Genomic DNA, 236,696 nt, shown 5'->3' with positions numbered 1-236,696 from the left:
TTCCACCTTGACTCGATGACCAAGCGGGTTTGTACATTACACGCGTGACACGCGATCGCCTTTCTCAGTCTCGCTTAAACTCACGCAAAAACGCACATAATTCGCTCGATATTATACCCTCCCCCTCCCTCCCTCCCTCGTAACAAGCGAACGGATCTCGCGTTACGATTTTCAACCTCTGCAGCCAATTATGTAACTTGTACATTTAAGAAGTCACGGCACTTTTCGATAAGAAACATAATCATCTTAATTATGTCGCATTATGCTCGGTTAGGTTTATTTAAATGGAGAAAATATTTTTGCAATGAGTTTTTTTACATTTCTTTTTAACGAGAAATTTTTTCTTGTATTTGAGATTGCTGCGACGTTTGTTCATTGATTAATCCTATATTCTCCACTCTCTATTTTCTATGAGAAGTGACAGAATGTCTATTTCCTCGAAAATTTGCAATTTTTAGAGCTTTCGTTTTTATTTTGAAAAATCAGGGAATTCTCGTTTTTATTGTAATTCTTACAATTAATAATAAAAAATGAAATCATTATGCAAATGAAAAATGCTTATCTTACAAAAGTTATTAATATATTTTTTAATTTAATATTTAAAATTTAAGTGATTTAGTTTTTTCTTTGCATAAGTGAAAAGCATTAGAAAATACACACAAAAAAAAAATTTATTTTAAAAAGTTTCATCTGAAAGTTCTCTAATTTTACCTGGAATTTTGAACAAATTACCTGAAAAATCAGAGAATTTTTTTTCAAGGTTTGAATAGACACCTTAAGTGAATATCAAGATTTCTCGCGAGTGAGAATTAGCATGATCCACGCGCGACTAAGTTATTGCACATTCGATTATAATAATGTCCGAATGGATATATGATGTCAAAGAGAAAGAGAGAAAGAGAGAAAGAAAGAGAAAATTCGTTTGAAATTAAATTTGTCGTGACTTTAGTTAAATCTCCTATCGAATCATCTGTTGTCTCGGGCGTCGTTGAAATTACGCTACGAAAAATATGATCTTCAGTGCAAAGCAAGATAAATATTATTCCTATATCTCTTTCTCTCTCTCTCTCTCTCTCTCGTTTCTCTGCGAGAGGGAATGGGTAAAAGTTTCATTCCCCGGCGCGCATCGCGCGATCACGATATTCTCCCTCGGCCTCCGCGGCCCCGGTCTCGGGCCATTCACCCCGACTTTAGCAGAGTTAACACCCTCTTTCTCCTCTCGGCGAGTTTCTTTTTTTTTTTTCCTATCTTTTTTCCATTCGTCGACGTCCGGTCAATCTACGAGGGATTTCGCGCGGCCTCTCCTTTCCATCCGTCGCTATGTAACAAATATTTTCAACGTCAAACGTTACAAACACAGCGTATGTGAAAACCTCTGTAAATACCCCGTCATCTTGACCCCGTATCTTTCGAAATGAAATATGTAACGCGCAAGAGCGCGCGGCGGGCGTCTGTGCGAATGTCGAATGTGTCATACGCTTTGTTACGCGTTGACCCATAAATTGTAACACGCGTCTCTCGTTTGAAAGTACAGAAATTGAATTGGGGTCTTTCGGAAAACAGCTGCCTGTGCCCGGATAACCTCTTTGCCTCGACTGATCGATATTGCTCGCCATTCACGCGGACGTCCGGCGAAATGTACGCAGATCCGGCGGATCCCTCTTGTCCCTTTCGTCTCCATTACGGATGCACCCTCTACGGAGCGGCCGGGATGAATATGTATTTTCTAGCGAGCTTGCCACGCGAAAGTACTGAAATTTGTAAAGACCCGTCCGGAGCAACATCGTGGCTCTATGTCCCGGCATCTATTCCCGTACGACCTGTTTCCTCGCTTTCCTCACCGGATAATAACGATCCCGCGTCCAAGAGGTTTAGGTTCTTGAAGATGACAAGGAATCATCCTCGCGCTGAATCTTTGTCGAGGGGAAAAAAAATCAACGAACGTCGAAACTTTTCCAGCGTCTCTTCTTTTTGATATTTTTTACTTTCTTCCTCCTTAATATTAATATCGATGCCCGAACAATGAAATTCTCTGACGCAACGGTCGCGGGAAGCGCTTCTTTTCGCGCATGATGAATATGCATTTTATGCAAAATGCCAGCCGCATTCGCCAACTTCGAAGTCGAGGAGGAGGAAGAGCGGAGGCTTCGTAGGAAGGAAAGGCCCGTCGCCTAACGATCTCGCGCAAGTCGTCGGCGAATGAAGGAATTATGCGGGATTATAAGAGCGTGGATTCTGATTTAATTACGCGTGCGAATTCGAATATTCGTAATACAGAAGTGACTGACCCTACCCCCTGGTACTCGTGAATTACAAAGTCGAAGAAAGCAGGAAAGTACAACGCATCAAGAAAATCAGATATGCATAGATAAAAGTGGGGAGGAGAGAGAAAGGTCCTTCCCAGGGGGACGGGAGAAAGTTTTACGGCGCGTTGAGTATCGATAAAATTCAGGATCGATTCTCTCTTAATAACGTATTACTATGCGATACTCTGCGTGGGCGGCGGATTACTTGGGGTCTCGCGGGATAATAATAACGCGGTAATCAACCCTCCGAGAAGTTTCGCGGAATAACGGCTTAATAATGCACGCGAAACGCTGTTGGAATTGGCATGTCGAATGGATAAACGCGAGATTGAATTGCAACATTCACGGTCGCCTTTGGTAAGTTATACATACAATGGTCTTTGGATCGATATGATTTATCTTGGAAGGACCGTTTATCATTTCACGGTTTCAACGATTAAATGCGAATTATTGTAATGTCGGAAAATATCAGATATATAGTGTCTTTCTCAATTTGTTTATAATTCTTTAATATTTTATATAATATATTATATTAATTTAATATGTAATTGTGCAATTTGTTTGTACGAACATTGTTTGCGATATGTAATGATAATATCACCATATACGCGTATTTTCTCGCGTTTCTATAGACGAAAGTAAAAAATGGTGGATCATTCCGACAGCCGCGGTATACGCGAAGCTACAATGGAAAGCGGGGAGAAAAGCGAAAAAGCGTGAAAATACGGGCTGTTATCCCGCGAAAATCTAATTAATCGCTCGCGCAAACTTTTTCACACACGGTTTAAACTCCGGAACCTTTAAAAATTTTTCGACCCGCCCGATCTCCGGAACGAAAAAAAAAAAACGGACACAAAGGTCATTCATTTGGGCATTTCACGTGACAGCGATGGAGGGAAGGGGAAAGGAGAGGTGGTCGACGGAACTACTCTAGTAAAACGATTACTCGAACTCTTTACAATTCAAATTTTTGCTTTAGCGTTTTTCAGAACAATTCCTCGTTTATATTACACAATCGTACATCGAAAGTAAATCAATTTCGATACAAACGAGTGTTCTCGAATGATTTTTATAGACACCTTTTTATAGACACTCGAGCTGGAAGCTCTATCGTCCATATATCGAAGAACCGATGCTACATATATATCTTTGTACAACCTCGTTGAATAATCGATGAGAGCCGCTCGATCTTCGTTTGTCCTCGGCTCGTATCCCCATTGATCGGTTTACCCCATTTTCTCCCTCAGTTATTTCGTTGCCCTTCGTTGTTACGGTAATCGGCATTGAACGTACGATCAGTTAGGTCCAGAAAATTGCGGTCTATAAGCACATTGCACACAATTGATAAGCTCTTTTTCTTCTCTCATAATATTTTTTCTTTATTTAGTCTCTTCAAATCTACTATCATAATTATCTACTATCATAATTATCTAAAATTTTTTTATTATTATCAGCGGATAATAAACTTCAAGTATCGAGATACGAATGTGCCTCCTCAGAAACTTTATATTTCCAGAAGCAAATATGTCAGAGATATATTATCGAAGATATCGAAAAATATTAGAGCTCTATCGAGTTCTAATGTCGCAAAATTTATGGAAAAGGTTGCGAGGTAGATGGCCCATTTTTATATAACAACATCCTCGAAGAAATTGACGCAGGAACCCTCGAATCGCGCGAAAAGGGAAGGGGGAGAATAAACTATGGAGCGATAAATGAAACCAAAGACATTAATGACATTAAACAAAGAGGATGCATGAGAATATTTCTTTTTGAAGGAAGGGTGAGCATGCATCCTCGCGCTCGTTAAAAAAAGGAAGATAACATATCATAGTTGATAAGTGTAGTGTAAGAAACTCGCTCAACGATCCTTGGATTGTTCGAATCTATACTTCGATGAATCCTCGGATCATTGAAATTCTCGAATTACATATCGGATCCGCTAATTATCGAAATCGTTGCGAATCGTTCCTTCGCGCTGATTGCGCCCGCCACGATTTTTGTCGCGTCAATTGATTCTCGTCGAGCGCGATTCCACGCGAAATTACACGCGCGATATAATTTAATACGGAGTCTTTTCAATAATATATACTCGATTACATCATTTTTTTTTTTTTGCGAAAATTCAATTTATAACTTTTGCCAAAACATTATCAAAATTAGAAAGGGAACAAGTCAGGTGACGATTAAGACTAGGGATGAAAAGTACGAAGGATATACGACAAGCGGCAACTTGCCAACGAAAGAAAGAAAATTCGCTCAAAGAGGAGAGGTCTATGAATGGAGGAAAATGCGGTGTATATCTACGAAACAATGTGTACACGCTGTACAACTTGCGCGCTTGCCTTCCGTTCCTTCTTATCGGCTTTCGCGAGTCAACAGCGACTGTCGGGGATACACTCTCTCCACCGCGAGATATCTCTATGAGAGAGAACGTCTTCATCCCTCCAACCCTGCGACTCATTCCTCCTTCCCTTCCTACCTTTAACGTCTGTATCGCGCACCCCAAGGGAAAGCATTGATTTATTTAAAAGACGGAGTCAACGTTGGCGCATCGCCCCCAGGCAAGAGTCGCCGCTCGATTCCCGAATGTATCTCGACTCTCGTTTCGATATTTTTACTCTAAATTTTTTTTTTATTTATGCCATTTGTCGTTGCACGACAATATTTATTTTTTTAATCATTTTTAGCGGTTCTCTAAAATTAAATATTTTAATACAAATTAAAATTGACGACTTTTAATCTCTGAACTTATTATAGGAACATACTATATTAATGGGATTTGGATTATCTTTGGATTATCTTGCACTAGTATTTTTGATCTTCAATCTCGTTTATAACATGTGTAAATATTATTGAAACCTCGACTTTCAACCAGCTACCATTTTCTCTTTCACATAGATTGAAGTATCTGTGCGATACTTTGGAGGTATCGCGCGAATGATCCTCCAAGGAAATTCCTCCGATCGAAAACAAATAGCGGGAGAATAATGTATATATACGTATTTGTTCGCCTCTTATGCGATTCCGTTTTATATTGCGAAACAACGTGGCGGGCGCGATTGACGTTCTGTCGACGAAATATCAGATATTTTATTGAGATGACAGCTTCTCGAATGCCGAATTGTCTTTCAATTTGTTGGGACCCGGTAAGATATCTGATATGGTTCGCGCAAAGAATGCTAAATCAGAGGTGCACAAACTAATGCGCATTCAACTCGGTATACAAAGACCAACTGTTGTTATTTTTTTGAAACGTATAAATAGAATTAAGTTAAGATATGATATTATATAAAGCACTCGCTACAGTTTTACTTGACGAGAGAAAATGTACAGACGTTATTGCGTTAAAAAAAAAAATCAAAAATCATGTTATTTTATACAGAATTATCTCCCTGTAATCACATCAATGTATCTCTTTTATTTAGTTTCGAATATCGATATATCGAAATACCGTATGTTTTATTGTTGCAGTATTAAGTTTGCTATTACTAATGTCACACTTGCAATCTATTTTTATAACGACAAAAATTGAAGCCATAAAAAAGAGACTATCAAATTTGATTAGTGCGGAACTGGGGCCAGTATACTTTTTTGGGAAGAAAGATATTAAGTGCGGAAAAGTCACAAAGTTTTTATTTATCTTATCCTAACCCGGTTGTTTGTTCAATTATATCGTTATTACATTTGTGTGTGTGTGTGCGATTTGTCTTGATATATTTCCGAAATATTTGTCCGGGTGACACAAAAGCGAGTTTGCGCGCCGCTGGTACAGGCGTAAGAGAATAGATGTAAGGTCCTAGATTTACAAAGAGCCCGTAGCTGTACGTTAAGCAATAAGCCACGCTAAAAAAAAAAAACGACGATACATATCAACAATTGCCTGTACGGTGTAATACGGTGTCGTTTTCTCGACACGTGCGCCGGATTAAGCGAAAACAAAACAAAACAAAAAAAATGTCACAAAAGCGAGGTGTCCGCGCGGAGCTGAAAACTATCGAGAAGCGATCGCGTTAGTTACGAAAAACGGCACAAAATGCTGTTGTATTGCGCGTACGAGATTTCTCAAAATGCGATTATCCGTATATTTACGAGCAGTTACGGTGGTTGAAATTTTTTAAATATTACACGAGACTTATATATGTGCGTAGCGCGACCAAGCTAGGTATGCCATTTGCATGTTTTTATATATTTATTCGTAACAAATATTTTTACATACGTATATCAGGAAATCTTCAAAAGGTAAAAAGCTTTCCGTTGAAAATTTTTGGTAGTTTTTTTGCTTTAAAAACACGGAAAATATAACGGGACGTAACGAAAAAATGCGAGAGGGATGTTCCGTGAATAAAACAGCGGACTCTTTCTCTCTTTCTCTCTCCCGTCACGAGAGCGTGAATTAACACACGCGAAAATATCGATCGTGCCGAGCCGTGGTGTGCAAAAAAAAAAAAAATGGCAAAAAAAATCGGATCGTACCCGGAGAAAAAAAAGGAGAGGAAACATCGGCGGACGGACACGGGGTTCGTGTTGTCCGTCTGGCACGGCCGCATTTTCGCCTCTGGCGGAGTACAAAAGGCTTTTGCGCGATGACCCGGCAAGAGTCGTCGGCCGGCATTCGCCTAATCGGCCGAGAATTGATTCCGATAACACACGGAAATGGCACGACGCTATTTGCCACGCGGGATTTGCATCCCGCAGGCGGGAAACGGCCGGCAGGACCGGTCGAAACTCAAATATAAGGGTGCATGCCATATAAGGGTGTATATATATTATATATTTATTACAAATATAATAATATATATTATATATATTATATATATATATATATATATATATATATATATAATTAATTTTTGTTTTATATCTATCTTACTAAAAAAAAGAAATATGTTTTTTTTTCACGATTGCTTCTCGATCGTCAAGGATGACGCGCAAGCACCTCAAGATCGCATCAAACGCTATAGTTCAAAACGAGTACATATCACTAGTTGTTAATGACGCATAGTAAATAGATTTAATAACGACATTAACAATTAATTTATTATACATTTACTCGTATCTTATACATATATATAATATACATATAAAAATTGATATTGTATGTATACATACAAGAGATATCTAAAAATATACACATACATATATATATATATATATATATATATATATATATATATATATATATATATATACACAAGCTACCGCGTAAGTTTTAATAAAATGTGTATAGAAAGAAACGGGAGAGGGAATGCGTATAACTTGACGATAATTCGTCGCGAATAATTCCGACATGCGTACGGAAATACGAACAAAGTTATTCCATCGATATCGATAAGAGTCGATCGAAACCAGACAGTATTTTAAATGAGCGTAGATAGCGATCGTTAGTCATGTATCTATATTACGTACCGTTTAGCGTCGTTTTTGTGTTATAGTCTTGATTTTCTTTTCCCTCCGTAATCGCAAGTACACTTTTTTTCGATGAACATCTGCCTAAGTGCATCAGTGAGCTCTACGTGAAGAATAAAAATAATCTACAACCTTTATTTTTCTCATATAAAGTTTAGTAATTTAAAAAAAAAAAGAAATGAGAAATTCTAAATTTTTGCAGTCTAATTATCATACAAAGCGGAATGTTAATTAAGCACAACTGCGCTTCCACGAAAATAAAATTTTATAGCAACTTATTCTTACTGAGAGATTTATCGACAAATTATATACATATATACTTAGCTATATTTTACACGCGCGGGCGCGACGCGTGTGTTAATTTGACGCCGAAGAAAGAATCCTTGTTTTAATTAATTGTCACAAAGCAACTCTTCCTCTCGACTTTGCTCTAGATTGAAAGTGACACAAAATATAGCTTGTATTCACACACACACATACACACAGATACATGCGCGCATTCACGCTCACAACCATACATACACGTACACTCTTAACCAAAATATTATCGTTATCGATGTCTACGATAAATTGTTAAACCAAGGAACGAGGTGACATCGAATCTCGGAATCGTTGTCCCCGGACCGATTTGTAATTAACGTTTAATGATATTTATATTTATTTTTTTTTTTAATAGCATATACCGTGTATGTGTTTTCCGTCGTGATATTATCCCGCCATTTCCTCTATCCTCGTACCTCGGTAGGAACTTTAAGAATATCGAATTCTCGTGTCGCTTCTTACTCTCTTGTACCTCTTAACGGGCGCTCCATTAGACGCTCGGCGTCTAATCTAATTAATTAATTCCCTAATACGTTGTACTTGGTCCGATTGTTTAACTGCATATACAAGCCAAAGTCGATTCTAGCCGTTGTTATGTCTGTGTGATTGTAAGACATCAATTTTGCTTCGTATCGGGTGGCATTGCAACGTCTCTCATCGAGTATATTTGTCTTGTTCTCGCAGGGCGAGAACGTGTAGTGCACATATACTGGATGCATACAACAGCTATGACGTAATATGTAACATACAATTCGAAATTTTGTTGGAATATGAAAAAGATACATGATAGAAATAATATTCAATAGAAGAATAAATACTCGTTTAAAAAAGATGAGTGAAAATCTACATACGAGGTGATGGTTACACCATCGTGTTTGAAATAAATTACAATGTTTTTTATAACAACGTTATAACGAACGAATACACACTGTACGCATTTATCGAGAATCTATATGGACGTACAATTAATTTTCCTGAAAATATGAAAATAAAGATATATTGTAATTGATGAAAAATACCATTGCGCGAGAAAATTGTAGTAATCAAATTATCTCGAGTACTCAGAGCTGAGATTTTGCAATGCTGCCATCGAATTAACCCCTTCTGCTCGATGCGATATTGTGATTTATTCGGTAAATCTACAAATGTGATCTGAAAAAGACGTTATACTGTCAGTTAACAATTTTTTTTTTTTTTTTAATACGTAATGAAATTTATGGGATTCTCGGTATACAAAAATATCTTTTAGATCGGTTAGTTCAAATAATTAAACATGAATAAATTTATCGCGCAAACTGTACGATTGCGCTGAAAAATACTAAAAAAAAAAAAAAAAACAAATTTAAAATTACATATAGCTATTATTATATGTATATTAAAAATAATTAAATTGTAGAATCTCATCAACGGAAAGTACGTGACAAATTTGTGTGCGTCATGCGTTTGATAGAATGCAATTTTATTAAAAATATTTATTATGTAAGTAAAATATTTACATAATATCGTTACGAATTTGTAGGGTAATGTGTGTAGAATTAAATAGATAAATAAATTATTGTTACGGTTTACATAATTTATATCTTTGCATTCTTTTTTATATATGTATATCGGAGATCGGTGAATTTTATTATACCGAGAGTCTCATACGCAATACGTGTTAATGTATTGTTGTTAAGAAGGGGTTAAAGGGATCAAAGAGCTTAACCACGTATATAACTACGCTTCCATCGCATTTCTGTGCACATTATATTGTAAATCGCGGACGAACGCGTTATTAAAATGCTGAAATCTATAGTATTCTGTCGACCAATACGATGTTATAGCCTATTACTTTTAGTATATGATATATCCAGCGAAACAAACATGATTGTTTTAAACATTGTTTTCCTTTATATACGCATTTACAAATTGTATGTATGCGCATGCAAACTTTATGTTTGACAAAACCGCCGATGTAAAATTAATTGATAAATAAAGTTGTTATACATATGTATACATTTTTTATTTGTCAATTGAACTCATCGGGATTTTGTCAAATAGAAAGAAATCGATACAAGTTTATCAGAAAATTGAAAGGCATGCGATAAATATTTTGTTTATGTTTTTTTTATGCGTCAAAGCAAATGGCAATTTTTAATAATTGTGATCTTCCTATTGTGTCGGATAAATCTTGTTACAAAAAATGAGAACAAATTAAATAATTTTTTGTAATTATTTTGTAAACGCGCACGCAAATTGACTCGTCTTTTAAAAGTAATAGGCTGTCATTTAAAAGTAATAGGCGGGCGGATGAAAAGAATACAAAAAAAAAAAAAAATAAATAAAAATATAATTTGCGTTTGTCTCGCAAAGTCCAATGTCATGTGGAGTAACAAGAAGCAATAATTCTCACGCGCGTAATAAAATTCTACTCACGATTATAAAGACGATGAGACCGGAGCTCTTTCTCTCTCTATCTCTCTCTCGCGAGTAAGCACATTTTAATCGAACGTGTAATCTTCGGCGTATCTTGTCTTCGGTGTGGATTTCGTCGGAAAGAATTCTTGCTACGCCGCAGATTATTTACGGAGAGAGAAAGAAGAAGATGAGAGAGCCTCTGTGTCAAATCGAGAGTGAGAGAACGAACATCGAGATATACGTATACGTCGCATCGGCAGAAGATGCAAATCGAATTCTGATAACATGATGCAGACGTGCATCACTAAAAAGTACATCGTATATTGGGTTCCATTGCGATCGAGATATGATTTTAGCCGCGAATTCGCTTCGAGAACGGTCTATATAATAATAGGAGAATCCCACTCTTTCTGCGTAATTTCATATAATAGAAAGATATAGATAATAAACAGTCCGCTTATACGTTTCGCACGCAGTTATATATTTTATATATATATATTATATAATTGCGTAATTGCGTGAGAAGCGTGCATGCGAACAGCGTGCTTCATTCGCGATCATCTCATTGATGGCTTATTTCCGGCGCCCCCGCCGACTCCAAGCGTCGTCAATCATGTTTTTATGGCAACATTTGTAAACGACCGAATAATGAACCGAATTGCAAACATATACGCTGTATTTCCTTAAATGCGTTATTATCATTAGCGTAGATGAGAGAGAAAAAGAGAAGAAGCACTTACGGAGCTCGCAACGCGCGTATTATTCGGCGCTTTTACATATCCCGTAATTAATGCAAAAAATTTATTTAATGTTTTTATTTATCTTTGCAAAATTAATAATGGGGTCTCTCTTTGCGTTTATTTCAGTATAATTTATTCTTTTATTTGATCTTTTCTATAATAAAAAAAAAATCGATGAAATCGTTTTTAGACATATAAATTATTAAAATAATTTATAGATTATAAAAATATGTTATAAATTAATAATAAATTAATAAATTATAAAAATAATTTATAGTTTCTTTACACGATGTATCGATTATAGGAAAAAAATTTGAAAATTATAAGGTTATAAAAATATGATCGAGTTTTTTTATGGGATGACGGCTCTTTTTTTTCGACCGCAATAAAGTTTCGAGCTTTATAGATTACGTTTACATGTCATCCCTAATCGGGTTTAATATACATCCGTAGTTAAGCGAGTCTAAGGCTCACCGATCACAGTCATTCCATTCTTCAAAGGAATAGCTGTGATTGGCCAGTTTTATAAATACGAATGTTATTAAAGACGATTAAGAGTGACATGTAATAATACTCATTGATACCCGTATACCGAAAGTTGCGTTACGTTCGAGAAGTCGAGCTCTGGTGCTAAAGACGGTAAATATTTCGGTGGATTTATCAACGACTCGATGATTAATCTTAAAACCTTTTGTATGTTTATATGCAGTTAAATAATATGTACATAATTATGTAATTCAGTGTCGTAAAATTAAATCGATTGTAATATCTACACGTACCTTTCGTTTAGCAAAAAAAAAAAAGGCATGTGCTTCGAATTATCCTTGTAAAAATTTCATAAGATATGATTAAACGAAGAAATCCTTTGAGAATTCCTCATATCATTGCTGCTGTCGATCGTTAAGAAGTCGCAGTAGAAATTTCATTTCCTTTTCTTGCTTTTTCCGCCGCTATCATAAAACAAACTTGATATTTATTTAGATAATATATGTTACAAATTTTTGCAAAAATTTTCTCTCTCTCGTAAATAATGATACCTCGCGCGATGCCGTATGAAATTCGATTGAACCGTCTTTGCCGCGCATGCGCCCCGCGCGTTGTCATGAGAAACACGATCGTGGAATAGGAAATTGTATACGCGCCGTTTTTCCACGTGGCGAGAAGAAAACATGAACGGCGCCATCTATAAAAACTTTAATATAAAGTTTGTCACTGATGTTGGTAAAGTATATGCACATTGTTACCGACAGTTTTGATAAATAATTTGTGACAAGCGAATACTATTGGTCGCTGCGGTCGCTCATTTCGCCTCGCACATCTGTTATCTTGCTTATCATCTCCGATTTTGAAAAATGACACTGCCACTGTGAATTTGGCGGTTAAATTTTCGAGGTTTATGTTTATACATGTGACAGATAATTCCTATGATAAGTCTGATAGATATTATTGTTTACGATGTCAGCTACCATTGGAATAGCAGGCATACATGTGAAAAAATTAGGTAAGGAATCTACGCAGGAGTTAATTATTTTAATTAGAACGAACGTGCATATATCTTTTTGCAATAGATATATGTATTTTTTGGAATACACATTAACGTTGCTTTCAGGTCATACAATTGATGAAATACGATTGCGAGCTTTGGATAATATTATTTCCAAATATGATCTCGGTTTCGTATGCGACTGCGATGCTGTCAAAAGAGAGATAATTCAAAGGCTGTTCAATTGGTTTTCGTTCGAGGTTGCTCCACAGCCAGAGAAAGTACTGAATTTATTATTACGGCTGGCAAAGGTACTTGGGCTATTTTGCTAATATGATAAATTATTTTGTAAAAAGTTTTTGTTATGAAGAACTTGCTGTATTTTATTTTATGTATAATCCTTATTTTAAGACAGATGCAAAAAGTTACTTGAATGCATTTGGCAAATTAAAGTTTCAAAATGAACTTTACGAATTAAGAAGAAAACTCTCTCCTGAATGGTATGCAAAATTAGATGAAATTGAAGAAACTATTATTTATCCAGAAAGAAGTCGGATAGATGGATCAAATATAGATATAAAGGTAGGAAAATATGAATATAATACTTTTTAGATATATATATATATGTATATGTATATATTATGGAAAGAGGTAAATATATTTACATTGTAGGATTCAACTGTAAATATATGTTCAGATTTTGATAGACATAGAACACAAACACAAAATCGTACTAGATATGTAAATAAAAATTATGAAAGAGGAGACCATAATGATTTACATGGTATTTTCAATCTACCATCTATCTTCGATAGGTAAGCTGATTTACAAATGTTAATGTTATTAAGGATTAGAAAAATTTCTTTTTGTATGTGTATAGTACAATTCCACTTGATGAGACATTGGAACGCGAGATTGGTACGCAAGTTTCTGAAACAATAGAAAACGGTATAAAATGGCTAATAATGCCATGGCAGCCACTGGTCACATCAGATAGAGGAGTACTTACTGCGGTTGAGGAAGCTCTTAATAATACTATTGATATTAATCATATATTACATACTTGTCAATTTATAACAAATGTTATGATGCAAGATTTTCCAGCAGAAGTTTTTCTTCAGCGACCAACAATAGTAATAGTAAATGTTTTCTTTTTATAAGATATATATTATTTATTGTATTTTTTGAAAATATATAGTAGAAATATGTAATCTAAGTATCAAAATATATGATCTAAAATAACATTTTAGATACTTCATGGGTTTCTTAAATCAAGTACTAACATGACAGAAACTAATATCGCGTCTGTGGTTCCAACTGTTTTGCGAACCTTGCGTAAACTGACACGTTCTTTAAAGTTTCGCATATATTATTATTGTGAACCATGTGTGGCAAATAAAAAGCAAAAGGTAAATAAAAGTAATAATAATAAATAGTAACAATAATAAGCAAAATAATAGAAATAAAAACAAGTAATAATAATAAAAGTAATAATAACATTAATAATTATATTTTATTTCTTTTATTATAAAAATACTTTTTAAAATTTATCAATGTAACATACAATTATCAAGCTTATTTATTGTATGTGTGACTATGTCTTTTTAATAATATTTTCATTATTTATTTACACAGTTACTGGCTAGCAAATTGGATAGCAACATTTACACATCCTCGGAAGCTGGAGATGGTCTTGATGGTGGTTTACCTGAGGCAAACTATCAAGCATATCAATCAGCAGTAAGTATCATTTTTATTTCTTATCAAGTTTATCATTCTTAAGATTTTTTTTATTATACAATACTATGTTTTAGGGGACTAGCGAAAGAAGTCAGAGCATTAGCGAGAATGTCGATGATTCTGTCTTACAATTGCAACAGATGCTTCTGCCAGTTTATTGTATAGAGTCTCTGAAACATGTTCTTAATCAGTTAAGTTTACCCATCGACTCCACTTTTCCTCTACAAAACATCAAGTACATCACAGATCTAACTCACGAATTAGTACAGTTGCTTATAATTAGTATAATGCCGAATATCTGGCTCTGCAACGATGATACGGCATTGAAGATAAACGACGATTTGAAAGCGCTATTTAATTTAATGGGGGAAGTAATGGAGTACTTTGAAAATGGCAACGTTGATTACATGAGGATAACATACTTGCATCTTACCACTATTATTATAAAATTATTGAGCAGTATTGTGCCATTGGAACTGGCAGATACTGTTATACCGAATAGTTTAAAAGTATCCATAGCAAATGCTATAATGGATGCCCCAATATATCTATTATATCCAGCATTGCATTCCATGCTCTTGGAATATACTCGTGTAAGTAACTTAATTATGTTTCTATTTCACTTATCATTAATATTCATTTATCATTAATATTGACTAGCAATACAATTTTCTTTTCTTTGTAGCAATTTCAAGGCACTAATCAGATAGAATTGATAAAACTCTTTGATGAAACTAAAACTGTTACAAAGTCTATGCAGGCAGCTATCTCAGTATTAAAAGGTTTATTGGAACAATCACCTTCAGAGACTTTAAAAATGTTGTATGCATCTAAATTGAGTTTGCCATATCACAAAAATTTGACTATTGTAAAAATTGCTGTAAAATTTTTACAAGATATTTCAAAATATTCTCTGAGTAATGAAGATTATGCACTAGCAACAAAACTGATATTAAATTTATTAGCAAATGGAGATGTAAATATTCAGCATGCCACATATGTTGAGTGCCATATTTTGGTTAAAACTATTTTAGGAGTAGAATATAACAAAGAGAAGTTATCATGGACAAATTTGATTTTCTTACTTGAACCAAATGTTTTGACAGAGATTATCTCTCATGGTGCGATGAGTGAAGACATCAGGGTAATAAAAATTTGGAAATTTTTAAATACTATTACAAAATATCTATGCTTAGTTTCCCAATGTTTAGTTTTTTATTGATTTGATATCTAGATAAATGAAATATCAAGAGACATGTTAGTGTTTATACTGAAAGGAAGAATACAAATGGGCGAAACTGGATGGTTAAAAACTTTAGAAGCTTTTGTTCCTGTGCTCTATCTTCTGCAGTGTCACGCTGATACCCATACAGCTTTAGGTCAGTGTGTAACCAAGATATTTGATCCTGATGTTTCCAACACTATACAATTGCCGTTTATCGAGGTGATTTGACATAATTAAAAATGTATTTTCCGTGTTTCGATTTTTTGTCGTGTAATATAAAATTCTTTGTTTTAGATTTTGAAGGGCAATTTAAGATTTCTGTATTCACCAAATAGTGATATACGAGAAGAAGCATTATATCGCTTAATCTGGCTCCTTGGAAAGGAAAAGGATTCTGTCCAAAAATTACCACGTCTGTCATCTTTACATGGATTACCTCTCAGTTCACTCTGCATATTTGAGCATAAAACCTTCTTTAAGCGATCAGAAGGCAATTATCAGGTTACATATTTAAATTCAAAATATTTTAAAGTCTCTATAGTCTTACTACGATTTACTTTTATTTGATATATACTAATCCTATCCTTTATTTGTATTCAAATAAAATCTATTTTTTTAGAGACATATATATATATATATATATATATATATATATATATATATATAACTTTAGAAATTATTTTAATCAAAATATTTTATTTGCAGAGGAGCAATATGTTGTCAGTATTGGAAATGTTGAATGAACCAAATGTCGATCCGAAAATACGAAAATCCGCATTAGTACAAATTAACGTGATGCTTTCTGATACTTCTTTGCATAAATTATTTATTAATCAAGGTGGACTGTCTTTGATCTTGGACATTTTTAATAAAGCTCTGGTAAACTACTGCACTTTGTAAAAGAGGATATTATATGGACCTATGTTTTTCTTACTTTTAGATACTTACTTTTAGATACTTACTTTTACTTACTAAAACATGTTACTTTTAGATAGAGAAAGATTATATAAATTATCCAGATTCTGTGATACCAATAATCAGCATATTAAAACTTCTTGCATTTACCGAATGTTCTACACGACACGAGTTATCTATCAGCACCAATGTTTTCTTTAATATTATAAGAAGTATGTATAGTTTATTGTACGATTCTATTTTGTTCAAAGAATTTATATCAAAGAAAAATATCTAATGTTTTATTGTTATTTTTATTTGATAATTTATAATATAATTTTAATGCATAAAAATTTCTGTATTAGGTCTTTTTCTATTTCCAAATAACGAATATATAAAAACCGATGGCGCGCAACTGTTGTGTTTACTTCTCTACAGCGAACATATCATAAGAGTTAGTGAAAAAGCAGCATTAGTAGAAAATAGCATTGCATCACATATTTCATTACCTTATATTATTGTGACAAATATGAAATTACCATTTGCATGCAAATCTCATTGGAAAACGAGTGCACATAGACGATCTGATGTATCATGTAAGTATACAAATAAAATTTGTAATTATATTAATAAATTATTTATTTATACAATTTAAAAAAAATTGATTTTATATGATTGTGGCATGAAAAGCTTTTTTACTATCTTCAAGCTATAAGATTGAAAAAAGTACACAATGTTTTTCAAATTTTAGTACTTCATGGTAGCAATCCAATAGCTCTAACTTTCATTAGACAGTATTGGGCATGGGAATGGAATGATGGCATAAACATGTTATGGAAAAGCTTAGATGATTTAAATAATTCTGAAATCACACAGAAATTGATGATTCTTGAAAACGATTTTCTTTCTCTGCAGTATAGCTTCCCTCAATATTGTTGTCAACAGCAACTCTACAATATCCAAAATTCTACCACGCATTATAGTGTTATATGTGCATTAGACTATCTTACAATGTAAGTTATTATTGCTAACAATAATCTTTCCTATTTTGGTTTTAATTGATCAGGAGCATGCATTATTAATATTTACTTTAATTTTGTTTTAATTATTTGATTTTTTAGGTATTTAAAATTTTACAAGATACTCCAACGTAATAACGAAAAAGATATGGACTCGCTACCTTGGGAACAAACATTTGAACGATTTTTATTATCACATCCTGCTAGTAAAGAAGACTGCGATTTATTTGTGGATGTTCTAATTTTTTTGCAATTATATTTAAATGTGGCAAAAAAAGGTGAAAAAATATGATTCAAATAGCGATATCTTTAAATACCGCCTTTTCTCACATAAAAATTATATTAGGATAGTATTTTTTAAATCTTTTTTTTTTAATTCTTAGGGAAAGGATCATGGATCAGTAAGATTATGAAAAACATGACAAGATCATTGGCAGATTTATTTAAGAATTTGGAAGTCGACAATCAGAATGTACATCAATCTATACTTAAATTAGTACGTACATGTTCCGCGATCGAAAAGGTACAGAAATCCAATGGCGAACCTAAGAATACCTGGATTAAATTTGTAGAGTTTGTTGTTTCGACACTATGTTTTGGAGATCAGCAGCATTTTTATAATCTCGGTTAGTATTTATTGCATCTGTTCAAATTGTAATTTTAACACAGATTTTTATTATAGAAAATTTATTTTGTGAAACTTAAGCATAATCTTTTTTTTTCCCTTTTTATTTGTTATAGCATATCTTGATTGGTTGCTAACATGTTTAACATATTTAATTGGACAGTGTGAATGGGGAAATCATAAGAACTTATTATTATCCCTTTGCAACACACTTATTGAACCAATTGTATCCTTTCATGGTGCTGGAACAGTTAGCTTTATGGGTTTATCGATAACAAGAAATTCGATAATATGTCTTAATCATTTGTTACATCAGATGCAAGTAAATTTTAATAAGAATGTGAGTATATATCCTTGGTTTAATAATATTTCGAAAACAATATTTATTGATCAAATTAATCTTTTCTTTTGCATATACATGTATAGATAGTCCTTTAATTATCAATTTCAGCATAAGTGAATAATCATTATACTATTTACAGTCATGGATAGTATTTTGGCATGAAGAAGGTCGCTCATTAAATTGGTTGCCTATGTTATGGCAAAATCGAGACCCCTTGGTTCGCGCTTCGGCTTTGCAATTACTGGCAGGTCTGATGAACACAGTACACACTGCGTCGCAACTCCTCAACGCAATTGCCATGGCGCCGAGTGATCTGTGTCATACGTTGCTTCAATGCATTGCAAACAGAGAAGAATCTTGTTTAGTTAGAGAGCAAGCATGTATTGCATTTTGCAATATGCTGAAGAATTCGATAGCTTATCAATGTGTAAGTGCAAAAGAGGATATATTTCTAAGCAAAAATGTCAAAAACGTTAATCTTAAATTTTAAGTTTTATTTTTTTTTTTTGTTATTAAATAATACATGTATTTATGTATCTATATATCTGAGTTTCTGAAAACATATATATATATATATATATATATATATATATATATATATATTCTCTTGCAAAGTGAGAAAAATACATTTAAAAAAATTATCTTGATCTTTAATTATAAAATTTTTTTTTATATAGGATGATTCTTTACAATCACAAGTTATCCTAATATATGTCGAGCAATGTAATATCTATCATGAAATTGGTGTTTTGTGTTCCAACATCTATACGTTGACTACTCTAGATGCAGAACAGGAATATCAAAAAAACAATGGCAAAGCAATTTTTATGCAGAGTGCGCAATCTGGTTGCTTTTCACTGGTACCACGCATTGTATCATATCTATATAACTGTCAGGATGAATTACAAGCATGTAATGACATTATTTAATTATATCCTATTTAGTGATATATTTGCTTTGCATAATTTATAATTAGTTTCTTTTTGTTATATTGCGCTTAGTTTCCGGTAGAGATTCGGAAATAACAGACACGGACAGTTCCATGCAGTCAATCGCGACGCCTTCGCTCATTACAGCTGCTTGTAACTTATTAAACAATTTAATATTCATGGGACTACATGAAGTAGTTCGGCAAATTTATGAACATTCCATCGATAAGTATTTATTTGGGTATGTATACAGAAAAAAAATCTGTAAAAAATATAAATTACATTTCTTCAATTTTTATTTTATTTATTTGATCTCTTTTGTTTCAAGATGTTTGAACAAAATTCCGAAAGATAACGGAAGCAGAAAGAGTTTGAGCCATTATTTCGATGTGTTGGAGATGTATATTAGTATTTGTACGGTTCTAACAAATTGCATTATGCACAGCAATGAATACACAGCCGTCATTCTTTTTTCCTCAGACTCGCTTTACACTTTATTCTCCTTCTTGAATATAGATTTGTATCGTAAGTATACATTGCAGTTTATATTTTAAATATAAATTTTCTTATTATTTGCTTGCATAATTTATTTAGAATCTACCGAACCGCGCCTGATGTACCTGCGTAACAGACTATGGACGGAAATCTATAACTTTATAGCTATACTTTCATTAACGGAAGATCAGCATTTCGAAGCCATTCAAAGCGCGCTAGAATTATGTGGGCCAGAAATTGCGATGGCTTCTATCTATTTTGCGATAAAAGACTCTGCAACAGATTTGAGAATGAGTGCCATCAGTTGCTTAGCCTTTTTACTGTCTCAGGAGATTCAGAAAGACTCTCTGGGGAAAAACAGTGTCTCTTTATTACGGACGACACTAGATACAGTACTCGATACGCGTATCGCAAGAAAAGGCAAGGATGGTAATTTGCGAGACGTTATATTAAGCGTGAACAAATTGTCGATAAGAAACGCAAATGTGCATTCCAAAAAATCGAACGAAAGTGAGAAAAATTTACATTCGGAAGACGAATCATCGAATCAAGAACATATTACAATAGGAGGCGAATTATGCGGGCTCTTGTTACATCTTTTCATTGCTCATAATTACGCGAAATCTAAAAGGGATCACAAACAGTCGGAAGATAAGGATCTGATTGTAGGTGCACTGACTAATTTATTATATGTGTCAAAGGAAGCAAAATGCACTGCATTGCAGAGTAAACTTCCTGAGACAGCATTGATGATTCTCAAAGAATTATATGTTAAACTAAATCTTCAACCGTTTGAACTTTATAAGAAACAAATAGAAAAGAAAGTAAGGAAATATTAAGACTTTTTTTTAGACACAACTGCTATCCTTACAATTTCTGTAAAAAAATCATTTTTTGTATTATACAGACTCATCCTCTGTTACATGATGTGAACTGTATCTTTATACTTCTGATGAACTTTATGTATGAAGATGTAAGTGTTAAGGAGAACCTGACGAAGGAAGGATTGGCAGATGTCATACATAAATTGTGGGCCTGGGTAGCATTAAATAAAACAGTGTCGACGTCTGCTTTGAAATTGCTGGCGACGTTCACAACAAAATGTAACATTGGTGAGATGATATTAATATATGTAGCATTAAAGTGCTATATATATATATATGCACTAAAATTAAAATACCGATAGATATGCATACATGTTCATATGTTTTTTAATTAATTCGATTATGTTGCATTTTTTTTAGCCGCGCAATCTTTAACGTTAACGACAATATTGCCGGGAACCGGATTAAGGAAAACACCAAATACGCTCGCATTGATACACGTTATCATGCAAGTGGCGAGTAAAGAAATCGAAAAAGCCGGTAAAATTTTCGATAATCACAAGATACACTTTACTTTTCATATTTTACGAAACGCGGTACATGTTCATGAGTGTAGAATCTGTATTTCGAAGGTAATTGTTACTCTTGTCCATTCTAATTACACCAAATAGGCTTAAAACATTGGAACTTATATGAACTGGTCTTAAATTGTTAATTATAACTTTAAAAACTTTATTTCAGAGTAATCTTCTTCAATTTTTTACTAAAATACATCCTACTCTTACAAAAAGGGTAAAGCCATGGCCATTAGTAGAAATGTATTGCCTAGAATTTTTAATAGATTTTACTTATTATGAGGAAGGACAGTTGTGTGTACCAAAGGTAAAAATACGTAAAAAAATATATGTATTAGTTTCTTAATAAATACATTGTAATATTTTAGGCTACTGATGCTCTAGATGTTTTAATACACTTAGCAAAGTGTTCATCATCATCAAGCAAAGTTCTTGCAATATCAATTCTACGCAATTTAGCATTCAACATAACGAATAGACCTCGACTCCTTAGTTCAGGTGAATAAACTAGTGCTAATAATTTATTTAGATTACAGATTGTATTATATCTTTATTATATTTCAGTGGACTTTATCAATTTGTTACACGATATCTTTAAGAGCGGATCGCCATGCGAAATCAACCTAGCTGGTTCCATGTTGTGGTCCTTGATCAGCAATAACCAGAAGGGAAAACTCATAGCACGAAGCGCAGGATTTTCTCAGAGCATTCGGGAAGCTCTTGGAAGATTTACGTTGTCGAGTGTCGATGCCAGTAAACAGGAGCAAGAACTAGTCAAGGTTCTGCAGTATGTGCTCACCATTCTTAGCCCAGTCGAAGTAAAGAACGGTGGGACATAAAATTTTATCAAAATTTTATCAAATAACTAGATTGTATATAATTATACTTCTGATCTATATTGATTTATGAAATAATTCAATGATGTAATATTTTTTTATATACGAAGCATTGTGTATAATTCTTATTGGAGATACATTTTGGAGAAACAATCTACAAAGTGATCTACAATATAGGTAATTCAACAACATACATTTTATTTATCAATGATTTATTTTGTAACAAATCCACATGTTCCACAAATTTATATTTATACCAACTGATGTTAACTTAGCTACACAAACATGTGTGCTTATCCTTTAATCATCTTAATCCTATCCTTTATTCAGAAAAATTTATAAAAAGTCTACATATGCAAAAAAAAATTAATCTCGTGTTTAAGAAATACTATATTATTGAATTTTTCAATATTAAACTTAAATATGTTAAAACGTTTTTATACTTATATTATATCATTTGATTAAGTTTCTTTATGTAGTTTTTTTGTGCGAATTTATATAAATTGGGCCTTTACACATGCACATTCGACAAAACTGCAAATATAAAAAAAGAAATACATAATAGGAATAAATAAGAAAAATTATATAGTATATATGTATAGTGCATTTTCAATATTTTTTTATTTTCAGACTTTATATTTTATATTTTCTAACTTATTACTATTGTAAAAAAAAATATAAAGAAAAATAATTTTTTATGATTATTTGACAAATTTTTTATTCGCTAATTAGTTATTAATTATTTTGTCAATTATCATTATTGATATCATTATCATTGCTATATTAGAGAGTACAAAATTAAGATCGATTAAATATTAGAAATTATGTATTGAAACGCGCGAGTAGAATATTCGGTCATAAATATGACAAAACGCGCGCGGGTGAGTTATGTTGAAGGCGGTATAGTGGCGTCATCAGCAAGGGGGTGGGGAGGATCGGAACGTGACCTACGCAGGAGATGTCGACAAGATGACAGCGGCCGTATGACGACGCTGGCTGGCTGGCTACGCCGTTGTGCCCGCCACGAGAGAATCGAGATAACACGTCGCACAGCACCTTGGAGGTGCGCCAAGTGCGCCTACAAACGGACTTCGGGGAACAAAGAGAACGCGAGACCTGACACCGTCGTCATCGTCGTGGGTGCCGCGCCCTCGTGCGATGCGCACGACGGCGCCGTGAATGCTGGTGGTGGTGGTGGGATTCGTCCGAGGAGGAGTCGCCGACGAAAAATCGTCGTCGCCGCCCACGTGCATCCGGAGGCATGAGCGTGTTCGGCGACTTTCAGCGTGTCTGGGTGCAGCGGTTCCCGGACAGCGCCTTGCCGGCCGCCTGGGAGGAAGACGTTAGAGCGAATCTCGTTAAACACAAGCAGAAGGTGAGTTCGAACGAATTATTCTCTTCCCCGGGGAAGAGGTCTCGCGACACGAGGAATATTTGATTTTTAAATATGTGTGTGATGGTAACAGAGTAAAAAAACAAGAGTATGTGAAGTATTAAGGATGAAACTTATGTAATAAACAATGTCGCAATGTTCATCAGGTATCTATTACTCGAAACGTGTGAATTATATGTGTGATTTATATGTATCTGTATGTGTGTGCAAAAAAAGGGTTCTATTTAAATCAATTAATATCCTGAAGTGGTTTGATGACTCATCAAATAAATAGGCCACAGCAGCCAATTCTTCTTGACAAGTCATGTCAGATTTCTGGAAGAGATAGAGATAAATATTTGTGGTGATGGGTAATCATGAATCGCATGATTAAGGATGCATAAGATAAGAATGAGGTGAGGTGCAATGTTTACTAGGCATTTATTAGTCAGACTTGAGTGGAATGTTTGTGTTTGTATACATGATTTAAATAGACAGCAAAGAACTCTGTGTGAGAAAACACGCGAGTCGAATGCTGATATGGAAAATAAAGAACAATTTTATTTTACGCCACTTGTAATAAAAACTTTGTCACGTGTAATTTGATTAATATCATGTTGAGTGGCTTGATGACTCATCGAATTAATTGTCTGAAACCTGTTAGGAGCAGAGTACTCGTGTCATTCAGAACATCAAAATAAATTATTATTTTTTGTACATAATGACATTTTGATAAATAAAAAAGTGAATAATGAATGAAAGTAATAATAAACATTAATTTTTTATTTTTAACTACAGTTTGTGAATCACTGTTGGCGAATTATGTTATCTCAATTATATTATCATATATTTAAAAGCAATTTATATTAGCTCATTTTAAAAGATTGTATAACATTACATATATATTAGATCAATAAATTTTTGTTAAAATTTTAATGAAACAACACATACACACAATTTAAATGTTACTTTAAAACTGGCAAGAAATTTTATAAATTAAAACAATTGTTTTTTTAAATTTAGAAAGTGCATTTAATATAATGTTTAAAAAATAAAATATATATTTTTTATAAAAAAATATTTTATATTTTTAAAATAATTAATTTATAAAATTTATACTTTACTATTAAATAATGGCAAACATTTTTTGAAAAACATGTCATAAAACAATATACAATGTATATATTTTTGTATATATTTCTTTTGCAGGTGACAGCTTTGAGAGAAGAACTTGAAAAAGAAGAATTTTATGTGGAGTATCTAGAAAGATTACTGGCTGATGTTGAACGACACAAACTGCTAGCTAACAATACCAATTCAAGTACGAGTATATCTGAGAACAAGCAGGAAGCAACGGCGGATCTGCAATCTCAACAAGATTCTCAAGCAGCGGAGAATAACTTGACGGATTCTTCGAATTCAACGAATGTCGTATCGTCCGCTCCTACTTTGACGGAACGAGATGACTTTAGTAAATTACAGGACAAGTGTGTGTCTGAATTGAGTTCGACTCTCGGCACAGCTGGCAAGAGACCCAAGAGCGAGATACCGAAGAGTCCCGAGAAAGTGCCTGAACTTAGGAGAAACAGTGATCCAGATGTGCCAAGTAATTACGTTACAGTAATTGAAGTCACTGGGAGCTCGAAAAAAGATAAAAACGATGAATCTCTCAAGGAGGAGGATGAGAAAGGTTTTTAGCTTATCTTGTGTATAAATTTTTTTTTTTAATGAAGCTTTTTAGGAGGAGAGAGAAAAATTTATGTAATTATTATAGAATATCTCTTCTTTTGATAAAGAATCATTGAACAATTTTGACAAATTTACAAGAGAAGAATTTACTTGTACCATTTAATATAAGCGCTTGAGGATTAGTCTTGCAGAGCAACTCTCATTTTTTATAAAATCTTAAAGTTTGGCCGGAATGTTTGGCCCCATCCTGTATACAATATGCTGTGTAAAAATTATTTATATTAGATTCTAAAAAGAGTTCCAAATATTTTCTGAGGGCTAATAATCTAATTTTTTTGTTGAATTTTATATGATGATTACTATTTGTTCGATGAATAGACTTGGAAAAGGCAATCAACGAGGATGATGAGGATGGTGACGCGGAAGCATCAGAAGAGGAGCCTTATTACGATTCAGTAGCCTTGGATCAAACTGGAGAATATGTCTACATTGATGCGCGTGTCCCCATTGTCAACAGCAACAATGGCAACAAGGCGGCGCCTCGAAGACCCCCATCGCTGCCAGATTCGCCGGGCAATCAGAGTAATTATGTCAACATCGATTATTTTATACAGTAAGTCGTTCGTCATCTCTCGCTTCACTTCAACTAAAGCATGTCAAATTCTTTAACCACGCGGAGTACCTTCCCAGTGTGCCTTCCCGAGTCACTTCGAGCATGTGTTTTTTAAATATATGGGTTGAATTCACGTGCGAGTACTCCCGGGTTAAAGTGAAAATATAGAATATGTACGATTCGCGCATTATTTTCAGACACAGAGCGGCGATGGATAGCGAAGACGAAGAGGGTGCCAGTCCGGCACCTCCGATCTTACTACGTGCTCTCAGTACGGACAATGAAACCGGCAGCAGTGACGCCGAACCATTGAGTTTGAGCGAGGGTAGTTTGGAATCACCGACTCCGACAACGCCGCGTAGACAGGAGAAGAGCAAGGATCGCGAGGATGATAGAACGTCGATGATCAAGTGTATCGTGAATTCCGTAGTGGAGAGCGAAGCTGTATATGTGGAGTGTTTAACTGTGATGTTACAAGTATGTATTTATTTTGTAGTTTGAATATTTGCAGTAATTTATTTAAAATACATGTTTTACTATTTTTCCCTGTTTACAGTATATGAAAGCTATTAGGGCAACTTTAACGACATCTCAACCAGTCATCTCGGAGGAGGAATTTGGAACAATGTTCTACAAGATTCCAGAACTGCATGCTTTGCATCAGACATTTCTGGATGGTCTTCGAAAGAAAACGGAAAAATGGGACAGTAAACCTACTATAGGAGAACAATTTAAGGTTTGATATGTTGCTTCTTTCGTATGAGACGAATAAAAAAATTGAAATAAGTACGTCGTAACACCATGTTGATTTCAGATTATGGCCAGTAATATAGGATTATACGGTGCGTTTTTGCATAATTACGGTCGCGCGACCGACACCGTGCGACGATGTTCTGCCCATTCCACTCAATTCGGAGAGATTACCAGAGACATAAGACTCAGAGGTTTTCCAAAAGGTCCGGGTTTGTCACTAGAAGACCTGTTACATAAGCCAGTTGCGCGAGTGCAAAAAAATGCTTTAGTTTTACATGTAAGTGTACATAATATTTACTTATAAACGAACTCTCTCTTTATATGCATTAGCAACATGTAGCACGATTTTCTACTATAGGATGACTGATAAAATTTCTAAAGGAATAAACTATTATGAGTCTCAAGTCTTTTGTAAATATATCGTAATCTCTAGTTTATCTTATCTCGAACCTCGTAGTGGTAATTTTTCTCGTTCAATGGCTTCTAGGATCTTCTAAAGCATACGCCAGTCAATCATGCGGATCACGCGCCTTTGTCAGAAGCACTGGCTATGACCAGAAACTTCCTAGATGAATTCAATATTATCCAGACTAAGTCCATGTTTCCGGTAAGAAAGTTTCGTGTAATAACTAAATTATATTTTTTTTTATATGATGTAATTGCTGCTTTACATCTGATTTTGCTTTTCTTACTTAGAGTCACGACAGAGCCCAACGAAGATTGGTGAAGAATTCTTTTGTAGTCGAACTCTCAGACGGTCACAGAAAACTAAGACATCTTTTTCTCTTTAACGATGTAATCGCCTGTGCGAAGTACAAAGCATCCGGTAGGGACAAGTTTACATTCGAATTGAAATGGTATGTCCCCATAGCGGAAGCGGCTGTTACGGAGGACGGCGTAGAGCCACGCGAAGCCAGTCCCGCTAACGTAGTAGCTTTGAGGTAAGTTGATTTATAATTCATATTAAATTGTTGTTAATAGAGTTGGAATTAATTTTTGATATATATGATATTTTTATTAATATTGACATATCGATAAAAATGTTATCGGATTAATTGTCACATTTAATATCTCATTATCAAAATACGTTTGTAGTAATGATAGTAATGACTCATTTGTGTTGAAATCGTCAACACATCAAAATTAATGAAATAAACAAAGGAATGAATGAACTTTTTGATCAATCTAATACCTAGTTTAGTTAAACTAAACTAATTAACTTAAACTGAATATTGTCAAAATAGATCGCAAGCGTGTACAGTACGCGATCAGATATTGTGGGAGGAGCGGAATGACGAGAAGCGGATCCGACTGGGTGGAAGAGGTTCAGAGAAAAATCGCAAGAAACTCGCCGAGCTCGAGGCGCAACTGGTATTAGCCTCGCCAAACTTGGTTCTGCGCGTCGCGCATAAGAGCCAGCAAAATCGAGTGCAGAATTCCTATACCTTCTTTTTATCCAGTGAGTTTGAACGTTCCCAATGGGTGGAGGCAGTGGATGCGTTACAGCAGGTCATTAAATCTCACATTAATAATAACTAATAATACATATATATATATATATATATATATAAAATTTTAAGATAGACAATTATCTAAATTTGTTTTTAAATTTATAATATATATATATATATATATATATATATATATATATATATATATATATATAATCTATTAATATGTTGTTAAGCTGCATTTAATTTAAAAAATGAGGGAATTAATATCATTAGTTGATACTTTACAGGGTGGACAGCCTCCAGGGCAACTACCCTTGTCGATGTACGAGTTGCAAGCTTGGGTTACCGCTTGTCGAACATTTCTGCAGACAGATATGGGCAGCTATCTATTGAGATCAGGACGCGACGAGAGCTTGCTGCTGGGTGATCTTCATCTAACGCTGCTCGGTCTGACTCCGCCAGGTTTAGACAGGGTGAGTGACCTATATATCATCGTGGAAGTCGACAGTTATGGACACTATTTCAAGAGAGCACGAAGTCGCGTCGCCAAAGGTCAAGCTCCGCTTTGGGGTAAGATACCTTTCTCATTTCTTTTACATAGTGTTTGCAATATTTTAACTTGTAATTTTTAGCAAATTTAGATAATTGTCTATCTTAAAATTTTTTATATGAAGTGATTATGGATTATGAAGTTTTCTTTTTGTTTCAATTACAGGCGAGACTTTTGTGGTAGAGTTGGAGGGAAGTCAGAATGTTAGAATCTTATTATATGAGGAGTGCGGTACACGCTCACTATTGCGAGGCAAATGCATTCAGCGATTAAGCAGATCTTGGCTGCAATCCGATCAGGTGGAGAGGTCACTGAACTTGGGACCCACGTCGTTGGATGTAGCGCTACGTTTTGTTCCCAGCGAGGTCACTCTGAGACGAGTGCCTTCGGCCAAACCGCAAGGCTTATTTGGCGCCAAAATTCAGCAAGTGTGCAAGTACGCGCGATTTTATTCAAATCAAAAAGATTAAAAAATTATGAAGTCGATTGCGATCTTCCATTAAATTTTAAATTAGTATTAACTTTAATAATATATTATTATTATTAGATATATACTACTTTTTGCAGACGAGAGAAACGCGACGTGCCTTTCATTATAACGGCATGCGTGAGAGAAGTAGAAAGACGGGGTGTCGGCGAGGTCGGCTTGTATCGCGTTTCCGGGTCAGCGTCCGATGTAGCGAGACTACGCAAGTCATTCGAGAGTAATTCGTATGAAGCGGAGCAGCTGCTTAAAGAGGTACGTTTTTATTTCCAGTATTTTGCATGCTCTCTTCTAATAATATGAAAAGGATTTTTTTCTTATACTGATTCTTTTGCAATATATGAATATGCAGGTGGACGTGCATTCGGTGACGGGCGTGCTAAAGTTATACCTGCGCGAAATGCCGGAGGCGCTGTTTACCGATGCCCTTTATCCGGCGTTCCTGGAGGCCTTCCAAACGGGCGATCTGTCGCGAGGTGCTGCTCTGCGCCGTGTTTACGACGGTCTACCCGCCGTCAACAAAGCGATGATCGATTTCCTGCTAGCGCATCTCGTTCGCGTGAACAAACACGAGGCGCAGAACAAGATGTCGTTGCACAATTTGGCCACAGTGTTTGGACCCACGTTGTTACGACCTGGCACCAGTAACTCACGTAACGACGCCAAAAGTCGCGATCCTCTCGCCGCCGGTACCGTCGACGTGATGGCACAGGCCGGCATTCTCTACTGTTTCCTGCAATTACACATGCAACAACAAAATAATCAATCGCTCTAGTCGACAAAGCCCTTCGGTCCTTTAGAACCCAGATCCCACGATTAACATTGTCGTTCAATTTAAGATTCAGGTAATCAGAAACACAACAATCTCTTGTCCGATAAAATAGACATTCGAAAGACTACGTGACGATGCCTGAATGATAACCCGGATTTAAATCAATAACCAATCAATCTACTTGTTATATTTCAAAACATAATATTTCTGTTTTTCTGTATTTCCCGATGTATCATTTATATAATACATAATTTTTGATGCATAACTACATTTAAAATAAGAGGATAATTACTCGTACATCTTTTAAATAAGGAGACAAATGTAAAACTTTTTATTTAATTGAGATTATTTTTTTATTTAATACGATAGTATAGAATTTCTTTGTCATATTTTTAAAAAGTAACATTTTTTTATCTCATTATTTTAATTAATATTTTATGATTAAAATGGGAGAAAAAATCTTTCGCGCTGTTGAGAAACCAATTTCTATCCTTCAGACATCTATCGATAGTTTTATATGCGCAAGTTGGCAACAATAATTTATTCGGTCTCTTTTGTAGACATTAGTTTTGCGCAACTTATCTCTTTTTGCAATGCTGAGCTAGAAACCGAAAATGTATTAAGCAAATAGACTTGGCTTTGATGGAATCCTCTACATGAAACCTCTGTACTCCGTATGCGTGCAAAATAACGTAGCAGAGCTGCTCTTATAGAACGATATATATAAAAGCGTAATAATATATATATACACATATATATTATATATCTTTTTACTTTTGAAGTTCATAATATATTTTCTACTTCGTATTGTCCGAGCGTGATGATGCCGCTCGCGCACGATCAAATTGATGACCCATTCTAAAATAAGTTTTTCAAGAGAAAAGTACGGTGCAGAAATTTCAGGTGGGAAATTGACCAAAGAAGATTAGTTTAGATTAGCCAAAGCGAGCAAATTGGTTGAAAAGTTGTATTAACATTTTGTATATTAAGACTGTTCTGCAAATTTATAAAGAGAAAGAAGATTTATAAAAAGGAATATAAGAGTGTCTCTCGAAAAAAATCTAAAAGGATAAAATAAAAAATTTTATATATAAAGTCTGAAATATCGGAACTTTAGAAGCCTGAAATTTATGTACGAGAAATGCAATCTCTGGCGCGTTAATGCTCTAAAAAATTGAGTACTTTTCCACGTGACGTGTGTTCCTAGCAGAGAATCTAAATCTTTTTATATAAGCCTTTTTGTATCCTTTGCAGCAAGTAAGCTATTATTCTAAGTAATATGGATCCTGTACTTTCATGTATTCATAATAGTTCATCTTGCAGAAACGTCACAGCATTCAGGGGAAAGAGAGAGAGAGAGAAAGACAGTGTATGTGGTTTATTGTTCCTTGAAAATCCTTCGAAATTCAAGGAACGGTGTTCCTCATAGTTTGCAAAAAATTGAGAATCTGCTTTCTATGTATGTAATGTAATAATCGTCCATTCCATTTGTCGATTCGAACTCTCTACCAAAAATTAAACCCGAGAAACGGGTTCGAGTTATCGCGTAAACTTGCGTAACTTGCAAGTTTTGTCACGAAAAGACATATGACTGCCTCAAGAAATAAGTCCTCCTTATTCCGTCAAAGCGCTATTTTTCGACTGTAATTTCTTTATAGACAAGACTAATTTTTCTTTATTATCGTCCAATTGCAGCTTAAGGGAAGATGCTAAATAAAACGATCCTTTCCCGCGCGCGTATAAGGTGTCCCGAAAATCGTTTAAATGAGAAAAATGAATTTTTTTTTAGATTTATTTTTAAATTAATAAAAAAATCATTATATTTTCTTCTTTTTTTATTTTGATCATCAGTATTAATTTTTTCAAAGAAATAATATTGGACAAGAAAAAGATTTATATATGTGTATATTCTAAATTTTCATTTTTTCTTTTTTGCAAAATAATGTTGATTCTATAAATGATTTTTGGAACACTCTAATCGCAATAAAGAGAGAGTAAAAAAAACACGCGGGTTTGGCAGTACAAATTAGTAGAAATCGGTATATAGCGTACCGTGTATTATGCCAGACCGTCTACGAAGTTTGCAAATAATTATAAAGTAACATGCAAAAAAGCACAAAAAAAGAGAAAACGAAAAAGAGCCAAGTCTGACTAAAAAAGTGTTCGATAAAAACGAAGACGTATGTAAGAAGTAATTAAATTGTTTATGCTCGAAATATAGGAACTATTGCATCTCGTGCGTGTAGAGGCAATCGCGTGCGTGTTTGTGCTTGTTTGTATGCGTGTTTTACTACCTTTCCCCCTCCGTGTATGTATTATACCGTAAAAAAAGTATTGCATAAGATTAATTTTGATATCGTCGTAGCGTTTAAGAAGCGTCCGCCTTATTTTGTACATTGACACAAAATGTAAAAAACGAGTTTCCTCGATTATTATATTTGTGTATTATTATATTTATAATATTATTATTATTCCATTATATATATGAGATAATTATCATCGCATCAGTAAACTATTTGTTACGAAGTTTGATCGAGCTAGCTTGTTTGCAGCGAGACGCGATGTACTGCCAAAAAAACGAAAAAAAAATCACTTAAAGTGCATAAATATACTGAAGGTTTATAAACTTTTACATCGATCGTGTATTTATTAAATTTATTATACTTTGTTTTAACGGGATCTTTTCAATCAATACTAAACTTAGCAAAACATAGCATAAATATATTGAAGGTTTATAAACTTTGATATTGGTTATGCATTTATTGGATTTACTACATTTTATCTTGATGAAGTATTTTCATCAATATTAAACTTGATAGCATTTGTGTGAAAGAAAACGAATTCGTTTAGATTAAATTATTGTAATAGAAAGTTTAAAGTAGCAAATTTTTGCAAATCTTTGAAATTAATAATATTAAAATTTCATGAAATATTGTTATAAACACAGCTTCTGGTAAATAGAGTATTATCATGTTAGAATATACTATCAAGCTTAAAATAAGTGTTTAGGAGAGTTTTCAAAAGAATTTTCAAGCATTAGATTTGATATGCTTTGAAGGAGAGTCTAAAATTTTAATATTTACTTGTTTGAAATTTCCTTGAATATTCATTGAATAATCGAATAATTAAAATTTTGGAATAAAACGTTCACATTTGATCCATGATCTCTTGCTGAACCGAAAGTTCCAGGCAATCTCTGGCTGGCGGTGGCAGAGGTAATTTAACGGGTGTTGCTGCGATATTGTCCCATGAGCCAGGTAATCGAGAACCATCTGAGCCATTGCACTGCATTCCTGGTAAATCGATTAAAAATGAATTACAGAAGTTTCATAATAAAGAGATTAAGATTAAAGATTGCAAATAATATTAAAAGTAACGGTTATTAAAAATATAATTTTTTTTTATATTTTATACGATAGATATTCTAAAGCAAACTTGTCAAAAATTGTTAGAATAAAAAACTTGAAATTATAAATTAAGATTAATCTCGAGAGCACAAATTTAAGAACAAAGTTTTCAGGAACGCGGACCTAAAGGTGCAGCTTCATAGAGATCGTGAAGAGCTTCCACGCGGACTTTTGTCCATTCGATGCTCTTGTAATTCGCTGAGATGCCTTTGTTCGTGCTAGTGTCCTGATTTTCCCATTCTCGCATATAACGGAAGTACGTCCGCAAGGCATCGTCGCTTATAGCACTTTTGCACACCTTAAATAAAACAGGGTATTTCTCTTTTTATTCTAATAATGAATTTGCGAATAAATTTACATTTATTTATTTTATTATCTCTTTATTTCAGTAATGCTTTTAATTTACCTCTAGTAGTGCATTAGGATAATAATGAATGTAATTAACACACATCTCGTCGGATATCGCGAAACCACCGAGAGTCACGTTATCTCTTTTCATGGTGTTGTAAGTACATGTAGTTATCAGAGAATCTCCCTGCAAAATATTTTATTTTATTTATTTGCAATATAAGAAAGAGAGAGAGAGAGAGAGGATTTTTAATTATATATTACAAAATTAATTAAAATGTAAAAAATTTTTTACATTTTTTGTTTTTTTTCATTACGATGTAATCTGCTTCTAACAAAGAGATAATTATTATAATTCTTTTATTTTTTTTTTTTTGCTTTGAATTCCCAAATACGAATCGATTTATTTATTTATTTATTTATTTATCTTTTTTACTTCTATATTTATTACTTTTAGCGTGTTTATCTTCTTACAGGTAAAATGGTAACCGGTTTCGGCAGAAGTCTGATCTCCTGAAAATGAGTAGAGTAATGATTGTCATAGTTCAAAGGCGGTAGCTCCTCACCGTCCCTTACGTGACGGGTGATGACTTTCGTGCCCGTCAAGTGTGTGTGCAGCTGAGAGGCAAAAATGCGTATGCCACTTTGAGGTAATCCGACACCGGTGCATTCTGTTATGCAATGACCAGATAGCGTAAAGGCTTCCTAAGAAAATTAATGAAATTTGGGTTTATTAAATCTGTAAATTGGAAATTGCAGATACTCATCATTATTGTACACAGTTTTTCTTTTTTTTTTTTAACCGATTGATTAGTTTTTTTTACCTGTCCGGCGGGTATAGCCATCTTATCGGTATATTCGAGCCCGAGCTCGATCACACCGGCATCGTACTTTCTCAAAGACTTGGTGAGAACAAATCGGATCCCGGAGGAATCGATGACACCCTGATGTAACTCGGGATTATTATAATGCACCTCCAGCATAACATACGGATTGAAATCGGCCCCGCCAATGGATAGACCGGTTTCCTCTGGATATATGAATGCATCAGCACCCATCGCCCATGCTGCCATCACCTTCTTACAGATCTATGCAGACCAAAATGAAAGAGCTAGATTGAAAACATATTTTTTGAAAATATATTCTCGAAAAAAAGAGGAATTGATATATATATACTAAGAATTAATCGTATTGTTTTGTAATTGAGAACACAAATTAAGAACAACCAAAAAGAGTGTGAAGCTTTTAATTACGTTCTAATTTTGATAATTTGTTCGTGAATTACAACACGAAAAATATTTAAAGTAATTTAAATAACATTCTCAATTTTAATGTTGCAAAAGATGAGTTTTTTATTGCAATAATGCAATTTGTCATTGTTGGTCTCGTTTCATGAAGGAATTACCTGCGTCTTTGCTGGTCTATCAGCTCCATCGCAAGGACCATCGTACATGGGTACTTCCGCATCCACGGGCCCGGCACAATGGAAAATTTCCATATGATGTACGAGGTGTTCATTACCAGCTTGAATAGCAGGACCGAATTGTAAGATGTGATGCCTACCGATAAATATATATATATATATATATATATATATATATATATATATATATGTGTGTGTACTGTATTTATATATTATATGTCTATATGTATTAAACTTTAGATCGATAAAAATATTAATGAAAAATCAGAGTGGATTTTGATCTGATGAATGAGTTCAAAATGTGCTGATAAGGATGAAGATATAGCTATAATGATATATATTGCTATAATGATGGACCATATGTGTGATATGCAGAGATTTCTCGTAAATTTATCGAAATACGTTTATATCTAAATTTATACGCACTTTTGTTTCAGCACCGACGGTAATTTATGTACGCGACACCAATAGGTGGTTTCTTGTTTTGGCACTTGAACCCTATGGGCAAGTAATTCAAGTTGCCACATGTCTGCTGGAAACTTGGGCTTCTTATGAGACATCCTGCGTAATTCCGTACGGGACATGCCGGACGCTTTAGCGTCCGAAATCTCGAGCCCGGTTAAAGAGGACAATGGTCCGCGGCCGCGAAGCCACACGAGATGCGTGGTACCTCTCTAGAAATGCCAACATTTTAATCTATTACGATTTAATCTTCGAAAAATGGAATTCTGGAATTATTGTAGAATATTTTAAATGTCTTGTTCTCTTCATCATTATGTATATTTTTATATACATAATATGTCGAATTCTCAAAGTTTCATCCATTTATCGAACATTTTTAAAATAAACGCCTTTTGATAATCAAGCATATTATAAAATAAAGTTCTTTTATTTTAGATGCTTCAGTTTTTGCGAATTTTAAAAAATTACAGTAAACTACTCGCCTCAATGATATAATCATGCTCATCGCAGGTGTCGAATTTCCGGGAGAAAGTGAATTTTGTGACATTGCCACGTCTTTTCCACGCGAAATTTTTGCAATCCTGCTGGCTGTCCAGGTGTAATTTCCCGTCGATATCCGCCCACGAGTCCTGTCAATTAGCAGAAGAGGATGGTGGAATCAACATGTCGTACGTAACAGATTTATTACTTTTATGTCACTAAACATTTTACTTGAAGATGAATCTGTTGATGCCAGTCGGGCCACAGGACGCAGTAATCGGCCGGTTTCAGCTCTCCGTAGTCGGAAAATCCGATTGCGAACCAGCTTCTCTCATTGCCAACGTAATGAATTTCCACGACTATCAGCTCATTCATTAAATCCACCCTGAAAGCATATTCGATGCTGTATCGTTTTCCATGGACACTTTTCACGATTACAACAACGAAGAATAAACTTGTTTCAAGACGCACTTCCAATAGAAAGTCGCCTCGGAGCCGAGAGGAACCGAGTGAATCGCGCTTGCAGGTACATTTTCAGCGATCGAGGAATCGTGCCGAGACCAGCTCGAGCGGACGCCCACGAGAACGATTAACAATAACAAAAACAGCATCATTGTCGATGTGATTGGATCCTCGTCAAAGCTCCCCGAGTGAATTCGCCGAGCGATTCGTCTCCGATTTGGATACTGGATTAACTCAATTTGGATCTCTGAGAATTTATCTCGGTTTCCCAAACATCGCTCACACTTTTTCTCAAGGTGGGTATCTTTCTGTCAGCTTGTTGGTTTTATGAGATATTGTCACGGAGATCCTGCGGAGAGTGAATCTGTACTGATGATCCTTAGACGACGAACTTTCGTATTGTGTCAGGAGTTCCGCGCTTGCGAGTCGACGCGAGATGCGCAAACTCGTGGAGACGCGAATCAAAAACCCCTTTCCATCTATAAGTTCAAGGAAATCCTCGGGGGATTTTTCTTAAATCGTTGAGAAAATAATGGTACAGTTTTAGTCTAATTTATATTTAATTTTAATCTTATTTTTATGTGATAAACGTTTCGCGGAATAAATTTTGTGTTATGTAATGTCATTATTATAAAATATTAAATGGCATAATTAAATAATTAAAGTACAGAATAGAATAGAATTTTCAGACACAGTAAAAATTCCAAATCCATTTGAATTTAATAGTTCACAAATTTCTGTTTTCCTTTTGTCGTACAAATTCGTCGACAACTCGTAAGCAGAATATAATCTTATCTTAGATTGATTAAGGGGACAATTAAAATGGGCTAGACAATTTCCGATAAACGATAAATGATATTTTGCTGATGAAGAAGGAGAAATTAAATATAGTAAATTGTTAATTTAAAGTATGAAATTTGTATCAGCTATCTTGAAATTTTCTATAGATTTTTTGGAAAATTTTATAAAAAGATCTTTAATCTTCAATCTTATAAATTTAAAAAAGCTACAAATATATATATATATATATATATATATATATATATATATATATATACAGGGTGGGCCCAAATGTTCCGGTCAGACTTTGAGATTTTATAAGAAATTTAATTTTAAAAATTCACAAATTTTCTTATAAATATGAGTCGAAAAATGCTTCCTTAAAAATGTAGCACCTTCCCCGATATTTGTAAAAATTTATAAAATAACTGTAATATCAGAGGTTTTTGGACGCTAACTTTTTAAGAAAACATTTTTCGACCCATGTTTATAGGAAACTTTTTATTCAAAATTAAATTTCCTAAAATCTTAAAATCTGGCAGGAATGCTTAAGCCCTCTATATATATATATTCTGATTATTTATAATAGTAAATATAATAACATAATAGTAAAAACATAATATAAAGTATAAAAACATAATAGTAAATATATATATTCAATATATATTCATCATTTTTTGCCATTTTATTTAAGAACTAATTTTTATCCTATAAATTTTCTGTTCTTTGTTTTTAATTTTTGGATGTAAAAAAAAAGATCGATGCTGAATTGATCGAAGAGCCGCGATTAAAATTAAAATTAGGATATGTCAGGATGTACCATCCATGCGGAGGGAAGGAGGAGTCTTAATAATCGAATATTTTTCTGAGGAACATATTGCATTCCATTCGTGGCGCGTGCCTCGCGACCGGACTGCAATCAGAAAATTCCTCAGAACGTTTATTGCGGTCGAGACTCCTTATTTGCGCGTTATTAACGCGGGAAACAATTCTCGTGCGAAAGAGATGATTTGCAGGAATGCCGATCGCGAGACATGCGAGAGTATTTTTGATTAAATATACGCCTATTTGGATAATAGCAATAGATCACCGCAAAGTGCGAATGTGCTGCATTTGAGAAATGATTATTTAAAAATTAAGGAATGTGAAATACAACGATTAGCAATTTATATTAATAGGATCTATATTTTATGCATTATTGTTGATGATATCGTTTAATAATCTTCATCACGATATCGAGATGCCTGGAGCTGTCCTCGCGCAACGATTAAAGCTTCTAATTGGAATTAATTAATCGTGATTCATAAAATTGTGTCGCTCGCGGTAAACAAATCATCATCGCGATGTAAGAAATAAATGTAGAGCGAATGGAAAGGATACGATTATCGAAATCGGAAATAGATGTAAAATATTTTCAATTCCAACTTTCATATATACATATACACGCTGCATGTATTAGATATGATAACAATAAGAAAAAAAAAGAATCTGTCTCTATGCAAAATCTTTGAAGACAGAAATACGCTCTCTCTCTTTCTCTCTCTATCTCCCTCTTACAATCTCTTATACAAAAATATTAATATAAGAGTGTACAAAAAAGCAAATAATTTACAAAATATTCGAATTTTTATGTCAAAATATATTAAAATTTGAATTTTGTTGAAATTTGAATTGTCTATATTTCTTGTTTTTATTATTAAAGGTAAGTCTTCTTCCAAGTTTTTCAAGGATGTATTTATCCGAACTTTCTTTTTACATTAAATTCTTTGATTGTATTTTGCTGCATCAAGAGAGAAAGGGAGAGAGAAAAGAAACAGATAAATAAATAGTTAAAAAAAGAAAGATATGCAAAAATTATTGAATATTAACAAATTATTCTCTCAATCCTTTTTTATAATTATTTGTAATTGATTAAAATACTCAAACATTTCTTATGCGGCTCCTGTAGGTATATTTCAACTTTATCGTTCCGAATTCGTTGTCGGGATAATGACGCGGCGCGACGATGGTCGTAGTGGGGACCATAGATGATGATGACGGCAGGGGTAAAGAGGAAAGAGAATGGAAATGCTGACGGCCAGCTGGCGGCGAGTCAGTCGGCACAAGCCATCATTCACGCTTGGATTGGAGTATCGGAGCAACCAGTCCGCGAGCATATACACATATACGTATTAGGAATGTAATCTGTGCCCGATGACCCATCCGTTACCTGTGTACGACGCGCTGCAATTTACATACTGCCAAATTTCATCTAGGGTGAGTGAACGACTGAGTCACGCGAGAACCACGTGCACGCGATCATCCGGAGAGATCCAGCTAGATCGGCGTAAAAGTTCCATTTCCGAGCCGAAGATGCCCGAAAGTAATCCTTAGGGAGATCGAAACAAGATATATTCTTAATCTGATTTTATACGAGAGAAATTAAATTTTCAAACCGGTTTTGATGAATGAACGAAAAGTTTTCCGATGAAAAATGCACGTATCTATCGCGCTTGATTTCGAAAATTTATGCAATCGATTCTGCAACTTTGCAAGCAAAAATTTTACTTAAATTCAAAATTGAGAAAATGTCCCTTCAATTCTCAATATGTTTATCCTTTTAATGTAATTTTATAAGTTTTTTCCGGGATATCTCAGTATTTCCATCAAAGATATTTGAATGCATAATGCATATCGCATTGATGCATAATAAATTAATTCTTCACGTAATCTTTTTTTTTTCATGCACGTAATGCGTGCAAATTTACTTACATGTTGAAGTAAAGGCTTTGATGATTCATGGTCATAACCGTGAATTTTATTGATAACGAAACTGATGAATTCCAATAATTCAGAGATATCAAAAATGTAAAATATCATCGGCTATAGAATTTTTTGAAAGTTTTCGCGGAAATTGAAATTATATGTTGAAAAAAAGCAATAAAAAGAGGGAAATGAGGATACTTTTTTAAATATAATTAGAAGAGCACAAAGTAATCAGAAAAAATATTTTTGAATAAGACAAATACATTTTTAGCCTATCTATTTTTAATTATTTATTTCAAATTAATATGCCAGTAATGAAAATATGGTATTATTATTTTTTGAACAATTAATAGTTGAATCATTAATTTTTGAATAATGTATAATATAAAATATAAAAATTATTAATAGATAAATAAACAATAAAATAAAATATTAAATATATAATAATATTATTATATTTTTATATTATATATTATATATGTATCAATATTGAAAAATTTATACATATAGATAAAATTATTTTGTCCGCTATAGCGGAAAAATTAAACTACTGAATAAGCTACAGATAAGCAATAAGCAAAATTTTTTCTGACCATGTCAAAAATAACTCGCGAAGCTTCCTGAACGTAAGTGCCAATCTCGCATTCCGCAAAACATAAATCGCTTGTCTGTTATAATATTACAAATATAACGTATCACGGAAAATTTTCCTCGTGGCAGCAAATAAAATCGCGAAGCCAATGATTAAATATTGACTCTCTTATTTATACTTCGTGATAAGTTAATTGACATAACGTTGTGTGTCATTGACAATTAAAATATGACTATTCAGTTGCTTAAAAATGTTACTCGCAGAGATAAAACTGACAATTTTTTTGTAGTATTTTACAAATGTCTGTCGATCTTTATGTCAAAGTCATCAAATCTGTCATAACAAAACAATAAGTGTCACTAATGGCGTGCGAACTATTATTTGCCAAGTGTTTCGCAAGTCGCGAATCACGACACTTTGAGGGAAGAGATATTATTTCGCGAAAAAATATGAGCGAGTAATTACTATTTTTAAATCACACCGAATATTCTCACTTTTTCAAATATTTGTCCAAAATTTTTTTGTGTTTAATTTAACAAATAGAAACAAAGGAAATTTTCACATATGACTAAGTTTTTTATGTATAATCAAAAAAAAAAAAGAAAGAAAAAATAGCTTATTTTTATGAACATTTATATTTCACATTTCGTGTTAAGCATGCTTAATTAGCAGAAAGGTGAAATCGTCGGCAATTCTTGTGCGAAAAAATTTCCACGTCGCTTGCATATATATCACATTTCACTAAGAATCTCGGAAGCTTCACCTTGAATGAACATAAGCAATTATATAATGTATGTGAATTCGTTGATAAAATTAGTAAATGCCCGATGACATTCCTCAGAAAAGAGAGTTCTAATCATAAGTGATAACGAACGAACAAAAATCTTAGCCTTCGTCATCGATTTGCAAATGACTAATCTGATAACACTTCTCTGTCATTTCAAAATGATTTCTATTTAATTTATTAAACTTTTATATTTATGCACTTGCAAAACATAAAAATCAAAATATTAAATTATATTAATAATTATTTATATAAGTAATTTTTATATAATAATAAGTATTTTATTTTTTAAAATTTATTCTACGATACGGATACGAAATGACATATGGTTGATACATGTTGCAAAATAATGAAAGTAATTTCAAATGAGTAGAATTCTTGTAAATTTCCAATATATATTGTTGCAGAGCGGAAAAGAAGCTAGAGGCGATCCTTGAGGAAGCGCCATTGAAGACCTGCGGCAGAACAGGCGTCGGTAATCGATGGGTTGATAACACTCTTTGTGCTATTCTCTTTTCGTTGTCAGGGTGTGTAGCTTACCTATGAGCCATGCTGAAGGTGGTTGGAGCCTCGTGGTGGCAGACGCGCATTTCCACCTATATCCTCGTAGCCGTTGCTCTCATCGGCATCGGCGCGATCATCCTCAGCGAATGCGATTTTTTACAGTACGTAAACACTGATTTAATTATCGATAAATCTGAATAAAAAAAATAATGTTAATTATGAAAAAATAGACAAAACTTTTTGTCAAAATTTTTCTATATAAAGTTCTATATAAAAAAAAATTATTTTTTTTTTGCATTAGCGTTGAAAAAGATGGAATCTATTCGGCTACCGTGTCGTGGAATCACAAGGGAAGATATCATATCGAGTTTTGGGGCCAAGGCAACGACCTCGCTAACGTGCAATTGAATGTTGCCCGTGCTTATTACAAGACCAGCATCTTCGAATCCGGGTAAATCAATGTCATTAAATATAGAAAATCATTAGTCGTGTCTTCTTTGAGATATTCCGGCGTCACTAAAGTACACGGAATTCTGAAGGAGGCTACCTTTAAACGCATTTTTATAAAATCGCAAATATAACTTTGTTTTTATAAAAATTAAATAAAAAGATTAGAAGTAAAGTTTAAAGAATTTTATATTTTCGGTTTTCAATAAACTTTGATTGCATTGAAAAAATAATAATTGAAGTAAATTTGTCGATGCAAAGTCGATCTCTTTATATTTAAGAACTTATCTTCTATATCATTTTAAATTTATTTTAAAAAAAATCAATATTTTGTATTTGTTTTATTAATTTATTTACTTATAATATGTATATATCACATGCGGTTTTAATAAATTTTAATTTTACTTGATTAGAATGATTGAATAAATTCTAATAATTGAAATGCATAACAGTTTCACTTCCGCTACAATAGTTTTATGAAGCTATTTATAATTCTATAACTAATTTTGTAAAAAAAAATATTGTTTGACGCGCAAATATCTCGGGATCCATGAAGCCGAATATGTCCGCTTCATATACGTTAAATCAGGATATTCTACAGATCGTGCACAATGTGGGGTAATTAAAATAAGCATGGCAAATCGCGACTTATTCCAGATGGTCCATCATCGAAATAGAAACTTCATCCAAATATTCTGACATCGTGCAAGCTTATGCGGCCGGTTTGTTGGAAGGTAGCCTAACATGGCAATTGATTTATCATCATTGGCAAAATACCTTCAACACCATTTGCGAGAAACGGGCTATCGAGTGTTGGAAATTGATGAAATTCTTTCGCGAAAACGCCGCCGAGGTTCGCAAACGTGCCGAACTCTTGGCAGCCACGAATTCATTTTGGCATATGGTAAGTTAAAAGAAGTAGTACTTGAAACTTTTTTATGTTACAAATATATACATATAAACTATATTTTTCAAAATATTATCAAACATTTGTTTAGTAGATTTATTTTTCTTTACGCTGAAAAAACTTTTGAATTCTAAATTCTAAATTTATTTTTATTGTTAGTAAAAAAAAAGATGGCCAATTAATTAAAAAGAATATTCTCGATTGTATCAAAATGGAATGTTTGAAATTTATATATTTTATTTTTTACGAATTCGAGAATACTTCTATATTTTTCTATTACAGGTGCGATTGTTTTATGTTCAATTGGACGGCTTGGAAGCTGGTTGGAAATATGCGGTTCGTCGTAGTCGGCAGACAGTGGAAATGGACACGGAACATTTCCTCTGGCTGGCAATGGCTGCGGATCTACCGGATCTTGAGCAAATGCTAAACAATTCTAGAAGCAATTGCACTACAGGCATGATTTTTCTTAAAAGTTTACCTCGCGAAGGACTGGAGCCGTTGATAGCTATTGGACATACGACTATTGCACCGTAAGTGGTCTTTATATACTCAGTATATGCAAAGAAATATAATAATTACTTTTTAGAAATATTAGTCTATAAAGAACATTATTTTGATAATACATGAAAGAAACATCTTAGAAATGTTACGTAAGTAATTAACGTCCGCATTCAGATGTAGAACATGACATAAATATCTCTTGCCATTGTGTCATAAACATTCTTAGAAATACTTAAACATTATTATTTCTATCAAAACTTCTTTAAAGTTAGAGTACACGTTTTGTTTATTGCGTTAGTAATCCATTTTAGTTACATACGGATACAAAATTTATTTAAATCACAGAGACGTACTTGTATATGTATTGTATGTGCATGTTATGGAAATTACATCTACGCTAAAATCTAAGAATAATTTTTAATTTATAACTTTTGTATTTATTTGTATTTATTTGCTACAAGGATATTCGAGTGTGAGTATATACTATCGTAATAATAAAAATAAAAAGTTATTCGATCTATATCGAGTACATAGCGATTCATCTCATATTTATTTTACAGATACGGTAAAATGCTAAGACTCCTAAAGAAGTATACTTTTGGCTATCATGTATTGCCGAAAACTTCCGCGCCAGTGCCAGGCAGATCCATCATAATGTCATCTTATCCTGGTGCTCTCTCATCGCACGACGAGTTTTATTTAATTCAAGGTCAAAATCACGAACTGATTATTGCTGGAACGTCGTGGACAATTGCTAAGCACAGTTTGCGGAATTTTACGAATACAAAAAGTCAGGTAGGTAAAACTTTACTTTGATCTTTACAATTTTGAGCTTTATTGAAAATATTTATGCAAGACGATAACTTTTTTTGCATTAATTTTTTAATTCAACAGGTGATGTCATCCGTGAAGGTAATGGCGGAAAATCGTTTGAAAACTGATGGACAAGATTGGTTTGATAACATATCGCAAAATGATGCCGATATAGGACGGCAGTGGATCACTCTAGAACCACGTTTTGGTACTATCTGGCTTATCAAGCAACTGCCAGGGATTATCCATAAAACGCGTATCAGCAAACAGTCTGCTGTCACTGGCGCTCTTTGGAGCACCGGAGACATCCGATTGCATGAAAATAATGAGACTAACGAAAATTCTAACTATGCGATAAAGAATGAGCTAGTCGCGAGATTGCAAACAAACGTCACTACAATGGAGCAGTTTAGGAGGCTCATGCGAGGATACAATCACGAGGCACCTACCACCGAGAACGAGGAACAGGCGCGAATCCAGACTTACAGGGGAGATCTAGGGAAAGTAGCTCTACCATTTGGCGTAATTGATGCGAAAATTGTACTGGCCGATATCAATGGTATAGAGACTTTCGAAGCCATCTCTGGACCGAGTACGCTAAGCTCCAAGCAGCCCTTCCAATGGTCGAAGACTTTCCCCAACGTCTCGCATGTCGGTCAGCCCGATGTCTTCGATTTCGATAGCGTAACTCCTCTGTGGGTTTGGCTCTGAATCGTCTATCCTCTAAAGCGACATTCGATCAAATACTTTGAAACTAAAATTCATCCGATGAAATCTCTGATTTGAATGAGTTTTAATACAAGTCCAATGTAAAATTCTTCATTTGGATAACTTTTCACAAATTTGATGTAACTAACACAATTTTGATGTAACTAATGTAACTATAGTAAAATATCGCAAAAAAAATAAATATATATCTAAAGCGCGTATTTTATATTACGCATGTTTTATAAATTCGTACTTTGTTTTCGTAAATATAATAAAATTAGAAAGAAACAAAAAAAACTTTCAGCTTTTTAGCAAAATTATTATTAAGATGACTTGTTCGCTTCTTTAAATCATTGATTCATAATTTTAACTGAAAAATAATAATGTTAGTAATGACGAAAAAAAAAGAGACGTATAGAGGCGTATAATTTTTTGAATTCTATAAAAATAGAAAATTGACAAATAAAATGCAAGCAAAGTAAAATATTCAATAAAGAAATTTAACATTTAAGTAAAAATTGCAGAATTTGAAAATGAAAATAAATTGCGCGAAATAATATTGTCAGCAACTGATGATTCAGTGGTTATGGATAGATGATTCCCGATTTTCAATATTCTTATTATGACTCTGATTTTTTTAACTAATAAAACAGCTGGTTCATATGTCAGCCACGTGCCGTGTGAAATTTTTGAAAAATAAAACAAAAAATGAATTTAATAAAATATTTATTTCCAACCTCTTTATTATTTCCACTCTATTTATTCTATTTGTTCACAAACAAAAAGATAAACGTAAATGCATTTTAATTCTTTTGTTATTTCTATTAAAACGATAAATAAAAAACGATAAATAAAAATGATAATTGCAATTATGCATAATTATATATTATCTTTTATTAGTATATTTTTTCGCTTTTTTTTAAAATAAATATATTTATTTGCAATTCAATTTATTTAAAATTTTTTTTAACTTAATAATTATTGATATTTTTCAAGGTTTTGTTATCTTGATTTTAGTTATAGAATTTATGTAGTATGTTACGCAATATAATTTATATCTAAATTGGTACGTATAGAATACATAAATCATATACATAAAAATTATTTGGAAATAATATGTGTATAACTTTTTAATGTATATGATTTAAATAATAATGTGATTTCCTAAATATATACTTCCAAAGAATAATTGCAAACAATATGCGCAATGTGCGCATATTATTATAATACTGTAATCTCACAACTTTGCCGCTTTTATTGTCAAGATAATTGTATTTTCAGAATAATCTTTTCCCCTAATTACTATGCATATACTAACTTATTATTTGTCTTTTTATCTTAATTGAAGTATGCTGTTGAAATAAATAATATTAATGATGCAATGCATTGTTCTTTTTTAAATAATTATATTTAAAATAAAAAAATGTGTGATATTAAAAAATGCATAGAAAATCTTATTATCAGTCTTTTAGCAATGTCACATGATATTCGTGTAGCAACATATAGTACTATTTATGTAGTACCATATGTGTGAAATGTACACATATAATAATTGAATAAAATGATATTTGTTATCAGAGAATGGTCTAATAATATATCGACAAATAATATCTAAATAAATGAATTATTAAATTAAATATTAATAATATTTAAAACATGATAAATTCTCTCTCCAAGAATTAAATAAATAAATATGTGTGTGTTTGTTACACGAATTTTGATCTATAATTGTTAGAGTTTCATTTATTCTACATATTTGTATACAAAAATAAATATGTCTAAATGATTACAAAACAAGAAAATGTTGCTGTTGCATCCTATAGTTTACAATTTTCTTAACTAAATAATACTTTTATTTCAACATATAAAATTAGAATAGATATTTCTTGTAAGAAGAAAAAGAAGTTTGACATCATTTTACTTGAAACTTGTAATTTTGCGGTAAGTGTAAGACTTAATAAGCTGTAACTGCATTCCGGTTAGTAAAATGTTATTAAATAAATTAAATGTCATCAGGTAGAGCGCAAAAAATAAATCGGACAACCCAAAACATTTGTATAAAAGCGACTCTTTTGTAGCGCCATTAGCATACTCGAAATGTTTATGCTGCCATTAAAATGGGTAAGTTGTTTTAATTTTAGCTATTTTATTGCACTTTTTTATTACAATAGTGTTATTATAAAAAAAATTTTAGATAATATACATCTTGTTGGTGATCAATTCCATCGACGCACGTTGGCCGCGCGTCGTTCGGCAAGCAGGGTACTCTTATCAACGACCCAGCGTACCATTTTCATTACCAATAGAAAGAGACAATCAACAAGGATATCCAACATCTCAACCTAATTATTCTTATCCTGCGCCACCTCCACCACCTCCTCCTCCTCCTCCACCACCACCACCTCCTCCACCTCCTCGCCTCCATCACCTCCATCCGCCCGCACCACCTCCTCGCATCATCCTCCACCTGCACCTCCGTCACTGCCACCGCCATGCCACCTCCGCCTGCCATCCATCACCTGCCGATCGCACCTCATCCTGATCGCCGCCATCTCGACATCTCCATCGCCGCCTGCATCATCCTCCTCCGCCGCCTCCATCTGCTATCTTCATCTCACCGCCGCCATTTCCATCATCATCCTCCTCCTACTAGCCGCACATATCTACCTCCACCTAGACCGCGACCACCGTCACCACCGCCACCACCACGACCTACACGTCCACCTGCTACATATTTGCCACCTTCAATATCAACACCTGGACCAACGTATTTGCCGCCATACAAGCAACAACATGGAGCTACTGCTGAATCATCGGCTGCATCAAATATAGGCATTTCCTCATTCCCTGCTGGTCATCCTTCAAGTTTTTCGCATGGTTCTTCTTCTTTTCCGGCAATCGGCGTGGTGAAGTTGAGCGAACCAGCCGGCGGCTCAAGCTTTGCAACTGCCTCAAGTTCAGCTAGTGCTAGTGCGTCTAGTGATGCATCTATTGTGCAGCAAAATTATCCAAGTCAATCCGTACCTTCCGTATCTATTCTAGCTACACCAATTCAAAGTCCCTTAGGTCCATCTGCAGGTTATCCTGCTTCTACATCAGGATATCCTTCGTTTACGCCTTCACCTCAGTCGCCTACAGCAGGTTATCGTTGATCAGCTAAGTTTTTCCGAAAATTATCCAATAGTTCTCATTTATCTACTAAATTCAATTGGATATCTGTTTTTATTTTATTTCTATTTAATTGTTCCTGTTTTGAAAACAATACTATATCAATGTCAGCAACAAAAATAATTAAATTTATTATTATTAAATTAAATTGTGTTTGAACCTAATAAACAATTTTAAACACAATTTAAATTAATAATAATCTTATTTTTTTTGCTATCACTGATGTTGTTGTTTACATAACATGGGAATAATTAAGCGTAGAAATAAAATATATTGCATTGATATGAAGCAAATTTTAGTTTCAATAATTAAAAAATGAAGGCCAAAAGAAAACCTTATGTAAAACAAAAATTAATTATATTCTAACATATTTTTACAATTGGCAACATTACGCAGTGATGATCGCGATAATTATATATAAGATAAATATATGTATAAGAATGCAAAATGTTGTTTTCTTGTTATAGCAAGTAAATTTCAATGGGTGATTTTTAAACAAACTTTCTCACATTTTAGTATTAAATGAATCAGAAATTTGCGTATGAATATGAGAATAGATATAAAAAAATATTACCAAATTCTTTAATTACATATATATTTTATATTCTCGAAAATTATTTGAAAATTATTTACACGAAACCAACAGTTTATACAAACCAACATTTTGTATGCAACAATCCAATAAATATATTTCATCAGATTTTCTTAAGATACTCCATCACAAACTTCTATATCTAACGAGCAGATGATTAATTATCTTAAATACATCCGCCGTTTTAAATATATCCTTGCGATCATATTTCACTAATGAGGAAAAATCTCATTGTAATAACCTACTGGAAACGATCACACGACATAATACTTCTTATTCGGTAAAAAACTACAAATTAATATGTGAAAGATTAAACTATGAGATGCGATACGTCGGCGGTATAGGCGGCTGGCGACAATCGGATATCGTCGGAGCGGGAGATTGGCCGTTGTCTCAGGTCGCTGTCACCTGGCCAGGCGCGACCTGGGCTACGTGAGCCTACGTTTGATCTAGCAACCGTATCGACCGCCAAGCTCACCGTCGCAGGATCGTTCAAGCCATTGCTTTGGATCCTTCGTTGACAGCTTGGGATTGATGCTCGCAGAGTTTTACGTTTCTGTTTATGACAGAATACAATGGTTTATTAGATTCAAATTATTAATTATTTTAATGTAAATTGTTTATTTTAATTTTTTTTAAAATTTAGAAAAAAAATTTTAAAAATTAAAAAAAGTAATTTTATCAAATTGATTACGCCAATTAAATTGACTATATTACCTCGATCATCCCTCGCCACTTGTCGGCAGCGTGTCTTGCTAGTTCCATCTTTCTCTGTTTACGTATTTGATGTTTTTTGTATACCATCTCGATTATAATTAGACCGACTCCACCACCTATACCAACGCCGACAACGATGAACACCCCAGCCATGTTTTCCAGACCGAGGGTGTTCGGCGTTTTCTCAAACTGCTCGCATTGTTGTACGTTACCGTGTAAAATCCAGAGATTATCGAGGCTCTCCATAAAACCACCTAAAAACAATATTATTGATGATTAGACGCATCAACGTTAAATACTTAATATATTAAATCAAACTCAGTATACAGTTTCTATGAGAGAGATTTAATATTATGCAATTTTACATTAATAATATTGGAAATTACATAACAAAGATTGTAATTATTACAGCAAAACAAATTTTGTCACGTGAAAGATAAATGATTGATTAGATAAAAAAAAAAAAAAACGAGAACGAAGTGGATAGCGAAACTCACTTTCGTGAAAATCTAAGATCGCCAATGTCACGGCATCCGCCCAAGGTGATCCTTTCTGCAAACCGATCCCGTAACCCGAACGGCCAAATAGTTCGCCAGCCGTTACCAGCTCGCAATCTTGAGCTGCTTCAAATTCCAATCGCGAGCTATCCCAGATGAAGGCCATTAATTTTCTGAAAAGGAATAAGCTGATCAGTTAATCGAAAAATATGCAGAAATATGTCAATAATATGTTTTTATTAATTAAAAATTATGCTTTTTGCAGATAATTATTTTTTAGGATATACATAAGAATTTATGGATTTCAATGTAAATGTTACGTGAAAGATCAATGATCCAAAGAACCAATACTCACCCGATTTTAATATCGCGAATCGCCTCTTCTGCAGTATCATAATTATTCGCCTCCATTGTGCGATACATATTAGACAATTCTACCTGGCGTCTGAAATACATATCCACGGCGGATCCCTTCACTGTCGCGCACGTCAAGTTCTCCATCGTATTTCTGAGCTTTATGAACACAAATGTCACAGGTATTTATATCGGATTACCCACTAATATGTTTCTTTCATATCCAATGCGTTTATTTTCTTAACAAACAATTAATTAATTATTCTCACTCGAGCGTCGTTGATGCCGGTGAGCTTAGTTTTGGGTCGTTCCAAGACAAGAAACGCAGCCAAATTGGCAGTGTACGATGCGACAATGATCATAGCGAATCCGGCCCATACCATTCCTAATACACGCGCGGAAAAACTGCGCGGAGTACCTGTAGATTTAATTGATCGAGAAATCAATTATTAAGATATTCCTCGATTCGAACTTTGAATTTGGAATCAATTCTTATTTCTAAGGTCGTTTTCTCCAAATGATATCTGATTAAATGAACAAAAAAAAAAGACAGGGAAATACGCGCTATCTTTACCTTCTCCTATACCACTGTTTAACAATACACCCCAGGCAAACCAGATAGCACTGGATAGATTGAGAGCGTCTTCTTCGGTGCCATCGGTGTTGGCTAGTTTGAATCTGCCGAAAGGTGAAAATCGATCGAGCAGATACAGAACCAGTGCTACTACATGTACTGACACCATCACCAGAATCCAAAGAGTGTTACTGAACGGTTGTAAGAAAGAAACCAGAGTAGACGATCTCGAAGGCTGAATCAATTAAAATCTCGTTTAATGCATATTTATTGCTGTATAAAATAATTTATATATGAAATCATTTAGTTAAAGAACAAAAGGATTAAAAATAGTTAACTTTAAAATATTATGCTGGAATACTACAGGTAACATATTTTTATATTATAAAACTTTCTATAAAATATATATCTATCACATAATTAAAAAAATAATTCTATAAAAACATTTTTATTTTTAATTTTTAAATAAAATGCTTGCTTTAGACTTTGTTTCTTCGTTTAAAATTGATGTAATTAATGTAATTCTCAAATTAATTCTAGATAGTACGTACCTTTTTTTCAAGAATAGTGATGCCCTGATATTTAAAAGGTTTGCTGAATTCGATAAACTCAGCACGTTCAGGGTTGATTGTCAACGGCGCGACGATCATGTCGGCCCGTTCGTTTACTAACTCACCGATAAGACCGGTCCATTCTTTTTTTCCTCCGACTTAGGTATATCGACAAAATACGAAAAATGCGAAATGAAAAAAAAAAGAATAATTCATATTATTAATCTTTCGACGCTTAAAAATAAAAATTTACAAACTAAATGGTAAGCTATGCTTTAGAATCTTTTGTGATGTTATCTTTCTTTAAAAGTTTAATAATACTTTTCTTATGTATATGTATTGCAATTCTAATTCAATTACTCACTTGAACTATTTTTAATCACGTAGCTGCCAAATTGTCCATCGGGCGACAGAGCCAAGCTGTATGTAAAATTGATCATTTTTGACAATTCCTTCAATAAATCCATACAATATCCTTTACAACAAAATCGCGTATCTGCAAATAAAAAAAATAAATGATTACATTTTCCAAAAAAATATCAAATTTTAGAAACGTGTTTCACTATCGATTTGGCGTTCCTTTTTTGGTTTTAGCGAAAATGTTAGGAATCGGAATAAAATTTGTTACAAAAACTTATCATCCTGTACTAAAAATAAATTTTTTTAAATTAAATAGATGCAGTTTGTTAATTTTTATTTTTTTATTTAAATAAATATATACTTTTATTTTATATTTTACTTTATATTAATTCAAATATTTGCTACTTGATTGAAATAACTAATTTCTTTGCAAGTATTTAAATTAATATATTTTTTTAAATAAAAAGAAAAATTTTTTATATTATAGTACATTTTTTTTAGTGTGTTAATTATAGGAACAACATACTTTCGTCCGTCGTGTTGAAATGAGGGCACGCAATTTCTTCGGCTGAGCACTTAACTTCTCCGTCGTCCAATTCGCGAACATAAACAAATGGCTTTTCCTCGATTGTCAGCACTTTGAGATGAGTGGGTATCATAAAACCCTCGGGTTTGTTCTTTACACGACCTGGCCATATGATGTTAGACTCGTTCACTCGCAACTTCATTTTGGTACCGTTCTATTCCCGGTATATAACAAAATAATAACAAATGTTATATTTGTGAAGTAATTTTGTTATTTAATGTACAAGTATAACATTTTTTGTTAAAAAAATATTTAATAAGGTATTTGTAGCCGGTATTTGTTATCGTATAAGTGTCTATAAAATTGATAAAATCGTTACTGAAATTATATTCACTCACAGCGGGATAAAAGTACTGGCCGACAGACACTTGCGTTTTATTGTTGGGACCGGCGTACTGGATGTTGACTATATCGTACTCAGCAAATATGCGGTCACCATTATCATCGAATGCCACTCGACCCGTCGCACCTTGCGGTCGTACCTGCTTACGAATGTACCTAATTGAGAAAGAAACGATAATAACGTAACAATAATCGCGTGCAATAATAGATTCAGCTATCGTTAAAGATTTATTAAAATTTTGTTGTTGTATTTATTAAAAATTAGATATAAAAAAGATGAGAGATCGTACTGGAAGAGGTTCTTGCCAGTTTCCCATATGGAACCGGAATCGCTGCAATCCTTCGGCGCCTCGGTGATCTTTTCCGTCTCATTCATCGCTCGTAACGCAGATACAAGTACATGTCTGTAATGAATAAAAAAACGAGATAAGTCCTCTATTAGCAACTTAAAAATTTATTTGAGATAAAACTCAATTAAAGATTCGTGAAGAAAATTCTTTATCTTTAATCGCTAATTTTCAAGAATTGCAATGTGCTTTAATATCCGAACAAGTTTAAAAAAAAATGATTCTCTAAATTAATAAATTTTAAATGTAACGCGATAGAAATACGGATACGTCGGAGATACTGACAGACTATCGGTGATGTGTAATTTCTCTTGAGTGGCGTTGATTAACTTTAATCCTAATAAGCCCTCTGGTGCGTTCGGTGCATCCAATGCCTGCTCGGTAACAATCCACACGTATCCGGCGCCGGTCATATTCAGGGCGGCAGCATCCTTGAAGATCACTTTCGCGTCCGTTTTCCTATATTTTAAGGCATTTAAAAATTCATTTAAATACTTTCACAATCTCCCCAAGTCTAGGTTGCAATCGAGATTGCGTCAAATTAAAAGATTGATAATTTAAACGTGGGAACAAGCCTTGTCGTTAAGGCCTTATTAGAAGATAAAATAATGTACTTTATATTATAAACTAATTCCTTTTTCTATTCTATTACAGTTTCTGAAGGAAAGATTGAAAATTATAATGAATACTTACGAAGCATACATGAGGCAAACTCTCGACTGTGCGCCCTTCATCTCTATCAATTGATCCATAAAGCTGTTCAATCCCGGTTCAAACTCGATAACCGATTCAACCTGAAATAGTGATCTAATAGCATAATACAATAGTATATATATATATATATATATATATATATATATATATATATAATTTTTTTTGTGCATTTGACGCAACATACGAGCACTTTGATTTCTACGTCGGCCTCCAAATTTTGTGACGTCGTCTGAAAACGTCCAAGAAGTGCGCGACCGTCCGTATCGGAGCTGTGGATGAAGATGATCTTCATGTAATTGAAATGCTTCAACAGTTCCACCCAGACATCCGCCTGATGCGAATATGGCGGTACAGTGCGTAAAAATGAGACGTGGATATTCTGCAAAGATGTTACAATTTTGCTTGTTGAATAACGCGATACTATTAAATAACGTGCAAGAAAAGGAAGAGTCTAATAATATTTAAATTTGTCAATTTTCAAAATTCTTAATTTTTTTGGAAACATTGTTTTGCACTCGAAAAGAAAAGCTTAAGTTGAGCTTAAAATATTGAATTCTATTTTTATTATTCATTTTGTGGTAAATAGCGAAATAAATAAAAAAAAGAATTTAATTTTAGTTTAAAATATTATAAGTTATTGGCTTTTATTGATTTCGAAATTTATTTTCGCAATAAATCACACACCGCTTTCGAAAATATTCTATATATTAATTTATATCGTATTTTATTCGATTGTGTTAAATATTGCACATTATTTTGCTTATCCTGCATACTTTGTCGGAGAAGGCAGAGTCTCTGGATGATATACCAATTACGGGTATATGATAAAAGCCGCTGGTATACGAAACCGCAGCCGGTGACAAATCGCCAATAAGCGGATGCGACACCACTACCGCGTACACCTGTTCAGCTATCAGCGATTTGCAAACGCTCAATGCGGTTCTGATCGGGTTGGAATCCATCTCGATTACTGTGTGCTTATATGTAACCCCTTTATTGACATATTGGAAATCGAAATTGAGATGCTGAAACATACGTAAAGATATATGTATATACATATATATACGCTACAATATATACAGATGTATAGATGTACAGATATACAGATTGTATAGATTAATAGATGTTGAATGTATTAAATATAATATAAGAATTGCATATTATATAATATTAAAAATTTTTTTTAAATAAATTTAATAATAAAATTGATATAAAAATATATATCTTTACATTATTTAATACATTTTCGTAAATTGAATTCAAATATTATTTATATTATTAAATATATGATTAGAAATATATCTGATATACTTATTATGTATACATATTTATATGTGACAATTTGTTTATTAACTTTTGACTATTTGTCTAGGAATATCTTTATCAATCATAATTTGTCTCTTACGTCGACCGTTTTCCCGAAGTGCGCTTTACTCTCGTTGTTGGAGAGGACACCGCCGATCTTGAAAAAACTTGGATTGTGGTAGTTCATCGTCCTGGCAATGACGAAGCCTAAACGCGGAGCATTGTGTAAAATGATAAAGATGAGCGATAGCACAGTCCTCACGTGCAATCTCCTCATTGTGCTATTACCTGCAGTAAACAAACGCACGAGGTAAGTCAACGAGTTATTAATTTTTCGATTAGTTTTTGAAATTTATTACGTGCGTGATATGTTCTTTTTCCAGAGTTTGACATTTAACGCTTAAAAATAATTAAAATTAATTATTTTGAAATAATAATTAATATTAAATTAATTTGTTGAAATAAAAGTATCGTATAGTTTTTAACAATTGATTAATAACAATCTTTTTTAATATATTTTTAGTTCAATTAAAAAAAAATATATATAAATATAACTTCGGTCAGATTATAACATAACACAAGTCTAAGTCATTAAATAATTATGTCAGCTTTTTTTTAAATAAATGTGTAAATAAAACTCATTCAATTATAAATAAAATGATCCTTTACTGAATTTTATTTATTGCTAAAGATTAACTGAATTATCGAGTTTGTACTTTCTCTGCGATAAACAGCCTCCGCCCCTTTTTCAAAAAAAAAGAAGCTTTTTACATTTCTGTAACGTCAACAAAACACTATTTAAATTCCACTATGTTTGCGTATATTGTCTTCATTTTTTATACATTATATCCAAATGGACGTTTATTTATATATCCTTTAATATAGTTTATCATATTATCATATAATTTATTCTTTTGTACATTTTGTACGAATACATATTTGAAAACAATAATTTTTATATTTTATTATTAAAATTTCACTAATTTTAATTACAATTTATGCATTTTAGGATGAAACAGCTCTTACCTTATATTTCTCGATAATTTATTATATACGCCCTATCTTGGTCTTCTCATCTGATTCTTTGGAGCGAGACGGATGTCCAAGGATTTAATCGGGATCTATTGTTTGTCACATATCAAAACCGATCCGCACCCAAGGAAAGTGCACTTTGGAACAGTCCAAGTACTAATGCCGTGCCTCGAGATAAAGCGCGAGCGCGACCGAGGGATGTGGATGTGGTCGCAGATTTGTCATCGATCCAGTCGGATGCTGCGCACAGAAGTCACCCCCATGAGGGGATTCGATTATTGAGAAATCACCAAATTCAAATGGGGCTGATCGAGGTAAAGTAATATGTTTTGATATTTATAATCAATATTGATATTTTCATTGCCGTTGTACTGTACGCTCTATAGATTTTCTATTTATTATATATGCAAGATTTATTTTACAAGTAATTTTGATCCGTTATTTTGAAAGATATAAATTAATGAGATAATTTGATTTTTTTTAATTAAATTATCAAATAATATTAAACTGAACAGCACTAAACTAAATAATAATATATTAAAGGCATATTAATAGCTTTTTTTACTTTTTCGATGATTGAATTACATTCGGTTGCGGCAATTCGTGAAATTGTCATCCCTCTGTATTTCCTCTATAATTGCTGTTTGATAATTATGACAATCGAGGGCAGACGGTGCACGCTAGGTAATGTAACGATGAGCGAAGGTCGACATCAAGGAGACAATCAAATTGAACCGCAATGCGAATAAGCTCCTTAATAAGATTTCTAAAATTTCCGAGTTATTGGTACTCTCACTTATATTGAAAGAAATATCAAGTTCATTTAAATGACGAGAATAATGATTCGGCAAAACACTTGTTGCATTAATCACATGATTTGTTCTTTGCATTATGAGATCGCATCAATAAACTATAATTAAAAAAAAATATATAATATATTATATATAATATTAAATATATATATATTAAATATATATATATTAAATATATATATATATATATATATATATATATATATATATATAAATATATATATATATTAAGCATATTTATACACATCATATAAAATTATTATATAATAAATATTTTCCAATAATAAATCATTATATATTTTCTTAAAAAGTTATGATAATTTTTTTATAAAAGTATTCTTCTTTTGCAAAAATTATTGATATAATATTTTTTTAGAACAATCTCAAGATTTGTCCAATTAACAATGTTTCATATATAAAGTATTTGAAACATAGTGATTTATAATATATCCTGTCATAATAAAGTTTTACTACCTAGATATAGAAACATGAATATAATATCAATTTTTTTTTTAAGCAGTTCTTATTTTCTTAATGCAACCAAAACAGTTGTGTATAAGACTTTATATTTAAGCATAGTGACTCATCATTCTTTTCTTTATTAGAATAATAATAATATATTTTTTTTACAAATATAATTATATCGAGCATAGGTGAAGAAAAGGGACGGGGAAAACGCAGTCTTGTTCATTTAAGCAATTTATGTTTTCGATGCAATCAAGTTTCATCAAATTGCCAACATTTCGGTTGCTAACGTCCTATATGTTCAAAACGTATATAACTTGACTCGTAATTTTCTCTCTTATTGTAAAACTCAGTATTTTTCCATATGCATGTTTGTGTTGGTCGAGAAAACAATGGATTTTTTTGTGTTTATACATATATATAGTGAGCGGTTTTTTCTTTGTTAGTGAGTTCGCACGTGAGTCATGGATGATTTCCGCGAAGATTGTCTTTGAGCATCAGCACAACCGACGTGTATCGATCCTACTGTAAATTTCCAGTTAATGGCAACCCTCCACCACACAGACTGCGCATGCACCCTCGAACTCGCCGTGTGTTCATCAAGAACCTTTAGTCTACTCTACAAGGTCGGGAGAAGTGTTTTAATAATTATACAAGAGGATCCTAATTGCATCGTCTTTTTCATCTATTCCTGTTCATTCAGCTTATTCTCAAAAGTCAAAAACAAAAAGCATCAAAGCCCCACTGAGGGGTTCGAAGATTACAGCCGAAGAAAAAAGAAAAAAACGAAAGGTTGCGTACGTCATTGTAACGGTATCACTATATCACAGGTATCGTTGTACCAGGTAGAGAGAAATACGTTCTCCATTCAGTGGAGAAGAAGGTGAATCTGGTGTGAAGGGTGACCGACGAGAGAGCTCGAGGAACCATCGGACGACTAGAAGAGATCAAAGTACAAATAAACCACGCGCGACCAACCAAGTAATATAATCCAATGTATTACGGTCCCCCCGGTTCCGCAGAGGAAGCCGCCGAGGAAACATGTCGCTACCACGGGAATGGAGCTTTCAGGACTCGTGTCGGGCATCGAGACTGCTCGAGGACGTCGACCTCGACGTCGTCGCAATGGCAGCGTCGTCCCAGGAGATGGTCGTCACAGGCAGCAGCGCGATCATCGACGAAAATATGAATAATCAACCGGCGACGCAGCTGGGCTCGCTGCTTTCTATCCACTCGGCCCCGGTGTTCGATCTGAGCGGCAGCGTCGCCGTTGGAGCACCCTCGCCGATTCAACCAGGATCCTTGGCGGTTCAGGTGACGGCGACGTCAACCCCAATCGTGCCCCCGCATTTGCAGAGCCCCGAAGGCACCCTTCTCGAGGACGAGGACACTGACAACCTGCTGACGATATCCAGCCTCACTGCCCGGCCGCTCATCGCTAAATCGAGAGAGCTCAGGTTAATATCTGGAATTAATATTCAGAATATTATGAGATCAAATATTGGGAAAACGAGAGGCGCTGATTAAAGAATTAATTAAAGATTCAATAATCTCGAAAGTACATACTTTCAAAATTTTAATTTTAACAGACACTGACCCATCTCCTTTAAGTCAATGCAATATTTTTTCGTCCCAAATATGAAATTTAGATGCACAAATGTTTTCTAGTTTGTATCAGAATTTTACTGAATAATTTTTTCACAGTTTCTTTTAATCTCCAAATATATTGGAGTCTTCCAAAGAGATGTATATCGTTCACAAAAAATCGTATAGCTAAATAAAAAAAAGTAGAAACAGTTGATGTGCATTATGTACATTTCGCAAATAGTTCCATAAATTCGCAAATAATTATTCATTTCGAACGTCGGTTTAGATCCGTCAAATGTATAGCCCCAAAAGGCAAAAAATCCCGGCAAAAGAATGAGACTAGGAAACCCCGGAATACCACATATGTCCCTCTGGACGGTGGTTACGGTTGGGTGGTGGTGTTCGGAGCCTTCTTCGTGCAGTTTTGGGTGACGGGACTGGTCAAATCCTACGGTGTGCTCTATGTCGAAGTCATGGAGACATTCAAGGATTCGTCCGCTTCGGTTGCGTCCTGGATACCGGCGATTCTGACGTGCCTATGTCTAGCGCTCGGTAAGTTCATCTTCGTCGTAAAAAGATTTCGTTCTGTTTTTGTCATCTTTTTTTAATCAAAATCGGCTTGAAATTACCGGTGCTTGAAGTCTGATTGTCAATTGATTGCGTTTGTTTGTACATTTTTGCAATTTATTAGATCATTGAATAAGAAAAATTTTTTTTATGAAATTTTTGCTCAATGGAGTGCATAATTTCCATTTTTCAAAAATATAGGCAGGCTTCAATCTTTTCAAAACTGAAGTGTCTATCTACTCTTTTTAATATACATATATATACTGTTTTATACACTGAATCAATATTTCAATTGCAGCTCCAATAACGAGTATGCTCTGTCAGAAGTACAGTTGTCGAACGGTGGTTTTTGTGGGAGGACTTTTCTGCGCTCTAGGACTTATAACTAGTTACTTTGCCACGCGATTGATACATCTCTTTTTTACATTCGGAGTGCTGACAGGTTTGCTAAACTTCAATTATGTCTTCTCATTCATCGATCAGACCACACTTCATCTTACGTTATCGAGGAAAAAAAATTTTATAGGTATCGGCGGCGGCTTGTCTACGACGCCGGGTATAATCCTGGTGTCGCAGTACTTCGATAAGCATCGCGCACTGGCAAACGGGATCTGCGTGTCCGGCACTGCCGCGGGTAGCTTCATGTTCCCGCTTCTGATCGAGCTCCTGGTCAAGGATTTCGGTTTCCATGGCACGATATTGCTACTGGGCGGTTGCATGCTGCATGTGTGCGTCAGCGCGACATTATACCGGCCACTGGATGAAAATTACGCACCTGAGGAACACATCTTGGTAGAGAAGATCGAGAAAGAAGTAAAAGAACAGGTAATTCTCAATAAATTTAAAATTTTCTCAACTATATTTTCTCAATATTATGCAATTTATCATTGATATTAATAATTAATATTATTTATCTTTTTTTTTAATTTATATATATATATATATATATATATATATATATATATATATATATATACATATATATATATATTATTAAGATTTATTAATATTCTTGTGCTACTCCTTTTTAAATATATCCCCGTATCTACTGTATCGTTATACAACATTAGAATATCTTTGTTCAATGTATATTAATAATTTATATAAATATTCTTAATCTTTTTTTTGTGTAAACAATTGTACACTTAAATATAAAAAAAATATTATATAACCAACTTGAAAGTTGAAATTTCGACTAATGTAAGAAATGACGAATCATAATTTATCTCTCCGATCTCTCTAGGATCAGGACAAGTCAACGCAACAGAAATTGGAGCTGTTATTCGCCAATGATCCAACTGCCCGTCACAATATGTTGAATGAACTGTTTCACCAGAACAGCAATATAGTGGCGGTCGAATTAACCGATAGCGATGAGGAAAAGGACGTGATGGGTGAAGGTCTTCCTATGAAGTCCATATCCAAGATTCGCAGTTCCAGCATTCTGCACAGCGTGGAAGATCTGTCGACGGACTCGACGTGCGTGTACAAGGCCGCGAGATCGTCGCTGAGATCGCTGAGATCATCTGTGACGGCGATGGGTCCGACAGAACAGCAACAGCCGCCATCGTCACCGCCAAGCAGGATGCCATCCTTGACACCAACGGCAGCATCGACGGAATCTAAGATTACGTTCATGCAGAGAGTCACGCGCTATATCGATTTGTCACTGCTGAAGAATCCACAGTTCATCATGATGTGTATCTCCGTCAGTTTAATGTCCACTGGCAGCCCGTATATGTTGTACTATCTGCCGGCGTACGTTCACGCCGCCGGTTACACCAAATCGGAGGCTGGTTATCTGGTGGCCATCTCCGCTGCTCTCGACTTGTGCGGTAGACTCGGCCTTGGCTGGCTGTCGGATCTCAAGCTGTTCGATCGACGGAAAGGATATATCGGAAGGTGAGCGGTTTTATTTACGCATGACACGTGCTTTTGTCTCCGTGAAATCTAATCCAAGCGTGAAAAATTATTATGGAGTATATCGTATCAAAGTATAAAAAAAAACATATAAGAAACTTCATGTCCTATAGAAAACTCTCATATTTTGATCATTTTGTTAAAAATCACATCGACTATATTTACGATATTTACGATCGAATCATTTCTTTTTATTTCATTCGCTGTTTCGAAATTCACCATCCATTTTAGAGGAAATATTTTAGAATCCTGGAGATATTTTATTCTCTCTTCAGTCTGGATATTAAACAAATAGATAATTAATTATCTCGAAGCAATACTTTTATAAAAATTTTTTCATGCCTGGAAGAGCTTGGAGCAAATTCGGATTAAAGCATAATTATTTATACTGGCATCCCTTCTTTTATCATTGAGCAGTGTAGTGGGTGCCGGCGTGGCAGTCCTCGCGATCCCGATGGCTCACTCCTTTTATGTATTGGCGTGTTCTGTCGGCATGTATGGATTGTGCCTAGGCTGTTGGTTTCTCCTAGTTCCCGTCCTGCTCGCCGATCAATATGGCACCGACAAAATATCGTCTAGCTATGGTCTGGTGAGGATGTTCCAGAGCTTCGGTGCGATTTCCATTCCACCACTCGCAGGTATTTTTCAGCTGTAGAACTATGGATATATTAATGTTATTTCCCAAAAGCAGTTATCTGTCCTCTTCTTTAAATTGGACTAAAATATTCTTTTAATTCATATTCATTAAGTATTCACAATTTTAATTTATTAATTATTCTAAAAATCTATAGCTGTATGACAAATAATGAACAAAATATTTCTCGTGCGCTCTCAGAGAAAACAGCAAAAATATTGAGTATTTGTCATACTATATATTATGTTAATTACGTGCACATAATTATGTCAAAGGTGCAAAGATAAAAATATAAAAGCTGCACGCGCGCATACAATATACATCAGATTACCAGGGATGCTTCTTAGCTTAATGATTTTTTCAATTACCTTGAGATAATTGGCTATGAAAATTATTGTCTACATCTTTTTTCGAAATGTTGAAATTTTTATCGATTTTTTTTTATATTATTTTTTTCTCTTAATAAAATTTTCTCTTGACCGATACAATATTGTATCGATATATTTATTATGATTAAGATAGATCAAATACTGCAGTCATATTATTATATCAATTTGAAATCGATATTTCATTATTGTTAAAGAAAATGTTACATGTTAAAAAAATTTCATTTGAATTACGAGCGATTGAAAATGGTAACATTTTCAGAAATTAAATTTCAAAAAGATGTAACAAAATCTTGTATTCCTTATTTTATTACAAATAAAACATTAAATTAAAATTTAAAGGAAATTATAATTCTCCTATAATATTGAATTTTTAACGCAAAAAAAATAAAGAATTAAAGAATTTACTCTGAAATGGATTCCATATATTATATAATACTCTATTTATATTTAAATCAGCATATTAATTCGTCTTTATGAGATTTTCTTTTAGATAATAACATTGTTCCAGGTTACTTGCGTGACGTAACCGGAAGTTATACCGTGTGTTTTCTGTGCATGGGTACATGTATGGTTATAGGAGGTTTACCTCTGCTTTTGGTTTTCAATGAGAACCAGACAGATCCAACAACAGCAACAAAGCTGCCCGTAAACACCGAGAATAACAATCGTCAAGGGGACACTACCGTAAAAGAATAAATTATTTTGAAAATGTGATCGTTGATAATGTGAAGTGATCTATAATGTGTAATAGGAAAATAAATAAATCATAACAGTTGTCACAAAAAAAACAAGCGTTTAACAATTACAAGCGTTTGTTGAGCTTTCCCAAGTATCAATAAACTCTTACTCAATCGATTTTTCTCCTGCACTGACAGAATACTATCGTAAAATGTGCATTAGTTAGATAAATTTAATTTAAATAAGTTAAATATAGATTTAAAATTTAAAAAATACGTTCACACTATCCATGCATCTCAAAATATTTTTCGAATCCTTTTTGCATTCCTCTCAACATTGTAAGTATTTCCCATCCGCAATCCTTTCTGTTAAAACCAAATAAGATTTACTTAATGAATAGTAAACATGTTAAATATAAATTGTTTTAAAATAAATTTTTTTTACTTTGTTTATCTTTATTATTTACATCATATATACAAATTTTTTATTACCACAATTCAGCTCTTTAATATAAATATATACGAAATTCATATTTTGGAGAGTTTTATACAATATTTAAAACATTGACAAATATAAAATATTTTTTTTTACAGATAACTCTAAATATTTATATAAATAAAATACACATGTCATGACTTTTACGTATTTTTAATCTTCAAATAGATAAGTATAACGATCGCTATAAATAGATCGAAAGATTTTGTTTGTTAAACTATAAAGTCTGTATTTGTATTCCACATTTAGAGTTATATTGGAGACTTTTATATGGCAGTTAGTTATATTTGTAGATAAATCTGTATAGAGATTGAAATCGATGTATTTCGGTAAATTTCCGATGCTGTAGGAACTCGCATTACACCGCTTACCTTCATTTTATTTGTGCCTTACTACTGCACATAGTAAAGCAATCATGTCGAAGTGATGTTGTTCAATTTGTCAAGGAGATACACATGTATCTATATCTATTTTTAATTTCACATGGGCTTCCAAGCTACCACTCTCATCTTATTGTTCAGTTCTTGCAATATGAGAGAACAAGTGAGTTGTTTCTCTGGAGATAATCCATTGATTCCATCCATTTCATCATCATCATCACCTATCCCACTATTACTGCCACTTTTGCCCTTTCCCTTTCCTTTCCGTTTCTTTTTTTTGTTCAACTGGCGACAATCGATATCACTTGTAGTATCTGTGGTTTGTCTGATCTAAAAGAATAATTTACTAGTGAAAATATAAAATAAAGAAATATGATATTTTGTACTCAACAATATTAAGAGAGAATGTAATCTAATTATATAATCATATAAACCTATGCAATTGAATGTTAATATAAAAAGCAATATCCTATTTTCAAAAAATATTCTATAATATAATTCTGATTATTACCTTAGTATTTTTTTTCATCTGTTTGTCATATTCCAAAGCATCATAATAATTTGGTTTCTCACGTTTAATGCGATTAGTTCTCCTTGTCTTCATCACTCCACCGTCAGGACTGGGTGGACTTTTGATAGAATTGCGTCGTGCATTGAAAAAGGAATGTCCACAAGGACAAGCTTTGCAGGCAACAGGTACCTTATAATATATATTATAAGAAAGCGATCAAATTTATCAGCAATGATATTTTTTTACAATAAACAATACAATATGCATTAATTTTTTAAAAAGAAAAAAAAATATATAACGCATATATATATCAATAATAAATACAATATTCCATACTTGTTAAATTATATAATTTTTCAAATAATGTTTATTAATAAAAAATAATATTAGAAATAAAATTCTTTATATAATCGATATATATATATATATATATATATATATATATATATATATATATATATATATTATAAATATATACATCATTTGATAATTTTTCTTTCCTTTTGCATATTAAATTAACAGATAAAATCAATGAATACCCAACATGCATTCACATATATAGAATGCATTTAGAAACAAAAAAATATACAAAGAAAAAATTATATTCTTCTTATTTTGATTTTACATATATTTTTAATATTAAATTTGCCTATCAAAAATTTATTTAAAACAGAAAAGACATTTGATAAGCGTGTAGCAAAAGTAGAAGCTAATTATATTCATGGCGGAGATTGAGAATATTACAAAACATAAATAATATATAACTTATTTACATATAATATATTGTATTTAATAAATAAATATAAATATATACAACGAAGATAATTTAAAAATACCTGCTGTTCGCACTTGGGGCATCCTTTGCTAATCGTTTTAGTTTTGGCCATATTTCGAGCTGGATTCTATTCTGTTCTATTGCACCTAGACAAAGAGATTATACTTTTCTTTTCGATTCAGAAATATAAATATATCACAATTGTAACAAAGAAATGAGCGATTGTGGCTCCTTCAATACAGCGCCACCAACTATACGCGCAGTATCACCATTGAACTAAAATGGTAATACGCTAAAATTCCAAAAATATATTTGGATCATGTTTATATTTCCCTCATATACATTCAATTTCACTTAGGCAGACATTTTTGACCTTGTAAAATAAAAAACTATCAAAAATTGAGTATTTGTTGTAATCGAGAAAGAACATCTTTTTTTATTTTTAAATAAAAAATTTTCTTATCAAGCTAAAAGTCAAAATTTAAATAGATGGATGTTTTAGTATTATGGGTAATTGGTTTTCACAGAAAAGTCATTCAAACGTACAAGATTTTTGTTTTTACATCTTTATTTATTTAAATAAAAAGTGTTAAAAGAAAAATCCCAATATTTTCCCTCCAAGATGTTTTCTCCTGGCTTCCTCATGATCCATGATTCCTCCACTAGTAGTTAATACAACATATCTAAAATGTAAATACATCATGTATATTATGTAGGGTAATATAAGCTATTCAATTGTTTACTTTTAATTCTTAAATTTAAATAGATTTGTAATTAAATTTTATCTTTACAATTTTTTTTTACTTATTATTTATTATTTTGCATTATAATATATAATTATATCAATAATTTGTTATAAGTAACCAAGAACACAATACAGAATTGCATATAAAATAAATATCATATATCATTATTAAAGTTTCTTGATTATTATTTATAGGCAAGCACTTACCCAAACTGTCGAGAAGGCAAAAGATTGTTGGTCCATTTCTCGATGTCATTGATTGGTACATCAAATCTTGGGGAGATAACTCCACATTTGTTTAATCTTCCGGTAAGATTCACTACAACTTTTCCACTGCGATGATCATCGACAATCTCAAATTCTCCTATATATCCTGTATACAATAGATATTTGTTTGTAAAGTGGTTCTAAATCTTTTCCTTCTTCACATATGTGTGAAAAAAATTATATATTTTTAAAGACATAATTATAAAAATGTGTAAACTTATATATTACAAATATATATAAAAAATGAAATGTATATTTATAATTGATATAAATAATTTTTTCATATACTAGATTTACTCACCGTGCTTCATCATGACAGTCAAAAATTTGACGATCACTTTGGAGCAGGGCCTCAACAATACTTGCCGCTTTCCTCGCTTCTCGGCATTGTTGATGGACTTGAGAGCATCACTGAGAACGTTCATACGTACCATGGCTGAAAATCAAACATATTTGCATTGTACAGTAATGTAAGTTATATCACTATAATAATTTTATAAATCATATAATATCATAGTTTCTTTTCTCGTAGAGTTTAATTCATAAATTTATTTTATTGCACGTCAGTTAATAGGAAAATATGATTTTGTTGCGTAAACTAAAACTATTGTATTTCTTTAATTTATCTACGATAAAATCTAACCTAATCTTTGTGAATAGTACAAATAAGAAATTGTAAACTAATTGTTGCACAGGTCGCACAAAAAAAAAATAACAAAATAAAGTGGTAATTTGGCAGTAAATATTGTGCTCTTGTGTCTACGCGATACAAATTTTTCGGATTCAAACGAAGAGAGCAATTGCATGAGCGATGATCGCCACCGGTTCACTTTGTATTTCAATATTTCGCCAACACTTCCTCGCGATCGCGAAATTCGATCACCAAGATACGCGGATAGATTTAATGCACTATTCGATGCATCGATGCAAATCCGATGGTTTTTATTACGAAGGATTACCTGCGATTTGTAATTTGTTTATCACAGTACCATATACACGCCCGTTTTTATCCGAAACGTGAAGAGAAAGAAACAGCGAGGCTAGAGTTGCTGACCAGCTGGTGACAGAGACAAACGCTAGAACTTTTTTCACGCATGCGCATATGCCTAATTGGAATCACAGTTGGATGTCACTGCATCGGGCAAAAAATTAATTTATTCGATTTTTAAATATTATTTAATTAAAAAATCAAATAATAATATAAATAATTAATTATAATATTATTATAATTATGGAAGATTTAAACAGCCTCCAACATTCGATCTACAATATTCGATATCCAATAGGAAGCTTTGTTTCCTATAGTTTCCTAGTGACGAAAATGTCGTCGCCTAGAGTCTCTAGAAAGTTCTCCTATTAGATATCGGGGACACAGATTAAATTCTTCATTTGCATCTTTGAAGGAACACACCTCTCATATCAGAGCACGTCACGTCGCCGTGGGTACATGTATGTATTCACCTCACCACGTCGATAAAGCAGCTCGGTCAGTCAGATCTCAGAGCGAGCAGTAAGTGGACGCGCCAGCGGAGACTCGATAGGACTGCCTCGGTCGTCCCGCGATAGTCGTCTTGGTCGCTAATTTCCTCTGCTCTGTTCCCTCGATCGTTCGTCGATCGATAATTCGTCGTGTATAGTTCGTCGTTATTCGCGTTACACCGTATCTGTATCCGTCCGTGTCGTGTTGTGTCGTGTGATTCTACTCTGGTCGCTTATCCTGTCGCCCCGTCATAGGGGCGCCTACTGGGCGCGATCTGTTCGTACGGTATATCTCGTCGCGGACCGGTGCCCGGGTAAGACTCCAGCCTCAGAAACTCGGAGAGAGAGAGAGAGAGAGAGAGAGAGACGGATCGCCGTTTATCTCCCATCGCGATTACCGCATACGGCGGCCGTAGCGCCGTGACGTTAACGGAGGATCACGATTCGAAGTCTCGCCGACTTCGTCATGCTGTCAGTCGCAGCGATCGCGACGACGACGACGACGTTGACGTTTCCCGGATCGAGGAGAAGAGACGCTGACCTCTAGCTGCTGATATGGGGCTGATATTAGTCGAACGTTTGGTCCTCAGATCCACGAGCTCTCTCTACTTGGGAAATAAATAAAACTCAAGTGACTTGAGGAGTACGAGACGACGTTCTTTTCGAAGGGTAGACGACTAGTCTCAGGATGGCTTCGACCTCCAGCAGCACGTCGCCCGACGTTCAAGTGTTGATGGGCAAGGGAAAACGCGGAGCGGCCGCTTATATCAGTTTGACCACAGGTCGGGACACCGGTGGTTGTCCGTCGTATCTTAACGAACTGCTGGACGTCTTGCTGAACCCTAGCAAGCCGATCGCCGATTGGGAGACCATCGACTGGTGCAAGTGGTTGATGGCCGGTGGCCGCACACCCGACGAGTTCGCCAGTACAGGTGGATATCCGCGGTTATAGTTTTGCAAAGGGATCAATAGAATTCTGTGAAAAAAAACGTCATCTTTAAATTGTTTCACGATACAAATTGATCAGAGTCGAAATTGCTTTTGCAACCTGTTAAAGAGTGCAACAAATTTTTTCAGCTCTCTCTTGTAAATAAAGGGACAAAAAAAAAAGAATCCTATTCTTATTTTTTGTCCCTTTATTTATTGTTTTAATTAATCAATGCTGCGATCAACAGAACAAATTTATTTTTATAATAAATACTTTGCTTGTAATAAATTATTAATATTTTATATACTCAGGAAACTAACAAATTATTAAGAGTTTATTTTTTATTAGCATATTTAACTTTTTTCATTACTTAAATAATGTCACAATATAAAGTTCACAAGACAAAATTATTTATGCAGATGAAGAATTTATAATTATGTAATTTTAGTATTATTCATTAAATATTTCTATTAGATATATATTTACAATAACAAAAATTGTAAAATAAAATAGTTGTTTAAATCTCTATTGATATTTTATTATTGCATATAAAATTTATATGCAATAATAAAATTTTAGATATGAAAATTTATGAACACATTGAATTTTTTATATTTAAATAATATGATTTATGATCTTGTGACAAAATTAAATACATCATAAATTGCTATTGAATTATATGTTATATATAAATAGGACAGTATTTTTATTATAATAAGAAATTTACTTGACTTTTTTTTTTATTTACAACATCACATGATTTATAAAAAAGATGTGTGGTTATAAATATACACAAATTGCGTATTTGGCAGTGCTAAATTTTTCAGATATACATATAGTTATAAGATAAGTATAGAGAGAGAGAGAGAGAGAGAGAGAGAGAGTTACAGCTATAGTTGATGAATTTAACCTAACTTACTGTTACAAGAATTACATTATATTTTATGTTCCAAATATTACATAAGGATAGTTTTACGAAAGCATTGAAAGAAACATTTATTTTTATGTAGAGATTTATTTTATACACAAATGACAAAATATATATACATTACAAATAATATATATAATTACAGTATTATACTTAGATCACTTGTCTTACTGTTTATATCTCTTGTATGTTTTGTACTTATATTATTAAGAAGAACTTTCAGTTATAACTTTAAATGTTTTGAAAACAAATTAACAAATTTGTTCTTTTATATTTATCTTTTACTTGTTTTATATTCAAGTATTAGAATTTTTTAATAAAGCAATAAATATTACTAACAAATTACATAAAACAGAAATATACTTTTATAGAATTATTTTCTTAGGAAAATCAGAATTTTATTATGGACAAAAAAACTCGTTTTATTTACTGATTGATATTTTTTCAGTACGTACCTACGATAATGCTACTACCTGTGGTCTGGTATGGACACCAAACTTTGTAGCATATCGCTGTCGCACATGTGGCATATCTCCCTGTATGTCCTTGTGTACCGAGTGTTTCAAAAAGGGAAATCATCATCGTCACGATTTCAACATGTTTCTCAGTCAAGCAGGTGGTGCATGTGACTGTGGCGATACGTCTGTGATGAAGGAGACTGGGTAATTAATAATTATTAAAGTCTCACACAATAATGAAAATCTGTAGGATATACTGCAAGCATCTCAACATTCAACTTCATCTATATAAACATTTTTTTTTTAATATTATTGATTCTTTTTTTTATGGGATAACTCAATTCACCAGCAAATATTTCTTGATATCAAGATATCGCAGATTTTTTTACTGAAATTTGCCGAATATTTTCTTTATCAGTTGCTAATATGTTTTTTCTGTTACAGATTTTGTGATAGGCATGGGCCAAAGGCTGCTGTAAATAAATCAGTTGCACCATCGGATTTGATGTGTGTAGCTGAGGCAATGATGCCCAGAATTATTCTTCGACTCATACAACATTTACGTGAGAATTGGTACGCTATATTATATACTTTTACAGAAATTATTATTAACCTTTGGAATAATTAGCTTTTAGCAGATAATGATTTTTTTTGCTGTGTTTTACAGAACATATGAACAACTAATGTAAAAAAAAACTTTATCTACTTTTAATCTTTTCACCTAACATAAATTGATACTTTGTAATAACTTGCATATATATATTCTATAATTACATAACTCTATCTATCTCTTTCTTTTTCTTGTATTGTACATAATATCTACATTTTAGATAGGAAATATTTTCTGATTCATACTTATTAGGACTCTTTTTTATTTTAAGTATTAATTTTTTTTAATATATATATGTATAATAAGATCTGCAATTAAAAAAAAAAACAATATAGAAATAAAATTGCAATAATGTATGTTAATAAAAATATTAATAATTTATTACTATTTTGTTCATTTTAGTAAAATGGATGTGCCAGATAATAGAGCTGCTATACATGAAGCGGATTCATATTTGACCATGTTGCTAGATTTGAACAACATGGGCGCATTAATGAGACACGTTATGACATCAGCTCTCACGAATCCGCAAAAGTACCGAGGTCTCATGGATCCCTCGGTATTAACCGGACAATCCGAATACGATAACTATTGTCAAGATAGCAACAAAATATATCAGCATGCCGTAAAATCGTTACCGAATCCAGAACCACCCGATGAATATAAAGGTAAATAATGTTGATAAATAAAATTGATGTAGACGATTTGTATTACGGAAGTTTTAATAACTTCAATAATAATTTCTAACGCGATAAAAACAAAACAATTTGTATTTGCGCCGTAATGACATTAATGCGTAATTATAATTCACTTCGTTTCAGAATGCGTGTCGCTTCAAGAACACTTAGAGCACACTACATTCTTGGAGGAACTAATGTTCTGGACGGTTGCTTATGAATTTCCGCAGAAATTGGTTTGTCTGCTATTGAACATGTTGCCAGATCCTGATTATAAGGAAGCTTTAACCCGCGCCTTTGTGTTGCATTATAGTAGAATCTCTATGATGCTCGAGCGTTCCCAAGATCCCGATACGTTGAGCAATAGAGTAGTACATGTTAGCGTGCAGGTAATTTTATCTTATTAAACTTAGATAATAGATAGCAAATATTGCGGATATTTGATTAATTATAATCTATAGTGAAATTTCTTTTATATATATATATCTCAGAACTACATAAATTATTATACTTTTATTTATATAATTATATAAAAAAAAATTTTTTTTTGCTGAAAAATAGTGTTAGAGTATGCAATGATTAGAAAGAAAAGAAAATATATAAATATTATTTATTCTAATTTTGTATAATATGAGAATAAGATTTTTATCTATATATTAATTTTTATAAAACTTTTCAGCTATTTAGCAACGAGAAATTAGCGTTAAGGATGGTTGACCAGTTGAAATTGTTACATGTTATGGTTATCAGTTTGAAATACATGATGAGCAAAATACTCATTCAAAACACTTTGCATGGTACGTTCTGCAGTTTTAAAAATCAGAAGGTATGAATTGTTGAAGAGCAAGGATTAAGAGAAAAGTTTATTTCAGATCCAGATAAAAATTTCCATTATGTCGTGGATTGTGGACGTCAAGTGATGAAGGAACATTGTTATTGGCCATTGGTGTCCGATTTAAACAATGTGCTCTCGCACAAACCGGTTGCAGTCAGATTCATGAGTGACAACACTCTTTTAGAAATGTGGTTCGACTTTCTGTCTATGTTTCAAGGCATGAACGTCAACCAGAGGGAGTTGAGCCAGCATGTTGAGTTTGAACCTAACACTTATTACGCGGCATTTAGTGCGGAACTAGAAGCAAGTGCATATCCAATGTGGGCCTTAGTGTCGCATCTTCGGGGACCCGAAAGTGCGACATTAAGTCGACGGGTGCTTACCTTTTGCCTCACAGCTTTGCAAGATTGGCTAGACGCCGTGAACTACACTCATCCAAACGTGGTGAGTGGAAACTATTGCTCGTGTTTTGTGCATATATTGCGTTAAAAAATTAGTTTTACACGTTGTTCTTCACTCTTTTTTCAGAGTGATAGTTTGCAAGTGTCATTTCATCTGCCGCTTCATCGATATCTCGCCGTGTTTATGTGTCAGGCCATTCGACAACAGGGAGCAACTCTGCGCGAATTACTACCGCCCACGGACATGTTGCATCTCCTTATGATGCATCCACTGCGAGTGCAGGTGAGTACTTTTATTTCTCTTTTTGTTTTCATTGATTTTTCGCAATTCCATGATATGGCTAACATTGTAATTCGTAAAAGTAACTCTTTAATCCTTAAAATTGAAGATAAATTTAAGAAAAATGAATTATGTAATTATATTTGATTAGAGATTGCTTGATTGAATTAATGAAAAAGATAATAAAAATATTTCGATTCGCGAAAGATTAATAATTTGAACGAAGAACTTGTTTTCAATTAACAGCATTTATATGCTTAGGATATATATTATTCACAAAAATTTATCATATATGCAAATGTGACCTTTGCTATTATGTCAATTTATTTTGAAATATTTGTATGCTTATAGTTACATGAAAGAAAAGATAAAGAAAAATTCATCATATACAGTATAAAAATATTACAAAGTCGATACTAATTCTAAATTCGATAATAATTCTAAATAATATCTCCTACAAAGCTATAACTAAATCTGGAAGACAGTTTGCAAAATCATTTTACATAAAATTGTAATATAATAAAAGAAATTATCATGTGATATATACTATTCTAATACTAATCCTAAATCTAAAATGAAATATTTTTTTATGTTATAATCTTGAATCTTAAACCTAAAACATATTTAATGGTAACGAAATTGAGTGCAAAGGAAACAGCAACAATTTGCTGTCGCAAATACTTATCTACATATTTCTAAATCCATACAATATGAAATTCAAATTATAAAAAAAATTGTTACTGTTAACGAAAATTGAAAAACGAAGGAATCTAATTTATATCTAATTTATACATTTGACGATAAATCAAAATTTATATCAAATTTTAGTTACATCTCATTCTCATCAATAAAAGTCATTTATTTATAGAATTTATAGATCCAGAAAGCTTTATACATTATTTTTTTCATTTATATATGAATAACATTTAAAGCTTTATGTTTTGTCTCTATAACTTCAATCTATTTATGAACTCTTACTTTCATTATTTTATATTTTAATTAATTCAGAAAAACAAAATTTGTGACTGTATTTTAATATAAATTGATTATTTAATATTTTTAAACAAAGCTGTCTAACGATTTCAAGACTGATAACATAAATTATTAGTAAACTATAGATTCGGGATATATACGATACATTGGTAAACACACGATTGATTTATTATGAGTATCAATAATTAATATATTGAAATCGCGCATATCGAAATTAATGAAAGAAAATCTCTATTTAAATGTAATTATAAAGAAATTATAAAGAAGAGGGATGCTTAAATGTAATTAGTCTTAATTTAATGAGCGTTAGTTTTAAATCAAGAATTTTCAAGATATTCTTGATCAGATTTTCACGAAACAAGATATACATTACAAATAATCAATATATATTTTCCATATTTTTTCGAAAGAAAATTTTATAATAGCACTTTGATTCGAAATGTAGAAAGTCTACAAAGATGGAAAGTTTTAAAAACAAAAACATTTTTAGTTTCATCTTGTGTCTTAAATTTTGTATGTCAATACTGATTTTTCTCGCATTATCTTTACTTTATTAAAAAAAATTTTTTTCCATAAAATTAAAACTTTCGACTTTTAATATTTCTTATATATAACGACTCGACATTGCACTTGCGCGTTCACTTTGATACCTATGTTAAGGTCCTTGGTATATGTATAGGTTTGTATATATATATATATATATATATATATATATATATATATATATATATAAATCACAGGTTCTTCAATCGCGTTATTTCGATGAAAAGTGTGACAGATTCTTTACGTGACTGTTATCTCGTTTGGGGTCTCGAGAACCGGCGGTGTTGGTGGTAGATCGACTTGCAGATGCGGCGCGAAGTTATAGGTGATCAATTTTAAGGCGGCGAACCCGCCTGAACCTCTTCGACCCTTGTGAAAGATACCAGCGCCCGCGATCGGTACCGGCGGGTTCGGTATAATTGGTTGAACATCGAGGAAGGGAATTGTGCTTTGCGCCGCGTCCTTTCGCCGATCGCTCGGTGCGAAATTCAAATATTGATTTATCGCGGAATCTGGTATGTTCTGCGTGGGAGTGCGAATTGGTATATCGGGTTCGATCAACTTCAGCTCCGTTCTGAAAATGCAAATACATGTTAACGATATTACAACGAAAAATTGAACTTTAAGTCGACGATAGAAGATTATAACGATTATAGCTTAATATAGCGAATATATTTATAAATATTATTAAAATTTAATATCACGGCGAACTTAAGCTGGGAAGAAAAAGACATTTGTACCTATCAGTAATGTCATTGCTATGCCAGAAGGTCTTTTCCTCGGGTTGGATTAATAATCCGGACGTGAAATTGAACGGAGTCACCATTATTTCCAAGTTTAGACGGCTACCAACCATTCGGAATCGAACGCCTAAATCAGATTTTATATTGTTATATATAATCATGTTTAGTATATAATTATATTTTTACAAACGATACATTTCATATTAATTGTATCATTTTCTAATGAGAATACAGGCGGGTTTACATAAAATTTAGACGTCAATTAAAATCAACTTTTTAAATTACCTGTCAAGAGATGATCCTGCGACGACTGTAAATCGTCGAGGTCCAAAGCGCGTTTTTCCCACACGAGTTTATGATAATCAATGCCGCTTCTAACGTTAGCGTCCATGATCGAAAAGGCATCGACCGGTTGCCATTCAGTCGTGGATGTATTAATCGCTCCACGTGGGAGCAACTCACCCTCTTGGATTTGCATATGAATAATCTGGTTTATCTTTTTTAATCTTATCCCTGTTATAACTCTGTCAATGAGTAGATATTTTTAATTTTATATTACATGTCTCATCGAAATCTATTAATCTACTGATTTTTTCATTGAATTGACTATACGATTCTTACCTATTATTTGAAATATCGGACATCACGGATCGGAGACTAAAATACCGATCGGAGCTCGCATTGTGATCATCGCAATAGCAAAAGCAATAACTACAATGCCAGAAAAGCCACCTCCACCAACTGTCGACCTTGGTCGTCCCTCTACTGCATGTATTTTTGTTTCCGTAAACGAGACCATTTTCATACTCAATATACTCGTAACGTCTATTGCTGTTTTTATCCTGAATGGATAGAATGTTCGAATTAATAACTGCAAAATTGCTCACAGACACACATGTCATATTTCCTTTATTAAGTATATAAGAAACTTTAAGACTCCACAGAGTTTTTTTTTTCATAATAATTTCTATATTTTTTACTATATTAAAAATTTCTAATCTTTCAAATTAAAAAATTTTTTCCTTTCTATATAAGCTAGATTTTTAAATTCATCTTAAATTAGTTTAGCTACTTTTCCCCATATTATACAATTGAAATTTTTCTTAACATTAACCGAACTTTTCTCCCTGCGATATATGATTTATAAACTATAGAAATCACATTTATATTCTAAGAGTAAAAATACTCACTGACGGACAGACCCACATATCGGAATCGATGTACTCGCAATGCAATATCTTTCCATTGCACCGGCGTTGTTGCGCACAAAATTGATCCTTATAGCAACCATACACCTTAGTATATGTATAATAAATGCAGTTTTCCTTGCACGTATTATCGCTGTTCAGATCTACCTCGTTTACGATGTATCCTTGAAACAGCTGCTTCAATTCGGTATAAGTTTCATCTAAACAAATCGGTATCGGATATAAATTATGTATTTATATATAAATTATAAATCATCAATTAAACAATTGAAATATATAAATCTGTATAAATTAATTATTTTATTTTTAGGATAATTAATTTATATAGAAAAGAAGCTTTTACCTAACTTATGTACACTCGGATCACATCTCCAAAGATCTCTCGGAGCAAAAGCCATTGCGGTTTTCACGGCTCTTAACGTCTCGAATGTCCTGATCGCATATTGATGTTTCAGCGCCTGAATCTCCTCGTTAAAGTTATTACCTGTGTCAAATTTAGGTGATTAGATGTACGTATCGTAATCGTGCATCTCATTAGCTTTTTCGATTCACACGATCCGGAAACCAAAATTTCATTATCTTTATAAATTATTCTAGTAAAATCTTATCGAATTTCCAATCTTCCATCTTACATATTTAGCTTTTAATTCGAAATATCTATTTACGTGCAAACGCATTTCAAGTGGAATATGAGCTTGTTAAAATTAATCTTAATCATACAGTGGGGATCATGTGACGTCAAAAACGCTATACGTAGTATATTTAAATGTAATCGACGGTGCCAAGTACCTTCGTTGTACAGACCAAGTAACATATAGGAGAATTGAATCATAGTGTAACCCTTGATCTCCGTCAGCGCCACGGTATTGTATAAATTGTACAGTAGTTGCTGCGGCGATTGCATCCCATTGCACATTTGCTGCGTCGCTTCCTGCACGTACGAAAACACTTTACAATCTTTCGGAGATGTTGACGATTATATTTATTATATTTATGTAAATTGAGGCTTTCCAAAACAATTATTTGATCGGATATAAATATATTGCTCTGTAATATTTAATTGGCAGATAAATGTTTCTCGATATCTATATACGATTTCAAGAATAATTAAAAACTGCTAAGCATTTATTAAGTATATCACTAAACCACTTGTATTCATTTGTGTTAAGCAAACGTTTACTTTTTCCCAATTTATTCGAGAAAACTGTGTCTCGAACAACAAGAATACATCATTATGTCCCTGAACTTTTTTTTTTTACAAAGAATCTTTTAAAGGCCCAGTCTACTCTAGCAGGCTGAAAAATTGATAATTGTTGGGAATTTTTTTGAAGAATAGAAATTAAACTTTTTGACATTTTACATATGTTTTTATTGACGTTTAAATAGTACATCATTATTTTTAAATCTTGGAAGAAGCTAAAACTTAAAAATACTGACGTACTGTTTAAACATCAATAAAAACGTAAAACGCCAAAAAGATCAATTTCTAATATTCTTCAAAAAAAAATCTTTTAAACCAATTTTTGACTATTAGAGTGGACTCTTAAGGAGACGCGCAGGTACTTCGTTTAGATACCTGAATAGCCACGATGAATAATTTTTCGTTAACGATCAGATTCGCGATGCGATCAAGAGCCCTCGGGATCGCGGCGTTTGGATCCTGCAGGATTGTCTCGGCGAAATTCGCCAGCTGATTAATGTTGATCGGCGCATTCAGCTCGACAATCTCGCGCTGCATCTGCCTGAACACCCCGTATAGGCCGTTGATACCATTGGCCTCGGACTGGGCCCGGGCCCAGAGCCACACGGAGTCCAGAGAGTTCAGGTGATCCTGTCGGTCCAAGGGAAATTGCTTGTCTACCAGATTGCCGAATCTCTTGTATACCTCGATCAGATGCAAATACTTATGTCGCTCTTCGACGTTGATCCATTTACGTTCGTCGGCTAGATCTTTCCTCAGCTCTTTCTCTAGATATAATAGGGACTGTCTAAGCACATCAATCGTCGACGCGTCATTCTTGATCGTGGCGAAGGCTGCCGCAGCCAATACTCCCAGTGTTAACAGACACGTGAGATATCTCATTCTTCTTCCTCTTGGAGTCAGACCTTCGGCGGTGACTCACGCGCTTATAATTTACTTAGCAGAATGTCAGTTTCTTTCTTTGTTTACTTTTTGGATAAATCTCGTATCTGAAGACGCGAAAAAAACGTACATAAAATCAAAAATTGAAATCGCGTTATAAATCGTTTTGTTCCATTTATTATATTATTTATTATATATTATTATTGACACAACTATTTATTATTATTAGTATTATTATTAAATCTTTTTATTATTTATTATCGTGTGTGTTTATTGTATATACATGTATGTATATACGATTTCAATTGCAGATTATATTTTCAATATAATCCGCGAGAGATAAAACCATACGACCTTTACGCATGAGTGAACTCGTCATTAACTGCTGAGCTGGGAATATGTACATGTGATCACGGTCGTCGGGGGTCATGACATAAAAGAGAGGGAGGAGGCTGTTAATGACGCGTTAGTGCATAATTTAGGACGATTAGAAAACTTCTAGGTGACATTGTTTTTCTCTGATGAGTGGCGGTGGATTAAATAACCATATATATTAACCGCAGAAATTGTTGTGGAATATTTCGCGAAGATATCTCTTTCCTTCCTATTTCCCATCTTCTCTTTTTCTTTCCTCGTAACTTCCGGTCAATTCTAAACTCTACATTTCAGAGAATTACGAAACAACGTCTTATCGAACGATGATTACATAAAAAGCATAAACAACCATTCTGTATTAGTTCATTCTTAGCATTAAAAATAATTAAAAATAATTTTTAAAAAATAATTGAAAGTGATTTAAAAAAATGACAGATTCATCTTAAAATTGTGAAAGACAGATTTTATTTAAACACTTGTAGAAATTTTTAGGCGTGCATTCCATTTCTAATAAATATTTCAACAACACTTTTTAACATTTTTTTTTACATAAATATAAATAATGGTTTTTACAGACATCAACAAAAAGCGGAGTATCTTTGATTCCATCGACGCACTTTTCACGTCTTTTGTCGTTTCCGTAATCAATGATAAGGAGATAGGCCTTATGATTTTTAAAAAAATTTCACGAATAATTTTTAAAAAGTAGCATAAAGTTTCGCTTGCGAAGCGAAACAAGTTGCAAAAATAGAAATTGTTTCCTTAAATCTGGATCAGAGTCGACCATTTTGTTTCAATAATTAATCGTTCGACATTCACTTTAATGTTTCATACTCGCAAGCAATGTAAATAATCGTTATCTTTTATATACACAGACACAAACATAATTGCCCTGTCTTGTTATCAATCAACTGATGAATGTAATGATTTAATGGACAAATAAAACGACTAACAATAATTTAATAAATAGACGGATAAAAAAAGATTAAGAGACGAATATAACAAAAATCCCAAAAGAATTTAAAATTCTGAAGGATATCCTATATTTCAAATATCCCTATATTCCTGTATTTCAAATATTATTTAACGTTAATCTAATATCATTAAAACGAAGGACAAGAAACATAGGAAATTCCAAAGAACACCCAAAGACTATTTAAGGGATTTTACAATATTTTAGATATTTTTTAGACGCTTTATCCGATATTTTATAAAATTTAAATTAATCCTTTAACATCGTACGTGTTCAAACGAACATATTAACATAATTGCGTTCTTCTTTTGACGTTTAATTTATTTAACGCGTTTTTTTGTATACGATTATTAGAGGACACAATTCGCGAAAGTTTTGCCAATAAGTTCGTCGACAAAGCACCTTTTCGCGTGTCCGCGGAATGCGGGACACGAGCCCTCCTCGCTATATTGCGTTTCGAGACCGCAAGAACGACACAACGCGCACGCACACACATACACAAACTAATAATGCAGGTCGCCGAACATGCACGTTTACCGATCGGCCGATCGCAGTCGACTGAGTTTCACGTTATGCGTCAATGTCTTCTATCCAGCTCCGGCCCCCACGAATTCTCCCCATCATGTACCGAACTCGTAGTGCGGTGTCCCTCCTCTCGCGTCCCACCCGGTACATTCGCACCCACGAGATCGCGAGAGAGTGGATGCGAGAGATATTTCGCGTGAAAATTACTTTCAATAGAAATTATAAGGATAACAGATATACTTGAATTATGCGATATTGATAAACAATATTAATCATGAATGTTAATAAATAATATTAACAATTATGTGATATTATTTGAATTAATTATTTGAATTATATGATATTAATAGAAACTTATTTTGAATGTGTGATATTAATATTATATAAAATATGAATATTGCAAAGAAGATTAAAAGATTTTGTCTATAAAAATATTGGAAAGAAACATAAGAAGAAAATTATATATTACACAGAGAAAGTTAAAATATATTATGCATTAGATGAATTATTATTCAATTATTTTTATGATTAAATCCCTCGTGTATTGAAATTCTGTTAAAATTCATTGATAAAATATAAATATAAGTTTGCTCATTATTTTCTCTGAAGCTGGCAATGAGTTTGTAAGAATTGTTCATTTTTAATTGCTGATTATTCGAAAATTATTGATTGCCTCTGCATTTTCATTCAAGAAAATTTAATTTCAGATCGGAGAATTAATTTCCGCGAACTGTATTAAGCTCATATTCTTAAAAAAACAGAAATTATATGTAAGAGACTGTAGGGGATGATTTAATATATAATTGCGATTGAGATTATAACTGTAATATAGCCATGATCTTTTAGTATGAATTTAAGACGATTTGGAAATAAGTTCTACGTTACAATTCATATATCAATTAACTTGCGACGACTTTATAATCAAAGGACTTGCGCTAATTTCGTATTATTTGTCGTGTCCAGACAAAGGGTATCGAAAAATGACAGACTTCCGGCGACGTAATGTTTTTTTTTTTTCCTCTCTTTCCGCGAATAAAACCGCGAGTAAAATTGCAGCCTATCGTGCCTCGTATTGGTCACTTGATCCAAAGTGCGATATCACTTCTCGGCACCTAATACCCACCCGCGCTTAAATAGATACAATGGGGCTCCTGTTACGATGTGTTATCGGACTGACTCGTTCATAACAACGGGATGCCCCAGGTTTGTCGCGATTCAACGTTCATCATTCGCGTTCACTTTTGCGCTTTGTCATCTGAAATCTAGATTTCTCCAGCCGGGAGAGAATGAATTCCGCTTATACGATTACACATGACGTTGACGTGACTAATTTCTGTAGTATAACGTGACATGAGTTCTCTTTAAATCTACACAAGTTTACGCAGACAGTACGTATGCCGAGGACAATGCCGATGACGGTTCTTCCTGTTTATCGCCCGCTCTTTGGACACTCTCCGCGAGCAGGCCGTTATTTACACGCGTGCCTACGCATATGTAATTATCGCACCCTTTATGACTGATAAAGAATAAATCATAAATTGAGTAATGAAGAAAAATGATGAAGATAATAGTAAATAAAACTACAGGAGATAAGAATAATAATAAAAAGATACAATAGATAAGGAATGTAATTGGTTGGGAGAAATCGTAAAATACATGTTAAATTTTTCTATATAAATAATAAATGCAATAATAAGTTAAAAAAGTAAATTAAAAATATAAATTGAGAAATAGGTATGTAATGAAAAGAAATAATAAAACAAAATAATAGTAATAAATGTATAAATATAAAAATAATAAAAATTTAATTAAATATAATAATAAATAAATATATAATAGTAATAGATATAATTAATAATAGGAAGAAAGCGAAGAATATTTTGCATATGTTTAGAATAATGGTCCTTTCCTGCATGTCGCTGATGATTTCAATCATAAAATCGATTCAGCGGTAATCGATTCAATCGATTTTATTTAATTACGCGTCACGATATACATACTTCACAGAGTTGAAAGAATTTTTAATCTCCTTATAGTCCAAAGTATTCAGGTTTAGATATAATGCGATAGATAGCTTTCATGGAAGTATTACAATTTGTCAACAAAATTTCTTCATAGAATAAACTTTACTCACAAGGAATGATTTTATTTGATATTTTATATATTATTTTACTTCTAATTTATCACACATTTTAGGATTTAAATCATTAACATATATTTTTAAATATACATGAAAATTAAAAGTAAATGAAATATTAATAATTTTGAACACTTAATCGTTTTTCGATAAATAAAATTAAGCAAATCGGCACATCAAAGATTAAATCTCTCGAAGAAATAAAATTGATTTTAACAAATTTCATTTTTTTTTATATCATTGATATCAAAGGGTAGAAATGTCTCCCCCCTCCCTTCCCCAACATCTATCTCTAAATTTCCAAAATTTTTACACATCAAAAATGATAAATTGTTTAAGGAATACATTTTTACTTTCTTCTTCAAATCGGTAACTAAATACATTTATTCCTCTTTAAAAAAAAATATATATATATATATAAATAAAACAAAATCTCTTTCTTGAATCAACTAATTGACATTACATTATACTTCCCAAGGAAGATGGATTAGAAATCATTTATATTTATTCGCCAAATTGTCTAATATCAAGCGGAAAATCCGCCCACATCTCTTCAACTATCTTCACAAATTGCAGCATCGCTGCATACATGACTTACCTGCATCTCATTGGCCAAGAGCACGAGAATGCTTCTGTTGTACACTTGCTGTTCGGACGGCACCATCAGCCTATGTATCGATTCGAGAACGTCCGGAAGGTCCCCCAATCTCGGTGACACACAGGTCTTCGCGAAGTCCACTATCGTGTATCTCTCAAAGTTCTGCGTATTGTCCGCGTACACCTCGAATCTTTTATACAATCCGTGCACTTGACCGACGTAGTGATCCAGGTCTCTCAGACTATCGTCCAGCCTCATTTGCATCGGCAATCGCTGCAGCAGCTTCGTCAAGATTGTGTCGGTCTTGGTCTCCATCCGTTCTTGATAGTCGTCGATCTTTTTGGACACCCGATCGATACGCTGGCGCAGCTCCTTCTCCATTCTCTTCACGAACAGAAACTCGCTCTCTGTTCCTTGAGTTAGGGATTCGCCATGTGGACGGATCATCTCCCAGGACTCCAATATCTCGATTATTGTCTCGCGACCCAGCCTAAGCAGATCCAAGGCGTCGTTCAGACTGACATCTAAGCCATAGTTGGCGTTTATCAATGCCAGTACGAAAATCAGCGTCACGTTTATTCGGAACTTGGCCATTTCGGGAAGAGTACGCGACGCGAAATAATAGGGCCCAAGATGTCGGGTACAACTGTTGCTAGTGACGCTAACGCGCCGGGACTAACGGCTGTCGTTCTGGATGAGGCGACCGTTAACAGACTGAGAAAGGCAATGGACAGATGGTAGGGGATATCCCGTGGCTGCGGGATGTGAATGGATTGGGTTTGTTCGTTTTAGTTGCACTCTTGCTTCGTATCTTCCTTCTCTCACCGTAAAATGAATATACACTGTATATACATAGATATACAGGGTGTCCCAGAATTAGGCCAACAAACTTCAGGTAATTATAAAGGACATTAGAACAAGCCAATTTTATCAATAAACTCATGTCGGCAAATGAGCTGTTCTGGCACTAGAGAATCAAAGATTATCAATCACTAACAAGGGCAATAATCTGTAAAAAAATTATTTTTTCAAAATTTTATTAATGTTGAATACAGATATTTTTACATGAAACTTCTATATAAAACATTTTCGAGTAATTTTCGAGATATATCGAGAAAAACAAAAAGCCACTCTACATATGAGGAATGGATGTTACCTCTTAAAATCGTTTTCGGGCTGCAACTGAAAATTTCTAAATTCATCTATTTACTCACTTTCTTCTTTACAATGTGTAAAGTTTCATCAAGATCAAAATTTTTGGATCCACGAGATTTTCTTGTTAGTCTTTGATTTTCTAGTGTCAAAATTTTATTGGCAAAATTGGATTTTTGTTTTAATGTCGTTTATAACAAAGTTTATCAGTTTAATTCTGGGACACTCTGTATACATTGTACGTATGGATTCCATTTTAAGCACAGAAATATAAGATATGTCGATAAACCGAGCGCACAGAGCAGATCTGACGATCGAATTGTCATCAGAAAATATGGAGAACATCTGCAATGAATGCTGGCTTATGACGCGTGCAAGTCGAATTGTTTTAGACAGAGAAAATTTTTTTATCAAAATATTTGAAAATATATACATAAATACATAACTACATATATGTATAAATTGATTTATTAATATAGATATAAATATGTAACAACACAAACTTTCAAAAAGTAATGCGTTTAAAAAATTGTAAATACAAATGATACAAGAGATAAATTTAAAGCATAGGATAAAAATCTTAAAATTTATAAGCTAAGTGTTTTGATGAAATTAGTTGAGATATAAAAAGAAAAGGAAATTGAATATTTCAACTATTTATGTAATTTATAAATTTTTTTTTTTTTGTAAATTAATTTTATTTTGATTTCAAAAAAATCTATTTTTTCTTAGAAAACATAAAATACATTAAATTATATTATATATAATTTATTATCCACGATAATTGTTAATAATGAAAAATCATTAACATACAGGTATAAATTACTATATCAGAGACAAATAAGTTAATCAACTGTAAAGCATAGATTTAAAAGTCTGTCGCGCATGTCTATATGAAAATGCTTATGCAATGTATTTGTATTTCTCTTATATAAGTTTGTGTACAATTGAATCCTGTACGAGATACGAAGCGATTAGAATTGTATACGTCATCAAAAAATGTTTTGTCAACACATTTTAACAGCAATGATATACCTAAGATACCACACATATAATATAATATAAAATATATATAGAGAAAATTTACTTGAAATTATTTATTAAAATTAATTACACTGAATAGTCGGTACATTATATTATATATATCACAATATATTATATATTATGTATCATGATGTATAATATATTTTTAATATAAGTATATGCGCTAGATTATATGTGAAATAAAATATTTTCTTTTTGTTTTTTGTCCTTAGGTGGCTTTTTATGAGATCTTGAATGGATTATGGGTTCGCAACGGACTGCAAATAAAGGGCCAAGCAATGACCTACATACAGTGTAATTTCTGCAACTCCATGGTAGACGCAGATTTGTATCTATTGCAAATTTGCGCCACGAAATTACTGCCGGATGTCTTTCTGAAAACCATCATTGAAAAGTAATATTCTTTGTTTTATTTGCTTTTGCATCGAATTTCAACAATACGATTATCATAAATAATCAAATAGAATAATATATAATTATTTGATTTATATAATTCGTGATTTTTTTATAAAAGTAAAATACGCTTGAATAATTGCGAAAAAGTTTTTAATTTTAATATAATAAATTCATGTATTTATATATAAGTAAAAGTAAAAATACAAAAATAGCTTTGCATTCTATGAACATATATGTACTATTATTTGATACATTATAACAAAATCTGTACAGATTTCATGTGAGGGAATGGATGAGTCTTTGCTTGTATCACGCTCCGCAAAATGAATATCTTGAGGGCGAGCACGATACGCCAATGTTAGAGAGCTGTCTCACATTCTTGGCTACACTGGTCAACGTGAGAACGAATCTCGGTAAGGTTTTAATTAAATTTTTTTTCTTAAGGTATTGAATAAAACTTTTATAACTTCTTATAAAAACATAATAGAAAAATAATTAAAGCGATATTCTTTTATTAAACTATTTATATTTCTCTTGTTTCAGGTTTATCGGATCCTGAGATGTCCCGTCTTGAAATGGTGACTCTACTGTGTATGGGTGATAAAACGCATAGCCAATTGATGGAACTGATGCCAGAACGCTGTGGAACCACACAAAACAGAGACTTTGAATCTGTTCTAGCTGATGTAAGTTGTTGATAGATCAGATTTCATTTATGCTGCATTATTTTAATCTCCAATGTTTTCCTATTACGTACCACAATTTTGCATCAATTTTATTATATGAGTTTTAAATATTAAATTCGATATAATAGATTTTTTCTAATTTTACATTTTAATTTTAAATGACGATTTTAAATCTTATTTGTTTGTTAATGTGTTTTCAGGTAGCGCAATATAGAGCTCCTAATCTCGAAGCGAGTGGCAATATGCAGCAAGGTATGTACGGACCAAAACCTCAAGTATGGGACGATCTCTTCGATCCTTTGCACGTTTTGTTACGAGCGGTCCATAGAAGAGATTTCCAGATATCCATGGATCGTTTTACGGCATAGTACGTTTGTCAATCGAATACATATGTCTGTATTTAAAGAATAGCCTATTTGATAAGTATATCTTTCCATTATAGCGTAAAGCAATCAGGCAAACTGAAAAACAGTGCTACTCCTTGGCCGCCCTTCAGACACCCCGCTTCGGTATCATCGGATTACGATGATCCCCGGATCGTCTTACGTACCAGAGTCTTTCACGCTATGATCCTGATAATACTATATAAGGCTGTGAATGGGCATAATATATCAGAGCACGTTATGGCATTAGCTATTTATCTCCTGGAGATGGCGGTGATTACTGCAGATTCGCCGAATAAATCTGTGAGTAACTTGGACAGAATGATTCTTTAGATTATTTAAAATAATTTTTTTTGTTTTCAGGTTTTATAATTTAATAATTTATATATAATAAATAAGCAATAATTTATTGTTTATGCGTTTTTTATGACAACTCTCTTATATATCTGTCTTAAATCTATATTCTATATCATTTCACTACTCTCTTCTCACAGTGATATAATTATTTCTAGGTGAATCCTTTATGTCAATATACTGGTGGTAGTTCTCGTGTGATAAAGGATATGGATTTAGGTGGATGGTATGAAAGCGATAGTTTGTCCGAAAATCTGAGGACAGTGATACCTCGAGTGATTCTAGTCCAAGAGTCGGAGCCGAACAGTTCGGACAGTGAGTATATTAAAAATATCAAATCTCGGTGTAATTTTTTATGTAATGTGATTTGCTCAAGGAAAAACGCTGATGATGTGCAGAAATGAAAATATATTTAACACAACACAATATAATATAATAAAATGATAAGAATAAACCTGATAACAAGTTTCAACTTATTCACATGCTAATGTATATAATAATAACAATCTAAACATTTTCTAATATATTTAATAATGATTAGGTGAGTTTGAATGGGAGATTCAAGGAGAAATGAGCGAAGTGGCAACATCCATAGTGCTAAATGATGGTACTGACGATGGCGCGGAGGAAGGTTCTCTAGAGCTTTTAGGATTTTCTGTAGACACTGTGAGAGATGACAGTGGCATATCAAGTGCGAGCGCGACAGCTCTGCCAGCTTTACTATCATCAATTGAAAGTGTTACGTCCTTGCCAGCTTTACCATCAACAAGTGGTCAGCAAGATTTTTTGTATAGATTATATATAGCATCATATATCTCTTTGATTGGAAGAAGACATTTATCTTTCAGTAATTAAAAATGTTATATTGTATATTATTTAAAATATATTTTAGCGAACATTATAAATTGTTGATATGATTCAAAACATTGCTTAAAGTTTTCTCTAGAATCTAAGTACACACAATATTGTTATCATATTTTATTACATTACAGTGGAGTATGATCTGATTGTACCTGAAGACGGAATCGTTGCTATACCCCTTAGTAATAGCGAGGATGATCTAACGATACCATTGCAAAGAGCTCTACCACCATCCAGAGAAGAATCTATGGCTCTAGCAATCGAATTGCCTTCTTCGCCAAATAGTATATATTCACATTTATTAGAATATTATTTTGATATATTTTTCTTTTAAAACATTTTATTTCTGATAAGTTTTATTATTTTTATTTATAATTCCTAACGCATATATAACAGCATATAATACTATAGTATTTTATTTATTTTGTATGATGTTTTTTTACTAACAATTAGATGTAGTCAGCGGCCAACCTGCCTTACCACCTGCTCCTCAACGTCCGGCGGTTCTAGCCGGAAATGAGATAGTTGCAGCGCAGCCTGTTAGTTACAGGACTACAGAAATAGTTCCATCCACATCAAATCCTCACAAACATTTTAAGAGACGAGAGCCACAGGTAATATAATACACACTTTTTACATGTATATATATTTTTTTGCGCATACAATTTACACTTGTTCTTACAAAATACTCGTTTATCTTCCAGGTTGGATTAATGCAACCACAAACTGTAAAAGTGGGAGAGAGCATAATTTCTTTGCTATTGAAATTACATTCTCAATTGTCAGGCGTACCGGACAGCTACAATCCTGAACAAAGTGCAATATCAGACAACGAAGCCGGCAGCAGTTGCAGCAGCAGTTGCAGCAGCAGTTGCAGCAGCAGTTATTCTTTCGCGTCGCAATCGTCGCTGAGCGACTCGCGGATTGGCGATGGGCCATTCTTTATATCGCAGCTACTTAGAAAAATAGCAGATTTAGATCCCATGTGTAGACAAACTATTATTGAGACTAGAAACAAATTGTGGCCTCGCATGCAGGAATCCGAGGAGGATGAGCAGCGCGAGAGAGAAAATCGCGAACGGGAGGAGCGACGAAAGAGGGCGAAAGAAAGGCAGCAGAAGTTGATGGCGGAATTCGCCAACAAGCAGAAGCAATTTATAGAGAAAGCAATGAAGACCGGTAAAATAAATTTTAATATATTATACATATAAATTTTATATAAATTATTACAGATAATTTTGTAATATAATAGAGTTTAAGTTTAATTTTTTTATGATATTTTATTTAAACAATAAAAATATAAATTAAAAAGCTTTAGTTATTCAATTATTGATATTGATCAAATGTCTATCTTCTTATTTTAGAGGAAGCGGGTGCATCTGGAATGGATTGGGATCAGGAGGAAAACACGACTAAACTAGCTAGTAAAAAAGAATACGATTGTGTGATATGTAATCAAACTACTCCCAGTAGCGAGGACAAACCAATGGGACTTGTTGTATTAGTTCAAGTAATGCATTTGTTTGTTTTCTCGTTATTTATTGAAATATTCTATATTATCTTTTATCAAATAAAATGGTATTGGTATTTTAATAGCATAAGATAATTTTATATTTTATGCATAGATTATAGTATGTATGTTCTTCTTGGTGCAGGCAACTAGTATTGTTGGTCACGAACGACAGGAATCGGACAGGCTAGTTCTTCCCACATCCGATGAAGATCCACCTATACCGAAGGGAAATACTCGAGGGGCTTATTTTGACCGCAGGATGGACGAAATGAGTCGTTTATTCCACACGGTAAACGAATAACATATATAATAAATATAAAAATATATATATATATATTTTTGATACTTACAGTTTTTTTACATATTTTCTTCAGTTCTGAAGAATAAATATGAAATTACAAACAACTTTCCTTTATTACATTTTCCATTATATATTTTGTAATCTTGCAGTTTTCGTGGCTAATCTCGGTGAATCTAGGATGGGAAGGCGGTGTCCACGTACAAACGTGCGGTCATCACCTGCACTTAGATTGTTTAAAATCCTATCTGGAATCTCTTCGTAGTCAACAACGGCATCAGAGTCTAGCAGTGGAACGGGGCGAGTACCTATGTCCGCTCTGTCGACAGCTGGCCAATTCTGTTTTGCCATTGTCGCCACAATTAGGCGAGTGCTCAGCAGTGGTGCGATCTCGTCACGCTTCCACAAAGACCATATTCGCAGATCTGAACACTTTCCTCAAAGAGGTACAACGAAATCCGGTACGTATACGAAATGCATTTCTTTTTTTATGGACTTTTTATCCATTTTATTTCGAATAACTCATTTGGATAGAATTAGGATGTCAAGGACGCAGTTGCTGAATAAATTAATTGTACGTATACGAAATGCATTTCTTTTTTTATGGACTTTTTATCCATTTTATTTCGAATAACTCATTTGGATAGAATTAGGATGTCAAGGACGCAGTTGCTGAATAAATTAATTGTACGTATACGAAATGCATTTCTTTTTTTATGGACTTTTTATCCATTTTATTTCGAATAACTCATTTGGATAGAATTAGGATGTCAAGGACGCAGTTGCTGAATAAATTAATTGTTTACAGATCTCTTCGAATCTGGCTGTGGCAATGGGAAAAGCAATGGAGGACATGACGAGTTGCACGTATCTAAAATATAAGCAAAAGAACTGTAAACCTAGTCACCAAAGCTTGTTCCTTTTTGTAACTTCAGTAGCTCGAACTAATTTTGAGATCGAACTTGTACAACGTGGCGGATCGTTGTGCGTTCCATCGCCCACCACGATACCGTTAACGCCTAAACGCGATTGTATAGGTACGTTAGCATCTCTTGACATATTATTTTATCAACGATATTTCAGTTTGCCCTCTTATTTAACTTTCACATACAATTTATGTTTATTATATTAATCTGTAGAATTGTACAAACATTGTAATTAGAAAAATATTTGTATTTTTCTTTCAGTCGCTCTTCTTCACGTCTTAGCGATGCACGCTCGTGTACTGGTTACCTGGCCAGTGCATCACGTGTGGCAACAGCTATCGGGTATACCGCTAGTAGAAGAACCGGCGTCTTCGTTCGCCTTGACGCCATGCGAAAGAGAGGTTCCTTTGCTCCTGCGAGATCCGACCGCTATGCTCATTCAATTCATACTGTTGTTGCCGCTACATTTGGATCAAAGTATGCATATTTCAACGTTATATATCAAATGGTCTCAATTTCATGCTCACGCTTAACGTTGCGACAATCTCTGATTAATAAAAATTCCTAAGATTATTCACTGTAGTTATATTTGCAGTTATTATATTGAACATTATGACAAAAGCAAGTAATTATACGAATCGTTTTCTTAGACTATATGTCGAAATAGATTGTGTAGCATATCCGAGATGTAATTGAATAACGAATAAACTAATATACCTTTTTTTTACAGCATACTTCTCGGGCGTGGTAAAGGTCCTTTACAATTTGCTGTACTATCAGGTGATATTACAAATAAGTTGTAATTTCTCGCGACCTGAGCGAAATACAATCCTGAAGAGGAGATATAGTTGCGCTACCACGCCTTCGGAGACCATATTGGCCGAGGTTATTGAATATTTTAGCGACAGCGGGCTTTATTCTGGCACAGACGACGACAAGCCATCTACATCATCCTCTCCCACTTACGCCAAAGTTAAAACACATTGCATTGAACAACAAGTATGTGTTTCAAATCGAATAATATAGTTTTAATCTGTAAATAATTTTTTCCAAAACGAATTTTTTCTAAGATATTACTAAGATATACTTTTGTTGCAAGATATGAATTGTCTTTAGACATTTACATAATATGATAATTAAGCGATCGTATATTTTGGAAAAAAATTAAAAATTGCTTCAAGTGAGCATATATATAGTCGCAAATATATATTTATATATTTATTACTTATATATTTATTTCTCCATCGATCCACATTTTTAGATCCAGTCGTTATGTTTGCCATTTCTACGAGTGGCATCGTTGCTGCGTTATCACCTGTACGAACAGCCTTTACCGCTAATTAGAACGCCGCAGAGCGAGTTTGTGAGATTGGTGTACTATTTGGAGCTGGTCACGGAAGGCATGAGTTGGGACAGCTTTGATTCAACGGTGGCATTGAATTGGCAGGAACAAGAGGCGAGTGTTTCGGTGCCGCTTTTCTGGTGTGATCAATTGCTTGGATTTCTTGTCAACTGGCAAAATCACCAGCCGGCTCGCGATCTCATTATGGAGCAGCATATATCTTGGCATGTGCCGAAGCTGCTCAGTCTTCCGAGGGAATACGAAAAGATCTTCACGGTACTTTAATAGTTAGAAAAAAGTATGCTTTGCGTTTAAGGATATTACAAAAATCTGACATATACATATAGGAACGTTCAAATTAAGATTTAGATATTATGCATCATGCTTTGTGCGTTTTTATTTATATTTAATAATATATTATTGATAAATTGTTTTTTTAATTTTTGCATATATTATTTTTATTTTAATGTATTGCTTTTATTTCCACTTAACTATGTTATATTTCTTTTTTAGTATTATCACGAGCGGCAGTGCAGCCAATGTCATTCTGTCCCGCAGGAAATCAGTATCTGTTTGTTATGTGGCACTATTGTCTGCCTCAAACAAAATTGTTGTAAACAATTGAACGTGTGCGAAGCTATTCAGGTGAGCACATTTGATACTTACGCAAGAAAATGTAAAATATTATCTGCGAAGCAAATAACGGAGTTTCTTGTAAAAAAATATTATATAGATTTAATATGTTTTTATATATTTATAGCATTCGATCGATTGTGGAGGTGGAACTGGCATCTATCTTGTAGTGACTTCGACTTACATTATCGTGATACGCGGTCGACGAGCTTGTTTATGGGGATCTTTATATCTCGATGATTTTGAGGAAGAAGATAGAGATCTAAAGTGAGTACGATTTATTGCGAAATAAAAAGGAAAAAAGATATTAACAATAAAACAATTAAATATTTGCCGTTTCAATGTTAGTAGCATAGATAACAATTTATTGAAGCATTAAATCTTTCTTTTTTTATCTAACAAGTTATTAAATTTTTTTAAGTAGGAATAATATCTTTTTTTTATTTAATTTGGTATTGTTTTTTTATATTATATTCATTATTACAAATAATTTTATTGTTACAGACGTGGCAAGCCTCTATATCTTAGCCAGGACAGGTATCAACTACTGGAACAACAATGGTTGGCACATCGATTCGATCATACGAAGAAAACATGGGTATGGCATCGTGATGCTCTGTGACCCCTTACGATGTTATCATACATCGCTCGTCGTTCTTAATCTTAGAATCGAAGAAGACTCTCCCCCTTTTCTTTTTCTTTTTTTTTTCTTGTTCTCGTGATTCCCGCAATTATTCTCACACAAAATGCCTCGTCCTTTCGCAGTAATGTCCGCGCGCTTTAGAGATTAACAGAAATAGACAGCTCTTAATAGATATTATATATTTATTATGCAATCGAATATAGTAGGCATCTAAATGACAAATGAAAGTATTACAAAAAAAACACTCGTCTGAAGAAAAGAATAAATTTTGTTCATATAGTCATGCGCAGCTTGAATAATGCATATTATGTAGAAATTTTATGTATGATGCCCTCAAATTATAAAAACTTGTACATTTTATTTAAATATATACATCGGACCGTTCCCAATTTAATCTTTTCGCGTAATTATCTCTGAAACAAGTGGTTACTGAAAAAAAATCACATCAAAAGCTTTTTCAAATTATACACAAACTGTTCAAACATGAATAGATGAAATGAAATAATTTTGATCTGCAACTTTTTTTCTTTAAAAACCACTAATTTTAGTGATTATTATGGAAAAGATTAAAGTGAAATGCATACCCTGTATATACATATATAAAATACGTCCTAATAATTTAAAAAAAGTACTTATCTAATGTAGCATTTCTACTTTGTAGAAATAAAACAATATTTAAGAGATAATTGCAAAGAGATGAAATTCGTCTGCTGCTTCAAATAATTGAATCGCTCGTTTTGGAGATGGATAATAATTTCAGATTATATTTCTTTACTTCAAGCACTTCGCAGATACATGTAAACACAAATTTTCTCGCGAATATTTATATTTTAGCATTAATGTATAAAATATATATTAAATTTCCAAATATTAACATTGCTATGAAGAAGATCATATTACTAGAAGTATAAGAATTATGAAGGAAAGAAATGTCAAAGACTGACGTCTTTAGATCTGTATTTATATATGCCCGACGACAAAGATATTAGAATCTATATATAGTCAGAAATATATTATTTTATTTACACCTCCCCTCAATATAATATTTAATCTTTACAATATAAGAAATGCAAAACCATAAAACAAAAACGAGGAACGCGAAAATGCGCCAAATATATTAAATGTCGATCGAAAGTTTTTGTCACGTGACAACAAGCGCATGACACAATCACAAAATCGATAATTTCTCATTTCGGGATGCAATATAGAATTATGGTCCATTACGCCCAATGTCAGTAATATGGGAGAAACACTAAGATTAACATTTTGTTACATGTAACTATTAAATCACGGAAACTATGATTCAAATTTTTTTCCATATCATAGACACAATTCTTTTAATTTTTTATCTAAAAATTTTGATTTTGTGATAAAATTTTTATTTGAATTAATATATATCGAAAATATATTTTTATATTTAATTATTAACTTAAAAGTTATTATTGGACATTAAATGCATATATTATTAAAAATTATTAAATCTGTAATTAATTATGTAAGCATACATCTGTATATATAATTAGTCAATTACAGATAATAATACATGTTGCAATGCCTTTAACCAAGGTTCTATCAGAATTATTAGAAAATTTATTGTATAATTAATAATCTATAGCATCGAAATTCGGACATACCGAAGAATCCACTTTGAATTTGGAAATTATCTGAGTGATCTTTTTTTTTACTATAGCATACATATGTTGAATGAGATATTGATTTATGGCACATCGTTTGTTATCGTTTGCCGAGCAACTTGTATATTAGATATTTTTGAAGAAATAACAGAATAGTAGATATACGTAAAATATTTCATATATATATCTTATGACTTTAATTTTAATAACGGAATTTTCGATAAATTTCAAGTTTTCTTCTTTATTAAATAGTACCTGGTAGCAATAATTTCCGTGAACTAAAACTTTGGGGAAGAAAAAAGTGAAAGGTCATACACAAATTAAAATTAAAAAATTGAATTGAAAAAAACTATATATAAAAAAGTTCGAGATATTGATTTTAATAAAAAAATATATGTATGTATGTATATATATATATATATATATATATATATATATATATATATATATATATATATATATATATATGTATATATAAATATATGTATATATATGATCTTTATTTTTATATTCAATTTTAATTTAAATTTTTATTCTAAAAAATGAGAAAGAATGAAAGAATATTAAAAATTGAGGATTGATGGGCAAATCTGTCAAAATCCAGATCACGGGTTATGCATAGATCATTCTGTATATATAAAATTTAAATTTTTCGATTTGATACCAAACTCCCTATATGTTTTATACATGTTGCGAAATGAGATAGCTTTTTCTAGAATGCATGTTCGTATTGTAAATATGTAATAATATATAGCTCGCCATGTACTGCATCATTAGTCAATGTTCGCGAAACAAGATGATTTGTATATAACTATAAAATTATTTTTTAAAAATATCTTTTTTTTTTGCTTGTAGTATGTAAGAGTCTATGATATAAAATCTATATGATTAAATAAAGACCTGAGAATTATTGAATATGTTGAAAGTATAAATAAGAATAATCTCTTGAGTTTTGTTATTTTTTCCATCTATTATTAAGAAATAACAATATTTATATTTATACTTTTTTCAAGTGAGTATATTTAGATAATACAAATAGGTCATTATATATGCAATAATGATAGCTATATCATTTATTATTTTCCACTATATATTTTTTCATGTTTTTAAATTTTATATATAATTTTTATATCCTATATTTTTTATAAATTTGACACTTATTGCAAAATCTAATCACATATAATTAAAAAGAAATTGCGCGAGAACGCCAGAAACAAATTTCTGAAGACTATTCAAAAATTATTCACATTGTCCTGACTTATAACTAAAAATGTTCTAAATCTTCTAAAAGAACAAGGTATATTATGTCAATTTTAAATGTTTCTAAGTTCAAAACTTGCGCTTCACAAATTATTTTTATTAATATTGCAGTTATTTGAGAAAGAAAAAGATTTACAATTACAATTATTTTTATTATACCTTAAATGTAACAATTTTGTTTTATCATATTCACATCTTTTCTTTCTGTATCCACCACAAACTATAAAATGAAGAGGAAAGGATGAAAAATTAAAATTTACAAGGAAAAATAATGGAAAAGGAGTTTACAAATGTGAAACGCATTTATAGTGGCGGATAATTCAGTTACTCTATTTCTGAGAATTGCCCTGATAACACACCAAGAAGACAGACACAGTGTGCAATGTTAAGGCAACTGTCCGCATGCCTGTTTTATAAAATGATTCAGGGATTTGCTGGACAGCCTCCCCAGTGATGATTCTTGATACAGGAATGTAAGACAGCACATTTTACAATATCGAAGGTGAATTCAAAAAAGAAAATTACTTATTATTTAATCATTTGTGTTTGTGTATATAATATGTATATGCATACTTATAAACTTGTCCATCTTTTTTTTTTGTTATGAGTCACTTTCACTTTAAGAAATATTAGAACAAAATAATAAGCCTCCTCTTCTCAACTAATTCTTTTAATGGCCACCTGTTTGTTCTTGATATACTTCAATGACATCATCATTCTCCATTTCAAGCTGAAATCAATGTAGATTTTACTTTAATATATTATTCATAACACATACAATTATTAATAAATATATAATTTGAATAAATACATTTATTCTTATATATTTATGTACATAAAAAATATTCACAAATTTGCATATTTTACACATAATTAATATTTTTTTTCTGATTAAAATTTTATTTTTTTAAATATAAAAGATTTAAAAATACATCTAAATGTAAAACATTCTTAAATTATAATTAATTAGAAATTGTAGAGTTCCAACAACAAATCTTCCAAATTGCCACATTGTTTTTCCATTAATTCTACATCAAAGTTAAAAAATCAATTTACCTGCTTTGGTGTTTCATCATCATTGATTCTTTTACCATCAAAAAGAAACCTAAGCGATGTCATAGGTACCCCCTGAATAAAATTAAATTCATTATTACATGTGAATATTATCACATTTAAATAAATAAAATTACCAAATCTTATAATCCAACGTGTAAAATCTCAGAGATTGTTATTAAATTAGAGAAAATATATTTTTTTGAACAATTAACGTTTGCATAAAAATATCTATTTATTAGAAAAAAATTATAAGAAAATTTACTATTATCTCACATAAAAAAGTTCTAAATACATGTTTATTATCGAACTAATTCACGTTCCTATGTTACTTTTAGAAGACTCGCGCGCATTTTAGCGTAAAGCGAGGGGGAAAAAAAGAAGCCTACCACACGATCACTATAGGATTTCTTTAGCTTTCCCATTTGAGTGGTCATCTTTACCCTAAAGTGAATTTCGTTGCTGTCCTGGAAGAGAAGAGAAAGAAATATAAAAGGGATATCTCGTATAAATCTCGGATATCTTACGCGCGAAAATATAGAGTATCCGCTTACATTGCCGACGACTTTGAGCTTGATGTATTCTGAATTCGCATCGCCTGGACCGGCTTCGGGCTTTTGTTCCTAGTGGTACACGGCAAGGTTAGAGCGCTAGTTTAAACACTCGGCAAATATCGATGTAAAAAGTAAACGGATTAATCTAACGCTAGCTGCGCGTTCGCGGCCGCAATCGTGGATGGCGATGTCGAGAGAATCGCCGATCGCGCAGCTCTCTCGGATTGCTTACCTGATTGTCGGACATCGTTATCAATTAAATTACAACAAACGTCTTCACCACGCGCCAGAAACGCTAACCAAACACAAGCTCGCAATATGGCGCCCGAGCTTTTGTCAGTTTCACAACCTACTCTCGGCCCACTCGCTGCTTCACGTACCGGGAACGAAAGATTGTAACGGTCAAGCGTCGTTCGCAAATATATCCGTTTTTCATGATAGAGGAAGTTAGGTTGGAATATAGGTCAGGTTAGATTAGGAGCTCGTAAAGCCCTTATCAGAGAAAATAAGAGAGAGAGAGAGAGAGATTATTGAAAATTAAAGAAATTGAAAATTAAAAATTGGAATTTGGCCAATTAGAAGAAATAAATCTCTTGTTTCCTATAGTTTGCATATGTAATATGGACTTTAAAAAATTCACGAACATTTTTTTAGAGAATCGCATCTTGTTTGCGTTTCTTCTCATCTATGTGTAATGTATTCTATGGTATCATTTGCAGGTTAGGTTTTTGTGTTGAAGACATTACAAGTGTTCTAGCGAAGAAGTAAAAGATGTCAAAAATTATATATATTAGTCCTTACAGCTATAAAATACACAAATTATAAAAAATTAATATATTACATATGAAAAATTTTGTTTAAACATTTTTATTTATTGTTTTTGTTATTGAATAGTATATTTTTAAGTGAAAGATTATAATAGAATGATAACTTTCTTTTTGTAGTATTTTAATGAAACAACAAAATAAGACACAAAATTATTTTTTTCATAAAATATTTAAATATTGGAAATTATGTCTTTGAGTGACAAAACGGACATTATAATTGAAGATTATAAAGAAAGGAACAATAAAAAAAATTTACGCAAACAGAGACGTGCTCATTACAGACTACTTAGAGATATGAATATCAAATGCTCTGATCGACCCACACAGGTAAATATCAGTATGTAGTTACAATGGAAAGTTTATATTTTATATTTAAGTTAATATTTTATTTTTTATAGCACTTGATGATATGTAATGGTGGTTTAGTTACTGGTATTAAAAGGGAAACATTGCAATGCGTATTAGATGCATTGATCTCCAAGTATGCTTTGACAATGCCAACAGGCAAGTCATATTGTTTTATAACATGCAATTCGAAGGAAGATGCAACATGTGTGTATAATTATGTTCATGGACGTATTAAGCTTCCAGGCCAAAATGGCCCATTATATGTATGCTATACTGAAACAGGTATACAATGTTATAAAAAAAATATTAGATATAGAATCAAAGCAGTTTAATAACATAATGATGCTTTTTTTTCAGTTCCTAAGATAGAAAATGCTAAATCTACATTTCCACCTGGTCTTACGTTAATAGAGAATTTTATAACAAAGGAACAAGAAGAAACTTTATTAAGAACACTTGATTGGGATGAATGTGGTAAAAATATATTAAAAATACAATTAAAAAATACGATTAGTGAAAGATAATCTGAAAGAATAAAATATATGCTGTTGCAGAATCTGTCTCATCGCAGTTGAAACATAGACAAGTGAAACATTTCGGATATGAGTTTGAGTATGGCACAAATATGGTGAATCCTGACAATCCAATTGCGCCGATTCCGCAAGACTACAAATTCCTGCAGACTTTATTTGACAAACATAATCATAAGTATACATATGATCAGCTAACTATCAATAAATACTTACCTGGACAAGGTAGCAGCTCTTTTGCCTTTGCTAGTCTATAAGTTTTATAATACTTATTTCTTAATTAATTTTTAAACAAAGTGAAAAAATTATAATTTTTCTTTTATATAAATTCTTTCAATACTGATTTTTCTCTACCTTTTTAATTATATCAATAATTATATTGCGTATTATATAAATTTAATTATAATTTTTATATAATTATTGAATTTAATTACATGTTGTAATTATTAAATTAATTTTAATTGAAATAATAATATACCTTTTCATAAATTAACAATTACTGTTTTTCATTCATATTAAAAATTTATTGTGACAAGTAATTCTAGTAAATATATACAAATATGCACAAATTTATAGGCTGACTTGGATAATAAGCTATATCATAAAAAAATTTCTATTCAAGGTATTCCATCGCATATCGATACACATAGTGTCTTTGAAGATACGATACTGTCTTTATCACTTGGTTCTGCATACATCATGAACTTTAAGAAGGAAGATCGGAATATTAATGTGCTCCTGCCAGCTAGATCTTTGTTGATCATGACAGGGGAGGCAAGATACGCGTGGACACATGGCATCTGTCCCCGTCACAGTGATGTAATTGAGACAGAGAATGGAACCACAACACAGGAACGTGACATCAGAGTATCCTTCACTTTCAGGAAGGTGCGACGAGGTGGATGTTGCTGCAACTTCAAAGAATACTGTGATACTAGAAACGATACCACTGCGTTCGTTGATGCCGAAACAGCATCGGGACTGGAAGATTCGTATGTACATAAGGTGCATAGATTAGGACTGAAATTTATGAAAATATATTTTTATTATTATACTTAAATTGCTTTTTCAGGTTTATGAGGAAATATCTAATCACTTTAATGAGACGCGACATAAACAATGGCCTAATGTAACCAAATTTCTCGAAAGTTTGAAAGAGGGTACATTATTGTTGGATGTAGGCTGTGGGAATGGCAAATATCTTTACGAAGATCGAAATATATATAAAGTACTATTATTTAAATTATTTTTACAGTTTAATCAATTAAAATACATACATATACTAAAAGTGAAATAAAATGTATACAATTAAAGAATAGTTAGCATCATCTCTATTCGAAACAAACATTAAAATATTATTAATTATGAGCATCATTTCAGATGGGATGCGATCGTAGTTCCAGATTGACGGATATATGTCATAAGCGAGGCTATGAGGTTCTTCAATGCGACTGTTTGTACCTGCCATACAGAGACAATTCTGTGGACGCGGCGATCAGTATTGCAGTGATTCATCATCTGTCAACTCGGGAACGGAGACTACGCGCCATTTCCGAAATGGTTCGAGTATTGAGACCGACAGGAAAATGCTTGATTTATGTGTGGGCGAAAGAACAGCGCAAAAATTCCACGGATTCGTTCTATTTGAAGTATGGCAAAAAAAAAAAGGATGAGACCGAAAACAGAGACCAGAGCGAGATCGGCCGTGAAAGAATTTCCGAATGTGGTTTAACGTTGCCGGTTCATGAAAATAGAACAAACTTTGCTCACAGCGATATGTTAGTGCCTTGGAAAAAGAAGAGCGGCGAACGTTTCTTGAGATATTATCATGTATTTCAGGAAGACGAGCTTGCAGAACTATGCACGGAAATATCCGCAGCCATGATTAAGGAAGTTTATTACGATCAAGGTAATTGGTGCATTATTATAGAGAAATGTAGGGAGATCGCAGGAAATAAAAATTAGGTTTATAACACAAATATAATTAATTTTCTTAAAAAATTTATTTCACACATATTCTTCCTTATATCGCTGCATGGATTTAATCACTATCTTCATCCACTGAAATAAGTAAAAAAGTATGTTTCATAAACGTTTAAATATCTGTAGATTTTAGCTTTATTATTACTGCATCAACACTGAATGACACTTGTCTTTTAATTAAAAATAATGTAAAATGTATAAAGATCACTTTTTTTATAAAGTTTTCCAAAATTTTGTCCAATCTTTTTTTTTTTATTTTTTTTTTATTTTTTTTTTTTAATTTTTTATTATTACCAGTGTTTAAAATATTTTATATTAATTCTTCAATTTGGAATCAATCAAGAGAAAGAAAAATGAAACTAGGATATTAATGGTAACTACATACGATATTGTATGTCATATCACTAATAGTTATAATTTAATTTATGTATATTATTTAAGCTAAAAAAAGATTTAAAATAAAAGATGAAAAGATCATTTTGCATTCATCATCAATCTTTTGATATTTGTATCAACTTCGCACTCTTTCTTTGTTCATTTTTTTTTTAGAAAGAAATATTGATATATTGTTTGTGATACCTAAGTCTATCACTATGTGTTCTTTTTCCGGAATTGGCGATTGAAAGCATTGATTGTCCGAATCTGAATCATATATACTGCTAAAACTTTCTTCTTTCTTATTTGAATCCTGCAAGAATATTAAGAAAATTATCACGACAATAAATTGGCAATTAAGCAAACAAGATAATAATGAAGATAGAAGCTACACAAAGTACACTTAGTACACTTTTCTTCATACTTACATCAAAAACAGGTATTAAATCAGCAGATCCTTCTCCGTGTTTTATAATATAACTCTTCTCATTTTCTACTTCCATATGATCATCTATACATTTTTAATACATTTTTAATAATAGACATTTCATACATTATAAACTAATTATTAAATCGAATTAAGAAGCTTAAAATAAAGAAAAACTAAAATTAATTTTATTTTTAATCATTTTAATTCAATTTCAGTTTAGTGAAAGCAATTATATTAATTTAAATTTTATTTTGGAATATAGAAAATTAATTTGATTTTATTTATAATTTTATTTATATATTAAAAAATATAATTGGATAAAAGTATACCTTCTACTATAGTTGTCTCGTCCCATTTTTGTAATTTAATACTAATGCGATCGCTTATCATTGCTGTAATTTTATCTGTTTGAATGCTCTCTTTAAATCGATTTGTACTGCTATTATCTTTTTTGTATCTGAAATATATAGGGTATTTTAAAATGTTACAAATCACTTGCACAAATTATTTTTTTTTCTCTTTTCATTACCCAATTATAAAATAAAATCGTTTTTCTGGTTATTTTATTGTTTGTGATGAAAAAATATAGAACACTATTTAACATAAACTCATTTACTCTAAATTGTTTCAATTATATTTATATTTTATATATTTAAAGAAATATTTAATTAATATTTTTTTAAATTATGAATTTTTTCCTTTAAAACTATATAAAACTATGTTGAACCTATATACATATATATAATATTCATACCGTGATTGTACATCTTTAGTTACCGCCTCTTTAATCTCTTGTACTAATTTAGTCGCATAATTTGCCGCATGATTAGAAACAGCGGATATGACGTCCTCGACCGTCATGGTTTTCGTTAAATAATCAAAATGCAAACTGCAGAGTTCTCTATAAGAATTCATACCAAGAGTGAGTTCAGCGACACCAACTCTTTCTTCAATATATGTTGGATCCATTATGGTCTTGCCACTAAAATTTAGAAAAATTTTGTGTTATTCATATATACATAGTCTTTTAGAGAATTCTAAACTTTATTGATGTATTGAACACAATGAAAATTAACACTTGAACAAGATGAAAATTAACTATTTTATATTCATAAAAATTCAAAGGGTAGATAATTTTGGACTGCCTGACTAACCATTCAAAAGTTATGAAAGATATGCAAACAGGATAGTAAAATAATGTTAATGGAAGAAAATCTTTCTCGGATGCTGGATGTATAATAATTTCCTCGCCAGTGGAAGTAACATCTGGCCTGTGAAAATGCATGAGAGCTGCGAGTGTTGCTATAGAGGCACAATCGATCAGATTTCCATCGTGATTTATGATATTAATATCAATTCTCAAATTCCACACCTGAATAAAAAGATATAATATATATAAACAAAAAATGTATTTATAAACATATACTGTACAATATTTAATGTCAATTCTTAGCATGCAGTGACCTTCTTATCTGCTACAATACAGAGAGATTCCAAGTCTATGCACTTTGAATCTTTGAAACACTTTTCCAGCTGTCTACTAATCAATATAGCAGCTTCAGATGGTCTGCCACTTTCAAGGTGCTGCGCCGCTAATGGACCAAGCTCAACATTTATATATATTGTACCTTCATTAGAACGAAATGCTTTTGGTTGTTGTATATCACATGATACTTGTGCTATTGCTCTGCAAAGAAATTTCTCTTCAATGTTTTAATTATATATATTTATTAGAAAAAAAATCCATATATCATTAAATAAAATTTACTTGGTATGTCCAAGAGATACTACACAACATCCCCATTCGGAGCCAAAATAAATTTTCACTGGCCGTGGCTGTAATAATCTTCGCCCATCTAATCTCTGTGAAATATAATATTAAATATGTTCTAAACCAATTTTTATATTCAGTTTTATAAATTATAAAACATATATTCATATGTAAATATATATTTTAATTAATTAAAACTGTTCAGTAAATACAAAATAAAAAAATAAAGTATGTGTACCGTTTCCTCTTCTATACATTTGTTTACGAAATTTCGTTCACAATTTGTGAGTAAAACTTCTCTCATTTTCTCAAATATATTATTCAACGAGAAATATTAAAATTTTCACAAGAACAATTATTATTCTCGATTTGTTTATGATGACATATAATAACCTATAATCACATCGTGTTTGGATTTTTAAATATATATATTTACATCATGGAAAATACTACAGCCCGTAAAATAGGCTCTAGTTCCTTTTGCCCTGATTGGTTAATCAGAAAATATATATAAAGTGCCAATCAAAAATCATGTCGGTGTTCTAATTCTTGAGTGATTTTAGTTTATGGCCGTAGAAATTTAAAAAACTTCTGTTCAGTTCACGGACTTATATATATTCAGTTCATCGACGCAGAAAGGGGGACAGCTGACATAAGTTAACAGGAATTTCGCTCGTACGTGTATGAACGCGAAATGATTGATGACCTTTTCTCGAAGAATATCCAGAGAACTGATTCGCGAGTGTCGTGCCAAGGAAACGAGAGTCATCGAGTGACAAGTGTCATCGGTGACAGCTCGTGCAGAGGTTAGATTGACATTCTTGAGGTTAGAAATGGCCGCAACGCGAAGCCGAAGAGTAACGTGTACTCTAACTTTAGACTGATTGCGAGACTTTCGCGAGTGCTCTATTCATTTCGATAACGATTGGATATACATATATATATATATATATATATATATATATATATATATATATATAAGGTGCAAAGGCGACGAAGAGACATGTACAAATTTAAACCGTTCGTGTTCATGGAGCACGCAGCGAACGGGCCAGAACGTCCGAAGGCTCGTAGCGGTCATCGAATCGCGTGTGATTATCGAAATCTGTATTCTTACGGCGGCTTCAATCCTTGCATATCTGATACTGACCCGGATATGCTCGATGATCAGACATGGGTGGCCAGCAAACCGCTGTTCAAGGAACTGTGGCGCTTCAACCTGGTAAGCGAACGTTGGAAACGATTACCCGGTCAAGAGAACATGCCGAATGAACTGGCATCGAACGCGGTGATACTTCGTGGCAACGCGCTGATGGTGTACGGCGGTACCGGCGTGCCCTTTGGTGAGAGTTGTAGCAATCAGCTATATGTCTGCAATGTAAACGATGGCACGATGAAGATAGTACCGGCCACAGGCGACCTACCTGAACCTCAGTATGGACAGGTAATTAATTAAAAGCGGAAAGGCTAACCGGAGTTTGAATTAAATATCTATGCATTTTATAACAAAATTCTCAGCAAGACTAGAGTAAATTGATGCGCTGATATTTGAACATTAAACTTTGTTTTCAGGCAGAATAAAAAATTGAAAAATGAATGTACAGATATTATATTGGAATTCAATTTATTTATCATCTGTTTATTACATCTGTGTATATTTTTTATTTATTTATTATTATGTATTTCTGTGAATAGGCCCTGGTATATCATAGTTCCTATCTCTACACAGTCGGTGGTACCACTGGTTACGAATACACATGTGATATTCATCGATTTGATCTGAAAAATGGTATCTGGGAAACAGTATATGTTTGTTCTGGAAAAGAAGAGTCAGAGCCTCATGGAAGATACAGGCATGAGCTTGCCTTTGATGGCAAGATGATTTATGTCCTGGGTGGTGGCACCTCGACAGAGGCCTATGGCTTTTCGGTGAGTGAACAAATATATACAGATTTCATATGCTGATTTCATGCTGTCTTAAGTGTGCAAAACCATTTTTTGCATAATATTTATTATGTTAATATATTGTATATTATATACATATATATAATATGATATATATATTATTATTAGTTATATAACAGGAATTATTTTTTATGTAATAAATTTATTATTTCTATGTAATATAATTTTTCTGATGATATATTTTATACATAAAATATTGAATTTTTATATAATTGTGTGAAAATATAATGTATGGTTTGTATTTTATATAATAATATATTCATAATAAAAAATACTTCAGGAAATACCGGCATTTGACTTGGAGACCAATAGATGGAGGACGTTGAACACGCATGGCGACAGTGACGAAGCTATGGTGCCGGCCCCTCGACGCTGTCACGGTTCCGTTCAATATACGGACGAAAAAAGCGGCATTACTTCGGTTGTTATATCGGGTGGCTACAATGGTGACAGGGTATTCTCCGACGTTTGGCGGCTCGATCTAAGTACGCTGCAATGGACATGCCTAAGAGAGTGCATCCTACCATGTCCGGTGTACTTCCACTCGGCCGCACTGATTCCGGAAGGTCGCATGTATATATTCGGCGGTATAGTCAAAGTGAACAATATGGTTATTATCGCGACTTCCCAAATGTGGGACATTCTATATTTAGATATTAACTGTATTTAAAAAAATATATAATAACTTTATGTATGTATTATTGCAGATACAGAGAACAAACGCGGTTCATTCCGCTTGGATTACGATTCCCAAACTATCTGAGATCTGCTGGCAGGCATTGAATTATTATTATCCAACGTTGAGAGATTGTTCGCCGAACAAATTGCTTCACATTGGCATACCATTGAAATTCGTGCAAAGACTCGAATATTATGATTATACTATTAATTGGTGAACACTATTAATTACTTTTTAACGCTTTCGAATCTTTGGATCATTTTTCTCAAAGTTCTCTCTGCGCACTTTACAGCGGTAATTACGCTTCGACCATTTTTATTTTATATTTATTGACACGTAATTTTCTGGTATTTTTTTTTGGTGACTTTATCATAGTAGTAGCACGAAGATACGAAATAATTTCAATCATTCTGTTTATTACATTTGTGATATAATAATGCTCTAATCGAAAAAATAGATTTTTTTCTCTTAAAAAATCTATAAATTCTATATACAGGATATCCTACAAAGATTGTGCCAACGCTCGTGAGCGAGTGAAGCACAGTAAACTGAACAGAAAAGTCTTTTATCCATTTTGTCCAATAGCGTATAATAAAGAAGTTATTATTGAGTAAAGGGTTGTAACAGCTGAGCATTCACGCACATTTCCAGGTGCGCGGCTCACTGATGTGTGCCTGGCTAAAGATCGGCGATGATTGAGCAGACTTTATTCAATAATAACTCTTTTATTAATCGTTATAGGACAAAATGATAAAGAGCTTTTCTGTTCAGTTTACTGTGTTCTACCCGCGAGCGTTAACACAATCTTTGCAGAGCACCTTGTATATCCGACATGCAATGTTAAATTATCGGATACGCTATTTCCGTGATATTAACAGATACAACGGTATTATCTTTGTCTAAAATGTACAAATAATTAAAAATTACAATAATATATATTATATAAAGAGTTATACAGTCAAAAGAAGGGATAGTTTATCATTAGCGTATTTAATATATTAAATTAATATATTAAATTATACAGTATATTTATTCTGCCTTTGCTAAAGTATAAGTACATCGATGTATCATATATTTACCTATTTTTATTCATTAAGAATCTTAATATCATCACACTCGTGGGCTTGGCGACGAAATACTTCTCGATATCCAAATATAATAAACGGGAATAATACCAAAAAATATTAACTGCGCATTATTATCTTACGCACTTATCTGGGAAAAGCGTTGTCGAATTCATATTTTATATTTGTCTCCGCAGTGCCTATTAATAAAGGGCGATGCTCGCTAAATTGTTCGTTGAACGAATCAAAAACTTCTTTAGAAATCTTAAATATGATAATAATATAGTCAATTGTTATTATTTCATGTTATTCTTTCTCATGCACATATTTTACATCACAATTTACGCTTCATGATACACTGCTTGAAAGAATTAGGAAATTATTTTTTTAAATGTTTGTATATTTTAGCATAAGTACATAATATTTTGACAGTTTCTTGCTCACATGAACAACATTTTGTTTTTAATTAGCATACATTAACATATATAAAATACATATATAAAAATGTATATATTTTAATGTTCTATCATTGACACATCTAATTTGAAATGTCTTCAAAAGAATCTTTTCATTCTTTTATGGATATTTTTAAGGCGCTTTCGAGTCGAAAATCTTTATTTAAATGGATTATCCACTCTAGTCTTTTTTTGTTGTTCCCTTTTTTCCCTCTAAATACTGTTCTGATTGTTGTCTCTCTTGAAATATTGTTTGGCATGTGAATTTAAATTTTTTTTGGTTTATTGCTCGAAGAATTGACATGATTATATATGGATTGAAGTCCCTAATTACTTTGAGCAGTGTAACATGCATTGCAATAAATTCTCGGTGCTGTTTACTTAAGACTTATTAACATTAGCTGTATATTATTAATACATTATTAATAATAGAGAAATTGTAAATATAAAAATATATATAAGAGTAATGTATAGAAAAATCGAATCTTCCAATTTTATTTCACGAATCCGCATCAAAAAAAGATTTTCTCAACATCTTAATTAAAAAATCATCATGAGATATAAGAAAACGCATAAATAACAATAAGCAAACTAATTATGGAAAAAAAAGAAAATAAACAATTTACTTGTTCATGGTTTTTAAACGATTGATGTTTCTGTTTAGTTAAAGTCTTTCTTTCTTTAAAAATAAATCCAGTAGATTAGTATCCTTTCTCGATTTTTATCAAGAGCATCGATCATGAGACTGTACATCCGGCAAAATTACAAAAAGAATAAGATAATGAGATTACGATAAAGAATTCGAAATGTACTCTTTTCTCGAGTTTTCTAATTAACAGTAATTCTTGAATGTCAATAAAAAAGAAATGTCGAAAAAAGTGCAAGATAATTCATTTGTCGATATATTTTTTTGCATGTCTGAGAAAAAAACTATAACAATTTATTGTAAATGAATTTATTTAAGAAAAATATATATACAATTATATTTAATTATATTTGCAGCGATAAAAAGAGGGCAGCAAATATTATTTGATGCTATTAGTCATACACACACACAAACACACATACACACACAGTATTATTTGATACTATTTAAGAATTATAACGCATTAAAAAATGTAAACATAATATTTTAACATATGTTGTTACATATATGTTGCCATTATTTATCGCGTGGCTTTAGTAAACTAAAAAAGCATAGCAAAAATGTTTTACGTATCATTTAGATTTATTTTACACTTTTATCTTGTTCGAGAGTAGAAGATAAATTAAGACGAGACTTAGTAAAGCATGCTATCTGTACCAAGGACATTATTTTTATTACGGTTATTCGAACGAGAGCGATAAAAAGATACGCATCTTTCTTCCATTGAGGTATTTTCCTTAGTAAATTTCCTATCATCTCCTAAAATAGAAAGAAATCTGTTTTGTATGTACATGTGTAAATGCAGATGCGGATCTTGAAAATGACGCACGATATTTTGACAAATTTATTTTTCCTTGTCATGGATACAGGAAAGCATCGATATATCGTAGAAAAAATGCGGAGGCAAAGAAAACTAATTTTTTCTCTCCACAGAAAATTTATATTACATAATCTCTTTCTAATAAATAATAAAGAATCGATAAAAGCATTTGCAGTGAATATTATATATTATATATATTATATATATGTATATTTTATATATATTATATATATATATATATATATATATATATATATATATATATATTTTATATATATAAAACCAGATGTAAAAAAAAAAAATTTTTATTTATATTTAATATATGATTATGCAACCAATAATTATTTTCACAAATGATTTCTTAAATATTCGTATATGACGACTGTTGGTTGAAGAAGCCAAAACAATTTTTTTGCTGATTGATTTATTATATAATCCCGTTATATTTATTTCAATTTTAAATGTAATTCACGTACGCATCATACACTTATGAGAATTCCCGATTATGTGTCCATCATCCTACATTCAAGGTACGAACATTCGATAGAAAAATTTATTTTTTAGTGACAAAAATACCAATTATTCAGTGTCTTTAAGAGATACGAATATTTTCAATTGTGAGCCTAATTTTGGATCTAAAGTGTATATATATATATATATATATATATATATATATATATATATATGTCGTAGCCAAATTACATAATCCGTCGTTTTATAAAATGTCTAGACATTCTCAAATTATGATTTTTTTATAAAATGCCTAAATATTTTATAAAATGATGAATTATGTAATCTAGCTACGATATATATATATATATATATATATATATATATATATATATATATATATAAGTGGCAAGTTCAGGAAGATGGGCTTGAATTTGGCGCGAACATCAGTGTCGTTACGTCTACCAAGTCGTCACTTCCGATTCCGGACGGTGAAACGCGCGTGACTTCGCGCGGCACATCGCGACCAGCTGCGCAACTCACTTCAGAGGCCTGCGAGCAACGGAGCGAGGCTGACGCGTGCGTTTGTTGTGTCAAAAGTCGCACGAGTAGACTGATCGGTACTACGTATCCTTTTGACGGATCTTTAAAAGAAGGAACGGGTTCTGAGCGAACGTTAGTCACTCGCCGAGTAATTCGCCTATAAAACACCGTCTTCGTCCTCGTCATCATCATCATCATCATCGCCGCCGTTTCCATGCATCGTTCAAGCACGCGGCCGAGCACGCGCCGACTCGGAATGCACCAGGTATTTATGTAGTACGGACCATCGCCGCCTTAGAGTATCGCACATTCGCCCGCGCATCTACGTCTCGTCGAAAAAACGAGAATCTCCTCGAGGAAGCGCGAACATCGTCGTCGTCAAGAGGAACAGGAGGAGGAAGAAACGAAACGGTCAAAACGGAAGTAGGACCGTTGTGGCGACGATGGATCAGAAACGCGTGTACAAGATTGTGCTGACTGGAGGTACGTAACAGAGAATACAATACATTGCTTCACGTGTGTACGCATGCATCCTTCGATTTGAAGTTAGATTAAGTGCGCAATTCGTCAGGTGCATTTTAGAGGTTTACGTTTACGAAAGCGAATGTGTATGAGGGTAAATATATGATATAAAAGAGCTTCCCCTCCCCTGACATTGATTTTTTTTAAACGTATTTCATGTCTATTTAGAAGGCTTATTTCGAATTTTCTAAGTATTTTTTTTTTATATTTAAATTTGAAAACTAAGATTACTCTCTCTTTCTTATTCAATTTTTTTTTATTTAAATAATTTTATATATTTTTTTTAAATAAAATAAGTTTCAAAAATAAATCGGGGTCTCTTGCATATTTATCTTTGTACAGTTTATTTTTTATTTGTATTTTAGATATTTTTGTATTTTTTATTTCTCATTTTTTGTATAGTCATCAATCAGTTTTGAATTTCATCTCTCTCTCTTTCTCTCTCTTTCTCTCTCTTTTTCCATTTATTTTTGCAGAAATTTATCTGGTTACTGTAATAATTTTTTATACATCATGTTACGCTTTTTTTTTAATCAAATATTCAGTCAAACTATAGATAGGCGAAAAAAGCACTTTATGCATCGGTTTATATTTTAATTTTTCAGAAAAATATATATCAAAACAATATTTTTTAAAGATATATGAGCATGAAAATTATCGACCGGCGTGGGAGAGCACGTGGCATGGTCGGATTCCTTTTCGAGACACGATCGCTTGTGTCTCGATATAAATAAGATAGAAAAAAGAGCGAGAGAGAGAGAGAGAGAGAGAGAGAGAGGGAGGGAGGGAGGGAGGAGAGGCATAGTTTGGCAAATTATATTATTATTATCATGACAACATCGTGCAATCGCGAACATTCCGTTTTTTGCAATCGTGACGAACTTGTTCTTTGTGATTGATTCCCTAACGTTGTTATATATTTTGCGTTATCACAGTAACGCAGATGTCGATCGATTCCATACGCTACGCAGAACACGCGGCCGCGACTATATACCGGGTGATTCGAGAGAAGGGAGTGCCTTGGATAAATGGATTTTTGTTATAAATTTTTATCCATTGTATTATCCGGTAAAAAAATTTATAAAAAAAGTTATTCTCTCGTTATTCGTCATTTATATTTATTTGTCAGATTGTTCGTATCTATATTTCCGTTCTATATTGCACGCGAAATTTTTTCAATTCTGAAAGTTTGTAAGAGACTTATCGGCGCTCTATCATTTATTACTTAATGTTGATGCTAAATGTAAACGAAATACTGAACTTTGCACACGTTTTGCATCGCCTGAGTCACACGGTCTTATTTTTTTCGTCTCGCGATAAGCCTCGATAAGTTCCTTTATCTCTATTTTGTCGAAAATCGTTAATGATCGAAAACCGCAAGGAAAAACGACATCGGTAACCTTCGCGGAATAGCGTCGTTTCATCGTCATCGTTTAGACATCTTATCTTTTGGTAGGCAAGGCGAATTATCATCGATCTCACGTAATATAACGAGGGAAAGATAAAAAAAAGAGGATTGAAACAACTGTAACGACAGGCTGTGAAATTTTGATATGTAGACTCGTTAACGTATCTCTTTTCATTTCGGCGCAAATTTAATTTTTAATCGACCATAATGTTTGAAGAATGGAGAAAAGTTTGTATTGTTCTCTGTTTGTATTGACCCTGTCATGGTGAAACTGTTTAATTCGTCATCGTCTCCTTGTGAACATGATGCGTCACGTCGCGTCGGGTTAATAGCCGTGCCGACGCACACCAATTACATTCAATTTGCCTTTTATTGGCCGTCTGCCTTTTCGTACGCTTGTCATTTATCTTACGTAATGAGAAAGCAGCAAAGAAAGACGGGAATAATATCAAAGAGCGACATCGTAAAATGGAAGTTTCACGTGAAAATATTTGATATATCGATCTTCGGAATTTTTTTTTTGCCATACGAAATGAGGAATGAATCGTACGAATTCTCTAATGTATTTGTGTTTGCGATTGCAGGACCATGTGGTGGCAAAACGACCGGACAGACCAGGCTGTGTACCTTCTTCGAGAACATGGGCTGGAAGGTAGTTAGAGATCCTTCGAACAGTAACTTCGCGAAAGTTTCCTTCGTGAAAGGAAAAAAAAAAAGAGGGGAACCTTGTTCTCCTCCCCTTCTTCCCCCCTGACTGATTTGCTTTTCTCTCCGAGCGAGAGACTCGCTCGATTCCGCGGATTAGTTTGGAATATTCGATAGATATCGTCGTATAATAGTAATCGAATCTATAGGATCATCCTTTATTAATGGTATATAATAGAGAAATGGGGATGATTTTACAATCCTGTATAGAGTATACTATATATACCTATACACAGAAATCGTTCAATCGCGTGCTGTATAACAATTCGAGTCAAGGATAATATATTGCGGCGTAAACTACTTTTTTCCATAGCTAGAGATTCTTCGTCATATTAAGTCGCACACGACAGTCGATATAATCGGACGTACAGGGTGATTTTAAAGTAGTAGTAGTCATTTCAAACCTTTTCTTTCGACCGATTATTAATGTCAATTTCTCTTTGGAAAAAAAATATCGAGATAATTATAAGTTTTAATTTTGCAAATAGATGTTACATACATATGAAAGTTTCTTGGCAAATTGCAAATTTCGCTAATCAAGTAAAAAATTCGAGGAGAGAGAGGAAAGTGAAAACGCGATCTCGTTTCGGGGGGCTCTTACGCTTCGTTGTGGATTCGATAGAGCGGTGGTTGTCTTCTTTTTCAGGTGTTCCGTGTCCCCGAGACAGCGACCGTGCTGCTCAGGTATGCAATTACACGATCACAAATTTATCAAAAAAAAAAAAAAAAAGAGTAAAGAGAGAAGCCGGAACGAGAGTCACGCACGGGCGATTACGGTTTTCTTTCGTATTAATCTTGGAATGCACCCTTGAAATAAAGATTCGCAAGAACTTAAATAATGGAGAGAAATAATCTTGGAAAAATTGAGACCGAATATTACAGAAAATATATACGGATGGTATTAGATTATATTCAAGAATTATATTCAAGGATTATATTCAAGAAAGGGAATATTATAAATATATACGAGATGTTAACACAAGATCTCGTATATTAACCTTTCACCCATTCCAGGGTTAAAAGAAATCTCTTTTGAGATTGAAATGAAGCCGTTCGCGTGTCTCGCATTCTCGTTCAATTTGCCGAGTTATCGATTGTATCGCGAAGAAAAATTCGTGAAACGCACACGCTTCCAAGAATAAATAACTTTGTTAAACGAGCGTGTAATAATTTGCATCTGATTTGCATCTCGCGTTGAGTGAGTTGCGTGAAAATTAAACAGTAAATTGCATCATAATCTCGAGAGAATTTTTTTTTTAAAAGTCTGAAAATGATCGAAGGCGATAGCGACATAGATACTGGACATAATTTAAGATAAGTCCGCGTACAATATAACGGCAATGAAAGCTCCTTACGCCGCTGCAGTTGCAGCTGCAAGTCAAGATCACAATCCTCTCTAATGTCATTTCGATTAAACTCAATTAAATAAACGCGTATCACAGCATGCGTTCTACATAATTGTCTCATATTTGCTGTCTGCTTTTTTCCATTTCAGTGGCGGCATCAAGTTTTCAGACCTGAACGCGGAAGAGGGTAAGTTCGCAGATTATATCCTTTTTGCATCTCCCCGACTCCCCATTATCCCTCCCAACACTTCAGCGAAGCTTTCGACTCTTAACAGTGCAGGTTCGTCTCTTAAGTTTATTTATCGAGACCGTCAATCTTTTCCGCGTGTTAAAATTTCTTATCATTCTTGAAATTATTTAATGCGAATTAATAATCGTCGAGTATATTGAAACAGTTAAAAATTAAATTTCCGATAAGATAAGGGCGAAAATTAATAATAGCGCGCCTTTAAGTATTATTTTAATTTTTTGCGAGATGCAAGTTAATTAATACAATTAATGGAAAATAAATTTAAATTATTTTAATTAATTTGATGCGACATTCAGCCGATAGAAATTAACGAATCAATAAATTTAGTTTCTGCTTCTCTATCGATTAGAATTTTCCCCCCGAGTAAACATAAGGTGAGAAAATGTCGGGGAAATAGCATTATTTCTCGTTGACCTCGAATAAGCGCGCGTAAATATTACCCCGGATTGCGTCAATCGTTGCAATTGCGAGAACGAACGAACGCGGGTGGAAAAATCCCGGACGGACGGAGAGCAAAAAAGAATTCCAGCATCTTGATATGATGATAACAACAACAATAAAAAAAGAAAAGAAAAAACCTGTCCGGCCAATCTAATCGCATATGAATCGCTTCGGATTCCAAAAGCATCAGTCTCAGTCGGGGAACGCCCTTGCACAATACGTATATAAACGTCACATTGCAACTAGAGTGACTATGATATATCACGAAGGATTGCACGCAAGCTGCTCTTCTCACACAATAACACCCAATTGCATAATGACAAAATTCTTGGCTTACACTGGCATGAGCTTTGGCCTGCCGTGATTCTTGATTGCATCGTTTGCGAGGGACTTTGCTCTCAATCGTCAAACTTCATCGTTATTATTATATTATATATTATTAATAGAATCTTCTCTTTTCTCTCAGTACTCGTCAATGATCTTTCAGTTCTTACAGATGCGATTGTGCCAATTTTGCTTTCTATCTTCATTATCTTTTCTCTTCGAATAATTGAATTCTTGCACAAGATATTGTTCGGTTAAATTATATTGGAATCCTCAAACATTTCTTTTTTTTTTAAATTTTCATATATATTATTATATATGAAAATTTTGCTGATATTTCTGAAAATTCTTTAATTCATTTCATTTCTCTTTCATTGCATATCGAAATTGAAGGGGTCTTATAGAACGAAAATAATACATATATGCTACACGGGTAATATGCTGTTCGCGCTTTTGTTCGTCCTTATGTAAGACGATCGTGCTGCTTTAATCAGCTCGCCCTTGAACGGATACGTAATATCAGGCTTCCTCGGTTACGTTTATCATCATTTTCGATTGGACACGAAATGCGTTTCGAATGTCATAGTCTTTCCGTTATATAATCTTTACAACAGTTGTAATTTTTTTTTTTTCATAATAGCTTTCTTACAAAGTAAATATCTCGTAATCGAATAACGTGCGCAATGTTTACGATTTGTCTTGTTATTCTCAGAAAATTTGTAGGAACGTATATAATTAGTTAAATTCGTAAGACATTACTCTATATGCTAATGTTTATGTGCTATATTTCACAATTTGAATTTTAACGATGAGAAAGATAAACATTTTTGAAGCGATCTGATTTTTTACAAATTTTAGCAAATTGAAAGAATTTGCGATTATCGTTAAACTGAAAGATTAACAGAGTTAAATCCATCGATTTATCTACGTCTTTGCATCGCCTCTTGGATTTGTCATCCTTTTTTGCGGAGACGTATTTGCCTGCTGGCAAAAAAAGATGATACATATTCGTAGAATGCAATATGACTCGCATATTTTTTATCGTCAACGTTATTAGATGCTCGGGATTAAAGTTTGCTATACAAAAAAGATGGAAAATAACTCGAATAACATCAAGTTCTAATATTGCAGAGATACGAAGTTTAAATTAAAATTTTTGTTTAATAAAGTTTCATCAATTCCTATATTTTTTAAAGAGAAAGTGTGATATCTTTTACGCGATTCGATCGTCGTACGTAGGAGCGAAATAGTTTGACATTTTTCCGACTCGAGAATCTTTTCGAATCTGAATGACGATGTGTGTCAAGATCGATTGGTTCTAGCGGAGAGTTCGTTTCCTTCGCACGCGAAATCTTCGCACCTAGATCGTAGGAGTGAGGCTTGCGAAGGCGAGGCGAGATGGCCGGAGATTCTGGAAGTCGATTCCAATGTGGGTGAGTCCGAGTAACCGCGCTAGAGTGTGATCCGAGACACGATGAGACATGAGAATAAGTTATGCGAGAAAAATCCGATTGCTAAAATAAAATTTACATTAACATATTTATCTAGAAGTTGAAGTAGAATTAATATACTTATCGATAGATCTCTGATAATTGATTAAGGTTTTATAATTAGATAAGATTAAATTTTTTATTTTTTGTGAAATTAAATTTTTAACTTTTTTATTTTTCTTTTAATTTATTAGTTTTTTTTTACGAGCCAATTGTTAGTATTTTGATGTATTATTTTCAGACCATCCAGTAAACATAAAAGTCTGATCTTATCTCACAATTAGTTACATCTATTTGTTAATTGATTGCTTTTTCTAGTAGCCCCATTGTCATCAGTAACATTATATTTTATATTCTTTATTTATATCTTTGTTATTACATTTCATTGTGTCTCGGCCTTGAAACGCAAGGCACTCTAGAACTCACCGACGAGAGACGAATCCTCGCGCGATTTCTCTATCATAAATAAACAGGATTTATAGCTTTTGATATTTTCAGTCAACTATGGGATAGTATTATTAGACAGAATATAAATCTTGCTCTGACTATTTTTAAATCACTGGCAAGATAACATGAATAAAACTAAGGACATATGTTAAATAGAGGTTTTAAAAATTAGTTAAATTTAGAAAAATCGCAAGATACTCGTTTCTTCAAGCCATTCGAACGAACGAGGATTGTCCGCCCGTCTCGCTAGGATATCGCTTGAAAAGAACTTTGAATAACAAGATATCCAAACAATATATCTTTTAGAAATTTGTAAGATGTATTTTACAAATGAAAGTTGTTTAGTACACTTGTTACAATGCCAAATGTATTATAATATTAAGGAAATTTATCGAGCTAGGCATTTATAGATTTTTTCCTCAAACTTTAAATCTCCCTTTCCCTTTAAACGACGCAACTATATACAGACTAGCGCTTTAAAGCACCGCCAAAGTCCACAAAGCACACAATCGTCCGCCTTATATAAATGACACTTTGAAATAAATGAGAATAGCTATTGTATTTTCTTTCACGCGTGTGTTGCAGGGTTCAAATTTCAGGAGAATCTCCTTCGCACGATGATACAAATAGAGAACACGTTCTTTCAATTAGGTGAAAGCTGCTCGAGAAATTGCTTGATCATTTGTGATCGCGGCGCAATGGACGCCTCCGCTTGTGAGTACAAAACACTTTTTGAAAATTACTTGATTAGTTTTTACTGTTTTTTTTTGTTGAAAAAAAAAACAACGAGAGCTGTCTTTCAGTTATTTCAAAGGATAAATGGGAACTCATGATGGCTTCCAACGGATGGAACAATGTCGAGCTAAGAGACAACAGGTAAGATTAGAGAAAGTTTGAAAAATCCACACATCTTTGTCTTGGAGAAAATCGATAATTGGAAAATTTATCTCTCTCTTTCCCTCTGTTTCACGCTTGTTTAGCTTTCAATGATATCGTGCTTTATTCCTGGTTAAACCATCTATGTATATACTCACGTGTATTATATTTTATCTTGTGTTAATATTATTGTAATATTAAACAATGTATATTTTTACTATAATATATATTCATGCATGTTTTCTCTCGTGTCAACTATAGGTACAATCAAATCATTCACATGGTTTCGGCGGCGAATGGCGCCGAGGAGTTCTATTCCACGGAAGATCACGCGTGTCGCTCGGAGGGAGTCGAACTCGCTCGCGAGCTCGACTACAAGGCCGCAGCCTCCTGGATCGGCCATCCATATTTTGACGTGATCGACAACTCGCAGGATTTCGAAAGCAAGATTTGCCGAATGATCGAGTGCGTGTGCCAGAAACTCGGCATCGATACAGGTGATCGGTTGCGTTCCAGTAGTCGCAAGGTCAAGTTCCTCGTGAAAGCACCGCTACCGCCGGACACCGAGTTTCCGGCTTTCCAAGACTTCGATGTCGTGCACAATTACCTGCAAAGTAACAATCCCAAAATGCAGGCGCGTTTACGCAAACGCGGCCAGAAAGGTAAAGCGCAATCAAAAACGAAAAGCTTCTGTTTCTTTTCTATGAATGCTTAATCATTTTATTTGTGTACCTGAAATTCGATATTATTTATTTGATTTATTTGAAAATTAATTAACTTATGCAGTTCATTATCATCGAAAAATTCGTAATTTTATTTCCTGTGTTTGCAAATTAATGACCAATGATGTTATATTGGCTACCGCCATTCTACGTCGAATAAAGATTCATGCAACAATTTAAATTTGCTATTCTTTAAGGTCATTGGTCATACATTCATACGATTCGTCGACCGAAGATGTGCGGCCAAGTGATTGAGGTGAAAACCCAATTGACCCATCGAGATTATCTAAATATGCTGGCTCAGCGCGATGATTCGCACTTTACTATTTTTAAGCGCCGTCGGTGCTTTCTGATCAACAATCAGTATTTCCAGTTGGATATATATAGAGAGCCGGGGCATCCCAGGTAAGATCGCAATATTGGTACAATTAATTAACACATTAAAAAATACTTTTGTTATTTTCAATGACAAAATTAATTTTAAATTTATTAAAGAACAAATAGATGAAAAATGATTGAGTAAATTTAAGATATTTTATACAATTGATTTAATTGTGTAGGTTCTGATAGTAATGACGTTTACATGTAAATAATATAAAACTATATAAATTGTTGCATTATATAATCAGTTTAAGATTTTATTAAAGATTAAAAGCAGATTTCTTTTTGTTTTTATCTTCTCTTGAAATCATTTATTATAATCTCTTGTTTATATGTATTTATCTCACATTTTAAATATACTATATACTATCTCACAAATATACTATATTATTTTAAATTGTATGTATACACTATATAGATGTCGAGGCTTGATGTTACTCGAAACGTATACAGCGTTGACGGGCGATGAGCTAAAGAACATCCTGCCTCAATTCCTGACAATCGAGAAAGAAGTCACTAACAACCCGGACTATAGCATGTTCAATCTTAGCTTGCGCGCAGAATGGAACAGCACTAATAAATATTGTCTCAACATGCACGGTACTGTACCAGTTATTTAAATATAACTTTTTAGATCTCTCTTTCTCTCTTTATATTTTTTTTTAACACATTCATCATATATACTTATTTTTTTTTGCGAATTTACATCTGACATAATCATAGATTCATACAGGCTGAAAAGATTTTACATCTAGGAAAATAATTTAATTTTAACTTTTTTAACTATTTAAAATTTATGTATTTTAACTGTTTTAAATAATAACGATTATCTAAAACTAGTAATGATACTACTGTATTTGAACAATATTCGATATTTTATCTTGCAGGCATGATGCAATTGCCGGAGAATCAAGATATCAATCTCTCAAAGAGTTTAGCAGAACTACAAAGCAACGGGTTCGACAAAATGAGCGATACATTAAGTTCTAATTTAAACGTTCAACAATCAATCTGTCAAGCAATTTGCAACAAGAGCATCAATGGCGTACAAAATGGTCTCCCAAATGGTAAGGCGACGTTTGCTGAACGATGTAATATAAATGGCGACGGTCGAAAACCGGAAGTTTATAATGGCGATTCGACTACGAAGCTGAATGAGAGTTTACGAAAACTAAGAGTCGAGTCGCAAGAGAAAAAATTCGATAATAGATTTTAATGATGGGACGCCTGCAAAAAAAGGGCGAAATTAGGACGCAAGAAATTCAACATGCCCCTTGCAAATAATTCCGAACTGTAGAATGGACTTATCAGTATCGATGCAGATTATGAGTTAACAGTGTTGGATAAATAGCAATTATTAGCCTCTGATAGAACCTCTGAAATGTCACAGATAATATGTCTATTTTTTAATCGGGCTTGCGTGTCGTACTTAAGGAATTATCGTGTGAAAGCTTCTACGGCTGGTTTTGTCAACGTCGATCGAAATTGGAATCCGATGCATTCCACTAATCTTTCGCAACATTTTTTCGAAAACATGATGAAGTTTTTGCACGAGTTTCAGAGAAGATCAATACTTAAAAGATCTATCTGTACTTAAAAGATTTTTAAATAATAGATTTTTCGCTTTAACATTTTCTTACGATTTTAAAAGATCCCTTCAAACAAATTCCAGATGAAAAAAGAAATGAAAACATAAATGATTGAAAATATATATATATATATATATATATATATATATATATATATATATATATATCTTCATCTTTTGTGTGGTCGAAAAATAAGTTTTATTGTAATTTAACTCATTATTCACCTCTTTCTAAATTTAATTTCAGAAGGAAGTGAAGAATAAGTTAAACGAGAATTAAACGACGTTGGTGAAATGGCCTTGGCAAATTTTCGATCGAGTCCCATTGAACGAGCAATGTCCATTCATGCACCGAGTATTTGTATTTCGCTTTACTTTATATACTAGTTTACTCTACTCTATTTTACATACCATATCTCAAATATTGTCTATCATCTTTTGAAAGCACGAGAGAGCAATTGTAATAGAGACATGCACATATTGTATCACGGCGTTCGAACGCAAAGTAGAAATCGATTATTTCGGACAATGATTTTCGTGTCCCAAGGAATGTTTGAAAAATTTTCTTAAGACTGTCGTAGAATTTATTGGAAATTTAAGAAGTGTTAAATGTATTATCCTTTAAATTTTTATTTAATGTCATGCTAAAGAGAATATCAAAACATGTTGAAAATAATATTCTGATGAATTGTAGGCTTTTGCGGTATATGCGATCATATAGCAAAAGTTCAAAATATTCTTTACTAAATTTCGAAATGGCATGATCCGCAATGAAATTCGACTGAACTTTATCAAGCGATTTATGAGCTCCTCTAAGGTATATAATAATGCGTCGAAGCTTACAGAAATTTTAATGAGTTCTCAGATTTATCAGAAAGAAAACTAAATATTAAGATATTTCGCAAAATTGTTTGGGATATTTTAATTTGCGACAGTTTTGGCGCAAATTGCTCACAGATATATATCACAATTCAATCATATATACAATATGATAATTTTATATGACGATCTATTCTCTAATTAAGAATAGAATTCTGAATCTCTAAGTAAAGATTAGCTTGATGCTTGATTTAAGCATAGGATTGAAATCCTATAATTTTATAGCAATGTTATTCATATTGTTCTCGAAGAGTTCCTACATATGTATTTTCTATATTTATTTTTTATCTTTGTAAAAAGTATTTTTTGGAAATTGAGTTTTTTCGAAATTTTGATTCTCGCGAGAGAAATTACGAAATCTTTTCAAGGATTAAAAGGGAAAAAGAGAGAGAGAGAGAGACGGTTGTACCTATGTATTTCCAAGCTCGCTTTTTTTCTTTTTCATCAAACCAAAGTGTTACAATATTATTTCTCATAGGGTGTATTCTTCCAATTTTTTGCAATTTTACATTCGTGAGTTTATATGATTCGCTTGCATTTTTTTAACCTGTAAATAATTTCAGGTATCGAAAAGTTCTACAATCTGATAACTCACTCGTCAAAGAAAAAAAAATAAAATAAAAAGAATATGACGATGATGTAGAAGAACTCATTATTGCAATTGCGGCGAACTTTTAACGATCGAATGTATCAGTACTTAATAGGTGCTTGCCCGTAGAAATAATTAAGTTAAATGTACATAAGGTGGCGCAATCATTTTCGTCAAATCTACTATTTCTGTGATTAATTGTAATATGTGTTGTCGATGTGATCGTAAAAGATCTCGCATATATCGAATAAAAGATTTGCTAGCAAAACGAATTGCGATAAAAATAAGAAAAGAATGATTGTGCGAGATCTCTGAATTTTGCTCGTGACCCTATAAGCCTTTGATGATAAATTTTGCGATGACGCTTACTTTCATATGTGTCGCTCTCGCATTTTTCATTATGACAAATTAATCGTTCGCAAATTTTGCCACTGTTTAGAGACGAAGTGCCTGTGAAATTCGCGGAAATAAAAAAAAAAGAGAAAGAAAAAGTATATGTATGTATGTATGTATGTATATATATATGTGTGTATATATATATATATATATATATATATATATATATATATATATATATATATATATATATATATATATATATGTACAAACGCGAAAGTCTATTTTCAATCGAGAGAATGCAATAGTGAATTATTATCAACGCGCACTCAGTTTATAGTAGATAATGGGTCTGAAAAAAGCAGAACCTTGTACCCATGAGCGTCTAATAAAAAAAATGTCACGTGCCTATCGTGTTTTATCTTTTGCCATCATGTGTTAAATCTGCTCAAGAGATTCTTTTTCTTTTTCCAAACACGACAATTTTATATAAATATTACTCTTATTTCCTCTCAATACAATATTCGTTAATAATTCTTTAACATTTTATTTATTATCACAACCAGTTAAAGGTAGAAATATTGTTTTATATGTAAATAAGTTCACACAAATGAAGAATTAAAAATTCATATTTTTATCATTCCTCATTTGTTTAATCGAAATAAATTGATTGCAAGACTAGCAATTATATTTGTGTTAATTATCTTCTGGTTATTTTCTTTCTCAGGTCATTATCTTTCTCAAAATTTTAAATTTAATTTTTGATAATCTTCCCCCGGATGTATTTATCCTATTAAATGTATTAAATATCGAAGAAACCATAAATTAAATGAGGCAATATTTCCGCATAGTTAAATTATTTATTAGCAACTCTTCAAAATCCACGGATTTCCCAAAAAGCCTCTTTCCAGTCGCGTTACATAGAGTTTTTGTTTCCACTGATCTTATTTTAACTTACCATTATAATTATTGTTTTTCTCCCTTTAACAAATAATTAGTGTATCATTAAATCACTGTATTCAATTATTCAAATTACTCAAATTATTCATTGGATAAAATTTGCTAAACTTTTTATTTATCAATGATGTTTTGCTATTTTTACTCCTATTATCAATAGTGAATCAATTTTCTTTATTAAGAGATAGTATGTTTGTATCAGTAATTGACTTTTTGATTATTATATTATAATATATAAAAGTTGTGATTAAATTTCATCGAATATCGAATTTGTTCTTTTATTGATTGTAGTATATATAAGAAAAATTAAACATATAATTTTATTTTATAAAAATATATATAAATATATATACAATCGAGCAATTACGTTTGGCTCAATTCACAGAAGTTCACAGAAGTGCATGAAAGCGTCATTATTTGGCGTTTACATAAGTTTCTTCATATAAAGATTTATTTCAAATTCATCGTCGAATGGAATTTGAAATATATAATATTACGGAATTTTATATAATATATAATCTTACGGAATATTTTATATAATATTATGGAATTTGAAGTATATAATATTACGATACATTCTATGCAGCGAGCTTATCGTAAAGTGTTATTTGGTTTTTGAAAATAAACAATTAATTTATAATTGTTTATAATTATAATTAATTTATAACTAGTAATAAACAATAAACTAGTTATAATCATGATGAATATATAGAAAAATACGAAGTAACGAGAAAATATTTTATGCGATTATCGTGTCACGAGAAACAAATCGTATTATATATATATATATATATATATATATATATATATATATATATATATATATATAAAATAAAATGTCAGTGTACATTATATAGTATAATAATAAAAATGACTGTATGTGTGTGTGTGCGTACAAAATGTAATGTAATAGCGAAAACGATTGCGTATCCGATACCCAATATATGTATAAAAAAAATGCCTGTTATATATTTATGGTATAGGTGTAATAATAAAAATGACTACGAGTGCGCGCGTGTATTTATGTGTGTGTGAGTGTGTGTGTGTGTGTGTGTGCGTGTGTATGCGCAAAATGTAGTTAACAGCGAAAGCGATCAATTAATTTTTATCTACGAATGCATAAATATAAAGTCATATTATTCTTAGTATTTGAGAATAATTCCTGTTTAATATTCAATATATATGTAACGAAAATGTTTTTATCTTACATATATTGCGATATCTAATAGCGGTAATGTTCTTTCGAAGATTATCTAGCGCTAAAATTATTTCATAATAATGTAATTTTATTGTTTGATAAAACACCATCGATAAAACGCAAAATGGGAAAAAGTTATTTTTCAAAATAGATCGTATCGACGCGACGGTAGATGATGGTTTAAATACCAGGAGAGAGCTTCGGAAAATTATCGATGCGGGAATCGCACACAGGTGTATGATTAATGCGATGGTATACCGCAATGCATGCCGTAGAAATATCGCGCGTGCGGGGAAATTGATTCTAATAAGACCTCACACGAAAGAGATTATCTGTCACTAATCGTTGCTATCAGTGCGAATTGTGCTTCTCGCTTCAATCTCGCCTGAATTTAAATCAGGCGTTATTTGCGCGAGAAATGTCGCGATTTTGAAATAAAATTTATCTCGCTGAAAATATGATCGAGCCGTATTTATTTATACACGAGATAATTTTTTCAATCTGGATCAAAGCAACTCTTAAACTTTATGTCATCTTACAAGAATATCTCTCTTTTAGTCTTTATTTAAAAATAAAACATAATAGAGTGCATGTGCTATTCAACTTTAAACATAAAATGCAATGATTGAAACCTATCTAATTACGATGAATTAAATTTTTATTTGTAAAATGTGTATTTGCTATACAATCCAATCATCGCGACGAGAATATCAAATTGTTAAATTCATGCGGAGACTATTTTGGCATTTTTTAATAGTGCTCTCACAAAAATTATATCAATTTCAACGATTTGGAATCTCCCATTTCAGGGAAAGATTTCGATTTTTTAGAAGAATTTTATTTACACATTAATCTCTCATAGTCACATACATCTTACTCACGATGATCTATTTTACGTGATGCTTTTTTCAAGCCTCCCTAAGTAGCTTCCACAAAATCACTGTTCAGCCACGTGAAAGAATACGAACGTATGTAACCGCCATTGAATAGAGGTCCCGGAGAAGGATAATCAATCGGGCTATGCAGGGTAAACCGGTATCTTATCAAACTTGGCCTATCTTCGTGAAACTTGCTCGTGTCCTTGTCTCTTAAGGCACCGTAAAATGACGAGAGTCGAGTGCGAGTGCGAGAGAGAACTTTCTCCTGCAAAAAGGAAGGAAACAAATTGTGTATGTGTGTGTGAGTGTGCAATGGTATGCAATGGTGGTTCATGGTGAGGTGTAGGAGCGAGAAACAGAGGGTGAAAGGGAGAGGAGAGAACTGTCTCGAGATGCGGTAGAAGGGATGCTGGTAGACTTCGTGCTAACTTTCGCATCCGTGTGCTCGCGGCACCGCCAGAAGGAACTTTGTCGATCAGAGTTGCGAAGGAGATTCTCAGTTATGTTGGTAGTGCCACCCTGTAGATATCTCTGGAGCAGAAAGGGGTGAATACGTCGTTGATGGTATAATGCGAGATGGCTCACGCCGCGGGGTTATCTTCTTCGTGTTCTTCCCCGGAATCATTTCTGGCGATTCGATTGTCTCCATCAGTACGATGTAGCCATTTATCTTTTAAACATTGAAAAATAGCACAATTTCTATCAAGCTCTTCTGATATAAGTATACAATCAATTTTATATTGTAATATTATTAGATCAAAATTTAATTAAATCTACTTTATACAGCGTAATAAAATATAAGATTTCATTTACATGACGTCACTAGAAAAAAAAAGGGAAAAATTATATCGGAGGAAAAAATGAAGGAAAAATTCTCAAAAAGATAATTTTAAGATACGCGAGTAAGAAAAATGTAATAAATGACGTTTAATGAAAATATTGGAAGAATTGATATCATTATAATTAATCATATTATATCATAATTCATCTTTCCGACATACTTAAGTTATATGAGGCTTCTTATGGCAGAATAGTACTTTTAGCATCGCTAAAGAACTTGGAGATGATCGTAAGAGTCAGCGAGGGAGCCGAGAAGTCGGAAAATTCGAGCGCGAAATAGGTCAGAGAGAAGGATAATTATCTATTTCTCGGCTCTATTACACGTAAAGTACCGGCTAAGGAGGAAAAAGCTAGTGAGGAGCACGATAGACACGAAGAGGCAGCAAATCACTTTAATTTTCAAAATCGTTATAGCCGTTCATCCCGATGAAAGTTTTTCAGCTGCACTCGTATATACTTTTAAAGCAGCGGTACAAATTGTGCGAAAGATTTTTTTCTATTTGCATTATAATGCGTGTACAAGTTTAATAACATCTTCTTTCCGCACACTTTAAGCTTTTATAAAAATCGCAAAAATAAAAATTATGTTAATATATATATATATATATATATATATATATATATATATATATATATATATATATCGTTTAAATTTTTCTATTTTTAGATTTTTTTTGCCTAATATAAGTCGCGCGAATTTAATTTCGAAGAAGACTTCGATGGATCTAAAATTACGATTAATAGGCCGGATTTGTCGAAAGAGAAGATCGCGGAGTCTTGTGTAGGTGGGAAATTTCGTTCCCGCAAATTTCGTTTTATTTGGCTTTTCATCTGACTGCGAGCGAGCACAGCGCGAGAGCGCGGTAACGAAGAAATATTAACGCTAAGCCGGCGAATGAATACGAATCCGCACTTTATATCTTGAAAGAGTCGGATACGACGGACGGGGGGTCAGAGACCGAAATAAAAGTTGATGCTTGGCTATGGTCGCTGGACGCTCGGGATGGTCAGAGGTTTGTAATTATCTGTTTCTCGGATCCATTATACCTGAAGAACGAAGCGAACGGACACCATCGCGCGCCACCGTGGCGAGAAAAGCGGCGAGGACTCCGGCGCGGGTGGCGAACGTGACGGGAAATAAGAACAGGCCGAGTGGCAGCCGGAAATTACAGAGTCTACAAGCAGCAAGCACTGACAGTGAAACTGACAATATGTACGGAAGAGATGGGGAATAGCCGGGCGGAAAAGAAGTTTCGTTAACTACTACTGGACAATTGTTCCTCTCGGACATCCTCACGTCAGCAGCGATAGATGACAATCGATATACTGTCTGAAGAGAGAGCTTATCGCTGGCATCTATATAGCTATCATAATGATTTTTTTATTGTTGATTATCGCGCTATAAATGATCATTAATAATAATCATTATTACATGCGCTTACTTTAAACCTAAATAAATAATCCGATATTTATATATGTATCTATAAATGTGTCTTCCAATAATAGAATTAATTTACGACAATTTTTCCTATTTTCATATTATTCTCAAATTTCCTATTCTAATTTTAATTATTTTTTTATTTATAAATATTATGATATTACTTGCATATATTATTCCTATTTAGATATCAGATTTTTTCTACCTTATACTGCTGACGTTAGGTAAATGTCCAACATCTTGAGAATTGTAACGATGAAGAAAGTATTTCCAGACACAATCGCGCTTCGTATTGGACGTGTCCACTCATCATTGTCACGAGTACGTTACGTTTTCTTCGTAACGGTTACCAAGAAACTTCCGCTGCGGGGCGTCTAACATCCGACAGACAATTTTCTCCGCACAATTCGGCCGCAACGTCGTCGTCGTCGTCGTCGTCGTCGTCGTCGTCGTCATCGTCGTTGTCGTCGTAGATACGGCGGGGACGAGACGCGGGGAAACGATAGTTGGCTCGCTAGCAAACTCCAATCTCCGGATGCCCTCTCGAGCACACCTCTATCACAGGGGAAGGGTAAAGCAGTGCTTGCCTCTCTTCCTCCGCGTCCCGATCGTTTCGCGATCCTAGTCCTCGGTAAGGGCGAATCTGCCTCTAACGATGCCGCCACCGCCTTCCTTTTTGCCAGGGTAAGAGAGAGAGACTGGCGGCACTTTTCTTAAATGGCGAAAAACGGGTGGGTGGTCTTTTTGATGAATCGGCGCCGAACTGCGTCCGGCATACGTAAACCCCCCCCGGGAGGGAATCACGACGATCAGGATGAACGATGCGTCCTCGCTCGCGCGGCCAAGCGAGAAGAATGGCGAGAAAGAATGAGGATGACGCAAAGATAGGGTGGAAACACTTGGAGGGAAAAGTCCGACACGTTTGCCAGCGGATACGTCCAGTATAGGAAATTAACCCCCCGTCGTACGTTACCGTCTTTTATGTCTGAAAAAAAAAAATTTTAAGTGTGGTAGGTGCAGGTGTGCCAGAGAATGTTCGCCAATGATTAATTTTGTCTTAATACACGTACGTACATGTATTTAAAAAACATATTTATTGAGAAGATTAAACGTATTTGAATTACCACGGTATTTTAATATTGATTTAATTCAGTTGTTATACGATATCATATGGAAAAGATCATGTCTTTTAAAAAAAAACTGACATAATCTTTTTCATCACTGAAATTGATTTTCGTTTATTACTTTCAATAACCAGCTTATCGATTTTTCGCAATATCTCTTACGCTCGTAATAAATCAGGATATACAAGCAACGTTCGTTACACGGGGCTAAAGTATTACAGAATCGAGCAGGAACGCCGACGGTACTGACGTTCTCGTTTCCTACGAGAAGAAATTAACGTCTAGTAACGGGAAACTTCATTTAGGTGACTCATCGCATCGTTGAACGGCACGGGCGATTGTTTCACGCGATGGAGCGCGCGCGCGCTATGATTGATTAAAAAGTTACTGATAGGCGGACGCGCGAACGGAACGTTATCGGAGCGACTGAAAAGCGAAGGCGGGCGCGATCGCGAAATATATTAACGATGCGCGTTTCCACCGAAGTTGCATGATTAAAGCCCTTAAAGACACTCCGCAGGAAGACAATCGCGTGCTAAGCGATCCTTATAACCGGAGTCCTTATATTCCGCGTATACCTCCGCACCTACCTACCCTTTCACCGCGAACTTCGTGCCACCTCTTTCTTCCCTCAACCACCGGCAATCTTTCGAGACCTGGAAGTTGAAAGGTGTCTTGTAGTCGATAGTTATACACCACGCAATCACTTAGGGTAGATTCACGGCAAATGAGCAGTCGTCTGATATCCTTTTTGCCATCGCTTAAAAAAAAAAAACTGAGAAGCTATCAAAGTGATGAAGCGAGATCATTATAGGAGAAATTATTCCGGACCTGCGTGAAACTAATTTGAGAAACTTATCTTTTTTTCTTTACCCTGATGTTTTTTATTTTTATATCAAAAATAATTTATATTAATAAATTCTATTCAATTAATTAAATATTTATTATCGGCGTTTAAGGAATCTAATTATAAAAATTGTCGCATGCTTACGTTATTACAATAATGGCTTTTATCGTATACTCATATATTGTATCATCTTGGAAGAGCGACATTAATTAAAATAATATTAATATCTATCGATGAGCACCCACTCTCTTCCTTCGCCTATATGACTCACAACATCCAGGTCGTAACGTCGTCATCAAATATTTTGTTGCGGCAAGCGCGACCGCCGCTCTTAGGATCGTAATAACGTATATGCGAGCGTTCGTTGAAATATTATTCAGTAGTCGTGTCTCGAGGCGTGCGCGGGGCAGGGTAACACGAAAAATGGCACCCGGAGAATTTCTGATGCGGACGGCTTTTAGGACCAACGAGCGCGCACTACGCGCGTAAAGAGGAGAAACGCCGCCGCAACGAGAATACATTGAAGATACGAATGCAAAATATTTTCGAACACGTGAAAGCGCGTCATTAAAATATAATGCGGACAATAATAACGCATCCCGAATCGGGCCGCGAAATTTTAATGATCGCGCTCTCAGATCCTCTACCTCGCGGCTGTTTGCGGATGCAATAATCGCCGAGTCGTATAAGACGCGCCTCTAATAAATGTAAATAAATGATCTGAAGAGAGTAGTCGTAGCACTTTGGTATTCCTTGAAGGAACCTTTACATTGCTCGTACAAGAAATAGAGAGTAATCTAATAAAAAAAAAAAAAAAATACAAGACGTTACAACATCGACACAATTTACGTAAACGTAAATAAGCGTCATAAAGAGATACATTGATGAATAATTGTTGGATTTATTCTTATTCTAGTAATTATAATTCATACAAGAGCAAAATATAATTCAAACAGACAATTAATTCTTTTATTAATTCTTTTATTAATTTTTAAATAATACCATAAGCCTCTTTAATGTAAGGATGAATTAATTGATCATAAATAAATTGATCAATCATCAACCATCATCCATTTTACATCTTCGTCTCCTCCCTCCCCCTTTTGAATATAATTTAATAGATATAAATAAATAATCAAACAGATATAGACGGAAACCTTTCAAGACTCTTGAACGTAAAAGCGAGCAGATAAGAGGGTGCTTTTAAAAATATAAAATACAGCGACATACACGTAAAAGACCAGCCAGAGCAGCGCGCGACCCTCGCTCGCGCCGTTTACGTCCAGAATATGTTACTCTTCTCTTCCCGAGAGATTCGTAAGATCCTCGTAAAAGCCACGTACAGGATCGATCCGAGATATACGCTTGATCGCTCATATATCGTGGATATATAGCGAGAACGCGACGCTTTCTTATTAAGCTTGCGCACTTATACACGTGTGCGAACGCATATATATATACGTGTGTGTGTGTGTGCGGCACTTATGCATATATCGCGAGAAAAAAAACGTGCAGGATATCGAGACAGAGGCGGAACTCAAGTTATGTATATGTATACATATATACATATATGCGAGTACGGCATTAACGCGCAGTGCCTCGTTAGCGCACTCGCGCGAGTTCTGAGGCCGCGTCGAGCAAAATCTCTCGGTAATTCTCGGTCGGCTCGAGGAGAGCAAACCGAGGCGAATAAGTCGAAAACGCTGCGGCGCGAGTTGTTGTAATTAACCCGTTTAATTTCGGAATTATCGTCGTTCTTTGTCGCGCCTTCATCCACACTCGGGAAACCAGCGGGATACAAATTGCTATTAATTAAAAAACGGGAGAAAAAAATCATTTTCGCATTTCGGGCGTTTACCAGCCGCTAAAAGGGCGGAGAAAAACACTTGAATTGATGAGGGATATGAGAGATTTCACGTTTGCTTTCGCAAACATACATATGTATATTTAATTACCGACCGCGAATACGTGTATCGTCGTAGAATTCAGGAACGCAAAACATTTGCCGGGATGAAATTTACTTACGGGGTGAGACTCGACTCTCCCTTTCCTCACCCCTTGCGACTCTCCAGGCGGCAAGTGCTCGCGGGCGCGTTCGCCATTCACGCTAAATTAAGCGTCGGCAAGAGGGGAGAAAAAAATTAATCCCCCGGTGGCGGAGATCAGGCGAGCCGATATGCTTTTTCACGGGTCAGATCGTCCAAACGGGGAACAGAAATTGGGGCGGGGGCGGGTGGACGAGGCGCTGGGAGGCCACGTCGGATGCTGGGATAGAAGTTCTGTCAGGATAGGGGCGCATCCGGATCTCGAATGGGCTACATTAAATATAAACAATGCGCGGCAAAGACGGGACGACGAGCGGGATGGGCGGGAGGAGGGAGATGAAACAACCTTCTCTTCTTATTCGAGTCCCATGGCACCTTCCTTACGTGGAATTCCTTACACAGGGTGACTTTTCCGACCGATCGATAGACAAATTTCGCGCCTTCCCACTTTATTTCTCGCCTCGGTCTTTACTTTAACTAACGAATTCTCCAGTAACTTTGCTTCGCGCACCAGATATCCGCAATCTTTTTGAAAAATTTCTCGTAATATAAAATTCCAACTTAATTATTGTTAAGCTGCGTATGATCTGATTCTTTACTTGATTTTATCGCAAATACTTTCTCGTCTCCTCAAAAAGAACTTTTGACAAAAGATTCAAAATCGAAAAAACGAAAAATAAGGTGTTATCTTACATACTATATATTATGACGACAATAGGGCATCGTAAAACATGTAGTTAATACGTAATTTTATATAGTTATATAAAAGATGAGGCTTTAAAGTATCTATATTTTCCTCTTCTCTATAATTCTTTGTCATTTTTATCGCAATGCCATACGTCACGCACAAATATTATTTCATTTAAAAAAATATCAATAGAATTAAACAATCACAAAAATGAGGAAAACTATTCTGAGAAAAAATACGTGAAAAATATTGATATGAGGTATTTCAATTTTTTTGACACTCAAATCTCTCCGAATGAAAAGCTTTCAAAGGCACAGTAATTTTAAACATGGTTAAAAACGTTTTCAATCTCAATATTAGGGATTTTAATGCTGACATATATGAAAAATTTTACAGTGAATCGATTTCAATTTTCACAAAGCTGCATCAGAAAATCGCACATAATTGAAAAAAGCTAAACATTTGCTCGTTAATTGGAAATTGTGCTTCAAATATAATTTACGACTCAAAATTAATAATTTTCTTTATTGTTATTAATTAATTATAATTATTAATTAATTCTATTATAATATAAATTACAAAATTCAACAAATTACTGCGGCGTTTATTTGATCAAACGATGTGTGAAAAAATAAAGAATTATACCAATAAGCAGAAAAGAGAGGAAAGAGAGAGAGTGCAATTCAGTGTAGATCATTGTTGTAAAATTCTGTACTCAACAACTTTTTAGTCGAGATCACAGAGAAGCGTCACCCTTTCACTTTTTCGCACGTAACAATCCAGAATCGAGAAATAATTTTACCTTTTTGAAGATTTTTAACAAGGGAACAACGTTTTTTTGTCAGCAACTCTATGCTTTATTTTTTAATTCGTGACAAGAACCGCAAAATCATCTGTCAAATATCTCTTTAGTCTTATACCACACACTTATCATTTCAGTTTCTTTAAATTTAAAGAAATAAATTTTTTTAAATAAAGTTCTTTAAAATACATTTTTTTTAATGAAGTTCTTTAAAATAAATTTTTTTAAAAAACAAAGTTTTTTAAATAAATTTCTTTAAATAATTTTTTTTTTTTAAATAAATTTGTCAAATAAGTTTTATTATTACAATGATTTCTCTAATAATTTATATATACTATTAATATTTTCGTAATTTTGTGCCTATATCCTGCCCTATAATATTTGCCAGACACGCTTGATCTTTCTCTCGAATGATAACTCTTAAACCTTTTGGATATTATAAAAATATACCTTACTGCCTAAAAGTGACTGTACTTCCTTTCGAAAATATATATATCTCCTGTATGTGCTCTTGACTCTCTCTCGCGCACCTGCGCTTTGACCTAATCCCGCGGCTTCTTGGTCTCTTTAGGTGCATTACAAGGTTTGGCTTCTTCGTTGCGCGACGTTGCTATCCTATATGTATATAAAATTTATCGAGGCAGCGGCGGGTTCTTTAGACTGTCTAATAAAGACACTTCACAATCACTCTTTTCCGCTATTTAATCTTTCGCTAAGTCTCTATCACTGTTTACTATCTTCCGGTGAAGGATTTAAGACAGAACTTTGAGTGAAATAATCTCGAAATAAGAGAGAAAAAAAATCTATATCGAGATTCAGTGCATCGAGAGATGCACTTTATATAATGAGATGAGAGATGTAAATTTATATAAGCAGCAAATGAATTGATTTCTCGCAACTTGAAGCAGGAATAAAATTCTACTTTCTTGCTTTTCTCTTTCTCTCTCTCTCTCTCTCTCTCTCTCTCTCTCTCCTTCTCTTGCAAGATAAAAAAATCATATATTAAAATACATTTATTTTAACAAACTGTTCACTATGCGCGTGTTCTAATATTTCATTTATATCTTGTTTGTTCAAAAGTATACAGTTTACTTTCTCTCAACTCCGTAATGCAGACGTTGTCAAAATCTAAACGGGCGTTTTAAAATTTTATAACTACTTAAACGCGTAGCAGACGTCATATTAGTTTCATAAATCTTTCCGGTATATTACTTTTGCAGCGCATTTGATCGTGTGGCGGGCGCGGAGCAAACAACAGGTCGAGTGCATTCTCGCAAAACTCTCGCCGAGATTTAGCGAGAGAGAATTTCGCCTGCGCGATTCGCGGATCGATCGAGCGAGCTGACTCGTAAACTAGCGAAAGAGTAAAGGTACGAACGTATCGCGCCCGGCTAGACTAAGGACTTTGTGCTGAAGCAGGCGAGGTATGGGCGTGAAAAGGAGGGTTGACGATTGGCTGACAACGATGGGATTGGGGTATCGGGGGTGGTTGACTCGGTGGAACTCGCGGAGAGAAACGAAGTCCACCGGGGATCGGCCCGGGAGAGGGTGGTAGGAATGGCTCGTTGAATATTTAAGCTCCGGGAGGAAAGATCTCTCTAAAACGTGCATTTTATGAATGATTGAGCGACCCTCCATGGGACCTTCGCAGCGTCGCCGAGTATAGCTTTCATGGCTCGGAGAAAGGAGGTCGCCGAGGTAAGATGTAGAACGCCGACGGAAACTATAAGTGACTATTTGCTTCGACACACGACGCGACGTGTCTCGCGTTAAAAGATCGCGACCGGAGCTTTCGATATAACGTGAAAATGACGTCGTAATGTGTGACACTTATAGCGCCCGTGTACATAAATCATAAATAAATTATATAATATAATTTATATAGAATGTCCCAATAATAGATCGACAAACCTTAGGTGATTATAAAGGACACTAAAACAAGCCAATATTGTCAATAAACCCGTGTCCCCGAATGAGCTTTGGGAGCAGAGAATCAAAGACTAAAAAGGGAACCTTGCAGACCCGAAAATTCTGATTTTGATGAAACTACACACATGTAGAGTGGTAAATAGATGAATTTAGAAATTTTCAATTGCAAACCAAAAACGATTATAAAGGGTGAAAGCACCTCTCATATATAAAGTAAACTTTTCGCTTTTCTCAATGTCAGAAATTATTCAAGATGTTAAAAAATGTTTTATGAGAAATTTTAATGATAAAAACACCTCTTTATATATTAATAAAATTTTTTTAAATTAATTTTTTCGAAGATTTTTTAGTCTCTCTCTCTCTCTCTCTCTCTCTCTCTCTTTCTCTATTATATTTTGTTAATCAGTTTTACATATTTCATCTTTAATACACATTATTTCATTATTAATTATTAAGCCTTAATTATTTTCTTTTCGTATGTGACATTCCGATATTTTATTCAGATATTTTTTTCGCATCAAGATGTAGACTCTAAAATACAATGATATTTAGTAAGAATCGATAATCGATAAAACGTACATGAAGCTAATCCGACAACTTCTATGTCTAATTTCTATGGTACAGGTTGATGCGCTATATCGCGAATATTAACATGGCATTAATAATCGTATGAATATTTGCGGTTGCGCAAAACTGCAGGTGCGCGTGTAAACCGCCCTACGCTCGGCTATTAATTGCATTCGCTCGTTAAATATTCCCTGTTAATTTAAATGCATTAAATACGAATATTACCTTGCCGCCCGCTTTGCCACGCGACGATATACGTATATATGAAATATTTATGTATACAAATTACGAGACCGATTTCGCAATTAGCGGCGACAGAGAAAGGGCGCGGGACGCGAGGTGGTGCACTTTATGGGTTTGTTTCCGATCCAAGTGCGAATCTGCAAAGGAAACGAGACGCCCAGTTGCGGAATGAGGGAACGCTTTCGTGTGGGAAGACTCCGGCGTCTCTGTTGATTATCCGGGTAAGTGTGAGACCCGAAACTCACACCGCCGGATATATTCAAGGATTGGATAAGGTCCTGCAGAACCCACAGGAAATTGCTATGCGGGCGGTGGCTTCCGAGTGATTGGCAATGGCCACCGCGGCATTCCTAATCTTCACTCGTTCTACGGTTCCCATCGCGATTCACCACTTTCATCCGTTCGCCCTTTTTCAACTCGTGTACCTCTTTTTTTTGCACCACACACGGGGATCCTCCGGATAATAGAATGCCGTTCCGCATCCGTACGCGCGATCATGATGGGCGCGCCTCGATCACGCCTCGGCATCCGTAAGTAACGCTCCTCTCGCTTGATTTCATAATCCGGCGCGAATTTTCCCCGCGCGATGCGAGCGATGCGTTGAATTAATCATGAAGAGGCGTAATCGTTCGGACAATGTCGGACCGACCAATGTCTTTTCCGTTCGTGCGCGTATCAACGCCGTTCCCCGTAATGGAGTTTGTTAAGAGCACTTTTCACAAACTGTACACGCCGAGCGCTTGATGCATAATTAATGCAGTGATATATATATATATATACGAAGAGCTAACACGAGTATATTTTTAAATTTTTAACTCCACCCTTTCCTTCCGCTCTCTTCTTGAAGCGGTGTGGCATGAAGGATCGCGAGACGGCACGAAATAAACATTGCACGCTACTATCTGTTTTATGTTTCCTTCCATTTTCCAAAATATGCGAATGATCAAACAATCATTTTACACACTATTATATATATCATCAAACTAATGTTGAATTATCGATAAATACGTAATGAGACTTTTGTTCGAAATGCAATTAAAACAATCAAAGCGCGTACATTCATCATCACACATAAAGATAAGCATATTATTATTATTATTATTATTATTATTATTATAAATATAACCATTTTTTCTTTTCTCTCTCCCTCTTCTCTTTCCTTGCTTTCTCTCTAAAAATTATTATTAATAAATCTAAAAATAAAAATATCTATCTATCTACCTTTCTCACACATAGAGCTGTCGTGCATAATAAAGTACAGCTTTTATTCATTTCTGATAACCCATCGGACTGCAGACTTATACGGGCAGTTCACATATCGTGTACTTACAGATCGTTACATAATTTATAAGCCCGACCTGTGTTACTTCTCGACATACGCACAATTACACATGGCACTCTTGTAGTAGCTCTATTATTGGATTACACATATACAAACGCACATAACGCAATTTTTCTCACACGACATAAAGTACTTCGTATGTTTCCTGCCACGCTAACGTCGACCTGGCCTTTGATGCCATTGCAAGGCTGGGTTTTTCTACTACGCGTTCATTCTGCAAGGATTATTCGGGCTTGTCGTTACATTTTCGAAATTATTTTCACAATCGTGTTTCCAACAAATAGAGTCGCGCATATAAATCCTGTGTAATTATTTTAATAAAAATTTATTAAAAAATTAATACATAAATATTTATAAAAAAATTTAAATTTACAGATAACTTTGTAAGAAAAAATTTACCAAATGATAATGTATATAAATTTTTACTTTCTTAAAAATTTTCAGTTGAATTTTTATATAAACAATTTTTACATCAAACCAATAAAATGCCAGTTTTATCTGTTTTGAAAACATTTTTCGTAATAAAAAGAAATAATTACTGTAAAACCCGCAAAAGCGGAAAAATAATTCATATTTACAAATACTTATAAAATTGATCAAATATTTTAAAAATTTCAAAAAATTTTGTTTAATGTGATAAAAGAGAGAAAGAAAGACAGAGGAAAAAAACAAAAAAGTATATAAGAGAATAAATTTTTATAATTAATATTATTAGAAAAATAAAAAAAAATAACACATATTTCTAAAAAAATAATATACATTTAAATAATTTTCCACACACAAAATGTTTTAAAAACATTTCGTCAATTACGTAAGTCACTGTATTTGAGTAGCACAGTAATTGACAGATCATATTACACGTTGACATTTCTGGTATAAAAAAACTTAGCTATTGCAAATGTGTATCCCACTGGCGGAATAATAGGATGCGATGTGAAATGTTGACTTTGTGTTTCCTCTGCACTTAGCGCAACAACCGTGTTCTTATCAAGGGAGAAAAAAAAAGTGTAAGACGTAAAACGACCCTTGTCACGGCAGTTCGTAGGTATAATATGACTGACGTGCCTTGGGGTGGCGCGTTAACGAGAGGAAGAAAGGCCTTTCACGGATTATCGCGTGTCTGTATGCATTATTATTGCTGCATCGCCGCGCCCCGATTCATCCTCATCCACCTTCGTACCAGACCCCGGTACAGACCGGAGGTACCACCTCCTCCTGTCACGCCCCTGTCATTAATTTTCATGCCCCGGCAGGACGATGCGTCGCGTTTGTTCGAATTTGCGGAGTAACTCGTCCTCTAGGACGAAAGGGTCGGCGGAACGATGGCAGACGAGAGGATGGGCAGAAGCCGATCCCGAGGGAGCAGGGAACGATTAATTTTTCAAGGCAGCACGTGCCGCGATATTTCGGCCTGTATTTGGTCGGCGATGTTTGCCAAAGTTGATTCTGTCGACATTCTATCTCCCGAAATGAGTTGCCAAATTTTTTCCTGTCATCCTCGACACCGCAAATCTCTCTTTCTCTCAATTAATGCTCAACCCTAAAATTATCTTAAAAAATATTAAAATAAAAATATGACATTAGAGCCTCATCCGGTGATATTGTAATTAAAAATTTTATAATATATTTATATAATTTTATAATAAAATTATATTTTACAATATCTAGTATTAAATTCTAGTTATAAATAGATAACTACATTACAAAAATTGCGTATTAGAGATCAAAGGAAAGAATTCTATACTTTAATTTACATTTATATCTACATTTTAATTGAATATTTAAATGAAACATCGATTCGCGGTGTCATTAAAGCAATTGCGATTTATTTCTGCGGAGAATGTTTCGATACCATACCAAGGAAAAGAACGGAAGATAAGTTTTTTTCGATAGCGGAAACAACAACAACAACAACAACAACAGTTGTTACGATTGGCATACGAAATAGCGACAGTTCAATTTGGCGTACTGTCTTCGCGGTGGTCGTTACTTTTGGAACAGGAGTATTATCGTCGCGAGGGAGGACAAAAATTTCTGGCGGCGATATCGACACGACTTATCAGTATGCAGGCAACGAAACCGAAGACACTCCTCCGTTTTGTCCGTACCTTATTTTCCGTCCCTGCGATACGATCTCTCTCCTCGTTTTCTCTCTATCTCTCTCGATTTATCTCTCCTTCTTTCTCTCGCTCGGACAACGACAGGCTGAGTTTAAAATTTCCCGCGGGATGCCTACAGCAGGGGAACGACAATGCGAGGGACAGATAGATCGATGATGGGCAGGGGCGACAAAAAATATGGAACTTTGGACTACGTGCGCGAGTTGCAAAGAGAGAGAGAGAGAGGACTTATCATGGTTATTATGAATTTTATTTACCGTACGAAATTCCCATTCATGAAAATAATTTCGTATTAATGTCGTAACGTTATTAATGATTATTGTACGAATGAACAAGGAAATATTCGCAATTATATATGTCATTTATCTGCAGAGGACACGCGGAGGAACAATTTGTATTCAACGAGCGGTTCTATATAAGCGGAAAATAATTGCCGAAAGTAATAAATCCTTTGATTACATTTGCATGAAGCAGAAAGTCGATGGCTGTCCGAGAGACGATTGGAAAAAAAGTGTCATCCCGATTTGTTCGCTCATAAAGAAATATAATCAATTAAGAAGGAAACAAATAAAATGGTAACCTGGGCAATCAACAGAAATAAAAAGGGAACATAACGGCCAATAATATTTATTGGTAACGCTTCAATAAGGCGATGCAAAAATGAAATATGTACATACATGTATATATGGTGTATAAATCAGTTATTGACTTCTCATATCATTCCTAGAAACAGTTAATTCCGAACAATGCTATAAAAGGCAGAAAATGTCAATCTACCCAGAAGCATAGTCATCGAGATGAAAAGATTTTCCTCATTCAAAAAAACTTTGCTAACTCAATCATGGAATAACCACGTAACTTTGCCGAAAGAGAGATAGAATAGGTTTTGAAAACAGAACTTCTCATTCCGAACTTGGCGGTAGGATAAAAAAAAAAAAAAGAAAAAAAAAAATGCATTGAACTGCGCGACCGGAAAAGAGTTTCCCAGCGGTTTCGACAATAGAGATTCGATTATAGTTTTTGTCCCGGTTCTGACCCGTCCCATGTCCTCCGTTACGCAGTTGCGCCTTTCGCAGGATCGTGCGACATTCCTCTCCTATCACAGATGTTCGCCCTGCCACCGTAGAATAAATACACGTAAGGAGTAAGAAAAGTTGTCAAGGAAGAATTAATCGTTATAATTGAACGCGGAGAACCCTTTTATTTGACGCTAAAGTAACATTAAAGTTCACAATTCCGGAATAAAGAAAATACTAATTATAACTAAGGAACTTAAGCAATTAACTGTTGGGCGTAATGGAATTATCGCGCTTTTTAAATAAACAGAATTAAAAGATACTTTAAACTTTTGTCAAATTTTTGACTAAAACAATCAGTTCTCCGAATACTTCAAATAATTCGCCGTCAGGATATGAACAGACCATCTAATAAAAGGGAAATTTCATCGCGTACATTTCGCCGATTGCGTTTTCATACTTTTGTAGCTCGCATCTATATACTCTTTTTCAATCGGTTAATAGTTTGAAACTCATGGTTGGAAATGTGCGAGTATCCGTAATTCTTTTCTCTCGTCAGCTATACGTGCATTTGTCAATGCGAAGCAACCAGAGACAACTCTAATTCTAAAAAATGAAATCTGATGTACCTATTTTCGCGAATGTGCGTGAAAGGATTTATACATTTGTGTGAGTGCATGTGCATGAAAATGAAAGAGGAAAGAGAGAGAGAGAGAGAGAGAGAGAGAGAGAGAGAGAGAGAGGGAGGGAGGGAGGGAGGGAGGAAGAGAAAGCAGAAGCGATAGACAGATAACAGTGGCAAATAACAAAAAAAGAAAGAAAGATTGTGAATAGAATGAATATTCATTCGTCTATTTATTTTACGATCCATAATCGCGTAATTTGATTCTCGAGGGACACCGAGAGTTCCATTTCTCCAGGCATGCTTCTCTTACCATTTAGTCGTATCACTTCCGGCAGTATTCCAAATTTTTACAATTTTCCTTCCGATGGGATATCAAAAGATTTTTTTTTTTTTATTTGTTGCACGTCTATCTCGTTTTCTTCGACGAACGGAGGAGCGATTAATGGTTTATTGCTGGAAATAGTGGATTAATAAAATGCCAAGCAGAATTCAAAAAGTGCGTAAAGAGTCCACTTTATTTGTCTTCTGGTTTATTAAATTCGATAAAAAAATCTATAAAAAAATTGCCTGTTGAATATATGTATCAAAATACATCTAGAGAGATGAATTTTTACCAGGCACAGTATTAGTATTAATATTCTTTAATTTGATTTTTAAGGCTACAATATGTATACATGTATAACAAAAATGTAATAGTTATTAACACACACAGATATACATATATATATATCTTATATTTTTTTTTTTTAAATTTGATCTTTCCTTTATTTTTATCAATTTTTCTTGATATATATCTCAGGTAAGGAAAAAAATGGGATGTATATTTTTATAAAGATTTTCAAGAGACAAAAATATACTCTCACAAACTATTCTTATAAATAAATATTGATCTATGCCATTAAATTTCTTTTTTTACTTTTCTTGGTTTTTTTTTGAGTTACCATTATATTTTTTTTTTCTTTCATCGGTTTATATATCGAGCTCTAATAAATCTAATAAATTGATTAAAAGTGGCGTTTATATTACATCCAATTTGTTCAATTATAATAGTCGCCACAATATATCGAGAGCATATATTGCTCCTTTAGAAGATCGACCGACGTCGGACAAAATTACGATGTCAGGCTTATAAAGACCGTCGTTCGTCGCCTTTCGTGCCAAGCTTGACTCAACGGTTACACAAGACCAGAGGTGTGTAAAGGATAGAGACGGAGAGAGACGTGATTGCCATGGTGGTTGCAGTAGTCGGTACTAGAAACGAGTAGAATTTAGTATACACGTATAGCTCTGCCCGGACTAGTAGCTGACTGACTACTGGGACCTATCGTTTATTAATTAACCGGCTTAATTAATAATTCAATAACCGCTATCACCAAGCCACTCCCGCGAACCCCCTACGTTACGCCATGTCGCTATTTCAACCTCCGTGCCCTCGTTTAGACATGTACACGCTGCACTGCGTACGAAGCTTGCCGAATCCGGCGAACCAGTCTCGACAAACCTACCGTGTATATTGTTTAGCTCATATACACACGCATACGAAACATCGAAGTACACATACAAACAGCGTCTACGCGCGTACACAGGGACACATGTCCCGGAGCCCTATCCATCGTTCTTAACGACAGGTTTCACGATCAATGGCGTTACCTTAGCAAAAATTATGTTTGACACTACGTATCCTTTCTCTGGTAATTTATCATAATTAATTAACGGAGATAATATTGGTTACCAGAAAATCCGCTTAGAATCATAGGCTTTCTTCTCATTTTTCACTCAATAAAATTTCTCAATTTTTATATCGTTTCAAGGAAACTGATCCAAGAATCTGGGAAAAAAGAAGGAAAAACACGCGAGAACCCCCGTATATGCTAACATGGCGATATGTACATACGTTTAAAGCGCACGTACGATATATACAAACGCCTATACTCGTGTACGCGCGTACGTGACCGCGTCGTACAACACGCGTGAACATACACGCGTGCGAGGCGCAGCACGTTCACGCTCGGTAGGGTGACACGTGGCCAGCGTAAAACAAACGCGGGGGTGCCGCGCTCCCTGTGTAAACGTGTAAATGTGTATAATATAACACCCCGCAGGCCGCGCAGCCAAACCACTTTGTCGTTCAAATAACATTTTAGCGGAAGCACCGCCATTACTCTGCCACAATGTATAGATCGACGCGAATTTTTCACTTCCACACACACACACGCATAAACAAACGAAAATATAGAATCTAGAGACTTTCTTGAGAAAGGTACATATACATATATGTAAGAAAAAGGCAAACGAAGAAAATACTGGATATTAATAAGGCATCAACATTGAACCGGACTTCCGCTTATCGGAAAATGGTAAAAAAAATCGGTAAAAATATATACAAGTTACGAGAAATGCTTGTTAAAGTGAATGACATTATGTAATATATAACATTATAGTAAAATTATTATATATATGTAAATTATAATAATTTTTAATATATAATAATATAAGGATATATAATATATTCAATATATAATAATATAAGAATAAGTATATAATGTATTATAATTTATAATTTTATATATATTTATAAAAGCAGTTCATTAGGAGAGATGTAACGTGAAAATTATATTACAACGAAGCCGTAAATAAAATGTGATTTATTTGTACGTAAAATTATACATCCCGCGTGATAAAATATTATTATCGAATATTATGTAATTTGTATATAATCGTGATAATTTGCCAGGTGAACTAGTGCAACGCACAGTACGCACGCGAGCGCACAAGTCCGGTTATTTAATTTCAATATTGGGCTTTTATATCGCGCGGTTTTGTAATCCAGGGGGCTTTTGGCGTGGTCAATATAAACGCGCAGTTCGATTTTCTACAACGCGGGATACATGCGTGTGCGGTCATTATCCGGGAAATACGGGTAATAAAAACGCGGCTGGTTCCTGTTCAATTTCGACGTATTTAAACTTCGAAATGGTCAAAGTCCGATTGTTGCTGCATGTGTGTGTTTTTGTGTGCCTGCATCGGATGCGACGGCCGAAAAAAGAAACTCACCGATTCGACGCATTATTGCGGCGTTCAGTGTTACGGTCAATAAATTCTCTAATTTAATGATCTCCCCCTCCCAACGCCTATGTACATAGTTCCAATAAGATCCTGGTTTGGTTACGCGACCTCGATCGTAATTGGCTCTACGTGGATGCAATTCGATACTTGTAATTCCCAATTTGACTTATTAATTATAATTTCTAGGGATTATTCGTAGAAATTTTATGAAAATTAGAATCGCGCGTAAAATAACAAGTAAAATAACAAGTGCCTCCGCAGCTCGTATGCAGAAATTATCATGTTTTCTCGCATACTCTGGAGAGATATTTCGCAATATCGGATTATACAGTAAACAAATAACTTTTCAATGTTGGGAGAGTGAAACTCGCGGTGAAATCGCGTACTCCAGCTTTACATCAACAAAACGTTTGACATGTGTTATTCTCGATTTATGTTATTAACGCGTTGCGAATTGCGAGAGAAATCGTGTAAAGCTAGATTCACGCAAATTGAACTCGCGCAAAAAAAAACAAAAAAAAAAGAAAAAAACGAGAATATCTATATTTCACAAAAAGATAACTGTAAGACGATTATAATCGTTTTTCATGTATTAAACTTTGTTACATTCCGCGTTTAACTGCGCAGGGAGAAAACCGTAGAGAACTTCCCGTTTGAAGTCCAACTTCGCAGTTTTGGGGAGTATTCAAATTTATATGCGGTAGAACAGTTATCGTAAAGGTTAGCCATTTGCATTCCGATTTGGTTGAGGTCGCTGACAAAATTTGCGTCGACGAGATTTTCAATTCGCGTCAACGAGGTTTTCAATTTGCGTGCTTCAAAGCCATACCTCGGTGTAAACGACGGTGTAAATTTTGAAGGTTGAAAAAAACTAATCCTTATGTGATTTTCTCTTGTTTTTTTTTTTTTTTTTTATATGACAGTATTTACACGACAAATATAAATTTGATTTTATCGTTACTTCAATATATTGTAGAGAAGATTCTGTCTTGGGTAATTTCTCGCAAGAAGTAAGTGGCGGCATTAATTTAAAAGATATAACAAATTGAAGTTTGATATTAAAATAAGTGAATGCCGTATTTGTTATTTTTGCATTGAAAAAAATTGTTTATGACATTTACGCGTGACTCCGAAGAATATTTAACCTAATCCAAACCTATTTTCAGTTTTAAAAATAAAGTTGGGTTTTAGATTTTGGTGGCCCCTCTCCCGCTCACGCATTCAATAAATAATATTTTACAAGACTCACAAATTTGTGTAGTTCCACGTTGAAAGCTGTTAACAAACTGCGAGAAATAAGTGAAAAACATTATTGACAAAATATCCATGACCGTGTACCTATCCCATAAATGTAAATAAACACTTTTTCCACGTCTGCTCTACAACAAATATAACACATATACAAACTTTACTTTTCCTAATATTATTTTATGATATCCGAGAAAAAAACATTAAAACTATAAAACTTTAATTTCTTATATCTCCTAAATCAATGCCGTCCTCCACTTATTTTTTGCAGGAAATTACTTGGAAAAACCTTCCCTACAACATATTTAAGTGGCGATAAAATCGGAAGTGTGCTTTATCTTTTATGCAGTCTTATCAAAGGTTTCATTCAATATTTGTATTATTAATAATTATAAATCTTTGAAAGGGTTCAATAAAAAGAAGCAAAATAGGACAGAGCATAAAGTCAGGGCTCTGTCGAATTTTTTTCGTTTAGTTTTTAGCGGTCCGCGTCAATAATACCGAGCATACATACACGATGGAAACGCACGGACAGTCGTATGTGGCGGAAAAATAATTCGCGCGAAGGTAACACAAATTGATCTCTCCCACGTGGTCCATTAGTTCGGGTTACAGGGCTTTCCAGATTAGACGGAAGTACGCTCCCTTCCACCGAAGGGTAAAACACAAGGGTAGTGATGGCATCGATAGTCTCGCGCGATAGATTTCGAACAGTTAGTAATCTTTCACGAGAATAAACATCAACATATGAATATAAATATGCCAAAATTACTCGATATCTCTTTAATCATAAATTTAATTAGCAATAAAAAAAAGATATAGATATTGATGAAAATATACTATATTATAAAATGGAATTAAAAAATAATTATAGCTTTAAAATATAATTAATAGCTTTATAAAAAGATTTAGGATTATCTTTAAGATATATCATATTGGTATTAATTGTCTTTATTTGCTTTGACTAAAAGTTCTAAGCAAGATTAACAAACTCACATATATATTTCATAAAAAGCTTAAAAACAATTATGTACGTAGAGATTTGAAATATGAAAACAATTCAAAGAATGAAAAAATTTTAAACTTTAATCTATTAATTTTCACAGCTTGTGTGATGCAATGGTCGGCGAGCTATCGCTACACGGTATCGCTCCATGGAGGAGGTGGGAGAGCGGTTTAGGCTCGAGGGCAGAGACCTCGCACCGGGCTCGAATTTGAAGGCGTCTGCCAGGCAGAAGCAACCACCGCAACGGGAGTTGCTTGCCGTATAAACGAGCTTTCGCGAGGGTGAGATCGGTGAGATGAGTCCCGGGGAGACGAATGGGATCTTAAGACTGGCTCGACACCGTGGCACTTTCCGCCGTAACTGCAACGATAACGATCGGACAGTGCTGTTCCGAAAAATGGTTTTCTGAAATCACCGAGAGGAAAGTTGTCTCGACACATGACCGGCAAGAAAAATGCCAGATGCGAGAGATAACGTATTATGTGGTTAAGCCGGCTTGGGAGGGGGAGGAGGGGGGAAGGGGGAGGCAAATCCGGATGAACGTTTATGTGACGAATTTTGTGAGTGAAGAACTGAATATGTATTCTTAAATTCAAATCTTTATTACACAGATAGTCCTTTCGATTCAAACAATCTGGATTATTTCAAAGTAATTAAAAGAAACAATTACATCGCCTTTAATTAAAAATACAAACTTCTAATAAATAAGAAAGATCATAACCGACAGAATTATATGTGACATAAAAAAAAATTGAATGTCTTGATGAGATAATACAATTAAGTACATACGGATGATTGTAAGCATATAAGCAATCTGGAAATATAACTTCCGCTGCTGAGATAATTGAGAAGATTTTTTTTTTCTTTTTCTGATCAATTGGACGTTTGAGAAAAATCGATGGCACGATAAACAAGCCGAGACTGGCTTATGGATCGCATTAATTTTCCCTCTTTTTCTCTTTTGTTCACGATTTTCGTATCCAATTTATCAATAAAACGTACAATAAAAATCGCGCTCGAGTATCGAATTAAAAATTTTCAAACAAACAAGAGTAGAGTAGCGTGGTTTACTATTCATCGCAGCTTTAATTGGATTCCCCAAAGTTAATATATACAGTACATATATATATATAAGATTATATATACAGTGATTAACAACATATTTTTGCGTTTTTTCCAATCTCAACTTATAGCAATCGATACGAAAATGTATATTTATTTTATTTTAATACTTAAAAAATATGCATGCCAAAAAATACTAATTATATTTTAAAGAAAAGTTAAAAACATCTGTTTTATTCAATTGAATTTACATTGCGTTTACCCTATTAATCTGCTTAAAATGGAAACACAAACACATGTTGAAGGAACATAAAAGCGTCAGAATTTATTTAGCACAGTTACGAAAGATTCGCATTGTTGCAAAGCTACCAAAGCTAGGAAATCGCGCAGCACGTTGTTGCAAAGTTATCAAAGCTACGAAATCGCGTACTCGGTGGGGCATGTAATTAGTATGTTAATTCATTCATCAACAACTCGTATCCAGGCAGGCATCCTGCAACGGGATGCTACGTGTATTATGCAACGGATAATTCTCGACCATCATTCGCGGGACAGAGCGATATTCGTGAATGTGCGTAAACGCATCCGAGCGCTCTCATTATGCTCGCGAGATCCGTTTCGCTTTTCGCGACACGAACGAGTATAAATCGCCCCGCTATCTAGTCGATCCATTCGCCGACAAATCGCTGCGGGGGCAAGCCGTGCCCGATGATCGCAACAGAATGACTGACGTAGAGAATCGATCGCAGAGCGCTTCATTAATTGAAATAACGCGAGGGCAACGCGCGTATCGACGTTAACCGTTCGCGGTTAGCTGTAACAGCCGCTCAACTTGAAGGTTTTCGTTATTTAACGTCGACGAATCACACCCGGGATCGCGCCGACGACATCGAAATCCCCCACGTCGCTCGGCATTGGGATCACGTTGGCGAGTGCGTCGGCATTTTAATTAATCGATCGCGCGCAATTAATTTATCGGCGCAATCGACGGCGGTTGGTTCTCGCCCACGGCCGTGCGTCCCATAATAATGGACCGCGAGAGCGTAAAGAGCAGCGTTATTTCACGGGACGCGACGTCGTCGCTGCTCCCTATCTACGCGCAAGCGGGAGCCTCCTTATTTAAGCTAATTGATTTATTACGCAGCCCACTAGGAGCGCCTTTCTTTAATAATCCCTCATTGGGCCCGGGGAATAAGGGACGACGCCATCGTAAAACTTATGCAAGCGACGGTCTAGACGCGCTCTAATGCGGACGAGAACGATGAATACATTTAACAAATTAAAACAGATCGTGACGGTCATCAGAATACGCGATATATATATATATATATATATATATATATATATATATATATATTTTGTTTCCTATTATTTTATTCTTTATTAAATTTTTTATTAAATCGCGATAAACGAGAATTTATTTTATTTCCATTTAATTATTATACCGATATTAATGTAATAATACATTTTTCTCATTCAAAGTTTATGAAGCTTTCGAATAATGATTCCGAAAATGTAATTTACTAATTTTAAGAATTATTATAAACCACTATGTCGAATAGCATATTTCGATATAAAACTGCAAAAATATGAGCGAATTTTTATATCATATTAATTGGATGCGAAAACAAAAAGAGAGACATAGAAAATCCGCGTAATCTCGCAAATCTATTGTTTAGTCCTGACAAACCAGACTCTTCTGACACACCATACGTGACTAAAGAGTTAAGCCTATTCAACAAGCGAGATAGGAACAACTTTCAATATGACGAGTTGATTTGCTACGTCGAACAAAGGCGAGTCAAGTCGAAGACAAGTCGCTAAAAGGATTCAGCGCTATGTTCTCCGGATAGGCGAGGGTCCGAAGAGGTCGCCCTTTGGCCGAGTTTATTACCCGAATTAATTGGTTTATAGATCACCCCATTCTGGCGGGGACCACGTGCGGTTACGCGGTGATAGGACTAAGAGGAAAAGAGAGAACACCAAAGGGGAGGAAAGTTTAGCAGAAAGGAGAAGAGAGAGAGAGAGAGAGAGAGAGAGAGAGAGAGAGAAAATGATTTGAAAACGCAGTAAATAGAGGGATCATGCGAAAGTAGGTAGAGGGGAAGCAGGGGGAAGGTAGCAGGAACGACAAGCAGGAAAGGAGAAAATAAGCAGTAGGAGGGGGGGGGGATCACGATTCGAAGAGTGGTGGTGGAGCATGCGCGGGTAGGAGTGGCACCTTATTCGTCGTATCGCTCCCGCCAAGGGTTTCTGTCAACTACGAACTGCCGATGGTAAAGGTTCTCGGGGATATTTGTAATAATGCCAAAGCGAATCCGCAGCATCATGTATGTTTATAAGAACTAATTCATTCCTCTCAAATTCTTAGTGTGGAGAAGAGTAAACATAATCGGAATATTGTGACATATCATTTTTGGATAAAACTATTTTTTTTTTTAAATAAAAAATCGCCTCGAAAAAAGGGATGGTTATAAAAAAGTGCATTAATATAATGTGACATGTAAGGACAGAGTTTGATAAAATTTATTCGTTAAGCCGAGAGATTCAATTCGAGTCATCGACAAAATCGATGAAGCGTGTATGTTTGAGAGTGACAGTGTATTCGTGAAGATAATTATGAGAATTTACTGGTAAAAGGATATAGTGATAGACTCGAAAGATGTGCTCGTTATAAGGATTAAAACATTAAATGTGATGCAAAGAGTCGCGCTTGCGACAAAGCAGACAGAAGTGAATAATCGCGATCGCGACACGTGACTAGAGGCGAAAGTGTCACGTGGGAGTTGTCGCGTCTCGAATTTGCACTCGGGACGTTTTATTCACAAATTTCTGCAAAAATTCGCAAATGTCAGGAGAGATTTCGATCTGTGAAAAAAAATCACGCCGCTAAAAGAAATCACAAAAAATTCATTAAACCGTGAAATTAATACAAATGAGAATTTACGATCGTTGATCATTGGACGATTCATTTTTCTTCCCCTCATTATATAATACGAAAACAATGATAAAAAAAGGACTCGCACATTGGAGGATGATTGCGGAAGCTGGGTGAAATTTGCGAGAAGTTTCGTGCCGCATGTTCGCGCGAAGGCTTTCGCTTTGATATAACTAACAAGTGCTCGCGACCGAGCCGGTTAATCAACGTTGAAAGATCATCGGTGAGAGAAAACATCGTTTGTTATCATTTCGAGTTCAAAAAATGAGATAAAGACAACTCGATGCAAAAACAGACGTTTCGCGCTTCGATGAATAATTATTCTACGTTAATTAACGCACATTGAAGAAGACAAAGAGAATAGCGTTAATCCGCTCATCGTGGAGGTAGGACATTCGGCGATGTAAAGGGGAACGAGTGTCATGAGGGGGTGATTCGTTTGACGGAGATATATATATATATATATATATATATATATGCTAGTGTAGCGCACACCTGGGTAACATCGCAAGCAAAAAAAAAAAAGAGAGAGAAAGAAGACGCGCCGTCTTCGTGTAAAAAGTTGGTAAACGCGCCCAGGGGAAAGCCCAAAGCAAGTTGCGGAGGATGAAAAACATTATGGGACAACGTTTACGGCGGAAACAGCGCTCGTCATCCAACAACTAACGATAAAAGGGAGGATCGTTAAGCTCGAGAAGACCCTTGCGGAATGACCGAAGTAAGCTGGAGTAATAGCGAAATTGCTTTCGCTTTGATATACGAAAGCTGAGTGCGGTTATTGCTGTGGTTTCTTTCCAAGAACACGTGACGGCGTCGAAAAACAATCTCTTCGTGAGAAATTGAGAGAATTTCTTCGTTGATCAAATAAATCGCGGGAACGTTAAACAAGAAGTCTAGTGTGATAATTTAATTTTGAAGCTCGCAAGTAATATAACAACTATTTTCTATCTGTTATCGCGGCCAACTGGTATTCACGATTTTTTTCTCACCAAGTAAAAGATTAAAATCGTGAAGAAGTAAATCACGGCAAGAACAGCGAAAAATTCCTAGCATTCCGTTAGATCTGAGAGCGCGAGGTGGAATTTTTTTCATGCCAAACGACGCGATCGGTATTCTGGATCGTTTTAAAAAGCACTTAGCAACGCGAAGAATATTTCCGCGAAGATTTGAAATCGCGAGAAGAAAATAAATGGGAAAAAAATTTCATTCGTTCGTTCGATTCATCAACGAATTCGAATTCGCACATTACTGACGATTTTTTTCGAAAAAGCACGTGACATTATCGTGTTTCTTTGAATGCAAAAGTCAAAGAACATTGTGGACGCGATTAAAGTGAAAATTTCCGTCGGTGCAAATTCTGAGGTGCAGATTCTAATTCTCTTCTTTTTTTTTCCTCAACGGTACAAACGGCCACGATTATCCTCCCCTCTCTTTCCCCGCGTACAAATGTCAAGTGAACGATGAAGTACTCGAGAGTGCTGACGAAGAATTGGAGCGCCACTTCGCTCGGCGACGAATCGTGCTCCAGGTGCGGCAAGTGTCTGACTAAAATGCAGTTCGTACTACTGTCGGTGCTATTCTGCTCTTCTCTGACGACAGGTAAGACAGCTTTAATCTCGCCGGGACAACGATTTTCCATTGCCATCTTTCCCTCCGCTACCCTTTCGCTCGCATTCACTGCATAACTTATTTTTTCGTACTATTTTAACGTCCGCGATTTGCATGTTGCCCTTTGACAGCCTAGCGGAAGCTTTAATCTTTCTAGATTTTCTAATTTTTTTGTGGAATATAAATCCAAGTTTTTTTTTTTTTTATGCAAGATATACGACGATAAGATTTCACTTTTAAATTACACCGAGATTCCGATATGATTCTTCGAATAGATTGGTTTTTTTATCATCGCGAGAATAAAGATAAATGCTAAAGTGTCACGATGAGGTTTAAGCGATCGGAAAAATCGAGTAAGATTTATCTATAGCAACGCATCAATTAGCATAATGAATAATTTTGTCGCTCGTCCGTGGTATGTCATTCCGCCGATAAGAGCTTAATAGATAAATTAACGTTGACAAAGTGACGTAATTAATCCGCTAACTAGTTATTAAAGTCATCGCAGATACGCCACGTACATCCCATCGCTATTACGGAGGTAAACCTCGTTTTACCGTAGGCTGAAAAGAGATTGAGATCATAAATATTCAGTGATGTTTAAAGCAAATGCCCGGCGGCAAATTTTCACTTTGAAAGATATACAATGTTGTATCTGTATATATATATATATTATATATATATATATATATATATATATATATATATATATATGTATGCATATTTACATATATGTACGTATTTCGGAATCGCACAAGCGGGAGTAATTTAACAGGAACTTCATGTCGACCCACGTAACGCGACAAACTTAGCGTAACCGACGCAATTCGCGCGCAAAGCGCTCGGGCTTTCATAGCACTCAGTGAATTCAGGACTATTACACGTCCCATCCGATTGGAATTGTTGAGAATACATACCACAGATTGCTTGCTAGTAATTAAGTTGTATTAATAACACGCGTAAAATGGACAATTACTGTGGCTGTTAACGGTTATCGCTTTGTGCCCGCGCGATACTATTCATAACACAAAATTATTTTACAGTTGAATTACAGAATTTCATTAAATTTACGTGCATCAAATTTCGCGCAAAAGATTACAACTACGGTTTAATTGATAGTTTTCACATGTGACTTTTAATTATAAATTATAATTTAATCTTTTCCTTTTATCAAAGAATTTCATATTTAAGAGAAAGAGATTTTGCACACACATTATTTTATAGGGAACAGAAATTTCTCATGAAAAATATATCCGACTGAAGGTCGGCATATAAATTTCTCGAAACAGATATTTTTATTTCACGCTGTGGGAACAATCTTGCAATTTCAGTACGTCAGAAACAAGCCTGGCAATTTTTACGGCTGTGGAAATTCATTCAAATCGGTTACGTGCAAAACTCAAGGCGATCATAGTACGTCATTTATTTTCCTCTAAGAACGCCACGTGACACGTATATTTGATGTCACCGACGTCAAATTTGCACGAAGCAATGCAGTCCAATCTGCGAAAATCCAAATTCGGATAAAAAGTCGTAATTGAGACGATTCGTCCGTTTTGTGTCAATCGCGGCTCGAAATCAACGAAAGTAGACTCGTCCTCGTGATATTCGATCGATCGACGAATACAAATCAAATGCAAAGTCGTAGATTCTATATTTTCCGCCGGAACGAACGAAGAAACTCAGTCGTTCTCTCGAATGGAAAATATGCCTGGATGCGCAAAAACGAAAAAACGCTCGAGGAGAGAGGAAAGATGCCTAAGCAGGAATAGAGAAATCGGTGAAAGAAAGGCGTGCGGATGAGGACGAATGCAACGAGCCGAACGCGGCGGGCAACGATGGAGATTATGCAAACGATAGGCAATTCGATTGGAGTGCACCGCAAATAACCGCAGTTTTAACCCATTCGCCTAAGTGCACGAGAAAGACCGGCTCTGTCTGTCAGCCATTAGACTATCGCGTTCAAACGTGTAATCTCAGAACATTGGTGTTTGCCGATGAAAAGAGCGGATTTTAGGCCAGGTTTTTCATTAAAATCTTACCGTTCATTGACTCGTCACGCCATTCATAAAATCGCTCTCGTCGCCGGCCGATTAATTAAGTATCCTCGACACGGGTTTTCGGAGTTCTAAATAAATATTAGGATATTTAATGTCATCATCCGCCTCTCTGAAATCATACAGATTATACGAAATATATAAAATGTTTAATACAGATTGGCACATGACAAAAGGAAATTAATAAACAACATGGAAATTATTAAATGTGTTTTATATATACATCTATATTGTATATTTTAATTAATATATGTATATTATATACAATATATAATATCTGTTATTGGATTTTGATTTATTTAAAGGTATTATCTTGACAATTTAAAATAGATTTTGACACATTTATTAATTTTCATGTCGTTACATAAAATATTTATCCAGATAAAAATACTAAAAAAATTAAATTACTAAATTACTAAATGTCGATTGAAACTTATGATTAAACAAATGACAAGCTGTAATAACGCTGACATTTGCAAATAATGTGTAATAAATATTAAAAAAAAAAAAAACAGTTACGTGAAATTACTGGTAATACCTACTAACTGTAGCTATATTTAATTATGCTATTCACCCTCACTGTATTTTTACAAGAGATCGACCGATAGTCTCATCTGGCTGCGCCTCTTTGGCGATATTAGTGAGCGAGATTCAAGCTTATGCGGATTAAAGTACAAGTGATTCCAATATCGTAAATGTTATGGAAAGAATCATCGTTCGATGGCAAAAGTTGTACCATCGTATTTAAATGCAGCATAATATTTTTGTATATACAAGAAGAAGAAAGAAAATTGTAGATACAGTATTAAAAATAACAATGCTTGATGAAATGATGTTTTATATTATATATTTTTTTAATATGTCAAGTGGAACAAAATTATCAGGGATATTTATATAATATATTTAACGGTATAATTTGTTATAAAATAAATTTTGTTGAGAAAAATAAATTCCAATCGCATATTTCTTTATGATTAATATAAGCAGAGTTGGATCGAGGTCATTTCGTGAGCATTTTTTTGAAAAGTTTTGATAAAATTATAGAAAAGAACAATAAATTAGATTCCGTTGTATGTCAAAGTAAAGGCACGCAACGGCTTCTTGCACTTTTTATGAACAGATAAGAAGAACTATAACTGCTGTGTGCCTGCGTGACGCGAGTAAGATCGCCCTACCTAGTAAAGCTAGCATCATTACAGAATTAATTTGCTCTTATCGCTGCACTACGATCGGTCGCTACGAGGGGTTGCAGTATTCCATTCGAATTATTATCATGTTTAATAACATTTCGTATACGAGGCATGCACGTAAGTGCACAAATATTACGCACACCTGAGAGACGGAAAGAGAGAGGGTGATTTGCCTCAGCTCACATATGATCGCGTTTCACACACTATAGTCTAGTGCGTACAACATTTTTGTATGCGGAATTAAATTTATATACAAGAACAAACTATCTATCCGCATTAACATAAATTATAATCATAAATTAAATAATAATTAATTATACACGAAAATATAACAAAGTGCATGTTTAAATAGATTGGCAAAATTTTATTAAAATTAAATATTATTATATTTCTAAAATGGCAAAATGGTAAAATGGCTCCTTTTATAACGTACAGTTTTTTCAGCTCGAAAGAAAAGAAGCACTAAAATTGAATAATTTAATGTTTCAAAAGAGCATCTCTATCTTGTTCTTTTTTCCGTAAATTATTTCATATCTACATATATTATTTTCAGTCAGCTTTGTATTTCTTTTGACCTGTTTTTTTTTTCCAGAGATCAACGAATTCTAGATTTTCAGAGAATTAATAACTCATGCGTACATCAGGTTTGAAAAAAAAAAACTCTTTATAAGCATCATCTGTAAGATAATGCATAATCCGATATAAAATAATATGTATATTATGTCAGAATAAAAAAAAAATATACATTTGAAGAAGAACTGAATCAATAATCTCTCTCGAAACATTTTATGAAAGATAATTATTTTGAAAGAGATTGTTTGTGTATTGACTCGTATTTTCTCACTTTACTTATATTCTGATATCATATTTTCCAAATGCAATCTTCTTGATGGCAGCTTCTAGGTATAAGAGATATTAATGATCTCGCAAGATAGTGTTTCGAAAGGGGGAAGGATAATAACAGCGTAGTAAGGGAGAGGGAAATGCATAATGTGGGTCACTCCTGCGAGTCGGTCGGACCCCAATCGTATGCGTTTCAGAAGCAGAATACGCCGAGCTCGTCCGTCACGGAGTGCATCATTTTCACGTAAACACGCGAGGAATAAGGAGGAATGAATGACGCGCATCGGCAATAAGACAGATGGCTCTCCGTGGCATCAAAAGGTACCTTTCCAAGAACCTTATCCCGTTCAATCCAGTAAGACAATGTCTGCATCTAAAATAATTCCCCGGTAGCGAGCAATAAATTCAATCTTTAATTAAAAAAATAATTTAACAAATAGACTAGCGAAAATGACAGTACTTTATAAAAAAAAAGAGAGACTTGTCAATTTCGATTACGATTGATAATGTAATGTAATTTAATTCGATCGGCACATACAATAACGCGTTCTCTCTGTCGCGTGCTTTCTTGAATCGCCTCTCCATCTCTATTTCATGATAAGCGACCGATCTAAAATTTAGGGCATCAACGTCGGAATACTGATTTCTCGACACAATGGCCACAATTAATAATCGTAGCCGTAATACCTGGACAAGTCGATATCGAAATTATCGGTCGGTATTGTACACACACATATATGTTTATACTGCCGTGCATTGCGTGCGGTTAATAGCGCCGTGGGACCGTTTTATGACAGAGACAAGCGTAAGTATTAATTTCATATTTTGCCTCCGTAAATTGTCTCCGTTAATTGCCATAATCGGTTGCATTGCGAGCCGTCTATCGATCATCATTCTGTGCGTCCAACCTACTTAATTACGTTTCGTGAATCGCAGCGATTGCAGTAATCGAGACGAGTGCACTTGTGTTACGTCGCTCGGGAACCCTTGAACTTCATGTTCTGTCGCGTATCAATCCTCAACCGAATAAAACGCATCGTGCTGAAGCAAAATGGAGTATGTATTTAGAAACTGACGTGAAATATTTTCAGTGCGATACCGCAATGGATGAGTAATTAATTCCAAAAGGAATAATAAATATAATGAAGATGAAAACAAAGTATAAAAAAATTAAATATGATGATAATATATTATATATTAAAGTAAAATATAAATTATGTATTGTTAAAATAGGTCGGAAAGTAATGTGTCACGGTTTCAAAAAATATTTTTGTGCTAAAATAAAGGGTGTATTAGGAATCATCGCATTTCCACAAGATTTCCACGAGTGATCTCTTCCTGAAAACGGCGCTGTATTATTGCATGGGCACAGCGAAGCACTCGAAACGCGATCTCCGATGTAGAGGCTGCCGACGCGTTAATGAAGATCCGGGCGTTCGTGTCATAATCGCGTTCGTGTGACGTTAATCGAGTGGCTTTCTGGAGCATAATCGAGACAAAACAATAAGCGAGGGAAAAGAATCGCGACGGAGGAGACGACAAGTTTTCTCTCTCTCTCTCTCTCTCTCTCTAGCCCTCCCTTCTCTAGCCCATCTTTCCCTTCCCTTTCTTTTCATCTCTGCGGCAGCGGCGCGACGCGTAATTGACAAGGGTAGAGAGAGATAATGGAGGAATTCCGTTTTGGTTCGTACATTCGATCGCCATTGTCCACAGCCGAACTGGATCTCTATGAGTGGAGAGAGAAAGAGAGAGAGAGAGAGAGAGAGAGAGAGAGAGAGAGAGAGAGAGAGAGAGAGAAAGAGCGAGAGTGAGAGTAAGCGGGAAGATCGCATTTATTATTCGGCCGCGTGCTCGACGTCGCTCGCAGAAACAATGGGAAAACGAGAGTCACGATGCGGGCGCGGGTACGCTGCTGGAGCACCACTTTCGGCTGTCGATCTCGCATTCGCTTAAAAGCCTCCTCCGTCCGATCAGGCATGCATACCGGCTATATACATGGCTATTGCATTTTGGCGCATTCGCGCGCCAACGATAATCGACAAGGGGAAACAGCCATGTCACGTAAATGTTTTGCGACACGCTCAAGATTCGTCAAGTGAAGATACGATGTTCTCCTTGTTACCTATTTTTGCGTTATATTTTAATTTAGTTTTATATCTTAGGATAAGATTTAAGAAACGCATTTTGCGTTTAAAAGATAGAATTTCAAATATGTAATATTATATATGTGTGAAATATTTTGTAATATATAATATAAGTTATTAAAATAAATTAAAATACATAAATATTTAAAAATTATTTGTTTCATTTTCATTAATTGTACATAACAATAGATATTCGGAATGTATCCAATTTATCATCAGACAAATATTCAATATACTTTGATGTCACAGAATTGATTTTATAGAGATCTTTGATAGGGAAAATACATTTATCTTTACAAATGTGTGGTTCCAAGCATCTCCGTGCCATCAGTTTTCCAATTCTATAAATTTTCCGGACCACAAATCCCTTAAATTCGACGCACATCGTGCGCTCTCTAGCTCTTTTAAAAGCAAAATATTTAATTCCTATATCCGTAAACATCGCACGTGCAACGTACCGTATCTAAATCCTATAGGAGAAATAAAAAGCTCGTTTCTGACCGTTTTATCGTGCGCCCGAACGATTCGCGTAATTTAACAGGGCGTCACTAATGCGATTGGTACCTGGTCGATAATTGATTATTAAATTAATAATCGAATTACAGCTCGCCCATGGGCGCGCAAACGCACACATACATGCCCGGCACACACTGTGTGCCCGCGCGCTCGCCTATGCATTACGTTTTGAGTGCGCGTTGCGGTCGACGGCCGAGAGCTTTCGCTCAAACGCGCTCGCGAGAAACACGCGTTTGCGGATTTCTACGCGTTGCTTCCGGTACACGCGCGCCTGTGCATGGCAAGAAGCATTTGACCCAGATCGCCCTTTAACAATGCTTTTCGAAAGCGTCACGATTTTAAAACGTCCGTATCAAACAGCACTCGGTAACATCTGACAACGGAAACTGTCTCGCTAATGTCAAATATTGCACACAGTGGTCACCGTCATCGTCGTCGGGAGACAGTTGCTTATACAAAAGAGAGCAAAAGAAAAAAAAAAGGGGGAGATTAGCCGATCAAGAAGGGGCCCGGCGAGTCTCGCTTCCGCCGCAATAACATTATAATTGCGACCCGGCACGTAACAATGGGGTTAAAGTGCCCCTCCCCCCCTCTTACCTCCTTATTATCCATTATAATAAAGAGAGCAGAATCGAATCTCCATGTAACTCTCGCACGCATGACGCTTTGCGCCCGACGCCGGTTGCGTCCCACGCAATTAGACAGAATACACAGAAGGCGACATGCGAGGGATTAAGAGAGAGAAAAAGTAGAAAAGTATAGGAAACATTCCGACACTCTGCGAGAGTTCATATAATAAAGGCTAATATTACATCGCGATGGAATCTCAGTGTCGGCCGCACGAAACGATGGGACAATCGCAGCGGGATTTTCTCTCTCGTTGCGAATTTGAGTGGTTATGGTCGGCGAGCTCGGCGTTCAGACAATGATTATGTCATGAGCGTGCTAATTGTATATACTCCGTCGTCCCGATGAGACTTTATTATCTTGTCGATGTCGAGTACCGTGGCCACGAAAGGGAAAGAGGTCTGGATCGGGGACAAAAGGACGCGATGGGAGGTGCAATTAAAAATCATGAGCTGGCGCGAGAATGAGATAAGCGCCACGAGTGCGCGTGTTGCGCGAAATTAAAAAGATAAGGCGAAATCGTGTTTAAAAATATCATCGTCGTCATTTAAAAAATAAATGCTTAATTTTTAACTATATATAAAATTATTTTGCAAAAAGAGAGAGAGAGAAAAATTTTGTACAATATTTAAGATTATTGCAGAAATATTTAGAGTTCCGGAAAAAATGTAATTAAAAAAAAAAAACTAAAATTAAAATTAAATTAAATTAATTAAGATTCAAATTTATACAAATTAGTCTTTTAGATACCAAAACACTGGCTTCAGGAGCTTCGTTTCCTGCGATAACTCTTTGTAAAAGCATAATTTGAATATTTTAACGTGGAAAATATTGTGAGAAGCGAAAAATAACTGCTTAAGATGCGTCGTAAAATAAAGTACAGTACAAGATCTATAGTGTAACCAATATACGCGACTGTTCGCGTGACAGTTCCTTATCAGCTATGCAGATTAGTGTGCTCATAGTATCATTGCGACGATAAATGAATTTCGCGAAAGTTTGCGTAACGAACGAGAACAGTTTCATTTTGCGCGCCTAAAGTTTGACATATATACGCAAATAGTCATATTTCGAAAGCATCAAGCTTCGTCCAATTTCGGAGCTCCGCGAACGAGCGCAGCATTAATTAGGGGACTCAAAGGGCCCCCGACGTACCGCTCTCTCTCTCTCTCTCTCTTTCTCTCTCCCCCTTTCTCTTTCGCCACAATCGCGATTGCTATCATCGGCAATCTCGTTATATGAAACTAGGCAACAGCGGATACGGTTATTCCTCTATTGTCGTGATTACTATCCTCCGCCCACATTGTCATTCCGCAGTCTGATGCGCTGCAATTGTGCGCCCCTCCACGATCAGAAAAGTATGCACTCGGCAATTTTAAACCGGCGTGATTAAATGTTAAAAAGAATCTCCCTTTTCGAAGGGACTCTTTGAATCTCACTGTTCAAAACTGTTTGTCAATATAAGATTCACCTCAGTTCCTTTGCTCTTCATTCTACGCGGTCTTTCTACGAGTTTACATCTGAGCGAGGAATTTATTCTCAGCATTCGATATATATCCGACAAGTATTATATTACTTTCAGAAAATATTCTTGATAAATTGTTTAATTATAAGACGATCGCGCGATGTTATAAATTAGTAGCGCCGGTTACTTCGCTCCGGCTACAAATTGAACGTAGAAGTAGCTCGCTCGCGAATCTTAATCAAATACTCGGAACAAACGCGAACCGAGATAGCCATCATTTGAAATGTCTTTAAAGAAAGATAGAGCACAGAGAGTACAGGCAGGGAGTCGTGTGGGCCCACGCGACCGAAAGATTAATTAGACAGATTTAATTACGTATCCTTTTGCCTACAACTTACTTTGCTACGGTTTCATTATCGTAAATTTGCTTTACCTCTGTTCCCGTAGCTGCTTACTTTGCGCGGTAGTAGAACAACAATGCCGGTATATAATGCGGTATTGCATTTCTTGCATCTGCATCGTGTTGCCACAGCTGCAGAGGACAAATTTGCGACAATGGCGGAGATCATTGTGCCGCGTTTTCGCGTATAGACGAAATAGGAAAAACATCAGTGTTTGCGCTCTTTCTCCCAATTCGCCGTATCTCCTTATCATTTATGCAAGTTTATTCGCCGTTTGCTCGAGCATCAGTTTTTATTCGACATTGTTTCAACGGCAAACATTGTGCTCACGATGTTTTATTCAAAATATTGCATCGGGGAATGTTAAAACTAATGATTATTAACGGAGACAAAGAAAGCGTTGCTTGTTAAATGAGATGAGAGAAAGAGAGAGAGAGAGAGAGAGAGAATTGACTTTAATTAATCGAAATATATAAATTAAAAAATTAAGATAAAAATCTTCGAAATATTCTATATAAAAAGCGGTAAAAAGAAAAATATGTATCGCGTTATTAAAATTTTATAAAATTTAATTTATCGATTCCAGATTTAAGAGATAACGAAATGCAAATATACGAATCATATCTCTCCCCTTAATGCTCTGCAATGTGGCTGTACAGTGTATAAGAGACCGCCATAAATACCGTTTCGCATCCGATCTACATCCGATGGTTAATTTACACTGTGGACAAGACAAAGGTCTCTCCTCCGGCTGCGGCGTCCCTCGTACTTGCCTCGGGGGACATCGGGGATTCGCGCACCTGCACCGCCGCAGCTGCAGGTCGAGGAATGGGTGAGTAGTGACCGTAGGGGTGACCAGCAAATGTTGTCAGTATCACGGCGACAGCGGCTGGGCGGCAAGAAACGCGCACGTGGGGTCAGCGCGCGCGTTTGCCGGCTAAATTCGTAAGCAATTATCCGAACTTGGAGCGAACGGGCACACGACGGACGCGACGGTAGTAGCTCTCGAGTCCCCCTATAACGGCGCATTCCTTACTCCTCCCGCGGGATCGTTCCCGAATTAATGCATAGCCCGTGGTCGGAATACCGTGGTTCTGCTCAGAACGAGAGCGACGAGGAGAGGAGATAGCCCGGCTTCGAAAAGCAATTATCGGACCGCTACTTTTCTCGCTCTGTCTCTTTTTCTTTCTATATATATATATAATGTATCTTTCTTCTCTTCTACTTATCGTGTCCAATATCGTTAGTTCCGAATTAAATCTCGTTCACGTTTTTCGTGTCGATGAGCACTGCCCGAGTAATATCTCGCCGCGTGTATGGGCGTAATCTAGTTCTTTCTTTTCGATATCAATCACTCGCGCGAGGCTATTTTTGTGCGTGAAAATCGACAATCGATTAACGAATAAAAATATCAATTATTAATTTTTCAGTCCAATATCCTTTCTGTTTTACAAACTCCTTCCATCGCGAAAATAATGAAGGATCTTTTAGTGGACTTTGATTTTCCATAATTTATGAGCAAAGTACATTCGGTTTCATTTTCAAACAAGCATTTAGTTCCCACCGTAGAGAGATTCCATTCGATATTTCTGCTAATACAATCGCAATGATGCTATACGATGCCTATAGTAAGCGCTTAGTTCTCGTTTGAGTACTTAGCAAGAGTACTTAGAAAGAGGAACTACCTATTCGCCGCGATCTCCTTGTCATGCTTCATTTTATGGGAAAACAGTTTCATATTGATCCGAGCATTGACTCCACGCACATATGTATCAAGTAATTGGCGCGTTGCCCTTTGGGCGATCATAATCATTCGATCTTTTGATATACAGAATATTGAAACATGAAATATCGTTTTACAAAAATTCGAGAGTCGAGTATTAAAGCAAGTTTGATTATATTAAGTTCACAAGTAATTTCATACATTATATAATATGTTTATATCATCAATTATATTCATATATAATATAAAAAATATATATATATATACATATATAATATATAATAATTAAATATTTTTTGCAAATCTCTCTCTCTTTCTCTTTCTTTCCCTCTCTTTTATGGATATTACAGTCGTAAAGAACTCAGTTACAAAGAATTGAAGGATTATATAATTCTTTTCAAATTACATCAAACGCCAAGTACCTACATAAATAATACGTCTCTCAAACTTTTGTATCCAGAAGCACCCTCAAAAACTGCAAATAAGGCATTCACAAAGAAGATGCAATACAATACTTATCGCAATGCTTTTCGATGAACATCAATAAGACACTCCATCTGCCGTCTGGCAGCGGGCGACAGTTATGAAACGAGTGTATCATAAAGAAACGTTCCTTTACGATGATTAAAGAGGCAATTGCAGACGAAGAGTAAACTGAACAATGTCGTCACTAATTTAGCCAATTGCGGCTCCACATGTTTCGTTTACAACGTCCACTAGCGTGCGCGTGTGCAATCCGAAGCGTAATGCGTGTGCGTGCGAGACAGCGAGTTACGTATTTAAGATCTTGCGATGCAACAATTATTGTAAGAGGAATTACATTCCAAAGAGGAAGGTACGCATTGGCTTCGCAGAACGCTCGATGGCGGGCAATAAACAATAATACCAATTAAAACTGCCTATTACGATGTTAATTGCATCCGCGTTCTTTTAATTCTCGCAATTCTATTGCCAATCGAGATAAAGGATGCATTAAAAATATATTTCTTCTTTAACAAGAAGGCATTCACAACGCGTAGTAGGAAAGGGTGACAATGTAAAAATGCCTAAGAAAAAAAATATTTCAATTAGTCTCCCCTCAATCTATCTGCCAAATATTCTTTTTTTTTTTTTTTTTAATCTAAATAACAAAATATATACACATCTGGCGAACATCAGTGCGTTTATTACACAATACATCGTGTTATAAATACATGATGTTTCATATAATCAGCTATTCATTTTGCACGAAAGCTTTAGTATACACGCTTATCGCGGCGTGCAGAGAATATACATAGCGATAAGCGCGGCGCCGACGTTTAAGACGTACCTAAACTGATCGCGAGGGTAGCTCTGCGTGGGAGCACTCTCGAATGCCTTGCACGCGTACGTGAACGCGGAAGGGGACGTTGCTTGCATTATGAGACGTGCGTGTGTGAGTTACTTAAGCGCAACGCTTGACGAACGTCTTTTCTGCCGCAGAAGAACACGCGCTGGCGCGACCGACCATTTGACTTCCCGACCCGCCCACATCTCGTAAAACGGTCCACTCACTCTCCCCACAAGCGTTCTCGAATTTTCGAGCAATTCGTATCAATCAAGCCACTATCCCACCCGTCCCCACCCCTCGAGAAAAATCTAGCCACGAGGCGTCGGCAGAAGCGGGAACGATTTGTTTTAATGTCTCGAGAAGAACGAGATTACATGCGAAATTATTGATCCTCGGTGTACATCGATGTGCTTTATGTCGTAAATGGATTTTAATCTCGCTTTTTCACACAATATTGTACACAATTTAATACAATTTAATACATTTGTAATATGAAATTATTAATAAAAAAGCAATAAACGTAAAAAAAAATTGTTGACAAGGTTGCTTGCTTCCTGTCAAAATAATTTACATTATTTGATAAAGAATAATAAATTGTTACATTTGAAAGTGTTGAAAGTGCTTTTGTGTTTAATCCAAACACAAAACAAAATTGAAAAGAGATTACTAATTGCGGTGTAATAATTGAATGCATGGTAATTACAAACGTGTTATTTTTAAATTTCATATCAGTGTTATTTTCCCCTCAGTCACTGTGATTGTACGTAACGCTAATTAAAAATGCGACCAACAATCGATTTTCATGAATAAACGAACAATCGAAATTAAATGCAAACAATTAACGATAACACGTATCGCGGTTTTATTTTACGTCCCACGTATTCATGCAAATTTTTCATTCTGCCAATTTAAACACATTTCTATATCGATCCACTATTAAATCAAACAATGTATATAGTGTTAGTATAAATATTTTTAAGCTCGTATATCTAATTCATATTGATCAATATTACTAATAATGTGTATACATATTTTAAGCAACGGTTTAAATTGCTGAGAGTGATATATCTTAGAATTTATTACTATCAATTGTCTCATTATATGTGTGTGTGAAAGAACGAATGACTTGAATTACGAGCTCAAAAACTTACCACTATTTCAACTCTCGTCCAAATAAATAATACACATTAAACTGAATCGTTTTGAAATCGAACAAAACAAGAGAGCCTGAATTAATTCGCAAACGGATGCACCTGCTGTTAACATCGCGCAAGAAATTTCCCAAAATTGAGTGTTTTACTGCAGCCCGCGGGAGCGAAATCTGGCGCGCCCCGGAGAGTTTTCATAAATCGCGACGCACACATAAGTTCGTTTAACCAGAAATTTATTTCCCCAACTGTCCGACCAATGTAATAGCGGTGAGTTTTTTTTTTTATCCAGGAGAACGAAAGAGAGAGAGAGAGAGAGAGAGAGACGCGAGGTAACGAGCAAACGTACAAATGCAATCGTCGGGTCATTCTCTGTATGTGTAATGGCAAAAAAGAGTCGCGAGCAAAGCGTATCGACGTGTCGACGTGGCGAACGAGCAAATAAACGCGCCGAAATCCCCCGCCGGCCCCCCCCCCGCGCCAAATTTATCGCGCGCGCGCGCGCTTAATTAGCGCGGCAAATAACGCGATTAACGCGCGGCCGACCGCCGCACGGGGGTGTGCGACGGTTTGTCACGTTTACCGCACGACTCGCGCGAATCGGAAAGCTTGTATATAACTGGGAGGCCGGAAACTGTTGCTCGCGACAGCCAGAAATGCAGCCGGTGTCCCGCGAGCGGAGAAAAACGAAAGGCACAAAGGCACGAACAATAACGCGTCCACTGTGACTAATGCACCGGTTATTGCGCCAAGCTATTTATTTTCGACCCTTGAAATATTTCGCGGCGTTATGTACGGATATTATGTGCAAACGATATTTCAATTAATAGAATATTATTAGAATTGCACAAATACGTATATATATATATATATATATATATATATATATATATATATATATATATATTTTTATACACTCCCTCTCATAGCTACGCTATGTATATTCTTATTGCCCTACTTCCCTCTGACTGTTACTTCTAGAAATATATTTTTTTAAAAAGATTTTACGCGAAAGGTTATCGAGGAATTATTGTGAAATATAAAAGACAGAATAAGTGGCGAGAATGGTATTTTCGCTATTACTTCGCGAAGGGCGAAGGACCGGAGAACGATGAATCGTCGAAAGTTTTTACCGCCACGGTGTAAAACGCGCGGAATGGAATGGAAGTCGAAGTATTGGCTTTGCATTTGATCAACCGTGCAATGAATAAGGAAAACTTGGTCGCGTACTATGCATCGGAATCTGTTGCGTTCGTAAGCCTGAATTGTAAGTCCGCACAGCTGCGGGCGAGAAGGCGTATACTGGGAAATAATATCATGCGGAAAATATATAAATGATATTTCGAATCATAAATTATTCATAATAAATACGCCACTTTTCTCTGAAGCCGTCTTTAGTTTTACCGTGTAATTTTTGAAAAATCGATGTATTGTATAAAGATCAATTTTTTATGAAATTTATTTAAATAACAAAAAAGAATAAAATATTATACACACACACACACACGCATATGCTTATTTTTGCAACATAAAATCAGATTAAAATGTTTTTCTCATTTTTAAAAATATTTAAAAACAGAAAGTCGAAACGAGTAAAATACATAGAAAATATAAAAAAGTTATAAAATCGTCATGTTATCAGAATTTAATACGAGAAAATTTAATACGGCAAAATAATTGCAAAATAATTTCTCTATAATAATAATAATCGAAATGTAATGATAAATTCATTATCGAAAAAAAAATAGAGAAAAAGAGAAATGAAATTTATTAAAGTCTTGCCGCTACGACACGGAATAAAATTCAAAGTATCGACTTTACATTTGATCAGCGACGCGACGAATAAGGAAGCCCCGTATCCTGCCATATCCGAGTCTGCGACGAGGCAAATCAATCCTCCAACTTCAAAGGAATCCCGCCGCTCTGATCCTTCCGGGATTCCCTGATACGCGTGGGAGTCTTTAATCAGAGAACGCGAGTCGACGGCCCTCGACGGAACGTCGACCCCAGAATGGGCTCGCTCGCCCATTGTCTTCAGAATCGGTCCGTCCGGCCTGTCGCGTGGCATATTAATTAATTCTGCTAATTATTAAACTAATTGCCGGTTTAATTGGCTCGCGAGAGGAGCCAGCCGTGCTCACAAACAAGGAACGATGACTCGAGGAAAAGGATACAGACCGCTTGATTGTGCGCCACGATACGTACCTTCAGGGACGTGCGAATCCGAGTTTGTTAACCAGATCATGATATCTCGTCTTGTTTCCACCAACAATCCAAATCAACTAATGCTGGATTAGCAATGCTTCTTTTTCCAAACCTCGTATCTGCAATTAAAAAATTAATTTAAAATTAACGATCACTTATATTATAAATTTTTTGATTATTTTAATTTATATCTACGTTATAATTAACAGTTTATGGAATATTCATGTACGATACGTATAAATAAATAAACATTTGTGGAGAAATATCTATGCATTCCACTAAATTTGTGTTTGTTTTTATTTATCGTTTACAATTTGCAGTTTTGCGTGTTTGTGTATTCGACACATTATTCAATATTTATGTTTTCAGTATGTAGAGCACGTCAGAAGCATTCGTATCCCAATATGTACACTTTATTCAATGCAAAGTGAGTACTTCGTATCAGAGGCACGCGCGAGAACCGCGGTTTCGCGTCCTGGGAGTTTGCACTCCGAAACCAACCGTACCAGAGTAGCTAACCGGCCCTGCATATCCTGCAGACTAACAGGACAGGGTCAAAGGGGTCTATTGTGTTCTCGCTTAACTACTGCTTACTGCAACACAAAGCTCTGAAAAGCCGACAAATTATTTAAAAAGACTCGTTATTGTTTCGCGAAGGGAATGGTCAAACCGCCGCAAAACAACTTGCTAACTAGAGGGAAACTCTTTGGTTGAAAGAAAAAATAGTTATACGCATAAAAAGACGGAACTTTTACGTTTACATATATCAGTAAAAACTATTAAAGAAGAAAAAAGAATGGGGATTGAATAATCATTTATTAAAATATAAAGCATTACTCAAGATTTTCGACATGTTGATTTTATAGCTTGTTTAATAAAAAAATACCTGGCAATATTTGAAATAACATAAAATATCGACATATTGTAAAACTGGTTTTTGTGTGTCAAAATAAATCAATAAATGCTATAAAAAAAAAAAAAAATTAAAATTAACCAACCATTTATTTTATTTTCCTAATTGTTCTCCAATATGCCAATATACCATAATATCTTAAAATAAAAGCTACACAAATACACAAATATACAAGTACACAAATACACAAACAGTTAATGTTTAAAATAAAACATTTTTCTACATTTTATGTTGTTGATAAAATTGATAAACTATATCACCTATTCTAAAATATTATAGTATAATTGCAATTTTTTTAGTGTTATTTTTTTTAAGTAATATCCAAAATTTTTTTGCAATCATTGCAAATTATGTATCTACTATCGATGGAAAAAGATACAAATGAATTTTGCTGGGAAAACTCTCGCGATAATAATTAATTTCCGTTTTAAACTTAACTTACTTTGGAGGACTCGACTGCGTTCGGTTGATCAAATATTTTTAATTATCGCGTTGTATTTGTCCCGATCGTCCTGCGAATGCGCGATAAATAAAGCACACGCCGATCATTACGAAGCCGTCCTGGGATTTTTATGGCACAGCTTAAATTTTCCACCAATAATTGTGTTTTCGTAAAATCTTCCAAATCTTCTGCGTCAGTATTTTTAAAATTATTAACCAATTAAATTATTGAAATTATTCTACAATTACCTTACATAAATGTGAATCAAGTTATTATTTCTCTTATTATTAGAATAAGAAAAAATTAAGAAATAAACAAAAAAAAATTTGTATCATCATTTCACTTAATATTAGTCTAATTACAAAATTCTCTTAGCAAAAAATTTACTTACGTTCACATATATATTTATTTAAGTCAATTCTATAGCTAAATTAAATTAATATCGTCTAAAATCTTATTTAAATTGATAATACATTCTTATATAAATGAAATAAACAAATTGTTTGTTTTATTGTTACATAGGTGCCACGCTGAAGATACTCAGATTGGATGTACCCAGCATCGCCGATCCAAGATGGGAGAAAGTGTCACTCAAGTGCGAATACGATCTCAGCGGCAAGGAGCTGTATTCGGTGACGTGGAATAAAGACGGTCAGGAGATATTTAAATATATGCCGGGAGCATTGAAGCCTAAGCGACCTCAGAATATTACTGATCTGTACATCGATCTCAGTCATAGTGACAGCAGCCAAGTGACACTTCTGGGTCCAAACACTCATAAAGGTGCGCGACATTAATTTACAAGGAAAAATTACAAAACGTCGCATTTATATTTCTTATATAATTTTAGTTGTTTTTTTAGAAAAAAATCATTAAATAATTATTGAAAATCGAAGAATTAAAATTGAATTCGTTTCTCAAAATCATTTCGTTTCATCGTGTAATTTTCAAAAGTTTGTATAAGGAAAAAAAAAAAAGAGAGAAAAATTATATTTTTCTTCAAATTTTTAACTCATTTCTAATCTCTCTTTTTTTTAACTTGATAACGAAGGTGAGATCAACTTGGCGGGATCTTACGGCTGCGAAGTATCATCGGAGGGGCCAAATTTCGAAACAGACTACAGAGAGGCGAATATGAGCGTGGCTATACCACCCAAAAAACCCCCGATACTTGACGGGATGCGACCTTCTTACAAGATCGGCGACATCCTCGAAGCGGAGTGCACGTCGGAATTGAGTTACCCCCCGGCAGTTTTAACGTTCATCTTGAACGGTAAAGAGGTAAGTCGATGAGCATCTGCGTGCACTCCACCAGTTAAACTTTCGAGAGATCGCATGAAGGGTTCGAAGAAGGGTTGATCAATTTTAGAAGATTATCATATACGGGAAGGCCTTATATTTTTAATTTTTTGCTCACTTACATATTGTTTATATCAAATAAAGATTAATTTTTTATTTACAATTATTAATCAAGTGTACAGATTTCTGATTAAATATAGCTTGTAACTCAAAAATTAATGTCTCAATATTTTTATCGAGCAGATATCTATTCGCCTCTGAGTTGTCATGTGGCAATTTTAGAATATCTCTGGTACAATTGGCCGATATGAAATAAGGGAAAATTTTATAATTAATCGTGAAGCGTAATTAATCTTCAAAAAGCTCGTTTCCGCGGCTGTTACGCAAGCACGACGAACTAGAGAACCACATAACTTCCATTATTCAATGCTACGCTCTATGCGTGTCATTCGCTGGAAGATACTACTCGGTTTATTTAACGACAATTTGTCAAGTCGAGCCACTTTGCGCGGACGTTTTTATTTCACTTGGCCGACCGGCTACACACATTCACGTTTTGAACAAATACAGAGCTACGAGCCGCAAATTAACTCCTCGAGAATAAACTCGCGAAAACGCATCGAAATTGCAATGCTAACAAAAATATCCTTATGCAATAAAAACTCGAAAGTTTGAAAAAAATTAATATATATAACGTTCTATAACTTTTGCTATTTCTCTTTCAGGATTCTGCAATTAATTTGAAGTCAGAAATTAAATTAAATCTTTCTTTGTATCTCTTATTTAACTTTCAATGTTGTATTATTTGCACTATAGTCTGTTATTTCATTAAAATTATCAAAGATGTCAAATAAAATATATTTTTCAATTCAAATTTTAATCGGTTCAACAGGTGAACAAAGCTTCTTTAATCAAAAACTTGCCGAATGGCAACGTAGACGGGAGTGTGGTCTCCACGACACGGTTGGGCCTAACGATGCGTTTGGAACGGCATCATTTTTCCGAAGGCAGGTTAACGGTGACCTGTCAATCGGCACTACCAGGAGTCGTCAATGACCTGCCCTTCCAAACTATCCAGATTGCGACTCTTGCCGCCAGCAACCAACGTCTTGCCCAAGAACCCCCTAAATCGGGAGTTTCAAGGTCGAATGTCGGAATATTATTTCACACGATTCTGATTTGCTGGATAATAGTCGCGATTCACACGATCCGTTGCAACAGTCTCAGATTTCTACGCGTTTAATGTCGATCCGGGCTCTAGTTTTTGATCGACAAAACAAAGAAAAGCGACGCCAGTATCTTCATTAAATTCGTGTTAATTAGTGCATATTTGTTCACGCGATTGCGGAAGGTGTGTCGTATGTCGGTTTCTCCCTATGTATTAATCGACGATCCGCGGATGTTGCCGGATGTATGTAATCTTTAGGGCGTGACGCGCCAAGTGTGTCGATACACATTTCGATGCCCCGAAATCTTCGCGCATCCCGTACACGTTCAATCGCATGTATACACAGTGTTAGAACACCCCGTATATCTCGTACATAGAGGATAACTCGGAGAGAGACCTGACGATAGTAATACAACACTACGTAAAGTAGGTCGAAACGCGAACGCCCGATGTTGTACATAGTGTATAATTGTGGATTAGCATTACAAATTATCGTGCATAATTAACTGGACGGAAGACGGATAACGATAACGGGAGAATAACGATGAAAGTAACATGAGATGTATGTCGGGATTCGCAGAGACACGCGCGCGGAAAAACGCGAGTGCAATTTTTTCGAGGGGAAAAATTATGCATCTCCGAGGGATATATCTATCATTCGCACATCCAGACCAGAAGTATATAGTTTAATAAATATAAATATAAATGTGTACACGCGCGCGCCAATCGTATAATCTTAAGTACGACCCGACGCGACGTATAGAGTATAAATAATGTGTGGTTAATTCGACTATATTCCCCACATCCGATCTTCCTCAATGACGTGTGCGAGGTTCTACGTGTGAAGTAAGAAATATGATGCTTTCGTTGCACTGTAATTTTACATGAACCAAGTCATTATTATCGAAACGATTACGGTAATAAAACGATGATTTAATCCATTTGATTGGTATTATCTTTCACGAACCAGAATACCTTCTTCAACGCAATTATTTTTATCAAATATTAATTATATTTTATTTATCATTTATATTTAAAAAATGTAGCATACTGATTTTTGTTAAAACATGAAACTAAAACATATCTATCGCAATCACGATTAACATTAATTGCAACTGCCCATCGTATCAAGGAACGAGTCAATAATTATTGCAATAGCAATTTGGTTATCCGAGAATCTCGTAATTCGATCGGTTCCTTTGCTGACGTTTGTACAAAGAAGAAAAGAGCTATCACGACCCGATACATAATTTGTGTAAGTAATAAAGGCTGGCGAGATAAGAGCAGCTTGAGACGCGGAAGGGGAGTTAAGTCGAGATAGGGTAAACAATAAAAGGAGAAATTAGCGAGAGGATGATCTTCGGAGAAAACCGTCAAAAGAGAGGACGGTCACATAAACCGTCTCGGATTCACCAAACGGATTCACCACCGCCCTCATCCCTCCCATCCGATCTATCGGCACGCCGCCGACTTTACGACTCTCTCCTTCCTCTCCTAGATTCGATTTCCAGATTAATTAAGGATCGCTGGTCTGAAAGGACGCCCTCGAGATCCTTTCAATGGGGTCGAGTGTCCGTTCGTCCCGAGGGCGGCGTAACGAGCGCCGATTCGAATCGGTTTCACGAGACAGCGAGCCCGATAATGGACGGGCGAGTTTGATTTTCCTTCGGCTCAGGTAAGTCTATCTTACGATTCCATGCTTGCTTACTGATTACGAGCGTTTTCGTTGAAATCCCCAATTTAATAGCTCGCCCCACATACGCGAGAAGATTTTCGCGACTATCTAAAGTCTCTTGTATTCGAGAATAATAAGATATATTCTTTATCCCGATATTTTTGTTGTAACATAATATAAGATCGATTCTTCTTTTAGAAAAATCAGATAATTATAACTTTTTACGCTTTTCGTATTTTTTTATTATATGTTTATTTAATTAAGTCTCAGAATAAATTTTTATCAGAATGCAATACGTGAAAATTGACATTAATTAAAAAGTAATGCGTTTTATCGTTTTATATTCACAGATTATTAAACTAACTTATGATTTAGTTTCTTTAAAAAAATACGAAAGTCTATTTATCTTCAAAGTTATTAATGTTCTAATTTTCATTCTTAATATTTGTTTTATTATTTATAATCTATGATCTCTTTATAATTCAATAATTTGCGAGGAGAGATATAAGATTGATCTGAAACGACCTACATAATTCAAGCGAGGACAATAGTTGAGCACCAAACTCACAGCTGAATTGTAGACGACACGACGTTAGGGTGGCTTTGGGGTGCCCGAAGTCGAAGGTAGAGTCTCACCATTACCCTCTCGCTATTACTCCCTCTCCACTTTGCTATTGCGCGCCTTCTCTCTTGTAGAATAGGAGAGAGAATGCGCAGCCTTCGTATGATATATGCCCTTGTATGAACACGTACGATAGGTGCACGTCTGTGGCGCGTAGCACGACGATACATACAAGTGCGTGCCTACAAGCGCGCGCGTACAAGTACAATTGTATCCCGGAAGTGATGCCAGGAACTGATACGAAATCGATAGAACCCAGTTTCCGGCGACGTGACGTGTCGCCGTTTATGTCATTTCGCCCAACAGCAGCATCAACCGACGATAGGAACAACACTGTGCCAGCGATCTTCCAAGCGATTCGCCCGTCATTCGAGCACGCTTTGACTACAGAGATAGATAGGTAGGTAGATAGGTTCTCGCTCTCAAAAAGAGAGAATCGACGAGATTCCGGACCAACACGATAAGTTTCCTAAGAGATTTTGGTATAAAAATCGCGATATTTGTGACATAACTTCCGCAAATAAAAAGCTCAACATATGTAATATAACATAATCAGCTGATAAAATCATGTAATAAAAAAACAGGAAAAAATAAAATAATGTAAATTTAAATTAAAATTTAATTTTATAAAATTCTATCAAAGAGAATTTGAATAGTATAATGTTAATATTTTAAAATTTTATAGAGCGAACTAACGCCAATAAGTTATATGTATCGTTAAAAAATACGTCAGTTATAGAAATCAGATGAAATCAAATCGCCGTTGATCATGAAGAATAAAGCAATTACTCGGAATTAATATCGCACCTCGTATTTTCTTTCAATCAGTCCTCCCGCGAATACAAATCACCAGTCATAAATAATAACCGAATGCTTTTAATCGCGAACATTTAATATGAAGATTCGAAATTGAATGATCGGTTTAATTCGCAAGTATGAAATAGATATCCCATCTATCATAGAAAAATTATATTAACATATACATAAATTTTATAAATTAATTTTTCATATTTTAAAACTAAAATTATTGCACTTGTCTAGGAAGAAATAATGATAAAATTGAATTAATCGATATTAATTTCGTCGAGTCTACCTATCAGAAATTTGTCTTCATCAAGTTCAAATCGACTATAATACCTGCGTAATTCTCTTTCGATGACAAACTTGGGAAACGTAGCACGATTGGCAAACAGAAAACCCGCATACCGATAAGGAATCACGATGTTGACGGCACATTGCGACCGATCGATTTCCGAACGCTAAATTTGTTGCTGAAAATATCATCGCTAGTTTCTTTTCTTCTATTTCACCATACTTCAGATATTTTCTTATGTACAATAAAATTTATTTAATTAAAAAAAAAATAATTGCTAAATTTTATATTTTTATAATACATCGTCAAATAATGTATGTATTTTAAATTAAATTTGTCAACAAAAACTTAAGTATATGCAGGATGAGCCTAAACGTTCCGACTAGACTTTGAGATTTTATAGGAAATTTAATTCTCAAACAAAAAGTTTCGTTTCGATCTATCCTGTATTTTTGAAAAAATAATACAACGACTCATGCCATATAACTTATCTTTACATCTCTTACACAGATTGAAAATATAATTTAAAATTTTATCGGTTATATCGAAACTTTCGAAAGGTACTTGGATAGAAAAATTCTCGTGTTGAAAGAGTCACCAATCTCTTTTAGAATGATAGTTTGTGCCCAATAAAAAACTACGAGGAAATAATTCTCGAAAAATTATTAACACAACAAGAAATTTCAAGTTTTTGATCTATAACGTCATCTACAATGTCGCGAGTTTATAAAAGATTTTATTAAGCAGTCGAAACCACTCACTCTGATATTAAAGGAGTTTTATGAAAACTGGCAAGAGAGATATTGGTTAGACAGATTAAAGGAAAAACTTCACGATAATTCAACTTTACTATTCCGGCTTTTGTTTTCCATTGTATTCTTTTCGCAAGCGCGATCGACGAGATTGGAGGACCCACAGATTTTTATATATTATACGATAAAATAATATTAATAAATTAAATATAATATATAGAAATCTGTGAGAGTATCCGCAAACATTAATTTTTTTATTAATGAAACGAACTAAATTCGATAAAAATAAGTAAAATAAATAAATCAAATTGTAATGCATAAAGTACCTATATAAGAACTTTATCACTTTACTTCGGCACTTAATTACAATACCTAATAAATATTAGTAAGAAAAAAAAGTACAGAATATAAAATTAAAAGTTTAATGCAACAAAGATAAAATAGTCTGTATATATGTTAATTAGATACACAGATACGAGAATATATATGTGAGAGTATATGTATCAAAAACATCGACTAAATTTTATAAATCAAAATAAAATTAAAATTATTTTAGCAACAAAATAATAGAAAGTTGTCATACAGATTTCAGAGAGCCTTGTACATCTTTCGCAAAAAGAATGACATAGCTTTCTGAATTCTGACAGGCAATGGAAAGCAAATCCGCGGAATCTGAATACACAACTGGATTCCTGTCGGTAGTTTATATAAACCAACCTTCCACGATCTACGTTTCCTCGTTTCCTTTCTAGTGAAATATCTTCAGGTAGCTCGCTGTTATGCCAGAAGAGCAATATGAAGGCAGTCACCGCGAAAATAGTAAGAGGAGAGCTATCGGCTTAGTTATTTATATCAAACCATTAAAGTCTACGTAGCTATTTAAATCAGCTTTTTTCGTTCCTATCCTTTTGTATCCTTTTTTTTACCGTTTTACTCTCCTATTTTATATATAAAAATTTGTGCCATTTTTTGCTATTTATTTATTTTCAAAGAACATTAAAAAAATTGTTATTTGCGTATTTCTTAATATTAATATAAATTTTTTATAAAAAGAAAAGGGAGACTCAAGAAAGTGAAAACATAAAAGACAGGTATATACGGTAAAAAGTACTTTCACAAAGCTCGTGTAGATTGGCACTTGACGAAAGTCACATTGCGCTCCAGCAGTCCCAGAGAATGTTTTTTAGAAAGGATCTCCTTAAGAAGGATTCTGAGCGAGACCAGAAAGCACCGAAGTTTTCGAGTAATCGCGGTTATTACTCGAAGTGCAGTTGTAGAAGTTCCACGGTAAATAACGAGCGAATTAGAATTATTGTCGAAAGAAAGTAGAGGATACTTTGTGTGAAATTTCACAAAGTTCCGGATAGTCCGCCTTCCAATAATGTACTCTGTTTCCATCTTAGATGTCACGCGGTTTTCACGAATTGTCTCTGGCAAAACTGAGAAGAAGCATCCTTTTATAATGAAAATATCAACCACGAAGAAATCTGTTTCTTGTATTTTATAAATATATTATTATACAATTTATACAAGGATATGATGCGTGTTATTATTTGAATGTCCAGAACAATAAATATATAAAAATCTTTACATTTTCAATGAGCGTAATTGATCAAAGCTAATATTTCATAATATGATTTTATCACTGATCAAGTTAATGTGACATTAAAATATGGCTTGAAATCGCATGACTTGATGCAGTATCTCTTCTTTTAGATCCATGTCGAAGGATCATTTTATGACCCTTATGATAAAGAATGACCCCTCGCGTTCTTTGATATCCCCAGCAACAAGGAATTGCCTCGACAGTAAGAACTTATCGTATCCGCAAAATCTCTCCCGTCGTCATCCAGAGAGTAAGAAAACTTATCAGATTGCTCGTAAAAAGTTATTTTCCGAAAATGAACTTGCCGGCCGACAATCTCTACCAGCGTGAACAATACCCTGTAGGGTTCAGGGACGGAGATACGCAATGAGATGATTCTGTCAGTTGGCCCATTGATCGAATCGATAATTCTTACAGAGTCGACCAACTTTCGGCGACATACTTTACTTATTGTTAGTTCTACTTCAGGTACGCTTGCTTTTGTCTATTCTTATGAAAAAAGTAAATAGGAAACTTAGAGAAGAATCTTAAATTCACGAGATAATGCATTTGAGAAATATATATTTAATTTCCTTGCATAAAGAAAAAAAGGAAGAGCATGTATTTGTCTGTGCGTAGTGAATATTTAGTTATTAAAATAATTTCAATCACATATATGTGTAATATATATATTACTAGATATTTTTTTTTAAAATTCATCTTTTTTTCTCATATTTATCCAGATGCATGAAATATCGTAAATTTAAAAAAAAAGAATAATTTTTTTCTCACTCGTTTATAATCTCATCGTTTTGATGTTTATTCGCACCCCGAGGCTTTTGGGCTAACCCTCAAGGATCAGAATTGCGAGCTCGAATCTTTTCAAATCTCACGTGATTTGCCGTGAAACAAAAAGATTACAGAGATATCCCGCGCATAAAGACGAGCCTGTGAAATCTCGCGAGAGCATGGAAGAGAAATAGATAGAGATCGTAGACAATAATGAAATGACTATTTTGCTTTACGAGGAAAGGTAAATTCAAACTTATTAGGCTGCAGCTTATCGAGATCGAACGTTTCGTAAAGCAATTTTTGAATCCGCAATCTCTTCTAGACATCCACGACAACTTTGCTTCTCTATTTCCATTTTCTCGTCGCACAGTGGGGAAGATTATACAGAACAGATCAGAAGAAGAAGCAGGCAAAGTGTCTCATCCCACATGGCCACAATATCCACAAGAGCGAGGCTATCCTTGTCTCTAAAAGCGTCCCATCGAAAGCAATGCGAAGTGCGGTTTTATTTGCCAAGAAAACACTCTGTGAGACGTTATAAAGTATCATGCGGCAACAAGATAGTGGCTCGTCTTCTCGCGCTTGTCTCGTCGAAAAAAAAAATACGTACATTGAAATATTTCTAGCGAGAAAAGATTCAATTTCGCTCACGAATTAAATATCGAATAAAACTCGACCGCGAATATAATAACGTCAGCTCGCGTTCTGCCGCGAAAAATAAGAGAAATGTCCAATCTCCGGCGAGGGCAATTCCCGAAAATCGCGCGGCCGCATGCGCGATTTTGCGTAATCATCCGGAATCGCCGTCGCGGGAAATTGCGGCGGATTAGACGCCTTATTTCGCCCCGGGGGCGGCGCGAGCTCTCGCCCGACTTTATTCTAATTAGTCACCGGAAAGCTCGGGAAGAGCGATACTTTGCCAGAGTGTCGAGGTGGGAGCGCTCCCGGTAGAACGAAAGGAAACTCGAGAGAGTGAGAAAGGCGAAGGAATGGCCGGAAATAGTCGAGCTCGTTCTACCGCGTATAGTCTCCCTATCTCTCTCGCGAATAATTCTCAGGGCGAATAATGGAGTGGACCCGTTCAAAAGACCCATAAATTTCACGAAACGTGTTACCTGCTGCGGTAGCTCCGCATGTCTTGATGGCATTCTTGAATATATCGGTGTAGCGTTATGTTAACGGAATAAGAAGAAAGATAACAAGAGAGAGAGAGAGAGAGAGAGAGAGAGAGAGAGAGAGAGAGGGCAAACATGGTCGTGTTGGATACGGTAGTTGCGCGGTCCATGGTATTCTATAGCGGAAACACAAGTGAGCGAGTTAAACAGCCGGAGGCTAATAATTCCCTGGCTGCTAACTGCCATGAGGCACAAGGGCCAGTCAAGTCTCGGAACCCCTTTCGGCTATGTTTAAGGACTGGCGCAGTAATAATTTCGCGTGTGTATGCTCTGCTAATTAAGGGCGTGACGTCGACACCGGAAGACAATCGATAATATTCGCGAGACGGGTCTCTTTGCGCCGGTAACAGACCGGTGACACGCCCGAGTCACTGGCTGGTAGTGATCGTTTCAATTGTATCAGAGATTATTCGCGCTTAACGGCCTCGCGGCGAATTACATCCGCAGGCTCTTTTCCGCACGCCGGTATTTCCGGCGCTTTGATATACAGTAACTTTATGTATGTGTGTGTGCGTGTGTGTGTGTGTGTGTGTGTGCGCGCGCGCGCGCGCGTTCGTTAATTGGCAGGCAATGTGCCTCTTGTTCCTGCTTTGAGACAATCAACCGTATTTGGGTACGCGGATATGTAGCGCGCATGCTACACTTTGACCAGAGCAGATTATTCGTAATCAAGACGCGCGATAGTAGATACTCGTCTAGTATTCGTGTAGAAGCCCTGACGCGAAAAACACTGTAAAAATATCATGGCAAAATTATTTTTCTAAATAGCGTCTAATTGGAAATAACTTTTACACATTAAAACTGTAAAATTCTGGAAAAAGTATTGTTTGAGTTTTGAAGTTATAAATTACGATACCTATTTCTTAAATGAGAAATCTAATCTTGTTAACTATCGCGATAATAAATACGCGTTGAGAACCAAGATAGAAAAACATTTACTCAATAGAAGTAACGACGCCAGAATAGCACACGCCCCGTTGCCCATTATTTTCTCGCCATCGGAAACTTTTTCATTAATAGTCATCAGAGTAATGGGACACCACATGCAACGGTACACTCGCTGCTTTGTTTCGCACATTTTCTCGTATGTATAGTATCGCAATATAGAACTTGAACGTAAACTTGAAGCGTCGCTCGGCAAAGCGTATGAGAGTGTTGATCGAGCTTAGGAATCCGTCGAAATCGCGCGAGTGGTAAGAGTGCTTTACCGGCAATCTGAGCAGAATGTCGGAAGGAATCGTGGAACCGGATGATTCAATCAATTTGGTAGAATACCTCCGATGCCCGCGAGTCGAGCGGGAATTGGATCGAAGCGCAATGAACTTTGCGCGCTTTCGGCTTGCGTTCGCGATTTTCCCTTTTAATCCCTTGATCCCCTTCTTAGCCCCAATTCGTTGTATTTGTCGCGCTTGTTTATTACATACTCCCTTCTTTTACGTTTCTTCTTTCTAGTTTTGGGTGAATAACCGGTCACACTACAGTGAATTGATACTCGTGTGCGTTTTATAAAAAAATAATAAAAAATTATGTAATAAATGCAATTTCTCTCTTCTCTTATTTTCTTTATCTCCTCTCATTTTATAGCAACATTATGTAATGGATATTGTGAAATTAATAAATTATAAAAATTTTATATCATGCATAATTATGTTATATAATAATTATGCAATTATTAATTGTAGCTCTGATTTACGCTAAAATGATAATGATAAAATGATAAAATTAATTTCAGTTGAGAGAATTTTTTATTTCAAGCCATTGTGAGCGAATATACATATATCTGTTAAAAAACATAAACACGATGATGACATAGCATGATAGCAACTGTAACAAAAAAGCGATCTGCAACGTTGCCCAACAAAAAATCGCTCCTCATCGCCGAACATTAATTACTTCGTTCGAGAAAAATCGAATTACCGTGAATGGCGAAGTTCGTTTATTGCATTGCAAACTAAAAGAAGCAGGCGCGTTGTGCGAGATATGCCAAGAAGATATGTCGATGATCCTTTCAGCCGACGATGGTAGTTTGTTTTCTTCGCAGTAGCAACAAAAAGGAGAGGAGAAAGACAAGGAGAAGAAAAAGGAAACGTAAGACAGAGAGCAGGAATAAGCAGGAAGATGAAAAGAGACGACGACGACGACGACGACGACGACGACGACGACGACGACTACAGGGTAGGAGATCTACAATCTTTGAGCGAGAATGGAAAGGCGATGAGAACGAGCGCTGGAGGGAAGGGCGATAGGGGGCTGAAAACAATTAGCCTAGCACCCTATCTCACCCTGGCATGCATCAGAGAGTGGGAGAGTACCCGCTGCTTTCGAGGTGGGAAAAGGAGACTGCTGGAGATGAGCCTCCATGAATATATCGATATCCCATTAGATGATCCCCCTTCTTCTCCATCCATCCCGGCTTTCTCGCCTCCTCCTGCCGCATCCTCACCTTGTTACCCGCCTCTGGTTGCCACTAGACTGTTTAAAGAGTAGCTAGAAGCCAGTGCGCGAGGGCGCTCGGATGAACACACCGGTATGGATCTTGATCGCCGGTGACGAGAAAACGAGGAAGGATAAAGGAGAGGAGAACGGCGGCTTGTGTGTTGATAATTCCAGGATGTTCGATTCTAGAATGCAGTCCGCCAGGGTGGAGTTCCGGATCGCATCCGCCGGCATCGACGCAGACTAACGGCACCCGACCTAATCCCGACATTAATGCCACGGCAGGCAACCGGAACCCACTTTGCACCTACAAACCACCCCGGATCCTCGCTAGTCATTTTAGCCCTTCCACTGGCGCGATGGAAAACGAAAGAGAGGGCTCCGCTGCGATCGAGCGAAACGATCGTTTCGCTTGTAAGGTTACCCTTCTCTCCTTTTTTACCGCCGCGCAAAGAGAGATATCCCTCGGTCGCATATAACCAACCCATTATATTTTCGATCACGTCCCAGATACAGATTCTCGAAGACGCAGCAACGAGATACTCGCTCCTGACCTCGGGGACGAACGAGATCTATCCAGCGAGCGACCGCACCGATTTAGCAAAGCGCCCGCGCAAATTATTCGTGCTTCCTTCCTTCCTGGTGCGCGAAAAGCACGTGCTGCTAACTTTTTTCATTTCGTACTCTCGAGACCACTTTGCTACGTCTGCGAGTGTGTTTAACGTCGGAAAAATTTCGTTCGCTTCCCAGCAACGATGAAACTTCATCTACTTTCCCTTAAATAAGCGTCCAGGGTGGCCATTGCGTTATTGCAAGGACAATTATGCAAGTATCTTCTTCGATTTTCGCGATCGATTAAAATTTGCGCAAATTGCTCATAATACAAAATCATAAATCAATAAAACATAAACTATTATGGATAATGTAAAATATTATTTAATTGGTCTTGAATAAGATGTGTGAATAAAACATTACGATTTAAAAAAATCTCGTTATTCAGATATTAAGATATTATTAATTTAGATGCTATAAAATAATAATTTTTAATTTTTAATCTTTATATTAATCTCTATACATTGATTTCTTCTACCAAAAAAAAATGTTAATAATATAATTCTCTTAAAATTCTGGACTGTTTTATCTCGATTCGATACGTATTCAATATTTGAAGCATTTGCAGTGCCAACATTCGCAGATTTATGAATCAACCTGTACGTACAGGTGCACGATAAGATTGGAGTCCTCTCTGCTTTCTGCTCGATATTCCACAAGTTTTCCGCCCTTTCCACCCCATTACCCCATAGTCAGCCGGGTAAGGAGGCTCACTTTATTTTTGACCACGTATCGAGATAGCTAGGAATTTCATTTTTCGCTTCCCTAGGGGTATAGTTACGTTTAGATCAGGATATCATCCTTGCACACTACTTCTCGCCTCGAAAGAAATATTATTCTACGAGATTTTCTTTCTTTCTTTCCTTTGCGCACTTTTTATTTATTTTTTCGTTCTGTATATTTCCCATTATCTTGACTATCATGATGTCGATACGTGCACTGTAATTTAACGCGAAGAAACCACGTTTTTGTATAGCAAAAAATCTATATGTATGTGCAAAATTAGAAATTAAAACAGGACTTTTCAAAATTGTATAGATTTTAGCAAAATATTTACTATTATTTTAGCATATTTTTATTATTACACTATCGACATTTTTCAGGAATAATTTAAAACCATTTGGGCATAGCCATAGAACGAGTTATTTTCGTTACATTTTTATGCTTGATTTGGTTACATCCTTGCCGAAAATCCCATTTCGCAATAGTTTTTTACGAGCTGCTTAACTACTCGTATAAACAGACTCTGCTCGTAAAAATGAGCGCGAGAAAGGTGGCTGGAAACAAGAACGGAGCGTTAATTAACTCTGGCTCGATACTAAAGGCACGAAAAATGTTACTTTCAAGCTACCCATTAACCATGTAGAAATAGATATTTATAAAAAGTAAAAAAAAAAAAAAACAGAGAGCGAGAACAATGTCGCGTGACTCGCACGATAACGAAGCGAAAGTGGTCTTATTTCTGTGAGAATGTTGGCTGAGAAGATTGCACTCCATCCATCAGTATGATCCGAGAGATATTGCGATTCACATATACAACCGAAAGAGCACAATAGAAATGCTCGCGCACGCGTATCATTTAGATTTATTAACTGCAATGAGAAAAATTCCTGTTCGCGTAATCCGTTAGAAGCTAAAAATGCAATGGTATACGAATCTACAACCAGTCTATTCGTAGTAGAAATTATACCGTGTCCCGAAATTTAATGTCAAAATTTTGGGAGCACGTAGGTGATAGTAGATAAATTAAGAAAAAGAATCCTTTAGAGAAAGAAATACAAAATTTTTCATCAAAAAGCCTTAAGCAACATTAAAATTATTATGTTTAAAAAGTAACATGAGTTAAAAGTTGTAGAGCATGGAATGGAGAAAAGAGAATGAATTAAAAAATCTTCCTGAAGTAAAATTGAAGAAGATTGTAAATAAATATGTGACAACGCGAGATGATTGTATTATCCTGTTTACTTTAGTTTATGTTACATTTCTGCTGTCATTAAAGAAGTAATAATATGGATAAATAAATAAGACATAACTTGAAATGAAAAAAGCTCTTTTTTTCACTTATTTATTATTTATTTAAGTAAATAAATATTAAAGGGTGCAACAGGATGCAAAAAATCTCACGTTGTCGCATATTTATTTACTATAATCTAATTTTATCTCGGGAGGATTATAATTCCCTTTCTCTTTTCTTAATTCCATGCTCTACTTTTATGTCATGATATTTTTCGATAAACCTAATAATTATAATATTGTTTTAAGTTTTTTGGTGGAAAATTTGTTTGTTTCTTTTTTTTTGCGATTTTCTTCAAAACGAAGTAAAAATGAGCAAGTTTCTAAAGAACTTTATTTCTTAGTTTATCAATCCCTACACTCCCGAAATTTTGACATTTAATTTCGGGACACTTCGTATATTTATAATATAAATTAGTATAATATAAATTTAGTGCTAAATATGCAGCTGTTCGATTTTGATTTTTCTTCTCTCTGACACTTAAGTAAGGAAGACTTGTTACATTTTTCTTGAATCTAAAATAAATCACGCAAAAGTAAACTTGCGTTTATTATAAGTAGCGTTTCGCAAAAAAATTAACACACTGTTGAACAATGTTTCGTCTACTAAATTTTATTAAAATTCTAGTCTTGCGACAGAAAGTGGAAAGTTTAATAATCACCGACGAAACACATTTATTCATGTAAGAACGATATTCTCGGCGGACAAATTACAACATGAATCCTATTCTCGGTACATTCCCCCTTCCTCTCATTCACTCACTCACTCACTTACTCTCTCTCTCTCTCTCTCTCTCTCTCTCTCTCTCTCTCTGCATCTTAAAGGTAAATCTAATTTTTACTCGTTATGCGGCAAATTCATTCGTAGCAATGGTCTACTTGCCGTTCCTCTTCTCTCTCTCTCTCTCTCTTCTCTTCTCTACCTTCTCCACCTCTTCAGGTTTCACATAAGCCGCGGGCTCTCCGTTAGCGAGTACATCTTCCAAGAGACGACGAGAGACTCCCGTAACCGGTGACTCAATCTCATTTACAAATGGACCAGTCACCCGCGGCAATTTCTGTAATATACTTAACCGTACTCGCGCGGTTTCTCTCCTCTCTATACTCCTTCACCACTTACCTAGCTGTTCTGGGATGGGATTACATTGTCTGTGGACACTCCTCGTCGACTACGGGATGGCAATTCGCGCAATATGCATCATCTCGCGAGGCCGCGTCACGTATATTACGCGAAAGTACGCGTGTACAAGCGTTATTGTGTAAATGTAACGAAATGTGCGAGATTTCGTGGCGCGGACTGGACGGCTACGGCCGTCAATTTTGAGCAAACAGTAGGCAGGTGAACGCATCGACGTGACGGCCATGTGGCCATGTGACGGGGATTAGGGATCGATCGTGGACACGCGCGATTGGGGAAACGCGCGGAGAGAAAAGTTTCGCGCTCGGAGAACGAACGGGCCTTGTCGGCTTACGGACGGACGGACTTGACGTGCCGGATCTATTATTTGCGGATTTAACGCGCCGATATTCGCATACGAAAGCTTTCGTCCCGCCACCTGTCGATTTGCGGAAATAAATCCAAATTCGCGTAAATCAAGACAAGCGAGAAATTGTCCGCTCGTTGACATTGTTTTGAGAAAAGAATTTATCAATTATAAATAATTAATACACAACAATATATATTATAATAATATATATATATATATACTGTCAATTTCTTTATCTTTCTTAAAACTCTCATAATTTTTGCAAATTCCTACATTAAATTCATAAAGCAATGCAATAAAATTTTTTCATCGCTGATTTTCTTTCATCAAGATTATTATTTCTTTCAACAACTTGGGAATTTGCAAAACGCGAAATGATAAAGAGAATATTAATCTCTCATTCTACGCAGATGGAAATATTGTATATATATCGTAGTACTGATCATATATGGTACTTTGATAATAGCATAATTATTTGCGACGTGGAGTAGCAATTAACCTAATGCGAATAGCGCTTGCCGCTAATCCCAATGCAAATATTACCATATGAAAGTGCAGTTGCTAAACCAGCTTACGATCTTCGCGCAAGGGATGATATTACGGGCTCTCATTTAATCCGTCGTGTCATCCAAGAACATCGAGGTTTAATCATTTAATTAACTGATTGACGATACAGTGTTAATTAAATCTCGCAATAATCGAAAGTACGCAGTGATGTCGGAACGAATCAGAGTATGCGTCAAAACGTTTACGGCGCAATTCAATTTGACAATAGTGAGCGAATTGTATTAAAATAGGCTTTGAAACGAACGAATAAGAGGCAATTACGACAAAGTGATTTTCGACAGCCGACTCGTCAAACTATAGCCAAAGGACTATTTATTTGACGTGCGCTTTAATTCAACTTTTCCACATCCCAGCGTCAAAAATAATTAAACACTTTAGAATTATATTTAATTTTCGCAAAAAGTAACGTTTCGCATATGCAAAATGCATATAGTCCGTGCAACCAACTATGCTTTTAACGTGTAAGCCTTTTTACAGCGAGTTTAGGATTCGCCGGATGGCTTTTTCCAAGGGCTTAAGTTTTCCTAATGAACTTACACATGTAATTTATGGATATCGGAGCTTTCCGCACTTTTTCCACCGTCCGCTTCAAGCGGCGACGTTTAAATCCGCGAGCTATTAACGTGTACACGAGCGAGAACACGCAGTCACGCGTGAGCAAAAGCAATTAGATTCAAATGCGATGTCGTACAAGTAAATTCGAGTCATTCGTTTGCCTCAAAGGCAAAACTTATAATTTGCTTTACCTAGGCAATCGTAAGTAACATTATCAAGTGGTCTACGACAAGTGTGACATTTAGAATGCAGATCGTTCTCTCGCTTTCGTGAACTTTCTGAATGTATATACCGTTGAAAATTATACGCCCGCAACTCGAGACATTCGCGAAATAATTACGAAAATAAATATTCGCAATGTATTTAGGTGAAAACATTTGAAAGAAATGATCACTTATTTTTCTATTCAAATTTTTTTTCGAAATACGGTAGCTAAGTGTTCTCGTAAATTTGCTCTACGCTTCATAATTTAATCTAACACTTTCTAATAAGAATAAAATATTTATATAACAGATAGAAATTATTTCATCATAAAATTAATTAATGGTATAGTTGCTAATTTCTTGTACTACAATTTACACTCGAGTACTATCTTGGAATGCTAAATGGAGTGAGCTTGATACAAGATATATTCCCGCCACAAACCTCAATTGCAATCTACAATGTGGACCATCGTCCTAGTTCAGAAGCAGACTTACTGGAGCGAAGATATGGCATAGAACTAGCATTCCTATGCATATTTGAAGAATCATCCCCGTCTAACGTCCCACTGAAAGTATAATCAACCTTGAAATGGAAAGCGCTTGTCGCAGAGGGAAAAGCCTCGAACGCGCGAGACGCGAGGGGAAAGAATCGGGAAAATTGCAAAAGTTTAAAAAGCGTAGTGCGGATGAAGAAGTCGGACTGCAGTCGCTAGTTGCGGGAATCTGTCAAGAAGCTGACAGCGTTTATTAGACGGAAAAGAGGCGAGCGCGGAGAGAATTAAACGTTAGCGTGGGAAAACCTCGAAGCGGTCCGAGACGGGCGGTAAGTCTGCGCGAAAACGGCGATGACCATGAAAAGATATTTCAGCGAGCTTCTTCGCGACGGAAAGCCCCGGGGCGGAGATTTGAGGAGCATAAAAGGATTTCGAAGGATGACGCAATCGGGGAGGAGCTCGCGTAAAATCGTGGCAATTTTCAAAAAAGCTCCGCGGAACCGGTGAGGCAGTACGCCGGGAGAAGTACGCGAATAGAATTAACCTCGACGAGAGCTTGTCAAAATAAGCTCAGAAAGGATTTCTCGGAGACTGACGATAAATTTAAATCTCGAGGTTACAACATCACTTGAATGTTGAATCTCAGCCTGCAGTATACGTTCTCTCTGTGATGAAGTTCAATGATGGTATCTTCATCTTATTTTCAATCTTCTTAATTATAACTGAGAGGTATATTAATAACGAGATTATATATAAAGAGAGAGAGAGAGAGAGAGAGAAAAGAAGTATCTCTTAAAACTATCAGTAATTACAAGAAAATTTAATATTTCTCTTCTAGGAAATGTGTTATATCTGTACTCTCATATACTCGATATATTTTTAGCAATTATAAAAAAAAAAAATAAAAAAATTGCTATATGCAATTAAATTAAAAACTCATTAAATACAGAACATATTTTACGTAACATAAATTATAATTTATAATTATATGATAATATAATTTTTCCTATTTATACATGCAATTACGCAGTTATTCTTTTGTAATAATGTACATTATAATTATATTATCAAATATTTAGTTATAAAATCGCGAATAAAATAAAAGTGCTTTTTTCTTTCATAATACTGGAATAACTACTGCTTGATGACTACTAATGTGAAATGCCGATTTGCCAGGTGTAGCTGCCTTTAAAGAGTTTTCCAAGACGGGGAAACTTTTTCCCCTAAGAGTTTCTTCGTTTCTTTCTTTTCGCAAGCAAGGTGTAATAATTTCGCGGACGCGCTAAGTTTTGCGACGGAGTATCTCAAGGTCCAGCTTCAAAAGGTCGTTTCTCGGGATAAATCAACCAAGTAACTCGTGCATTACTTCTCCACGGACGATAACTTTGGCGAATACTATTTCACGCTCAAATTCTTCACGCCGAATTACGCGATAATGAAATCTTATCGATAAGAAAAAGATAAATTTCTACGCAAGAGAGAGAGAGAGAGAGCGAGAGAGAGATTGCATTGACATATAAGACAACTAAATATTAAGAAAATCTAAATAAGCCAATAAAAGATTTTTGAGAGATATTTTCAAGTAATTCATCTTCTCCATTAAATATAAAAATATTATTTTCGTTGTACATATTTTTGCATTGAATACTAAGTAAATATGAAGAAAGAGAGAATGGCAAAGTGAAGGGAAATTTTGTTCTGTAAACGTTTGTGTTGCAATACGCGGATCCAAAATACATAAGAAGAAATCTTTCCTCGTCGATGATCGATGTACAAACTATCAGACCTTTGCGTAAGCTCGAAAATTGCTACTTACGCGCGAACGAGCAGATCCTTCAGCAAATAGCATTCGAAACATTTTCCCCTGAAATATCCGCGAGGTATCTGTTCCCCCCCCCCCTCCCCTCCCCCTCTCGCTTCACTCTCCTTTCCGTAATTTGACTCACAAAATTCCCTCGGCGACTTTGAAAACTTCCAGCTGCGGTAGTAAAGGCTGAAAGTCCGGTGTCCTTCTGCGGCGAGCCTCACCCCAAACGACTTCACAATGAACACCGACCCGAAAGGGGTAAAGCAGTGGTATAAACGACTCGTTGAAAGTCCGATAGACCGACAAGAAGGAGCGGAAACGGTAAAAAGAAGAGAGAGAGAGAGAGAGAGAGAGAGAGAGAGAGAGAGAGAGAGAGAGAGAAAGAGAACGGCGAGGGTGAAAAGTGCGACCGTTGGGAAAGGGCTGGGGATCCAACGGAGAGCTAATTCTTTCGGCTCTCGTTCTAAATATTGGAATAAATTGCGACTGTCCCCTTCGCACCCAAGGTCCCATCTCCGACGTTTTCAAGCCCTGGCGACCACCCCAGGGCCACACTACTCGAGCGGCGTTAGAGCTGCGGTGTCGGGGACGCGGCCCTTATCACGTGTTCGCTTCACTGCGCTTCTTCGTGGCTGAAGGCACCACCTTATAGCCCTCCCCCCCTCACCAACCCGTCCCGCCCGCGTTACCGACCCACCAACTCCCCGACCTACCCTCCGGAGGCCACAAGCGACTATTTGCAGCCGGCGGATGCGCCCGCTAACGGGTGATCCATCAATTCCCAGATAATCCTTTCGTCTGCCGATCGGAAATAAAGATGCGGCGACTCTCGAAGAATACTTTCGCATCGCGCGATTCGCGTTACTGCACCTCGCGATGCTTCGATTCTCGAGGATGAAATTTTTATCGTCGTTACGTGCGCGACATTAAGAAGATTTATATGGTATCGCACAAACTTACTTATTTTACAGCTCATATTAAATTATATCCATATCTAGTCAGTTATTTTATCATGCATTAAATATCGATAATTATCAAATTTTGTGTATCATAATATTATTTAAATAATATTTCATGCTAAATGTACAACAAAAATATTTATCATCGAGATCGAGATTTATTGTAAAATTGCCTGTTTTTGAAATTCAAACTTAAAATACAATCGCATAAATTTGATATAATTCCTTTTTTGAAATAGTATCATCGATGATATTCGCGCAATAATGGGGTAGGAAAATATTATCCTTGACAAAATGGAATTATCAGTTTCAAATGATCTCTTTATTTTTCCCCGTGCTTCGAACCTCGACATTTGCCAATGCATATTTCGCAGGCGATTCCTCTTGCATTTAATCTCGTAGAAAATTCGTTCGCGCCTTCCACGCGCGCGCACGCACATTACATTGACATCGCTTATACGTGCGTTCGTTTCCTTCCCCCATCTCCTTTTCTTCTATCTGCGCCTTCAAGCATCTCCGCCTAACGGATGTTCGTGAGATAGTTTTGAGACACCGATTCTCCTAAAAGTCACTCTTAGGTAACTGCACTTAGGACATTAGCGCGCGCACTCGTGCGCTCTGTTGTCTCGTCCTTAAACTCACGAAGTCCTTCTCGACGACGAGCAACTGCGAGAGCTTCAGCTACTGTCGCTAGCTTAAGAGGCTGTCCAAAAACGACCCTACTAGTTTATTTATAACAAGCATACGCTATAGTAAATAATTACATTAAGCCAGAAGTTTGGCACGAGAGAACCTGTTTCCGGTTGCTATCACGGGTGATCGGTAGAAACTTTTCGGAGAGGCAAAGAATCGCTTTGCCCGGGCTTACCTACTACACTATACAAGACCTATTAAATTTTATTATTAAACTTTGTTAACGATTTCTTTGATAAATTTATAGCCAATGTTTCTTTAAATAGAAATTTCAAAGAATATGTAACTATATTTATCGCCTTTTCAATATTTAATGCTGAATTAAAAATTATCGGAAGGCGAAGTTTGTGTGAATTGAAAAATGACGAATAAAAGACTTCCTCGTTTATTTGCATTGCTGTTGTTTTTAATGCTTCACTGATACAATATTATCGCGGACGATCAAATTCCACTCGCGGCTGTATTTGATGCGCGTGTTTTTTTTCCCGAATTCCTTATTAAAAGAATAAATTGAAATAATCGCAGTGTTTTCAGCGCGTACCAAGATAAATTAAGCGTGCACTATCGCGGATATTTGACAGCCGTAATATTAAAATTCCTCTCCAACGGTGGCGACGTTATCACGATCGTTACTAATTCTACCGACATTCTGAGGAAATCCAGATTTCCATTTCCATCGTGGTAATCAAGAAACGCGCTCGTTCCTACATACTATCGGATTTTTATTCGCGCGACATATTTTTAAGTTGAATTCTCTCTATTAACGAAGGAGACCTCCATTTATAAATGGTTGTTACTTCTTCTTTATAACTCTTAAAATTTTCATGCTGATCAGCGAGTACTTAAAGTTTATAAGTTTATGATGAGTGCCAACAAAATTATTCCAATATTCCAATAAAATATTAATCTCGTAAATACAAGCCATTTTTTAAAGCGCGCCATTAATGTAAGAAAATTTAAACACGAAGCAGTGTAGTATATATATTTTTCTGCCAATATCCATAACTTATACGCTAACTTGATTCGATTTTATGCTTCTACCTTACACTTTGTTCTGCTTCGACGTCATGGATAGCATCGCTTCCGACTTGTGCAAACATCCGGTTAGGTAATAAAGAACTTGCACTAAAGTCAAGAAACCCTTATACTCCCTAGGCAACGATATAGTACATACTGCTTATTTATTGCTTATAGTAATATTTATCAGTCCAAAATTTTCTCTGATATAAATAAGCTTCTATATGATTATTTTGATTGGATGTAATGAAAGTGATTATCGTGTATCTAATTTTGTAAATAATATTAGTTAATATTGATAAAAATAATGATATGAAGAGAGATATTTATTAATATTTTAAATATAAAAATATTCATTAATATTCTATAGAGATTTTATATGAGATTCTTGTATTCTGAAATTAATTAAGGTTCTAAAAGATTCGTTATTCTTTGTACTCGAAATTGCAGGTCATTTCAAGTTAATCCAGACTACGACAATTCAGCTACACCGATTCGTTTGATATTTCAAATTGAAAAGTCAGTTAAATTTTAATTTGATAGATACGAATTCGCGTTTCGATAGTAAATTCAACTTCGAGTTCAACTTTAAACTTTAAAGTGCAAATTCCGTCAAGAGGAATTCATTCGACAGTGACCGACGATTTAAACGTACATTTAGTAGCAATTTATATTTCATATTCTGTATGTACGAACAGAAATAAATTATAATAAAGATCAAATGTGAAAAATTATTCATACAAGATACTTTATAATTTCAATCATAACGTTTATTAATTCTTTAATAATTTATTGTAACATAAATCTGATATGCAAAAAAAAAAAAAAATACATTTTGAAATCAAGATGCAATATTATAAATTTATTTAATTTTTAACAATGTATTATATTTTTTAATTTAAGGGGAAAAAGAATTTTATCATTTAAGGAACAAAATTTTTCAAATATACAAAAGAAATTATCTTTCCTCCTAAATTTCTAACAATAAGTAGAATCGATGATAACTGCTCTTCTGAATCGCAAGAACATTGAATTTAAAATATTGGCTGTCTAATACGCATACGTTGTTACGTTGGCCGCGTTTTCAGCGATGACTGGGATTTCCATTGAATTCCAAAGACCAGTACTTTATCTAACGGGTGTCGATAAATAATCGCCGACGGAAAATGCGCCTGCCCTGCGGGTGTAATAATTTTCATACCCATTCAGAGGCCGAGCGGCCTCCACGAGACAGAGGAATATCGGAAGAAATCGAGCTGAAAGATACGAGCGGATACGTAATATCCTCAACTCCTCCCTACCGTATCCTTCCTGCCTCTTTTACCCTTTCTCAGTAACTTCTCTTTTTCTCAAAGCAGCAAGACACCCCGTAGACCTTCTAAGAAAAGAATCCGCGTACAGAGAAGCCGCAGCAAAAGCCGCAGCGCACAAAAGATATTTCGAATGATTATCAAATGGCAAAAATAAAGATAAAGATCCATTTTCTCATTACACGTCACTGCTCAGTATAATCAAGACTCTTTGAAAGAACACAGAAATTTGAACTTTACTTCTAAATTGTAGCTAATTAATTCTAAGGAAAAAACGTTCTCCACGATTCGTTTAATTAATTCCCTCAAACTAGATACTAATTATTATTGTTATTATCACTTATCAATTTTTATATGTCATTATTATATTATTCAAGTGCAATACAGTCCTTTTTAAATCTAATTCGTGTTAAATCAACGTTACCAATGTTGCGAAAAAAATTATACAAAGAAATAGTGACATCCTGATTACATGAAAGAATATGCGTGCGCGTTCAATCAGACAGAATGGAGGAGAATGGAAGATAAGATTGAGTATCGAATATTACTCGAGAGTGATTCGGAAAGGAGCTGACGAGGATGAAGACGAGTCTCCTAAGTGGAACGGTTATGATCTCTCTTCGCGCGGATGAGCACTTTTACCCTTTCCCGTCGCGCGCTTCTCTCGAGAAACTTCCTACATTTAGTCGCCCCTTAACAAGACACAGCGGCGCGTAAGCTCAAAACTCGATTAAAACTCCGCAAAAATGGCATCGCGAGTGCAAACCCCATTCGCTCGACTTTAAAACGCGAAAGTTCGACGGTACCGAAAATGAGAATGATAGATTTGCGCGGCAGTACGAAGGTAGACGAGAAAGGAAGGAGGGTAGCATCTCTCCGCGAGATGCACGACATCGATCTACCCTGTCCCGTACGTTTTCAACACGTATTGGGTCGTCCTTCGTTTTTCAATCCCTTGCTCGACGGAGACGACACGCGCGTGTCGGAGATTATGAAATTTCGCCGCTGCAGATCGAACGCACGATGATCGGGCGATCTATCGTCCTCTACTCATCTCCAGCGACACGTTTTCCGTCCTTTCCTTCCGCACCGTCGATCGCGCTTCTCGTTTTTCCCACTTTCTTTTTTTTTTGCGTTCTTTCATTTCTCGCTGCAAGATATACGCCTCGTACGCCGTCAAATGTACGGCGTCAGCTGAATACACATCGCGCTGATATCATTTTTGAAAAATGTTAGCGACACAAACTTCGATCAAACGACAATGTCTGATGGTAATCGATAAATACAAATCAATTTGTAGACAACGTCAAAATAAATATTAATAAAATAAATATAATAATAACAATAATATAATTTTAACTCCAACTCTGAAAACATAAGAGTATTCATTTCTACACTTCTTTCAAAAAAGAATCTGCTTTCCGGATTTTGAGTTTATAAAATTCATCCGCTTGACGCATTTCGACCGCTCATAAGTTATCCTGTAATATACCGAACAAGTTATATGCCATTTCATCGGGTCTCTTTCTCTCTCCTTCTCTCATAGTCGTCTCCTCCTACAACTTGTCTTCAGGATTCTCAGATTCCATAAAACTTCTTTGTTCACCGCATGTTTTTTTTTTTTTTTCTTGTCATCGTATGTCTTCGTTCTTTCTGTTCTCTTACGACTCTCCACAGTTTTCGATGAAACTTTCCCCATCTTGTGCCACGTCTCTCTCTCTCTCTCTCCCCTTTCTCTCTCTCTTTTCTCTCTTTATTACCACCTTCTTCTCCCGATTCCTTTCATCATATTGTCGATGTAACCCGCGCTATTCAGTGGAACTTAGTCTCTTCGCGACGACTCTTTCCAAGCGATGCGCTCGCAATTGTCGATCCTGCGACACTTTCGAATTCCGTAAAAACCGCGCTTTCTCCTTTATACAATATCACTTTTGCCCACCTTTTCCGAACCGGATATAATTTCGTGGAATATATTCCTTCTGATTTTCACTCTTCGCCTTTTTTCTGCTTTGCGCCTTCCATCGCTTTACATCGAAAATAATTCGTCTCTTAAACCTTCTTCGCGTCTTGCTGTACAATGTCCCCAAGGATACATGGTGACACTTTAGGTTCTGAAGGTAATAATTTTTAACAGCCCCAGCCGGAACGTAAACAAGAAGGTGTTAAAAGGAACACGTGTATCATCTCTTATTTTGCATAATATATAAAAAAATAATATATATAAAAAAAATGTATGAAAATAAGAGAAAAGATATACGTAAATATAAGTTTTTTTTTTTATTATGTTTGAAATTACGTAATTCTTTATCTGAAAATCGTACAAATATTTTTAAACGAAATTCACTTCTATATCGCTCCGAACCTTCATGAGTAAAGCTCCAGCTTTTTATATATATTCTTACATATTCTTTACATAGATTCGACGGAAAAAAAAAAAAAAAAACTCTAAAGTCCCTCGTTCTCGCCATATTTCTCTCGCTCTCTCATCGCCGCGAAGCATTGCATCCGTTTCATCTCACCATTCGTCAAATTCCACGAGGCGTTTGTTGCAGCCCTCGTTCCTCTCATTCTTTCTGCTCTCGCTCGTCGATTCTATGGGAACCGCGAGATACTCATCAAATCCGAATGAAAGCACGTCCCTGTTCTTCATCATCTACATCGCTCGTCCTTTTCGTCGCCGTAACTCGCGCTAGCCGTCAAATTCCGCGGAGACGTTTTCGTTTCCTCCCCATCGTCGCGCGTGTATCCATCAGCTATCATAAAACGCGCGTCATACCGTTTTGCGAGAGCGTCTTTCTCAGTCTCTCTCCCCTTCCCCCTCCCGCCCCGCGATCTACTATAGGAGATTCCATAAAATGTTGGCGGTGAATTGCCGGAATCGTGAATCATGTCCCTGAGGAAAAGGGACGACCCCGACGAAGCGGAGAAGCGTCGAAGAAGGCAGAAAGCGGACACCGGCGGGATGGGGGGGGAGGGGGGTGTAGCGACGGTGGGACGGCCGGAGAATAGGGATGGTGGGTTCACGATGGAAAATATTAGCGATAAATTATTGCGCTACATCGAGGCGCAGTAAGTTATTGCTAGTCCTGCACCGGCAATAACCGTAGTAGCGAGGCCCGCTCGGTGATATAGACGTAATATTCCCGGCACGACCGACGCGCGCGCGCTTACCCTCGGCGGCAATAATGTTATATGGCGTTGGTAACACGACGTCGGTGGCGTATGCGCCACATCGAATGGATTTTTGTAATTAAATGTTGCCGAACAATGCGCAGCGTATTTCGTATTTATTTCCGCGCCAAGCATTAATCCCAGACGCGACATAGAAATCGCGAAAATAGAGCGCGATTCGCCGTCAAATCAAACATATGATGGCAAGTAATTTGTCTGTGATCTTAGTTGATCCCGCAGTGATAAATTTGGGATTCGCTTTAACCGCGAGAAAAATTACATTCTTTATCCTGGATTATAAATTTATAAATATAATAAATTGATAAGAGATAAAATATTCGTGGTTATATTTTTTGTTTTATATCTTTGTAATAGCCAATTTTATATTGTTTTTATTATTTTAATGTATATATAATGTACACTGCCCGATAATGATTCGTTCCGCTCCCCTACGAGATGAATGTAGGAGGGATATTCATACTGAAAACATTACGATCACACGAAACTACGATTTACAGAAAAAATGCATTATCTTTATACTTGACACGAAGCTATTGTTAACAAAGAAACACTATACGTTTATAAAACGTTAATTGCAAATTATAATAATTGCTTGAAATAATTAGGATTTTCGCAAGGTAACGGTAACGACACACAGAGCGATTCGTATAAATGATAACAACACGATAACGTATCAAAACAATAACGCGTTACACGCGATACGCCGTCAATCTTCTTCTACTGTCGAGATACTTTATACGTTAAATATTTTATAGAATAGTTATTTCCACTCCTACATCCACTCCACTAAAAAAACTGAACGAATCATTGAATCGGACAGTGTACTATTTCGCAAATTGCGAATAATAATATTTGCTTGGAATAATTACGTTTTTTGAGAGATCATGTGACGACACACGGAGCGACTCGTTGCCTTCTTGCTGTTGCCTTCTTCCTCGATCTTCACTGTATGAATGATAACAACACAGTGTATCAAAACAATAACGCGTTATACTCCCGTACGTCGTCAATCCCCTCCCATTGTCAAAATATTTACAAAGAATAGATATCCTTCTCCCCTTCTCCCACTCCTACGTTCATCTCACAAACGAAATGAATCATATATATGTATATATATGTTTTATATATAAATTTTAATTCTTTTGGTGTTTAAAAATTCAAGAAAAATCTTGATTTATTACTACGTATTTATAACAGAGATATGATACTTTTTATTTTTTTTGCTGTATTAAGTGAAAGAAAGCACGTTTATTACTTTTCAATATGTTCGAGGCCGTTAATAGAAATAAATCGGTTTTAAAAAATTAAATCGTAAAATTATTGCGAGACGATAGAAAACAACTGATAAATAAATTTGTTCTTATCGTAGAAATGGCGCACGCTTGATTAAGAAAAGAAATAAAAAAGCAGATAAATGTTCAATTCCATGCGGTGATCAAGAAGGAAAGAAAGAGTTCCGATAAATAAATTATAAATATTTCTTCCTATAAACGCTCGATAGCTATTACAATATTTGCCATAGCATATCCGATGTTTCGCATAATTTTCCGTATGCAAAATGTCTTTTTGCAATAAATCAATATTCATCCGCCGCTTGTTATTAAGCAATTAGACTGACATCAAACAGCGGTAAGAAAGCATAAAGTCGATGCTTTCTTACGTTGTTTTACCTTAATAAATGCTGTAATGAATCTTCTTTTTACTTTTGCAGTAATTCATAATAACCCGATTGCAATTCCACGTTTTCTTGTGTATATATTTATTATCTATTTTTCAAATATCAAGCGCCTTTCAATACTATTTTAATTTCATCCACTATATACTACTGTGATAGTATTGATAACAATGGCGTATTTATCTTCATTTTTGTTTATTCTATTTATTTCTCGAATTTATACCATTTTCGCGTGTAAACAGTAAACCAACGGTTACAAAAATAAAATCGAATGTTTGAAATACTACTCTCTAATAGCTTGATAGTAAAACAAAAGTGCAGTTTATTTTTCGTTTTAGGAAAAGTAGAATATATTGTACTGTCGTATATTTATATTATGAATCATTCCGTATCCAGTCTCATTTATCTCTTTCTTATATTCAATAATACGAAGAAATAATTAAGAGATAATGATGAGAAAATTCGACGCAAATGTCCGATATTAAACGATTCTCTTCCCAAATGAAGGGTGGATCACGATGACGGATCAGAATTCGAAGGGCGGTAGCTACAATTAAGCCGGAAGTGAAAGCGTAGCCGATGCACGCTACGCGATGGCTGCCGATCCGTAATTCGGCCAGCTAATTTATTTTGCCATCTGGCAGCGTAGGGACTGGAAAAATCGACTGCCGACTATCCCTGAGAATAAAACTAGCCGGACCAGTCCCCGACCCCTCTCGTACCTAACAACACATGACTCTGTAACTTCATTACATCGAATTTAGGGTCTGTAATTTCTAGCCGCACGTGACCGCTCTCTTTCAATCAATGAGCCAATCGATATTCAGGTAATCCGTGGATTAACGCGAATCTCGTTCGCTAAATTTGTCAATGAGAATGCGGCATCTTTCTGTCCATAACCAAATATGTCCAAGCGTTGACAAAGAGTCTTAAAATGAATTGATCGTTGGCGATGTCAAGTAAAGTTCGCAGGCGATATGGGATTTACACAACGCACGTAATTACTTCCCCGCATCAATATATTGGATTTTAAACGAATCGAAATGACCGACCGCACTACATGCGATTAAGCATTGATGTCACTGCGCCGCTAGAATATTCATCGTGTTAATGTTACGATCAATGATGTCTGGTTAAATATGCCTATAAGGTGTCGGCTGTAAAATCAGGTTTGTGCCTGACGAGCTTTTTGCAAATGCGCCATCATCACCGGTGGGAATTGCGCGCGATTAAACGACACTGGAAACCCGAATGCCACTCCATTAATCATTAATCTCAATATCGACGGGCATCCCTGAACGCCTATTTTCTCGGAATTACCGTTGTTCGACACGGACCACTCACTCCTCCATCCCTTCTTCCATCACTCTCGTTATACCGCGGAAAATCGGGCATGCAAACCAGAAGTACCTTATCACCGATCGACAAAGCTCCGAGCTGTATCACTCAATTATGCCTGGAAACGTTTCGACCGCTTAATTAATTTTGTCGTTCCATTATGCGTCTAGCAATCATTCTATCCTTTTTCAATCTTTTCCCATCATCGAAATTATCGGCGATTGAGACTTTCTCAAGCGCAGCCCTTGAATTCTTAATGCTGTTTAACCAACTAATTAAACACGTTCTCAGATTAAACAAACGCTTAATGAAAATACACAATTTAATTTGATCACGTATAAATAATATTTTTACGCTTAATGGAATGATTATACATATCGAATAACAGTGGACGTTGGCCGTTTAATCAAGCGTAATTAATTTGACAACAATTTCGCTGTTTTTAGATGATTAAATATGCGCGTACATTAATGTGTAGAAGATCCATCGAATCGAAGAGCATTGTCAACGTAAAGTTTCATGAATTATCGCATTTATTTCGTTCCCGATCGCAAATAGGCACAATCGTGCTCTAGGATCCCTAGACAGGACCAGAAAAAAATCGATTCCACCAGTAGCACCCGCACCAACGGCAACGAGAGAGCGGCATTGCTCATCCGACCTCGGTTCGCTTCGATGGCTCCTGATATTCTCGTGGGATCAGTCTCATCCCCGGCACCACCACCTTTTGGTGGATAGGCAGGCTACGAGAGAGATGAGAGAAAGAGAGAAATCGCGAGAGAGAAAGAACGATTGCGGTGAATAAGCAATAAGAGAGAGTGAGATGCAGATAAATTTAGAGAAAGAGAGACAAAGCGAAGGAGAGACGGAGGGGTCGGATAGGCAGGTGCAGAAGAAGAGGGGAAAAGAGAGAGAGAGAGAGAGAGAGAGAGAGAGAGAGAGAGAGACAGAGACAGAGAGAGACAGAGAGAGTGAGCGAACCCGTTTGACGTTTCGCGTTTGCCCGACGTACTCCCGCGGGAAAGCGGCGGCTTTCGTGCCTGGAATCCGCTACGGGATATCCGCACGAAATGGATATCGTGCACGCTCCACAGGGTAACCAGATAGAAAGAGGAAGGGTGAGAAAGAGGGAGATCGGCATGCGGAGAGAACGAGAGAAATGGCGAGGAAGAGAGAGAGACAGGGAGGCAAAATCGAGAGATCGAAGGACGAGAGAGGCGTATTGCACCGCGGGGGAACGAGTTTACGAAATGCAAGCGGACAAATTGTCTTCTGCCTGCAATGTGCGATATAACGTTTCGGTGGGCAACGCAGAAACTTCGCGAGTTGAAATCGCAGAAGAAGAAAGGCGTGTGAATACGGTATTGCGTTAGGCAAGTGCATTTCATTGCACGTCATTGAAAATTAACTCCTTCATATAGAAAGCAAAAAATCTCTTGTCTGGGACCAAAGTTTTTGATCAGAGAAAATTTTTGTATATGATAGTATAGATTAGATTAGATTATTTTTATTTTTAAATGTACTATAAAAATATAATTATAAAAAAAAGGTGAATTTACAAGAAACTGACAAAATTTATTTTGCCGAATTAAAATTTTAATTTTTTCTTAAAAATCAGTTTAAAGAGTTTTAATTTTCTTTATTTTTTCTGTATTTCCCATTTATTTTAATTCTTATAATTAAATGCAGCCTCTGGATTGAATTCATCAAACGCAAATAATAAATATATAGGAAAATTCATTTATATATCAATGTACAAAAAAAAAAAAATATATATATATATACACTGTTCTGTTTAGTATTAAATCTCAAATAGTTGTTGCGCGCTTAGTGAATGTTCACTTCTTCTCTGTGCGGCTTAATTGGCTCTCTAAGCAAAGTATATGCAAGTATGTGTTACGTGCGCGATGAGGTCAGAACGAACTGTTCCGTTCGCGAACATTTGCAGTTCGCGCGGGTGCAGTTTGTAAGTTCGCCGGACGCCAAATACAAAGTACGCTTGGGAAACGGCTGTCAAACGTTGGCTTTAATGCCCGCAGCAGCTTGAAGCATCACCCGTATCGCTCGTCGCTGCAAGTTTATTTTACGTTTATCCCCCGCGTAGCTTTATTTTTTAATACGCGGCAAGTCTATGAGCCGGTTCTACCGACCTCGGTTGATTTTAATCGCAATTTAAGTCTTTACGAGCGACGGCTATACTTTTCTATGATGTTCGAGTTTTTTAAACTCAAAATGTATTAAAACCAATGTATAGTAATCGTTTCTTCGTTTTATTTCCAATTCTAAAGAGGGATACACAAAATAAGCTATACAGTAAAATCCTTTAAGAAAGTCTGTAGCAATTAAATCAGCCAATTGTGTTGAAAGAATGAAAAACAAAACGCGCGAGTAAAAATATTTTTGCTCGTGTCCGCGGCTGTAAAATAATCAACTTGATGCGAACGAAGTCGGATATTCTAACGATAATAAAAGTTCGCGCGCGTGTAACGCTATTCGCTGGAATAATATTTTCAGAACCTTGTTCGCGCGGCTGATCGGGAGCGGTTTCGTCATCGAGTGGTGTTGTTCACTCCCCATAGCATAAAACCACCATCTGTCACTGACCGAAGGACTTACCCTCTTCTGCCGCCCCAATGCTGAAGAAACTCGTCGATCCTACTTCTTCGTGCTGTTTCTTTCGAAGCACCTTCTGATCGTTCTCGACAAATTTCGGCCGCCCTAATGCGCGCGGGACGATAGACCACCCTGGGAGACGCGGAATGACGTTTTATGCACGGTTCGACGGGGAGACTAGTCGGGGGTTAGATCGACGAAGAAAGCGAAAAGTAGTCTATAGCAAAAACGCAAATCTCGCGCGCGCTCCCGCTGGTTGCGCTTAAGAGTAAATGGACTCGATTTCGCACCCTCTTTCTGGAGTCAATCAAATCTCTATTTGTGGAAACGACAAGTAGAATAATGCTTAACGTTCAACGTTTAAAGATGGAAATATTAAAGTTACATATAATTTATTCCCGGTATATAACAAGTCTATTGAAAGATTTTCAAAAATTGCAATTATAATACAATAAAGAAAATTATTACATTTATATTTTTTAATTATATATATATATATATATATATATATATATATATATATATATATATGAGTGAAAGTTATTATTTTCTAGTTTTTGTATAGTTGTATTTATATACATATAGGTGAAAAAAAAAAAACAAAAACGGAAGACTCTAAAACACTCCGCATAAAATGTTAACAATCTATCGAAGAATTTTATATCTACTTTTTTATGATAACACAATAATACGTCACGATCGGACTTTAAGTGTTAAGGGTGTCAGAGGGTTTCGAGAGTAAATACAGATGTCTATTTTCAGTCTTCCAAAAATTTATCCCTTGCGGACACGACGGCTATCGTCCGTATCTATTCTATAATATAGGCGAATCCTCCATAAATTCGAAGTAATTGTGACAACATAGGTTGCTTTTGTAAGCAATATAAACATGGAATATTTTAAAAAATTTTTATTTATTTTGCAAGCAATAAATTCAAAACTCTAGCAATTAATTAATTTGGGAAACGATCTGATATATCACATTGCTCTTACTTTTAATTATTTTTTGACTGTTATATACACATAATTATAATATATTGTGCATTAATAAAAATTTTATATTTTTTAAATCTATTTGTACCATTTTTTAGCAATAAATCAATAAATTATTTTGTTTATTTGTTTATTGATTCATTATAAGTTTTATTGGAAAGTAAAAATTCATAATATTAAGCCAGCATCATCATCTTTAATATCCATTTTCTGCTAATTGGTAGTAGCGATAAATTCGGCATTAAAGTAAGAAATTAATAATAAATTAGCACTTAATTATACTATACATTTAAATTTGATTTCTCGTAGTAAACGGTGCTAAGTTAACAGAGGTAATGACTGGAAGGAAAATAACACACGTACACAGAGGGTGAATATATTCTCTCTTCTCTCTCACAGTGATTACTGAACGATCAATAAGCCTATCCATATACGAACACCACGATAGACGATACTACGATACTCACGACATCACCATCGATTTTGATCGATAATAATGACGCTCGGATATTTCTTAGGTGCACTTATTCATTTCGATCGACGTAACGTGAAATTTATGACACACTATGCTATTAGAACCGCGCCACCGTCGGGCCATCAATAATAATCAAGAACTGACTGACCACGGACGCCAATTAAATAACGTATCTACCCAATTTATCATGCGCCCGTAAAAGCATCCGTTTGAGAACGCCTTCTTTTTATCGAAATTCATCTTTGTGTCGGCGCCTAGATGCAGGGACATTAGCGGCACAGTACCATGATCAATGTTGATATAATGCGATATTAATTTTGTACCATCATCTATTCACGCAGAAAGAGTTGCAAGAGTTGCTAAATAGCTCATTGAATTTCTTCAGAGAGATATCTTAAACTCGAGTTAAAATTTATAAAAGAAAATTTATAAAAAAAATAAAAGAATAAAAAATATAAAAGAATAAAAAAAAATTAATCTTCGATTTAATAGTGTACATTAGCTATTGTATATTTTATTTTAATACATCAGATCTTTCTGATTTACTCGCTTATAAATTATCTCACTTAATCAAGAATAATTTCCATTTGTGCGTAAAAAGAGAAATGTTAAAAAGGATTAATTACAAAGTATACAAGATAGAGCAAATAAATATCGCGATACACGATTTTGCGAATAGACGTGACAAAATGGAAATCATGTGCCAGTATAAGAACGGCCGTTTAGAATTGCATTCGACATATCGAGTTCGTTCGTCGCGCTCCTGCGAGCGAAAAAATCGAAAGTACAAGGCGACAATCTGTCACTACTGTATGATGTACCAGCAATTGAAATTACTTTTCGTCGGATGTGGAAGGAAAAATTGCCGGAACCGAATGCTTCTGACCTAGTTCTCGCGGCAACGACGCGAGCATAAAAAGCTACGCTGGTTAAGGGTTAATAATGGAGCAACCCCCGTTGAACTAGAAACTCGACTCTTAACTCGTGACGCAACGTAATCACGTTTCTCCGTGAGAACGCGGACATAGCGGTGGTCTGGAAAGGGAAGGTGGAAGTAGGTATGCGCACGCTGAGAGATGCATACGTACATCGAGTTGGCGTTATGAAAAATTGAGAGAAAGCAAATAACCCGGCAGCTTACACGGGCTCAAATATGGAGGATAAGAGGGTTGTAAGCAGAACGCGAGCAAAGAGTGCACAAAGAAAGTCATCTATGTCCAATCTATGTGTGCAGTTTCTTATGTCACATAGGCCGGGGTAAACGCGAAAAAGATGTTTCCACATTTCGCGGTTACGTGCAGCCGAGTTGCAGAAAATATAGCCTGCGGATGTCGAACATTTTTCAAACTTTTTGCTGTACGGGCCCTTCAAAATAATATCCTTTATTTGGCTCTCTAATATTTAATAAATAAGAAAAGATCCCCTCCCCCCCCCCTGTCTTGATACATTTTCAATGAGATTATTGAAATATTTTGAGTTCTTTGTTGTGATATATTCGTGTATTATCGGATTAAATATAATACAATACGTATGCGTTTATATAATATTTACGTCCAACATTACATTAACATTAGTTACGCAAAATTAGCGACGTATTTAAGCCAGTAAATTTCAGTAATTCTGCTTGGTATAATATATTCCGTAATAAATCCCTTGACTGACGCTATTATGCAACAACAAAGTTGATATTGTGGCTCAGTTAATTTTAATTTAAACCGAATGTTTCACTCCGTAATATCGCATTTGAATTGTGCGTTTCTAATGTATAGCTTTACGACACATACATGTATATCGTAAAATATATTACTTGGGCAGGCTTTTCTCAGCTTCCCGCCGATCACAAACATTCGTCATTTGTGAATGAATATGAGAAATTATAAATGGCGTGCAACAATCCTTTTATTATTCTTTCGCGAAAATATTGTTTTATGGAGTTTTTCTCTGGAATGAAAGATGGAGAGAGAAAGAGAGAGATTTCTTCGGGCGTGATAATCCTACATGATAGCTCTAGGCCAGCTTTGAGATAACCTGTAGCCATGTATGTATGTACATACATTCCGGCTATGTGCGCGAGTTTATGTACGCATACAGTGGCTTGTACTGCTGTATTAGCATGCCGTGAGCTCGCACACACACATACGGCATACACGAACGCGCTCAATAAGGCTATAACCCGTTTGCGCAATATTTCACGTCAGATTATGTAGCCCCTTTGCAGAGTGCCGAATGGCTATCGATATCGATGGATAGGACCGAGTGCATATAGATTCTGAGACGAGACACGGTGGAAATAGAAACTACAGCTGGACGAACAGCACGAACTTCATCTTTACGAGTATCTCCGATTGACAAGCTGTCCACATAGTTAAAGAGATAAGTTCTCACGTCATATGAATAAAATATTGCCGATCGAAATGTCTTCACTTTAAAAAGCGATTCTTAGGATAATTAAAAACATTAAAAAAAAAGCTCAACTAAATGGACGATCAATGATGAATAATTTTGAAGTCTCTTGAACACCCTGAGAAAATTTTAATCTTTATTACACGTGCGATAAAATTAATAAAGCGCGATTAAGAAGCAAGCGAAAAAGGAATTACGAAAATTGCGGTGCAACTGGAGCGCACAACTCGGCAAAAATATCTCACTTACCAGGGAAATTTTTAACTCTACCACGCGTTGCGCTTTATCGCACTGGACGCAATTAGAACGTACGTATTTATCTTACGTACGTCAACCCACCACCGGCACTTTTGACCCCACGAAAAAAGAGGGAATGAAATATCAGTCACCGAGATTTTCGCTCTTTAAAGCGAAGAATCGCGCGCGGCGTGCCGGAGAAACGCAATTTTTCATGTCGGATTTACGCCGAGAAGAAAGGAAGAGAAAGAGGCAACATAGAGAATAAAGGTGGGGACGGAAAGGAGAGAGTGAAGAAGGAAGAGAGAAAAAAAAAGAGGAGAGAGGAAGAAAGACAAAAATGGCGGGAAAGACATATTTTACGAAGAAGAGTGGGTCATGCGTCGCCATCGATATCGACGTCTTGCTGTTAGCCTCGCTTATCGAACGATCCGAATGGAAGAACGCCGATTGAACGAGCAAAAGAATCGTGGTTTATAATTCAGCGACATTTCGTGCCGACATTCCGTCGGCTGATCTTTCCGGCTTCGCGATATAAGGGAAAAACTAAAAGAGAGGAAAAATAAATGCGATTTCCTGAAGTCTATCAAACTGGAATGATAGGAAAGATCTTTGAGAAACGATAAATTTCTGAAGCAATAATATCAACTAATTTAACAGCCGTCGCAAAAGAAAAATAAAAAGAAATCTGTAAAAATCGTAACGCGCTTATCAAAAAAGCGCCCACAAAATAATTTTCACGATTTTCTACTATTCTTGCTATCCAAGATAGCAATCACATTGGACAAGCACGAAAAAATTTCTATAGGATAGAGTTAAAATCTTGAATTTTCGAGTATATATTCGGACTATTTAACAAGACAAATTTTTTAAATTACAAAATACTTGAATCTACGTTTTTTTTCCTCCGAGAAGTGAATTATCAGATACTTTCTTTTTCTGACAACTGGACCGACGTCCCGCATCCGAGCGAAAGGATGTAACCGAAAACAGGATTTACAGATCGGAGGAAGAGCGCGCGCGCGCGGTTAAACTTCCGGCGACGGCATAAACTTCCCAGCACCGCAAGAAAGCAAATAATATTTTCCGCGCACAGGGGCAGCGCGCGGCAAAAGAACGACGTGGAGAAACAGCTGCCGCTTCGTCCTCTCTGGAAGACAGTTCGACGAGTTCGCCCTTGCACGTCCCGTTCTCCTCCCGCGCCGCCGTCCTCGTGTACGGTAAATCGAAGCGAGAGGGTCGTTGATTCGATTAGAACTTAGTTCCTTCTTGCACACGGGGGACCCCCGGCGGCGGCGTGTAGTGGTGGCCTCGAGTTACCTTACTCTGATCCACAGCCGAAATGCGCCCTGGGAATTCACGACGACGCGAATCCGCAGTGAGAAAACCGTAAAAATGCCCGCGCGCACGGAAAACTCGCTGCAAAAGTCTTGTTCGACTGATAGTCATCGGCGGATCTCATTTCTGAACCGAGCTCTCGTCGTTTCCACGTTTGCCTCGCGTAAAACGGAGAAGGTTGAAAGGCTTTCGGCCTCGAAATTGTGTGTATTTTCGTCGGCGACTCCGGAAAATGCCAGGAAGCGAGAACAGCAGATGCCGGAAAAGCGGTGATTTGGGGATCCAAGCCGTGCAGCCGAGAGTATCCGAAAATGCGAAAGGTACTACATCTCTCCCCATTTCGAAAGTCAGAGCTTCCGACAATTCGAGGATCTGAGAACGATATAAGCTAAATATTTAAAGATTCGACACGTCTCGTTCAAAAATGTAAAAATCCGTCCGAACGAACAAATTAAAGATTGCAGAATTCCGAAAAAATGGCAAATTGTGTCAATCTATTATAATATTAACAATTTGAAAAATCAAAAATTTAAATATTCTATCTATTAATCTATAATCTAAAAAAAACCCAAAAATACGAGAATATATCCCTCAAGTACGGACATTGTATAATTCGAAACAGTCGAGTTGAACGCGGCACTAAATTATCAGAATATTATTATCGGAGCATTGATTTCGAAGAGTGAAATGTACAGTTGTGTCGATTTCGATAGGAAACTTCCGAATCGAGATCGTATAGTCAATCGAGACCGAGGACAGACAGAGGCGGTACACCTACGCTTGGAAAACGATTTATGTAGTAAGTGCTGATCCGTAACAGCTACAGAGACGTAAGCTTATTCTGGAACACATTTCCCATTTGCATACGAAATGTATCCTCGGTTAAGCTGTTTGAGCTGCAGCTAACGGAATCACAATGACCTGAGGACATCTCGGGAAACGGCGACGAGTACTCGAGGTACAAGCGCATGCTCCGAGTTTGTCAAAATATTAATTATATGCCATGGAACAGCAGCTACCATAGAGGTAGACTTTCGTCTCTTCTGTGTAGATAGATGATGGACGCGGAGGCTTTTCGCTATGCAACAAACTGGCTATTTCGTTCGCGGTTTTCTTTCAAAAAAACATCGACCGCCACTTTCGACCCATTCGCGTTCTCTATTGTAAGTATCTCGATATAAAACAATACACGAGACGCGCACAACGACGGAAAAAAGAGAATTTTTATACCGAAGTTTCATACGCGCGAATGCTTTTGTAGCGTTTGCGCTGAATATATTGGAAACAATGTCATACTAAAATGTGTTAATTCTATAGTAGAACCATTGTATAGCATTTTTATTCTTTCACGAAAAAGTATGCATATTTTATTTTTCCCGATATTTTATTTTCACAGAGAAAAGGAAATAATAAAATTTTACGATTAATATTAACGATTAATCACAAAAAAGACATAATATATTATTTAATTTAAATAAAATAATTTAAATTTAAATTTTTAAATGTAAAGCCTTTTCTAGTTGTATTCTCACATAATAACAATTAATTTTTAAGTAAAAAGTGTTAAATAAGTATAATTGTAAAACAAGTCCCCTTCGCTTCAATTTCAGGAAAATGAAATTTTCTTCGAAATCCCTAATTTTTTACGTGCGTTTCAAGCACGCTGACATTCGATGGAGAATCAAAGCCATGCCAAGCGATGTACGTCATCGTGCTTGAAATCCAGGAACGGAAAGAGGCAGCTCGGTGAGCTCTCTCGAAGCTTTTCCTAGAAAACGATTCCCTGGGGCGTTGTTCTCCAGGACTCCCCATCGTCGTCCTTTGCAACCACCTTCAGCATCTACCGTCTAACTCCTCTTCCCTACCATCGATCTCGCCGCATTCCCTAAAGCTGTCCCTTTTCCATTCCGACTACCCTTGTAACCGTCATCGTCATCGTCGTCATCTCTGACGTTACTATTTACGTTCGAGTATGTTGTGTTGCCATGTTGCTTTTACGCCGCTCTCGAGATCATCTCTCTATCGTCTCCGGTTTCTTCAAGAAGAAAAATATTCCTGTAGCATGCACTGACAGAATTCCCCGAAACCGCGATAGTAATATTACGAAGATGTACAAAGCAAGAGCAAAGGAACATTTTTTTTTTCAATAAAGCACGTAATTTTCAATAAAACAATTTCAATAAGCTCTCAAAAAATCATTCGCGTTTCTTCTCTTGGAAATAAGAAGTAAACTCTGATATAAATATACGAGTTATTATATGACAAATATGTATACTAAATATATATCTGTATTCATATGCTACATATGTTTAGCATCATATTTTTATCGAAGAAATAATCGGAAAAATATTAATAAAGATAAAATATTTTTTTATGATCAAAATTATATATGCGTATGTGTGTGATATCTATAAGCTGCGTACGTCGGCGGTCATATTGACTGCATTAATATCCCATGACGGGAAAAATTAATTGTCGAGATTCGACTACATGTTTATCATGCAAAAGCTCATATCCCGCATCCCCGCATGTCACGTAACTGTTACCGTTATTATGATCCTTTCTATCGTTATCCCACCGCGGTTACCTTTCCATTACCGCGCCGAATGGCCGGAAGAAGCCATTTTTCGAATGAGAATTGCCGCGGCTCGCTCATAACTCACTTATCAAAACTGCTGAATCGAGAATATGCGGTGGCCCGACCGAAATCGCGACCGGACGGACGGAGCGAAAAAAAATGGCGATATCGTGTGAAAATCCACTGGGTGCGTGCTCGCGTGCGTACCACGCCAACGACCGACATTCGGTCGTGAAAACGTCGAAACGTCTCGTTGCCGATTGACGGGCAACGTGTGCACACGTGCAGCGGGGGAAAAAAAAAAACAATCGTAACGCAACGTGATGAGAACCGTGTCGACTCTCGATCGCAGGTAACATAACAGCGGGACAGGTGCAACAACGATGGAATAATAACGCGGCGTAACAATGGCGCGGAAACGCGCGGAGGCAGGTCGCGTGACTGCACGCGTGGATGTACAAACGCGTGGGTGTTCGGCCAGCGCGGCCATAAAAAAGCAAGCGTTACATTTCCATTTATTTATTATTCATACGCTAGTATCTCCCTTTCTCTCTCTGCCCTTTCGTCTGCCCTTTAATCACCCTTGTGCGCTCGCCCCCATTAATCGTCCCGAGTACCCGTTGTCTTATTCGTAACGCACGCGAGGTGCAACGAACCCAATGTCGAACCACATCGCTACCTTAAGTCGTGCGTGATGTACCTACCTGCCTAAAATAATGATTACTGATAGCCCCCGTTTGCTATTAGATGGATTACGAGGGGACCGCACGCACGCATGTTCAACGATAACGATCGCGCGACTCTTAGAAGTAAACTTGCCATATATAATGTTCCAGAAACAAGGGATACCTGGTTTTATACAAAACAGATTATGTAATGCTTCTTTATATATGTTGAAACACGCTATAAAGCTATTCTCTAGAGGGGAAAACGCGATAGCTGTGAATATATGTATATCATAAAAATCTATATGATATATGGTAAAAATTAAAATAAAAAATTAAACATATGAAATATATAGAAAAATATAAAAAAACATGAAAATTATTTTTTACATATCCGTCTATTTTGATGACCAGGTTCACATGTCGCCCGTTTTAAAAGCTTTGATAGTGCCATGAGTAAAGCTAGCCATGTTGCGTAAACAAAAAGTCAATTTTATCGGTCGATAAATGCCACATGGAAGGTCTGTTAATTTTCTACACGCCTCGTAACATCGGCTTTTGTCAATATTCGCACAAGCTATGGTGTTAATTTGGTTGACATCGGATATTTCATTCATTAATATGAGATTGTGGAGAGGCACATATCTATTAAACACTGACAGTGAGCTCTGTGCATACACGACTTATTGTAAAACCAACTAATAAGTAAACTATCGAAAGCTAATTAAAGGTGGTATATATATATATATATATATATATATATATATACAACGATGTAATTTGATCGAATTGTAAATTACTTCGAGAAGCGCGAGAGGTTGCAACTTTCGTAACGTAATGTTCCACCAGTTTTCTCTCTTGTAAGAATGGTTTCTCTATGTGCGGCAGCCATGCAATAGCGGTAGCCATCACCGCGCAATAATAATAATCGTAAATAACAGTCATAAAGGATCGTCCTGGGTAATGGACGGCGATAACTTTGTCGAAAGTGTATATCTGGATGGGAAACGAGTGAGGCCCGTCGGATGGGAAAGTGCGAATAAATAAGGGTGAAGAAAGAGAAACAAACAGAAATAAGAAAAAACGAGTAAGAGAGAGAGAGAAAAGGATACATATAAATAGAGGCAGACGGCAAGGAAATTAGAGAAAAACGAGGCTGATAAACATAATTATAAATCTCAACCATATGAAGCCGACTCATAAATTCTCCATCATTTGCGATGATCGGAGAATCGTTAATCGCAAATGAAATTACAGGCGACATAAATTAGGTAATGAGTAATTGCATCCTCTGTATCACTAAAGTTAATCGTCAAATACTGAGCGACCGGTACGGCCAATGGAATTTAATGCATAGTGACGCTTTCGGGAACCCTGTCCAAAAACGCGCGCGCACGCGTTTAATTAAGCGACGCTATAATACGCGATATTGGAAAATATAATAGGACCTAACTCAATCCCTCATATAATATGCACGTGATAAAATTTAACGTCGCGCGGTCTGCGCATGACACCGAATAAAATGTAACGGTTAAATAATAAATGTTAATGCCCGCAGAGTGCATTACGATCATAATATGTTATACGACAATAATATATTAATATCATATATTATCGATGTGATAACATTTGTAGTGCTCCATAGTTTGTCAAACTCACCCCTCGCATTTACAACGTCGTGCATTATTCCCAAACGCGACATTAATTCGACGCTATTACTTCCAATTCGCTCATACGTATACCGATCGTAAACAAAACGTAAATAAAGTAATATGAATTTTTAGCGAATAAATAACAATAATAAAATTTCAATGCCTTATATTTGCTCTCTTTAGAGATTCTTTCATTAAAAATTCTTCTATCCAAGATTCTGAATATCTGATTTTTTTCTGAATTTTTCCTAAGAATAATACACAATTGTACGCAATGTATCATACGTCTCATGGATGCACCCATGCGAAACGAGCCCATTTTCCATCATCGTGAAACGCCCGCTTGCACAAACGCGTATACATACATATATGCGAGAGACATGTTACGCGCGCAAAACCATGAAATGCGTGGTCGATTTCCGCGAGTGCAATATTCGCACAGGATCGCCGACTGGTTTGACTCATCGGTGCTCAATGCACGCAGTTCACTGGTTTCGATTGATTCAAAAGATATATAACCAAGCTGTACGTGCGTTAAGAGGACTCGTGTTCTCTAGGCAAGCCGTTTATTTCGCATTTCTCGACCATTAGCCATGCATGTTGCGAAATATGTACATGTATACGAATCATATGTATAATCGTGATAGAGCAACTATCACGGTTTATATCTCGCTATGTTGGAAATTTTTCGAGTTGGAATACGAATCGCTCCAATTGATTTCAACAACGCATATTCCCGTGAGATGTTCGTCGCGTAAAAAAAACATGCATTGGCTGTATAAACTCACGCTTGTACAGAAATATGAATAGACTATTTTTTTACTCCGATAAAAAGTTCTCTGACGTTAACAATAACCAATATTATTAAAACTTCACTCTTGGCCAATCGTTTAAATTATATTTTCACTCATTTTATATAAACACACTTATGTACTTAAAACTTTACTTAGAAATTTCTAAAATATATATGGCTTTCTAAACTTATTTAGAGATTTCTCATTAACAATAAATTGTAGCGTAATCTCTTAAAAAACAAGGCATATTTAATAATGTATATTATATAAAATATAAATGCATAATATTCAATAGTTATTTTATTATACGAGAACGATCGAGCATGTCCGCAATGAAAGATGAGCCAAGGCGCAAGCGCGCACGAAGCGCTGGGGGGTTAACGTTTATTATAAATTAGCTCCGATAACATGGAGAGCCGAGCTGTTGCTGTTGTTTCTTGTTTCTCATCCGGTTACTTGTACACTGTAAACTCATCTCGTGGTTATTAAGGGACGATCGGCGCCCGCGGCCGAAACTTCCGCGAAACTCCTTAACGAGACATAACAAGGTCCATTCTTTACGGTGCGGCTCGTCGGTAAATGGCGCGAATGCGCACTCTTGTAATTCGCGAAAACCTGGAGAATAACTAAACAAAGCCGGCGTGCACAAAGCACCGGTGAGTTACGCGTGTGCGAGTAATTATACGGAAGAACCGTTCTGCCCAGCTGAGTGCGCTTTTTTTTGCCGCGTCGGTCCCGAAACAATGGACGGCATCGTATCGCGTGTTTATCGTGGAAAAAAAAAGATTAGCACACACACACACACACACTGCACACGCGTTGTATCGGGAATTTGTTGAATGTTATACATCGCGAATTGTCGCGGCGGGTTGATTGCCGTCGGCGACAAAATTGAATTTACACGCTTCTCCACGACGCATATATATTCTCGCTCTTTCGCGAAACTATCCAAAGCATTCGCAAGCGAGAAATTGTTCGCGTTTCCTCGCGACGCTCGTATAACAAGCAGAATTATGTACGCCTAATGAAATGACTGTCGCGAAAGGCGTACGAATGTTCCTGGATAACGAAAGATCGTTCCACGATCATCACATTCCATGATGAAACAAAATCTCGCGAGTCAAAGAAACTTCTGATATTTCCACGATATGTCGAGACTTCGCTAAAGCTGCAGCGAGAAAAGTTTTTTTTCCCCCGCGGATATCAGCCGCGCCCGTGTTATCACCTGCCAATTTATCAGGCTAAAGTCATGTGACCTCTGTCTACTCATCAATTTTTTTTTTCCCTGCGTCCGTGCAAACTGTCGCAATAAAATGGCTCGTAAACTCGGCGCGAATATCCACCATTGGCTTGTCAGCCTCTTCACGGCGTCCAGCGAATGGGGATTTCCTGTTGTCCGTTGCGTAAATACACGGACGACACAAACATCATTTTATTGTGAGGAATACAATCTCAAAACTATACGTTTTTTGGATCGAAAATGGATTTTGTAACAAAATACAAAATTCCATTTACCCGCAAATATATCATTTTTAATAGAAAAATTTCAATTATAGTGATGCCTTAATATTTTATTGTTGTATTTTTTTTAGTGATTTCATGTATTTAGGCGTAAACTTTTTTAAAAATTCAACAACTACAAAAGATCCGTTTACTAAACGTGTTACGATACGATTCATTTGAAAAATGCATCTAAAAGCAAAGTATTTATGATGTCGAATGTGTATATACATATACGTATATATAGCGTGGAGAGACACCTGCCACAAAGGAGATAAATTCAGAATGCGAATCCGGTTAGCAGCGCGAATCAGTAGGGTGCATAAATGGACAAAGAGCGCGAAAGGGCATAGCGTAATGCGATAGAAGCAGCCTCGTAGGACACACATAGGTAGGTGCAAGAAGTGACACTATGCGATAAGAAGTCGCAGAAACAGCAAGAGTGACGGAGACGGTGAAGAACGATGGATTCGAAGTGCGAGCGCGATGTGAAGGAGTAAAAAAGAAAGAGTGTAAGAAAGATCGACATCGATTGAAGGAAGGGGGAGAAGGATAAGAAATTCCGACTCTCTATATATATATATATGCAGCTTGTGAAAAATGGAACAGGTTCGCGATAGCCGCTGTTTTTAGTCACCCGAGAAAATTTTCGGCCTCGAACGAAACTTGCACTTTGGACAGTAAAAATGTAAATCTTATTAAAAATGCAGTTAATTACAAATTTTCGTGAATATTTTCAGCTTTTAGTTCGTGAATATTTTCAACTTAAGTTCGTGGTCTCGAATTCGAATGTTAGCAACTAAGAAAGAAAAAAATTGATGTTTTAATTACATGTCCTAATTCGCTGGCATCGACAAAAAATTGAGCAAATTCGTGATATCAATAAATTCCAGTCTCGTCACGTACGCGTTTAGCCTAAAAAAGGGACTTTTCGGCTTGATTTCGCATCACGATTCGTTCGCGGTTATTTCACGTTTATCTTACGGTCATCTAATCTTACACGCAGAAGCGCATGAAATATTTCTACTTTCTTAGATTGAATTATTAGATTGTATAATTTTGCTTGTTGTATTATCAGAAATATATTAAACATAAAGTTTAAAATGACTTTTCAATTCCTTTAATATTTTATAAAATTTTTGATACAATTAAATCAAAATTATCTAAAAATATGTATGTGTATTGATACAAAGAATAATAAAGAAATAAATGTTTGTGTGTCAAATTAAATAGGCAAACCATTTTGATTGACTAACGAAATAGTTCTATTTTAAAATTTCTTATCGATTGTTCTCCTTCGTAATTTTTCAGTCGACTCGTACCTTAATCCGGTTCTGTTTGCACGTGCGGTAAAACATATATTCTCGTAGTCGAACATTGAAAAATCGCGGCCGTCAATCTGTAGTCGTGTGAATTTTTCGAAAGAAATCAAACGTCGTTCGTAGCAACCTGACTCGAGCAGTATGAGCGGAATACTAATTCCAAATGAAACAACCAGTCTAAACTGATATCATTCAGTCTACTGATTTCCTGAATATTGAAGCAATCAATAGTATGCAAATACTCCATCGCAAAGGAAAGTGAGACGACGAAATCTCTGGGACTACTACTTAGCATCTGAGAAATTGCGAGACCCGAATCGTCGTCTCCGATCGCATTAGAGATTTCTGTTTAACATCGATCCCTTTCCGACGCTGTTAAACGATCCTTTGTGTAATTTCCGCGAATTGGCATTAAGCAGCTTCGTCAATTCAAACTAAGTAAATACTTTCAGCGCGGGCCTCATTTTGACGGGTGACAAATCACGACGTTCCAGAATTAATAACCGAGCGTTGAATTCTCTAATAGCGTCAGATTAACTATGACATTTAGCATCTTGTTCACCGAGGATAATACGGAAAGGAAAAAAAAAAAATAAAATAAAACTCGAGCGATAGTAGATGGCGTGGCTTCACGGACCTTCCGTAGTCCCGCCGAGTAACAAATGCAAGGCAAATAAGGTAGATGGAAGGAGAGAATGGTGGAAGTTTAATGCTCGAGTCCTTGGCAGTCGAAATAAATTAAACACAATCTTACACCGTGCTTCTGCTTAGTTCTGCTCGGTACTTTGGCCGCTGCCTGGATATCCCGAATTTCGTCTTCGTCCTCCGTAGATATTTATTCAGCATCCTCGCCCCGGCTCTCGCCAGCATCTTCACCTCACTCGCAACTTCTGACGCCCTTGTAAATTAATAAGACTAGGCAAACACGCAAAGGAAGAGAGGTAAGACGCTCGCTCCTCCGCCGCGGACCCTCGTATAAGGATTAACGAAGAAAATGAGGATAAGCGCATTCGTTCTCGCTTGCAAAAAAAGTACGTGCAAACATCTCGCGCAAGTGCGACCTTTAAGGTCACCTTCATTTATTCACAGCTGAGCGCTTCTAGTCGGCAACGCGTCGGCTGACTCCTCGAGAAATAGAATTTTGTCGCACTAGAAGGGAATCCATTGATAAATATTAGCTATCATAAGTTGCGGTTCGAATATATTAGCGACAACTTCTAAGTCAACTTCGAAGAATCCCCTAAAGCTACAATCTCAGATCGACATAAGTTTAGACACGTAAATCTAGTAAAATGATTTTACGAACATCAATAAGTCAATATTTTCCTCTTGGCCCTAAGGCAAATCGAAGCATTTGAATACTCGCACAATCCGATATTCACAATATCAGATTTTTCTCTTAATCCACAGGAACTTTTATACTGAAATTCCGTTATTCGCTTTCGTCCGCAATTTCCTGAGCGCGAATTGAGGATTTCAAGACGTTACTCGGGATGACGTGCGCGCATTATTCGAACTGTATGATTAAATTCTCAAAAGCAGCGGGTATGCCTCCGATGTGGCGGGACGATTCAACGACGTCTATTTGAAGTGTAGACGCAGTATAGAACGTAGAAGAAGACTTCTAAGACGGATAGGTGGCTACACACACGTAGGTGCAAAAGCAGCCTCGAAGATGCAACCGAACGTAACTATCCTAATTCTCGAAAAGTCGATGCATCGCGTCGCCAGGGTTAACGAAGCGCCCCATACAATGCTTCTAAATCGAGTTACCTATCGTTCCCGTGTAATTTCTCAATTTCATCATTAGGAAGTCGCGGTGCGACATTTCGTTATCTAATCAAACTAATTTTCAGCTTGCCGAGTCATTCGCTGATGAAATAATTACAGCCGATACACATATGAGAACTAACTTCGTCCTTACGAAACTGAAATTAACGAGAACACGCCGCAGTGATTAAAAAGACGATTCCAGTCTGCTATTCAATTGACTATACTGATTGCTGCTGCAAAGTCGCAAGAAAAAATTAACTCAAGCAAAAGAAAAATGTAAAAACACGAACGTATAATTAAAGCAGTCTACTTCGTACGAGTTAAATAGATGATTGAAAATGTAGAACCGTTGCTAACCGCACTGTGTACCGTCACAATGCATGTACTCCTTACACGTAGCAGTCATGGATACGTGTAAAGCATAGGAGAGAAACGCTCGAAGGCAAATATTTAAACACAGAAGCAATGATTACACGATGAAGGGGTATAGTCTTGCCGTCTAATTGCAATAGTTCCAAGTCAATATTTATGCAATACGCAAGCAGATGATAATTGAAAAATATTTTGGAATTCTTTGAGAGAAAGAAAGAGAGAATTGTAGAAATTCAATACTATATAATAATACAAATAATTTACGAATTAATTACTCTTTCAAAAAGTAAAAAAAATATATATCATTAAATATATATATTTAAAATTATATATAAATAAATCACGTATATAAAGAGAGATATTTACTAGCGTTATTATAGAAAAAGAATGCAATATAATATTATTTGAATAAAGACAGAGAGAAATATATATATATATATATATATATATATATATATATATATATATATATACAGAGAGAAAGAAAGAGATCCTGCGACATTATACATACAGGCATGTATATATTCTTATTTGTAATAAATTCAAAATAGCAAAAATATATTGTATCCAGCAAAAAAGTTATAATTGAAGCAAATTTAATTTATATATGTACCCATTACACGAGTGTGAATCTTTCTTCCGGCTTAATTAGATGAACACATGATAATCGCTTTATTTTTCACGCTACTCTTTTTATTATATTTCACAGTTGCGAAAATTGTGAATGGTACTTATGCGTTGCAAATGAAGTAACAAGCGTTCCATCGGAAACCATTTAGGTATCGCTCAAGCGACCGCACTCCTGAAATACCAAGAATAATAGTCCATCGAAAATCAATTATCGGCTCTAGCGTTCTCTTCTGCGTCGTTTAAAAAATCGCATTCATTATCCTTGACAAGGATCGCGCAGAGAAATTTCAAAGATGATTATTCATATTTCTTTGGCATTATCAATCGATGATTCATGTTGTTTGTATTATAATTTTATCGACTTAAAATTTAAACACAAGAGAGAAGAATTGTCACAATCGTCGCTGAATAGATCGATCGAAACTCGTCATGATAAATGCTAAGCATATTTTTTACGCTCGCTTTTCTTTCACGCACATTAAAAAAGTTTTGTAAAATTGACGTCGTTAGTTTGTGTGAGAATCGTTCACCAAAAAATTCTCGTCCGTACACAAAATGTATGGTCCTCGTATCCGATTCTCACTAAAAACATGATTTGTGTTCGCGGCCTTTGCTATTTATTGTTGTTTCCCATGACGGTACGTTTTCGCAGAGAGAGAAACGAGCATTGTCACTTTACTGTGATTCCGCGCCTAATCTCTCGCGATTTTCTTTTTCTTTCGTTATCTTCGGCCACACAGGTACTATACGCCGTTTAGTATCTGTGTTACTTTGTTCTATGCAAGAACGGAAACATTTCGCTAGCACAATCTTTCAAAACAAGCTTCTGATATATTTGTTACGTCTTGGAATTCTTTTCTGACGTGCGTAATAAAAAAGAGATAAAAAAAATTTTAATTCACATTGCAAACAATGATAACGCAAGAATTATTCATACATCACAGCTAATATCTCGCAATTATTTATTAAATAATAGATATATAGAATTAGGTCATTATATCTCTAATAGCAATGTAACTATTGATAACAGAATTAATATGTTATAAATTACGTTTAAAAAATATAACACACAGAAATATAACGATGTATATAATTATAAGAAACTTTAACAGAATTAACTCACCATTAATCAAAGGTTCCTTCGCGAATTATCTCCTGGAAAATAATAATATATTCTACAAGATGCGCGGAACAGCTTTCTAGTACGCTTTATTTAAAATCACTACGATATTTCTAAACGGAGATATCCGCAATTGTATCGATTCTCGATCACATTCGCGACGCGGCGCAGCGACGTTGAGCCGATGCGTCGCCACTGTGGCAGGCGATCAGCTGATTGCGGCTACGGGCGTATCTTGACCTACCCTTACTTACTCACGTGCCGCGCGTGTTCCCTACTGTTTACTGTTTACTGTTTACCACTACGCGTTTCTTAATGAATGCGTCGCAAAGTTTTTAAAACGTTGTAGCTTAACAAAAAATTATCGGAAAGGCATGAAATAAAGAGAGACTTTTTCATTGTTTATCACGCATATTTGTTAAAGATGAGGTGAAGTATATATGCGCACATATGTATGCCATTTTTATGCTATATTAATTAGAAATATTATAAAAATAAATTTTATAAAATAAATGTGTAAATTCTGTACAAGAAAATTTCTAATATCTTATATAAAGTAATATTTTAAATAAAATCTTAATATAATTCTTTAATTGAAATAATATTATAATAAATATTAATATTTTTATATGCAAAATATAAATAATATTATAATAAAAATAATTTTTCAGTATAGAAAATTTGTTATAAAATATAAGAAAACTTGCATACAATATTTGCGTTTCCATAAGCTTCATTGAAAATTCTAACTCAGTATGTTAAAATTATTGCGTCAATAAAAGCATGAGGTGTTGAGATTACGAAATATCGTCTCAACTTTTGAGAATCCATAATGTTGACACGAAACTGCAGTTCTGGTTGCACATTTAATATTATAAGCTTGGATTACGTACTTAGACTTTGTCAGCGAACATGTTGCGCGCGCGTTGCATACGATTACGACGGAAAAGGATGAAATTTGCCGAAGTTGCTGCGAAAAAGCTTTTCGCGGTTCTCCGTCGCGCGATTTACGAACCAGTGCGAGCTATCGTAGTCACAAAGAAAATCACGAGCGAAAAAGCTCCTGTAAGCATACGAGCCGAGCGAACGAGCGGACGTCGTCTGAGAAATTCTCTGTCGTCGCGGAAGACAACGCGGAGAAAATTACTTTGCTGGTTGCGTTGTTGGAAAAGTAATTAACGCATTCATCGAGAAAGAGAGAGAAAGAGAGGAGAGGAGAGGAGAGGAGAGGATAGGAGAAAGGCATGTGAGAAAAGGAGAGTGAGAAAAGCAGGGAGAGAGAGAGAGAGAAAGGGAGAATCGAGCATGACGGTATTCTACCGGGAAGTTTGCTAATTTCACGTACTTTGCAGTGCGTAATCAAACGGAACCGGTATCGATCGCGGTGTGTATCCCTATGCGCTCCGTATCCCTAGAGGCAATGCGCGAAATGCTAAATAATTTATCACGGAGGTAGAATCATTTCGCGAAACAGCGGAATCTCCGACAACGGACTAGGCACCTATCGACGACTCGATAACATTCGGACGAGCAAACCGGAACAAGAATCTAGAGCCGGCGGCGATGAGAGATGTAAAGCCACACCAGGAACTATAGAATATTGCGAGCCAGTATTACGCCGGCAAACGAGATTTCAATGCGACCAGCTAAGTGAAATAGCTAAGTTAATTATGGCGCCGTTCTCTAATCGAGTTCTTCTTTACGCAATTAATTATAGTGTAGGACGAAAGATAATATAGGAATATAAAGTACGCGTCTCAAGAGACGACAATATTATATTGCCATATCTGTATAATATCGTTCTAGGATTATGCAAATCATTCATTTTGAAAGTAGTATAAGACCGATGCTTGAACATAATGAAAATTCCAATAATATGCAAATATGAATCAATTTTTGCAAAATTTGCGACATTGAGCTGACACCACTTTTCAAAAATAAGCGGCTTATATTTTAATCTATCCATGTAGATTTATAAAAGTGTTATCACTTGTTAATAATCATCCTGTTAATCATCTTGATTTTGTCTTGAATATTGTAATAAAAATACAGAATTAATATCTTCTCGTAAATGAATATTAAAAATATATTAAAGAAATTTAATAAAATTTTGCAAGATAAATATGCGAAAATTTAAGGATATTATAATCTCTCTACAACACTCGGCTCTCGTAATTTCAAATGTATAAGCTATAAATTTTCCTGCAAATTAAGTTATAAAGACAGCCTTGTATGTGTGTGTATTATCTTCTATAATTCCAGATTCATTAATCATCATCAAATATTCAAGAAAGCGCAATCACATTATGTTGCGAGAATAATAACTGGATTATTGGAAATAAATAGGTGATTAATCATGGTGCAGCCATAATAAATTTACTCACCGGACGGTACTGCAGATGTCGCTCTGCGAAACTTCTCGTCCAGACTGTACCGCACAACTTCAATCGAGAGCTCTCACTCGCTTGAATACGAATGTCGGAAAAACGCAGCGAATTTCGTTCGCGCATAACGATTAATCTGCTACAACGATCGCCCGGCAGCCTCCGCGGCACTCCCGACACATTTTTCCACACGCGATGTACTTTTGCCGGATAAAAAAATGCGAAAAACACGGAACGGCTTCACACCACGTCTACCCGACCCGAACGGCGCGAAACTAATATGGCGTAATGTATGCGCGCACGCTATTGGTCGATTTGAATACTTGGCAGAATATTCAAACCGCGAGAATATAAAGTAAAGAAAAAATAACTTTTCAATTATAATCATATAAAAGATACATATGTATATAATAAAACTTTTAAATACGATAAAATATAAGATATGTTAATTTTTTCTAATGTATAATCTTTTTCGGATATCAAAATAGATTATAACTAGAGTACAGATTAAATAAAATATAATAAATATAATTTTCCATTTCTTTTATGTAAACAGATTTTTCAGATTTCTATTTCGTATTAAAAAAAAAAAATTTAATTTTATGGAATGTTGATCAAAAATATAAATATACATATAAAATTTTTCTTAACTCTTTCTTGAGTATGTGTAATTCTTTTCGTACATAAAATAGTAATTTTTTGCGTAAATGTAAAAAGACAATCTGCTGCATATCACGTATATGATAAAGAGAGGAAAAGATCAATGGGAAGTATAATGATTAATATGAAAAAATGCGGCGACTCTTAATTCTTAATGCGGAAAAAAAATAGACTACCGAATAAGCAAAGAAACGAGAAGACACGCAACAGGAATGTGAGCGCGAAATGGACCGGGAATCGAAGAGGCGTAGAGGGGGAGAATCGTTGGTGCGTTTGAGAGTTAAATGGAGCGTAGACAAAATAAACAGGGACGAAAGAAATTTCCAGCCATCGCACACGTGAAGCCACGCGAACGCCGCGGAAAAACGAGAGACGGAATTTCGAATAATACTTTTTTTCCTGCCTTACGCCATCGACATCCCTCTCCCTTTCTCTCTCCATTTCCTCCTCCTCCTCCTCCTCCTCCTCCTCCATCGCTCTATTCCACATCGCGAGAGAATACTTCCGAAGAATTTTCCGCAACGCGGTCTCGCTGGTACCCTGAAGGAAATCTCTTAACGCGATCAAAGTTTTCCCCGAGAAAATCCTTCGAGAAGTCTCATCCCGAGTTCAAAGGTAAACCTTTTATCTGAGACCTCCAATATGGAACGCGCTCTCCGTTACATTTTATTCCATCTTCTTTCTTCTTGCCAAATCGAGGTATTCCCGTATCTACGTTTATGTCTGTATCATTATTATTTCCGCTCGATGCAGGCGAATTTAAATGCTTCCGAACGATACGGCGTTTTAAAGCTAATACTATCTAACATCAGTTCAGATTTTTTTAATATCATCATTGTTAATATCAGATTCAAATTTCCATGACATAAAATAACTTTTATATTTATGCGGGACAATAAAATTTATGTAGATGGCAATAAAATAGGAGAGAATTATTAGAGGCAATGTTCAGAGAAGTTCAGAGAGTTTCATATAATAGACTGATAAAAAGTCTATCAGTTATATAAAGATATCTACCTGCTTCCTCTTTTTTTTTATCCTTCAAAAAGTATAAGTTGACTGCATACAAAATTTGTATATATTTCCAATATAAATATATTTCAAGAAATACAAAAGTGCAATCTTACACAAGGCTCAAAGTGTTATAAACATATATTGATTTTAATCTTAAATCTAAAAATTATAGAAAAACGTCAATCTTTGTTGTATTATATAATATTACACAAACTATCTATTTTATAAGTTAACATTTTATGAACCGAGTGCATCAATCAATATAATCGAAAAATTCTTTTTGAAGGAAATAATTCTAATTCAGATTTTATCTAATCTAGTCTAATTTAAGTTATTTATATTGTAAAAAATATTTAGCGCTCGGTTTCAAAAAATATGAAGATAATTTTTAATGTGATGGTCACAGCGTATCATAATACTTAAGTGCTCATAAGAATATATAAAATTTTATTATATATTATATAAATATTATATAAATTATGCTAAGTCCTTGTTTTACAAATATTTGATTGTTAAGTTTTTAATATTAACATATTTGCAAATCTTTCAGACAATTTTTTAATACTGTCTTTTACAAAAAAAAAATATTAATTTTTTTTTATTAAAAATGAGACATATATATATATATATATATAGAGATACATAAAAATGAAACATAAATTCATATATATATATATATGTATATATGATATCTCCCACCTATGTTATGTTTATTTTAGAAATAAAATGGAACAATTTCAACTTTGTAAAGCAAGGATTCAACAGATATTTCTCACAATACGATAAGTAGAGTCAGTTATATATAAATGACAATCTCATATGATTAATAATCGAATACAATTGTCTTTGGTAATTTATGGCAGTGTTTTATTACCAACGTGGTGAGGTTGCCGGTATAGCTTGCTGATTAATTAAAGAAGGTCCGCTACAATAACAATATTTATATTGATTAAATATAGAAAATTAAAAAAAAAAAAAAAACATTTGTTTCTCTGATAAACATTTCTTACCTCCAAGCGATGAGAGGTGCCAATCGTTCAGTTAATCTTTGGTAATTTCTTTCGAGTTCTCGCTGATAATCTCGCTGATCAGGACCAATTAGATTCTTATTGCGTCGTAAAGCATCAAGACATTTTTTCTGGAAATCTTTGAAACATAGACGAAGTTTGTGCTGCAATCTGGTCGGCTGTGCATTCTGTTCGCGCAAACCGGACAGAAATACGATCGCTACCTCGGCAGGTCCTTGATTGACAGTCGTACCAATGCAACCTTGAAGAACCATCTGTAACATCTTTGCATCGGGTGGTTCCTGAGTGGTCGCAGCAGCCACCTAAGAATATACACATACATATGCATTATATGAGATATAATAAAATCAAAATATACATTATAAAATAATATGAAAGACTGATCGGTACTTCAGCAGTTTTTTTCTGTATATCTTCGATTGCCACTTCAATAGGACTCAGAACTATCTGCTTCCGAGCTACGACTCGAATTCTAGTTTTCAGATACGGGAAATGTGTTGCCACTGTTAATATCGTTTTTCGTTTGCACTGTTCGCGTAGTTCACCGTGTGCCTTGCCGCCAGGAGTGAAAGGTGTCGCATAAACAAATCGTTCTACAAATAACATCATAAAAAATAAATAAAAAATTATTTGCAATGATAAAATAGCCTCTCTAAATTGCCACTTACTTATATTAAAATTCCGATGAAAAACTGTAGGTCTATGTCTGAGTTCGTGCGCTTCGAAATATGGCTCCACATAAGTGATCTGTACATAAGCCTTGTCTGGTTCCAACTTGCTAGGATCCACAGGATTCGAATCCTTTATTATAACTATATTCTCCGCGCCAAATCTCTCGGCGTAAAAGTTTTCGAGTCGCGAAAATATTTCCGGGAGTTTTGTCAAGGTCGGTTCTTTGTAAACAAACTCTTCGCCGGCAAGATCGCCGAATCTGGCACCATAAAAACCAACTCTGAAATATGTACCAAAGACGCGTTTTCCAGCCAACTGTTCCACGCGCGTATATGCTTCATGAAGTTTGCTATACAAATCCAAAAAAATATTTTATATAAATCTGAAAGAGAGAGTGAGAATATCTTTCATAAATTACAAAATAATTTGGATCTCCTTACCCGTGAATGTTAGCTAATTTCTTGTAATCATGTGCAGCTTCGGCTATAGGTAGCAACACTCTGTAGACATCAGGTATAGCTTCGTACATTCCAGCTGCATGAAAAGAGCTAGCCGCATGTTCCAATAAACCTGCTAATCCGCTTTCTGAGAAATCAGGACCTAAACAAAGTCCTTCTTCCCTTCTGGCCAACACATCATCGCCCACAGCGCTTTCCTCTAAAGCGTTTGGTGTCACCGCGTTCAAAGCGACGGCTCCTACAGGCCGGCCGCCGCCGCCAGGTTCCAATAGATGAAGATATTCCGCTACCAGTGCAGCACTATGTACCAAACACATCGCTGCTTCTGTATGATTCTTTCTTTCCATATGCTGTTGAGCCATGTTTGCAAGCCAAGTTAGTCGAAGATCGGGTGATCCTTGATAACCCTTGGCGATTCTAAACAAAATATAAATTTACATATATGCCTTAATTTATTAATATTTTTTAATAAAAGTCAGATTAATATTGTCGAAATCTTACCTATACATTAAATCCAACAGCATTTCAGGATCTTCTTGAAACTCTTTCATTTTAACAGTATCGGAAAGGATCATATGAAGATTGAATAGTAAATCCTTGACTTGTTCGGGAAAACTCGTATCTGCAAGCTCTGTATCTCTTTCAGCATATACTAGCACTGTTTTCAACGCTCTACGTAGTGCTCCTTCGCTAGGAGCTCTTCCTCTTCCGACGAGAGCGGATAAGGATGTTGTAACTTGCATCTTGACACGTGCAAAATTCTACAAAAAATATAAAACTTAAAATAATACTTTCTAGATTACTAATATCAAGATCATAGCTTACATTTCCAATTTCAAAATTTTGTCGCATTAGCAAGTATAGACTCGCAGCTGCGTGACTTCTGATAGCGCTTAGCGGTGAGCTGCATCGAGTGAGCAATGTTAAGCACAAATCCCCGCAGCGTTCACTTTCTTCATCGAACAGTGCGCTATGATACTTGAAGACTAAAGCTCGCTGTGTATTGAACATGTGCTGAAGTACTGATGTACTTTGGTTTCTAGCCAACGCTCTTAGCAGCACTTTTAATACCGCTCCAACAACAGCCCCTAAGTAATTTCAAACATGTCACAATTCATCTCTAAAAAAAACTTATCATATGTTTAAATATACAAGTTGAGCCCAAACATTCCGGCCAAACTTTGAGATTTTATAGGAAATTTTAAATTTAATTCTGAACAAAAAGTTTCCTATAAACATGAGTAAAAAATGCTTCCTTAAATAATTAGTCCCCAAAAACCTCTAGAATCACAGTTATTTTATACATTTTTACAAATATTAGGGAAAGTATGCTTTTTGGACCCATCATGTATATATGTAAATAAAAAAAAATTATTATATACCTCCACCACCGTCAGCTTGAACTACAGATTCTAAAGTATCTAATACGACAAGAGAAGCTTCAGCCGCTAAAGCTCCTTCTATATGAGCATCTTGTTCCACAGCTCTACCTTCCGGCTGTTCGCAAGATCTTGAAAAATCGATATTTGTGCAATTTTATAATTTCAACTACGGTATAAATAATATATTATTTACCTGTAAGGCATTTGATCCTTGCGCCATCTCAATTTGTCGCCGGTTACTCTTTCCTTTCGTCGCAGCATCATTTCGCTTCGGGCACTTCCCTGGCCGAGGATCACGTCTTCTAATCGCGATCTAATATCGCTAGTAGCCGCAGCTTGAGGTGGCAATCTTTTTAGAGCTTTTTTGCCTTTATACTCGAAAGCTGCAGTAGCAATATTCAGTACTTGCAATAAACTCAAGATACGTCTCGCACTGAGTTCGGAACACCATTGCGCTAATGCAGTTCGCTCTAATCCTTTAAGTACCCACAAGGCACACATTAATAAATGTCGAGTAGCTTCTGAACTTAAAGACACGCGACATTGATTTCCGGCAGTGTCCGCCGATGCTCCACCGGCAATGGCTAAAGCTACTGATTGTGTGATCGATCCGGATTCATCCGGATAAACACTTTTGTCCTTAGAATCCCAGTGATAAAGCTGGGGTAAGGCATCCATCAAAATATTTAGTAACGGCAGATAAAGCGCAGCGACTCTGGCTTTCGCTGCAGGATCGGAATATCGTGAATCAGCATCATGGCAACTCATAAGATACCGTACGCTCCCGATAGCTTTATTTTGCAGCATCGGATTTGGTATCTCTAAAGTATTAGCCAAATCAGATAAAATAATGCCAACCAAGAAGTGTTGCTGTCTAAATTCTTGGCTAAGTTCCGAGAATCTAACTCTATCCCCGGGCACAAGGGTGGAGATCAGACTGCCCGAGCTACCAGTTGATGGACTTGGTGATGCCGGAGCAGAACCCGAAGTGTAGCCTGTGCCGAAAGGAAGATTCAACGCCACGTAATGTTCATGTGTGCATACTGTTCTCACGAGATCAAGTTTCAGAGCAAATAATGCCGCTGAATCGGGTATATGCATCGATGCGTCCGACAATGAACAGCAAGTAGCACGGACAAGGGACAGGACAAATCCTCTGTCCATCACAGATAGTAGATCTGATAGAAAATTACCGAGGCTCGATATCAAGTTAGATGCCACGCGTATTTCTTTACCGCAACGTGATATCACTTCAGATGTCAATGCGGCGGCGAGCGTCGCGATATCGTCACAGAACTGTGGCGAGAATCTTAGTTTCCGCGGAGCTTCCAGGGAGCCTGTCTCAGACAATGTAACGACCATCGAACGCACTATTAATTCCAGGAAAAACCAGGAATGAGTTACCGCCAATTCACGTGCCTGACCAGTAGACACGACCCAGTGCAAAGCGAGTTCCTCATGCAAAAGTCTTCTAGTAGGATGACTGTTGATCGAAGGAGATTCCTGTCGCATGGACGCAGTTCTATCTAATCCACGCGAATGAATCTCCATCTCTAAATCTTCTAGAGGTAGATCAGGATTGCTTTGTGCTCGCGCGACGCCCCCACTGTGAGATATACTTGGTAGAGAACATTGGTACGCGATGTACGTAGCCAAAAGCGCGTGTCTTCCATGTGCGTCTAATTGACCGTCTGGTAGATTAGTGATATTTCGCACAAGCAAGCCTAGAGCTTCGAAAATAGTAGCGGCAACGTTCAATGGCTGAGATGGTAAGGTTGGTGGTCGCACGAGAAGACACAGCAATTGATTCAGCAATTGAGGAAGAGATCGCACTAAAGCGGAATGCGAGGCACGTGCTAATTCAAGGAGGGCTGATTTCAATTCTGATTCCATGCCCGCTTCGCCAATGCGAGGCGGGACTTGACCAGTTTCCAGAAAGCCACATAATGATAAAAATCTATGATATAAAAATTATATATATTAGATATCTTCCAATTCATTCTTTAAACAAAAACAAAAATAATATATAATACATTATTATACCTATCGATATATTTATCTTGCGGATGAACACTGGAAACGGGCTCCAATATAACAGTAAAGACTCCTCGATGAGCGTCCACCCATCGAGTGCCTGGCAAAAGAACATCAGGTGCAATATAGGAATAATTTGCAGGTGGCGGGTCCAGCATAGCAGGCAAGCTAAATTCGCCTGATTGAAGATGACCGTCTCTTAAAAGCGGTAACCACTACAAAAAATCAGTTTTTATGTGTTTAATATATCGATTATATCATTAACTTTAATTTCATTATTAATTACTGATTAAAATTTACTGTGTAAGCGACTGCCGTTTCGACGTTTGGTTGTTCCGCTTTCTTTTGACAACTGATATGATAAAAGGTGAACAGTAAATGATGTTTAGCGCTTAAATCCGCAGGCAGTCTCATTTTGACTTCATCGTAAAAATTCGGGTTCTTATTGTGATATGATACAGAAGTAAAGTATTCATGTGTCATTTCGGGACACGATGATCTACCGAAAATAGCTGTAAGCGCATCGGCTTCTTGTTCACCTCCCATGAGCTGAATTCTTACGGCAATATTACGGGCTGAACCAGTCCTAGAACTGAAATTCGCTTCCTACAAATAATAAAACATAATTCTAATTATACGATTAACAGAAAATATTAGGTCATATAATTTTATTCGACATATACCTTGGGATAAAGATATAGAAGATTACGATACGTTAAATCTGGTGAAACAACTTCGCTTGGAAACTCGAGTATTTCTTTAACCGGTCGACTTTTCTCATCTGGATATGGAACTAATCTTCTGAGATCAGGATCTAGGCACCTGGGTAATTCTTCCGGTCTAGGACTAAGATCCAATTTCAATATTCCTGGTAAGCATTTTAATCGTTTTAAATTAGAACCAGGTTTCCGTAGTTCGACTAAAAGTTTATAGAGATCTTCGTCGCGGAGTCTTTCGCTTTCCTGTTTGAAAAAGCTTGAGACAGTTAAAGTGATGGGCCTGCAAGAATATTATGATTTTATACATATCGTCTGATATCTCGTTTGCAAAAATATTATACGAACCTAAAGCTATCGAGACAGTTGGCGAAATCGTCAGGGGACCAACTGCGTCTCTTGTCCGAACTCCGTCTTTCCAATGAACCTCGCCTTGTTGGCGGTTCCACTTTTTTTCGCCACTGTTCCAAACTACCTGATTTTCTGTCTAAGGAGCCAGCACTGCCAGTGCTATCCGCATCGCCACCACCTCCAATTACACCAGACAGATGAATCGCAGTCCAAGCGAGCGGCATTCTGTAGCGACCCAAACGTTCGCATGCAGCGGCAGCGGCAGCTCTGACCTATAAAAATATTGATAAAGCGATAATAGAAAATTGTCGATTTAGAGGCATCATTTTATTTCTCATTCTATTTTATTACTTTATCTTTATTTTTATCTTCGCGTAAATAAGGTTCAGCACATTCCGAAATGTCACCCTGCAATACTTTCTCCAGCCGTACAACGACAAACAAATCGGGACTGGGTTTACTGATGCTTAGAACACAGCTTCTAGCTAAAGTACTTGCATCACTATAAGCGATATGCCCTCCAAGCATTCTTTTCAATCCTTCGGAATTCATATCAACATAAAAATTCTCAGACACCTAAAATATAATAATTTATAATTAATATCAGGCATTTTTAAAACTGTAATCTTAAATTATAAAAAAAATATTGTACCTTTTTCTTTTCTCTGGCATCATACAATGCAAGGCTTGCAAATATTGGTTCCACTTCCAATTCTAACTTTAATTGCAGACATTTCACAAGAATTTTATGAGCAAAAGGCTCTGTAGGTTCAGGAGCAACACTAATTTCTTGCCACTCGTCGTCAGAAGAGGTCGGAGGGGCATAAAGTGGAAATAAAGCTTCCTAAAATAAATATTTGATTAAAATAACATTTGAAAATAGCATTTGATATATAGCGATTATCTACCTGTCGATCCTCCAATCTCTTTTGCTCGTTCATCTGATCAATCGTCTCGAAGCAGACACGATCTAATAAACTTGGCAACAGTGGATCATGCTGCGAGTGCCGCAAATCCAGACTTGCCCAAGATCCTCTAGGAGTATCTCCACAATTGGATAAATCGTCTTCCTCATTCGGTGATCCACAACCGTTTGTATCTTCTTGATCTACCTGATTAAAATAAATTCTTTTCTCATTCTTGAATACTCTACTTATAAATAAATTAATATTATTTGTAATATACTTCAAAATCTTGTCTAGGTGTATCCTGTAGCAATCTATCTCTAGCAATAGGTGAGATTCTCCCTTTGTATTTGCGATGTATTACCATCCAATCTGAAGTAAAGCTCTCAATGCATCTCTTTACATAAGGTGATACGGTATCTCTGAAAATCAATGAATTAAATTAAAAGATAAATCAATTTTAAATAATTGATTGTACTAACGCCATGATTACTTTACTTACAGTGATTCATGTGGAACTATTGGCTCTTCCGTTCGAATCTTTCTTTTTATGACTCTCAATTCAACATCCCCCGGTGGAAAATCTAATATTGGTTTTAAGGGATCACGATCCAACACTGATTGGTGTTGTGCTAAGAATTCCTCATAATCAAGTGGTTCTAATACCTCACATAAGGACATCTATATAAAAATTAAATATTAATTTTCTCTAAAATGAGAGATATCTTAAAATTTTCAATTTTCAAAGAAAGTTTTCACACCGTGGAAGAAAATCCTGATATACTGCTTCCACTTTTTGATAAATCACGTGAATAAGAAGTAGAAGTAGCAATCTGCCGCCTCACATCGGCGGCATGTTGTTTGCTTAATTTATGAGCAAATGCACGCTGGACCGAAGACATTATAAATGTCCCGGTAAAGAACTCTGAGGATGAAATTCTGTAATAAAATGTTTAAATATATATATATTTATTAGACGTAATTTAAGTTTTTAAACTTAAATGTACATTAATATGTCACATATTTATTTCTCAGTTTTTCCTTTTTTTTGTAACAAAAAGATGCATAATATTTTTAATCATAAAATATCTTTTTGCATTATTTTGATATATATATAAATTTGTTGTCATTTAATTTGGATTGATTGACTTAGAAATAATTAACTCTAATATATAACAAAATATTATAATAACAAGTTTAAAAGTGAAAATAAGTAAAATAAATAAATAAAAATAAATAAAATAAATAATTAAAATAATGATTAATATTCATAAGAATTGTCAGAGTTGCTTCAAAATAGAATAGAAACTAAAAATTGATGTATGTACATCACAAAATATTATGACGAGAGTGTATTTACGTTAATTCGGATTCATCGAAGACGGGACGACTAAAAATGATCGTAATTCATCAGCAAAAGGAAGGATCCACTAGTCTTGTAATACTTTCTTCTGCTTTCTTCAGTCTTTGACGCGTTTGACGTAAACTATAAATCCTTGTCTGAAGCTTTTTAATTAGTGAAGAGGAGAGGCATGAGAGGAGTCACGCCGCCGTTTTTCATAAGACGCTTTTTCCAGCTGTACAGTAGCGTCAACTAAATCCATTTTAGAATCAGCTGAACTACATGGCCAGAATCACTTTTCGGTGGCATGATAAAACAGCCGGTCGGTGCATGTCCGACTAGAATTGTATCGTATGAGACTTGTTGTTATCGATATGATTCATTCTTGATTGTGCCCAACTAGATCGCTATTGGCTAACAATAAGTTAGTATAATACAGCTCAGTGTAGATGACAGTATGTGTCGCGCTTGCGTAGTTATTTCATTTCTCCATCTAAAGGCACTTGAAAGTTTCATAATTTTTTGAAAAGGTAACAACACATACCAATCAAATATATATGCAAATTGTTATTCTTCGAGTCTGACTCTATCCTTAATTACAAGTATTAGTGAAAAAAGCTATTTGAGATTTAAGAATTAAAATCTGATAATCTTCGAAAAAGAGACATGATCTGTGTATTCTTTGCTCATCGTCGACCGGCTTACATATCAATAGATTAAAACTACATCTTTTACTCATGTATGTATTATATAATTATTACAAACTATTAGAATCTTTTATTTTTCTATACAAATTTTACTCAACAAGGGCATATCTGTATTTTTAATCAAATATATTTTATATTTTTTTTAGTGCATTACATTTTTTTATATGAGTAATGTTTGTATTAACAGCCGTTAAGCTAAAACGCCATTTAGCAACATTTTAACAAACTATTATTTTAATATTAAGATTAGTTATATAAAAATGTAATACACTAAAAAAAGAAAAAAATAGAATATATATAACAGATGTATCTTGACATTATATTATAATCAAAAATATAAAAGAGAAGATTTAATTGTGAATCTTACAAATAAAATAATTTATAATAATCTTTTTATATATTATGTCTTTTTTTATTAAATCAAAATTAATTACAATGAGTTAAAAAAATAATATAAAAATAATATAAAATAATAATAATATAAAAATTGCACAAAATTTAACAGATTTTTACATAATGTTATTGTAAATAAAAAATAAGAAATTGCAAGCATATCGAGCAGCGAAAAACAGAGATATGTATATTTAATAAGATATATTGTCAACATCAGCATTAATAATTTACCATAAATTGTAGGATGTGCGGAATCTATATATACACAGACAGTCACGCGAAGATGTATCATTACTTTCATGAGTTCTGCATACTGCATACCTGCATTGTATTGCGGCTCGCATCTCCAAGGGATGCATCTAAGCATGTTGGGCTAATCGGTAAGCAACGAGTTTATAACGGATAACTGCAGCTTTCATTAAACTCTATTAACGCTAATTGCAGAATAATTGAAGCTTAATTATAGAATAATTATGGCACACGTAAAGTATCATATGTGAGACTGTGGCACGAGAACAGTTAATAAATGAGTTAATTTACATATTGATATATCGTGGCCTGAATGCTAAATCTTACTTTAGGGACAAGCTAGGGGAACTCATCTCCGAGCAATAATTTTTAATTACCATTTGGCTTTACAAAATGTAAAATAACGTATGAACAAGTACGATATTTTGCAGAGTAGATTATACCATCGAAAAAGAATATATGGCTTAAATAATTTCGTTGATAAATGTTTGATTGCACATAACATGTAAATAAACGCAATTTAATATATCTCTCAATGTATATTCCTATTATAATGAGAATTTAAAAACAATACATTATTGATCTGAAATTTAAATATCGTAATGTGCTATATATTAAGTGCAGTTTATAATCCGGTTAATATCAGAAGAAATTATCGTTTATTTAAATTGGCAAAGAAAGTTCGGCGCTCAATAAATCGAGAGCTCTTTCGCGTTCTTTTACCGATAGCTAACTATCGCGTCTTGTTAAGCACAATCTCGAATCGTATAAAGTCTCAGATTTCATCACGGTTATGAAGTTCGGATCTTAAGAGAAGTGCCGGGAGTTTTACAACTTTTATCGCGGGCCTGCAAAATATCGGAAGGATATATTATCGAATTTCCATATCGGCATCCTCTGTCGCCGAATAAGAGTCCGTCGACTCCGAATTTTTATAACTGATCGTAATTTAAAGTCGTGCATTATGAACCTTGCGAGATTCTTGGTCATCATCTTGAGAATTACGTATAATAATATATATATATATATATATATATATATATATATATATATATATATATATACTTCAATGAAAAACGAAAGTACAAGACCGAATGTTCATAAACAATCCGAAAACATGTGTCGATATCATGTGCATGCATCTCGTTTTTCCTTCAGTTTCAAATTTTATTACAGTATATAATTTATCTAATTAAAATTTGTTTTCGATCTTTTATAATTTGTTTTCGTTTTAGAATTGTTAATTATCTATGAGACAATATTACATCTTTAACATGTGTAATATAAACCAATGAAAAAAAATTTGCAATTATATCTCTTCGATTTTAAGATCTATTTTTATGGCTGTACGATAAAATAAGAAATAAACAAGTAACTTATTTTTCTTTTTCTTTTTATTGCTTTATTGCTTTTGAAATGCGATAACTTTGTAAATAAAGAAAATATGGATAGGAGAAATGAAAATATTGTTTGTAATCTTTTTAAATACAGCTCTCTCTCTGTCAATATTTTTATTTTTAAGTACATTTACAAAATATGTAAAATATTTTTGACGCATACGCACGTATTTTTT

At 35.0% G+C, this 236,696-nt stretch overlaps 18 protein-coding genes and 1 long non-coding RNA gene across 33 annotated transcripts; 10 read left to right on the top strand and 9 right to left on the bottom strand.

Moving 5' to 3' along the window:
- Window positions 1–12,508: 12,508 nt before the first annotated feature.
- Window positions 12,509–22,352, top strand: LOC126851526 (rotatin). 2 transcript variants are annotated; one of them, XM_050595600.1, is made up of 28 exons: window positions 12,509–12,674; window positions 12,783–12,967; window positions 13,068–13,238; window positions 13,329–13,471; window positions 13,537–13,795; window positions 13,907–14,065; window positions 14,292–14,396; window positions 14,471–14,989; window positions 15,082–15,540; window positions 15,631–15,840; window positions 15,916–16,122; window positions 16,327–16,500; window positions 16,613–16,748; window positions 16,881–17,111; window positions 17,267–17,528; window positions 17,637–17,812; window positions 17,918–18,160; window positions 18,276–18,499; window positions 18,642–18,929; window positions 19,180–19,414; window positions 19,504–19,672; window positions 19,760–19,956; window positions 20,026–20,750; window positions 20,834–21,038; window positions 21,171–21,382; window positions 21,492–21,632; window positions 21,694–21,823; window positions 21,890–22,352. In XM_050595600.1, exons 1-28 carry the CDS (start codon window positions 12,629–12,631, stop codon window positions 22,162–22,164), a joined length of 6,486 nt encoding a protein of 2,161 aa, XP_050451557.1. In that variant the 5' UTR covers window positions 12,509–12,628; the 3' UTR covers window positions 22,165–22,352. The 2 variants fall into 2 exon arrangements, with proteins under 2 accessions (XP_050451557.1, XP_050451558.1); XM_050595601.1 differs by having other exon boundaries at window positions 12,513–12,674; window positions 13,072–13,238.
- Window positions 22,353–23,070: 718 nt separating this feature from the next.
- Window positions 23,071–32,480, top strand: LOC126851531 (active breakpoint cluster region-related protein). 2 transcript variants are annotated; one of them, XM_050595606.1, is made up of 13 exons: window positions 23,071–23,536; window positions 24,743–25,139; window positions 25,601–25,835; window positions 26,033–26,312; window positions 26,392–26,571; window positions 26,650–26,865; window positions 27,076–27,195; window positions 27,285–27,529; window positions 27,833–28,097; window positions 28,330–28,612; window positions 28,758–29,028; window positions 29,160–29,331; window positions 29,429–32,480. In XM_050595606.1, exons 1-13 carry the CDS (start codon window positions 23,423–23,425, stop codon window positions 29,849–29,851), a joined length of 3,201 nt encoding a protein of 1,066 aa, XP_050451563.1. In that variant the 5' UTR covers window positions 23,071–23,422; the 3' UTR covers window positions 29,852–32,480. The 2 variants fall into 2 exon arrangements, with proteins under 2 accessions (XP_050451563.1, XP_050451562.1); XM_050595605.1 differs by having other exon boundaries at window positions 23,073–23,536; window positions 24,743–25,223.
- Window positions 32,481–32,614: 134 nt separating this feature from the next.
- On the bottom strand, window positions 32,615–36,959 carry LOC126851546 (tyramine beta-hydroxylase). The gene is made up of 10 exons (XM_050595632.1): window positions 36,440–36,959; window positions 36,200–36,353; window positions 35,971–36,117; window positions 35,453–35,700; window positions 35,009–35,162; window positions 34,428–34,691; window positions 34,078–34,308; window positions 33,662–33,790; window positions 33,379–33,553; window positions 32,615–33,141 (listed from the first exon to the last, which is right to left on the bottom strand). Exons 1-10 carry the CDS (start codon window positions 36,580–36,582, stop codon window positions 32,996–32,998), a joined length of 1,791 nt encoding a protein of 596 aa, XP_050451589.1. The 5' UTR covers window positions 36,583–36,959; the 3' UTR covers window positions 32,615–32,995.
- Window positions 36,960–39,254: 2,295 nt separating this feature from the next.
- Window positions 39,255–45,900, top strand: LOC126851550 (putative phospholipase B-like lamina ancestor). Its single transcript, XM_050595637.1, has 7 exons — window positions 39,255–39,466; window positions 41,739–41,996; window positions 42,137–42,286; window positions 42,940–43,186; window positions 43,472–43,722; window positions 44,254–44,488; window positions 44,588–45,900. Exons 2-7 carry the CDS (start codon window positions 41,881–41,883, stop codon window positions 45,215–45,217), a joined length of 1,629 nt encoding a protein of 542 aa, XP_050451594.1. The 5' UTR covers window positions 39,255–39,466; window positions 41,739–41,880; the 3' UTR covers window positions 45,218–45,900.
- Window positions 45,901–47,706: 1,806 nt separating this feature from the next.
- On the top strand, window positions 47,707–48,366 carry LOC126851641 (uncharacterized). Its single transcript, XM_050595792.1, has one exon. It carries the CDS (start codon window positions 47,707–47,709, stop codon window positions 48,364–48,366), a length of 660 nt encoding a protein of 219 aa, XP_050451749.1.
- Window positions 48,367–48,823: 457 nt separating this feature from the next.
- On the bottom strand, window positions 48,824–57,032 carry LOC126851532 (glutamate [NMDA] receptor subunit 1). The gene is made up of 18 exons (XM_050595607.1): window positions 56,919–57,032; window positions 56,348–56,593; window positions 55,422–55,609; window positions 54,790–55,041; window positions 54,201–54,395; window positions 53,996–54,096; window positions 53,588–53,761; window positions 53,246–53,359; window positions 52,952–53,111; window positions 52,554–52,767; window positions 52,032–52,163; window positions 51,668–51,825; window positions 51,117–51,351; window positions 50,812–50,960; window positions 50,544–50,701; window positions 50,189–50,361; window positions 49,692–49,945; window positions 48,824–49,530 (listed from the first exon to the last, which is right to left on the bottom strand). Exons 3-18 carry the CDS (start codon window positions 55,596–55,598, stop codon window positions 49,285–49,287), a joined length of 2,892 nt encoding a protein of 963 aa, XP_050451564.1. The 5' UTR covers window positions 55,599–55,609; window positions 56,348–56,593; window positions 56,919–57,032; the 3' UTR covers window positions 48,824–49,284.
- A 744-nt stretch (window positions 57,033–57,776) lies between these two features.
- LOC126851537 (monocarboxylate transporter 13) lies at window positions 57,777–63,423 on the top strand. Of its 2 annotated transcripts, XM_050595621.1 has the most exons (7): window positions 57,782–59,087; window positions 59,504–59,769; window positions 60,083–60,226; window positions 60,311–60,609; window positions 61,028–61,686; window positions 62,122–62,342; window positions 63,236–63,423. In XM_050595621.1, exons 1-7 carry the CDS (start codon window positions 58,672–58,674, stop codon window positions 63,421–63,423), a joined length of 2,193 nt encoding a protein of 730 aa, XP_050451578.1. In that variant the 5' UTR covers window positions 57,782–58,671. The 2 variants fall into 2 exon arrangements, with proteins under 2 accessions (XP_050451577.1, XP_050451578.1); XM_050595620.1 differs by having other exon boundaries at window positions 57,777–59,087; window positions 60,083–60,609.
- Window positions 63,424–63,650: 227 nt separating this feature from the next.
- LOC126851587 (UPF0547 protein C16orf87-like) lies at window positions 63,651–65,785 on the bottom strand. Of its 3 annotated transcripts, none has more exons than XR_007687713.1 (4): window positions 65,628–65,785; window positions 64,792–64,980; window positions 64,272–64,610; window positions 63,651–63,770 (listed from the first exon to the last, which is right to left on the bottom strand). XR_007687713.1 is itself a non-coding variant. In XM_050595702.1 (3 exons), exons 1-3 carry the CDS (start codon window positions 65,676–65,678, stop codon window positions 64,380–64,382), a joined length of 471 nt encoding a protein of 156 aa, XP_050451659.1. In that variant the 5' UTR covers window positions 65,679–65,785; the 3' UTR covers window positions 63,852–64,379. The 3 variants fall into 3 exon arrangements, 1 of the variants encoding a protein (XP_050451659.1); XR_007687712.1 differs by lacking the exon at window positions 63,651–63,770 and adding an exon at window positions 63,852–64,199; XM_050595702.1 differs by lacking the exon at window positions 63,651–63,770 and having other exon boundaries at window positions 63,852–64,610.
- Window positions 65,786–66,116: 331 nt separating this feature from the next.
- On the bottom strand, window positions 66,117–67,688 carry LOC126851589 (40S ribosomal protein S15Aa). Its single transcript, XM_050595707.1, has 4 exons — window positions 67,538–67,688; window positions 66,880–67,014; window positions 66,519–66,684; window positions 66,117–66,249 (listed from the first exon to the last, which is right to left on the bottom strand). The coding sequence occupies exons 2-4, from the start codon at window positions 67,010–67,012 to the stop codon at window positions 66,156–66,158; spliced, it is 393 nt and encodes a 130-aa protein (XP_050451664.1). The 5' UTR covers window positions 67,013–67,014; window positions 67,538–67,688; the 3' UTR covers window positions 66,117–66,155.
- A 307-nt stretch (window positions 67,689–67,995) lies between these two features.
- LOC126851529 (E3 ubiquitin-protein ligase Ubr3) lies at window positions 67,996–94,592 on the top strand. Its single transcript, XM_050595603.1, has 28 exons — window positions 67,996–68,989; window positions 70,362–70,575; window positions 70,816–70,944; window positions 71,384–71,649; window positions 71,803–72,047; window positions 72,338–72,455; window positions 72,531–72,937; window positions 73,022–73,177; window positions 85,761–85,942; window positions 86,218–86,357; window positions 86,488–86,630; window positions 86,831–86,997; window positions 87,073–87,316; window positions 87,526–87,682; window positions 87,909–88,139; window positions 88,360–88,512; window positions 88,682–88,842; window positions 88,933–89,407; window positions 89,593–89,738; window positions 89,884–90,030; window positions 90,192–90,500; window positions 90,848–91,076; window positions 91,227–91,442; window positions 91,696–91,964; window positions 92,227–92,583; window positions 92,821–92,952; window positions 93,068–93,207; window positions 93,445–94,592. The coding sequence occupies exons 1-28, from the start codon at window positions 68,746–68,748 to the stop codon at window positions 93,560–93,562; spliced, it is 5,895 nt and encodes a 1,964-aa protein (XP_050451560.1). The 5' UTR covers window positions 67,996–68,745; the 3' UTR covers window positions 93,563–94,592.
- LOC126851539 (uncharacterized) lies at window positions 73,481–84,069 on the bottom strand. 4 transcript variants are annotated; one of them, XR_007687694.1, is made up of 9 exons: window positions 83,353–84,069; window positions 77,451–77,592; window positions 77,005–77,145; window positions 76,644–76,861; window positions 76,075–76,295; window positions 75,739–75,977; window positions 75,451–75,580; window positions 74,900–75,284; window positions 73,481–74,867 (listed from the first exon to the last, which is right to left on the bottom strand). XR_007687694.1 is itself a non-coding variant. In XM_050595623.1 (9 exons), exons 2-9 carry the CDS (start codon window positions 78,742–78,744, stop codon window positions 74,951–74,953), a joined length of 1,932 nt encoding a protein of 643 aa, XP_050451580.1. In that variant the 5' UTR covers window positions 78,745–78,851; window positions 80,495–80,665; the 3' UTR covers window positions 73,481–74,950. The 4 variants fall into 4 exon arrangements, 3 of the variants coding, with proteins under 3 accessions (XP_050451580.1, XP_050451581.1, XP_050451579.1); XM_050595623.1 differs by lacking the exon at window positions 83,353–84,069 and adding exons at window positions 78,238–78,851; window positions 80,495–80,665 and having other exon boundaries at window positions 73,481–75,284; XM_050595624.1 differs by lacking the exon at window positions 83,353–84,069 and adding exons at window positions 78,238–78,851; window positions 79,303–79,457 and having other exon boundaries at window positions 73,481–75,284.
- A 2,392-nt stretch (window positions 94,593–96,984) lies between the features above and the next one.
- On the bottom strand, window positions 96,985–98,509 carry LOC126851590 (small ubiquitin-related modifier-like). The gene is made up of 5 exons (XM_050595708.1): window positions 98,317–98,509; window positions 98,085–98,153; window positions 97,920–97,997; window positions 97,534–97,605; window positions 96,985–97,207 (listed from the first exon to the last, which is right to left on the bottom strand). The coding sequence occupies exons 1-5, from the start codon at window positions 98,329–98,331 to the stop codon at window positions 97,148–97,150; spliced, it is 294 nt and encodes a 97-aa protein (XP_050451665.1). The 5' UTR covers window positions 98,332–98,509; the 3' UTR covers window positions 96,985–97,147.
- A 65-nt stretch (window positions 98,510–98,574) lies between these two features.
- LOC126851545 (alkylated DNA repair protein alkB homolog 8) lies at window positions 98,575–101,773 on the top strand. Of its 2 annotated transcripts, none has more exons than XM_050595631.1 (8): window positions 98,575–98,803; window positions 99,029–99,238; window positions 99,310–99,541; window positions 99,617–99,733; window positions 99,814–100,014; window positions 100,412–100,794; window positions 100,862–101,017; window positions 101,170–101,773. In XM_050595631.1, the coding sequence occupies exons 2-8, from the start codon at window positions 99,098–99,100 to the stop codon at window positions 101,752–101,754; spliced, it is 1,815 nt and encodes a 604-aa protein (XP_050451588.1). In that variant the 5' UTR covers window positions 98,575–98,803; window positions 99,029–99,097; the 3' UTR covers window positions 101,755–101,773. The 2 variants fall into 2 exon arrangements, with proteins under 2 accessions (XP_050451588.1, XP_050451587.1); XM_050595630.1 differs by having other exon boundaries at window positions 98,575–98,848.
- Window positions 101,774–104,779, bottom strand: LOC126851571 (exosome complex component RRP45). The gene is made up of 9 exons (XM_050595673.1): window positions 104,587–104,779; window positions 104,346–104,440; window positions 104,042–104,264; window positions 103,732–103,949; window positions 103,332–103,559; window positions 102,907–103,034; window positions 102,576–102,658; window positions 102,352–102,460; window positions 101,774–101,850 (listed from the first exon to the last, which is right to left on the bottom strand). The coding sequence occupies exons 1-9, from the start codon at window positions 104,650–104,652 to the stop codon at window positions 101,831–101,833; spliced, it is 1,170 nt and encodes a 389-aa protein (XP_050451630.1). The 5' UTR covers window positions 104,653–104,779; the 3' UTR covers window positions 101,774–101,830.
- A 162-nt stretch (window positions 104,780–104,941) lies between these two features.
- On the top strand, window positions 104,942–109,389 carry LOC126851570 (kelch domain-containing protein 10 homolog). 2 transcript variants are annotated; one of them, XM_050595672.1, is made up of 4 exons: window positions 104,942–105,792; window positions 106,044–106,277; window positions 106,594–106,900; window positions 107,021–109,389. In XM_050595672.1, the coding sequence occupies exons 1-4, from the start codon at window positions 105,352–105,354 to the stop codon at window positions 107,074–107,076; spliced, it is 1,038 nt and encodes a 345-aa protein (XP_050451629.1). In that variant the 5' UTR covers window positions 104,942–105,351; the 3' UTR covers window positions 107,077–109,389. The 2 variants fall into 2 exon arrangements, with proteins under 2 accessions (XP_050451629.1, XP_050451628.1); XM_050595671.1 differs by having other exon boundaries at window positions 104,949–105,792; window positions 106,594–106,923.
- Window positions 109,390–110,841: 1,452 nt separating this feature from the next.
- On the top strand, window positions 110,842–123,962 carry LOC126851559 (TRPL translocation defect protein 14). Of its 4 annotated transcripts, XM_050595651.1 has the most exons (11): window positions 110,842–111,453; window positions 113,485–113,552; window positions 114,252–114,289; window positions 115,101–115,138; window positions 118,489–118,617; window positions 118,707–118,779; window positions 119,041–119,441; window positions 119,699–119,906; window positions 120,301–120,482; window positions 120,770–120,949; window positions 121,718–123,962. In XM_050595651.1, the coding sequence occupies exons 1-11, from the start codon at window positions 111,414–111,416 to the stop codon at window positions 121,732–121,734; spliced, it is 1,374 nt and encodes a 457-aa protein (XP_050451608.1). In that variant the 5' UTR covers window positions 110,842–111,413; the 3' UTR covers window positions 121,735–123,962. The 4 variants fall into 4 exon arrangements, with proteins under 4 accessions (XP_050451608.1, XP_050451606.1, XP_050451607.1 ...); XM_050595649.1 differs by having other exon boundaries at window positions 120,770–123,962; XM_050595652.1 differs by lacking the exon at window positions 114,252–114,289 and having other exon boundaries at window positions 110,843–111,453; window positions 120,770–123,962.
- Window positions 123,963–125,075: 1,113 nt separating this feature from the next.
- LOC126851592 (uncharacterized) lies at window positions 125,076–223,472 on the bottom strand. Of its 2 annotated transcripts, none has more exons than XR_007687714.1 (5): window positions 223,213–223,472; window positions 168,490–168,608; window positions 154,904–155,030; window positions 130,304–130,469; window positions 125,076–126,977 (listed from the first exon to the last, which is right to left on the bottom strand). It is a non-coding gene; the product is annotated as an uncharacterized LOC126851592 (long non-coding RNA). The 2 variants fall into 2 exon arrangements; XR_007687715.1 differs by lacking the exon at window positions 223,213–223,472 and adding an exon at window positions 198,220–198,318.
- On the top strand, window positions 150,561–173,250 carry LOC126851578 (uncharacterized). The gene is made up of 4 exons (XM_050595687.1): window positions 150,561–152,852; window positions 170,367–170,627; window positions 170,896–171,125; window positions 172,036–173,250. The coding sequence occupies exons 1-4, from the start codon at window positions 152,714–152,716 to the stop codon at window positions 172,384–172,386; spliced, it is 981 nt and encodes a 326-aa protein (XP_050451644.1). The 5' UTR covers window positions 150,561–152,713; the 3' UTR covers window positions 172,387–173,250.
- A 1,528-nt stretch (window positions 223,473–225,000) lies between the features above and the next one.
- On the bottom strand, window positions 225,001–233,931 carry LOC126851528 (dedicator of cytokinesis protein 7). Its single transcript, XM_050595602.1, has 20 exons — window positions 233,793–233,931; window positions 233,194–233,371; window positions 232,935–233,113; window positions 232,713–232,854; window positions 232,436–232,639; window positions 232,180–232,371; window positions 231,879–232,103; window positions 231,525–231,799; window positions 231,144–231,459; window positions 230,761–231,066; window positions 230,470–230,675; window positions 228,620–230,383; window positions 228,427–228,554; window positions 227,870–228,132; window positions 227,546–227,805; window positions 227,027–227,461; window positions 226,583–226,935; window positions 226,305–226,507; window positions 225,897–226,216; window positions 225,001–225,811 (listed from the first exon to the last, which is right to left on the bottom strand). Exons 2-20 carry the CDS (start codon window positions 233,332–233,334, stop codon window positions 225,757–225,759), a joined length of 5,967 nt encoding a protein of 1,988 aa, XP_050451559.1. The 5' UTR covers window positions 233,335–233,371; window positions 233,793–233,931; the 3' UTR covers window positions 225,001–225,756.
- Window positions 233,932–236,696: the final 2,765 nt, after the last annotated feature.

The sequence above is a fragment of the Cataglyphis hispanica genome, chromosome 8, assembly GCF_021464435.1.
Source record: "Cataglyphis hispanica isolate Lineage 1 chromosome 8, ULB_Chis1_1.0, whole genome shotgun sequence".
In the NCBI taxonomy this organism is placed as follows: Eukaryota; Metazoa; Arthropoda; class Insecta; order Hymenoptera; family Formicidae; genus Cataglyphis; species Cataglyphis hispanica.
This window is presented reverse-complemented; position numbering and strand designations above follow the sequence as displayed.

Excerpts from the sequence above, each read along its gene's own strand:
- LOC126851578 (XM_050595687.1), top strand. The coding sequence starts at position 152,714 with ATGAAGTACTCGAGAGTGCTGACGAAGAATTGGAGCGCCACTTCGCTC. Across the intron at positions 170,628-170,895 it reads GGGTCCAAACACTCATAAAG|GTGAGATCAACTTGGCGGGA; the intron begins GTGCGCGACATT and ends TTGATAACGAAG. Across the intron at positions 171,126-172,035 it reads TCATCTTGAACGGTAAAGAG|GTGAACAAAGCTTCTTTAAT; the intron begins GTAAGTCGATGA and ends TCGGTTCAACAG.
- LOC126851641 (XM_050595792.1), top strand. The coding sequence starts at position 47,707 with ATGCCACCTCCGCCTGCCATCCATCACCTGCCGATCGCACCTCATCCT.
- LOC126851587 (XM_050595702.1), bottom strand. The coding sequence starts at position 65,678 with ATGGCCAAAACTAAAACGATTAGCAAAGGATGCCCCAAGTGCGAACAG. Across the intron at positions 64,981-65,627 it reads GCCCCAAGTGCGAACAGCAG|GTACCTGTTGCCTGCAAAGC; the intron begins GTATTTTTAAAT and ends ATATATTATAAG. Across the intron at positions 64,611-64,791 it reads AGATGAAAAAAAATACTAAG|ATCAGACAAACCACAGATAC; the intron begins GTAATAATCAGA and ends TTATTCTTTTAG.
- LOC126851571 (XM_050595673.1), bottom strand. The coding sequence starts at position 104,652 with ATGAGAGAAGTTTTACTCACAAATTGTGAACGAAATTTCGTAAACAAA. Across the intron at positions 104,441-104,586 it reads AATGTATAGAAGAGGAAACG|AGATTAGATGGGCGAAGATT; the intron begins GTACACATACTT and ends TATATTTCACAG. Across the intron at positions 101,851-102,351 it reads ACACATAGTGATAGACTTAG|TGGATGAAGATAGTGATTAA; the intron begins GTATCACAAACA and ends TACTTATTTCAG.
- LOC126851559 (XM_050595649.1), top strand. The coding sequence starts at position 111,414 with ATGGATCAGAAACGCGTGTACAAGATTGTGCTGACTGGAG. Across the intron at positions 119,442-119,698 it reads ACGCAAACGCGGCCAGAAAG|GTCATTGGTCATACATTCAT; the intron begins GTAAAGCGCAAT and ends CTATTCTTTAAG. Across the intron at positions 120,483-120,769 it reads ATATTGTCTCAACATGCACG|GCATGATGCAATTGCCGGAG; the intron begins GTACTGTACCAG and ends TTTATCTTGCAG.
- LOC126851539 (XM_050595622.1), bottom strand. The coding sequence starts at position 83,946 with ATGGCCAAGTTCCGAATAAACGTGACGCTGATTTTCGTACTGGCATTG. Across the intron at positions 76,862-77,004 it reads TCCGAGTGTACATAAGTTAG|ATGAAACTTATACCGAATTG; the intron begins GTAAAAGCTTCT and ends CGATTTGTTTAG. Across the intron at positions 75,581-75,738 it reads GCAGGATCATCTCTTGACAG|GCGTTCGATTCCGAATGGTT; the intron begins GTAATTTAAAAA and ends AATCTGATTTAG.
- LOC126851528 (XM_050595602.1), bottom strand. The coding sequence starts at position 233,334 with ATGTCTTCGGTCCAGCGTGCATTTGCTCATAAATTAAGCAAACAACAT. Across the intron at positions 232,855-232,934 it reads ATAGTTCCACATGAATCACT|AGATACCGTATCACCTTATG; the intron begins GTAAGTAAAGTA and ends ATTGATTTTCAG. Across the intron at positions 228,555-228,619 it reads AAGGATCAAATGCCTTACAG|ATCTTGCGAACAGCCGGAAG; the intron begins GTAAATAATATA and ends CGATTTTTCAAG.
- LOC126851570 (XM_050595671.1), top strand. The coding sequence starts at position 105,352 with ATGTACAAATTTAAACCGTTCGTGTTCATGGAGCACGCAGCGAACGGG. Across the intron at positions 105,793-106,043 it reads CTGAACCTCAGTATGGACAG|GCCCTGGTATATCATAGTTC; the intron begins GTAATTAATTAA and ends TTCTGTGAATAG. Across the intron at positions 106,278-106,593 it reads CAGAGGCCTATGGCTTTTCG|GAAATACCGGCATTTGACTT; the intron begins GTGAGTGAACAA and ends AAAATACTTCAG.
- LOC126851550 (XM_050595637.1), top strand. The coding sequence starts at position 41,881 with ATGCTGAAGGTGGTTGGAGCCTCGTGGTGGCAGACGCGCATTTCCACC. Across the intron at positions 42,287-42,939 it reads ACCAGCATCTTCGAATCCGG|ATGGTCCATCATCGAAATAG; the intron begins GTAAATCAATGT and ends GACTTATTCCAG. Across the intron at positions 44,489-44,587 it reads TTACGAATACAAAAAGTCAG|GTGATGTCATCCGTGAAGGT; the intron begins GTAGGTAAAACT and ends TTAATTCAACAG.
- LOC126851529 (XM_050595603.1), top strand. The coding sequence starts at position 68,746 with ATGGCTTCGACCTCCAGCAGCACGTCGCCCGACGTTCAAGTGTTGATG. Across the intron at positions 90,501-90,847 it reads AAGAGGTACAACGAAATCCG|ATCTCTTCGAATCTGGCTGT; the intron begins GTACGTATACGA and ends AATTGTTTACAG. Across the intron at positions 91,077-91,226 it reads GCCTAAACGCGATTGTATAG|TCGCTCTTCTTCACGTCTTA; the intron begins GTACGTTAGCAT and ends TTTTTCTTTCAG.
- LOC126851590 (XM_050595708.1), bottom strand. Across the intron at positions 97,606-97,919 it reads AATCCTATAGTGATCGTGTG|GGGGTACCTATGACATCGCT; the intron begins GTAGGCTTCTTT and ends AATTTTATTCAG. Across the intron at positions 97,208-97,533 it reads ATGATGAAACACCAAAGCAG|CTTGAAATGGAGAATGATGA; the intron begins GTAAATTGATTT and ends CATTGATTTCAG.
- LOC126851545 (XM_050595631.1), top strand. The coding sequence starts at position 99,098 with ATGTCTTTGAGTGACAAAACGGACATTATAATTGAAGATTATAAAGAA. Across the intron at positions 99,542-99,616 it reads TGTATGCTATACTGAAACAG|TTCCTAAGATAGAAAATGCT; the intron begins GTATACAATGTT and ends CTTTTTTTTCAG. Across the intron at positions 101,018-101,169 it reads AAGATCGAAATATATATAAA|ATGGGATGCGATCGTAGTTC; the intron begins GTACTATTATTT and ends GCATCATTTCAG.
- LOC126851532 (XM_050595607.1), bottom strand. The coding sequence starts at position 55,598 with ATGAGGAGATTGCACGTGAGGACTGTGCTATCGCTCATCTTTATCATT. Across the intron at positions 50,961-51,116 it reads AAACAGTGGTATAGGAGAAG|GTACTCCGCGCAGTTTTTCC; the intron begins GTAAAGATAGCG and ends TTAAATCTACAG. Across the intron at positions 49,946-50,188 it reads GATCTTAGATTTTCACGAAA|GTGGTTTTATGGAGAGCCTC; the intron begins GTGAGTTTCGCT and ends TATTGTTTTTAG.
- LOC126851546 (XM_050595632.1), bottom strand. The coding sequence starts at position 36,582 with ATGATGCTGTTTTTGTTATTGTTAATCGTTCTCGTGGGCGTCCGCTCG. Across the intron at positions 34,309-34,427 it reads TGGCTATACCCGCCGGACAG|GAAGCCTTTACGCTATCTGG; the intron begins GTAAAAAAAACT and ends TAATTTTCTTAG. Across the intron at positions 33,554-33,661 it reads ATCCTAATGCACTACTAGAG|GTGTGCAAAAGTGCTATAAG; the intron begins GTAAATTAAAAG and ends GTTTTATTTAAG.
- LOC126851589 (XM_050595707.1), bottom strand. The coding sequence starts at position 67,012 with ATGGTACGTATGAACGTTCTCAGTGATGCTCTCAAGTCCATCAACAAT. Across the intron at positions 66,685-66,879 it reads GACTGTCATGATGAAGCACG|GATATATAGGAGAATTTGAG; the intron begins GTGAGTAAATCT and ends TATTGTATACAG. Across the intron at positions 66,250-66,518 it reads TTGCCTTCTCGACAGTTTGG|ATATGTTGTATTAACTACTA; the intron begins GTAAGTGCTTGC and ends TTTACATTTTAG.
- LOC126851526 (XM_050595600.1), top strand. The coding sequence starts at position 12,629 with ATGTCAGCTACCATTGGAATAGCAGGCATACATGTGAAAAAATTAG. Across the intron at positions 18,161-18,275 it reads GCAGCATTTTTATAATCTCG|CATATCTTGATTGGTTGCTA; the intron begins GTTAGTATTTAT and ends TATTTGTTATAG. Across the intron at positions 18,500-18,641 it reads AAGTAAATTTTAATAAGAAT|TCATGGATAGTATTTTGGCA; the intron begins GTGAGTATATAT and ends TACTATTTACAG.
- LOC126851537 (XM_050595620.1), top strand. The coding sequence starts at position 58,672 with ATGTCGCTACCACGGGAATGGAGCTTTCAGGACTCGTGTCGGGCATCG. Across the intron at positions 60,610-61,027 it reads AGAAAGAAGTAAAAGAACAG|GATCAGGACAAGTCAACGCA; the intron begins GTAATTCTCAAT and ends CGATCTCTCTAG. Across the intron at positions 61,687-62,121 it reads CGGAAAGGATATATCGGAAG|TGTAGTGGGTGCCGGCGTGG; the intron begins GTGAGCGGTTTT and ends ATCATTGAGCAG.
- LOC126851531 (XM_050595605.1), top strand. The coding sequence starts at position 23,423 with ATGAGCGTGTTCGGCGACTTTCAGCGTGTCTGGGTGCAGCGGTTCCCG. Across the intron at positions 26,572-26,649 it reads CTATAGGAGAACAATTTAAG|ATTATGGCCAGTAATATAGG; the intron begins GTTTGATATGTT and ends TGTTGATTTCAG. Across the intron at positions 29,332-29,428 it reads CGGAGCAGCTGCTTAAAGAG|GTGGACGTGCATTCGGTGAC; the intron begins GTACGTTTTTAT and ends ATGAATATGCAG.